The sequence below is a fragment of the Tachypleus tridentatus genome, chromosome 8 (genome assembly GCF_004210375.1).
Source record: "Tachypleus tridentatus isolate NWPU-2018 chromosome 8, ASM421037v1, whole genome shotgun sequence".
NCBI classification, from domain to species: domain Eukaryota; kingdom Metazoa; phylum Arthropoda; class Merostomata; order Xiphosura; family Limulidae; genus Tachypleus; species Tachypleus tridentatus.
The window spans coordinates 59,486,569-59,757,214 of record NC_134832.1 but is presented as its reverse complement, the minus strand read 5'-3'; the positions used below and the strand labels follow the sequence as shown (position 1 = coordinate 59,757,214).

The following is a 270,646-nucleotide window of genomic DNA, read 5'->3' as shown; positions in this document are numbered from 1 at the left end:
AACTCTGTGGTAGATATTTTATGAGGTCTCAAAAGACAATCTATGATAAGGTTTCAGGACACATTACAAATCACAAGGTGGACTAGTAGAGAATGAGCCATAAAAGGGAGTCGAGGGTTCAAAAATACAGAGAGGCCGAGAACCCCTTGCCAACTGATGTATGATACTACAGTTGAGTTGTCAGAATAGATCATCGCCAAACAGCCATGTAGAACTGGAAGAAAACGATCCCAAACCAGATGAACCATTAAGAGCTCCTAAAGATTGGTATGAAAGATCGATTCTTTATAGTTCTATTGATTCAAAATCTTGAAAGAGACTGATTACTTTCAAAAGAAGGAAAAGAGTATGGTCGAAGGAATTTTATTGGGAAAGGGATAGAAGAAGCCAGTCATCCATATAATATTGAAATCTCAGTTTTAAGTTCTGAATTTGTTATATGAAGGCACGTACACCCTTGGGCAAATTAATTGAAACAAATGGTCATTTTACAATATTTTCAGCATGGCGGTCAGTGTAGGCTCGTTGGACCCGCTGATTTTCTTTAATAGCCATTTTGTTACACAGACGGCGTCATTAGCTGTTGTTTTGCAGTACGGTCGATCTATTTTTGGGATATATGACGAAATTTTGAGGAATATTACATCATTCAAAATTGCGTTAGAAGGGCAAGGAGACAAGTCAAAAAACAACTTCTTACCAACTCAATGAAGTAAAAACGATATCAATGGAGTCTGAAATACAAGAACTGGACGCAAAAACAATGGAGAAAGGTGTTATTCAGTGAAGAGAGTCATTTCTTCGTACAGGGTAAAAAAACCATTAAACCATTAAACTGCCTCTTCACATGATTCATGGTAAATGATATGCACTGAGATAAGTATCTTTCACCTTTCTCGCACTGGGTGTACAACTTACGCTTCGAACCAAATATTTCAAACTTGGACTTGTCCATCCATAACACCCTTTTTCAATCAGCAACAATCCGTTTTTTATACTTTTTTAACAAATTTCAGTCTCTCGATAATATTTGGAGATCAAAGTAAATGTTTTTAACTGCTACACAATCTAATATTCCATTCTTGTTGAGTCATCTTGATACTGTCCATCTGGATATTTTTTTGTAATTTGGTACATGGTTGTATATCTTATGCTTCACATCATTGTCAGTCTTGTTTCTGTCCAAAAGGCTGCATAAACAAAGACTTAACACCAGTATTATTAAGTTTAGGTATTCTGCCTCTTCCTTTTCTATTTTCGTGGGTCACGTATTTCTGGGAAGCTTGTCATACATTCTTTATTCAAGTGAATTACTACAGTTGAAAACGATGACTTTGTAGTATTTTTGGTGGCAACTGTATTTGTCGAGAGGCCATTATCGAAATAATCATACTATTAGTTTCCATCCAACAAGGCGCCACACACACACACACAGCTGTCACGTGCTTGCGGAGGGTCTGTGTGTAACTTTTCACCGAAAGAAAACGCTATATGTTTTCCACCTTTAAACATTCAGTTCATAAGAATGCCAATCTAAATGCTGAACACCTACCTGCAAAACAGTTTCGAAAAAACACGGAGCAGTAAAATTCATAGCAAATTTATACAAGGAATATCTCGCATATGTGTCTCCAATTTCGAATTTTAAGTTCGTAAACCAATCGCTGTCCCACCGGAATACTAAAATAGAATATGAGAAAGACAACTAATTGTCAATGTCTCTTGCCTTGGACTACTGTTGTGTGAACAAATAGAAGGACTTAACTAGTATTTTTATAATGCGAAGTGCAACTTTACAAAAATGTGTTGCGATTCGCGAACCATGGATTCTAGGACTCACAGTTACGATCCGCTAATATCAAAGCTATGCTTGACTTATCTAAAAGATAATTTTAAAAACAAAAGACAAAAAGAGAGATTGATAATCACTGAAAATGTCTCTTTTTTTTTTTTTACTCTAAACTATCACGAAACTTACTCTAAACTATTATCCACTAATCTTCAAACTTTTGAGCAAATTAAGCTAATGCATAATGAAAACGTTAACTCGTTGTAACTTTTTTTTCTTTTGTAAGGTACCATGCAATACGAGTTTCATAAGATATGTGGCGCGTGACCATGTATCGTCCTGTACACTATTACTATATAAATAATAACAGGCCGTCTCGTTCACTTTATTTGAAGTAGAACCAGGTACTGCCTGGCATTCCTTGTGCAAGATGTTGGTATATTTATGACTTGGTAACGTGATGTGCAATATATCAGTATGTAACTTGCCACACGAATGTAAATAAGTCGTGTTTGACGTGTAATAATAAAGCACTATTCATGTTCGCAAAAGTTTTGAGCGTTTGTTTATAGCAACATTCTGCTATAAACGATGCTCAATTGTTATAAATGTGTTTTTCTACTTACGTCATATCTAGATTTAATGTTACCATGGTTCAGTAACAACCGATGCCAAACATAGCTTTTAGTTGCTGTGAAGATAAGTGGTCATATATTATCGATTTCTTTGTTCAGTGTGCTTCAATACAAACCTCTAGCAGAAGAAACGAAACGATATTTCATATTATCACATAAAGAAGTTTAATAAAGTGTTTATTTCGACTTACAAACCAACAATTCTCGTCTTCTCTTATTACTTATATACTAAAAATATTGTAATATATTATGCCGAATGATTTGCATACTGCTAAATAATACAGCACTTATTTTTTTTAATTCATATTTCGGTATGATTGGTTAGAAATTATTGTTTTCTATGAAAACGTATTTATATTTATATTTGAAAATCTTTACTCTGTTATGATCTTTTAACATAATAAGATTTTATTCAGTCGTTTGTATTATATATCTAACACTGGTCACCGTTATCTGTTATTCAGTTATCTAATTCACCAAACTGTACTTTTTGAAAAACACAAAAACAGCGGGAAATATAAGTGCGATAAATTACGATTTCTACAATTTCTTACTCTTTTTTCAATTTTGTACAATTATTTAACACTTCCAGTACTTATGCTTTCATAAATAGCTTACTATTATCTTATACGATGGTTAGATTGTAGTTTCTTTGAACAGGCCCGACATGGCCATGCGTGTTAAGGCGTGCGACAAGTAATGCGAGGGTCGCGGGTTCGCATCCCCATCGCGTCAAATATGCTCGCCCTTTCAGCCGTGGGAGCGTTATAATGTGACGGTCAATCCCACTATTCGTTGGTAAAAGAGTAGCCCAAGAGTTGGCGGTGGGTGGTGATGACTAGTTGCCTTCCCTCTAGTCTTACACTGCTAAATTAGGGACGGCTAGCGCAGATAGCCCTCGAGTAGCTTTGTGCAAAATTAAAAAACAAACAAAAACAAACTTTCTTTGAACAATGTTCCAAGTTTCTTTCTAAACTTAGAACTATTTCCTCTGTTGGTCATGCTTGCGCTCAACTGCTGGACTCTTCAATTATCTTGATAATAAGCTATTTCACTCTGATCATCTACTGACTTTGGCTTCCAGTACCACATTTAAGAAAATTAAAATGCACAGAGATCCACGAATGCACAGCCAAATGACTTTACCAACATATTGGAGAAGGATATGAACATTAACACCAATATCATTCTCCGTGGTTTGTGTAAAAATCGTAACGTACCCCGGCATGGCCAGGTGGTTAGGGCGCTCAACTCGTAATCTGAGGGTGGCGGGTTCGAATCCCTTTCACACCAACCATGATCGCATTTTCAGCCGAGACGGTCAATCCCACTATTCGTAGATAAAAGTGTAGCCCAAGAGTTGGTGGTGAGTGGTGATGACTAGCTGCCTTCCCTCTAGCCTTACACTGCTAAATTAGGAACGGCTAGCGCAGATGACCCTCGTGTAGCTTTGCGCGAAAGCCAAATAGACAAACAAACATCGCTGTGGACTTACACATATTGTTTCAGGCTTTTCTCTGATGTAGCTACACTTTCTTGACGTCCTGGCCGCATATTGTAAGAATTTCATCTCCTCTATTTAGTGCCTACAGTTTCTCCTTATAACTAACGTTCACTTTTGCTTTACTGTACACATTGTTAAGTTGATTTAGAAGTGAATTTTAACATTTTACTGGAAACCAACAGTAACTGTAAAGGTGACAAAAATATGTCTTTATATTTTCTGTACCATGTCGGAAGGTCATTTTAATCTTGTGACCTCGCCTATTGTTACAACAAATTTCCAGCCTTATTTCAAATTTGAAACGCAGTTTTGCTTTTCCGACGTTTGATTTGCTCAGAATTTCTCGCAAAGCTACACGATGGCTATTTGCGCTAGCCGTCTCTAATTTAGCAGTGTAAGACTGGAGGTAAGGCAGTTAATCAACATTACCACCCTCCAACTCTCAGGCTACTATTTTTTTTACCAACAAATAATTGGATCGACCATCAAATAACTAACCGGGCGGCTAAAAGGGGTGAACATATTCAATCTTTTTCTCGCAGTTTTACGACTTGTGACTTCTCTGTTGACCTGGGATTTGTATCTCAGAACGACTGGTATAGGTATTAACAGTTTTATTGATAAGCAGAGAACGACGTTTCGTCCTAAAGATGACCTAGGAAGGTCGAAACGTTGATCTCTGCTTATCATTACAAATGTTAATACCCATACCAGCCGTTCTAAGATACATTTTTATTTCAAGTGGGTTTCTCGTCATCAAGAATGACCTGGGATTTGTTTTAGCTACATTGTTTTATGGGTTTTACTCTCAGTGAACTGTACGAGCCTTTCAGTTTTCTTGCTTCAGATGTATTTTGTACGTAGGTTTGATTAGAGTTAATCGTACACTTGAATAATTATTTCGATTTCTGTAGTATTTTACAATTTTTATACATATAATGGTCTATTTTCCCCATAAGGGAACCGTGGAGAGATCACCCGTTTAAACTACTTCCACCATAATGACGTCCAGAAGAGACTCATAGATGTGATTAATTCATCATGCCGTGACGCCAATAAAACGTGAGCATGAGAAGAATTATGCGTTCTACATGCTACAACACAGCATGACACATAAAAGCAAGAACTACGACTTAGTCGCCAAAAGGGAACGGAGGTGCCGTGACACCGTTTCAAACTGGTGTTCATTCAAATCTTATGAAGTTCCTGTGTTTGTATGTTACGTGATCTAGTGTTGAATAATCTACCCTAACGTAGTTCATAAGGATCTGGCCAAGCGTGTTAAGGCGTGCGACTCGTAATCTGAGGGTCGCGGGTTCGCATCCCCGTCGCGCCAAACATGCTCGCCCTCCCAGCCGTGGGGACGTTATAATGTTACGGTCAATCCCACTATTCGTTGGTAAAAATAGTAGCCCAAGAGTTGGCGGTGGGTGGTGATGACTAGCTGCCTTCCCTCCAGTCTTACACTGCTAAATTAGGGACGGCTAGCACAGATAGCCCTCGAGTAGCTTTGTGCGAAATTCAAAAACAAAACAAAACAAACAAACAAGGAACTTTAGGAAATAAAAATATCTGTTCAGTTCCTCTGAACCTGAATCATTTCTATATTCGATAAAGTAACACTTCAACTTGTGTATTTAAGTGAACTTTGATTGCTGAATGTTTCAAAGTTTAAAGTGGGCACTTAATATTTCAGAACGAATATTGGACACAAAACTTTTCAGATCGGACAACGGTACAGTGAACATTGAAATTGACACGTACATTACGCGTAACAAAATAATTGCGTGGGCGAGAAAATAATAAAATAGAACGTAAAGTGATGGTGAAAGACCTGTCAAATTAAAATCACTTCATGGATAAAATACGAAAACAACGTTCCAGACAACAGCGTAAGTCTGTTAAACCGTTGCTTTCCTTAGTTCTTTTGTAGCTTAGGAACTTGTTCACGAGCCTTCGAGCCACGTGTTACTTGTCCTTTCAACTTTACCCTTCTATTAAATAAAAGTGACCTTGATGTTTTCGTGTTTTATCAATAAAATTATTTTAATTTGATAGGGTTTTCGCCATTACTTTATATTCTATGTACATTACCCATTCAACATAAACAATATTGTTAGACCAACAATAATATGATATTTTTTTATTGCTAGGCAGCATTGTATATTGTTGAGCATTTCCAAACAAGGAGCGTGACATAAGGCAGAAACTGGTTATTATATTATAGGACTCTGCCCTACAAACACATATTCCTACAAAAAAAACAACATGAATACACCAACAGGTCATGTTTTTGGTGTTTTTTTTGTTTCTTTTTTTAAATAGTCAGTCGGCAACCAGACACAAGAATATTCTTTGCTAGGCCAAGGTGTTGATAAACGGAATCCACTACTGAAACGCGTTCTGCCAAAGACTTGCACTAAACAGGATAATGTGAGAACTAAGTGACGCTTCAACAGGTGTTCTATGTCAACTATTTTCACTCTTGTCCAATGCAACGGTCTCCCGCTGCTACAGCGGTAAGTCTGTGGATTTACAACGCTAAAATCAGGGGTTCGATTCCTCTCGGTGGACTCAGCAGATAGCGCAATGTGGCTTTGCTATAAAAAAACACACACACTCCAATGCAACATTAGTAATGCTTGTCTCAGTGCAGTGAAAAAAAATGTATTTAGACAAATATGTTTTAAGAAGTGTAAACATGTCTGCTTTTTCAAAAAAAAACAAAACGTTTTTCGCATATTGCTTACAGAAAGTATTTACCATCCTACAGCCTCTTGACAAATTATTGTCGTCTCGTAACTATGATACAATGACAGCTATTTGGTTAATCAACACTGGTTACCTTTAAACAACTACGAGAAGACAGCAACGAAACATGCAATCCCATTCCATACCACGGGAATTTAAAAAATCACGAACTTACGCCATTTTGTTCCGCAACAGCGACTCAAGTTACCAGACAATGTAAAAGATTCTGTGGTGTTGTCTTCTATAGGGCACTTGTGTGATGAGTAGAATGAAGAAATAGCACATAAGCGAATTCTGAATATATTGGATAGCTGCACTGAAGAAATAAGTGAAAGATTTAAGGATAAAAACTGAAAACTTGTCACATTTATTTCCAAATTGTGACCACAAAATGAGGCTTTTCTTGAGACTGTGTGTATTCGAAACCCAGCTGAACTAATTGGATTAGATACAACATTGTCGTTATTTGCAAAGGGGTGTACTGTAGCAAGATACATTTTATCTAGAAAAAAGTCAAATCGGCCATTCTCAAAGGCGTAGGGGATATTTGTACTTTGTTATATCCATTAAGCAGTGAATTTTTTAATGGTTATCTAATCTACGCTATACCATTGATATTCTGTTCCAGCACTACGGTTTGTGAAGCGTAATATTCTACTCTGACACTATTCTTAACACCCTATAGGCCTTTAATGATACACCGTCGCTAAAATAGTCCAGTGCTTCTAGTCTCTTTGCACGACTGCACCAGTTATGTGGACTTTGAAGATGTGGTGTGAACATTTGCAAAAAAAAAAGCTATTAATTAAACTAAGGTTAATGTATTATATTATACATACAAGTACAGATGGTAATTTCTTTCACTATACAGTATCTAGTTTTCTTATTAGGTTTTTAAAGAGATGTTAGAATAATTTTAGAATAACCTTATTTCGTAATTTATTGCCAAGTTTGAGCTGAATTTAACTTTGACAGTAAACTAATTTTAATATTGTTGAGATGCCTTGATGACCTGTTAGAAAACACAAAATCCAGAATTTTTCCTCGGGGGCTTACAGCGTCCTCCTAAACCACGAGCTGGAGGGTCTTCGCTCGCTCGCAATTTTCATAGCTCTTTCTTAAATAACCAAAATGAATGCCCTCCTCTAATATTATACGTCTCCCACTGTGTGTGTTTGACGGGTCTGACAAGAAAACAATAGCGTTAACTTTAATTTGGGTTTTATTTACTCTTGATAGAGAACACTTGCACATCTAGTCGCAGGTGGTATTTTACTTTTTACTTGAATGAGAACACTTGCATATCTGGTCGCAGGTGTATGTATTTTGCTACTTACTTGTTTTTCTTCACGCAAAATTGCAAAATGAGCTCGTTGCGCTCTGTGTACCGCAAATAATCGAATCTATGATTTTAACGAAATGCGGAGAACATATTCTTCATATATAACTGCGCAGTATGTATCTGCTACGAAAATTTTCACAACACTAGCTTATTGAAAATAAGCTTGATATCACTATATTATACCATGACACGATTTTAGTGTGAAATCAAAATTTATTATCAAACTTCGTCAGACAATCAAACTTTAACGTGATATACTAAATTCAAATCGATTGAAAAAAAATCAGTTAATACTAAAGAATAAACAGCCTGTGTCTTTTGCAAAACAACTCTTTTAACATTTGGAATGCGGGTCTAATGAGTAATCTAGAACACTACCACTCACATCTTGGGATTTTCGTGGCCTTTTTCATTGTATTTAGAACCATGTAAATGTTTCAATGATTTCACTTTTAACGCACGCGAAACATCAGTATACCGTGGTTGCGAAGGTCACATACACTTAGCGAGGCCAGTTTTTCGATTTATAAACTTTTACCATGAATGTAACATGGTAAAGGTAGAACTGTTAGATTTTACTGCATGTCATATTCGTTTATTATGAACTACTGTTAACTTATCCTATAGATTGACTTTATTAACGTCAAGACACTTTTAAATGGGCCAGCAGAATCATGTGTATATATTCTGTTGACTTGTTGACCATGAACGCTCTGGTTAGAGGCCCGAAAGCTCGCAAACAAATATCAACTCATCCCTTAAGTAATGTCCAATTTTAGGTTCATTAAAAGAAAAAGTATTTCAAACGCTTTTAATGTTATTTAATCAATAATGTATGCTCTGTTATTAATTTCTTCCTCCCAACGATTCACAAGCTTCTGAATGCCACCTCTATAAAATTCTTGGGGCTTGGAGGAAAAGAAATGTAGAGAGGGTAGTTTTGACATCTTCATGTGTTCGAAGCTCTTTTCCATCAAGATAATTCTGCAAACTTTGGAATATATGATAATCAGATGGAGCAAGGTCTGGAGAATAAGGAGGATATGGAAGTTTTCCCAGTGTAGCTCTTCAATCTTTACAGATGTGATCCTTGCTGTGTGGGGCCGTACATTATCCTGGTGTAACACAAAACCTTTACAATTGATCAAGGCAGACCTCTTTTCTTTTAGTGCAACATTCATACGCTCTAACTGTTGATAACAGAAGTCTGATGTAATCTTTAGATTCAGTGGCAGCAACTCAAAGTGGATCACACCAACAATATCCCACCAAACGCTTAACAAGACTTTCCTAGGGTAGAGGTCCATTTTAGGCTGTGCTTTAGCCAGTTTACCTGCACTAAGCCATTGTCTGCAGCGCTTAACATTTTTATAAAATATCAATTTTTCCTCTCCAGTGACTAACCTGTCCAAAAAAGGCGAGTTATATTCACGAGAGTGTAGAGAAGTGCAAATGTCCACTCTTGATTTAAGGTTGGCTTCTGTCAAATCATGGAGGACCCATTTTCCAAGTTTGACACCTCTCCAAGGTATTACAGATGCGGTGAACTATTGAATGGTTGAATTAAGCTTCTGTGCTAGTTCAACTGTTACAGCACAATATTCATCAAGTGCAGCCAGCAGCAAGTCATCATTAAACTCAACAGGACCACCTGAACGTGGTGCATCACTTAAGCTGTAGTCACCTGACCTGAACTTCTGAAACCACTTTCGATATTTTCTCTCATTGAGAGACTCTGCACCATAAACACCTTGAATGTTTCTTGTAGTTTCTGCTGCACTACTGCCTTTTTTAAACTCATAAAGCATTATATGCCTGATGTGCTCCTCAGACACATCCATCTTCATAAGGGTTTATTTGATTAATGATCTGAAAAAGTGGAGTTGTGTTAGTTTCTTTTATTTGTCTGAACATTTTTATACACGTCCTACAACATATTTTAGTCACTAAAGCCTTCTACAAAGACAGAAATGATAATGCACTTTCTGTATTAAATTTTCGGACATTACTTATGGGGTGACCTGATATATTTAAACGTAAATAAAATTCCGAGTATAATTCTACATCTATGAACGTCGTTGATACAGTTACATCAACTTCATTATTTCAGTATTTCATTCGTGATAACGAGAAACCCACTGCGAGTAGAAATGTATCTCACTTAACTTGAAAATGAACTAAGAAGGTCGAAATGTTGTTTTCAGCTTCATTTCGGTAAACGTTTTAATACCCATACCAGCCGTCCTGAGATACATTTTTAGTATTTCATGTTCTACTGTTCAGTCATTATTATAGTAGAAGTGTTATTCGTAATACTTGAGAAATGTTTAAGAATTTTTCGTTCACCGGCTAATCGCTTTATACACTACAAATGTCCCCGATTGTTTGTTTTGAATTTCGCACAAAGCTACACGAGGGCTATCTTCGCTAGCCATCTTCAGTGTAAGACTGAAGGGAAGGCAGCTAATCACCACCATCCACCGCCAACTTTTTTTTATCAACAAATAGTGGGGATAAATTTAACGTTATAACGCCCCCTCGACTGAAAGGGCGAGCATGTTTTGTATGAGGGAAATTCGAACCCGCCACCCTTAGATTATGAGTCGAGCGCCCTAACCATGTGGCCATGCCGCGTTAAAATGTGCCTGAAATGCTAATAATAAATTTCAACTCCAATGTATAAATACAAACGAACTTGGCAGGGGTTTAGTTAAGAGACAGAGAAGTCTGAAGAATTCTCTCTCCAACAGGGGTGGTCAGGAACGTTGTGGTTCCTCTTCGTCCGTTCTCGTGAAAGATTATTGATCTTTACTTGGGAGTTTGTCTTTATTTTGTTTTAACTTATTTAAGGTGAAGACGTGAGGTGGAGGATATGAAAGTGACGCGTGGAGAGAGACCGGGACGAGGGCGGCATAAGGGAAGTGAGCCAGGCCAGAGCCCGTGGTCAGAATGACCTGACGGCTGGCGATTACTAAACATTTACTTAAGATTGACTTAAACGGCTCCTTTCAAGACTAGGCATGAATATTGCCTTGGCTGGGATCTACAGATCCAATGCCAGAGATTTAGGTGTGGGAGGAAACGAGAGTACCCCAAGAAAACCCACTTTCACGGCCTGGGCGCCGAAAAATCTACCCAGACCGTGCCCGGAAGTAGCTGGGAAGAAAAACATGGCTTTTGAAAGATTTTGGAATAAAATGAAAACTGATGGATTTTAGCAATGTGGCTGGTTGTCTGGTAACCAGGAAAACTGCTAGCTGCGGTCTTGTAGAACAAGTAGGAACTTCAAGTTGAACTTGCCCAGTGGTGAGAGAGAAAAACATGAGCTTGGTGGTGAATCGACTGGTTGTTCTTCTTCAGTGAATTGTTCTTCATCGATCTGGGATGCTTTGTTTCTTCTTGTAATTTTCGTTTGTGTCTTCTAAGTGATTGTGGTCTGGTTCTCTGTTTGTAGTGACGTGTCGATAGTTGTCATGTGAATGGTCTGAGTCTGACTAGTGGTTGTATTCCGTGAACCTGGAACTGAGGTTTGGCAGGAACTATCACTTGTCTTCCTTGGATTGTTAAGTCTTGACGTGTTGTTGACAGTGGGAGGTGTCGTCTGTTAAGTCTTGACGTGTTGTTAACAGTGGGAGTTGTCGTCTGTTAAGTCTTGACGTGTTGTTAACAGTGGGGGTTGTCGTCTGTTAAGTCTTGACGTGTCGTTAACAGTGGGAGTTGTCGTCTTCGGAGATGAGTTGTCTGAATCTATATTCGTGTTCCTGGTTCTGGACTCTATAGTTTTCCTTTGATTGTCTATGTTGTCTGGGCACTTTGTTTGACCTCGAGTTGAAGGGTCGGCGATGCGGGCGTTCGGCTCTAAAGTGAAATATGTGATAGTAACACCCGTCACGTGAAATACAGTCAGCATTGTACTTCGACGTTGTCACTATCTTCATAAAGTACGTAGGTAGACTGGTGTTTCTGGAGAATATTCGATGTACATCATGTAACTTGGCCTGGATTTGAGATTCTATGGCTTGTTTGATTTCTTCTGGTTGTATGGTTGGGTCGACGCCCCTGAGGAATACTGAGAAAAGGCTGACAGGACTTTTGGTTGGGGTACAACTTACTTTAATTTCAGTGTTCCATGGTTGACATAGATAAACTTAATCAGCAGGCGTAGCGGGCTTGATGCGAATTCCGCCCCGGCGAAGGAGTTGGGTCTTGGAAGGTTCGATGGTTGCCCCTGGTTTGGCTTGGGCGATGAACGTGGCGACTTCTAGCGGCGTAAGGTGTGACGGTAGACCGTCGATACCGGCGGTATAACTGGCGTAGTTAATCTTTATGTTCCAAAGTCATTACGTATGAAAGATATCATCTTGGAAATTCTAAATCCCCAACCTAAACCATATTTATGATTCTCCTGTATGAATATTTTGTGTTGGAAAGAGCTGTTAGATACTCTTCCCATACTATCTGTTATCATACCAACTACGAAAACATCAAAAATGTCCAAATGTCAATCTCTGTGTTATTCCACACAACTTTGGAATGATAGGTTTTGTTTCACATACTTTGCTGATTTACATATTCAAAGTTACTTTAATATAATGTATTCAACCAACTGTAGAGGTTGTATAAAACCTTTTTAAATCTGAAGTTCTTTAGAAAACAAATACTAGTTTATATGTGCAGTTAACCTCATTAAATATAAAAACATATTAGAAACTACACAAGTTTTGTGATATGGTGCATATGGAAGAAGTCAAAAACAACAGAATAATTGAGATAAAAAAATTTAACTTTTAAGAAGTGGCTTATTAGCCTTGGACAAATGAAGTATAATTAACACAGAATACTTAAAGTAGCTTTTAAAAAATATACTTTTACTTTTCACTTGTTCCTAATGTAGCTATAACTTACTGAACATAATATGCAAACATGGACTGATAATTACACACTACCTTAATTATTAACTGGTGTAAAAACTTCATGTTCAATTTTAACATGTTAAAAGGATATTTTTATAGATATTTAATGTGACAATTATGGAAACTGACTCTAGCTGTGTGTCAAACACGATCATTTTAATTTGGTGCAAAAAGAAAGACTCTTTAGGGCTATTTTATTTTGTACTTGTAGAAAAAAAAACCTGAGAAAAATAAAATACATTATTACTTTTTTATCAGAACTTTAAATTTTCAGGATATTCAATACAAAAATGTAAAACTTCTTGGGAATATTTACATGAGTATCATGAAGTACATTATTTCATGGAACAAACAACAGTACATTTTATTTGTCTGGGGTACAACTCATCTGCTTGTATTCAACAATACAAAATACAGGGTTATTCAAAGTCACGATCCATATGGTGGTGTGGTAGCATGAAACATTAAAATCTGCCTAATGAGCAAAACACTCTTGGGTTAGCTCTTTAGCTCAGTTTGTAGGGCACTTATCTGGTGTGCAAGAGGTCTCAGTTTTGACTCTGACACACAAACAATAAATAAAACTGAAATTACTCCAGAACATTTGCTGCTCAATGTGGGGCCATTATCTTGATGTCTGATGATGGGACTTACTTGTGAGATAAGAAGAATGTGTTTTCTAAGTTATTTAAGAACAGTTAACTGTTTAGCTGAGTCATTCAGATGGCATATAGGATGTCTTGGGTTCAACTGTAAACTGAGGAAAACAAATTACACTACCCCCCCTCAAAAAAAAAAAAAAATCCAAGATGGCACCATCCTTCAATACCAAAGTAAGGTTTAAGAATGAAGAGAATGTGGTGGTTTAAGTTGTTAAAAAGTCTGAGAGCTTTCAGGTTCAATTCTGTTTGCTGGAAATACATAAAATGGGATTATCACAGAAGTACATGAAAAGTATGTTTGACATGTTGCCCATTGACAGCAAAACTTCGATTTAGTTCTATTCTTTGCAGTAAGTGGGAAACAAAAATAAAAATAAAGTATATATATATACAAATAATGTTACAGCTCACCATTTTCATGCATTCTCACATGGGTGTGACTGACAAATAAGCCTGTGATTCAATAACTTTATCAAAAACAATGTACATGGCTTACATATCAGAATGAACATTTAAGATTTAATTTTCATTGTTATGAACAAAATCCATGAATTTCATCATAGGGTACAGCTAAACGGATGTTATAATTGTAACCAGTAGGTTCATTGTATGATGATAAACAAATAGATGGAACACCCTTTGCTTGTTGATCAGCTGAGAAATCATACACACGGACAGTTCCTCGTTGCCTGGAATGCAGAGGAGACACTACTCAAAATTCAGTACATGTATAGTCATGAAAAATGTTCCACTTTATCTGCCTAACGTTCTTCTTTTGAATACAAACTTTTTACAAGACAATAAAAACAAAATGTTTGAGACTTAAAACAAGACAAGATTGACAAAACACATATATATGAAAACTTTATAACAGCAATATTATGCAGACTAGAATTTATTAAAAAACAAATTCTTTTTAAAGTATTAAAGAACTGATTTTTTTTCTGCTCTGGTGTTTAAATCAACTTCTAACTGAAGTATTTGAAAGCCTAAAAACATCATTGGACAATGTAGGACTATAACAAAAATGGCGGGTTTGGAATTCAGTGCAGTATTGTAGCTAACTCTATCCAGCATGATGGCATTATACATTCATATATAAAACTATCCTAAAATACACACCCTTCAAAACTAAAGTACAATAACAACTCAGTGCATTTTGGTGAATTTACAATTTATTACAAACTGAAAACCACTTTGTTTCGTAGCTGTTTACGATGTCATTATGCAATATGCCAGTAACTGTTGACCTGAAAGGCAGTTTTCGTATGCCAGCTTACTTTGTTGAAAGTCATTTTGCAGTAATATATGCTAGATATAAAAGTATATAATATACACTATTTATTTTACTCTATCTTTTTTAAATAAAGTTACTCTTTATTCCTTTAGGTATTATGTACTGTTTCAAAAAAACTCTAGTTAATTCATGAGACTGTGACCAGGTGAAAACCATGGAACATTCTATAGCTTGAAGTTAAAAATGGAGTTTTGTAAAGTGAATAGGATATACCTAAGTAATCACTTCTATGAAATAAATTAACATGCATGGGCACCAATAAAACTAATCTATTACCTTTACATAGCCTATAAAAGCTTGCAAAAACATTTGATGTATTTACATTATTTAGAGACGTGATTACGAATAGGTAACACTCAAAGTTTAGAAACGAGTGCAGGTTTAGGGCTAGGTAAAGGGCAGGTTTAGGGCTAGGGCTAAGGTTTCATACTTACTTATTAGAGAAATAATGTGAAAAAGAGCAAATTTAATAGATTACGTCATTATTCTTCCTATATGCATTACTACTAAATTAATTCAACAATGTTTAAAAATCTGGTCAGTTTGTGGCACTTTCTTATTAAAATTTTATTTAGAAAATGCATTTGAAAAATGAAAATTGGCAACGTTGTGCCTTCATTCAACTGTCCAGGTCATACTTAACAGTTTCCACGAAGTGCCGATGGTTGTTGTCATCTGATTTTAATCAGGAATTTCATCATCATTACTACTGTTTGAAACTGTGTCTAAAATAATTAGTTCAGATAAAAGAAACTTGAATTTGGAGCTTTGAAAGAATCACAACAAAAAAGGAACTGGATAAGACAACTGATTCTATCTACAATTTTGGTGAAAACTGCAACATTGAAGATGTTACAGATGACAACTGTGAAAACAAAAATGTCACATTTGAAAAACTCAATAATGATTATGTAAGTGTTCCCAATGGTCTTAGAAGATGTGATGACTTTGACACTAGTGTTCCATAATTTCTTCACCAAAAGTGGTTGTTTTTTTTGTGACAAAACTGTTTTGTTTGCCAAGTTACATGACCCTGGCGAGTGGGTTTTGCCATTAAATTTAACTGACCATGTGACCTCTTTGTACTTGTTTAAAGTCTTTATAGATTTTGTTATGATGAGAAACTCACTTGAAGTAAAGCTGTATCTCAGAAAGGCTGATATGAGTATAAAAACTTTTACTGCTAAGGAGAGAACAACGTTTTGACCTTCTTAGATCGAAACACTGTTTTCTGCTTTATTTTGGTAAAAGTGTTAATACCCATACCAGCCAATCCAAGCTACAGCTTTACAGATTTAATACTTTAAATTTCAATATAGTGTGTATGTCTTCACAAACCTTGGCAGTCTATCAGTTAACATTATAAGTCTTTTACACATAAAATGTCATACTTTTTAGCTATATTCTTCCTGCCATGGGTATCAAAACCCTATTTTTATTGTTTTAAGCCCTCTGTGATGGATTTACTATCATATATTTAATACTGATGTTTGTTTAAGTTAAGTACCTATACAGAAATGTACATAACTTACACTGTTAAATCTGTATGGCAAAATTCCCATCTATCCACTAATATAAACAATACAAGGGTGTATGTAAACATTAGTATATCGTCCATATTGTTGAACAAGCTGAAATTATGAGAAACTCTTCTCACACCTGCATATACAGCCAACATGATATACCAAGAGACACTACATATAACTGGTTTGCTCATGTTTGTGTACTATAAACCTTGGATGCTACAACTGTGATTGTTATAACACTTACCAATTGGAAACTTCAGATATTTGACCAGGAATGTTTACAGATTTCATACATTACAAATTATTTAACTTCAGTAGATTAACATTGAATATTAGTACGTTTACAAATGAAGAATAATTTAGAACATAAAAAAATACTGCATGTGATAGCAGAAGCGTTGTGTATGTGAAGGTGAGATAAGCTGTTGTAAATGACAAAAGTCTGAGAACCACTGCACTAAGGGTTCTAAGAAGGCCTGTAAATATATTTTCATATTTTTGACACACTTAACATTAATAATAACAGTATCTCTAAACAGAAGAAAATAAAAATCTTCCAGGAAGAACTGTAAGTATGAGAGTATAGTTAAACCTTACTATTACCATCATGTTTCATATTACTCCTAATATTTTGATCCAAAAGACAGTACCACAGTAACATACCTTCTATGTACCACAAGCTCTCCGTCTTCTGGTTCAGGACATTTTTCATCAGGTATATTTGCTGTCACCAGTGTTGTTTTTTCACATCTTAAGTATTTCACTGGATGTCTATAACAGTAATTAAAAAGGTTTGGTTTTCAGAAACAAATAATATAGAACTTCATCTGAAATGTTCATACAATTAAATGGTAAAGTTAAAATTTAGTAAGGTTACTCTCTTAAAAGAAGTATTGAAAGTTTATTACTAACCCATAATGTTGGATTTGAATAATACTACTGTACGTTTCAGAAATAAGTATCATGTCTTCTTTTACCAGTTATTGTTAAAATTTTTTCTCTCTTTGCTTTAATTGTAAAAACACTTGAATATAATAACAGTAAAGTGTTAGATGTTATGTAGTTATAGGAGTGGAATATTAATGAAATATCCAATATAAATTTCTTATTGAGGACAAATATCCTTAACTGGTCAACATTAATTTCATATTGAAAATAAATAATTTTTCTTGGTTTATTCCCAGTCAGTGTGGGTTTGAACAACAACAAAAAAAAACTTGAAAACTGCACTGCACTGATGGAGTTTTAAATATTATATGGTGAACCAATGGCATGTTATCAAAACAGTTTGAGCACCAATTAATAATACAACTAACTGTTACACACAATTCACTTGTTCCCTATAGGTATTTCAAAGCTGTAGTTATGTACAGATATTTTTAGTGTTCTTTTGGTTAAACATTGTAATGTTGTTATATATATATCTTAGCATTTATATTAACATTAGGTAAGTCTAATGACATTAAATACATTGAAAACAATAAAATCAGAGCTTTTACATTTTCCTACTGAAGTTAATAAAAGTAAACTGTCATACTAGAGAGTAAGGGTTTTTGGTTTTTTTTCTTATAGAAAACCACATCAAGCTAACTGCTGAGCCTACTGAGGGTAATCAAACCCCTGATTTTAGCATTGTAAGTCTGTTGACTTACCGCTGTACTAGCGAGGAAGCAGAGAATAAGGACAATATAGGTTGATAACAACATATGTAATAAAAAAATCCACATTTTTATTTCTGTTGTCAACCAGAACCTGATAAGTGAAGTTTATTTGATATTAGTCACATTCAGTTAATACACTAAAAGACATCTTATTTGGTGTAGTAGCTCACATGTTTAACAGAGTGATTTAAAAAAAAGCATTGAAACACTGTTTACATGAATCATTTTCTCACCTATTTCTCATTTCCCACAACTTAGCTTGTGTACGTAGATCCCACACACACACAAATCCATCTTCTCCTCCGGTAACCAGGCGATGTTCATCCATCTGGATCTGTGAAACACCTCGAGAGTGAGCACTGATGCTGACTTCAGCCCTAAGAGTTCTCATGTCAAACACTCTTGCCCTGTAATGACATAAATACCATACTTGCATATTTCTTTATGTATTATATGTTAAAATTTGAATACTTATTCGTGAAATAATTCTCATTAACCCTTTCTGGAATAAAAGGGTATCACTGACTTGGATGTTTATCCTTATCACATTGGTAATGCTTAATAAATATTCATAGAACTTAAAAGTTGAAAATATATGCTTTTGATTTTTAAATTTTGTTGAGTGTGTGAACCAATACAAAGAAACACCTTTATACCTAAATTAAAAATAATATAATAAATAATAATAATAAAATATATGATATAAAATTATATATTCAAACATCTAACACCACCCTCTACACTCCGACACTCAGTTACGCAACCCCTTTCAAACAGGTGGTCAGCTTCCAGTCAGTTACCTCTTCCTTTCTTTGTGAACCTGATGATGACCGAAGAAGGTCAAAACGTTGTTCGCTCCACTACGTAAAAAATTTTCTGAACCCAAATGAGCCGTTTTACATATATATGGGTGTGGGATTCCTCAAACACTTATATTCATACAGCTTAATTTACTATACCTATCATTTTTAGGTTGTGAAATTTCCAAAATTTTGTTTAGAGAAACTGTTTGGAAGAGGCATTAGAAATTATTTTTTTTGTATTAAAATTTCATTTTTTTATCACTCATCAGACAGTTACATTTTAGTCAGTTTCAACTTGTTTGATATTTCTTAATACATTTCTTTTGGCATTTGTTTCCTGATTGTAGCAGTCACTACTCCTGGTTATACAAAACACAGCAAAAACTGAAAGAAAATTGTTTGATGACCTATTAACCCCACACTTCAAAATGGTGTCAGGCATAATGTCATGCTTTTTTTTTGCTGGTAATATTCTTAGCCAAGATAAATTTATGCCTAATAAATCTGGAAGTTATTTTATTTGCATTTGTTGTTTGATTACATGAATAGTTTACTACCACACACTTACCACACACATTAAACTTAGCTACATTTGCCTCTGTCCTCATATCTTGTCATATAAAAAAAAATTTCTGTAGCTTTCAGGTGTAACTTAACATGAAAACTGCAAGAGCAAAATTAGTCTTAATAAACTATAAACAGTTCAAGTATCATTGCTGTGTTTATAAGTGATTTGAACTTCCCACCATACTCTACTGTTTACCATTGAACAGAAACTCCTGGTAGCCAACATTTTGAGAATCTACAAATGAGTGCTCACATTGCTCTATTTACATTACACTGTTGTTAAGAGTTACTAATACGTTCTAACCAACTATATTTAAATATTGAATATAGCTGTTTTCAATTAATTAGATTAATTAGGAATTATTCACACAACACATGACAAACATAAACCTACACTACACGATGAGTAGAAACATTCTAAAAACAAGTCTATAAATGTACTCTTTTATGTAGATGCATGGAAATAACTGTTGAAAAGTTTCTCATTTTTGTTTGTTAAATATTCTAAAGCAACAATTCTAAAATACTTTGAGCAAAACCAAAAGGTAGAAATAAAATTATAATTATATTTTTTACTTAAATTTTAAAGTTTAATATACCAGTATGTACTTCACACTTGAAAAGTACATACGTAATGATCATAATAGGGTTAGTCAATGTATCTAAGGACGACTGGTACGAGCATTAACAATTTCAGTAATAAAGCAGAGAACAACGTTTTAACCTGAAGATGACCTAAGAAGGTCAAAATGTTGTTCTCTGCTTTATTAGTGAAAGTGTCAATACCCATACCAGCCGTCCTGAGATACATTTTTACTTCAAGTGGGTTTCTCATCATCACAGGGTTAATTAATATACCAACAACATTTAGACACGATAAAATAAGTTTTATATTTAAATCTAGATAGTTTTTTCTTTCATCCTAAATACAAATCTAAAACATTTTAAATTTTGTTTGAAGTTCTGAATAAAAAAGAAAAATACTGTTAACTACTCAAAAAATCCTAATTACTAAATGCTTTATATACATATATTACTCTGAGAGTCCCTATAAGAACACCCTAGTTATTCAGTAACAATTAATAAATTGAACTAGAACAATTAGTTGACTGATACAAGAAAGAACACCATTTCTCTTTACCTTTTGTCCCTACATCCAGAAGCTATCAAATGAACAAGGGTATTGTGCAAGTCAAGACACAAAACAGCACTTGTGTGGCTAGCTAAATTTCCTATCAAGTGGCCACCAGTGAGAGAATATAAAGGAATCTGTGAAGGAAGATAAAATATGTTTATTGCAAAAACAGAAAAAAAAATTAAGACAAGCTGAGATAACTGTTCTTTATCTGGGTTAAGAACTTAAGAAAATGTGGGGGTGGAAGCTATCTTTGTTTCTTTGTTTTTGAAATTCGAGCAAAGCTACATGATGGTTATCTGCACTAGCCTTCCCTAATTTAGCAGTGTAAGAAAAGAGGGAAGGCAGCTAGTCAACACTACTCACTGCCAATTTTTGGGCTACTCTTTTACCAACAAATAGTGTGCTTGACCATCACATTATAACTCCCCCATGACTGAAAGGGTGAGTATGTTTGGTGTGGCGGGGATTCGAACCCTCAACTCTTGGATAATGAGTCAAGTGCCTTAACCACCTGGCTATGTCAGGCCATCTAATAGGACCAACCGTTCATTAATTAAACAAAGCTACACAGTTATTCATTCATAGTATAACATTTTAACCCACAACCCTTGGATTAAGAATGGAGTACCTTAACCACTGGGTCATGCTGGGGACTTTTAAAGGAATGTCATCACCATACAGTATTCCCAGGTGGTCACCCTCCCAAGTACTAACTGGACCTGACGTTGCTTAGAACTGGGTACTTTCAACGTGGTATGAATGATGACAAGAATGCTATGATAAATAACAAAAATTCTAACTTTCACACAATGTATTTATATTATTACAGTATTCATTATTATCTCATCACACGTGTTCTATAAGAGTTAAGAACATGCACTCACTTAACACCTGGAATACATTGTGCAATGGTTAGAGTGACTTCGTATTAAGATATTATTAACCCTTATAAAGCACACCCCCACTCCAATTATCAAAAAATTACACTTTTCAAATTTAGCCTAAATTGAAAGTTTAATTTTTTTTACATATATAATTCAGTTTTGTCTTAAAATATTTACCAGTTAACTTGTTTTAAATGACTAAAAAGAAAGTCTAGCTTGTTTTCATTCCATTTTTTCTGACTCCAACTCATTTCATCACCTTTACCTGAAGGAGAGTGGCAACTGGTGTAATATTGTAAGGCATAAGCAAAGGGGGACCTTGAAGACTTCCATTATGAGCATACCATAACACCAGTTGCAATGATAAACTCTCTAAGCCAACTTTGCTTCAAAAATATTTGGACTGCATTATCCTGAACCCTAAGAAATCATTTAGGCCATAAGTCTTCATCTGCTGACAACAAAACCATTTGTTGGATTACTGCTGATGCTGTGTGCACCTTTAATGAAGGTGCTGCATCCAAAATAAGAGTCTTTCGAGCAATGAAAATGATTGCAGGACCATAAGCAATAAAACACCCAGAGAAAATTTACTTTGAAAGGTTAAAGGACCATGAAGGGCTTTGCTTGAGAAAAGAAAGCAGGGCCAAGGAGGACTTCAAGAAAACTGCTATTAAAGAAGAAGCGGATTTTTATGTTTCAGGGGGATACCAGATGAGAATATTAAGTTAGGATGGCTCTTGGTGCCTACAATAGGATGGAGATATTTTAAAAGTGGTAAATGCATATACATTTACTAAAAGTTTACTGGCTTTTAAAGTACAGAAAAACTTTAGTGATTATATTTTTTCAAAATGTAATTTTCACTTGGGTCACCAATTTATTAGCATGATGACTTGACCACTAAAGCCAACAGGAGTGTGAAATTGAGTGCATTTGTTGATATTACAATCTACCATAGCTTAAACTTTTTAAATTAAAAAATCTTTACCAACTGTTTTGTTACGAGTCTAATTACCCCTGATCAAGGCATTAATTTAAATTAATTACCAATAAATCATCAATGGTGCACAAAATTTGCAAAGTTTATAATTCAAGCTATGAGGATGTTTACAAATAGTATGTTTTATTTCATGTGTTTTTATCATTCCTGTTATAGTGTTAAAACAGTTTATTTTATATATTTATTTATCCCTGCCACATTAATTACACATATGACAAAAAGTGTAATTTTGTTTTGTGATCAACTTGAAGGTTATACAAAGTTTTTAACAGTTTTTCTGCAGCATGTAAATATGTCCAGTTTTAAGAATCAGTGCTACACATTAACACATAGCATTCAAAGTAGCGGGTGCTTTCTGTTACCTGCTTTTAATACCCAGCTTGTAATGTCCTTCCACAGTGTTTCATGTGATAAACTAATTGACAGTCATTGACCACAGGCGTGTCTTTTGGGTCAAAGTTGAAACGTCATGGTTCAGAGTAGTCAGTGGGCATAACTCAAGAATGGCTCTTCATATCAGCCTTATGGTGGCTGATGGAGTAGAAACTTCAGATGAGTTTATGTATTATTGCAATAGCTGTAGACAATTGTTTCACTGCATTCCTACACAGAGAATGTTAGCATTCTCTCTGAAATATGTAAGACTTCTGTGTGTATTCCCCCCATGTTTTATGAATGTTGTGTTATGGGAAATCTAATTAATTATTTTTCTGTAAGGAAATGATGCCATCTGTGAACATAGTTAATGTTAATTTAGGTCAAAGATAACACACGTTCAATAAGAGCAACAATGGAAGGTTGTAAGGGTTGATAACCCCATTAGCATTCCTCTTGCTCCAAACTATTATCCCATAAAGTTTGGTCGAAATTTGCCCAGTGATCTAGGAGTAGTTAGATAACTGACAGACAGACACACAGATGTTTGTGCTTCATGTAATTATTCACCACTAAATGTATGTGGCTTACAAAATCAATTATGTTTAATCAATATTCTGCTAAAATTGATTTACAATTTATAAAAGTTTAGTTTAAAATGTTAACAACTTTATTTGTACCTAAAAAAACCCTTTATTTACATAATCTTCACATTGCTGTTCTACCATATTGTACAACATTTTAATGATCTTTTTAAAGTATCTAAAGAAATATTTTGGCAGTTTTAATCTTCATTATATAAAGTTTTACAGATTTATAAGAAGTATTTGCTTTCCACTTTAAGAGTTGAAAATGCTAATACGTATGTCCTTACAAAGATAATTAATTTTGCTGTATTATACACAAGGATGTAGCATGTATGATTTCAAACAAGTGTTATTATTTAATAACATGAGATTAAAAGACAACAACAGAACTTTGGGTTCATCAAGGCCATCCTATCCACTAAATTAAATACTAAAAAGCCAGCCCTTGTCATTCAAATATTTATCAAGCTTTCCTTTAAACTCCCTTGAATTAACTCCATCTACCATTTCTAAAAGTAACCCATTCCAAAGGCAAACCAACCTCTCAGAAAAATAAACTGTCTTAGCTACCCTGTCAAATTTATATTTGTATCCCCTATCTAACTTTTGTCACCATTAAATATAAAAAATATATTTTAACACTATCAATTCCCTTACACACCTCAATCAGATCCCTTCTAACCATTCTTTTTTTGTTGAAAACCACATTCAGAGGTCTTAACCTATCCTCATATGAAAACCTTTCCATCCTGAGTATCATCCTAGAAGCCCTCCTCTGAACTCTTTCCAGCAATTTAATGCCTTTGTAAGGTAAGAAGCACAAGACTGAACAAATTACTTTAGATGTTGCCTAATTAATGACCTATACAAGCAACTTTTCAGGTCAATTAACAATCACTTTTCATAACATTTAGCAATTGACTGTGATGCCAATCTTTCTGTGCAATTATATTTCTAGAAATAATATATATAGAGGATAGCTGCTACCATCCTTTCTACAGTCTACTGTTCTTGTTGTAGCACATCAAATCAAAACTGTGCTGTTCTTCTATGTACAGAGGTTACATTACATCAAAATGATTTTTAAAACTCACTTCATCTAGTCATGTTCTGTCTGACAACAGTGCATCTTAGCAAATAGCCCTATGGTATACTTTCCATTGCATTGTGAAAGGTTCTGTTGTGAGGCAGTCAGGATCAAAGCAGATCATCCTCCCCTGTTGTTTTCCATAACCTCGTGTAGGAGGATAACAGTTTTCCAGTGTCTGTTTCAGCAATCCAATTATGCAAAAAGCCACAGGTGCTATTAACCAGTGATTTTACCAGCATGTCTTCACATGAAATATTGTTATGTTGCACTATGTTGCCTGGAGCAATGGATGGATTTTTCCACTGACCTTTGTGTTACAGGATACAGAGCTTTGCTTATCACAAATGGTGTGTGACTTACTGCAGTTCTCTGATTCTGGTGCTCAAACTTCATCTTAATTCTTTTGTTTTCCAATATCTTTAAGTACACAGGATATCCCCATCTTGGAAATTGTAAATTCCTGATCTAAACATATATTTAACCTGAGAGCATGAATATCTTGTGCAGGAAAGGATTATTACACACTCTTCCCAAAAGTGATAAATCTTTGTTTGTATTACACTACCTGCAAAATGGTAAACAGTGAAAATGTAGATTTAATACACAGAATTTCACTGAAACTTTATATCAGGTCTGGTTGTCACATCTTTATAATTTGCTCCTTGTTGTGGTATATACTGTGTATGATTCCAGTCAGCATAAGAGAGTCCTGGTATAGGGTCAATGGACTCCTAGTGTGGTTAACATATCATTATGTACTCTTTACTTTCATCTGAAAGCCCTTCTTGATAATCCTACCTTTGGGACAGTTACTGCTGTTCCATATATAATCCAACTTTATTCAGCTTTTAATCATCTACTTGTTGTAATTTGTTGTTTGAGTAGTTTTTCATCAATCAAAAGGTGTTTTGGTTTAAAAAATCTTGAAGAAACTAAAATACAACCATATTTTTTAAGTTGATTTATCCCTCAAAAGTCTAATTTCCTTATTTTACTACTTTTACATTTTTCTATTTACTTATTGTAAAATTCTACCTGAAAGACATTTATGGCTGTTCTATCTGTAATTCCTGCCCCCAAGACTTCACCACAACTGTCCAGACACGTCACAGTTGATCCAATCAGATGGTGAAGAACATATGATATGCCTTCCATTGAACTACATCTGTGTGCTCTGATTACTGTGTCTGTAGCAACAGCAACCCCAACAGCTTCAGGGGTTGAGTGAGATAATAAACTAAGGTGACCAACCTAGAAAAATAAAAATTTCATAATTGTCTTTTAATGATTAAGGGTGAATACATATGATTAAAAATTAAGGTAATAAAATTACTCACCTAGTTAATAAATTATTATCTCTAAAAAAACAACAATAAAATAATGAGAATGAGGGGTATACCCTATCCACAAATAATCTTATTTGCTGTACGTGTTGAAGGAGTGGAAGGATTCAACACATACCGTGAAAAAGACAAGTACTGACAAAACAGCTGGGACAGTACAAGGATAAAACTGTAAATAAAATAAAATGAAATTATCATTCTGTAAGACTTAAAGAAATGAAGCTTTGTGTACAGTAACATAAAAAAAGCCCTGAGAACCAATAATTAGTATGGGTATGATATTTGAGACTTTCAACACTGTGACCACTCAAACCTGAGTTACAAAGAGCTAAGGAGCCAGAAACATGTTCAGCCAATGTCTCAATGGTAGAAACAGAATAAAAAGCATAACCTAGAGGAACTCTCTAAACTGCACGTAATGTCATTAAAAATAACAAGATACACTGTGCCTCAAAACTGATAATGGATTCATCATGTAGAAAACAAAATCTAATAATAAAGATGAAGATGGTTGATGAAGCACATTTGTAACATCATATATAATCTGTTGTCCTTCCATTTATGACTTTACTAAATATATAAATAAATTAGTGGTTGATGATATTATATCATTAGTAAATAAATATCATTGTAGCATTATCTTTAGATTTTACTGGAAATGAAATCAGTGTCTTCCAACACTTTTGAACCTTCTATATATATATACACACACACACACATTACATGGCCAAAAGTATGTGTACACCGCTTCTAATTAGTGGGTTTGGCTATTTCAGCCACACCCATTGTTAACAGGTGCATAAAATCAAGCATACAGCCATATAATTTCCAAAGACAAACATTGGCAGTAGAATGGGTCATGCTGAAGAGCTCAGTGACTTTCAACATGGCACTGTTATCGGATGCCATTTCTTGAACAAGTCAGTTCACCAAATTTCTGCCCTGCTAGAGCTGCTCCAGTCAACTTTAAGTGCTGTTATTGTGAAGTGAAAATGTCTAGGAGCAATAACAGCTCATGCATGAGGCAGTAGGCCACACATACTCACAGAAGGGAACTGCCGAGTACTGAAGCACATATCTTGTAAAAATCACCTGTCCACAGATGCAACACTCACTACTGAAAATTGTTTGTTGGGAGCTTCATGATATGGGTTTCCATGGCTGAGCAACTGCACACAAGCTTCAGATCATCATGTGCAATGTAAAACATTGGCTGGAGTGGTGTAAAGCACACTGCCCCTGGACTCAAGAGCAGTGGAAATGTGTTCTCTGGAGTGATGGATCACGCTTCACTATCTGGCAGTCTGACAAGTGAATCTGTGTTTGGCAGATGTCAGGAGAATGCCACCTGCCTGAATCCATAGTTCCAACTGTAAAGTTTTATGGAGGAGGAATAATGGTCTGGGGCTGTTTCTCATGGTTTGGACTAGACTCTTTACTTCCAGTGAAGGGAAATCTTAATGCTACAGCATACAATGATGTTATAGAGAATTGTGTGCTTCCAACTTTGTGGCAGCAGTTTGGGAAAGGCCCTTTTTTTTGTTTTAGCATTAAAAAGCCCCTGTGCACAAAGTGAGGTCTGTAAAGACATGATTTGCCGAGGTTTGTGTGGAAGTACTTGACTGACCTGCACAGAGCCCTGACCTCAGCCTCATCGAACACCTTTGAGATGACTTGGAATGCTGACTGCATGCCAGGCCTTCTCCTCTGACATCAATACTGGACCTCACTAATGCTCATGTGGCTGTATAGGAGGGTACGTGCGTGTACATACAACTCTTTTGTGTTTTGTCAACCATATAACTTTACTATCTTGCCTTTTAGAATAAGATACTTCAAGTGTCTGGAAATCATTTTTTGATTGCAGACACTAAATATTTGTACTTAATCAACATTATCTCCGTACAAATACTAATCCAAATTAACATTATGTCTGTACAAACACCAAATTGAATAAACATCATTTCTGTACAAATACTAAACTGAATAAACATCATGTCTGTACGTAACAGTGGGTAACTTTCTTCTTAAATACAGAGAAAAGTTAGTTCTTATTACAATATTCCTAAACAAATCAATACTAAACTGTAGGAACCTCACTTCATTGAAGTACATATTAAGGACCTCACTTCACTGAAGTACATATAGTGATACATTCACATTGAAATCCATTTACTTCTTATTTAGTAGAACTTATTTTGAGAGAGTGTGATTCATCTTATCCTCTCAAAGACCATACATCATAAGCTGCTTTGTATTTTAGTGCTATATATATCCTTTCCAGAAATCAAAGATTTACCTTTGTTTCATGTTGGAGAGTTAAAGATCTCTCTTCAAAGCCTGGACTGAAAACTTGTACTCTGCTGGAATTTGAAGCAGCAAAAATACCTCCTGTCTCTAACATTTTCACCACTGTCACAGGAGTTTGTGATGGCACCACTGTCTTGCAAGCAATGTCTGAGACTGGAGTATGAACTAAGCCTGTGTGTCGGCATAATAAAAACATATAACATTAGTTGTTTCATCTCTTTAGTACAGTTGTGCATAACTTCAATTAACAATTCTTATACAAGTAAACTTTGAAAGGAAAAGCTGAAACAGACCAGATTTTGATACTACTCCTCAGAAAAAGACTGGTTCTTGGATGCAAAAAGTTTTAATTCTCCATTCAATGATTAATAATAATACAATATGGCATGACTCATGAACCACAAGTGTGAAAATTACAGTAGCTGAAAACTAATATCTTGGATGGCAGAGTCTAGGTTTTAATCATACCTGGTTTCAGTTTCACTTCTTCCAAAACAAACAAAAAAAAATCATTCGTGATGATGAGAAACCCACTTGAAGTAAAAATGTATCTCAGGAAGGCTGGTATGGGTATTAACACTAATAACAAAGAGAACAACATTTCAACCTGAAGATGAACTAAGAAGGTTGAAACATTGTTCTCTGCTTCATTAGTAAATGTGTTAATACCCATACCAGCTGTCCTGAGATATAGAAATAAAAAAATCAGATGAAAAACTACAATTGTGGGCTATCTTAATAAACAAACAAACAGTACAATTCACCAAGGAGTCTAAAGAGAGTTTGTTTGACCTTTCTTATGATTTTTTGTATTTTATACAATAAAATCAAAAGTTTACTAGTATGTGAAAAGCTGTGAGGATTCATTTCATACTTTTGTTATGAATTATTCATAGGTATGTAAGAAAATAAAGTTTAATTGTTTTTTTTAAATTACATTTTTGTTTTCAGCATATAAAGCTTTATAATCACTGACAAGAGATGCTTGCTGAAAAATTTAAATTCTATGAAAGGGAGTTATTTTTTATAAAGGTGAAGTTTTTCAACAAAATATTCAGTAATAACAAGAATATTACAATCTGAACTCTTTACAAATACAGATTCAAATCCATTTAACACAATCTTTTTTAAGTTTTAGAATAAAGTTAATAATGAGTTATGATGAAACTATTGAAAGACTTGGTACAAAGAACTTTCACATTGACAGTAGTATAATGCATAATTTAAACTTTATATTTTATTATGACATATCTTAAAAAGAATCCTTGAGAATTTTGAATTTTCTCATTTTAACACAAGTATCACTGCAAAATATGATCACACCTTATAATATTTACAATCATGAAGCTGAGTGGTTTCTGAACACAAGAAGACTTAACACCCAAATAAGATTAAAGTAGACTTAAATACACAGTTATTGCTATTATTACTTACAAAGATACACAAATTTTAGTTTAAGCTATTTTATAAGTTGTAGTTTAAAAAATCTTACCTGAGTATTTAACATTAGGAGAATGTATTGAACAGTTAGAAAACCTTACCATGATCAAATCCTGCCACAACAAAGTCTTGGTTAACTGCAACACAAGTAACACTGCCCAAATCTCTAGAATATGAATCAGGATCAGAATCCAATATAGTTTGATAATCATCAATTCCATCTTCTCGCAGTCTCCACAGATTAAGCCTTCCTCCAAAATAGCTGTAGATGCAGTGTCAAATACCCACTTATTAACATGTCACACTTTTTTATTCTCACCAGAAAATAAATATGCTACATCATATGTTCATTAAAATATGAACTCCACAGAAAATTTGTTTATTTCTTCTTAAACCACTGAAACTTTATATCATTATAATTCAGAAGTCCACACAATTCTGCACGAAATGGAATATATCTAACTTTCTATGTCTAAAGAAGTCACAATGAATTATTTGTTTAATTTCAATAATTCTTAACTTATGTGACAAATATATTTTATCTTGTAAGCAGTAGTTATACAGGCACTTCAATAATAGGGTATATATACAACCATCAAATTTTGACCAAACCTTGTTATATTTTAGTGTAAAATATAAACTTACTCTCCCTTACTCTCCTTTTAAACTTCACAAGTTTTTATCTATTACTGTAAATTAGTTTTTAATCACCTAAAATAAATAGGACAGAAAAGAAGACAATCTGTTTACCCTGTAACAATGAAACCTGGACAAGAATAAGCAGAACAAAGAATGCCTGCTCGAGAATCCTCCAACTCGTACAGCCGACCACTTCTGTTCTATGATATAAAAATACACAATGATTACATTTCCTACTTATTTCACGTAACTGGAATATAACTTATTTGTAGCTATTCCAGCTACCCGTTTCTCTTTAAAATTTTCAACATTATAACTTTTCATAGTTTTTACACTTGTACATCTTATCTAGTAACAGTTTCATTGAATTATCTCTATTCCTAGCTCTGCAACTTTTCATGCAATCATTCAGAGTGCTCCACATTTATCACCACTCTCTACTTTCCAGAAATTAGTAAATAGTTTACATACTTTGGTACATTTTCATTCACAAGTCAAACATTTTCATGTATATGATTAAAAGATTAAAAGTTGCAAACCACCTACCTATCATCCTTGTATCATTGTAGTAAATAAATAAGACATGTAATAACATACAAATTGCTATTTTCTAATTGTTTTGTTGTTACTCCAAGTAATACTTGAGGGACAAAGAACACATTAGTATAGCAAAATTAATAATTATTAAATAAAAATATACAAGACTTTACTAGTTGGGAACCTTAGCAAATGTATAACTGATTTCACAATAAAAACAATCCATCTTGGGAATGTATTTAACTTCTTCACAACTTTGCTGTTATGTACTGCTAAGAGTCCTTTATGGAGATAAGATTTATGGATTTTTTTAACCCTTTTTAATTTATCATATAATAACCTAAATCAATTCAGGTATGTAAAAGATATCATGGTATTGTGCCTAATTTATTTATTATTTGATACTATACGGTGGACCAACTGTTTAATAATTATATGTTTATATTTTCATGATGAGGATTTCTTTCTTATTTTATCAAATTTAAATCTAAAATATTATCTCAAAAACTCAATAAACCTTATACATGCATCACCATTAAAAAAGGCCTGACAATATTTTATTTGTCAACTCATGCTGTACTAATGAGCCTTGAATAGGCAATATTGCAGTCCATAACAAAGGGTAAAACCAATCATAGAATACATTAGTCCCTGTATGTCACAGTGGATATTTTCAGTTTTACTCCTGGAATACTGGTGTGAAAAAAAAAAGCCTTCTGGTTTGAACCCAATTGGCAAGATTCATTCTTGGCATACCGTATAGGTAAATGTTGTTGATTTATACATAAAATGATTATTCTACACTATGTATGTGTACAATAGATTACACTGTACATCTGGAGATATGGATGTAATCTGTTGCAGCAGAATTTTAAAATATGCCAATGAAGCATTACAAGTAGTTTTACAATTTCCTTTAGATTTTCTTATCTTCATATTCAGTATAATTTAAAATAGGCAAATCAATTTAAAAAAAAACTTCCAAAATATCTTATACTTGAACATCATGTTAAAACACAAAGTTTTCCAACTTGTCACTATTATCAAAAATATATTTTTCATCACACATTTTCAATTTAATCATGGCATCTTTTACAATAGTTTTTTTTTCACACATAAAGTTTCTATATTATATAGATATAGTAAAGTTTTCATAGTCCTTGAGTTGTACACTAATAACAATTTAGTTTTATTTTATGATAATCTTCACTCCTTGTCAATTTCACACACCTCAAAAATAATGTTTCAAATAAGCATAACTTTCAACCTTCTGTCATTGAATATACATTTAAAGTATGTTTTTCAGATATTTTTTTCCATTATTACAACTGGTTCTTAAAATGTATTTTAAATATACATTCACAATATTTCAGTTTTAATCAAGTTCAAGTTTATTATATTAGGACTAAGATTTCTATTAGTAAAATACACGTACTAATAATCAAAATGCAATAAAAATGATAAAATTGTCCTAAAATGTATGTGGAAGTCATTTGCTTCTTACCTTCCAGTTTTGTCGAAGTGTTTGCTCTCTTACAATGGTATCCCTCAGAAAACCTTTCCAATTCTGTACAGAATGAACTGGAGCTGTAGTTTTATTTCCATATCCAGAATAATGATACAACCTATACCAGAGGAGATCATCTTCAGCAATACTCCGCCAACTCTTGCTGACCTACAAAGAGACAAGAATTACCAGAAAAATAATACAACCTATACCAAAGATCAACTTCAGTAATTCTCAACCAACTTCTCACCAACAAAGAGACAAGACTTATCAGAAAAATAGAACCTACCTGTTTTACAATCAAGTATAGATTATATTAAATTATTATTAAACTGAAAATGGAAATAAAATGCTAACAAAACAGTCAACATTCAAAAGTATATGGGAAAACCATAATACAGAAAATGATAAAAACTACAAGTTACAAGAAAAAACATTAGTGGGAATCCTCAATAGCTACAGAACTTGAAATTCTTTTAGACAGGATGAGAGAAATTAATCTATTTCCTATTTAGTAGCTATATTTTTGTTTGCCAGCACAGATGGAGTAAAGGTACTTGTTTTAGCATGACTTTCATGTACCCTATATGTTTTACTGGTTATTTGATTACTGAATTCCATAGGTATAAGTACACAATGAATCCACAATTATTTCATAAAGAGCTAGGTCACAAAGCTCACCATTTTGTAACAACTACAACAATATTTATGCAAGCCCTTGTTTTAAAGTACCTTCACAGATACACTTCACCGACAGTATGTTAAGTATTTTCAACTGTTGTTCAGACTGTAAAGTTGTCTAAATTTGAGGAACATGACAGCTTACCTGAGCACACGAACATAAATCTTCAATTCCCAAGCACTGGAAAATTTTGATAGCAACTTCCTTCGGTAAGGTAATGTCAAAAAATGGAATATCGTTGATATCATTCTGAAAAATAAAACAAAAATATTATTTATAAATACTAATAAAATGAGTTACAACAGGTTAGTTTTTTATCTTTTCATACAGCACTATATGCACTGTATCTCAAGAACACAGACTTTCATTTGTAAGTGATATTTCAACTTGTCTTTCAAACAGAATATCATGTAAGCTTCCTACAGACACAGTACAATATAATAAAAGTTTAAACTATGTATTTCATTCAACAGCTATGACTTCTAAATGCAAAACTTTTCTATGACTGAGTTTTAAAATCCTTTTGTAATCATTAACCAATTAAAAATATAATAAAAGTTTAAACTACGTATTTCATTCAATAGCTATGACTTCTAAATGCAAAACTTTTCTATGACTGAGTTTTAAAATCAGTTTGTAATCATTAACCAATTAAAAATATAATAAAAGTTTAAACTACGTATTTCATTCAATAGCTATGACTTCTAAATGCAAAACTTTTCTATGACTGAGTTTTAAAATCAGTTTGTAATCATTAACCAATTAAAAAGTTGTGTTTCAGTGAACTGAATTTATGTTTACCTCAATTTTTACATATCTTTGTACACAAACTTTTATTACAGCAGGTTACATACTGAAGATGCAGATTAAAAGCTTTATCAGCTTATTTTATTACATTTTTATTTCACAGTTCTTCCAGTAAAATTAAAAATAATAAACAAAAATAAATCTAATAAAGGCAAAAAAACCAAACAAAAACAACTACTTGAACTCAAATAAAAATAAACAATAACACTTAATAACAACTAGTGGCCTGATGGTCCACTGAGGTTGTCCCATTCACTTCAACTAATTTATCCTTATTAAAAAATATTAAATTTGTATTTTGACTTGCTAACATCTTAAAATATTATTTATCTTTATATTTCCTCTGTTAAAATCAATGACATGCCTTTTCACAGTGCATGTAAATTGTATATAAAAATGATTCTAAATATTTTAATATTTATCATTATAGCTTTAATAATAATGCTTATTTCACTATATTGTAGTGTACTGAGATATCATACTGAGTTATAACAGATATTACAAGTTTACAGTAAATCATAAAACAGAAACTATTTAATGAATTTAACCACTTCTATTAGTTTAAGTTGCCAACAACATGTGATGGTATGCCACACATTCTCAAACAACCAGAAGAACTAACAGACAGTTAAAAGACATTTCCTTCACAATGAGGAAGTTACTTAAAAGCAAGAACTCAACATATAATTTTATTCTAAGGTGGTACATACCAAATCATGAATTAAAACATCAATCAGATGATCCTTCCCGAAACCATCCTTCCTAGCTTTTTTGGGTACATCATATGTTATAACAGGAAGTACAGATCTTTTCTTAACAGTAGACTGATCATAAATAGTTTTGTACCATTTTTCAATACTCTCATAAACATTCTTGTTTATATTATTTTCCTTGGATCGAAATAGCTTGCTGTTGCAGGGAACGTTACCTTCAAGCAGCTGTTCTGTTATATAAAATGCCCAAGGCTTCTTGTTACTAAATTTTTCAATGTAATTGTTATCTAACATAGGTCTTGTTGATAAATTATGTTTCTCAGAATTTTGATTAGAAACTGGATCTTTCATTGTTTTTGAATCAAAACCTAAATTTAAAGCCTGAAATGATGCATCACTGTCACCATCAGACCTGTTTGTACCAGCTTTGCTACCTTCTGTTGCTACAAAAGTGTTTTTGAGTGGATCTAAGTAAATCTCAATGTTTTTTACATCTTTTTCTGGTTCTTTATCATTAACAATGGCACTAGTTGATCCACTGCTTTCACTAATTCTATTGGGATTTGTACATTTTGCAACTGGCTTTAGTTCTTGAAGCCACTGTTTACGAAATTCATTAAGATCACTCATTATGATGCTTGAAAATATGAAAACACTGTTATAGGAAAGTTATGTAACACTTATTAATTTAAGCATTCAAATACTTCACAAATAACAATCCTACTCATGTCAATCTTTACTGAAAAATTACCTGTAATTTTAAGCTTTAATTAATTGCTAAATATAGCTTTGTATTTCAACAGCCACAGTTAAAATCTGACTGATCAAAAGGAAAAAGAAAGTAGGTTGTTTGACTTTGACAAGGTCCAAAGATCAAATGTTTTAAGACCTAAGAACTTTCAATGACATGAAACATTCTGGTAGAAACGTATATTAAAAAGCAAACAAGATGATTATTGTCAATGACGAAATACTTGGAAAAATCCTCCATATTCATTTATACATACACCGACTGCTAAATCTCAACTCGCCCATCGTAAATGAGGCTAAACGTGTTCAGACTGACAACAGGCTATTGAACCTTATTATATTCCATTACTCCGGTTGAATAGATTATTCAAGTTGAGAATTTAGTTCATTTTCGTCTCGTTACCTATAAAATAAGGAATAAGAAAGATAAAACGTGGATAGAGAATATAATTTCATAGCACAACTTGTAAACAAATCATATAGCTATACAGCGCCACCTCGTAGGTAAATAAAAGCACTTCAATAGACCATTAAAAATTAATAAATTATGTTCTTTAGTTAGTGGAATTAGGTACACCCTTGTGCAAGTTAATTGAAACAAGACGGAAAATTACGATTTTTTCAATATTTTTCGTTTTATTTCTGAGAATCCAAAAATTACTCATAAATTAAAACATGATATGATCGCCTTTATTTTTCAGAAGATCATTAATCCGCTTTGACATCGAGTCCACGAGTTGACTGCAATCTTTACTAATTTTTGGATCGCGGTATCACACCTCAATTATGGCCTCAATTAGCTTATCTTTCGTAGTATAGTCTTTTCCCCAAAGTCTTTCTTTACAAATCGCCCAAAGATTTTCAATAGGATTTAAGTCTGGAGAGTTTCCAGCCAGTCGCACCTTTATTCGCGTTGTAGTCATAAAATTCTTCACAAGTTTCGATGTGTGGCACGGAGCCAAATCTTGCTGAAAAATGCCAGATCCATCTGGAAATCTCTTTTTCAATTCTGGAACGACTCTTCTCTGCAAAACTTCGATGTACTGTGGTCCTCGCATCATACCTTCTACGATATGTAAGCCTCCGACGCCATAGTAGCTGAAAAATCTCCAAAAGATCTTCTTCAAGGGATGTTTTACGAACTGATTGATGTGAAATTCTAGTAGTTTCTCACCTGGAGATCTGCGAAAACGCAGACTTTGACCCTGTACGAAGAAATGAGTCTCGTCACTGAATAACACCTTCCCCCATTGTTCTTGCGTCCAGTTCTTGTATTTCAGACCCCACTGATACCGTTTTTTCCTTATTGAGTTGGTAAGAAGTTGTTTTTTGACTGGTCTCCTTGCCCTTCTAACGCAATTTCGAAAGACGTAATATTCCTCAAGATTTCGTTATGTATCCCAAAAATAGATCGACCGTACTGCAAAACACAGCTAATGACATCGTCTGTGTGAAAAAATGACTATTAAAGGAAATAAGCGGGTCCAGCGAGCCTATATCGATCTCCATGCTGAAAATATTGTCAAATGACCATTTGTTTCAATTAATTGGCACAAACTAATAAAGCTATCAAAGATGTACAGAGAGTTTAAAACAAATAAGATTGAAGAAGTAAAGAGAGTATGTAAGTATCTGATGCATTGAAAAGTTTACTTGTGACTGAGATGTACACCCACTGTACGTAAGCTTAATTTTCATGTTCTTGTGCATCATTACATCTATAAATTGGCGACATTTAAACGAATGTACCATTTCACGTGTAGCATCTGGGTAATATAAGTGGACAGGTATTTCTGGGTAATATAATGAACCGGTATTTCAAATTCTTCTGAAAATTCAGCTAAAATCTCTTTTTTTTTTTTCGAATCAGGTTCTGAAACTTTGTTTGGGATTCTGACGTGTAACTCTGAACCTGTTGGATTAATGGGATACTTCCTTCTGACGTGTAACTCTGAACCTGTTGGATTAATGGGATACTTCCTTCTGACGTGTAACTCTGAACCTGTTGGATTAATGGGATACTTCCTTCTGACGTGTAATTCTAAACCTGTTGGATTAATGGGATACTTCCTTCTGACGTGTAACTCTAAACCTGTTGGATTAATGGGATACTTCCTTCTTGCGTGTAACTCTGAACCTGTTGGATTAATGGGATATATCCTTCTGGCGTGTAACTCTAAACCTGTTGGATTAGGTAGATGCCAATATTTGAATAATTCTCAGCTTAAAGGTTACTTAATGCTGTTAAAGCTAGGCCTTTTTACTGAGTGACAAGATAAATGGCCTCGCTCGGGTGATTATTTCAAACTAAGATATGCCTTCCGTCATAGCCTCTTAGTTTCTTAACAGGTCAATTTTATTAAACGGGCTAAACTGTGGAATTTGATTTAATGGCGTCATGGTTAGAGTATTCCACGAATGTCATGCAGTCACAACATAGGTACAACAGTAGCGGTAACAGATGTAAGCCATATAGACTTTCCTATTTCACGTTGAATTGAAATACTTCAACGGTTGCAGTGAGAGATGTGGTTGGTTTCATCTTTCAATTTAGCAATTCATTTTTCAAATGTTCTATTATGCCATTAATGTTATTTTCTGTGATGTCGAGAAAACCCACTTGCAGAGAAAAATATATATGTTAAAACGGCTCGTTTGGGTTGAAAAAATATTTTACGTATAGGAGCGAACAACGAAAAACGTCGAAACGTTGTTCGCTCCTATAAGTAAAATATTTTTTCAACCCAAACGAGCTGTTTTTACTTATATAATGTTATTTTCTGCTTCATTGATTTTTGTAGATATGAATTTTCCTCCCTTCTTCAGCTCTGTTATTGCAGCGTTTCGTTATTTTTAGAACCATTTTGTTATTTGTTTGTAACTAAACAAAAAGCTACACAATGAGCTATCTTTGCTTTGTTTACCACGGGTATCGAGACCCGGATTCTAGTGTTGTAAGTCTGTAGACATTTAGCTGTGTCACTGGGGGGGGAGGCTTTTTGTTGTAATCCATCTGTACACCACCAACAGCTTCACTAATCTTATCTGCGATCACCTTCGTTTTTGTTCTTAAATAGTTTTATTCTTAGTTATGTATGTTTTTTTTAACTCCATCCGTCATTTATTTTTGATCTTATTTTAATTTTCTACAAACGTATTATTGGTCTTCTTTTATTTTTCTGCTTTTTTCCCTCTGTCTTTTTTTAATTTTCTGTGAATCTCATCTTAGTTTTGTCTTAAATTTCTACAAAAGTCTTTTTTATTGGCCCGGCATGGCCGAGCGCGTAAGGCGTGCGACTCGTAATCCGAGGGTCGCGGGTCCGCGCCCGCGTCGCGCTAAACATGCTCGCCCTCCCAGCCGTGGGGTGTATAATGTGACGGTCAATCCCACTATTCGTTGGTAAAGAGTAGCCCAAGAGTTGGCGGTGGGTGGTGATGACTAGCTGCCTTCCCTCTAGTCTTACACTGCTAAATTAGGGACGGCTAGCACAGATAGCCCTCGAGTAGCTTTGTGCGAAATTCCAAAACAAACAAACAAACTTTTTATTATTTTAATTTTTTTCTCTTTCAATTGGATCTTCATTCCGCAGTTACGTCATTTTCAACAGGTTTTTGCTTTCACTTCTTGCTCAGATTACCATCTTGAATTTTAAGGCTTAGCCAAGGATAAAGTTTTCTTTTATTTTCACCCAAATAATTGGATTTCTTACACCAATGCTTAAAAAACAACAACATATGCTATCGCTAGGCTGGTACTTTGGATCATTTGGTTAAAATAATGTCAAGTCCAATCCAACAAAAACCAATTATTTCTTCTGTAGCATCTTTTAAAAATAGTAGTAAACAAGAGTGAGGGAGTTCTCACAGATATTTGACAATTTAAATTTCATTCTAATAAAATAGCTGTTTAACATCCGAGTGATTCTGCTGTGTCATGTGACATTAAATATTTGTTCGTTAAAATAAAAGGGCTTTAAGTGTGAAGTTTTAACATTAACCATACTTCATTTTTACATTGTTCCTCTTTTTTTATTGGTATATTTGCGATTAAGAGAATGTTGTTTTTGAATTTCGCGCAAAGCAACACAAGGACTATATGCACTAGCCGTCCCAAATTTAGCAATGGAAGACTAGAAGGAAAGCACCCACCACCAACTCTTTTACCGACGAATAGTGGGATTAACTAACTGCATTATAACGCCCCCACAGATGAAAGGGCGAGCACGTTTGGTGCGATAAGGGTTCGAACCCGCGACACTCAGCATACAAGTCGAATACCTTAACCCACCGGGCCATGCCAGACAATTAGAAGTAATAAACATATAAGAACTTATCCGCAACACAAGTTTCCCGATTGAGTGCTGCCCTCTATGTGTGAGCTTTTTTTTCTCGTCGATGACTTTAGTAATGGATTTAATATTATTTTAATATCTACTTCAGTTTAATATATATCTAGGTACGAATGCAACTTATCTAATTAAATGTGTATAGCGCAAGTCTCGCCTGTTATCTACATTTGTAGAAGATTCTCGAATGTAAGAATAAACGACAGATGCATTACAAAAACACTAGCATATTGTTGGGTCAACAGAATTTTCGAGAATCTCACTTAATGCGTAAGAAAGGCAGCTATCACAAAACGCGGGAGACAACAGAATATTGTTGGTCATCTACATTCAGTATACTACAAATATCGAAAACTATAATTGTGATAAACGCTTATTAATCGTAAAATTACAGCATTTGACCAGGAACGTTCACAGATTTCGAACATTATAAACCGTATGACTTCAGTGAATTAACTTCAAACGTTAATATTTCTACAAGGACTTTAAATATCTTCGTTGGTAAAAATTCAGCTTTTAAGCGGTATTAGGCCAGCCAAGATAGTTAGCTTAAGCGAAATGTAACAATATTAACTCAAAAATAATTTGTTTGTTGCGGACCTAAACCGTAGATAAGATAATCAGTTCCAGATAGAAGACTCAGTATAGTTTGTGAGCTTGTAAACCTTTTGTATATAAATTATTTTGTAATAACTATTTGCAATAACCGTTATTATAAATTGCATTGTTGTTTGCGTATTAAAATATGTTTGTGTTAAAAAGAAAATTTTGTGGGTTTTTTTTGGCAAATATAATAAATTTGATACGTATTGACATTTAAATAACTTCTAAATTAAAATTGAAATTCCCGGATATTTGAAATCGTAATACGTAACATAATAAATCGAACTCTCGTCCAAGATAAATTATAAAACGTAACAACTTGAAGTTCCCACTTGATATCACGCGCTTTCAAAGGATATTGCTGTATTTGCATGCAGACGAATATGTGACAGTCTTTTACCAATAGGAGTGCGACAATGCCTCCTAGTACAACTGACTATACATCACTTTTTAATTTGGCACTGGTGTGTTAAGACGATTTTCTCTTTTTTTTTTACTTTTGTGAGATTTTCAACATCAATCTCTTGTTGAAGTATCTACCAATTGCTGTGGAAATCATTTTTGTTTTTATTTTTAAATAACTCAGCAGATTTTATGGGTTTCATTTCCCACAAGAGACAGCCAATTCTACGCTGTCTAATGTTGAACATCTGAACATTGTTCACTCTAAGTAGATTACAACAATGGAACTAGGTGCCTCTTTGTCTGTCAGGAGTCGTGACAACTATTTTGTCCAGTTGCATGTGATCTGGACCTTCTTCAAGCCTTTAACACATTTATCTCTTCCTACAATACTTAATTGCCATCTGTGAAAACCTGTTTTTGGTTGGCTCTTTCTATCTCCAAAACTTGCATTTTTTTTTTTTTTAGTTTTGACGTGAATTTAGTTTGACATTCTTCATCCTTCCCTGACTTTTCTTCTCTAGTATGTTACCTTTTATTACTCTCTTCTTGTTTTTATTATTCTTTACTTTACTTTCTTCAGAATACTACGTTTTATTGTCCTCACTCTAATACCCAAGTCCTTGACTCCATGGTAATTTTTATCCCAACTTTACTTTGGTTGCACATACATCTTGGTCTAGAGTCGAGCTGAAGCCCTTTCCTATAACTCCCAAATCTTGGAGTCTCTTCTTTAGGTTTGAAGTTTTAATCCATTGTTCTCTGTTATCCTTTCCCAAGTTCACTTTTCTTGCCTTCACCTTACTATCAATAACCTTTAATATATCTATTCTCCATTGATCTTCATTTGGAAGCAATTTATCACTTCTCTGAGAATTTTTGGCGGACTTTCTTTCCCCTCCTTTCTCCAACTTGGCATATTCTTCTTCCTTGTTCTTGTCCAACTCATTTGGTTACTCTGTTACTAGGATTGCCTTACATGTTCAAATATGTTTATGTAACTCTTATTTCAGTGACCTTCATCTGACTCCTTTCCTCCACCTGTAGATTTTTGGTGGGGTGCCCGATTTTTTGTAGTCATAAGCCAAGACTGCACACCAATATTTTTCTTTGACTACTCGCGTGTCACATTCTTGTCGAGCTCTTTCTCTTCCAGTTGCTGTTTCTCACCTTCGTTCTTTCTCTGTATGTTGGCTTCAACACTGACGGTTTCACTGGTAACAATATTCTAGGTTCAGGAACATTACAGGAATGTTTGTGTCGATTTGTATATCTACGAATTCCCTATGCAGCTGACCATGTTGCAGGGTCTATCAGAATGCTTTACAATTTGTTTTTCATATACTCCTCCCTTACCTCCTGTGTCCATTCCTTTTCTTACTCCAGGGAATCCTGTATCTTGTATTCTCAAGAAAACTGGTATGGCTATTAGAACTTTAATTAAAATAAATGTGAAGATGACCTAAGAAGGTCGAATCGTTGTTCTGCACTTTATTCTAGTTAAAGTTCTAATACCCATACCGGCTTTCTTGAGAATACATTTTTACTTCAAGTGAGTTTTTCGTCATCACGAATCCTGCATATTGCTAGCACTTTTTTGAGGTGGTGTCAGTCTTTTTGAACAAATATGTTATTGGATGAGTTTCTCATCCTTCTCAGGGATTTTATTCTTGTTTGTCTGTTGTTCCCACAAAACTGGGGAATAATGTCCATTTTGGATCATTCAGGTCTCAACCAGTTTCTCGGCTTTCCTCGATTTATAATGGAGAATTCTCTCACCCTACATTTTTTGTTTTTTCTGGAGCTTTGGATGACCAAGGTAGAGGTCTCTGATTTTTATTTTTCATCCCTATTAGTATTCAGATTTTACTTTCAGTTTGTAAACCAGCGTCAAGCTTATCAGTTCTGCATTCATCCTTTTGGTTTGATTGTTTGTTTAGAATTAAGCACAAAGCTACATAGTGGGCTATCTGTGCTCTGCCCACCACGGGTATCGAAACCCGGTTTTTAGTATGTAAGTCCGTATGTATGTGTCACTGGGGGGCTTCATCCTTTTGGCTTGACATTAACACCATATATTTTTGGTTGCATAGTACACCCTTGTGCAAATTAATTGAAACAAGACGGAAAATTACGATTTTTTCAATTTTTTTGCGTATTATTTCTGAGAATCCAAAAATTACTCACAAATTAATACATGATATGACCGCCTTTATTTTTCAGAAGATCATTAATCCGCTTTGGCATCGAGTCCACGAGTTGACTGCAATCTTTACTAATTTTTGGATCGCGGTACCACACCTCAATTATGGCCTCAATTAGCTTATCTTTCGTAGTACAGTCTTTTCCCCGAAGTCTTTCTTTACAAATAGTCCAAAGATTTTCAATAAAATTTAAGTCCGGAGAGTTTCCAGCCAGTCCAGCACCTTTATTCGCGTTGTAGTCATAAAATTCTGTACAAGTTTCGATGCGTGGCACGGAGCTAGATCTTGCTGAAAAATGCCAGATCTAACTGGAAATCTCTTTTTCAATTCTGGAACGACTCTTCTCTGCAGAACTTCGATGTACTGTGATCCTCGCATCATACCTTCTACGATATGTAAGCCTCCGACGCTATAGTAGCTGAAAAAGCCCCAAAAGATCTTCTTCAAGGGATGTTTTGCGAACTGATTGATGTGAGATTCTCAAAGTTTCTCACCTGGAAATCTGCGAACGTGCAGACTTCTTTTACCCTGTACGAAGAAATGAGTCTCGTCACTGAATAACACCTTTCTCCATTGTTTTTGCGTCCAGTTCTTGTATTTCAGACCCCACTGATACCGTTTTTTCTTCATTGAGTTGATAAGAAGTTGATTTTTGACTGGTCTCCTTGCCCTTCTAACGCAATTTCAAATGACGTAATATTCCTCAAAATTTCGTCATATATCCCAAAGATAGATCGACCGTACAGCAAAACACAGCTAATGACGCCGTCTGTGCACAAGGGTGTACGTGCCTTCATATAACAAATTCAGAGCTTAAAACTAAGATTTCAATATTATATGGATGACTGGCTTCTTCTATTTCTTTCCCAATAAAATTCCTTCGACCATCTCTTTTCCTTCTTTTGGAAGTAATTAGTCTACGTCGGCTGGTTAATCTAAAGACGTTTCATCTCATACCCACCAAAAACTAATTCATTTAGATGTGTACTTAATTTTTGGCACGAAAAGGTACAAATGTCCTTGCTTTGTTTATGGGCCATATATAATTTGGTTTTCACAGCTCAACGTCTTCCTTCTCTTCCTCTTAAAAAGTTTCTTTCTCTTTTTGAGATTTGGGTTCTGCTGACATGCACCTTTTACAGTGAGCTCTACATGACTGATAAAGATTTGGGTTCTGCTGACATGCATCTTTTACAGTGAGCTCTACATGACTAATAAAGATTTGGGTTCTGCTGACATGCATCTTTTACAGTGAGCTCTACATGACTAATAAAGATTTGGGTTCTGCTGACATGCATCTTTTACAGTGAGCTCCACATGACTAATAAAGATTTGGGTTCTGCTGACATGCATCTTTTACAGTGAGCTCTACATGACTGATAAAGCCTTTTTTGAATCCCTAGTCTAATCTTGTACATCTTTTTTTCTCTATGATGATTATGCTTCTCGTCTTCTAGCATGTCTGAATCTTCATCTTTTTACAGATGCATCCACGTTGGGCTTGGCTCTTTCAAGATTTTGAATCAATAGAACTATAAAGAATCGATCTTTCATACCAATCTTTAGGAGCTCTTAATGGTTCATCTGGTTTGGGATCGTTTTCTTCCAGTTCTACATGACCGTTTGGCGATGATGTATTCTGACAACTCAACTGTAGTATCATACATCAGTTGGCAAGGGGTTCTCGGCCTCTCTGTATTTTTGAACCCTCGACTTCCCTTTTATGGCTTATTCTCTACTAGTCCACCTTGTGGCTTGTAATGTGTCCTGAAACCTTATCGTAGATTGTCTTTTGAGACCTCATAAAATATCTACCACAGAGTTGTTCATCAATTCTCATGGTTTGACACTCGTTTGAGTGTTCCTCACATTAATACATTTGCCATGTTTGATAATGCCAAGTTCCTGTTATTTTGATATTCATTTCTTCATCCATCAACATTGGTAGTATGTGCATTCAGCGAAGGTTTTTTCCAGTCCCTTTCATTGTACTTACCCCTATTCATATTATCTTTCATTTAGGACACTTCATGTTAAGTTTTTCTGTTAGCCCCTATTGGCCACATAAAGTGTGGTTTCCTATGTGGACCTTTCTTAATTTCTCCTCTTCCGCTTTCAGTCTCTCATTCTTTTCTTCTTCAGCCTTGTAACCTCTTTCTTCCATCCAACCATGTCATCACTCCAGTTCCATGCGTGGGATATGTCTGGTTCGTTGCATGATAGTCACGGCTCTCTTTACGTGTAGCCTTCTTCCTGTCTCAGCAGAAGTGGAATATTTATCACCGTTGGTCTCTGTGGCTATCCTTCTCACTTTCTCGACCTTCCTTTTTGTCCGAGTTCTTCACGTGATGTTTAAACCTGGTCTTGCCTGTTGTCACTATTACTTTCCAGTTTTTCAGTTTACTTTATGTAGTTTCACGGGTTCGAATCCTCGTCGCATCAAACATGCTCGCCCTTTAATCCGTGGGGGCATTATAATGTGACGGTCAATCCCACTATTCGTTGGTTAAAGAGTAGCCCAAGAGTCGGTGGTGGGTGATGATCACTAGCTGCCTTCCCTCTAGTCTTACACTGCTAAATTAGGGACGGCTAGCGCAGATAGCTTTCGAGTAGCTTTGCGCGAAGTACAAAACAAGCAAACAGTTATTAAGTATAATTTCTTACACTTGTCTTCTCTCAAAACAGGTCTTCCAAAATATTTTGCCTTAAGCCTTATATTCCTTAAGTAATTTTTTTTCCACTTCTCGTAACCCCACTATTTCTGCCATTCGAATGTCACAGGCTTTAAAGTGGCAGTACAAGTTGACACGCTTGCTTCTTACGACAAAATGATGTCAACGGATAGTTTCTATTGGTCAAAAAATGTCTTCTTGCTCAAAATGTGTTCGCAATTAAATCATGACAGTTAACTTTTGCCCATGTTTATTAGATTCCGAGTTCTTTTTTATCTTATTTTACGATGCAAGTTCTAAAACGTACTTACATTTGTAACACGTAAGATTGTCAAAGTAACTGTGTAAAACTGTAAACCCTAAAAAATCTAAACGCTTATTTCTGGGAAAGTGCTTTAGCCTAATCACAACCATATCAGTGATGTCAATCTTAATTTATGCAACATGAATTTAAATCTCTTTAACATCGAAACTGTTTTAGCTTCAACATTTGTTGTGAAATTAACTTGAAAATCTCATTTTTAAGTTATCCAAAAATAATTAATGAAACATAACAACTATATCTTATGAGGCTATGCTACTATAATAGTCCAAAATACAAAAGTTCATTTCATTTTTCATCTTCTTAAACATGTGCACGAAATATAATTAAATTACTATCTTCACTGAGAGTACTATGGCTCACCCTGTATGTATTATAAAAGTTTATCTTCCTTTACTGGAGCGTTACGATGGCTAATCTTGTATATGTATCCCAAGTAACTCAAACAAAGAAAATACATATTATCGAAAAATAAATGTTCAAGGGCTTTAATGAAGTTCAGCTGACATCTGATCATGGAGATATAATTTGTATTAAGTCATTTTAGGTATCATATTTTAAAACAGTAATAAAAAATAGTTCATAACTTTAGTACGAGTTTTTTAACACTAATTTGTAAGTAATTTTGTATCTTAACATACGAGTATACCTAGTGTAATCACAACACATTCATTATTTTGTTGTTTTTCTTATAGCAAAACCACACTGGGTTATTTGTTGTGTCCATGGAATCGAATCCCGGATTTTAGCTATCGCCGTCCCTTCGGTGGACTTATCCATTTTAAGTGATTGAGCCTTTTAAAAGTAGACAACGTAGAACATTTGACATCCAATCAAATTTACACAGAAATGTTTATAGTTTCGATAACTGAAGTGGACAAACCAGGGATAGATCAGTGCTTAGTTTTGTTTTATGATGTAGACACTGTTTTCGTGACAAAATATTCACGTAACATTTTACAGTCATTTCAGTGTTGCTTTGTTTCTTAGTTCCTAATAAAACTTATAATCTTTGTTAATTTGGTCAATGATAGCTTAATCAATGTATATTACGTTGTGACAGGATGGGGTGTTTTTTGACAAGTTAGGCCTATTTTGTTACTCATTTTATGGATAAACATATTATACATATAAAATCATTTTATGGAAGCTCGGTCCAGAGAACGAGATGAAACACACTTTGCAAGTTTAGGAACTTAGCAAAACCTTTACAAAAGAAACAAAAAAAGATAGTTCACCTAGATTTAAATAATTAAACAATATTATTTACAACTGAAACTGCACCCCTTGCAACACATCAGCTAGCACCCTGATGGGAAGCAGATAGCATCACGCGGCTTTACTATATTAACACACACATCAGCTAATATTTTACTATACCGAGTTTGGAACTGTTGACCAGAGGGTGAACAATCAGTAAGTAGCGTCAACTGCCTTCCACACTCTTAATTGCATAGTGTGCTTTACTTATTATGATCCTACAGGTGAAAATTTAGTGGTGTATGTCAGCTCGGACCTTGGTCAATGCTTGCATTAGGAAGTAATAGTAGATTAAAAACAAAAGGTTTATTTAGATTTATCTATTTTTACTAAAGTACTACAAATGTATAAATTATTACAGTTTTACCAAGAAACGAACTGTTGTATTTTATTTTACATTTAGTATTATTTCGTTTTGGTAAAGTGCATTTCCTGTTTGAATGAAAAAAATGGAAAATAAAGAATCATATACAACTAGGTGATGTATAGGTAGATATTAAGCGCCCGGCATGGCCAGGTGGGTTAAGGCGCTCGACTGGTAATCTGAGGGTCACGGGTTCGAATCCCCGTCGCACCAAACATGCTTGCCTTTTCAGCCGTGGGAGCATTATAATGTGACGGTCAATCCCACTATACGTTGGTAAAAGAGTAGCCCAAAAGTTGGCGGTGGGTGGTGATGACTAGCTGCTTTCCCTCTAGTCTTACACTGAAAAATTAAAGACGTCTAGCGCAGATAGCCCTCGTGTAGCTTTGCGCGAAATTCCGAAAAACAAAACAAACAGATATAATGTACCGTCAGATCGTAATATCATAATGTAATCAACAGGAAGAAAATTAAGTTGTCCTGATTTAATTATGGTCGATGCCAGCAATGACTATAGACTTTCTTTGGAAGCTAATCGTTGTTTTTAAGGGTAATTATGGAAAAGTGTCCCTGATGCATGGAGATATTACATCCTTCAAATACGTGCTGGCCGATGCTGGTATTCGGAGCCAGCCTGAATATGTTTACCTCCAGGCAGTTCTTCGTACGCTTCTACATAATTACTCATGACGACAACGAATGGTTTCGTTGGATTGGGTTTCGCGCTGTATCAAAAATGTCTTCTCCTTGCCCAACAGTTATCTTTTGCTCATGTTTATTAATTTTGAGTTCTTTTTTATGTTATTTTATGATGCAAGTTAGCATTATGTTCCAAAACGTTCTTACATTTGTAACAGGTAAGATTGTCAAAGTAACTATACAAAAACCCACGATGAGTTAGTTTACTTAAAAATGATAAGGTTCGTTTTTAAATACGTAAACGTAACATTTTGCGTATATTAGGTTGTCCACAAATTAATGTCTTTTTGAACTACGAAGTTTGGAAAAGTATAAACCAGTGTTGTAAAACATGCTTTAATCAAAGTAAGCACCATTTGTTTCAACACACTTTTACTAATGTGTAACGAAGTTGTTTATCCCCCTGCTGTAGAAATCAAAGTTTCTATGGTCAATGAACTTCTTGTAAACTTCTTCTGCAGGTGCCTGGTTTTGAAAGCGTTTATTGTTCCAAAAGTTGTCAAAGTGCTTGAAAAAGTGAAACTCTGTAGGGGTAAGATCTGGGGTAAAAAGATGGATGAGGCAGAACCTTGATTCCTAGTTCGTTCAATATTTGGAGCGTCATCCTTGACAGGTCTCATAACGCCGATTTTATTGACCTTCAGTCAACTCATTCAGAACCCACATATCTAACTTTTTGTCTTTCCAATCGTACTCAGCTGGTTGGCAATGCTTTATTTACTTGTGCTTAACTTTACTGCAGTGCTCACGTACTGTTGTACGAGTGTCTGTCTCAACTGCTTCCCTTAATAGATGGCTTCCGTCCACGACCTTCGTGGTTTTCAAGACTCTCATCTTGATGTTGAAACCTTTGAAACCAACGCTGAACTGTATGTTCGGTAACAGATCTATGGCTGAATGCCTGGCTGATGTTCCGCGTAGTTTTGGTAGATTTTCTTCCAAGTTTGAAGTTGTAGAGGAGAATCAGACGAAAGGCCTTCTTGTCTATGCTGCCTTGGGGGTTGCGAAATTTACTCTGAGTAGAGTTGAAACAGCAGACAATTAAGACACTTTGTAAGCGACAAACGTTGGATTAAACCCAACCAAACAACGATATGTTACTCAATATTCAGCTTCTAAATGTCATCGTGAGAATTCCGACATTTAATTCTGGACAACCTAATATTTAATTGGCCTTTCAAAACAAGTACTGACGTAGTGTACAACGTAACTGTGTTATGTGTTATGCTTTTATATTAAATCAGATGTTATTTGTGGATATTCCTTTGGCGTTAAGCTTGTAAGATATTTTAAGTAAAACCTTTTGATTCATATTTTTGAAGAACTGCTTTATATTAATATATATAAAAGTCAAGTGTCGGTCGAACACTCTCGATTTATCCGAACTTCACGAGTCACATGAATCCAGTTTCACATTTTTACCTATAACACTTCCTCGTTTGCTTGCCATATTTTATTTGAATTTAATCCCTAACGTGGGCGTAAATATCTTTTAAATTTAGGCATTTTTTCTGATATATAAAAGCTTGTCAAGGAGAGAGTTTGCAGGACCATATTAGACATGGCATTATGTGTGTGACACCATATCATCCACATCATTATGACGTCAAGCTAGGTAGGATCTATATAGGAAAGTTGGGAAGGTTCTCGTGATCATAGACATGAAAGTGTATTCACATCTTATCAATACCTGTGGAAAAAAAAGTAAAAACTTTGGAAAATCTGTGGTTGGGAATTATTACAAAAGCCTTTGGCTAAAACAAACTGAAGATACCTCTTGTCTGTAGGAAAAAGATAACTTTTCCTTAGAAGAAGAAAAGTTGTCTTTACAACCTTATGGTTATCGTATGTTTAAATATCTTATCAAAATGCATATTTGCTCAGTTATATTTAGGGGATTCAGACGTAATTTGTAGAATGTCCCGGGAAAGATAGTTTTATATTTATTTTATTTACTTCCTTCGTGTATTGCCATTTCTATACGGCTTTGGCTTCCAGTGAATTTCTGTCATTTTTTATGGGTTTTTACGCTGGAATATAATATACGTATATTAAGTAAAAATAGTTACTCGTTTTTTTAAGAAATCCTGTACAATAGGTCATGATACAGAGAGAACTTCAAACGTTTGTATTTTTTATCAGAAACAATTAAATTTTTAGTATATGATATTTACTAATATATGAATAATATTATATTTTCCTTCAGATTGTTTAAGAAATGAAAGCTACCTATCTCCTGGTTTATATTATGCACGTCATGCAGTAATAAATTCGTGTGGATGTTTTTCTTTATATTTTTTTGTTTTTGTTGTAAGGCATAAAGCTTTCTGCCCACTGCAGGTATCTAAACCCGAATTTTAGCATTATAAGTTCTCAAACTAAGGCATGAATCACTGGGGGGAGGAACTAGCATAAGAACTTGGTACTCTTTATGAAAATAATTTTAATACTTTAATCAGCAACTCACCTAACAACCACGGACTGTATAAAGTCAAAATAGGACGGAATGTATAAGAACTACATTTTGATATTGTATGGCATTTCGTGGGTAGGATGATGACATTTAAAATTTACAGTTTTGAGAAGGGTGAGAAACATTAATATATTCAGTTCATAAAGCCTCGTTTATATCAAAAGTTTGTAACTTATAAGATGAGGATGTGAATTATATTTAATGACATTGTACAACAAAAGAACATCAACAGATCAATTTGAGGAGCTAGACTCATACAGAAAGAGCTCTGGAAGAAGTCGTACCTTAGCCATGATAAGCTTAGTACGGCATCTTGTAACATGTGAGAAACCACCAACATAAATAGCCATGATAAGCTTAGTACGGCATCTTGTAACATGTGAGAAACCACCAACATAAATAGCCATGATAAGCTTAGTACGGCATCTTGTAACATGTGAGAAACCACCAACATAAATAGCCATGATAAGCTTAGTACGGCATCTTGTAACATGTGAGAAACCACCAACATAAATAGCCATGATAAGCTTAGTACGGCATCTTGTAACATGTGAGAAACCACCAACATAAATGTTCACATAGCCAAGGCAGAAACATAAAACATGATCAAAAGGGATATTCGTCTGGATTGTTTATTTATTTGTTTGTTTTTGAATTTCGCGCAAAGCTACACCAGAGCTATCTGCGTTAGCTGTCCCTAATTTAGCAGGGTAAGACTAGAGGGAAGGCAGCTAGTCATCACTACCCACTGCCAACCTTTGGGCTACACTTTTACCAACAAAATGGAATTGGCTGCAACACTATAACGCCTCCACGGCTGAAAGGGCAAACATGTTTGGTGTGACAGGGATTCGAACCTGCGACCTTTAAATTACGAGTCAAGCGCACTAGCCACCTGCTCATGTTGGGCCTATTTGTCTGAAAACCTGACCAACAAAGTATTGGTTCAAAAAGATAAGTGTTCCAATCATAACTTTCGTCAACTATTGCATATATTAATCAACTGAACTATGAAAAGGGTTTTAATGCTATTCCATGAGATAGCTTGTTAAATAATTCACAGGATGCGGAGCCAATTGCTTTCTGTGAGATTAGACTTTTGAAACGGGCGCTGGAAAACCGTTGTTCGCGTACACTAGATGTTTTATGAAAAGCTAGCAGGGAAGAATGATGTGCTTTGGACATAACAATATTACGTTTTAACATAATCTATTTAATCCTCTGTATATGTGTATCCAGCTTCTTCATTGCTCTCAGATACCAATATGCTTGTTTTTGTGTTTTACTGCATTAAAACAGAGACTGACTTTGTACATATATGGGTGATATTACGTTTACACACAAGAACTTTGCACGTTTCTTACTTTTGTCACTAACTGCCATAGACCATATAAAGTGGGTTGTTTGCAGTGCAAACACATATGTAATAACTGAGGGAAAAGTCGAGAAGAGGTTACTCTTTTTTTTTCTTTCAGTTTGATATCGGATCTATGTATCAACTTCCTCTATTCATTACAGGTATCAATTTCGAAAATCTGCAGAAAGGGCTAACACTAATTTTGAGCTGATAGCCTGGAGAGAAGGCAGTTAGACAACAGCACTCATCGCCAACTCTTGCGGTACTCTTGTCTATCTCAATCAAAAGAGAATTTGGCGAATGTTCACTTTAAGATTTTCAATCCATGTACGGACAAATTTTTTTTCATCTACATCAATATCAAGTCAATGTGAGGATGTGTGATATCAGGTTTTTTTTGGGGGGAGGCTATTTTTAGACTATCGACCATATTGGATCATTTGGTCGCTTTGTAATGCTACAAGTCGGTTATTTGAGCTTTAGGCCTATCGACTGCCAGGGTAGGTCATTAAGAGACCGTGACCCTATTGAGACTCATCATCATCACTGATTGGTTGTGCAGCCAGCAGCTCAGAGGGAACAGTGGATTTGACTACCTCCCTTACAGCGAAACCACGACCCTAACGCGCGAAGCCTAAATCCTCGGTTTCAAAGTGGCGAAAAAAACAACAACAGAACTTTAAATCGAGTTTAAAGCATTCATTTCTTTCTAATTTTGAAATTACCCGATTATTAAACGCGTTACTTTTTAACAGGTAGAAAATACTATGTTAAGAACAGAATAATAAATTCTTTTGTTCTTTAGGCATTTATTATGACTGGTGAACAATTGAATTCAATCATGTCAGAGATATACGAAGCAGTAAGCTTCCAAGGAAATATCAACAAATATTAACTTGGTGTTACTTCTGTTTCTATTGCAAAAATAAACAATTTCAGGACCAGTGGTTAAAATATTGAGAAAATAATGACGCATTTAACTCTAAAAGGAATTTTATTCATTAACTCCATTTGAAGAACTCTAGCTACTTTTCGGATATATCTTTAGTGTTAATTTCATTTGTAGTAAACAACATTTACAGAAGAGGTCTCTAAATGAATACCCCCCCCGCTAGTACAGCGGTAAGTGTACGGACTTTCAACGCCAAAATGAGGGGTTCGATTCCTCACGGTGGGCTCAGCAGATAGCTCGATGTGGCTTTGCTATAAGAAAACACACACACACACATCCTAAATCAGTGGTTCCCAACCAGACGTGCTCGCACCCCTTGGGGGTGCAAGATAACATTTGTTTTGGCCACCTTCACCTTTATTCTTAAATAAATAATTACTTAAGAAATGCGAGAACATATTAAAATTGTTTAGGGGTGCAGGGCATAAAAAGGTTGGGAACCACTGTCATAAATTAATACATGCAGAAATGTCCCTAGAGTTAGTACAAGTTCTGTTTGTTTGTTTTTGGATTTCGTACAAAGCTACTCGAGGGCTATCTGTGGTAGCCGTCCCTAATTTAGCAGTGTAAGACTAGACGGAAAGCAGCTAGTCATCACCACCCACCACCAACTCTTGGGCTACTCTTTTACCAACGAATAGTGGGATTGACCGTCACATTATAACGCCCCCACGGCTAAAAGAGCAAACATTTTTGGCGCGACGGGGATACGAACCCGCGACCCTCAGATTACGAGTCGCACGCCTTAACACGCTTGGCCATGTCGTGCCTACAAGTTGTGTGATCGACAATCTATGTCTTGTAAAACTGAAGAGGTAAGAAAAATTGAAAGGTAAAATCATGTTTGTTTGTTTTTAAGAGCAAAGCTTCATACTGTATTCATCACAGTTGTAGAAACCTGATTTTTAGGATTCTGAGCCTTCAGGCTTACCGCTGAGCCAGTGGAGGGCAGAAGAAGTCATAAAAAATATATTATTGATCGGTTATTAAAGAAATCAAAATAAATAAAGCACGTAAAAATAATATAAAAGAGATAAATATTAAAGATACAAGTAAATATTTCATTGAAAATATGATGAAAGAGATAACAGCTGTAATAACGGAAAGCCTACATTTTCTGTTCCTAACATATTGTTCTTATATGTTTGTTTGTGTTTTCTTATAGCAAAGCCACATTGGACTACCTGCTGAGCCCACCGAGGAGAATCGAGCCCCTGATATTAGCACTGTAACTCCGTAGACTTACCTCTGTACTAGCGGAGGGCATATTTTTCTTGTTAAGACTATTTAATATGCAATTAAAATAAACGTTGATAAATTTTACTCGAAAGCCAAGAAATGATAATTAAAATAATGTTATTATTTAAATATTAATAGACTGAGTGTTATGACTGATGAACCTTTGAAGCCTTTACCACGATTAAAAGGTGTAAGGGTTACGGTTTTTTCTTTCTTAAACATATATCAAAGACTTCTAAACACTAGTTTGATTATATTGTAGAGAGCTAACCATATCTTCCACAAGTTTTGAACACATTTAGATTTAGTGAAAAATTGTGTCTGTTCACAGATCATCGTTCTAAGCTACACAAAAGCTATCCATATAATTGTCTCTGAATATCAATTGGTAGACTAGAAGGAAGGTAGCAGATCAAGAACACCCACGTTAATCGTTAAGTTACTTATAATATACCAACAGCTCCAAATCGCTCTTTGCGCGAAATTCAAAACAAATCTACATGAGGGCTACCTGCCCTAAGTTAGCAGTGTAAGATGAGAGGGAAGGCAATTAGTCATCATCACCCACCGCCAATTCTTGGGCTACTCTTACCAACGAATAGTGGGATTGACCGTCACATCATAACGTTCCCACGGCTGAAAGGGGTGACCATTTTTGATGTGACGGGGATTCGAGCCCGCGACCCTCTGATTACGAGTCGAGTGTCTTAACCACCTGGCCATTCTGGGCCTTCCAAAGAGCGAAACGAAGATTCATAGTCCAGGTACATTAACAACTAGGCCACACTTAGGCCATTAGTAATAGAACATTTTAAAACAAAACTGTATGAAATTTTTTTTGTCTTCGGGAATAACGAACTGTCCGTCAAAAATCCTGTTTACGAAGAGATAGATATGGTTTTAATTTCGTGTCTGAGACCAGAAGTCGTAGGGTTTTTTCTGACACAGAAGTATATGCAAATTTTATAAAAGTGGTTTCTCACTTGCTACAGCCTGGTCAGTTTGTCTTCAAGTGCTAATACGTGAAGACGTCCAGCAACTCTTAACAATGTGTACATCATATCGTGTATGAACCAAGCTACTGTGATACCCATTACATTTAAGTCTGCATGTTATCTTGGTGATGATTACTACTGTGCGTTATATAAAAATGAGCGTATTGCCTGTCAAAAATGACGGGGCAAGTACTACCACCTCATAGTATACTGTAACTTCACATTCTGTATTGTAGCTAAGTGAAATACATTTTCCGAAATCAGGCTTGACCAACAAAGAGATAGAGAAGTCTAGTTAACAACCGTTAATTACGTTGTGAGCCAATCAAAAATTAAGATCGTTCATGAAATAACTTCGTAGCACATTCATGGAATAATTAATGGTAAAAAATCAGCCATATTAACAACTTATAATACATAGAAAAGTCTGTACGTTTTGGTGACACCACCTTCAAACAATGGTTTTTGTCATGACGCTTAGCAACAAAAGTATAACATAATATTGTTAGTTTATGTACTGAAAGTATAAAATGAAACGTTTGGAAAACAGAACTGGAGAAAAATTTGTTGATTTCTTAATTTAGTTTCCGTTGATTAAAAGGTTTGTTATTCATTAAAAACGTTGGTGACATAACAGAAAATAGCTTAATTCAGAAACGATTTAAGTTTAAAACTGAATAGACATTTGCACTTTCATGATATGCACTAGATGATCCCACACCACGTTCTTAGGCTTATAATACCAACACTCACTACACTTATAAGGTTTTACAGAACCCCCATCACGAATTCCTTGCATCCCTTCACTAAAATTGCAATGGGCAGACAGTAATAAAACTATTCTAACCGGCATAAATGCATTTTGGCTATTGTGATTACTCCTATTTCGAGAAATCAAGCGTGACGTGACACACACTTCCTTTTATATATAGGTTAGATTTATATTGAACTGATTTGTTACCCAGTAATGACGATTTTCGCGAAATAACTACAATGTTGATAAATTAGCCATCATTTAACGTTACAGCTCTCCTTTTTAGTATTTTATCAGAAAAACCATTTATACAGAATGTACTTCACACTATCACAAGCACTCTGGTGTAGAAAATGTGAAATTAAAAAGCACTACCTATGCATCTTAATTATATTCGAGCCGTATTTATTACTTAATTTTTTGGGTGACAACAAAACAAAAATATTATAGTTCTTATTTTTCTAAAACCGCGCAAAATATTTTTAATTAAAATATCATTCTTTTTTAAATTTAAGTTGAATTTGGTATGTGTTTTTACATCATAAATAATTAGTTGGAGACCGTACCCTTTGGCAGAAGTTATGTAAATTCACGATTAATTAACTATTACCTTAGGACATTAAAAGTTGCTTCCCTTATATGTAATTATAAAAAACCAAAACAAATAAAACACGCCCATAAGATTGAAAAAACAGAAAATGTGAAATCACAAATTTGCCTGTATCTCTCTATGGACTCAATAAATCTCTATATCAAATTTGGTGAAGATCTATCTATACCCAGCGAAGTAGTTACATAGACATACAAAAGATAGTGCTATTATATTTGTATAGATTCATGTAGCAAATAGAAGCATTGTCTTTTTTGGAAACGTCTTGCATTATGAACTTTGGCACTAAACAACTAGAGTCAAAATTTACTGTTACACTTTCGATACGTTCAAGAAATAAGTTTATTTTTTTCAACATTATTAGAAATTGAAAGCAACAAGCAAATGCTGAGAAAGATTTAAGTTAGAAACATTTACAGTTCGTCATTATATTAATTACACACAGTTTGACTGGTGAAACAAGGTTTGAATCCACCTGGTGACCACAGCAAGATGTAATAATATAGTACTGGATATATAATATGAAAAATGTTTTTCAGAAATGTATCATTATCACAGAAAACCGTGAACCTAACAGCAAGAATATTTTAATTGGTCTCCTGAACTATAAGTTTGATTACAAAGAAATTTATATATTTGAGAAAATGAAGTAGCAGGAAAGATTACTTCTAATTACTTGTTCACAAATTTCTGCTTGCAAAATTTATATCAGTAAAACACAGTGTACTTATTTACTTATTAGTAGCTCGGATGGGCTTGCTTTTGTTCACAAAGTAGTTCACTATTTAAAGTTATGGTTGTTACCTTGTGTGTTTTCTTATAGCAAAGTCACATCGGGCTATCTGCTGAGCCCACCCAGGGGAATCGAATCTCTGATTTTAACGTTGCAAATCCGTAGATGACCGCTGTACTAGCGGAGGGCGGTTGTTATCTGTTAGCGCAAATCATCTTCAATGTTTAGCCTGTTTCTAAATTTGGTCTTTGTAGCTGTATGCAGTGAAAATGTTTGCTCACAAAGATATGTTGTTGGAAAACGCATCAAAAATATTCAAAGCTCTGTCCCTTATTTCAGGGTATTCCATGACCATTTGAATTCCAAATTGTGTAATTTCTTCTTGCTGAAATTTTGTTTTTAGGGTGTAATCAGTTGAAATTTCTATAAGCTGTTCTTTCTGTTTCAAAGGCAAACCGTTGGTATTTGCAGAGTTTTGAATCCACAGTAATTTTTCTAAATGAGGAGGGAAGTACTCCCCAGTAGCTGTACACAAATCAAGTATGTGTTGTAAGACTGAAACTTTTGCATCCAGTATAAAAAAACCACTGAGATTTTCGAAGCAATCAAGTTCTTCCATAAGTATACATTCACCCCAAAGTTTTAGCGTTTGTTGAAGTGCTTCCATTTTACTGAGCTTTGAAGTACGTTACCCTGCATTGTAGCATTCATTTCATTTAGACAGGCAAATACGTCCAAAAGGTAGGCCACTTTCTGTATCCAGCATTTGTCCCTTAATTTGTATGCAAGTTCAAAATGGCATTCAGATAAAAAGAAACATATCTCTGCAGTTAGTAAAAGCGAGCAAACACTCTTCCCCGAGAAAGCCATCAGACTTCAGTATGAAGCAACAATTTTTTTGCAAACTTTCCATATCCTCACAGAGTAAACTGAAATCCTCGCATTGAGTGGTACTGATTTTATAAAATCAACTATTTTTATGAAATAACTCAATACCTCTTTTCAGTCTTCTGGCATTTGTTTAATTGTAAGTGCATGACGGTGATGACTCGATGTCTGGGTTTTTCTTTTTTATGCGTGCCACTGTGCCTGAAAATGTTTCAATCATAGCTACAGCCTCATCAGTGCCAATACTTGAGCAAAGCTGCCATTGGATCTCATGTTCTTCAACAAATAAATCAATCAGTTTAAATATTTCTTCGACTGTTGTTTTATTATGCAAAGGTTTGCAAATTAACATGTCTTCTTCAAAACTAGCTTCGTAAATATAGCGAACAACACAAGCAACATCGCATAACCTGCAACATCTGTTGATTCATCCATATGAAGCGAAAAAGTTGGACTCGGTTTAACTCGCCTTGTTAACTCCGTTAAGCAATTTACTGACATACTTGATTCTTCGAGAAACCAAGTTGTCAGAAAGGGGCACAGAGTTAATGCTTTAAAGAAATATCTCATTAATCGTGCACTATACCTAATCTTTTGAGCATGGTTTTATCAAATCTTCTGCAATTGTATTAGCTTCATCTGCTTTTGCACTACGGTAACTAACATGATATGAAGCAATAAGAGCATCTTTGTTGTCCTGATGGACAAACGAAAGAAATGTAGCTTTCCTTGCATTTAATTGCAAACATTTTATTTTAAAATACTCAGAAGTTGGATTTTTTAATTGGGAGTGTATAGTTTCTAGATGCCGTTTTAACTTTGCTGGATGAAACTACTGTTACTCAACACTGTACCACATTCAACACACAACCACATCTTCACTATCCGTCCATGTAAAACTGTATTAAGTAAAACTTTCATCATAATTTTTATTTCTTGTTTTAGTACTTCTTGTGTCATCCTACGTTTAAGTGCTTGTACACGACGATAACGGCGATGAATTCGTATTAGGCCTAGGAAGATTTTTTACTCGTATCATATTTATTACTAATACTTAGCCACTTATCCATTATAAAGGTTGCAACAGTGGCGGCGCCAAGGGGGCTTGAGCCCCCCCAAATGAGCCCAGCTCCCAATATTGTTACCTACATACATTCATAAAATATTGAAAACACAATCGTCGTTGTTGCTTAACAATTAACATCAAAGAGACATAGATCTGTAGAACTCAACGTCTTCATTAAGACGGAAGTATGTGTCATGCGACCCATAGCAACGTACTGAATGCACTGAAACTCATGCGCTGTATTGCCGCTTTCTGTGTAATGCCATTCTATCTTGAGCTTTGACGAAGATTAGAAACCACGTTGATTTCAAGTTACAACAGATCATCAGGGATTTTACTTGATAAACCAAAGGTTTCACAGGTATTTACTCATTTATTTCATTTATCTTTTATTGAAAAGTAAAACATAGCATGTATGTATAGTGTAGTGTATAACTATGAAGCATTTAGCCGGTGTTGTGTCCTCTGTGAGGACATGCTGCTTGTCTGGCTGTGAAAAGAACCCTCCCTGCCATTGTGACAACCCTAAAGCATCTTGTGGAGGGGACAATAGAGCCACTGAATCAAAGAGCCTGTGCATCCTCCTGGATCAGCAGTTCGTAACCAGTCTAGTGGCCACAGAAAAACTACTGCTGATGACAAAACAGCTGTCAGACCACCTCCAGTCACCTGTCCTGCAGCTGGCATTTGCAGAGAACCTAGTACAATCTGTCATCTCTGGTCTCTCAGAAATGAGAACTGAAGCAGCATGGAAAGACTTGGAAGAGTCTGCTGAGGATATATGTAAGAAAGTGGGAATACGCACTGGGACGGTGCGTCAAAGTGGACAGCAATCGGCCCCCAGACACCTAGAAGAATTCATAATCACATCTAGTACTGGCCAAAGATGAATCAACACCAGATGCCAGGAGACACATCTTCTGTGCCATCATAGACAGGATGCTCAACGAGCTGAATAGAAGATTCTCCTCTGATGCCTGCAGTGTTCTGATGGGTGCAACTGCATTGAACCCCAAACACTCCACATTTCTGGACAAGCAAGCATTCTTAGGAATAGCAGCAAACTATGGTGTGGCAGAGAATGACCTCGCAGTGGAGATCCACCAGTTAAACCGGCTAATTGCCAGGAAGAAAGAGAGGGGACAGAAAGTATCCACACCATTGGAGCTTGCAACCATGCTGGAGCCATACAAGGATGCCTTCATGGATTTCCACAAAATTGTATGCATTGCTGTGACCCTGCCTGTCACTTCAACTGCCTGTGAGAGAAGTTTCTCATGTCTGAAGCTTCTCAAGACATACTTACGCAACAGCAGTGGTAACAACCGCCCCAGCAACCTTGCTGTCATATGAGTAAACTCCAAGAGGGCACAACTCGATATTGATACTGTTATAGACGCACTTGCTGCCAATCACCAGAACAGACGCATTGTTTTGAAGTAATATTGACTATAAACACAACATGATGAAAGATAGTTAGCCTGATAGTGACCTTACTTTTCCTCAGAGTGTATTAACTTTACATGGGATAATTCGTTTCTGCTATGTAAACTATGTCTTTATGTTATATTTCTTTTGATTTGTAGCTTTACTCTTAATGGTATATTAAAGGTTCAATCTAAGCTAATCTTGATTTTCTTTATTATTATGTATTACCTTGGGTGGAATTTAGATGTAATAATGAATTATTAATCTCAGAGTACGAGTTTCCAATGAAAACTGCATTGAAAAATAGCACACCTTTCTAAAATGTACCTTGGTATTTAAATTATTATATTTTACCATCTATACTTCATACTGATGGCATTTTGGGAAGCCCCTCCACAGTTTACCTACCCCCCCCCCAACGAAAATATCCTGGCGCCGCCACTGGGTTATCTGCTGAGTTCACCAAAGGGAATTGAGCCTTCAAGGAATCTAACTTAACCTAACAATTACCAATTATAATTGTCATTAATATAATTATTCTTCATATAAATATACTTTGAAATTGAAACAACTGATACTGCATCTAATTGCATTACAATGTTTCAAGTTTGGACAAGTTTCAGCTGTGACGTCGTGTTTCGCTTCTTTCGAGATTGAGCCCGGCATGGCCAAGCGTGTTAAAGCGTGCGACTCGTAATCTGAGAGTCGCGGGTTCGCATCTCCGTCGCGCCAAACATGCTCGCTCTCCCAGCCGTGGGGGCATTATAATGTGACGGTCAATCCCACTATTCGTTTGTTAAAGAGTAGCCCAAGAGTTGGCGGTGGGTGTTGATGACTAGCTGCCTTCTCTCTAGTCTTACACTGCTAAATTAGGGATTGCTAGCACAGATAGCCCTGGAGTAGCTTTGTGCGAAATTCAAAAAACAAACAAACAAACAAACTTTCGAGATTTAGCCGCTAATCTAGAGCTGGCTTTTAAAAAACAGTTGGCACCGTTACCCAGGGTTGACTGATGACGAAAATTGCTAAGCTATCTTGCATCTCCAATGACGCATGCGATCTTCAGATGGTGCCATATTTACTAGCAACCAGTGATGCCACTGTCGAAGTTAATTGAGATTGTATTAACACTTTCACCCCGAGAACTTCCCCTAAGCTAAATAAAATCATCTGGCGTTAGGCAGAATAACGTATCAAAAGGCCCAATACGTGATTAACGTGTTATATTAATGATATGTTTTAGTTTTTACTTTTTTGTACAGCGTATTCCGATTCAATTTTATAGTTTTAGGAAAAAATATTAACATTCTACAATTTCCTCTCAGAGCCCCAGATAACTATGGTGGAGCATAGTTTGTAAAACCATGCTTTAAACAGTCAACATATTTTGTCAGAATTAAAGGGGCAGGGTTAATCTTGTCCTGAATGAACTTTAGTATATGAAATATGTTCTTACTAGGTTGCAATAATCTGTTATGAAACGGACGTCATAAATGTGAAGCATAAAAAATATAAAAGAAATGAGTTTGTTTTTGAATTTCGCACAAAGCTACTCGAGGGCTATGTGCGCTAGCCATCCCTAATTTAGCAATGTAAGACTAGAGGGAAGGCAGCTAGTCATCACCACTTACCGCCAACTCTTGGGCTACTCTTTTACCAACGAATAGTTGGATTGATCGTAACATTATAACGCCCCCACCGCTGAAAGGACGAGCATGTTTGGCGGGACGGGGATGCGAACCCGCGACCCTCACATTACGAGTCGCACGCCTTAACACGCTTGGCCAAACTGGGCCCACACACATTTGGAAAATCTGACTAAGCTTTGGGAAAAACAAAACAACCCATTCAGAACTTTCCGCACCAGACCACTCTTACCTTGCACTTGAACAAAAATATTAAGATAAGTAAGAAACTTCATCAATAGTAAAATTATATATGTTAGTCTGAAATACAAGAATCTTATTTCTTAATTTAGTAGCTGAGTAATCACATTATATAGTCTGTCTGAATTTATTTATGAATATTATGAAACGATCCCCAAATGTTGGATACAGCAAAAAAAACAAAACAAAACGTGTCGTTATTGAACAAAATGGTTTTAATAGTTTTGCTTTAAGAATAATTTTAAATTGAAGTTAATTTTTGCTAAAAAATGAGTGTTTCGTGCAAAAAAAGTTTAGAGACACAAGATACAAACGGTAAACGAACATTTATTATTTCAATTTACAGAGCATGAATATTTCAAAACACAACATTTCTGTACACTTAACGGAAGAGCTGTCAAAAGAAGCCCAACAACAGATAACAATAGAGAAACAATTCTAGAAAGAAAGTTCCATTCGAACGATTTAGTATTTTAAAAACCATTTATCTTAGTCTTAACCCTAAATAACATAATGTAAAATTTTCAAACTATTAAAGAAAAAAAAAATCCAAACTATAGAAGTTTTTTTATAAATAACCAACAAGAAAAAGATCTTTCTTCTTGTTAAGAGTAAATAATAATCAATTACTTAATTTGCATTTGGATAATATGAACAAGTTTAGGTTTGAATTTTGAGAAGAAAACAGTGAGTGAAAAAAAACATTTGGAAAGTTTCAATAACAAAAGTACTTCACAAGTAAATAATACTTCAAAATATATCTACTTCTACGTCTTTAGTATTACTTCTATGTACAAATAATTATTCAACATCAAAACCCATCAACATGTCAAAGAACTGTACACTGATTAAACGTTTGGCACAACAACGAGGTAGAAATAAAATATCCACTTTAAAAAATTACACCTTGGATCAAAAATAAATGATTTTTGGTGAGTTCATTGCTCAGGCTTACAGAGTATATAACACATGTCAAAACTGCACGTGAACAGACATACATTTGACGAAGGAACAACTGATTAGGATTTGATTGTTTTTACTCACACATACCACAAGGATTTACAACTGAATCCCAGGAACTTTACAACTAAATCCCAAAAATGCACAGTGGGACTAACAGAGACAATGAGTTCGCCAGTTAATCTTCTTAAATGATAATATTACATCGGATTGCTCGGCTATATATTCCCCGGGTTAGCATTCAACAAAGAGTATAGTGAATGTTGTAAATCTCTTTGTAAGACTGAAGTTCGCTATCATTTTGGAACGTTGGAGTAAATTCCAGTTATAATACATTTGTCTTAATTGTTTAGCAATGAGTATATAAATACCACTGATATAGAACTGCACCAACTTATAAAAAAAAAAAGATGGAGACGGTTGACAAGACACAAAATATTTTTATTTACAGAATTTGTGAACGTTTCGGAATACATATGCGAGTAATTTTTCTCAGAAACTCAGCCAGTTAAACAATGGCTATCCGGCTCACTTTCTAAAAAAAAATATTCGCAAATTTTTGAAATATAATTTCTAGCCATCTACTACTTTGTACGAGGTCTGTTCAAAAAATACGCGGACTGTTTGAATTGCGCAGCTCCAGTTGGTTCCAAGGGAATCCACTTGGTGTCGCTAGGTTCGCACAGATCAGTTGATTACGACGCCATTTCCCGATTGCAGATATCTTCATTTGTGTATTAGCTACGCGGTTTTAAGTGAAGTGCGATTTTTTCGTTTTGCGGATTTCAGAATGAATGACCTGAAGGAGCAACGACTTGCTGTGAAATTTTGTGTTAAACTTGGAAAATCTGCGACTGAAACTTTTGCTATGCTTAACACGGCTTACGGTGATGTTGTTATAAAGCGTACGGTATGTTTCAAGTGGCATGAACGTTTGTAGGATGGTCGACAGTCCATTGAAGATGATGAGCGTTCTGGACGTCCTTCCACGTCAACTGACGACCCACACGTCGACAAAAGCAACACCCTGGTGCGGGCAAATCGACGTCTGACTGTCAGGGAGCTTGCTGAAAAGTGTGGGATATCAGTTGGATCTTGTTACAAGATTTTGACCGAAAAATTGAAGATGCACCGCGTTGCTGCGAAATTCAGCCCTCAGAACTCGTGAGTTTTTGGCCAAACACTCAATCACTGTTCTTCCCCACCCCCCTACTCACCTGACCTTGCTCATTGCGATTTTTTCTTGTTCCCCAAACTCAAAAGACCCTTGAAAGGAAGAAGATTTGAGACAATTCCCGAGATTAAGGCAAATGCGACGAAGGAGCTGGAGGACATTACAAAAGAAGCGTACCATGACTGTTTCAACAAGTGGAAACACCGTTGGGATAAGTGTGTGCGTTGGGGAGGAGAGAACTTTGAAGGTGTCCCAGACCTGTAACTTCTAAATGAAGTACATTTTGTTTTATGACGTCAGTCCGCGTATTTTTTGAACAGCCCTCGTATATAGTCCTCAAATTTCCTCTCATTATCTGCCTTCCTTGCATTGGCTTTACAACTTAAAAATATCTATGCTTTTTAACAAATCATTCTATTTTCATTCACCTGAGACTAATATATAGACCAAGTTTCCGTATTGAACACTTCTTTCAATATAAAGATAGAATGTCAACACTAATACGTTCATGGCTTGTGTATAAAGCACACCTACATTGGATGTTAGGTCATGAAGATTGGGAAAAAGAACAATAAACGCCACTTAAAACCTAAAGTCTGAGAACATTTAGAAGTATCTAATAGGTTTGGTTTGAATTTCGCGTAAAGCTATTCGAGAGCTACCTGAGCTAGCCGTTTTTAATTTAGCAGTGTAAGACTAAAGAAAAGGCAGCTAGTCATCACCACTCACCGCCAACTCTTGGGCTACTCTTTTTACCAACGAACAGTGTGCTTGACCGTCACATTATAACGCCTCTATGACTGAAAAGGCGAGCATGTTTGGTGTGACGGGGATTCGAACCCGCAATTAGATTACGAATCGAGTGCCTTAACCACCTGGCTGTGCCGGGCCATCTAACAGGACCAACCACTGATTAATGAAACTCAGCTTCACAGCTATTCATTCACATTATAATATTTTATATAACGATTTTACAGAACCTTCTAGAATTCTTGTAAGATTATTCACAGCTCACGATCATCCGACTATTAATAGCTTACAAGCATTCTTAGGCCTTATATTATTATGAACAATTTCTCTTAACAATTAGCATTTTGTAAATAATGTTGATTATTTCATATTCAAATATAACATGAAGTCTCATACAACTTGCAATTAATTAAATGAGTAAAGGAAGTTATTGTGGTATTACTTAATAAATATGTTTATAATACTATTTCTAGATTTCGTTGAAGATGGAATAAGTGTATTCTGAAACGTTGGAAGCTTCTTTATTTTTAAAATGTTTTGTGAACCTCTTATTACACTTTGTTTTCTCTGTCACTTAATTCCTTACACTAACTGATAATCTATAGACTGTAATTCAAGTCTGTATTTATTAAGCCTAATTTTTAGAAATGAAATCTGTTACGAACAAAAACAGTTAAAGTTATGTCATCACAAAATATCGAGTATATTAACATAATTAGCTTAAGTGTTATTAGGATATAAAATAAAAGAAACTTGACGCAATTTATCTGATAATTAAACTTCACGCAATCATAACCTAAATAATTAAACTTCAGTTTTTAGTTGAACGACGTTTTACATAGAGTGTGATATTGGTAGTTGTAACAGAACGAGAAAAAAAAAGTATTTTGGTTTTAGAGAATGTTTTTCGTTACTATACGTGATTAAAATTAGTTTGAACAGTGTTAAAATATTGCGTATGAAGATTTCTGAGCAAGTTCATTTTGTTAAATAGATAATAATAACAATTTGTAGAATCATACGGGGGCTTTTCTCTACATTAAAATGTACTACATTGTTGCCAAGTGAGAGGGCCGAAAACTCGCAAATACAATGATTTTAATATAAACAAAAGTTTGCGTATAATTCGTCATAATAATTTGCATCTACATTTACGAGTCTTAAACAAAGTAACAATAATTATTATTGTCACAATGTCGACAGTTTATTATTGTTTGTTTTCTTAATACAGTTTTACCATAATTTTTTAACCCTACTGGCTTCTTTCTCATTTCGCGAATAAACTTTTAATCATTATTTTTTTAACTGAAGATTTACTTTGGCAACCATTCTTGTAATTTTACATTACCAGTGTATGAAGAACATTATGTGTTGAATATAAGGAAGACGAAAATGTTTTAGTTGGATATACATGACACAATTAGATACGCCATTGATGTGTAAATAAATAAAGTTTAATTGAATGTTGGCAAAAAAAATAGCTACCCATACTTCTATATGTGAATCCAATTTTCAGTTAATTTACTCATTTCTCTTTTTAATTCTCTGATATTATTCCTTGTCTATCTAGTGCGAATTATTTACTATTTGATGTGTGAGTGTGTTTTCTTACAGCAAAACCACATCAGGCTTCTGTTTTATCTCACAAATACTCCCTCAGTAGATTAATTTATTTCCTTATATAATTCTAAAAAAATGTAATATTACTTATGTATGTTTTAATAAAGAAATGTTAATGTATTACTGTCTATCAATGCACGGTTTAACTTGCACAAAATAATACTGTTTCCTTAATTATCTTAGTTGCACAATAAATTACATACCAACAAGAAAAAAAAAACAGCACAATGTTGAGCCATTAAAATCCTGTTCCTAAAAGTTCTACAAACTTCACTAACACAAACGATGTGTAACTGACATACTCATAAATATTTAACAATACTGGCAACTTAACAATGACACCGATATTTTTATGCTTGTATTATGCAGAGAGGTTGACGTATAGAGTGGTGCAACCGAAAAACAAATGGTAACAACAGATTTTACTCGCACCATCTGTGGATATTTCGTGTTTTCAACAAACGAACCAAATGGATTGTGGGATAACATTGTGAAATCTTTATATCTCGTTCTCTGTTTTTATTTTTTCTGCCGACGAATATTTTTTTATTTTTATATTCATTCAGAAACGCAGTATAAGTCAATTTCCTCTTCCATTCTTTTCCCAATACATTAATTTAGCAGTATTAAACGTTTTGTACTGGAAGATTACAAACATATTTCTCACTGATTCAGCTTTCTTCTCTGGGAACTGCTTGTCGTTCCTTCTCTTCTTCTTGCTGTTTCCAATACGTATAATTCGATTGGATATATTCAATCAGTTCGGGAAAATCTCCGAAAGCTTTATTTATAGAAAACAGAGAAATAATATTTATGTTGAAGTCGTCAATTATTGACAACGTGCATTTATAAAATATTTTCAATTCAACATCTCGCAGAACAAGTATCAGTAATTCACACAAGTTTGTTTATGTACAACACTCAACATCTTGAACAATAAATGTAAGTAGCTACAGGAAAATTGTTCATGCCGGTGTTCAAAGAAAGATTATTTATGAAAAAAACCCTACAAAAAACAAACAATGAACGTTGCACACACAAAGTGTTGGTATTTACGATAATTATGTTAATGGACAATACCCACCTCAATACTGATGACTTACTAGCAAAAAGCCGTTCGAAATTTTGAACTGATGGATTAAAGATGAGATGGCTAGTGAAAGAACGAATGCCAGCTCTTTGGCTATTCTCGTCTGGCCGATTAGCGAGATTTCAATGTTAATCTTGCTGCATCCACGGCCCCAAAGAGCAACAAAGCGTAGTGTTTTACGATAACAGAACGCGAACAACTAATCCTCGGGTTCATATTTCGGACACGCTAACCACTAGGCTCAGCCAATCCACCTTTTTTAATGTTAGTATTTCTCAGACCTTATTGCACGTATGCCACGTTTTTGTATCTACATCAGTTCTTCATAAATCCTTAAAGAAAATCTGACGGTACAATTTGTATATATATATCTACTGCTGGCCCAAATCTTAAGGCCATTTAATAGGGAAAATGTGAACACTATGAAATTAGCCTGCATACTAGCTGGTCAAAAGCTTAAGACCATACAAAAAAAAATCCTAAACAGGGTACAAAATGCCGAACAAGAGGTCTCAGTGGTGAGATGCACGGCCATCATTAAGAATAACTGCAAACATTCGCTTTGGCTTGGTCGATATAAGCGTTTGCAGAAGGCTAGCAGGAATGTTATTCCAAGTAGTGAAGATGGCTTTACGAAGATCATGCACTGTTTGAAACTGACGTCCATTTCTACAGACTTTCCTTGCCATCCACCCCAAACCTTTTCAATGGGGTTCAGTTCGGGTGAAAACGCTGGATGGTCCAAACGAATCACGTTATTCGTCATGAAAAAGTCCTTTGTCTTTCGGGCATTGTGGATTGCAGCGTTATCCTGCTGAAAGATCCAGTCATTTCTACACAAGCAAGGGTCTTCAGTCAATAAGGATACTCTCTCTAACATGCCAATGTAGCCAGCTGCTGTTTGACGCCCCTGTATAACCTGAAGCTCCATTGTTCCATGGAAGGAGAAAGAACCCCAGATCATGATGCAAACTCCTTCACTGTGTCGTGTAGAAAATGTCTCCGGTGGGATATCCTTATCGTGCCAGTAACGTTGGAAGCCATTTGGACCATCCAGAATTATATTTTGTTCTCATCAGAGAACAAAAACCTTCTTCCAATTTTCTACGTCCCATGTTTGATGCTTCTCAGCAAAGTTTAACCGAGCTGTTTCGTGGTGTGGAAGGAGGCGTGGCCTTTGAAGACGTTTACGGTTTTTAAAGCCTTTCTCTCATAGATGTCGTCTTATTGTTCTTGAGCTGCATTCTGCGTCCGTAAGGGCCTTAATCTGATTCGACGATCGGCTGGTGTCTTGCCGGCCAACCCTTCGAATCCTCCTGCTCAACGCCGGCGAAATTTTCTTTGGCCGACCACTTGAAATTCTCGTTCCGTATCCCTCAGGGTCTTTTAAGAAATTTGCAATAGCAGTTTTACTACGCCCAATCTCACCAGCGATGGCACGTTGAGAGAGACCTTGCTTTTGTAACTCGACAATTCTGCCACGTTCAAACTCTGTCAACTTTTTAGCCCTTGCCATGTTTTACCACAATGTAACACAGGAGATGTTGACAACGCTAATGCTTGAACACAAATGACTAAATTTCGTTACGTGTTTACCGATTAACGCTTCGTTTCAGTATGGTCTTAAACTTTTGACCAGCTAGTATTTAGGCTAATTTCATAGTGTTCACATTTTCCCTATTAAATGATAAAAAATTTTTCATTTTTATTTTCCCTTTTCCTATTTTCATCTTTCGAAGCTCTACTCAAATAAGTGGTTGAGTCTAACAACGCAAAATGCATATTTTTTTCTTTATGTTCATTGGCCTTAAGATTTTGGCCAGCAGTGTATATATATATATATATATATATAATTATAATAAACAAATAGTTCCGACCTACTTTAATCTAGAAACATTTAATAACACTGCACAACAAAGGTTTTGCTTCTTGAACACTGTTGTGTGTTCCTTATAGATTTTTGGCTGCTGTTCACGAAAATCACACCCAAATTTGTCCATCACGTACTGTTTCATCGAAAACTTGGTTTCACCAGGACATCCCTACAAAGGAAAAACGATATCAGGACAACTGGAATCCATCAAATGCTTGCTGACTACTGTTGGGACGCTGCAACGTGATGCATCGAACATTGAATACAAACGAAAATCAGGAGCAAAACAATTTTAATTATGCTGAACTTGGTAGCGTATCAGACACATAAACGCAATTAAATATGTTATTGCCGGTAAACAGTTAACTGCCTATTTCTCAGAGTTCCTACGTGATGAAGCAAAACCAAAACTATATTTGCGCATACTCACCAGGTACCTGTCACAATCAGTAAAAATTTTTCAAGAAGCAAAACTTTTCAAAAACGTTGTGCAGTGGTATCTTAAAACAAATAGTTATCATGTGATAACTACCACAATATGATATAACTGTAAATTAATTTTAGAAAATTTGAAATCCGTTAATATTCTAGCAACATATTCTCTATTATAAATGTTGCTACTCATTTTCTCACTTTAAATTAACTATTTTAGTGGTAGTTTTGTCAGGAATGGTTTGTGTGTATGAAGCTGTTCGATATATAGTAGGTGATTTGCATTGTTTCTCTGTAAGGATAAAAACAAGTGTTTACCTTTGTCTGTCATATCGTTAGAAAGGCCTTCGTAAGAGATTTAGTTTGGTTTGTTTTGAATTTCGCGCAAAGCTACACAAGGACTATCTGCGTCCATACTTTTGCAGTACAAGACTACAGACAAGGTAGCTAGTCATCACCATCCACAGCCAACTCTTGGTAAAACTCTTTTACTAACGAATAACTGGATTGACCGTCACAGTATAACGCCCCCAAGGCTGAAAGGGCAAGCACGTTTGGTGTGACGGGGATTTAATCCCGAGACCCTCGGATTACGAGTCGAGTGCCTTAACCACCTTGCCATGCACGGCGTGCTTTGTAAGGGGAGTTCATATTGTATATTGACTTTTCTATTCATAACCAATTTACCGTATTTTTTGCCTAGTCAAACTTTTTAATGCAATGAGTACGGTGCACAATGGCACAATGATGTTGTCATCACTTGACGACTGCTTCGAGTTCAACTTCAGTTTTTTAGTTGCAAAGTATTTCACACAACACTTAACCCACATTTAATTGCCTAACAAATTAGTATTACACTACATACAATTTCTTTGGACTTTTCGGCTTATTTAGGTCTAAAATACTCATGCGTAATTCGTTCAAAACCATATGGTTATTATTATGTGCGCATTCAGACGTTTTTGCATGTTCAGCTAAGTTTGCTTTCATTATAACGTTACAATTAGTTTACTTTGCAACAATCCAGCTTTGGTTTATTCCGTAAACACATTTTAGCTATATGATTCTTCGTTTTTTGTCAGATTCTTTGTTTCAAATCGCAAAACCGTGTCATACACTAATCATTCATAACTGTTTCGTATCTTGACCACCACTAGAAATACCATTACTTTATTGTTTATTTAACGTGTAGTTTTATTAAATAGAGCTACGTCTATGTGATTATGTTTGTTTGACCGCATAAACTTATCAACCAAATAATGATTTATCGATTTAACAACAAAGTATGCCACAAATCGTAGCTTAAATGTCGTGCGTGAAAATGTCGTTTTGAATTTCGCGCTAAGCTTCACGAGAGCTATCTTCGCTAGCCGTCCCTAATTTAGCAGTGTAAGACTAGAGGGAAGGCAGCTAGTCATCACCACCCACCGCTAATTCTTGGGTTACTCTTTTACCAACGAAAAGCGGTATCTATCGTAACTTTATAACGCCCCCACGGCTGAAAGAGCGAGCATGTTTGGTGTGACGGGGATTCGATCCCGCGATCCTGGGATTAGAGTCGAGATGTTTGATGCATAATGGATGATCTACGCATTAATGTTTGTATAGTCTATAGTGAGTGATTTACGTATTATGATTTCCATTAGCAAATAAGTTGTTTAAACGTACCTCAAAATATACGAATAGATAAATGTATTGCATGTTATTGATTTTACTAATTATCTCAGAGACTTCTACCAAACAACTTTATATAAAACAAACATACCTGCATTTAGCAGAACTTCTGTATTTTAATAAAATAGATCGTGTAATTTGAATAAACATTTGAAATACACGTTTCTGTAGCTACTAAAACAAAACAAAAACATATTCGTATGATGTTACGAGATAAAGTATAGTTCTTTTGGACATAAGTCTTTCTAGGGCAATGTTAGCAATTGTACATAATGCATAATTGAATATATGTAAAATAAACAAAGTCCCAGGATAAGTAATTATCTAGCTTTATCAGAAAATATATTGCGCATGTCCGGTCGGATGTTTTCTATGTTGTTGATAGAAGTATAAAATTCGTTTTAAATTTAAAGTATTTCAAATAAGAGATTATTAGTGCAATTTCCACAGTTCTGGTAGTATTTTTATTTTATTTTAGTGAACGTCTATATGGAATATCCGCGCTCTGTAAACTATAAGGTTATTCCATAAAGTTAATGCCGACTTACCGGGGGACAATTTCAACTTTTCTTTTTTTTGGAAATATTCTAAATCGATTTTAACAACAAAACCAGGAAGGGCACCTGAAACCGTTTAATACTTCTTAACACATTTGTCGGGTTAAGAAATCTTATAACAGTTTCCCGATCTCATTCGGTGGTTTCAAATGGTAAACAAATATCAGGAGAAATAACCATAAAATTCTGGGGCGGACCCCCGCGGCGGATCTAGTGCAGGTGTCTTATTGTACAGCTTTGCACTAAAACAAGCAACAACAATCTTGTATATACGTGGGGGAAAATATACAAAACAAAACAGTAATAGAGTAACTAACACTGCAAACATTTATGTGAAAAAGAAAGCTTAAGTGAGTAAAACTTAAAAAAATAAAATAATTGCGAAATTCTAACAGTTGTATTTCAAATTAAATACCATTAACTAGAACGTTTATGTATAGACGTCATTTTTAAGTGCATATTATACTACTTCAAGTGAAACCTGCTAAAATATTACACGTAAAAGTATGTTTCTTCTGGATTTTGCGTAAAGCTACACGAAGGCTATCTGCGCTAGCCGTCCTTAATTGAGCAGTGAAAGAGTAGAGGGTAGGCAGCTAGTCATCATCACTCACCGCCAACTCTTGGGCTACTCTTTTACCAACGAATAGTGGGACTGGCCGTAAATTTATAACGCCCCCACGGCTGAAAGGGCGAGCAAATCTGATGTGACGGGGATTCGACCCTCATATTACGAGTCGAGCGCCCGAACCACCTGGCCAATACTGGGCCGTATAAACGTTATCGTTCAAGAAAAAAAAAGTTAAATTGACAGGTTTATGTTCTTACCATCCCAACTTGAAAACATATCATTGATGAAGTACTCAATAAAACCCATCTGAGCCTTTGGAATACTTATTGTTGTTCTGTCAAACGTAGGCATCACAACTGGCAAACCTTTCGCTTTTTCTTCGTCAGTCTGGAAAAAAAAAAAATGTATTCGCATACAGACAGCCATAATATAAATACAAGTCCTTAACTACATGTACTCCAAACAATTAATCAAATACAAATTATTATTAATATTTGATAAATGTTGAAAACTTCCGTCATTAGTTAGTGTTTGGGTCTTCGTCAAAACTATATATAATCAAAGCCATGCTAATGTGGTAAGGCCCATTGATAAGACGTGACACTACTTTGGGCATTTCACTAACTTAGTAACATTAAGCACAATAATAACAAGAAGGAACGTTTTCGTTTCTCGATACCCGCTGCATAACAGACTCTCACTACACAAATCGGGTACTAACATAATGTTAGTGAGTATTTGAACACGACTCATCCTTGTATTAATGGACCTATTTCATTTTTCAAACTTTACGCACACGAAAAGCAACAACAAGGTACAATTGTAATATTTTCTCTAAACAATTATTACATGAAACACAAAATATTAATAGAAGTGTCTTATTTTTATTTTGTATATATTTGAGATTTCTGTTAGAGAAAACATCATAAAAGTACAATAAAGATATCGAAATGTCATCTGAACATCTTACGTAAGTTTCACCGTGTACGTAATGATTTTAACAAAGAGTGGAAAGCTTGTAAATCATTAACTAGTCTCAACTGAATGGAAAATAATCACTATCCTTGAACGACGTCATCTTCACACGAACTAGGCTACAACAACAGTTTCGTAAAATTAAATGAAAATACTTTCGAAAACAAATTTGTTTCTCTTAACACGAAATGTTAGCTTTAAACTGTACAATGTGCTTAAAGATTTGGGATGAGGTAAAAATCGGTCACTTTGTCATTTATTTATGTAAAAAAAATCTGTTTATAAATCATGGAATGCACTGTAAACAATAATATTCATTATTTTTCACTTCTCATTTCTTCATGTGGTGTACAAACTTCGACAACCCAAGTACATTCGAAAGAGGAACTTACTTTTTGAAGAATTGTACATTTGGTTCTGAAGTCTTGTGTAGCAGACTTACGTTATAAGGTATGGTACTCTCAATATAATGTTGTCACGTAGTTGTGAATGGCCATTATTACCTGGCTTTAACAACTAGTAGGACACTACGGTATAGGTTAAGATATAATTTATTTGCCTTACCAGCTAGAAGGTGGTTCTTCACAATAGAATGAAACACATCTTACACACCTCAACAACTAGTAGGAAGGCTCTTTGTTATAGAATGAAACACACCCTAACTAGTAGGAAGGCTCTTCACAATAAGATGGGACATAATTTACCTGTCTGCAGTACTCTTCAGTTATTCTGGTCGCCCACTCAATACACAGTTTCGTAGGTCTGGCGGCATTGGAAATATCTGAACACTTTATTAACATCCTCTTAACCAGCTTAACATTGTCCGGAGAAGACATGGCCAACACCTCTGGACAGCTCTCCAGTTGCTGAAAAAAAACAACTGATTCTTGAGACACACTTAAATGTTTATATATTTTTATTAAGATTACAACTACAGAATGGGCTCTCCATGGTGTGTCTACTTATTACTGCTATTGAAATCTGGTTTGTGGCGTCAAAAGCATTCAAACTTACCGCTTAGATACTGGCGGTGGAAGACAAATAACGAATGAACAGTGCAAAGTAATCATATATATACTAAACCACTTTAGTTGTTTCCTTATGTGGGGAAAAAATATACAAAACCACACACACTGTTTAAATTGTCCATATTTTACAATGTGGAGTATATTTATACATTCTGGTGTTTGACAAGATCCAAGATTGTCACTTTACATCTTAACAAGTGTTATGAAATTTGAACCACGCTATCTGGCGGGTTGTGAGATAGTTTGTGGCTTGATCGGGAACTTGTACCTTACAACTAAGAATGTTTTTATTATTATTTCTTTTTGATATGAGATCACAGAGACGGGAGGAATAGTCTATTACATCTTTACTATTCATACTTAAGTATCATTTGAAGTGAGTGGCCACATTTAATAGTAGATTCTCTTTAAGAAGATTTTGATTTGTAATACGATTTATTGTGATATCTTGACAACAAAACCTAACTGTTTGCATCAGGTACTACTGAACGTATTTTACGTAAGTTTATAAACTAAACATATATACTCTTCAAAACAAGAAACGCAAAAGGAATATTTTTGTTATTTTAAAGAGAAATATATGTAATAACGTTACAAGCTCAGAGTATGTAATGTTACACGTGTTAAGGCACTGATTGTCAGACCAAAATGGCAATAAAAGTTGTGCACTTTGAAAACGGAGGAAAACATCGAATTTTTCGCCAAAACGCATGCGTGTCCAATAAATTTGTTTGAGAGATCTGCATGTTCTGCAAGTGCAAAATCCTAATAATAGTGACGGGTTCTCGGCTTCCATAGCTCAGTGTTAAGCCACTGACACGCAATACAGTTACGCCAAGACTGACTGAAGCACAACGCAACAACGCCATTGGTCGCTTGGAAGCAGGCAAATCTCGATCAGATGTTGCCAGAGCTGTGAATGTCCACCCAAGCACCCTCACAAGGCTATGGAATCGTTACCAACAACATGGATCAACTCGTGACCGTCCACGATCTGGCAGACCTCGTGTCACCACGCCCGCACAAGATCGCAACATCCGGTTACGTCACCTTCGGGATAGGATCACCACTGCGACGTGTACTGCCTCAACCATACCAGGGCTGCGTAGGATTTTCGATCAGACCGTACGCAACCGTCTACGAGATGCAGGAATCCGACCTCGATGTCCAGTCAGAGGCGTCATCCTCACCCAGCAACATCGTCAAGCACGGCTGCAGTGAACTCGGGCACATCGGGTATGGTCTCATCGACGATGGAGACATGTTTGGTTCAGCGATGAATCACGTTTTATGCTTCGTAGGCAGGATGGAAGGACCCGTGTTTACCGTCGCCGAGGTGAACGTTTTGTGGCAAACTGTGTGCAGGATGTTGACAGATTTGGTGGTGGCAGCGTCATGATGTGGGCTGCCATCGCCTACAATGCCAGAACAGACCTTTTGCACATTCGAGGGAATCTTACGGCTCAACAATACGTCGACGAGATTCTTAGGCCCCATGTGCAACCCATCATGGTGAACGTCAACGACGTTTTTCAACATGACAACGCCCGTCCTCACACAGCCCGACTCACCACTGTCTTCTTGAGACACCACAACATCAACGTTCGTCCCTAGCCCTCCAGATCACCAGATTTAAACCCCATCGAACATCTTTGGGACGAGTTGGACCGACGTCTGCGACGGCGACAACCTCAACCGCAGACTCTATCTCAGCTTGCAGCAGCTTTGCAGGCTGAGTGGATAGCCACTCCATAGGATGTGATTCGTCATCTCATCGCTTCCATGGGCAAGAGATGCGAAGCAGTTATTGATGTTCACGGGGGGGCATACTCGTTATTGACGTTGAGTGACGTTAAACTTCACCTAGTGAGCGTGGACTTCTCCTTTGCAGACTTTAGATGTTCAGCAGTGAATATGCAAAGGTTCACACATGTCATACAGAACTACCCGGAATAAACTTGTTAACAATTTGTCTCATATTTTGCCTTTTGCGTTTCTTTTTTTGAAGAGTATATATCAAAATGCTTGTCAGAGTATACACCAGAATATAAACAAATGATTCAATGGAGAAGCCGTTGATACACAAAACAAACTGCACAGTTAAGCATTTAACCTAACACAAAGTTGAAAAAAAAATCACATAAAGTATTGAGTAGTTAATATTAATTAATTACAATTTAAAACCTATTCTGAAAACAAGTGAAGAACTAAGAAAGCATTAATATGGTGACGCGTTAAGGACGCAGGTTCGTAAAGAACGAAGGAAATTCGTCGTCGTTTTGTGAGTCCAGAAGCCCAGAATGAGTTAACAACGATGTTCTCAAAATGAGTTGTTAATGCAACTGTTCAAAGGTTAAACTATGATCTACTATTCAATAAAAATAGACTGTAACCCTCATAAATCGTTAATAACACTTTTGCAGATTCATAAACATCGAATAAAATGGTCGTATGTCTTGAAGAGTTCATAAAATGTGGAACATTGCTCAAAGATTGGCGAAGTCAGGGGTGTGATACAAACGTAAAGGGGAGAGGCTACTATAGGTTGTTGTAATCAAACGAATGACACGTATCGTTCAACATGTCTGTCATGCACGAAGGAGATTCGAACCTGCGACTCTCATATTACTAGTCGAGCGCCCTAACAATCTGGCCATGGTTGTTTAGAATTAAGCACAAAGCTACACAATGGGCTATCTTTCTCTGCCCACCACGGGTATCGAATTCAGTTTTCTAGCGGTGTGAGTCCGAACACATACCGCTGTGCCTCTGTGTGTGGGGGGATTGTTTTTGTGACTGTCACTTTCAAACCTTTATTGGATGGGAATGTTGACTTGAATGTAAAAAATTTCAAGATAATAAACGTAAGGTACACTGAAAACATCAACCAACCAAGATGAAGGACAATACGATGCTTACTGAAGCCAGACATGTGAACTAGTTATTTTAGTAGTCTGGTAAGATGTACTTGTGAAATTAAATCTAATGAGCGAGTACACGCAGAGCTCAACTATGACAACTGTTATTGTAAGAAATCTAGTCAGTGACAAAGAGTAATCCATTTTTTAATATGGTAAGTGCTAAAATAGTGGCAGAAGTATTATCAGTTGTATTAGAATTATCTGGACTGTTGCCTGATAAATTGATATTTGAAATTATGACAAATAATGCCATGTATCACTGTCCCCAATTCTGAACTGCTGATTAGACTGTTTGTTTGTTTTTGAATTTGGTGCAAAGCTACACGAGGGCTATTTGCGCTAGCCGTCCCTAATTTAGCAGTGTAAGACTAGTCATCACCACCTACCGCCAACTCTTGGGCTACCCTTTTACCAACAAATAGTGGGGGTTGACTGTCACTGTATATCGCCCCCACTGCTGAAAGCGCAAGTATGTTTAGTGTGATAGGGATTCGAACTCGTGACACTCAAATTACGAGTCGAGTGCCTTAACCCTCTGGCCATGCCGGGCCTGCTGATTAGAGAGAAGGCAGCCAGTCAGCAGCAACGCTAAGGGATTGAATGTCACTCTTGTAACACGCCTACAATTTAAAGTGGGGGAAACATTCTATGGTATGCTACGGATTCAAAACCTAGCTAATTAACACCAAAATCCAAAGCTCTACCACAAGTTCAACCCGCCCACGCTCAGCATCAAGCAAAAGAAACGTTGTACTATTTAAAGATCTTAAGGTGAGCCAATCACTGGTGCATAATAATGGTGGAAATTTCATTTTTTATGTTTTAATCAACTTTGGTTGTAGCTGTTAAAGCTTATTTTGATAATATATATACACACACAAGGTGAATTACTGGTAATTTTGATCCCAGGTCACAAGATGGATTATAAGATTTGAATAACAACAAACTGTGTGAGTGCTTGACATTACTTTAGAACAGTGGTTCTTCCATAAGTAAAATGTTACAAATTACGGTTATCTTTGACATGATTTCGGTGGTTTGTTTGCTCATTCAAATAAAATATAAGTGTTTCTCTTTAGTTAACGTTACGTCGTATTATGAATTTAAAATATCATTTTGAACAGTTAATAATATTTAGATGTCTGCTACTTCTGAATAACATCGTAACATAGGAACACATAATTACCTTCGTTTTAATGTACGTTATTTACAACGAAAACGAAGGAACATAAATCATTGATAATTCATAACGTCCAGCTCTTCAATTATGGGGGGAAAACAGTGAAATAAAGTCTAGTTTTCATGTTAGCAACTTAGTGATGTCTAGCAATAACGTATCAAGTACAAAGTAGAAAAGTTGACATAAACGTATGTCAACGTATAAACGTTGTATAAAGATATAGAACAGAGAAGCATTGAACTAATTGATCTAGATGACATAAATATACATAACAAGTAAGGAAAACTAAGATGATGACAAAACGGACGTAGTAAGAACTACAAAAAAGTAAAGATATAACATAAACATACATAACAAAATCTACACGAAAACTAACTGAGGATATAACATAAACATACATAACAAAAACCACACGAAAACTGAGGATATAACATAAACATACATAACAAAAACTACTCGAAAACTAACTGAGGATATAACAAACATACATAACAAAATTTACACAAAAATTAACTGAGGATATAACATAAACATACATAACAACAAGTATACATACACGTAACAAGTACTAAAACTAAGAAGATGACAAATAGACATAAAAAAACTGCAAGATAACTCACTGAAGGTTTAAAACATACACGTAACAAGTACTAAAACTAAGAAGATTACAAGCAGACATAAAAACAACTACAAGATTACTCACTGAAGAGATAACACATATACGCAACAAGTACTAAAACTAAGAAGATTACAAGTAGACATAAAAACAACTACAAGATAACTCACTGAAGAGATAATATATATACGCAACAAGTACTAAAACTAAGAGGATTACAAGAAGACATAAAAACAACTACAAGATAACTCACTGAAGAGATAACACATACACGCAACAAGTACAAAATTGAGATGACAATATAAACGTACAAAACAAGAACTGAGGAAATAAAACATTTAAATATAACTCAAAAATTTAAAAGAGGAAAATATATGGATACAAAACCTTAATGTCATTCAGTTTACACAGGGGACAATGACTTTTGGAATACTGACGAACTGTGGGGGAAGTTAAAGCGATGACATGGATAACACACACACACACAGAGTTGAGAAATGAAAAACAAAGAAAAGGTAGAGCAATATGGATAAATGATACCTTGTCATCCATCTCTTCATTGGGGACAACAGTTTTTAGAACATTAACGAACTTTGAAAGGTGTTCGAAGTGTTTGGACATCTCGGTGGCCAGGACCATGTCAATAATGGACTCTCGGACAAACTGGTAAGTATCCTTGTCTAACTTTTGTAGAATATTAACATTTTTGTCCGACAAAGTCAGTCTGAATGCTCGTGCCGCATGATGACTCTCCAAAACAGACCTAATTAAAACATGGGGCGTCCTTTAATTACGTGATGTTCATACGTCACTTTATACTTAAACACGTGTAATAAAACCATCCCTTGTACAAAATTTCAATTAAATCGAGTACATAAAGTAAACTTACAGGTGTAAACGTATATGTGTCCAAGTAACAAAAGTCAATCTGTATTATATTGGTACGTCAAAAGAAATGTTTATTTTGCACTATAAACACGTAGCTAACATTCCGGGTACTATAATTTTATATCTTTTCTTGTTTCAAAACCAAAGGAAAATGCATGCGGAGGTTTGAAAATATAAAATCAAAGGAGTACTGGAAGATATACGGGGGATACAATTGTAAAACTAAACAGAAATGAGATACAGAATAAACAAATATAGACATTACAAGTTAAATATAATACAGACGAAGTAAAAATGTATCACAGAACTGCTGACATGGGTATTAACACTTTTACTGATTATGCAGAGAACAACGTTTCGACATTCATAAGTACATTTTTATTTCAAGTGGGTTTCTCGTCATCAAGATGAAGTAATTAAAAGGACACATAACACTTTATCACCATGCACCTACTCACGTGGAACAACGGTTTGTAGAATACTGACGCACTAATAGAAAAACTGATGTGGTCACGTGGAAAAACACAATAAAACGAGAGACGAAAACTATAAAGATTATGACGAGTCAGTCTTCACGTTAACGTACAAAACACTTGTATACTGGAGGAGTCAGTCTTCACGTTAACGTACAAAACACTTGTATACTGGAGGAGTCAGTCTTCACGTTAACGTACAAAACACTTGTATACCAGAGATTAGTTGTCAGTATTTTATTTAACTCTAGAAGACAAGTACAAACAGTGATCTTAACAGGGTATTACAGTTTTTACAAAGCATGGGATACTTTACAAACAAGCTGACAAAATAGGGTTAATTGGAAACGTATCGAGAAACAAATTCGCTACTAATGATTCTTTCATTTTAATATGTCCAGTCTGAAGTTAGTTAGTGACAGAAGACCAAATTGTGTTCAGTTTTGTAGATAAAGATTAATGATACATTTTCAGTGACTAGATATGTATATACAACACAGTTCAATCGCATGTATATGTATTGACAACTATTAGCTCCTTCGGTAAATCTTATTAAAGTTTTCAATTACAAACAACGACAAGATATTTAACAAGAAAAGTGAGTTAGTTAAATGGTATAAATATTATTAAATACAACTGTTCACTTCTTTCTTTACTCAATGGCTCGATCACGTGAGGTTTCTATTTTTTTCCCCCCTTAGTCCATGTTGTACAAGATTTCAATTCGCACTAAGCTAAAGGAAAATCGGTCAAAGGGACTTTGATCTTATTTGAAAGCATTCACCAAGCCAGAGTGATGTCTGTTTAAAGGAACGGTAGACAAAATATCCACGAACTTACAAGTCATTGTAGAGAATCGCTAACTCGTCTCTAGTGTTACATAAGAAAGCACTGTTCTTTCCAGGATGGTTGACGTCATGAACAACGGCAGCAATCAGGGAAATTACTTCATCTAAAGGATCGAATATCGCCTGGAACACAGTATTTCAAATTAAGCCACGCCCATTGAACTGGTGCTTCTAAATAAAAAATAGCTATTTTAATATGAAAAAAACCAAAAGAATTGCAAAATATAACAAAATAGGTATATACTGTATTTAGGGCTAATGTGAGAATATATCCCCATTCACAGTATTTATTTGCGTTTGTCTTTAGTAAGTTGCCGACTTCGTTGTTGGTATGAACTTAGAGATTTAACTTCAACAAGTTTGTAATTTCATATATTACTCTCCTATTTATAGAAACGAGTCCTAAATCGCCGGACACATACCTTGATTCTTGGCTTCTGCAGAAAATAAGCAGTTGCTTGCATAACATCTGCAGCGTGTGTAGAGTTGTGATATGGGTTATTTAGGTAGTTGGCTTCTATTAGGCTTAACCAGTTCCTTAACGTAACCCCTTCACAGTTTAATACAGAACAGACATCGAAAGCAGAGAAGAGAGCCATTCCTAACCACGACAGTGCTCTGATAAAAACAAAGTTCAATAAACAATTAAAGTGAGAGACCTGAACTACACACAAACACGAGATATATAAAAACAGTAAAACAAAATTAAGTGTAAAAATCACAAGTTACTTTTTAAATTAGTTGATTAGCGGAAATACAATTACATTACGATAGTTTCGAGTTTTCCTTTCGAGCACGAACTCACACAAACAATTCCAAGTCAACAGTCAGAATAGTAAATTACAATAAATAAAAGAAAGTTTAACGGTATAATTTACTTTTCCTATTAAGATCTTGGTAATTCCTTGAAGTTGGAGCAACAGGCAACTATTTGGATTTTGAGTTTCGTCCAGTTCTTGGAGTTTCTTGAGGATTATTAAGAATTATTGACTCAATAGTTGAAAACTCGTTCTTCCTTACCAGTAGGATATAACCGGTCAGGTCTCTTTACAACCGAATGTTGGTTTTCGCGGTAATAAAAAGCAATTACCTTTGATTGTTTGTTTGTTTTGAATTTCGCGCAAAGCTACACGAGGGTTATCTACGCTAGCTGTCCCTAATTTAGCAGTGTAAGACTAGAGGGAAGGCAGCTAGTCATCATCATCCACTGCCAACTCTTGGGCTACTCTTTTACCAACGAATAGTGGGATTGACCGTCACATTATAATGTCCCCACGGCTGATAGGGCGAACATGTTTGGTATGACGGAGATTCAAACCAATCAGCTTTGAAATCTTAAAATTGACCAAAGGAAATTCAATGTGATATATATATAATAATTTTTAAACTGAGGCAAAAATTATTGAACTTACAAATGTATTTATTATTTTTCAAGATGGAAAAAAAACACCAGAAAAAAAATGTAATTTAAATAGTGCTACACTAGAGTAGACAGGCTGTGTTCATGGTAAGCGGGAATTTTAAATTATTTAGATTTGTTTGTTTGTTTAGGATTAAGGACTAAGCTGCACAATGGACTATCTGTGCTCTGCCCACCACGGGTATCGAAACTTGGTTTCTAGCGGTGCTAGTTCGTAGACATACTTCTGTGTCACTGGGGGCAATTTTTTTTTAGAAAGAATATTTTTAAGCTACAGTTTGACATATTTGTCAAAGTACTAAGCAAGAAAAGAAAAACAAAGTCTGCGTATGTTGGAAGATGGCTGTAAGGAAAAGTATTTACTTAAAAGGATGCTCTACGGATGAGACATTTTTGTCACTTTCAAATAAAGAAGAAAGAATCCTCAATAGCAGCGGCACATGGAGTTCCCACTGTGCCACTGGGGGTGGTGGCAGTATTAGTATAAATAAATCTGCGGGACCTTTTTTCTTTGTTTTTTATTAGCTGTATTTTTGTGCACCAGTAGTTCCAATCATGGGGCGCACGTACACCCGATTCAGTTTTATTACTCAATAAGAATTTTATCAATCTACCTTAAAACTGAAATTCCTTTAGGTCGGATTAGAGTAAATTAATCTACGAGACCTTGGGCATGGGTCAAATACATCAATTATAATTGTTATTAAATCCCAGATTGGTGAATAGATGACAGAGCTACGAGATGAAAGTTTGTACTTGAAAAATAAACCCAAAAATACTCAGAGCCGTTCTACGAGCCGCTATGCCGCGGCTGAAAAAGAGAACAATGCATGTGAAGCTTGTAACAAACATGCACTAACATATGCCTCATTATAAATAGCTTTGATCTTTGTACAATCTGAAGAAATGAATATATTAACGGCGTCAATTTTGGACCTTCGAGTTGGATTTAATACACTACAGACGAAGTGAGTGTTATGGTTTATTAAGTGATAGATTGCTTAAGAACGGTTTGATACAATAGTTGATTTGTGGGTTTATTATAGCAAGCCACATCGGGCTATCGGTTGTGTTCAACAAGGGAAATCGAACTCCTAATTTTAGCGTTGTAAATCCGAAGACTTACCGCTTTCCCACTGGAGGACACAATGGTTGGTTGTTTGTAGTTAAGTACAAGGTTACATAATGGGTTACCTCTGTTCTGTCCACCACGAACATCGAAACACGTTGTATATTTTACGTACACTAAATTACACTGCACTACAATTTTTTTGAAACGTTTTGCTTCTTGAAAAGTTTTTGCTGATTGTAACAGGTACCTGGTGGGTATGCACAAATATAGTTTTGGTTTTGCTTCATCACGTAGGAACTCTGAGAAATAGGCAGTTAACTGTTTACCGGAAATAACGTATTTAATTGCGTTTAAGTTTCTGATACGCTACCAAGTTCAGCATAATTAAAATTGTTTTGCTCCTGATTTTCGTTTGTATTCAATGTCTGGTGCATCACGTTGCAGTGTCCAACAGTAGTCAGCAAGCATTGACGGATTCCAGTTGTCCTAATGTCGTTTTTCCTTTGCAGGGATGTCCTGGCAAAACCAAGTTTTCGATGAAACGGTACGTGAGAGGCAAATTTGGGTGTGATTTTCGTGATCAGCAGCCAAAAATCTAAAAGGAACACACAACAGTGTTCAGGAAGCAAAAACTTTGTTGTGCAGTGTAATTGAACGCAACTAATTATCTGGTAAAAATTACTTTTCACATCGAACAACATGGTAAATAAAATTTGTACTTCAGTGATGTTTCAGATACTTAGCTGAGAAGTTGGTTATCTTAAAAAAAATGTACTGATATATATTTATTCATTTATTTAAATGATGGCTCAGCAGTAAGCTTGAGGGCTTAAAAAGGAAGGAATCAGGGTTCAATACCTGCAACGGACACAACGCAGCTAGCCCGTAATGCAGCTGTATGTTTATATACAAACAAACAAAGCGCTGATGTGAAAGGTCGGGACATCGAATTTGTTTGGTTTAGCTTTAATAAAGCACCATACAGTTATTTCTGTCTCTCACATAGCAGGATATTCCTCTGTATGTGTGAAAGGTTGATTTTGATCAGGACATTCTGGAGAGATTTGTTTTGGAATATTTTTGTATGGAACATCCAACATTAAAGGGAGAAACGTTATAGATTTGGTTCAGGTGTCCAACGTATTTTTTAAAAGTTTATACGTTCCTTTTCTGGTTAAAATGCCATTAATTTACATTTTTGTCTTTTTTCTACAACATCACACTTTTCATTAAATAAATTAAATGGACATCCTCTACGTTGTTGTTTTTTAAGTTCTTGTTGTACTCACCCGTCTCTCTTACGGAAGCCTTCGCGAAACAAATGGTTTGGTTTAAATTTTGCGCAAAGCTACTCGCGGGTTCATGTGCTAGCCATCCCTAATTTAGCAGTGTAAGACTAGAGGGAAGGCAGCTAGTCATCATCATCCACTGCCAACTCTTGGGCTACTCTTTTACCAACGAATAGTGGGATTGACCGTCACATTATAATGTCCCCACGGCTGATAGGGCGAACATGTTTGGTGTGATGGCCCTTAGATTACGAGTCGAGTGACTTAAACACCTAGCCATGCCGGGCCGTGAAGCAAATGAACAAATAAAAAAACAACAAAAACAAACAAAGCGTATTGAATGTCGGTGTAATATAATTAACAAAGTATAAGCTACCTAGGTTACTGTGAGTTTTAAACAGCAAGCATGTACTTATAAGTAATTCTTATAAATAAAGAAATCAAGCCTATAATGTAAATAAGTAGCCCACAACATGGCCTGGCATGGCCAGGTGATTAAGGCACTCGACTCGTAATACGAGGCTCGCGGGTTCGCATTTCCATCACACCAAATATGCTCGTCCTTTCAGCCGTAGGGACGTTATAAAGTGATGGTAAAAGAGTAATCCAAGAGTTGGCGGTGGGTGGTGATGACTAGCTGCCTTCCCTCTAGTCTTACACTGCTCAATTAGGGATAGCTAACGCAGATAGCCCTCGTGTAACTTTGCGCGAAATTCAAAACAAACAAATCCCACACCAAAATTATTTTGGTGTTCGAAAATACTTTTTTTTTTTAATTCGAAACGTTTGCTTGCGTACCTTTTATTAGTCATTCTTTCCAGTTCGATTATATCAAAACTCCATTCCATACTGTTTTCCAAAGTACTTCCGATTGAGCTTGAAGCAGTGTCTGAACTGGGAATATTTGTTATAGAAGGTACAACAGAACTTCTTGACACTAAAACAAGTCAAAGAAAGTGAAAAATTACAAGTTTAACTGACTTTTAGCAGTTTTACACCTGTTACTTTCTAGCAGCTAATATTATTACAGTCGGTTTACAACGTCAGAAGTACAAAAGTACATTAATCTTACTAAGTTAACAATGTAATAAGAAAACTCGTTTGCTCTTATAATACCATCAGAAATAAATGTTAATAAATCTTACCCACTTAACTACATTGGATAATTAACTCATGTTCTGGTAAATGAATGGGCTTCAATAAAACTTAGTTGGCACTCAACAAATATATAAAAACGGCAATTTTGAAGGTTTTATGAATTTCGAAAATTAACACCACTAGACAAAGTCCTCAAGTTTAATTTTACATGTTCAAATTACACAATGTAATGAAACAAAAGCGAAATAGGCCCTTTCAAATTCATACAACTATTAATAAAAACACTTTTTGAACACATTTTCAACACAGACTACGAAACTTTTATGTGACCCCTTTAGTCAAGAATATTCTGGAGAAATTTGTTTATTTAACTTAGACGATGCCTGATTGTGAAACATTCACGGGGTCAAGAAATAGTTGAAGTGACTTTCAGGGGTGTTAAAAGTTTTGACACTTTCAATAATGTAGGTTTCAACAATAATTCGTTTTATGCAATTTTCTCTTTTTCTTATATATATATATACAATTTTTGGCCAATTTCAAGTTCTGAGGGGTTTTTAAAATCTCTTCAGTGGATAAATATTAAATTATTTGTTTAAAACTACATTATTTAAAAAGCACCAAACTTTAACATCTATGAAGATCAGTTCAAGTTGAACTGTTTCCTGATGCCGTGTGTCTTCAAGGGTATATCGCAATCAGGCATCATATAAGCTTAGCTCTGTTTAAATAGTTAAACTTGTCAGAAATCACAGGATTATGTTGAACTGAAGAGGGAATACTGAAGTGCTAACACTAGCTTCCAGGCATTATACTCGTATTTTATTCCGAAACGTTTGTTCTTTTAGTTTTCATTAGCTTAGCTAAGATACGCGCTATTCTGTATTTTACACTACTATACAAGTTTTTTTTATAGTAATACTAAATGTAAATTGCGTGAGCGCGTGCGAGGTATAGGTGTTATATATTCACATAATAACAAGTTGATTTAATCTTGCTTGCAAGCATAAATGTAATCGGAATAATAGGTATATCACGTGTACAAAACCCTATTGTAACTATATACTGATTATATTTGAGCAAGCTATGCTGTTCAGGTTTTGAACGATAACTGACTTTATAAGATTTAAATTTCAACGAAATCAAAAATAAAATTATTAATTGTAAATAGCTTTTAGAGTAGATGTTATCTAGTCTTACTATTATTCTTCAGACAACTGTAGCGTTATTTAAGTAAACTAACACAAGCATAAACAATACGAACAAACATTGTATTCTGAAACGTTTTAGCTTACACTAAATTGTTTTCGACCTCTACAAACGTTTCAAGCTCGTCTGAAGGATAATGAAAACATGACACGAGGTTATATTTGAAAAATCTTAAAAAATTACCCTGGCGGTAAAATATCAAACTGTTTGACAGTTCTCATTGATGGTATAATAGAAAGATTACATTACTTTTAATGCAACGACAGGAAGTGTAAGTAATCTTTCACGTTTGTGTAATTCTAACGTTTGACTGACTTACAAATTTTTAAATAATTATTTTAGAACCCCATAAGCTATTTCATTATATACTTCAAAATAGATACTTATAACAGGCCTGTTTTATTATGTTACGGGTGTAAAACTTATTACTGTACGTATTTCTATTAAATAATATAAAAAAAAAATACATACTTCTCTGGTTGACTTCATGAGACAGTCGTCGTTGGCCTGGTTTTTGACCCTGTTGTAACATTCAGCAACAAATATCGCGATTAAAACGTAACTTCATTTAATTACATAAACAATGTTAAACACAATTTTCGTGAATTTACTGGCGGATTAAATCATCCATTTATGTATACTGCATCATGTAAAGCCAAAGAACGAATAATCTGCTTTATTGTCAAATGTTCACATTCCAGACAGTAAAACGTGAAAAGTTAAGATATGTTGCTTCGTTAGACAGCATTCTAAGGCATAGCTAAAGCACCCAGTACTCTATCTCTTCAGGCAAATCAAAATAACACTTAGAATAATTTTAGGGTTGTATAAGCTTTAATTAAGTTTTAGGCGAAACAGCCCTACAGTTCATTGTAACTTGACACTTTGACGATTAACTTATTTTTGATATACGTGTGGAAAGTGAAGTGAATCACGTTAGCAGAACCTTTAGGAGTTCTCGATATGTGGCCATATCAAGAACAAAAAAACATTTGCTGTAGCACCAGATATATGTTCACAATAATTTCAAGAACTCAATACAGAAACTGTAATGGAATAGGAAAAATATATTTGATCATATATTCAATACAGAAGACACTATCTATGGTACTGGTTGGGGAAAACTCACCAGCCAGCGAAAACCCCTTCCTCCCATTAGTCTCTAAGGAGCTCCACAAGATTTAACAACAATGGTTATGGGTCTCTAGGTTATTTTAGTCGTAAAGCTCAATAAGGTGTGGTTGGTTTATTAATTATCATGTTATAAATGTAATCTTAAAGGGTTGTTTGTAATTAAGTATCTGTGCTCTGCCTACCACGGGTATCGAAACCCGGTTTCTAGCGTTAAGTCCACAAATATACTGCTATGCTACTGAAGGGGGGAAGTCTTAAAAAGATAAGGTAACTTTCAACAAACCAAGAAAATTCATAACGTGAACATTGTTCATAACTTCTACTGTTTCATCTCTCATTTTACAAAGACGTGCATGGACGTGTGCAATTCTCGCAATATCTTTGTATGTCATAAAATTTGGTCCACAGACATTCCTTGAACCTTAAGACTATTAATTTGATTTATCAAGAAAGAAAAACAACAACAACCAGTTTGTTTGTTTGTTTATGAATTTCACAAAGCTACACAAGGGCTATCTGCATTGGCCGTCCCTAGTTTAGCAGTGTAAGACTAGAGGGAAGGCAGCTAGTTATCACCGCTAACTCTTGGGCTACTCTTTTACCAACGAATAGTGGGATTGACTGTCGAATTACAACGCCCCCACGGCTGAAAGGACGAGCATGTTTGGTGCAACGGGGATTCGAGCCCGCGAACCTCAGATTACGAGTCGAACGCTTTAACCCACCTGGCCATGCCGGGCCAACAACAACAACCAAATTCAAATCAAGTAAAATAAAACTTACGTAAAAGTCTGTTAATACTTCATTAATTTAAATAAGTAAAGTCGCCAAAACTGCAGCTCAGTTTTAAACGGTTTTTGAATTTCAGTTTTAATTTTATCTTTGCACTTATTCAGTGGTTCAATTTCAAAGGATATATATCCTGTGTTCAAAGTAAGAAATCTAATCTCAAATTGTAAGCTTATCGTTCGCTGTCCTGCTGGGAGAGGTGCGTTAAGCGAGAGAAGTTTAAGAATGTGTTCTACAAATAAACAAGTATTCAGTTGTTTAAACATAAACATTGAAATCATACGCCATGGTGGCCCCGTTTTCGAAGTTGAACACGTTTCATGAACCACAGCAAAAGTTTACACACAGTTAGGGGGAACAAAGAGGGACAAGGAGAGACAAACATGTATTCCCTCCTCCAATATATTTACAATTTTGGATGAGAACCGACGCTTCAACGATAATCCATAAACCACGAGCGGGGCGAAGAAACATTCGAAGATCCCTGAACGCCTTTGGTCATTTTAACCTTCATACATGCACACATACTGAAAGAGTTTAAAGTGCGTGTTTTGGAGAGAGAAAGGGCGAGCATGTTTAGTGCAATGAGGGTTCAAGCCAACGTGATCGGTCGCACCATTCGTTGACCAAAGAGCAGCCCGGGAGTTGTTGATGGGTGGTGACAACTAGCTGGTTTGTTTCTAGTCCTAACACAGCTAAAATTAGAGATGGATAGCACAGACAGCTCTCGTGTAGCTTTGCACGAAATTCAAAACAAACAAGCTGAGTTCTATACATTTCCGTCAGGAGGAAGAGGTTGACGAAACCGGACCTAAAACATCAATACCCAAACACCTACAAGAGAGAGAGAGCCAACACTTCCGCCAATTTGCACAGCTGCCTTATGGCAGGCATTAACTGTAATTCTGAATATTCCATATAAATTTGAAAATTAAAACAGTGATAAAGGGTAAAAACAAAATGATAATTGCTTATGTTATATTACACATTTGCTACTAACTCGTATTTGTTTTTTCAATCACGCACACGATTTGTCTGATTTGCACAACGTATTTAGAAATGATTTATTGGCGTGTGAGAGAAAAGTATCTCTCATCGTTATACTGGACTAACTAATGGATTATGGTATTGAACGAAAGGCCTTTTCGGTTTCTACTTACTTGTAAAAAACAAGAGATAAACCTGAAATACTTTCTTTGGTGTGTTACAAACTAGAATTTAGATTTCGAAATGGAAACACTGAGAGGAATATAAATAAACATACCGACACTTTACGTCATTTTTATTACAACTTTTAGTGGTATCGACATTTATTTACCTTGTAGTTTTTACCTCAAGACGGTTCGTAGCTTTGCTACACGAGGGCTATCTGAGCTTGCCGTCCCTAATTTAGCAGTGTAAGAGTACAGAGAAGGCTGCTAGTTATCATCACCCACCGCCAACTCTTGGGCTATTCTTTTATCAACGAATAGTGAAATTGACCGTCACGTTATAATGTCCCTACGGTTGAAAGGGCGAGCATGTTTGGTGTGACGGGGATTCGAACCTGCGACCCTCAAATTATGAGTCGAGTGCCTTAACCACCTGGCCATGCCAGGCCCAGGTATAGGTATTAGTACTTTAATTATAATAAAGCACAGAACAACGTCTCGACCTTTTTAGGTCATTTTCAGGTTAATCAGCTGTCTTGAGAACACATTTTTACTTCAAGTAGGTTTCTCGTCATCCGACATTTACATTCTTCGTTAAGAAAGAATTATGTCTCTTCTATGAATTCAGATGTATTTACGGTTCAGTGTTTACTTACTAAAGCACTAAGAAGTTTTAATCTCGAAACGAAAAAAACCAAAAAAACCTTGTTCCTTTTCAGTCAAAAAGAGTTGCATAGTTGATTATCTATGTTCTGTCTACCGCAAATATCGAAACCCGAGTTTTCATAAACCCCCGGCATGGCCAAGCGTGTTAAGGCGTGCGACTCGTAATCTGAGGGTCGCGGGTTCGAATCCCCGTCACACCAAACATTCTCGTCCTCTCAGCTGTGGGGACGTTATAATGTGACTGCCAATCCCACTATTTGTTGGTACAAGAGTAGCCCAAGAGTTGGCGGTGGGTGATGACGACTAGCTGCCTTCCCTCTAGTCTTACACTGCTAAATTACGGCTAGTGCAGATAGCCCTCGAGTAGCATTGTGCGAAATTAAAAAAACAACAACAAAAACAACGCTACTTTCACCTCCCAATTCTACGAGTTATTTATATGAAAATACTTCAAAAATTTCAGTTTCCAAGATTTACTAATAATTATAATTTTTTTATTTTGTTATACATAACGTTAATTTTAGCGAAAACTGGTTTTTTTAGAAGCTTACTTAAAAATTGTAACCTTTCAATCCTTTTTGTTGAGTACAAGGCTAGCTTCACAGTGAGTTGTCTGTGATCTGCCCACAATGGGTTTCGAAACTCGAGTTTTTAACGTCGCAACCCTGTATACTTACAACTGAGCCACTAAGTTGAGGGGACATTTCGAAACTTCACTCAATTACTAAATTGTTTGTAGTTAAGCACAAAGCTGTACAATGGGCTATCTATGCTCTGCCCATCAGGGGTATCGAAACACGATTTTTAGTGTTGTACGTTTATTAAATAAAATAGTCTTGATAGTAAATTAGTGACTCCAGAGAAGAACATTTATAAACAAAACATAACAATAACATAAAATAACATGTGAAGTTACGTTTGAAGTGGAAACAAAATTATAACATTTGCAGTAATTTATGTGAAACAATCTAATCGCATCTTGGTAAGTCTGTTCCTTTTACACAATACTTTCAGATGCACAGTGTATCACGAATCGGCCAATAACATCAATCTTCGCTTTCCTTGCTCATTTATAATAATTTTTATAATAATTACTACATTTACAATTCTTGTTTTTGTTGGACGTTTTAAAACATAATTATCACAAAAATATTCTTTCATTAAAACACCACATTCTTACACAATCTTCTGTCTTCCAGGTTTCTTAACTAAACCAGTTGAGCTCATCAAATCACTCGCAGCGAATATATTTTAGAAAGTTTCAAATCTAGGTGACGCTTTTTACAACATTAAACACGGTAGAGATAAGAGTAAACTTAAATAAAACCTCGACAATGCTGGTGTTGCCTTTTACACACATAGAGCTAAGTTGGTGAGCGTCTATAGATACCATGATGCTTTTAAAAATTAATTCGTACTTTAAACTTCTTACCCATTCAAAATTTACCCTCTACCGGGTTAGTACTATATGTGTCGTTTATCTAGAATTTGGTCCTACCTGATTTTCGAGCATCATGAATGTCAGTTTATAACAGTTTCCCAAATGCAGGATTCTATTAAACAAACATCGAAACTCAAAGCTAATCACCAACTAGTGCAGCATTTTGACAGGGATAGAACCCTAAATGTCGATCTCGGCACTGATTTATTCACAATTCAAACACGTTAAATGACTGAGAAAAACATTGCAGAGGATTTTAAGAAAACTATCAGGATAAAAAGGGGCAAGCTGTAGTATCGACCATATGAAGTATGAAAGAAATCATTTATTTACTACAGATCCAATATTTTAAGATGAATTTTAGGTTGACGAAACAGAGAAGTCTAAACATTGGTAAAGTATATAGGGTAGTTAGTATTGCAGGATAGAGGCAACAGAGAAGTCAGTGTGCAACTAGAAAATCTTCGAATAAATAATATATTTTGAAAACATGAAGCAATAAACTGTTTTGGAACATAGCAGTTTGTCTTATGAACTGGGTTTGGCTTCTTTTGAATTTCGCGCAAAGCTACACGAAAGCTACTTGCGCTAGCTGTCCCTAATTTAGCAGTGTAAGATTAGAGGGAGCGCATTTAGTCAACACCACCCACTCTCAACTCTTGGGCTACTCTTTTACCAACAAATAGTGGGATTGGCCGACACATTATAACGCCCCCAAGGCTGAAAGGGCGAGCATGTTTGGTTCGAAGGGGATTCAAACCCGCGATCATCAGATTACGAGTCGAGTGCCTTAATCACCTGGGACATGTCGGGCCACCGTATGAACTGGGAATCCCACGATTTTCACGTTTTGCTCCAAATGGAGTGATTCTCCGAAAAGAGTAGAGAACTATGCCATTCACTAATAATTTTGAAACGTTTGGTATCAATTAATCAATTCAAGTTCTTGGGAATCCATGATTTGGCAACAACATTCCAAACAAATTTTATCATACCAAATACGTAACATGTAAAACCTGTGTTACTGTTCAAAACGTGTAGGATCAGATCGGTTTAGCAACTACATTTTCAAGATTTTTTTAGACCAATCTATATCCTGTAAAACGCCTGTTACGGTGTACCAGATGATAAGAAGCTTGGTTTGAAATGGGTGTTCTATGCAAGTTAATGAAGTAATCAATTTCTTTCATAACGCGATTCCATTGCATTAGGTATCCTTGAAACTTATCTTTATTGTTAATCCGGTTAAAAATACACAAAGAAGCTATCAAATGGTCCGCTCGTTCACCCAATTTAAACCTTTTAAACTGATATCTCTGGGGTTTTCTTGAAAACATAAGTCTACCATAACAAACCAAAACCCTTGAGGAACTGAAACATCGAATTCAAGATGCTATCTCATCCATTCTTACTGGTGTGTTGGAAAATGTTTTCTCAGAATTTCAACGTAGAATTGCATGAATTATAGCGAATGATGTAATATATGTAGAAGTCCATTAATTATTACAATTAAAACTTGCAAGCCTTCTAATTATCCTTGTATTTAATTTTTGTTGTTAAATCAAATAACAATAAAGTTATTCAACTTTATTTTTGGTATATTCACTTTCAGACACCCCGTAGTTTGAGCTATAATCAAGATATTATTAATATATTTAAGTCACGTATAGGAATTTATTTTTGTCACAAAATATACAGTTCGTGATTACGCACATTAATGGTGTTCTTTGTATTTGGTGTTAAAGGTTCTGATGTTCTTTGTATTTGGTGTTAGAGGTTCACAGATGGTAGAACGAAATCAAAATGCAACCAAAGATTTATTTTTTTCGCGCATCTCTCATTTGAAATCCTCAAGAGCCTAACTAAGATGACTGTGGGAAAAATAACAATAAAATGGTGCGATTTTACAAAGGATATTAGATCTAATGAATCAAATATTACATTAGAGCTTCGAAAGATCTACAAGTTTTCTTTCAAAGTAGTTAATGCGATTGCTATAATTTTCAGTGTTGTTTAACACTAACACTGTGATTAGAATTTGCGCAAAGCTATATCTGAAATTGAACTCGTAGATTAAGGCAAGTGGGCTAGCCTTACTATTATTTGGGTTACAATTCTTGTGGGAGTTTCCACCATCGGTTTCATACTTATAGCATACCCACGGTTCCAAAGTGCGAAGTGGGTTTCTGCAGCAACGAAATGCGAATCACGAACCCTTTGATTCACAGTTTGATTCGCTAAACTATCAATCGCGTCCAGCTCATTAACCTAAGAAGTTATGTACGAAAGTACAGACACTGATCCAATACGAGATGACAATTAAATTCACCATTTAGTACTGTACGCACAGACATTGATCCAATAAGAGAAGACAATTAAATTCACCATTCAGTACTGTACGCACAGACATTGATCCAATAAGAGAAGACAATTAAATTTTCCATTCAGTACTGTACGCACAGACATTGATCCAATACGAGATGACAATTAAATTCATCATTCAGTACTGTAAGCAGAGGCATTGATCCAATACGAGATGACAATTAAATTCACCATTTAGTACTGTAAGCACAGACATTGATCCAATACGAGATGACAATTAAATTCACCATTTAGTACTGTAAGCACAGACATTGATCCAATACGAGATGACAATTAAATTCACCATTTAGTACTATAAGCACAGACATTGATCCAATACGAGATGACAATTAAATTCACCATTTAGTACTGTAAGCACAGACATTGATCCAATACGAGATGACAATTAAATTCACCATTTAGTACTGTAAGCACAGACATTGATCCAATACGAGATGACAATTAAATTCACCATTCAGAACTGTAAACACAGACATTGATCCAATACGAGATGACAATTAAATTCACCATTCAGAACTTTTTTTTTATAAAAATTACCTCCCTACCGATGGGTCAACGGTAAGTTTATAGACTAACAAATATAAATTTGGGAATTATCTTCTAGGTTACATTGGACGCAAGTATATCAGTGATTTTTATTTTGCACTTAGGGTCAACAAAAACAAAAAAAAATTAATGAAGACGACAAAATCATCAATAACATGTTACGATATTCGCGAGTTATTTTCCCTAAAAACGCAAATTTGTATTCATCTTACTGAAACCTGTTATTCGAAATAACGCTTTTAAAAAACTACTTAAAGATAGACTGGCTAAATATGTTTCTCTCAGTTATGATCTAATACAGATGGATGTGTAGACACTAGGTTATGCTTGATTTCTAGCAGTAAATCTGAAGACTTATAACGCTAGTACCCGGATTTATGTACCGGTCGTGGGCAAAGCACAGCTAGCCCATTGTCTAGCTTTATGTTCAACTACAAACAAACAAACTGTCCTTTATTATTCTTCGTCATTTCTATTGTTATTGGATCGTACAATGTGAAGTGTACAATGACAGCCAAAGGTCACGTTCACACGGTATCATAAAGTGATTATATACAATAAGTACATGATAATGTCAGCAGAGCTATTAATATACACATACTATGGTCTTACAGACCCTAAATATTGGGTAAGACAAAAATTTCAGTTATGTATTATATATTTTTAAAGTTAATAATGAATATTTTTGTAGTGTGCAATAAAAGTTTTTGTTTATCTGCTCAGTCACTAATGTTACGTTTGAATTAAACTGTACTGCTCCCTTGGGCCTGGTTTCACATTTTTCTGTGGTGCTTGTTCATAACTTACAAACCAGGTGACCCAAGATAACGTTTCAGTAGTTCTTTTAAAACATGACACTCTTATCTACACTTCGTTTGTCTATCATGCATACAGGATATACGAAGAAGTCATATAACTTACCATTGTTACCTCCGTGTGTGGCATCTTAACATGGAACGTGCAGTAAGTAAAAAGAAAGCACAGAGATTATAACGTGTTATACTTTCAAATACAATACACTAATTGACCCTTTATGTTCACTATTCACTAACGTGTATATACCGACAATTATCGATTCTTCAATAAACTAACACGCGTTGCAATGTAACGTTACGTTCTGACCTTTGATGTACGCTCATAAGTGACCTTTTAACAGCTAGCCTTATTTCAACGTATAAATTATGTTCAAAGATAATTGGTTCGACTACGTAAAGCAAAAATCTTACTACAATAAATTTATTCTAAAACATTTAAAGTAATGTTAATTTAAATGTTCCTGTGCGTGCTTTTCATTAAACTGGTTCCTATGACATATAGATTAGATATAGATTTTTTTTTATCTTATTTGTATCACAAATAAGAAAATACTGGAATACCAGACGTTTATTTCCCTTTTCTTTATCAATTACTTCATTTATAGAGGGACTGTGTATGTCTGTAAATATACACAAGGAAAGTACATGTATTTTATTTAGATTATTTATGTTATTTTAAAGCGGTATTAGTATGTATTTTGTTATATATGTGAACGTAACAAAAAGCCATATAACGTATCATTGTTACCTCTGCGTGTGGCGTCTTAATAAAGAAAGTACAATAAACAGAAAGAAAACAGAGATTATAATGTGTTATATTCTTAAATAAACTATTTGACTTTTTATGTTAACTGTAGAATAAATTAATAAAGGAGAGAGTTGTTGTTGTTTATGAATTAAGCACAAAGCTACACAATGGGCTATAGGTGCTCAGCCCACCACGGGTATCGAAACCCGTTTTCAGCGATGTGAGTAAGCAGACATCAATGTGCCACTGTGAAACAAAAGAAGAAAGACAGAAAAAGCACTCTGACAATCCAGTGTTTTCTCACATATATAGTTATTAAAAATACGAACAACTCTTACATAACCTGTTTCAACACATAAATAGATTAAATCTAAAAACTTCTATATTATAAAATACATTATTTCCTTACGTACGCTTACGTTTCACACAGATCTGCTTTGCAAAAAAAAGAAGACATAATTAAATTCGTAAAGTCAGAAAGAAAAATCCCTCATTCTTTTTATTACTGTTTGTTGGATAATTTAATGAAATTGAAAACGTGGCAGCCCAGGGGAAAGCAATACCTGATGCTTCCTCTGTATAAATTGAAAAAAAAATATATATATATATATACATATATATACACATTTTCTCTTACTTCATAACAAGTTCCATATCATGAAAAGCTTTTCACTGCAGTTTCTAACTATACTGTTCTTTTTTTTTTTTTCATGTTAAACTCAAATGAAAGTGATTTTTAGTTTTTGTTGAATTTTACGCAAATTTAGACAACGCTACATACACTAGCCGTCCATAATTTAACAGTAATAGACTAGAGAAAAGGCCAGTTCTTGGGATACTCTTTCATTAAGGAATGTTGGAATTGATTGTGACGTTATAACACCTCCACGACTGAAAGAAAGAACATGTTCGGTGACGAGGATTCGAACGCGAGACCACCAGATTACGAGCCGAGCGTCTGAGACCACCAGATTACGAGCTGAGCGTCTGAGACCAAAAGATTACGAGAGAAGCGTCCTAATCACCAAACTACGCCGATAGTTTTTATAGTAAAATTTTATTTGGCCATGTTATGGAACTTGTTAACGTTTTCTCTGCTTCAGTACAACTTTAACAAATGGGAAGATGTTACGAGTGACAACTGGGTACAGAATCTGTTGCCTGTAAGTACAGAAATGCAGGTAATCAACCATACAAACCATGACGAGGCCACTAATCAAGTCTGATGTCAACTTGTCGTCCGTGGGTCGCCGATGTTGGTTTTGTCCTAACAACTGGGGTGAATAAAGATCAGTGCTTCGCAATATTTCCAAAATTTTGTCTAAATCTTGGGCCACGAAATTAGGGCTATTTTCTTGTGTTGCTATAAGCATGTTGATGACCTAAAAGAAAGAAAAAATAATTCTTACAAATGATGAACTTGCTGTCCATTTGAATACGATTATTTCTTCAATTCGACTTCTGTTGAAACAACAACAACAGCTGTATTGTCATTTAGACATTTTTACAACATGCAAGATAAATATAACAATACCTCCGAACCATTTAGTAAAACCAAACAAATAGGTTTGTTATCTTTTGAAGAGTTATAAACCATTACGTGCTGTACGTGTCCTATCGACGAGCAATTATGTTTTTCACATTATAATAAAGAAACAACATACTGCTCCATAGAATAACTAACCTTTGTTATTGGTGCCTCAATTGTCATTGTATGCAGTCTGGCGAAGGATTGTCTCCGGTGTATTCCAGCTTTGGTAAACAAAAACAAAACATCACGCTCGTATGAAACAACTCTTAATTTGAAACTCCTCTCTCATATTGACAAAGGTTATATATAAGTGTGTGTGTGTGTATATATATGTATGTATTATATGTTACACACACTAAACTATATGCTTATATAATAAAAATTTATATATTTTAAAAACACTTCTAGATTGATGAATTTCAATGATTTATTACGTCAACACGTGGCCTTTACTCCCTTAATTGAGAGGTTTCAAACTCTATCGTTTATTTTTTCTTACACATAAACAAGTATAAAAGTAATTGAATCTCAAATAAATAAAGTGAACAAAGTGCATGTTTGTAGTTTACGTTTCGAGTATTATCATAATAAAATTCGTATGAACGAATCGCCAGGATGATAGCGGTGGGTTTCTCTTACGCAACTGAAGGGTCTACTTCAACGTTTCACGTAAGTACAATAATACTTAATTAAAAAATAAAATTATTCTATACAATAAATCAGGTAGTATCTAAACTGCCACATTATCATCGATTTTGAAGTACAAGTCAAGTAATACTGAGATATAAATATCAATGTACGAACGTTTAACATGATTTTATACAATACTATTACTTCCAAACATATTTTGTGAGGCTTTAAATTCTCTTTATTATATTACATATTTCAATTGAAAATAAACAAATGCAGATATAACTCCTAAACTTTTAAACTTTATATAAATTTCGGAAAATGAAAGAAGTGCACACAAATATGATTTTAATAGACTCATTTAGTCTAAGGTTTCTTACTTTACTACCATGTCTCTATCTGTAGATTATTTAAAATTTAATAATTATAGATTCATAATTTTGTTTTATCAACTGTGGGACACGTCTCAGACAAAACTATTTAAATTAATTCTTGGCACTAAACGAGTAACTTTATCTCAAATTTTATTACTTCATGCAACTAATATGTGTTGCAACTAATCTTTGTACTTCAGATACGTACGAGGGCTGTTCAAAAAATATGCGGACTGACGTCATAAAACAAATTGTACTTTATTTAGAAGTTACAGGCCTGGGACCCTTCAAAGAACTCTCCTCCCCAGTGCACACACTTATCCCAATGGTGTTTCAACTTGTTGAAACAGTCCTGGTACGCTTCTTTTGTAATGTCCTCTAGCTCCTTCATCGCACTTGCCTTAATCTCGGGAATCGTCTCAAATCTTCTTCCTTTCAAGGGTCTTTTGAGTTTGGGGAACAAAAAAATCGCAAGGAGCAAGGTCAGGTGAGTAGGGGGGGGAAGAACAGTGATCGAGTGTTTGGCCAAAAACTCACGAGTTCTGAGGCACAAATTTCGCAGCAACGCGGTGCATCTTCAATTTTTCGGTCAAAATCTCGTAACAAGATCCAACTGATATCCCACACTCTTCAGCAAGCTCCCTGACAGTCAGACGTCGATTTGCCCACATCAGGGTGTTGATTTTGTCGACGTGTGGGTCGTCAGTTGACGTGGAAGGACGTCCAGGACGCTCATCATCTTCAATGGACTGTCGACCATCCTTAAAACGTTCATGCCACTTGAAACATGCCGTACGCTTCATAGCAACATTACCCGTTAGCCGTGTTAAGCGTAGCAAAAGTTTCAGTCGCAGATTTTCCAAGTTTAACACAAAATTTCACAGCAAGTCGTTGCTCCTTCAGGTCATTCATTCTGAAATCCGCCAAACAAAAAAATCGCACTTCACTTAAAACCGCGTAGCTAATACACAAATGAAGATATCTGCAATCGGGAAATGGCGTCGTAATCAGCTGATCTGTGCAAACCTAGCGACACCAAGCGGATTCCCCTGGAACCAACTGGAGTCGCGCAATTCAAACAGTCCGCGTATTTTTTGAACAAACCTCGTATCTGCTGTCTCCAAGAAATGTTCCTTATTACTCTTTGTTCAGAACTTAATGTTAGGATAGTGCCATCTGAGGTGACACTAGTTTAACATATATAATAAAATTTCATGATATATATATATATACACACACACACAAACACTTTGAGATAGCAGGCGAGTAAGTGTCAGATAGTTTTCCAACTTCTTATCTGACCTTAATTTCTACAAGACAAATGGAAAACAGAGTTAAAACTCGTGATAATTTGCGACGTCTCGGTTCTAATGAAACAGGTCAGTTTCTACTAGTGTATAAGTAATTACTGTTAACTGTTATTGTAACACTCATCCCTAGCTTCCATAAGACTAATGAATCGTCCCCGGTTGACACTCATTCCCTTGTTTTAAAGTTCCTAGCAACTCTATCAGACAGTATTTGAAAGTGGTTCTGTATGCATCATAACATATACACTTGGGCAGCAAGTTAATAGTAATTCTATTGACTTTGATCCTGATGTGTGTAATAACGGTGGAAACTGTGAACTGTTTTCTAACATCTACACCTGATTAAAGCGGCAGTCTCTAGAGTGCTGTAAAATTAGTTCCGGCTGCAAACATTAGCTTGACGAAAGTTTATCATCTCCTGTATTAGTCTGTTTTTATAATCAAAATAAGCAACAGTTTTCTGTGGTTTCTGAGACTTTTCCGTCTATTAGTCTGTTTTTATAATCAAAATAAGCAACAGTTTTCTGTGGTTTCTGAGACTTTTCCCGTGATAATTTCCGTAATGTTCGTTTGCAGAAAAATCTAATAAAAACGAAACTCCTCGGCTAACAGTAAATTAATCACATAATGTGGCGATAATCTAATTCATAAATAACTGATAAGTTACTTTATCAGAACATTACCAAAATTATTGTAGAAATTAAAACAACAGAAGTCACATTGCAATTTACCATCGTATCCAAAGTAAAACACACACACATATATGGTTTTATGGGTCTATTTATTTACTCTATGTATCAGGTCTTTGAACCTTCCCTCCACCTCAGAAATGAAAGTAATAGTCTTTCTGTCTCTCTCGGTAAAGTATAAATTATAATGTATATTTAAATAACTATAAGGGCTTTAAACTTAATTATCATACAAGTTTGGCAAAAGATATCCACACAATTGATATCATACTTTTGTGGGTCTATCTGTCGAACGTTTAAAATATTAATAATTAGTGACTCAATTGGTTTTTATTAACTCTTGGTCTTATCTTAGACATTTCAAACTACAGTTCTTCTGTTCTTTTTTGACAACTAACTCTTTACTTTAGTGCCAGCGTATAATTACTTGCGAGAAATGTTATTCAAATACCAACGGTAATTTCACAATGTCATAACATGCAGCACAATGTCAACATTTGCATTAATAGATTTATCACTCCATTCTCACCCACAAACGTAGCATTTCAACGTATGCCTACATTAAGTGCTACATTTTGTAGTCTTTCATCGTAAAGTGGTATGAGGTTTTCCAACTAACGCCACCCAGCGAAATGCATCTGTATATAATAAATATTTCCATAACTAATTATATCTGAAGGTCACAGAGTCATTCCCTATCGTCTGGGCTTGTTAATAGTTGATAATGCTCAAAATTTCAATTCCTAGCTGGCAAAAATGAAGGTTGAATTATTAAATTTGACTTACAAGTGTTACACTGAAATTTTCCTCATCTTGCAACTATACAAATTGTAATGCTACGTTTAGATGGAAACTAAGTCTTCCCTCTGATTTTAAACATAAATAATAATAAAAAAACCTCTTCAGTTAACGGAGTCTTTAAATTAGAAAACAACAAATATTATTTTTTTTCAATTTTGTAGTTTATATATTTATTTTTAAACTTCCCGCACATAGCCTCTTAACAACAACATTAGGCTATACTTTTAGAGCCATTTTATTTGGTTGTTTCAGAATTTTCATGCAAAGGGCTATCTGTGCATAACAGTTCCTAATTTTGAACTAGTCAACACGTTCCACCCACCGCCAGCTTTTGACTAATGAAACGGTGAGAGTTTATTGTCACATTGCTTAGTAGATGGACGACTACAAAATGCAGGGCAAGTTTTCGCGGTGATGGACGTGGTATATCGTGAATCTTTAAATCTTTCACAGTTCGGAAACGGGGGGTGGTACAAGGGGATATTGTCCACTCACTTTTCAAACTGAGTCCCTAACTTTTGATAACCTGAACTCGGGGAAAAGGTTTATTCAAACGATATACAAGTAGAGTTGCGGGAGAGGGTGAATTACGATTGGTTTGTTTTGGGTTTTTGAATTTCGCGCAAAGCTACACAAGGGCTATTTGCTTTAGCCGTCCCTAATTTAGCAGTGTAAGACTAGAGAGAAGGGAGCTAGTAATCACCACCCACCGCTAACTCTTGGGCTACTCTTTTATCAACGAATACTTAGATTGACCGAACATTATAACGCACCCACGGTTGAAAGGGCAAGTATGTTTGGTGTAAGGTAGATTCGAACCCGCGACTCTCAGATTACGAGTCAAGTGCCTTTATTACCTGGCACTTGACTCGTAATTATTATTAGCTATTATTATTAATAGTAATAACGTATTATATATATATATATGCATAAGCATTTACGTAACGAGCGAGATAATTTCAGTACTTTCAATATTTGCCGATTTTATGACAAAGGCACCAGATGAGTACGTTATGTAATGACACAAATAACAATAAAAGTATTTCGTTGAATAAAGTTCAAAAGTTCATGTTTAACACACTGAATAAAAAAACAAACAGTTTTTCCACTGTTTACACACAACTGTGTCAGTTAATACTAAAGACCTTATTAAGCTTATTTGTATGCTACACATAGCACAAGTATAGCAACGTCTACACAGTATTTCTTTAGGCAGCACTTAAATTATTTACTTTAGCCGGAATGCTGTTTCTTCCGATCAGAAGAATCGCTGTCCACAAAATTTTACTATTAGACTAAAGAGTATCTGAAATTACTGAAATGAAAAGTAAATTTTAGTGTAGTATTCTGTGATCCGAGTGGGTAACGAATTCTAAACTTAAAACGTTGTTGAATATTTTCAGTGTGATGTGAACATTGCAGAGTGATAGTGTTTTTGTTTTGTTTTTGAGTTTCGGGCAAACCTACACGAGGGCTATTTACGCCTGCCGTCCCTAATTTTGCAGTGCAAGACTAGAGGGAAGGCAGCTAGTCATCACCATCCACCGCCTACTCTTGGTAAAACTCTTTTACTGACCGTCATATTATAACGCCCCCACGGCTGAAAGGGCGAGCATGTTTGGTGAGATGGAGATTCGAACCCGCGACCCTCAGATTACGAGTCGAGCGCCTTAACCCACCTGGCCATGCCGGGCCCGAGTGACAGTGAAGTACATTCAAACGACTTCCAGTATCATTCTTTTCTTTCACACTCTGTAATAACCGTGAAAATACAATAAGTAAAATATGTTCTTAAGCAGATAATTAACTACTACTTATAAACGTAATTTTCATAAACTCCAATTACTTTCTGTTGTCAAACGTTCGTAGAGTTAGATCAGCTATACTATAAATCACATAAAATCATAGTTATTACTATGCGATAATCAAGAAAAAAACATTATTTAAAGATAGTGTCTGGAGAAGTCGCAAAACGAATGTAGTTAGAAGGCATAAAACACGAACGATAGAACCACGAGACTTGGAAGTGATGACCATAACTACATTGTAATGTTTCTTTTTCTTTAACTAAAGAATTTTATTTTCATAGAAACACGAATAAAAGTATTCCACAAAAGTATTATTGAAATGTAATGAATGAATGAAGTTAAAAATGTTAAATAAATAAATACAAAACGATTATGAAAAATTCTGGTATTCCATACTGGGAATTCAGACTTACATACCTTCACTACACAAAGACCTGACATCATACGAAGGTTTTCTGATGGATTTCTTATTGGTTAGTGTATAGGGGTGGAAGTCTGCAAATGGAACGGAAATGTTACTTAACCTTTCAAACTGTTTTTTTAAAAAAATCCAACCTTTTGGTCTGCCAGTAATTCAGTAGACCAGAAGAAAGGCCTATTTTGTCTAAGAGCTACAGTTTCCTATCCTTGTATACATATATTTGAAAAAGGATTATCATTAAAATCGCGAAACCATTTATATTATAGTAGTGAGGATACACTGGAAAGTTAAGAAAAATTAATTATTATTGTCAGAGAACAGCTTTTAAAAAGAATGCTGCATACGACAACAGGAGTATAAGTATAGATTTTTTTTAGGCTTACTGATTTGTAAGAGAACAAATACAATATTTTAATTCAAGAAGACAGTGTATAATAAACAATTAAATGACTAAACCCTTACAAGTTTACCACAAAAAGCATCAAGTTTTGTAACATGTACTCAGAAATTTTTTATCCAATGCTTCTTGCAAGTGCGAGAAAGTTCATTTTTAAAAATGGCTACCTAATTTTATCATCGATTTCAAGATGTCAACTTCATCAAGAAGTGATTGATAACTCTAAAGAAAACTCAGTTATAGGATTCATCACTCATATGCCCTTGAGTGTAGCCTTGCTAAGTAAACCTAAAACTTAGAATCATAAGACTAAATTAAACAATGTATAAAACAGGAATAAGCTATGAGACAACAATGAAACATCTCACTTGAGGATATAATCTGACGTTTGTAAAAATCAAAGGATGACGTTTATCACCGATGTCTCAGTTCAAAATTTGTTAAGTATGTAAGCAAGGGTGTTGCAGTGTACAGTTTATTTTGATAAAATGGGTGCAGTCTTGGAGTAAAAAGGGATATCTTATACCTGCCCTTTATCAGGCTCAACCGCGTCTCGAAAGAAACTTTCAATCAAGGTTTGAAGTGGATGTTGAAAACGCATGACCGTTTCTTATGACTTAACATTTCGTCTTACTCTCAATACCTATAGCGTTTCTTATCACCTTAACTGTCAAGCAGGGTTCAAAACAGGGGGAAGAGAGGGTTTTGTCTCTTGGGAAAACAAAAAAATAAATTCAGAGCAGCACTTTGAAAACTTTGTTATCCGGCAGTAAAAAATAATCATACGAAACAGACGATTCAGGTTAAGATACTGAGTAAAGCCAATAAAATAACCACAGCTTAAGTTCCTGATAAAAATCAAACAATCAAGTTAACGTATAGCCGTTGGAAATAAAATCCCTGATGAGAAAAATGGTTCGAGCTTTCTTTTTTCCGGTTTGAAAACGTGACGATACCCAGGTTGTCTCTCATGTAAACAAAACGCAAATAAATGTGAGTTTTTCACACGACATCCAAATATTAACTTGATAAGCGAAACATTAAAAACCTTTTGATTCGAAAAGAAGTGTCAGTGAAATTACAGAAGTGTTCATAGCGGCACTTTACTGTCAGTTTGATAGGAAAAATAACACAAGCTTTCTGGCTGACACGAACTATACTGCCAATTCAAACGTTTAAGTAACCAAAACAACATATTCTTTCTGACTGACATAAATGCCTTAGCAACCAAAATAACACAAGGTTTCTGAGAGACGCTTAACTCTCACATCATTGAGCGAAACAAGCGATTGACACTTTTAGCATGATAAACGAAACGTTACTACATTTCTCACTGACAATTAAGCGTCAACATAAAAGTGGCATATCTTTTTTTCTGAGAGAGTTTGATTTGTTTTGAATTTCGCGGAAAGCTGCACGAGGGCTGTCTCCGCTTGTCTTCCCTAATCTAGCACTGTAAGACTAGAGGGAAGGCAGCTAGTCATTACCAACCAACGCTCTCGGGCTACTTTTTTTACCGACGAACAGTGGGACTTACGTAACATTATAACACCCCGATGGCTGAAAGGGCGAGTAAGTTTGGTGTGACGGGGATTTGAACCCGCGACCCTTACATTACTAGTCGAGTGCCTTAACCACTTGGCCATGCCGAACCTTCGAGAGACAGAAAACATGCAAATTGTGGCAATTTTTCAATAATATTTTTCATCAAATAAAATTACGCAAGATTTTTTCTTTACTCTTTTTGTCCTTAGCCTATTGTAATGAAGAAAACCTGTACAAAGAGTAGCGACCGGATATGTCATGTTATCAACCCATTAATGGTCAATGGACCAAAATATCGTACATAAAAAGAAACATTATTTCTGCAAATGGAGTTTACAATGTAAAATATGACGTAGGAGCTTCAGTGTGCTTTCTTTAGCAACCATTACATTTTTTGCTGAATATTTAATTATAAAAACGATGAAATCCTTACGTATGCACTGAAATGGTATTTTTTGTTTCGATATAGAGTTCTATATCATAAGTATATTCAATGTAGATGAACTTACTAACCCGTTTCGTTGTATGCACTGTTCAAAGGATTCAAAACGTGAATACCTTTTTTTTATTTTTTTACAAATAAAATGAGGAGAGTCCAAAGTAACGTTTTAAATACGGATTACTGCGAATAAAACAGTACATTACTTAATGTACATTTGATAGAATTGTGCAAACATCAGGGGTTTCGTGATGCTAATTTACAACTTGAAATCACACGTTCGAGCATTGTGATTTGCATGCAAATCAGAAGTTCTCTCAGAAGAGAATTTTAGGACGCGAATATATTTACCTTTAACCTTTTCTGAATTCAATATATGTACATATAAATAAATCGTTTATTGCTGGATAAATGTAATGACACGTCATGATACATATTGTTCGGATATACAGTAGCGGAAATTATTATGGAAACGCACAGGCGACAAACAATTACACAGGAGCCACGAATGAGCAACTGCCATTAAATGATAATTTTATCATTAATACATTATTAAAGGGAATAAGGTGTACAATACAATAGTATTTTATATGAGTTACCACAAACTTATCAGTATATGATTAAGAAATATTGTCCCATACATTATTTATGACTCTCATGTTTCAGCCATATGGGGACATTTTCTTGTCAGGTGTTGTTACGCTACATTTGCGTGGTTCACTTACTAACTTGATGGCACAACAGGCCTTATTCTTGTTATTGGCATGACAAATAAGAATTTGCCCGTACGTGCCAGTAAACAAGGTGCCATTAATTGTGTGCTGATCTTTAACATCAATGGCTGAGATGCAGTCGAAACTCGAATTTTCCTCCAGTTTATTTCATTGTAGGTGTTGGAAGGTTCACTGCAATACACATTCTGTTCTCTGCCATCAAACTGACGTCACTTGTTGCCAAATACTTTGAATTAATCTGAAGAGAATATTCTCTTATAACGTTACTCATCCTATCACTTGAAATTTGTCCATCTCTCCAAGTTAATGGTTTCAGAGCAGCTTTCCATTCGATAAGGCTATTTCACACTAACGTGCAACTTAATGTTCTGGAGATAACAATCATATCTTACTTGAAGTTAGGTTCTTCGAAAGACCTCTCTACTGAAGTATCATCTATCACGTAAAGAAAAAATAGCACACCCGAGTTTTTTAACGTCACTTTTGAAATGTTTGGATTTTTTTTACCACGACAGTTTCAGTTATCTATAGTTCATGTACATTTTTCTATTTCTAGATGTTGAAACATGAAATTTATCCTCAATCTGTCGAATCAAGTAACTTTCATTTGTCACAGTTCTGATTTCAAGAGCCCAGGAAATAGTATAATTTTGTGTAATTTAACAGGGATGTTGCTGGTGTTTCACAGTGTGATTAGTTGGATGACGACCAATCACAGTGTAAGCTAAACTCATCTTATTCACCATTTTCATAATTATTCATAAAACTGTGTTTCAAAGCAACCTATCAGACGATAAGTCCTACAACAATATCTTCTCACACTAAAAGACACACATACACACAAATCAACTATGATACAAACTGCTATGTAGGAAGGTAAATTGTACATTATTAAAGGAGGCAATACAGTAGTAGGGACTGGTTTAACCTATTTCTGTATGTAAGTTTCACGTATAGAAGAAAGAGAAACACTGAAAGAAGATATGAATACTCAAGCTTACAACGTTATACTTTTAAAAATTTAAAACTACCAATTACCTTACACAGTTATTCGTAAGAAGACAGCAGTTCTTAATGAGGCACAATAAAAACAGAACATTCCAGCCTCCAGAATAGTTAACCACCTATGGGAATGGCATAATAAAACCTAAGGTAACCAGATATAAAATTATGACTAAAAAGTGAATTTTTTGTTCTAGCTTCACAGAAACATATATTACGTATTACAATTTCAAATAGCCTGAAACTGAGTTAAATGATAGTTTAAATTTAGACATTAAATAACTCTCAATGTGTATCCAGTTTATGATAATTGCGAATAAGATTGTTTGTTTGTTTCCAATTTCGCGCAAAGCTACACGAGAGCTATCTGCGATACCCGTCCCTAATTTAACAGTGTAAGACTAGAGGGAAGGCAGCCAGTTATCATCACCCAACACCAACTCTTGGGCTACTCTTTTACCAATGAATAGTGGGATTGACTGTCACATTGTAACGCCCCCACGGCTGAATGGGCGAGCATATTTGGTGTGACGAGGATTCGAACCCGCGACCATCGGATTACGAGTCGAGTACCTTAACCACATGGCCATGCGGAGCCCCCAATAAGATTGATACACACAGTTTCTTTTTTGATACAAATATATTTTACTGCACAAACAATAACACAGTTTACAATAACGGTTATTAGAAATAATGATCTATGTGCAAAAGGTCAACAATATTAAATCTTTTTTTCTTGCCTGGGATTTCCTAGATACCTTTTCGAGGGTTTACGATGAACGACTCAATTTCAAATTGATGTAGGTACAGTTCACTTAACATGGAGTTAGCTAGCTGAGTGTTCTTTGTTTATCACGTGTCGAGTTTTTTGTCACTGAAGTTATACAATGTCTTTGTAAAAATACTAATGCCTTATGTGAGTCCACTGCAGATAAATGATGTTTAAAGTTAGAAATACGTTCCTGATCAAATATCTGAAGTTCCCAGGTAATAAGTGTCAATCACAGTTATAGCTTAAAAAAAACAATAATATATACTGTTTCTTGTCGTGTCGCTTTGGCTACATTTATAGGCGTGAGGAGAGTTTCTAGAAATTTTAACCTGCACAACAATACTGATGATACACTGGTGTAGTTACGTACACACGTATATTGTCGATTTTTACAGTTGAGAATTTTCTATAACTTTAATGAATAAGCGGAAATTTCGTAACACAGATTTAACAATATATATATTATTATGTACATAAATGTATTATGTACATTTCTGAATATAAATTTAACTTTAACAAACATTTATATTAAAATAGATTTACGATAGTAAATGCGTCACAGATACAATACAACACTACCCAATGTCCACTCAAATCAATATGCTATTCCAGTGGACTTTCAGTTACTTGGTTATACTTAAATACTATAAATGCTATCTAACACCCACGTGTTATACACAATAAATAGGTTTGACATGTGATTTCTACCAGGAACAGCATGATGTGACTGATATAAGTTATATCTAGTGTAACTGAAGTGAGATACATTACGATAACAACACAAAACAAGTATATTTTTATTGTAACACTTTTGACAGTTTTGGATTGTTTTTGTTTTCAAGCACAAGGATACATAACATGGTATTTGTCCTCTGCCTATCACGGGGATAGAAATGGGATTTTTAGCGTTGTAAGCCCTCATACATGCCAGTGAGCCGAGATGCTGGGGCAGTTTGTATAAAGCTTTACTAATGTCAATATTATTAAATTTTATTATCAGTTTATAAGATATGTTCAATTAAATATTTCAAAATTAAATAAATTAATTCTCTTTCAGATATTTAAACGGATAAACAAACTGATGAACGTTTATCTTTTGGCAGCCATTTCAATTACACTGGGGAACACTTTTTCAGTAACTTTGAGTTGCATTGGATATTTTAACTGATTCTGAAGGAGTTTTAGGCGCTGATTTCAAATCTGAAATTAGTTTTTCTCTACAAGCTCTAGTTTGTATGCAATTTGAGGTTAATGAAATTGTACAAATGTGAACTTGCGTAAACCATGTATAAGCATTTTCACGTCCATTTTTTGAACAGCCACCTTGATAAGTTCCCTGACAACCTGGGGGCTGTGAGTGACGAACAAGGAGAACGATTCCACCAAGACCTAAAGGTCATGGAAGAACGCTACCAAGGGCGCTGGGACAAAAGTATGATGGCTGATTACTGCTGGAGCATTAAACGAGATTGTCCAGATGAAGTGTACAAACGCAAAAGTTACAAACGCAAATTCCTACCTGAATAAAATACACAAACAAATTGATAAGCTATTCCTATAATTTCGTATAATAACGAAACATTAAAAAATAAATAAAAATGTCAAATTGCATAAAATCTGTAGCTTGCAGACAAAAACCGACTTCAGATTTGAAATCAACACACTCAAATTGACTATGGAAAGGTCTTTTTTTAAATGCAACAAAATGAGTGTTCCCCAGTGTTATTGGTGCTTGAAGTGTGTACCAAACGGAAGTGACGTTTAATGCAGCGCGAAGCAAGGGATACCTTTAATAATCTATCGTGCACACCAGACTGACATGGTAAACAACGCATATGCACGTATTTCATCAACCGTGAAACCAACAACGTAAATGTTGAGAAAGGCACGGGAATGTCTGATAATATTCGTATATTTGTTTGTTTTTTTGTTTGCAGTTGTATTCCAAGGGCCACGCGTTTTCAGTCCACACTGCTTACAAGCACTAACACTAATAATATATCATTCAAATAACCATATTACAAAAAATACATAAATATTTATTTTGATGTCATGCCGTGTACGAAAAAAAACATATCATATGCACAAATAAAAAAATAATACGGCAGTTCTACAAAATTGTAGAGTGATATTTTCTGTAATAATATTACAATACCAGGGTTTGTTAAAGTATTGCTAACTGATAACTCATCCTGTCGGTAAAGATACAAGAACCTAATATTCGTATCATCAAATTATATCTGTCCTGAAGGTGTACATTTTATACACAGTCAAAGATATTGTATTTTAATCAAAGAAGTTACGTAAGAAATCTTATACACTAACGGTTATACTTTGAACAGTCATTAACATTTAAAAACAGTCACACTTCAGACAGCCAAGAACGTTTACAAACAGTCACACTTCAGACAGCCAAGAACGTTTACAAACAGTCACACTTCAGACAGCCAAGAACGTTTACAAACAGTCACAATTCAGACAGCCAAGAACGTTTACAAACAGTCACAATTCAGACAGCCAAGAACGTTTACAAACAGTCACAATTCAGACAGCCAAGAACGTTTACAAACAGTCACACTTCAGACAGCCAAGAACGTTTACAAACAGTCACACTTCAGACAGCCAAGAACGTTTACAAACAGTCACACTTCAGACAGCCAAGAACGTTTACAAACAGTCACACTTCAGACAGCCAAGAACGTTTACAAACAGTCACAATTCAGACAGCCAAGAACGTTTACAAACAGTCACAATTCAGACAGTCAAGAACGTTTACAAACAGTCACAATTCAGACAGTCAAGAACGTTTACGAATAGTCACAGTTTAAACAGTCACGAAGGTTTACAAACAGTCACGAAAATGTACAGCTTAGTTACCAGTCTCAAGATACTACAGAGGATTTATATTTTATTGTGAAACAGTGCAACTCTCTTACAAAAGTTTAATTTCATCTGTTTATTTGTCGGCTGTTAACACACATTTGGTCGTCTGTCCTATTCCCATGGCAGGCATCGAAGCTATGTTTTTAACGTCATAAACCTCCAGAGTTACCGCTGAACCACTGGAGGCTCGAATTTTAATTACTGGTAAGAATGGTAAATCTCCAACGTTATACCAATCATAACCATTAAAATAAAAAATAACGCTGGTACACCTTACTGTCTTTTTCTTATTATTACGAAATTTTTATCAAGTGTTCGGTAAGATTATAAGGATATTTCTTAAGCTCTCGTAAAGACAAACAGATATAACACCAAATACATAACGCATCAGAGAATACATACTAGTATAAACAAACAAATATAACACCAAATACATAACGTATCGAAGAATACATACCCGTATCAGAAATGAAGTTCTTCTCAGAATAGAAAGAGCTAGATCTCGCTTCTCTGATTAAGACCGTGTGTTCTGCAACTCTGTAAATATGTTTTCATCAACTCATATTTGGTGGAGAAATATTATTAGATTTTAATTAAAAATCAGTGAAGTTTAGTTATAACACTACAATATTATGAATACTACTATGAACCTTGATTTCCCGCTCCATCTTTTGAACAGAATTAATTTCATAGGTCCCCATATCAGTTTGATTCGTTGTGGTCACGCCAAATGATACCTTACAATTGTTATTGTTTTGAATTAAGCACAAAGCTACACAATGAGCTATCTGTGCTCTGCCCACCACGGGTATCGAAATCCGGTTTTTATCGTTGTAAGTCCGCAGATATAACGCTGAGCCACTGGGGACGATATCTTACAAGACAGAGGTGCTTCATGAATTTTAACGTTCAGTTAGAAAATGTCAGTGGTTCATTCAAGAAGTTGGAGATTAAAACTCATGTAAAATGGTTTTAAACTTCGTTCGAATATTTAATCTCAAAGAAATCACATCCAGAGATACAGAGCTAAGGATTTCTCTATACACCAGCTACTGACTCACAGATAAAAAGAACAAAGCTCGAACTAAGTGTTGGGAAACGAGAAACGTTCGGTATCTCCGATGACTGAAAGTTCGGCGTATCTAATACAGCATAAAAGTTAAAATAAAAGTTGGAGAGTTTCAACTTTTCAACAATAAAGGTTAACTCGGTATAGATAAACGGGATAAAAGAGAAAAACAACAACAAACGAGCTGAATTATTTTAAGACCTGTTATGTCTCAAGTTTAACGTTTCGTTCATCATTCATGATTAACAGTGGGGATGGAAACGGCTTAGAGAACTTGTAAAATGAATCGCATTAAAAAATAAACTTGTAAATTTATTACCAACCTAACACAGTTTCTGTCACGAGCTTTTACTGAACCTAAAAAGTTATAATCTAGCAAACCATTAAAGTGACATGGTCACTTTAGCGTCGCTGCACTTGTAGCAGTGACATAAAACTTATTTCGATCGGGGAGTCGACTTTCGACGAACATGAAATATTCATATTTCACTTACACATGAAGGGTATTATTATTGGAGAACTGCATGTTTTAGCTGAAAATTCTGACGAACGGAAACGAAGAATTTATAATTGGGATTTCTGTTGTTGTTTTGGTTTCCATGGAATTGTTTCTGCTAGGGGCGCTGTTGTTCCCACTTACTACCCCTATACAGATCTAAGGAAGCATACGCTTCTCCCACGGTTCCTACGTCACTGGTCTACACAAACCTCACACAGTTGTAGGTATCAAGTTTATTGAATTTATTCTTTGATGTAAAAAAACAAAACTGAATACTTCTGGAGTTTTTATGTAAATTACACGCTCTGCTTGGAGATTTTTCATTTTCCCAGACCAATCACCGGGATTAACTAAGTCTCCTGGTGACATAGTTTATATGCACACTTTTTTTTTTTTTAATTCTTTGGATTATCAGAAAAAAACCAATAAAACCTTTACACGTGTTAAGCTTAGAGGAAAAGATAAGGTAATATTAAATGATAAAAATATATTAAAAATCCAGTTTAACCGTGTTTTAATAAACATCTCATCGTAACATCAAAGCTAGCATAGAATCAAACCTTTATCAAACTGTTGTTCTACTTGCGTAGGTGGAAAACTTAACGAACAACAGAGAGAAAAGAAACACAACTAAAAACAAACTACGAAAGAAACTCTCCAGTAAGATTTTAAGACAATGTTTATTACATAATAATAAATACTTCGATTACTTATGGCTAACTACAGAACATAATCTGTCTGGCTGAGAAGCTTCTTAAAGTTATCAATGAAACTGATAAAAACATTAAGTGCATGGCTCACCCGTTACGAACGTCCACTGGGGTCATTCTATTCCACACAGGTACTTGTTGGGCATTCCATCTTTTTCGAAATAGTGAACCTTCCAATTCCTAACAATGGAGCATAAGTTACCTATCTCTGCGTGTCTCTTTTCGGTGAAAACTTTAAAAACTTGTTTATACAATGACGTATGTATAGCTGTATATATTTGTTATACACCTAGTAAGTAAATGATGCGTATTTGTTTTCAAATAACCGATTTTACAGAAATTTAAGGAAAAAAACAACATATTACATTAAAAACAACAAGAACTATAGTTTTAATGTTCTTTTTAAAATATATCACGTGTTTATACGCCGTAAGAAATATATTATTTAAGAAACGGTGAGATTTTGTCTCCAGATAAACTAAACTGTAATAAATAGTACAAAGATAAATGACCTAGTTTCTTTGTTTATTTCGGATACTTGTGCAAAGCTATTCTACGGCAAATTGTACTAGCTATGCCTAATTTTGAGCTCGTAACTCGAAGGTAAGGAAGCTGGCCAACAGCACACACCGCCAATTATTGAACCACTTTAATAGAATATTGAAATTTTTTCGTCACTTTTATAATGTACCCATAAACACCTCTAACATGCGGAAACAACCTCGCGACAACATGTTAGTAACTTGAGGAAACATTTCAACAGATGCTTCTAGAACTTTACTTTTTTCAGGTCTTCAATAATTAACACCCACGAGAACTGAAGAAGTTTCCAATGGAGTTCTACTTCACAGAAGTCAAAACGATCGAAATTCTATACAATGCTTATGTTCTTTAAAACCTCTGAAATTTAAAATTAAAATATTTTCTCATGTAACAGCTTAAAAGGTAGATCTCACGGTGTATTTTCAACCCGATGTCGAGGACCAAAAATTCCAGCCGTAGAATATAAGATTTCCTTTTACAGAAACACAATGTTAATACAACCTGTTAGGTTACGTTGTTTTAAACTTCCGCAATCCCATAACTTAGTTTTGAGGTTTAAAAACAACTTTAAATAAATATATCTTTAAAACTTAACTAGTTAAAATTCCATCACACGGTTCATTTAGACACCTAATAACAATTTATGAGGACTTGGTGTAATAAGGTCGATTACTTTTTGCCACGCAAATAATACACTAGATTTAGCGTGGCATAAACTTAACAAGATAAGGAAAGTTGTACTATTCGATTTTAACTTATTTTACAAGATTAAAGCATCTTGCCAGAGTATTGTGGTGAAGAACGTGTGTCTAAGTTCATTACATTAATTCTTAATCGGATTAATAACAGATGTTTCTAGTTGGCCAAACAAAGATGGAAACTTAATTAAATATTCAACTCTTCAAACTAGTTTCGATCAATAACACGAGCGTGTTGGATCAATGCACTATTGTTTACTAAGAATCTTTGCTTATCAGGATGGAAATACAGCAATGTGGAATGAACACAGTTAAGAATAACGTTTCAAGTACATTCAACGAGAATCCAAAGAACTCAATTCTTGTCATCAGTGAAGTACTTTCCAGGTCTTTTTCTCCACAGGACAGAAATCTCACATCAGGTTACTTTCATCCGTCATCGAAACACAGTCCGTCAAACTTCATCACCCCAACAGTTCACTATCTACAGAATGTGTTCTAAACATTTCGAAAAGCTCTCATTTTCTGCTTCATTTTTTTGTGAAATAATCATTTTCTTCGACAGCTAGATGACAGTTTCATAGTTACACCCAATGTTTGTGTGTATCCATGATGTTCGAAAAGCACTCAAGTTGAAAACAAAAACTGCAAAAACACAAGCATTATAACACAAGCGATTTGAAAAGGTTTACTTTTCTGAATTAGTTTCAAACTCAATAACAAAAGTCCTCTTTTGAAAGCGTTCGGGTTAAAAGGTTTGTCGTTTTATCTTAAAATATTTTCATGTAGTGCAGTTGAAGTTTTAGAATCTTATCCACTGTCACCACTATCACTCCTACTCTCTTTCAGTTGCTATGCTGCTGAAATGTTATATCGACTGATTACTCCAATACTCAATGCAGTGTACGGTTTTTGATAACAACTGTCTTATTAGACTCATATCAACTAACATTCTCTTTGAAAATCAGATAGACTGTTGCTCTACCTGTTTATTTACCCGTAATATATCAACATCTCTCCAATTAAAGGGTTGAAATTATAACCTGACACATCGTATGGTACGTTTGGCTTACTCAAGCAAAGATATAAAGTAATCCACAAATTTCAGTGAACGTGCTTGTTTGTTTGCTCTTAAGCACAAAGCTACAAAATGTGCTATCTGCGTTATTTTAGTGCCACTACACACTAGACTTACTTCTGAGTCACTGGGAGGTTGTGCGTGTATATTCGAGTCGTAATAAATTGGCTAATTGGTGGGGGTGGTGGGTATACAAGTCGTAAGAAAGTGGCTAGTTAGTGTACAATAAATCGGTAGAGGGTTTACATATATATATATATGAATAGAGCATGTATATCTGTTTTGTTTGTTATAAACATAGCGCAAAGCTGCACGAGGGCTATCTGCACTAACCATCCCTAATTCAGCAGTGTAAGTTTAGAGAAAAGGCAGCTAGTCATCATCATCTACCGCCAACTTTTGGGATACTCTTTTACAAACAAAGTGGGATTGACCATCACATTACAACGCCCTCACGGCTAAAAGGGCGAGCACACTTGGTGTGATGGGAATTCGAACTCGTGACCCTTAAGTTGCTAGTCAAACACCTTAATCACCTAGCCATGCTAGGCCATGTATACTTAAGTCATAACACATTGACTAGCAATTTTATTACAACTTATTTTACAATGTTCAATCCAAAGTGTATTTGTGATACTGTGCCTTTAAGATTTATTTCGTCTACTGTTGAAAGGGTTTGAGTATTAGAAAATTAGAGATGCAAATTAAAATAACCTGTTGTTTGTTCAGAAGGAAAGTAATCAAGCAACCCCAAAATTATCAAAATGTCTTTGATAAAAGTTATCGAAATTTATAGAAAACCAAAAGTGGGATTTAGGTAAATTCAGTAATAAAAACTAGTTTCATAACCAACCGACCTTACTCTGATAAGCAAAAAATATTTTGACACCTATTCAAAAAACGATAATGCGTTCTACATTTTGGCAAAGAAAATATACAAACAACACACAAACCAGAACACAGGGCTATACACACACACACACATATTTATGTTTTAATTATTCGTATGGGAGTGAGTTACGTGTTATTTTCGAACATGGTTAAACATGTAACTATATAATATTTAGTAACAAGTGTTGACTGTTTGTGTTTTAGCAAAAACTGTACAATGATATTTTGGCTGCAAGGATCACGAATTATACAAACATTAAGCTTATCGCTAAGCCACAGAGGAGGGGGTTGGTTTGTTTTGAATTTCACGCAAATCTACACGAGGGCTATCTGCGCTAGCCGACCCTAATTTAGCAGTGTAAGACTAGAGGAAAGGCAGCTAGTCATCACCACCCACCGCCAACTCTTGGGCTACTCTTTTACCAACGAATAGTGGGATTGACCGTTACATTATAACGCCCCCACGGTTGATGGATCGAGCATGTTTGTTATGACTGGGAAGGGGGGGGGACAAATGACATAGAAATTCAGGAAGTAGTTTAGGAACTATTAATGTAATATTCTAATACTCGTGAGCGCTTTACTTAAACATGCTATTACTAATTATACATTTAATCTTATCTGTAAGAAAAGTGTATATAAACATGATATACCTTTATAACACCTATATGTATATAACAAGTTTCATGACATAATCACATTCTGTAGATGGAATATCTGTTGTTATGGGTTGATATCTGTTATTAAACGCAAATTTCTCTTGTTTTTTTTTTTTTCAGAAAAAAACATTTTAAACTATAGGGTAAAAGAAATAAGAACAACAACAACAAACGAGAATGGATAACTTACTCGCTTAATGTTACATTCCGAGTTACTTTATCCTCTGACATATTTATTTAAGACACTTCCACCACTGTGACTTACATTTCCTTTCTTTGTGTGCGTGTTCACGTTCTCTATCGTATCTGCTTTAGTAGCATCAAATCTCTGAAGTTGTGAGGCACTCTTACCAATCATCTCATCTGCACTACACCCCAGCAACTGTTCAGATGCTTGATTCATATACTGAGGGGGGGAAAAGTTGTAACACAAAATGAGTAAGACAAATAAGGAGGACATAAAACTATGACATATACAAAAGATGGTTTTTAATATAGACATTCCTTAGACACTTCCTCAGATAGCTTCTCAGCCCTTGACTTCATCTACGTTACGGCTTCTTTGTGGCACGTGCTTATGAAGCTACAACTGCAGGCTGATTACAGTCTCTATCGAAACAATGATAAAACAGATAGGTGTTGAACATTCTGCATTTAAATATGTTTGCAAGGCACTTTTCCCTCAAACCCTTAAAACGAAACGTATGTTTGCAAGGCACTTTTCCCTCAAACCCTTAAAACGAAACGTTATTTCGTATTGTAGCTTTTTCTCGTTAAAGCGGAAACTTTGAGTACCACTCAGTTTGACACTAAATGGTCAAACTCGTTGGAAACTCAAATTTTGACATATGGTTACCTAACTACTGTGAACCAAAATCAATACCATTTCGATATATGCAATTGATACGGTAGAAAAACAATGATGCTTTCTTTAAAAATCTGACCACGAAACAAAGAATGTGATATGCAAACGAAACGCTGCTGTAAGTAAATATTTGTTTGATGGTAATATTTTATTTATATTTCAATAATAATAAATAACACTATTTGATGGGTGTATAGGTTGCCGTGGCTAACAAGCGGAAATTACATCACTAAACCTGGTTATAAAGTGTTGAAAACGTCTCCTTACAACTGTTTAGCCACGAGCTGTATGTACCATTTAAACAATAGAATCTTTATATCTAAGTCATTGTTTACTTTTTATTATTATAATTTTAGGTATTAATTCAGCAACAGTCGAACACTTTAAACCTTGCTGAAAGTTACTCAAATAAATAGGGATTCATTTTATTAGATTTTTATTAACCAGCTGTGCCATTAGAACAGGGCGAATTTCTTTTAGACTTATTTCTATGAAACGTTTGGAAACAATTATGGATAATCGAAATGTCTTTAGAAAGCTTAAAGTAATGCACTAAAACCAATATTGACAGCACTATAAATCCATTACGTCAAAAGTGAAAGCTTTACTTTTTTTTGTTTTTACAGAATCCAAGTCTTTGTAAACCCACAAACCCTTGTACTACTGAAGCAAAACATTTTACAGAATCCAAGTCTTTGTAAACCCACAAACCCTTGTACTACTGAAGCAAAAACATGGATTTGAATTTCAAGTGGTTTCTTTTCTTAAAAAGATAAACTAGAGGTGTTTACAATAATGTTTCACACTGGGTAATCAATCATTCACGCTTTATAAATGTTTTCAACAATATTTCACACTGGGTGATAAATCAATCACGCTTTGGATGTGTTTACAATAATGTTTCGAATTGGATAATAAATAAATCAGTCACGATTTAGGCGTGTTTAGAATAATGTTTCACACTGGATAATAAATCAGTCACGCTTTAGGCGTGTTTACAATAATGTTTCACACTGGATAATAAATCAGTCACGCTTTATGCGTGTTTACAATAATGTTTCACACTGGATAATAAATCAGTCACGCTTTAGGCGTGTTTACAATAATGTTTCACACTGGATAATAAATCAGTCACGCTTAGACGTTTAATTAAAGATGGAGAGGGTTGTGTATTCTGCTTTGAAAACAAAACAGTGTTTTCTTTATGATATATATGTTAAACAAATATAGGATATATATTTTACTGACAAAGTGTACATAATTACTTCATGAACACCAATTGAACGAGCAAACAACAAGTTAAAATCACCATTATCACAGATTTACTCTACCGTCCTTGGTAATTACAGCAGTCATACTGTGTCCAACATTACCGAGGTTGAATAAAACTTTGAAAGTTTCTAACTCCGATTTTAAAGTTCACCATTTCAACAAAATATTCCTAAATCTTCAACATTCATAAAACACTTCGTTAATTGATTCAACAGTTTTATTTACCTGTATTTCCTGGTTCTTTCCGGTTACAACAATAGCATCATGGGAGTTTTCCAGAGCTGTAAAGAGCGACTGCGCAGCTTGGAGTTTCAGGCGGGTCATGATTTCGTTACCCTCAATCAGGATTAATTCATTCAAACACACGACAAGACTACAACTCTCGAGAAACCACTTGTAACAAACAAAAGAAAAACACTGTGAACTGTTTATTGTTACTAAGATTTAGCAAAAGTAACAACCAGTAAATTACTAACCATGCTACACATATTGCTTACTGTTACATAAGGCTTAGCGAAAGTAACAAAAACAGTACAATAATTACTAAACATAATACAAATATTGTTTATTGTTATATAAAGTTTAACAAGGTAACAGTAAAATAATTATTAACTATAGTACACACATTATTTACTGTTACATAACGTTTAATAAAGTAACAGTACAATTAATTACTGATCATAGTACACATACTGTTTACTGTCACATAATGCTTAGTGAAAGTAACAAATAGTACAATAATTACTGATCATATTGTTTGTTTGTTTTTGAATTTCGCGCAAAACTACACGAGGGCTATCTGCGCTAACCGTCCCTAATTTAGTAGTGTAAGACTAGAGAAAAGACAACTAGTCACCGCCACCCACTGCCAACTCTTGGGCTACTCTTTTACCAGCGAATAGTGTGCTTGACCGTCACATTATAACGCTCTCACGGCTGAAATGGTGAGTATGTTTGGTGTGACATGGATTCGAACCCGCGACCCTCGGATTACGAGTCGAATGCCTTAACCACCTGGCCATACCGGGCTTACTGATCATAATACACATACCGTTTACTGTGTAATATGATTTAGTAAAAAAAAGTAATGAATTATGTGTTTCACTTCCAATTAGATAATGTTTACAGACTTATAAGCTGTTACTGCAGCACTAAGACAGATATTTATTGATATTACCATGGTACATTTACACAATAATACCACAATTACTATTAGAACATCATAGGTGCATGTACCTATTATCATGTCACAGGTTTATACACTTTATGTTACAGTTGTATGTATTGTTACTCCTATTTTATGATTATACGCACTGTTACTATCATACTCTAGTTGTAGATAATTGTTACCACCATGTCACAGTTATAAACACAAGTTAAATATTGTTTGATCTTTCGATATTGTTTTCATGGAGCTTTTAAAACTGGGAAGGTGTAATTTTTTAAAAATCTTAATCAAATGCCACATTTTATTTTTACAAGTGTGAAGTTGACAATTTATTTTAGGTGAGGGTTTGAAGCTATCACATGAGTTGCCATCATACCAAATATTAATATTACAGTTTTAAAAGAGTCTGACAAATAACTGAGGCACTGAAAAATAAAAATTACCCTGTTTCGATTGTGCAAATAAGCAAGGCACGTGAGAACCATAGCTAAATAAATTCACAGCGGAATGGTTATATCAGAACAATATTTTGACATTGCTTGGCGTTTTGTAGATTTCGTAATGTCACGAAAAATTATTGCTTTTGGTCAGAGTATGTAACGACGTAAAATATACTCTTCAAAAAAAGAAACGCAAAAGGCAAAATATAAGACAAATTGTTAACAAGTTTATTCCGGGTAGTTCTGTATGACATGTGTGAACCTTTGCATATTCACTGCTGAACATCTAAAGTCTGCAAAGGAGAAGTCCACGGTCACTAGGTGAAGTTTAACGTCACTCAACGTCAATAACGAGTATGTCCCCCGTGAGCATCAATAACTGCTTGGCATCTCCTGCCCATGGAAATGATGAGATGACGAATCACATCCTGTGGAATGGCTGTCCACTCAGCCTGCAAAGCTGCTGCAAGCTGAGATAGAGTCTGCGGTTGAGGTTGTCGTCGTCGCAGACGTCGGTTCAACTCGTCCCAAAGATGTTCGATGGGGTTTAAATCTGGTGATCTGGAGGGCCAGGGAAGAACGTTGATGTTGTGGTGTCTCAAGAAAACAGTGGTGAGTTGGGCTGTGTGAGGACGGGCGTTGTCATGTTGAAAAACGTCGTTGACGTTCACCATGATAGGTTGCACATGGGGCCTAAGAATCTCGTCGACGGTTGCGTACGGTCTGATCGGAAATCCTACGCAGCCCTGGTATGGTTGAGACAGTAGACGTCGCAGTGGTAGTCCTATCCCGAAGGTGACGTAACCGGATGTTGCGATCTTGTGCGGGCGTGGTGACACGAGGTGTGCGAGATCGTGGACGGTCACGAGTTGATCCATGTTGTTGGTGACGATTCCATAGCCTCGTGATGGTGCTTGGGTGGACATTCACAGCTCTGGCAACATCTGATCGAGATTCGCCTGCTTCCAACCGACCAATGGCGTTGTTGCGTTGTGCTTCAGTCAGTCTTGGCGTAACTGTATTGCGTGTCGGTGGCTTAACACTGAACTATGGAAACCGAGAACACTCTTATAGGGATTTTGCACATGTTGCATTTGCAAAACATGCAGATCTCTCAAACAAATTTATTGGACACGAATGCGTGTTGGTGAAAAATCCGATGTTTTCCTCCGTTTTCAAAGTGTACAACTTTTATTGTTATTTTGGTCTGACAATCAGTGCCTTAACACGTGTAACATCACATACTCTGAGCTTGTAACGTTATTACATATATTTCTCTTTAAAATAACAAAAAGATCACTTTTGCGTTTCTTGTTTTGAAGAGTATATTTACACACTCAGCTCAAAAAGATGTGTTCAGGCCATGGTTTCAGAAATTCCAAGACGTAATGGAGTATGGATGAACCTGAGGTACCAGGACTATCCTAAAAGACACCTTAAACAAATTGCATCTCACTCATGGTAAATAAATGTGGCGTTTTGTAACAGATAAGAATCCACTAGTATAATGACGGTGGCAAAGGCTATCCACTAACCCAGGCAACAGTACACAAAGTAAACTAGAATCTTCGTCTGAAAACGAGACTAACAGGGCACGAGCTCACCAAAATAAGGTTCCTAATCACATTTCATTCAAACATCTCGTACAAGAATATACTATATATAGAAGACATACTGGTCAATTTCAATAATATCTGTGTGAGAGTACTATTCAAACAAGCGCTGGGAAGCGATGGATCATGGAAACCATGCAGGGAGAAGTGGTTTTTTTTCGACAAGATCACTTTTTGCAATAGAAACTATGAGGGATATTGTTAAGATGGCCAGTCATCAACATGGCGACTGTAACGAGGTGACGAAAATTAAAAACAATTTTAGTATAACCTACTTAACCCTCTCTATAATATCTGATACGTTCTTATATAACACACGTTTAGGAGCTTAACAAAGATGTATTTAAAAGGGCATGAAACACAATGTTTCTAAGAAATCAAACGAGCATAATTGAACTTTTATCAATACGACTAAAGCTCATTTATAAAATCAACTAATATTTTGTAAACGTTGGCCCGGCATGGCCAAGCGCGTGAGGCGCGCGACTCGTAATCCGAGGGTCGCGGGTTCGCGCCCGCGTCGCGCTAAACATGCTCGCCCTCCCAGCCGTGGGGGCGTTATAATGTGACGATCAATCCCACTTTTCGTTGGTAAAAGAGTAGCCCAAGAGTTGGCGGTGGGTGGTGATGACTAGCTGCCTTCCCTCTAGTCTTACACTGCTAAATTAGGGACGGCTAGCACAGATAGCCCTCGAGTAGCTTTGTGCGAAATTCCAAAAAAACAAAACAAAAACAAGAGTAAACGTTAATGCCCTCAGTAACATTGATTATTAGTTACGTAATATCTACGTAAAGAAACCACTAACACATTAATTAAAAGGACACGAAATTTTGTTTGATTAAACACTTATTAAATTAGTTCTTCATTAAAAATGTTTAGAGAAACTAAGTCACTTGATACAAATTAAATCACTTGAGCCTAGGGATCATAAGTAAATGTCAAGATACATATAAATCAGAAGGTGTCGGGATTATAAATCTTCACAAATTAATTAAACTGAGCGAATATTTAGATTTCCAGTCTTTGGCGAAAAAAGAATGGTTTATGTATAGGAAGTATAGAAACAACTTATTAAGCTTAAAATACAGATAAAAAACAAAGGAAAGAAAATGGAAACTTAAAACGGACGACAGGGAAGGACCGATACTTACAGCGTTGAAAACTGAGTTTTAATGGACACAGTACAGATAGCCCATTTAGCAGCTTTGTACTTAACAAATAAGCAAACAAACTATATGAAGTGAACGAAAATCACTGGAAAAACACACTAACAAACGAAGAGGGTTAATTTTATTCAGTAAAAAAACACGCATAATAAGAATACCTATAACGTGGCCACAGCGATGTTTTATTTGTATGTTTTCCAACAAAGAAAATTTAATCAGTTTTTACACACCAACTTAATGATCAAACCCATTTCATGTTTTGTTAGCCTTCTAGGATATATCTCATCATTAATGTTTGTTTAGAATTCAGCACAAAGTTACACAGTGGGCTATCTGTGCTCTGCCCACCACGAGTATCGAAACCCAAGTTTTAGTGTTGTGAGTCCTCAGATACCGCTGTACCACTGGGGGTCGTCATTAATGATTTTTTACGGGCAAAGATTATTAAGATATAACCTTTTTATGAAGAATACGAAGGAAAAAAATAAGCGTCGTAACAGAGTGCTATGTTTAGGAAAAAAAATACTGTAATTTTATAACACGACTAGGACTAAGGGGGAAAAGAAATACAATAATTTTATAACACGACTAGGACTAAGGATGAAAAGAAATACAGTAATTTTATAACACGACTAGGACCAAGGAGGAAAAGAAATACAATAATTTTATAACACGACTAGGACTAAGGAGGAAAAGAAATACAATAATTTTATAACACGACTAGGACTAAGGATGAAAAGAAATACAGTAATTTTATAACACGACTAGGACCAAGGAGGAAAAGAAATACAATAATTTTATAACACAACTAGGACTAAGGAGGAAAAGAAATACTGTAATTTTATAACACGACTAGGACCAAGGAGGAAAAGAAATACAGTAATTTTATAACACGACTAGGACCAAGGAGGAAAAGAAATACAATAATTTCATAACACAACTAGGACTAAGGAGGAAAAGAAATACTGTAATTTTATAACACGACTAGGACCAAGGAGGAAAAGAAATACAGTAATTTTATAACACGACTAGGACCAAGGAGGAAAAGAAATACAATAATTTCATAACACAACTAGGACTAAGGAGGAAAAGAAATACTGTAATTTTATAACACGACTAGGACAAATGAGGAAAAGAAACACTGTAATTTAATTACCATGGCTGAAAAAAAAAAGAGAAAAATATATCGTAATTTAGTATCATTGCTGAGAATAATGAGGAAAAATATTTTAATTTATTACCATGGCTGAAAGAAATGGAGAAAAGAAATATTGTAACTTATTATCATGGCTGAGGAAAATGGAAAAAAGCAATACTGTAATATTGTCTTTATGGCTGATAAAAAGTACTTTAATTTATTACCATGGCTGAGAAAATAGTAGAAAACTAATGTCGTGGTCTAGTATCACAGCTTGAAAATAATAAAAATAAATAAAAATCAAATGGCACGGCTGAAAACAACAAGAATAAATGTCGTAATATAGTGCCATGACTGACAACAAAGAGGAATGTTGCCATACAGCTGGGATTTGGACCAGCTATTCAACTTTCATGATAATATCTATCTAAAGTTATCTTCAAAAATTATAAAATAATTGTGTAAGGAAGTACGGCATAATTCACTTAACCAACACTGATGATGTAGATACTGCTAACACTGCACAATTTTTTTTGTAAAATTTTGCTTCCTGAAAAGATTTTGCTTATTGTGACAGGTACCTGGTGGGTATGCACAAATATAGTTTTGGTTTTGCTTCATCACGTAAGTTTGTTTTGGAATTTCGCACAAAGCTACACAAGGGCTATCTGTGCTAGCCGTCCCTAATTTAGCAGTGTAAGACTAGAGGGAAGGCAGCTAGTCATCACCACCCACCGCCAACTCTTGGGCTACTCTTTTACCAACGAATAGTGGGATTGACCGTCACATTATATCGCCCCCACGGCTGGGAGGGCGAGCATATTTAGCGCGACGCGGGCGCGAACCCGCGACCCTCGGATTACGAGTCGCACGCCTTACGCGCTTGGCCATGCCAGGCCTTTCATCACGTAAGAACTCTGAGAAATAGACAGTTAACTATTTACCGGCAATAACGTATTTAATTGCGTTTATGTTTCTAATATACTATTAAGTTCAACATAATTAAAAGTGTTTTGCTCCTGATTTTCGTTTGTATTCAATGTCCGGTGCATCACGTTGCAGTGTCCAACAGTAGTCAGCAAGCATTGACAGATTCCAGTTGCCCTGATATCGTTTTTCCGTTGTAACAATGTCCTAGTGAAACTGAAGATTTCGATGAAACTGAACGTGATGGGCAAATTTGGATGCGATTTTCGTGATCAGCAGCCAAAAATAAATAAGGAACACCCAACAGTGTTCAAGAAGCAAAAAACTTGATTTTGCAGTGTGTAGAAATAATCACACTGTGCTAATCATCAGTAACTGTTCAAAGCAAGGTAAGCACACACATCAGAACTAAAAAAATAATTTAAGAAACATTATAGCTGATATGATTTAAATTAGGACCAAACAAAACGGGTGAATAGAAACAAGTTGCAAGACAAAAAAACAGAAATTTATAGTAAGATGCACTGATTTATCAGATAGGTGCCAAAGATATCATCGAAATTTTCGGTCGGAATCCCAATAACACATCACGAGTGTTGGGCATCTTAAGAAATTTGGGTTAGTTCCAAATTCACATTTTAAGCTAGTAATGCAAAATAAGCTTTATAAATTAATAAAAAAAATACTAAACATTGTAAGTAACAAAATCAGTGAAGTTACAGAAACTGCACTGTAAGACTATACAGTAAAGCCAAATAACTTATTAATATTTATGTTAAAATCAAAATACAGCTAAGATTCGTGCATGGCGATGAATAAGCATTTTTCAATATACTTTGGCTACGGCTTGCTTGCATACATGTATATGTTTGAAAACTATAAATGTACTAAAGTGGAGAAACCCTACACATGCCCATCTGTCAGAGTAAAAACACTGAGGCCCGGCATGGTCAAGCGTGTTAAGGCGTGCGACTCGTAATCTGAGGGTCGCGGGTTCGCATCCGAGTCGCGCTAAACATGCTCGCCCTCCCAGCCGTGGGGGCGTTATAATGTTACGGTCAATCCCACTATTTGTTCGTAAAAGAGTAGCCCAAGAGTTGGTGGTGGGTGTTGATGACTAGCTACCTTCCCTCTAGTCTTACACTGCTAAATTAGGGACGGCTAGCACAGATAGCCCTCGAGTTGCCCCCCGCTAGTACAGCAGTAAGTCTACAAATTTACAACGCTAAAATCAGGGGTTTGATCCCCTCGGTGGGCTTTGCTATAAGAAAACACAAAGTTTTCTTTTTTGCATGTGACGTATAATGTTAGCCGTGTATTGCTCAAGTTCCACCTGCTTTCAAAATTTGTAGAAACGTAAGAATCTACAATGTACTATTGTTGAATCAACAATGTACTAGATGTATATGTAATACAAGTGACTGACAGTATTGTTGAATCACCAATGTACTAGGTGTGTATGTAATACAAGTGACTGACAGTGTTGTTGCCAAGTGAGCTGATCAAGAAGTGTTGTTGCCAAGTAAACTGATCAAGAACGTCTTCTAAAAATGTTTATAAACCGACGTGCCAAGAGAAACGAATATTATAATTATTCAGTGTGCTACAGGCCTTGGAAGCTACAACTGTGATTAACGTCTATTAACTGGAAAACTACAGAACTGGACCAGGAACGTTTTTGTATTTCGAACATTACAAACTGTTTAATTTCAGTAGATTACTTCGGACGTTAGAATTTCTACGAGTACAATAAATATCTACTTCGTAAAAAATCGGTGGTGTGAGCCCAAACAAGCTAGCTAGCTAGCTTTAGGGAGATGTGTTAATATTCACTCAGAATTAATTTGCTCGTCGTAGACTTGAATCGTCGATAAAATATTCAGTTCTAGAGCGGATACAAGACTAACTATTGTATGTAAGTTTGTAAAACTGTTGTATATCAATCATTATTTGTAATAACCAATAATATCAATTGCATTGTTATTTTTATGTTGTGTTAACAAAGAAAATTGTGTGTATCTATCTCGTTGGCAAATATAAATTTAACTAACCTCTAAATTAAAATTTCCGATAATTTGAAACAGTAATGCGTAACACGTACGTAACATAATAAATTGAACACTCGTCCGAAATAAAAGCATAATACGTAATGGTTCCTTGTGTACATCGGGGTAAGCCGCCATACCAAAGATTCCCGAGTATTCACATATCGTCATCCCAGAGGGAAATCAAGCAGCTGCACTCTCGTTCTCACATAATTTTGTCCAGGTCTTGTCCACAACCAAAGGACCAGAGATTACTGTCACTTGTATACCGCATCTACAACCGAAATTGTGGAGCGTAGACAATGACATCCGTCTCGAATTCATGACTTATAGCTGTCCCAAGACCAGAAATAGCGAAATGTTGAGGCTATTTGTTCTAAAGTTCTCGCATGAAAAAATAAATAGACTGAAACTTTTCCAATTTTCTATCGGGAAAAGCGTTGTATATAGTTTTGATGTTTGGTTCATATTTTTATTTGTTCTATACGTTCAAGATGTTTTGCAAGTTGCTAATGTTCATAACGAACTATATATTTAACTTTTATTATTTCCAACAAAGTTCATTTGCTCACTGTAATTTATGTGTGTTTTTTGTAAGGTATTGATATTATTTATTTAAAAAACACCAAGGTATTTCATGATTTTTAAGCAATTTTCTTACGTTGATCGTATAGTAATAGACTTTAGTGCCACTAGGTTTTCCTTATGTAAAAGTGTTAGCTATTATTAAGTCACTAAGCTTATTTTATCTGATTTGTAAAGTGTCTCCTGAGTGAGATCACAGAATCTATCTGTTTTTTTCTGTGATTAAAACATTTTTTGTGCTGTAAACAGCAAATTAATTTCCACAAATAAAAAAAAAAAACGATAACTATTCGTTCGATTAATATATATCATATTTTAACATTTGTAAAACAATCATTTAGCATTGGTAAGTTTTAACTTTTACATATCAGTTTTTGTTTGTTTTTTGAATTTCGCGTAAAGCAACTCGAGGGCTATCTGCGCTAGCCGTACCTAATTTAGCAGTGTAAGACTAGAGGGAAGGCATTACCACCCACTGACAACTCTTGGGCTACTCTTTTACCAACAAATATTGGGATTGATTGTAACATTATAACGCCCCCACGGCTGAAAAAGCGAGCATGTTTGGTGCAATCGGGATTCGAACCCGCGACCCTCAGATTACGAGTCGAACGCCTTAACCTACCTGGCCATGCCGGGCCATCCGTCAGTTTTTATTACATTGCTAATATAGAAATGTGATTATAAAAATAGAATACCAAATACAGGAGTGGGTTTCTCTTATAGACCATACTTATCTGGCTATGGTGATAAATTTTTATTTTAAGATACTCTATTACTTAGAAACAATTATCTGCTCATATTTGGTACAGATTATGAACTATAGTTTTATATGTACGACGGTATGTGCTTGAGTACCCATATATACCCTTAACATTTTTACGTTTTTTAATCTTTATTTTATATATGAGACGATGTAAATATAGATTATTGAATCCGTTAGAATGCGTATCCCAATTCTGTATGGGTTCTACCTTCTAGATACCTCTCTTACTAAGGCAAGTTTCATCTTTCCAAAAGTGTAGTTTATACCCTAATGTTATAATTTTTAAAATTTTTTGTGTGATTATTTTTTTGTTTTGACCTTGGATAAATAATTCAAACAAAAAACATCATTTTTACAAATATTAGTAGTTATTTCCGTTAATATTAATTTAATTAAAAAAGAACATTGAAACCACTCACTCTGTCAAATCCCGAATTTAAAATGTTCAAAACGGAAGATTCTTCCTTTTCCGCCATACTGGAACGAAAAAAAATAAGGAAAATATTAGTTTCTGATCGGATCTAAGTTCATAAGTCACTAAAGTCTAGAAATCACATACTTGTTTCTGACCCAATCCAAATTCATAAGCTTGATTTGTTTTGAACTTCGCCCAAAGATAGACTATCTGCGCTAGCCGTTCCTAATTTAGCAGTGTAAGGCTAAAGGGAAGGTAGCTAGCCATCACCATCCACCGCCGACCCTTGGGCTACTCGTTTACCAACGAATAGTGTGATTGATCGTACCTTATAACGCCCCCACGACTGAAAGGGCGAGCATGTTTGGTGTGACGAGCATTACGAGTCGAGTGCCTTAACCATCTTGCCAAATTCATAAGTCACTGAGGTCTACAAGTCACATAACTGACAAATTTAAACACGCGAGGTCTAAAAAATTAAAACCAATAAAACGCGCACAGTAAAATATGAAACGACACCTGGTTTCTGAAAACGTTCGAAAATCTGTGTTGCCTTTATAGTCGCAGAAAGTTGTAGGACACCAGCAAACACAGACTGCAAATAAAACTAAAATCCATAAAACGTTTATAAAAACTAATTATCTGTCTTGGTGATGTCCCAGAACACGTTAGGAATACTTCCGATATATTATCACGATATTAAAGCATTATCTAACGGTTCATATTTGTTTAGCGTTTGTTGACTGTTTATATCCGAATTAAAGTATTTGATAATAAAAACTATATAAACAGAATTATTTACTGAATTCAAGTCAAACACTTCTTGTAAAAAAAAAAAGAAAGAAAAGAAAACGTAACGTACTGCATTATTTCAAAATAAAAATAAAACTTTAAACTCCATAGAGGGAGCTAGAGAGAAAATAAAGCAAAACTTGATATAAATCCTAAATGACAGTTTATAAAGAGCAAATCTTAAAAAAAATAATATCATAATTATTATTGTTATTTGAATCTGAACAAGATTACTGTTGTTGTTTTCTTAATTCTATTAAACAAACCTGCATTATACGCACCTACGTTTCACAACCGCGATGTAGCAGCTGTAATGGTTGTCCTTGGACAAACGAAAAGATCTATAGTAAAGAAACAAAAGATTTACAGCCCATTCAACTGAAGGAATTACTTAATGTAACTAAAAATATCAAGTGTAACATATCCAAGCTGAGTGTGAAAGTATAAAAGTCACTAGGTTGCGCCACTGGCACAGTTTTTTAATGCATAAAACACCCGAAAATATTTCTTAATGTCTCTAAGGCTTTGATGTACACTATATGGCCAAAAGTATGTAGACACTCCTTCTAATTAGGGGGTTTGGCTATTTTTTACCCACACCCATTTCTAACAGGTGCATAAAATCAAGCATACTGCCATGCAATATACATAGACAAACACTGGCAGTAGAATGGGTCGTACTGAAGAACTCATTGACTTTCAGTGTGGCACTGTCATGGGATGACACCTTTTCAACAAGTCAGTTTGTCAAATTTCTGCCCTAGTCAACTCTAAGTGCTGTTATCGTGAAGTGGAAACATCTGGGAGCAACAACAGCTCAACCGCGAAGCAGTAGGACACATAAGCTCACAAAACGGGACCGCCGAATGCTGAAGCGCGTAAAAGTCGTCTGTTCACAGTTGCAACACTCACTACCGAGTTCCAAACTGCCTCTGGAAGCAATGTCAGCACAAGAACTGTTCGTTAGGAGCTTCATGAAATGAGTTTTCTTTAGCTGCTCGGCCAGTGCTTGTTCTCCTGACATCCGCCAAACCCAGATTCGTCCGTCAGACTGCCAGGAGAACGCTACCTGACTCAACGCATAGTGCCAACTGTAATGTTTTGTGGAGGAGGAATAATGGTATGGGGCTGTTTTTCATGGTTGGGCTAGACTCTTTACTTCCAGTGAAGGAAAATCTTAATGTACAACATACAATGACATTCTAGAGAATTGCGTGCTTCCAACCTTGTGACAATAATTTGGGGAAGGCCCTTTTTTGTTTCAGCAATGACAATGCCCCCGTGCACAAAGCGAGGTCCATAAAGACATGGTTTACCGAGGTTGGAGTGGAAGAACTTGACTGGCTTGCGCAAAGCCCTGACCTCAACCCCATGCTCCTGTAGCTGAACAGGAGCGAATCCCCGCAGCCATGTTCCAAAATCTTGTGAAAAGCCTTCCCAGAAGAGTGGAGGCTGTTATAGCAGGAAAGAGGGTACCAACTCCATATTAATGCCCATGGTTTTGGAATGAGATGTTCAATGGGTGTGATGTTTGGCCATGTAGTGTATCTTATTGTAACATAAGAGCATGAGATCAAATTTATGTAACATCGCAGCAAGTTGAAACAGTGTAACAAGTATTGTGCTTGTCGGTTGCACCTGTTAAAACAAACTTGTAAATGGTTACTTTGAACACTTCCAAATTGAAAAAAGCTTCAGTATTAAGTTCTCAAATTAATAATCAACTGTAATAACACGTGCTTATTTTGGATAAATAGTAAAAAGTGTGAAACACGTACGACGTTTCATGAGGTTAACTTGACTTCGTAATCGACAGGGTACTTCCTAAAATCTTTCAGTAATAAACTGTGATTACACTTGTCTGTTTCGCATAAAACGTAGTGAAAACTTATAAACGTGTAAACAGTTTCACGAGGTTGACTCCAACATTATACTCGGGAGAATACTTCCCAACGCAGTGTCACCCTCGCATTTACTGACTCCTTAAAATAAATTTTTATTAAAAATTGTTTAAAAACTTGTGAAGAAAATATCAATTTCGCTATTATTATTTGCGACAATTATTTTAATGTAAAAGGAACAACGGAAACTTCGCTGAGTCAGGGGGCGCAGTTTTTTTAAAGTTTGGAAAACACTGCCCTAATGCTGTTCAACAATCGTGTCTCGTTTTTATTACTAGGATACAAAATATACGTAACACATTTATTGTATTTAAAATTAACTAAAAACTTGTCCACTTTACATTTTAATTTATCACAAATCAGTGTTTATTAAATTTTAATTCATCTAGAACCATCTTTTTTTTTTTTCCAGTGGGGAGTTGTGTTTTACCTTGCTTAGTGTGAGTATAGTGTAAAACAGACATTTTAAACACCTGAAAGTAGATATTTACGTGATAAATATTAACAGGCTTGCGCACGCGTGTTTTTACTTCCAAGCGAATTAATGAAAAATCAATCAGTTTAGTATGTCAACTGGAGTTTATGAGCAGCTTCCTGTAGAAAAAGTTATTTATACAATTCCTGGTGACATACAGGTTAGGTGTAGTTGTGTTTACTTCAGGTAAGCTCTCTTCTATTGCTTGCCTGAGATGTGTTTCTATTCTCTTACCCATACATAAAACATACATCACATATTTATTCACCAAGTTTTGTAGATTACACTGAACCGTTAAAAGACTAAATGATAAATGGAATAATAATCCACACAATGTACATTAGTGAATAAATGCTTTTGTCTTTTCCTTGTGAAAAACATAAATTCATTGTTCAGTAGGACTAAATAGACCAAAACAAAGCTCTATGTATTAAACGGTATAACAAAATATATTATATAAAATAATACTTTATACGATGTTCTAATTTCTTTTTCAAACTTGATCTCACATTACTCAGTTCTCAGGTAATGAAACTGCGGCGAGTTATATTACTTACTGCGTTCATGTTTTACATGTATTTCCAAAGTTTTATTTTGACGCGAGTTTTACAACCATAATCCATCCTTCCTTCAACACAGTTAGTATACATTGGACTTACCAGTAGATCATATATTAACTTTAATCACAATATGGGAATGAGTTAGAATACAGATTGGATCACAATTGTTTGTACGAGAAAAACATTCACATATAATTTTATTTAAATATATATATATATGTTATTTTACAAATTCTGCGGAAGTTAATTAACCGTGATATTTAAATACAAAAATTAAAAAAGTTAATATTAGCATAATGAAGATAATTGTTTAAAACAATAACATTATTGGCGTTTGTGATATCATATAAACTATTATGTATATTTTTGTACAAATAGTATGATTTCATTGTATATTCTAATACTAATTAATTGGACGTATAGTATTAATACATGTATATTTACAACACTATAGTAGTGTATGAATTAGTTTCCATATCAACATTCAGTTTGCTATTTCGCTTTTACAAAGTCCCTCCATCCCAGTGGCATAGCGACACGTCTGCGGATTTACAACACTAGAAACTGAGTTTCGATACCCGTGGTGGGCAGAGCAGAGATAACCCAATTTGTGGCTTTGTGCTTAACTTCAAACAATTAAACTTACTTTTACAAAACAATATCATGTTTATGAACGCAAACATTCGTATAATCTTTCGATTTTGTTTGATTGCTTGTTTGAATTTCGAGCAAAGCTACTCGAGGGCTATCTGTGCTAGCCGTCCCTAATTTAGCAATACAAGACTAGAAGGAAGACAGCTAGTCATCACCACCCACTGCCAACTCTTGGGCTACTCTTTTACCAGCGAATAGTGGGATTAACCGTCACATTATAACGCCCCCACGGCTGAAAGGGAGAGCATGTTTGGCGCGACGGGGATGCGAACCCGCGACCCTCAGATTACGAGTCGCATGCCTTAACACGCTTGGCCACGCCGGGCCATCTTGTGTGACTGAATAGTGGGTTTTGATTATCACTCTCATAGCCATCTTTGTGTCGAAAGTCTTCTTGCAGTGATAAACTTTCGCTATCGTCTGCCTCATTTGCAAATTTGTGAATGTGTTGTTTTATTACCAGGTTAATCAGTAACATACAAATTGTATCGTGTATATGAATGATAGGAAAATTGAAGTTACAACGACAATGGTAAAGAACACCAGTGAAAATGGACAATTAAAAATAGATAAGTTTCTTAATCTTGCGTTAAAAAATTATTGTGTTTACCATGGGTATTGAACCGTAATTTTTAGCATTATGAGCCTTCAAATTTACATGAAGTAAAAGTGTTTTAAATTCGCACTATACTTAAAGGATGCTGTCTGCATACACATAAGATTTCACTATTTGTGATAAACATCCAAAGTGTAAGAAAGAAAAACATTTATACGATTGAGAGTATGGTAAAGACAACCCTAAATAAAACTGGGACAACAACATTTTTTTTTTCTACTGTACCTTCTTGAAACGCAGATGAAACTGATCAGAAAGAGTCGAAGTTTATTGAGCGCAGTCCGTGGGAAATGTTTCAAAAGAACAGTCATTTATGGTAGTTTTAGGACAAAGTATGTATGTTAAACAAAACAGTGGACCTATTTCCTAAGTATAATCTAAACAATGCTACACTTGAACAGGAGGTAACAAATCAAGTTCTTGGGATTTTTAGAGAAAAGCAGAGTAATAAAGAACTAAGCGTGTTAGAAATAAACTGTTATCGCTACCCCTAGTGGTAAACAAACAAACTTTACGTTGTACAAACAATGTTATGGTTAAGTAATAAAAAAAACACAACTGATTAAAGTGGACTTCATACTCTTCAAATCATATTAGAACAGTGTAAAGTACAAACATCTCTACTGCTGAATTTTGGTAAGTAAACCTGTTTAGCTTAGAACGCGTGCCAAAATTTAGTCGTATAAATATTAACAACTTGTAATACTTCACCTTGAACGTCTCATTACTGAAAGCTCGCGTCCGATGAACAAAAGTATACATAGTAAATACGGTGCTCCTTCATACTTTCTAGCTAAACGTTATACATTGTAAAAGGTTAACTTTAAAGCATTCCCAGCATTAAACACCGTCAAACATTAGTCCTAAGTCGCCTTAAAAGTCACACGTTGTAAACCGTTAACCTTAAACCATTCTCAACGCTAAACACTGTAAAATGTCAGAAAAAAGCATTTTCAAAGTTGTACATAGTATAACGTTAAACTTAGATAGACCATTTTCAAAATTAGTCCTAAGCCAAAGTTGAATACAGTAAAACGTTAGTCTTAATAAAAGCCATTCTCAAAGTCAGATGTTGTAAAACTTTAAGCCAAAGACATTCTCAACATTATACACTGGAAAAGTTCAGCCTCAGTCATTCTCAAAGTTAAATGTTGTAAACCTTTAAGCCAAAGACATTCTCAACATTATACACTGGAAAAGTTCAGCCTCAGTCATTCTCAAAGTTAAATGTTGTAAACCTTTAAGCCAAAGACATTCTCAACATTATACACTGGAAAAGTTCAGCCTCAGTCATTCTCAAAGTTAAATGTTGTAAACCTTTAAGCCAAAGACATTCTCAACATTATACACTAGAAAAGTTCAGCCTCAGTCATTCTCAAAGTTAAATGTTGTAAACCTTTAAGCCAAAAATATTCTCAACATTATACACTACAAAAGTTCAGCCTCAGTCATTCTCAAAGTTAAATGTTGTAAACCTTTAAGCCAAAGACATTCTCAAGATTATACAATGGAAAAGTTCAGCCTCAGTGATTCTCAAAGTTAAATGTTGTAAACCTTTAAGCCAAAGACATTCTCAAGATTATACAATGGAAAAGTTCAGCCTCAGTCATTCTCAAAGTTAAATGTTGTAAACCTTTAAGCCAAAGACATTCTCAACATTACACTGGAAAAGTTCAGCCTCAGTCATTCTCAAAGTTAAATGTTGTAAACCTTTAAGCCAAAGACATTCTCAACATTATACAATGGAAAAGTTCAGCCTCAGTCATTCTCAAAGTTAAATGTTGTAAACCTTTAAGCCAAAGACATTCTCAACATTATACAATGGAAAAGTTCAGCCTCAGTCATTCTCAAAGTTAAATCTTGTAAACCTTTAAGCCAAAGACATTCTCAACATTATACACTGGAAAAGTTCAGCCTCAGTCATTCTCAAAGTTAAATGTTGTAAACCTTTAAGCCAAAGACATTCTCAACATTATACACTAGAAAAGTTCAGCCTCAGTCATTCTCAAAGTTAAATGTTGTAAACCTTTAAGCCAAAGACATTCTCAACATTATACACTAGAAAAGTTCAGCCTCAGTCATTCTCAAAGTTAAATGTTGTAAACCTTTAAGCCAAAGACATTCTCAACATTATACACTGGAAAAGTTCAGCCTCAGTTATTCTCAAAGTTAAATGTTGTAAACCTTTAAGCCAAAGACATTCTCAACATTATACAATGGAAAAGTTCAGCCTCAGTCATTCTCAAAGTTAAATGTTGTAAATCTTTAAGCCAAAGACATTCTCAACATTATACACTAGAAAAGTTCAGCCTCAGTCATTCTCAAAGTTAAATGTTGTAAACCTTTAAGCCAAAGACATTCTCAACATTATACACTGGAAAAGTTCAGCCTCAGTCATTCTCAAAGTTAAATGTTGTAAACCTTTAAGCCAAAGACATTCTCAACATTATACACTAGAAAAGTTAAGCCTCAGTCATTCTCAAAGTTAAATGTTGTAAACCTTTAAGCCAAAGACATTCTCAACATTATACACTAGAAAAGTTCAGCCTCAGTCATTCTCAAAGTTAAATGTTGTAAACCTTTAAGCCAAAGACATTCTCAACATTATACACTAGAAAAGTTCAGCCTCAGTCATTCTCAAAGTTAAATGTTGTAAACCTTTAAGCCAAAGACATTCTCAACATTATACACTGGAAAAGTTCAGCCTCAGTCATTCTCAAAGTTAAATGTTGTAAACCTTTAAGCCAAAGACATTCTCAACATTATACAATGGAAAAGTTCAGCCTCAGTCATTCTCAAAGTTAAATGTTGTAAACCTTTAAGCCAAAGACATTCTCAGCATTATACACTAGAAAAGTTCAGCCTCAGTCATTCTCAAAGTTAAATGTTGTAAACCTTTAAGCCAAAGACATTCTCAACATTATACAATGGAAAAGTTCAGCCTCAGTCATTCTCAAAGTTAAATGTTGTAAACCTTTAAGCCAAAGACATTCTCAACATTACACTGGAAAAGTTCAGCCTCAGTCATTCTCAAAGTTAAATGCTGTAAACCTTTAAGCCAAAAACATTCTCAACATTACACTGGAAAAGTTCAGCCTCAGTCATTCTCAAAGTTAAATGTTGTAAACCTTTAAGCCAAAGACATTCTAAACATTATACAATGAAAAAGTTCAGCCTCAGTCATTCTCAAAGTTAAATGTTGTAAACCTTTAAGCCAAAGACATTCTCAACATTATACACTAGAAAAGTTCAGCCTCAGTCATTCTCAAAGTTAAATGTTGTAAACCTTTAAGCCAAAGACATTCTCAACATTACACTGGAAAAGTTCAGCCTCAGTCATTCTCAAAGTTAAATGTTGTAAACCTTTAAGCCAAAGACATTCTCAACGCTGTACACAATAAAGTGTTAGCTTTAAAACATTCTCAATATTGTTCACTTAAAATATAATAATTTATATGATTACTTCAAAAAGTATTTCAGCAAAAGCCTGATAAGCTTTTCTAAACTTACAAGAAATAAATACTTCATTAACAGAATAATTGAAAGCTATGTATTTACGAGTAAAGAAACTTTTATTCGATAAATAGTAGATGTCGTATTTTGATGTTTAAACGAATCGTCTGGTCCCTAAAGGTTTACTTCCTTCCCAGAATTGCCGTCATGTCTCTCAGCACAAACTGAGCCACTAACAACCTGGTTAGAAGAAATAACTAGCAAACGAACCGAATTATTTGAGGCTATCTTTATCATTATCGAGAAACAACAACAAAAAACGTTAATAAAATAAAATTATTTACTTTAAAGGCAAAGAAAAAAACTTTAAAAACTTACTCTGTAAGAAAATAAAAATTTACAAAGTCGTATCGAATTAAATGTTTAGTAACTATTTAGTGAGAGAAAGTTATGAAATAAAATTGTGAATTTTAGTGGTAATTTTGGACACGTATTTTATTCGTATAGGTTAATTAAATATTTTATGTATATTTACAGATGATATAAAAATGTAAGAGAAATATATTCACTCTTTACCTGGCAAGAACAAAGGGGTCGAATCCAGATGAATATCGTGTGTCTACAATAATGACATGGTAATGATTATTACGGACAAGGTCCAGAGCTTGGGTATCGCTGGATGCTACAACACATTCGAATTGAAGTTTTTCTACCGCCCATTTTAAAGATTTAAACTGCGCATCTTCCTTGTCGAAAACTAGCAGCACCTTGGGTAAAGAAGAAACCAAACGAATGAGCCATTTCTTCGTTGTTGCTAAGAAAACAAATATTTTAAAATATTGTTTTACGATTTAAAAAAATAAATATTATTTATTTTGAAGAATATCTTAAAAACACAATTAAACAGTAATTTCCTAGCAAAATGAATATTATATTATGGGTATTCCGAATTAGAGCATTACACTTAAACCGCTAACTATATTTCCACTACAAAAAATACTAGTACCGTGAAATATTAATTCTTAGAAGTGAAACGTTAAGTTTACTTTAGCTTCAATATTAATAACATTACTGCCGAAACTTGAAAACAAATCAACCACGTCTACAATTTTAAAACCTTTAAACTGTTTTAGGATCAATGTATTCCATTACAAGAATTCTCCAACATAACATTATTTTTAATTTCTTATCTGTGTTTCAACGCTCTCCTATACCACATTTCAATTACTTTATAACTGGTTGCTTATCACACATTTCAGTGATTTCAGTCTCCTGCACATTTAAAATTCATTAACTGGCTGTCTCCTGCACATTTAAAATTCATTAACTGGTTGTCTCCTGTACACTTAAAAGTTATTAACTGGCTGTCTCCTGCACATTTAAAATTTATTAACTGGCTGTCTGCTGTACATTTAAATTTATTAACTGGCTGTCTGCTGTACATTTAAATTTATTAACTGGCTGTCTGCTGTACATTTAAATTTATTAACTGGCTGTCTGCTGTACATTTAAATTTATTAACTGGCTGTCTGCTGTACATTTAAAATTTATTAACTGGCTGTCTCCTGTACATTTAAAATTTATTAACTGGCTGTCTCCTGTACATTTAAAATTTATTAACTGGCTGTCTCCTGTACATTTAAAATTTATTAACTGGCTGTCTCCTGTACATTTAAAATTTATTAACTGGCTGTCTCCTGTACATTTAAAATTTATTAACTGGCTGTCTCCTGTATGATTTATTTTTCTGATCAACAGTTCTTATTGTTGTAGCTATTGAAATCGTTTTTTTCAAACCATCCTACCAGGAAACCTGGGTTTCGTTATTTACTTATATTAGGACTAATGTGTTACGAAAACTACGGCAAGAATCATCTCCGCTTTCTTTTTGCTATGTTTTATTGAGCCTGAATATTTAAGTGTTGAAGAAGACCCATCCATCTGGTGCTTCAATCATGCATTAAATTATTCCAAACCCTGATAATTACCAAAGTATTGTATACATTCATAATATGCCTGTAAATAAGTAGTGCATAATGTTAACAGCTTTGTAATACAGGCACATATCGTATCCAGTTTCATCAATACACCGTTGTTTTGTTTTTCGGATCCATCGTGATTCAATGGTACAGAACAGTTTTGTGTTGGCACATAGTTTGTGCTTTTTACTTCCCAGGAATAAAGGACAGTATTGTTACACGGTTTATAAGCCTTTAATCCAAAGGTAAATATATCACATCAATACAAATTAGGAATATTTCTAGTAGAAGCAGGAACTACATGTTCCTGTCTAATGCGAAGAGCATACAATACTCTTATCACTAACCGAACCTCGTCATTGAGCAAACACGGTTTAAGAAAATGTTATTTATAGGCTGAAGGATTTTAAGAAACACAAAAGAGAAAAATACCAAGTTTAGTAATAGGTTTTGTTTAAGTTCAATCAATTTCCTATAATCACGTTTCTTTCTGAAGTCTGCACAATGGTGATTAAAAGTGGTGTTCGGTTCTTAATGTTAAACTCTCAGCAGCGCCCGGCATGGCCAAGCGTGTTAAGGCGTACGACTCGTAATCTGAGGGTCGCGGGTTCGCATTCCCGTCGCGCCAAACATGCTCGCCTTAACAGCTGTGGGGGCGTTATAATGTGACGGTCAATCCCACTATTCGTTTGTAAAAGAGTAGCCCAAGAGTTGGCGGTGAGTGGTGATGACTAGCTGCCTTCCCTCTACTCTTAGGGACGGCTAGCACAAATAGCCCTCGAGTAACTTTGTACGAAAGTCAAAAACAAACAAACAAACTCTTAACAGCGCCACCTGGTAAAACATATTTGTCTCCAAGGAGATCATAAATGAACAGAGTATTATATATTATTTCTTTATTACGTACATGGATACACAATGGGCTATCTATACTAAGCCCACAGGGATAGTATATATAATTTTAGCGTTATAAACTTTCAATCTTCGCGGCCTGCCGTCAGCTAAAAAGGGGAAGGGGTCTGAAAAATCGCATACTAACATAATCAGGTGTTTATTTTCATAGAATAGCGACTTTATAGGTGAAGCAAATAACAAAAGTAGTTTTTACCGTATTTATGAACATTTGTTAGGTGTTTTTACGAAAACTGTGACACCAGCGATAACAATTCACTCGCGTGCAGCTTCATAAAGCACTCACTAGTGAACTACATATATATTATTGGTAAATCACTCATACACTGTTCTAAAATGTTCGACAACAAACCTCCAACTGGCGGTAAATATATCAGCATTATTAAAAATACGGTTCTCATTTTATATTTCACCAGCCATTGTTCTTGACTTGAAAAAGACTTTGAAGTTAATAAAAATAAAGAACAGTTTACGTGTTTAATATAAAATTATTTAGCCAGGGCTTGTTATTATAAGAATCATGACCTAGTGGTTAGCATGTCCAACAATGCTTTTGAAGGTAAGGTTCATGGTTTGCGTCCCGTTGCTGCAAAAACACTCATCGTAATTTATGGACCGCAGTCGCTCTATAAAAATAACAGGCAAGTGTCACTATTCAATTACAGTAGCATAAAAGTTGGCGGTGGGTACTCTTGACTGCACTTCCCTCTTCTCTACTAGTTCAAAACTTGGAACGGTTAGAGCAGGTGACACTTCTATAGTTTCTCGCGCAAATTCCCGCAACAAACAACCAATAAAACGTGTTACATCATTAAATTACAACATTTGCTATGAACTTTGGAGCCAGTGTATGTAAAATTATATTCAACATGTTCATTGCCTACACAATTACCATATGAGGCTCAGCATAACTGTTATAAACTACTAATTATCACAGGCAAAAAAACGCACATACGAGATTCTATACAATTGTTGTAAACTACCGGCAGAGGGCTGTCTGATAAATTAACTTCTTTATATTTTGAAAAATAATAATTTGAAAAGAAATCCAAATGAGAGAAACATTAAAAACAGTAATAAAACGTGTGATAATGATAGTGAAACACTTTTCAAATATTTTGTTAACACTGGGTTTTTAACACCTTTTGTTTTCTCTCTCTCTACTGATTCTAATACAACATCTAAGCTGCCTAGCTGCAGTCTACATATCTACACTAATAGCTACGTTTTTAAAACTCAAATATGGGCAAAATATTACTGCTCTTTCGCTGATAACATGTTGTCCAAAATATAACAGTTACTGCAGAAATGCGAGTTTAAAATATAAGGCTGTTTTTTTTTAAGTTTCAAACATACTTGCCCCCAGTTAGTAACTACAAATTTAAGATTATTTTAAATAGATCTTGACAATCAACGATAAGGCTTCGGATTTACAACGCTAAAATCAGGGATTCGATTCTCCTCGATGGACACAGCAGATAGCCTGATGTGGCTTTGCTATAAGAAAAACACACACAATCAACGATATATTGATTCTGAAGTTGAAGAGGTGTGTTAGTGGTTTGATATTTTAAAAAGTGATATTGAAATTAAAATTTTCTAGCAATCAACAAATGGTTGACCCTAAAGTAAACTAAGCCTAGATTTCTGCACAGCCATTGATAAACATTGATTCTGATACAAACTCCTATGACTCCTGCCGATGTCTCCAGTTATTTGCAGAAAGTTGAAACTTGTGAAATTTAATTACGAGAAAATCTTAAAGTCCTAAACGATAATGTTTATCAATACCTCATTATAATCACAAGAAAATGTTGTAATTTAAATCTACGTCCTCTGCTATTGCCAATACGACGTAAATAAGATCTTTGTGAGTACCATCTGCTAGCACCAAGGAAACTACGTGATTTAAAGCCATGTAATTTTTAGTCTAAACCCATACCATCTGCTAACACCGTGAGCTGACTCCGAGAAGGCCTTATTATCTAAAGCCATGTCCTCTACTAAAACTACGAGCTGACTCCTGTACTATATTTTCATCTAAAGCAATGCTCTCTGCTAATACCATGAGTTGATTCTAAGAAGACCTTGTTATATAAACTCATATCATCTGTTAATGCCATGACCTGATTCCAAAGAGATCTTTTCATCTATATTATTCATATATGATCTATCTATGGTGTATTATTCAGCTTATACATTTAAATATCAGGCAGAATAAGTCAGGAATAGAAAAAATGATTTGAAATTATTATTGAAAGACTTATGTATTGTCTTCATGATTCTTTTATCACCATGTTTATTAGTAAACAATTCCTCCAGTGTGAGGTTTATTTTTAGATGCACGACAAAAACAAAAAAGACGAACGTTGTAATACTGAATTATTTATGTGAATTTTGAAACCGGTAATCTTTGGGAGTTAGAGGAAAATCTCCTTTCTATCTGATGGTTACAACACTCCAAACATGTGGTTAATAGCAAACTTTCCAAACCTAAAATAAAGATTGTAACAGATGTACTTCCCCGAGTTCCCCAAACGCGTTTTGCTTCACGAGTAAATAAATCCACAAACTGCAATATCAAGCGTCCCTCATGTGACGCCAATTTAGTGTCTACTGACCGCCTGACGGCCCTTTTTCGGGGAAATCATTTGCCTCATTGTGTTCTATATATGTGCCAATGGCAATACTCTGGAGAAAGACATAAGTGCAATACTCTGGAGGAAGACATAAGTGCAATACTCTGGAGGAAGACATAAGTGCTAACAGCAGTGAAATAATTACAAAAATTCTTAAAAAAATCATTAGTGAACATGGAGTTATATTTGACACTTCACTTTGGGACTGTGAAATAACATTATGGATCAACAGTATGAAACGTTAAGAGTTCACAGAATGTCTATATTAACTTAATAGCGAATACGTCTGTCCTGGGTGATCAACACGTGTTTATATCGTCACTGGAGCACTTTGATTAGCGTTTGTCTTTCAGTCGATTCAATATTGCTGGTGGTCGAGACAGTTGTCAAATCCATCTTTGAAGTAGATACCAGATCTATTCTATGGGGTTGAAACTAGAAGAAAGTCCTGGCTTGTCCAGTCGCACAACAGTTTCTTGTTTAAGGCAAACAGTAAGAGCACGTGCACGTTATCCTCCATGAACATGGTACGAGGTTCAATAACACAAATGAAAACTGTTACAATGATTTTGTAGAATTTCGTTCCTGTAACTCGCACTCTTCAGATCATCAACTGAGGATCTTCACATCAGTATATTTACAGCAACAGATACTCAACTCCACAATCTGCAAGCCACCTCTACACTTGTCAAATTCATCTACCGGTTTAGTAAACGTAGTGCTACCCGTTGTCTCTCACAGATACTCAACTCCACAATCTGCAAGCCACCTCTACACTTGTCAAATTCATCTACCGGTTTAGTAAACGTAGTACTACCAGTTGTCTTTATTTTGTAATGGTTGTTAGCAAAGATTGTTTTTTCAAAACTCGACGATACAAACATAAATAGTGAAAAGACAAAGAACTTTATGACAGTTTACTCCACTTTAAAAGCAGGGACATTATACAAGAATTGACTAGTTTCTAAAACACTTTTTCATGGATTAATTGGTTATACTTACTATGATTCTATTACTGGTAAGTAGACACCTACGCACAACCAGGAAGCTGACAGAACATCAAACAGCACAATATGAGACAAGAAGATCTGGAATTATAAGCGCTTGACCTTGGAAATTGGAGTTACAATTTTCCACTTTCACCGTGCCTGATGCATAAGGTAAACATTCAGATAGAACACCTTCAGAATTCAGGTAGAGTTACTGACCATAGAGAAGAAAACCAACCAGGAGCTCCCATCGCTACAAGGGTTATTACTGGATCTCTGGATCTTATATCACGGGATAGACTGTTACCTTTATAATGCACCCACAGCTGAAGATAGGAAGAGGGTTCAGCGGTATCACGTCTCAAACCCTGAATCCTCCAATACAAATGTCTGTATTAGTTACGATATAAAGTACAAGAGTGATAAAGAGAAATTACCATTTCTCACATCCGATAAAATCATACAGACAGAGAAAGAGAAAGGATTATTTGTTTTTAAGAAATCACACAGACAGAGAAAGGGAGAGATCGGTGTTTTCTCCATAATAGTACATCAAAAAAAGATGGAAGAGGAGAGAGAGATCAGTGTTAATCACTACAAAAGAAATTCACAGATAAAATAAACTACTTTTTCTGCATGTGAGGTACGACACAGACGTAGGTAGGTAAGGATGCGAGGACACGACAGAGACGTAGGTAGGTAAGGATGTGACGACACGACAGAGACGTAGGTAGGTAAGGAATGATGTTTGTTTTTACATTAGGACGTCACACACAGAGAGAAAGAAATTAAAATCAGCCAGATTCCCGGACACCACAGAGAAACAATTAATTATTCCCACGTAAGAACACTATAGTAAGAGTAAGAGATACCAGCATTGGTAATTATATCATATAGAAAGATAGAGAAATGAATATCACAAAGATTCGAAAAAAAAAGAGAGAAAGAAAAATAGATACATAAAAATATAATTCACTGAGTCATGGCCGACAAGTTAAATTTCTAAGCTAGCAAAACGAGATCAGTTTTCTACAGTTCTTTAAGGTCCATATTACATATTCTCACGATTAGCTTACTTATGACGAGTTAAAAACACGTATTAAGGTTTGTAATTTTCAGAAATGGATACGCGTTTAGCATGAACGGAAGCCTAGACCAGATTAAGATTATATTTATCCTGAGGTAACATTAAACACATACTTAATATAGATACAATAGTTTGTTTGATTTGAAATTCGTGCAAAGCTACATGAGGGCTATCTGTGCTAGCCGTCCCTAATTTAGCAATGTAAGACTAGAGTGAAGGCAGCTAGTCATCACTACCCACCGCCAACTACTAGACTACTCTTTTACCAAAGAAAAGTGGGATTGACCATACATCATATCATCCCTACGGCTGAAGGGACGAACATGTTTGGTGTGACGGGGATACGGAACCGCGTCCCGCAGATTGTGAGTCGAGCACCCCAACCATCTGGCCATGCCAGACACAGAGATAAAAAACTATAGTGTTTAGTGTAAAGGATTTGTTTCAATGCGATCATTATAAACGTGTTATAAACGTAAACACATTGTTAACAATAATAATAATATCGTAAACTTGCTTTTCTACAAGAAATAGGTCACGTGCCACTTAGGTGTAAAACCTATACGTAGGGATGTTCACGAGTCTTGGGGGCACTGCTCAGTTGTCTCAATTCCGATATATCACATAAAAATAACTGCTAGCAGAAAGAAATTCACATTAAAATGACATGTGACATTTATAAGTTATGAATGACATTTCTTTTTAATGTCATTTTACGTTTAAAATATTTGATCTTCTCTTCTGTAACGTGGCAGAGAGGTGGGAACACCGTTATAACAGAAAGTATGTTAATGCGGTTGGTTAAGAAATCTCCTACAGTCAACAAACTCACTTCGTACACCTAAGGAGAGTCAACATAATCATAAATTCGCAGAGAAAGCAAACCAATATTATCACGACACGATGGAGAGTCGATACCATTACGACCCACAGAGAGTCAATTTCATCACAATATCACAGTGAAAAGGCAACGTTATAATGAAATCACAGTTAGAGTCCATCTCATTACAAAACCACTGGAATATTCAAAATCATCACAAAATCCATCAGAGAGCCAAGAAAGAGTCAACAGTTACCATACCACAGAAATAGTTACAATTATCACGACAAACAAGAGAGAGCCACTACATCACGATATCACTGAGAGACTCAATGACATTTTGAGAAAACGGAAAGTCAATATCATTACAAAACAACGGACAGAAGGTCAATATCATTACGACACAATAAAGTCAATATCATTAAGATACAGTAAAGATAGCAAGCCAATGTCATTACGACACAATAAAAATAGCAAGCAATGCCATTACGGCACCATAAATATAGCAAGTCAATATCATTACGGCACCATAAATATAGCAAGTCAATATCATTACGGCACAATGAAGATAGCAAGTCAATATCATTACGGCACAATGAAGATAGCAAGTCAATATCATTACGGCACAATGAAGATAGCAAGTCAATATCATTACGGCACAATGAAGATAGCAAGTCAATATCATTACGGCACAATGAAGATAGCAAGTCAATATCATTACGGCACCATAAATATAGCAAGTCAATATCATTTCGGCACAATGAAGATAGCAAGTCAATATCATTACGGCACAATGAAGATAGCAAGTCAATATCATTACGGCACAATGAAGATAGCAAGTCAATATCATTTCGGCACAATGAAGATAGCAAGTCAATATCATTTCGGCACAATGAAGATAGCAAGTCAATATCATTTCGGCACCATAAATATAGCAAGTCAATATCATTTCGGCACAATGAAGATAGCAAGTCAATATCATTACGGCACAATGAAGATAGCAAGTCAATATCATTACGGCACAATGAAGATAGCAAGTCAATATCATTACGGCACAATGAAGATAGCAAGTCAATATCATTACGGCACAATGAAGATAGCAAGTCAATATCATTACGGCACAATGAAGATAGCAAGTCAATATCATTACGGCACAATGAAGATAGCAAGTCAATATCATTACGGCACAATGAAGATAGCAAGTCAATAATCATTACGGCACAATGAAGATAGCAAGTCAATAATCATTACGGCACAATGAAGATAGCAAGTCAATAATCATTACGGCACAATGAAGATAGCAAGTCAATAATCATTACGGCACAATGAAGATAGCAAGTCAATAATCATTACGGCACAATGAAGATAGCAAGTCAATAATCATTACGGCACAATGAAGATAGCAAGTCAATATCATTACGGCACAATGAAGATAGCAAGTCAATAATCATTACGGCACAATGAAGATAGCAAATCAATAATCATTACGGCACAATGAAGATAGCAAGTCAATAATCATTACGGCACAATAAAGATAGCAAGTCAATGTCATTACGGCACAATAAAGATAGCAAGTCAATAATCATTACGGCACAATAAAGATTGCAAGTCAATAATCATTACGGCACAATAAAGATTGCAAGTCAATAATCATTACGGCACAATAAAGATTGCAAGTCAATAATCATTACGGCACAATAAAGATTGCAAGTCAATAATCATTACGGCACAATAAAGATAGCAAGTCAATAATCATTACGGCACAATAAAGATAGCAAGTCAATAATCATTACGGCACAATAAAGATAGCAAGACAATAATCATTACGGCACAATAAAGATAGCAAGTCAATAATCATTACGGCACAATGAAGATAGCAAGTCAATAATCATTACGGCACAATGAAGATAGCAAGTCAATAATCATTACGGCACAATGAAGATAGCAAGTCAATAATCATTACGGCACAATGAAGATAGCAAGTCAATAATCATTACGGCACAATGAAGATAGCAAGTCAATAATCATTACGGCACAATGAAGATCGCAAGTCAATGTCATCACGGCACAATAAAGATCGCAAGTCAATATCATCACGACACAATAAAGATTGCAAGTCAATGTCATCATGGCACAATAAAGATAGCAAGTCAATATCATCACGACACAATAAAGATAGCAAGTCAATATCATCACGACACAATAAATATAGCAAGTCAATATCATCACGACACAATAAATATAGCAAGTCAATATCATTACGGCACAATGAAGATAGCAAGTCAATATCATTATGGCACAATGAAGATAGCAAGTCAATAATCATTACGGCACAATGAAGATAGCAAGTCAATAATCATTACGGCACAATGAAGATAGCAAGTCAATAATCATTACGGCACAATGAAGATAGCAAGTCAATAATCATTACGGCACAATGAAGATAGCAAGTCAATAATCATTACGGCACAATGAAGATAGCAAGTCAATAATCATTACGGCACAATGAAGATAGCAAGTCAATATCATTACGGCACAATGAAGATAGCAAGTCAATAATCATTACGGCACAATGAAGATAGCAAGTCAATATCATTACGGCACAATGAAGATAGCAAGTCAATATCATTACGGCACAATAAAGATAGCAAGTCAATAATCATTACGGCACAATAAAGATAGCAAGTCAATAATCATTACGGCACAATAAAGATAGCAAGTCAATAATCATTACGGCACAATAAAGATAGCAAGTCAATGTCATTACGGCACAATAAAGATAGCAAGTCAATAATCATTACGGCACAATAAAGATTGCAAGTCAATGTCATTACGGCACAATAAAGATTGCAAGTCAATGTCATTACGGCACAATAAAGATAGCAAGTCAATGTCATTACGGCACAATAAAGATAGCAAGTCAATGTCATTACGGCACAATAAAGATAGCAAGTCAATGTCATTACGGCACAATAAAGATAGCAAGTCAATAATCATTACGGCACAATAAAGATAGCAAGTCAATAATCATTACGGCACAATAAAGATTGCAAGTCAATAATCATTACGGCACAATAAAGATTGCAAGTCAATAATCATTACGGCACAATAAAGATAGCAAGTCAATAATCATTACGGCACAATAAAGATTGCAAGTCAATAATCATTACGGCACAATAAAGATTGCAAGTCAATGTCGTTACGGCACAATAAAGATAGCAAGTCAATGTCATTACGGCACAATAAAGATAGCAAGTCAATAATCATTACGGCACAATAAAGATAGCAAGTCAATAATCATTACGGCACAATAAAGATAGCAAGTCAATAATCATTACGGCACAATAAAGATAGCAAGTCAATAATCATTACGGCACAATAAAGATAGCAAGTCAATAATCATTACGGCACAATAAAGATTGCAAGCCAATGTCATTACGGCACAATAAAGATTGCAAGCCAATGTCATTACGGCACAATAAAGATTGCAAGTCAATGTCATCACGGCACAATAAAGATCGCAAGTCAATATCATCACGACACAATAAAGATAGCAAGTCAATATCATCACGACACAATAAAGATAGCAAGTCAATATCATTACGACCCAATAAAGATAGCAAATCAATATAATTACAATCATAGAACACCAACGAAGTAAGTTGAAATAATGTTTAGGTTTCAACACTTCTTGAAATCGTTCTTCATCAGATATTCTAAATGTCTCGTGGTACGTTCCAAAAGCTAGTGATGATTTACGTACGACATATAGATTGTTTGTTTGGAATTAAACACATAGCTCCACAATGAGCTTTTTTTGTTCTGCCCGCCACGGGTATCGAAACCAGGTTTATAGCGTTTTAAGTCCGCAGACATACGAATGTGTCATTGTGGAGCAACATACAGATAAAAACATGTGTGCAGTTTAATTTGAATAACACTGGGGAACACTTTTTCAGTAACCTTGAGTTGCATTTGATATTTTAACTGATTCTGAAGGAGTTTTAGGCGCTGATTTCAAATCTGAAATTAGTTTTTCTCTACAAGCTCTAGTTTGTATGCAATTTGAGGTTAATGAAATTGTACAAATGTGAACTTGCGTAAACCATGTATAAGCATTTTCACGTCCATATATATATACATATATAGATAGCTTCTAATATTTTGATCATTCTTCTTTTGTTTCAGATCAAACATGGCTTCCAAAAATAGATATCATTGCAGAAACAAGCCTGATGCCTTCTGCTACATATATGGATGCTACACACTCAATCGTCAGAGACGTAACATATCCTCGTTCGTCAAGCGTGCCTACAAGGCATATTTTGAAGTTCATCTTGGTGATCAAGACAAGCAATGGGCTCCTCATGTTGTGTTCCACAATTGTGAGGAAATGCTTCGAGACTGGACCAAAGGAAAACGCAATGGTCTGCCTTTTGGTGTTCCAATGATTTGGCGCGAACCCACCAACCATGTAACTGACTGTTATTTCTGCATGGTAAACACAACGGGTGTTGGGAAGAAAAACCGACATAAGATTACGTATCCGAACATTCCCTCAGCTACTCGGCCTGCTCCGCACTCTGAAGAAGTTCCTGTTCCAGTTTTCAAAGGCTTGCCTTCATTGGACGATAAAGACATTGGACATGATACAAGCGAACAAGACAGTTGTGACAGTGAATTTTCAGAAAAGTGTACACAATGGGAGAACTGTTCTTCAGACACTGAACCTTTCCCCGTCCCCAAGCCTCTTCCCCAGGCTGAACTGAATGATTTAGTGGGGGATTTAGGTCTTTCAAATAAAAATGTCAAATTGCATAAAATCTGTAGCTTGCAGACAAAAACCGACTTCAGATTTGAAATCAACACACTCAAATTGACTATAGAAAGGTCTTTTTTTAAATGCAACAAAATGAGTGTTCCCCAGTGTAATCAATTATTTAGCATGAAATCGGTTACTTATATATAAACGAGAAACTGGACTAACTGATAATTCATATTTATTATCAACAACCCCAGTTCAGAAATAACTCTGAGAATTACAAGTAAAATAGCATCTACAGCTTAATAAGGTTTACTGAGTTACTGAAAAACACATAATAAGCAGATAACAAGCTTATAGGTGGTGCATAGTTTCATATGGCAGGAAACGCGAACAGCTAATCCAAGTACAGTACTACACAGTTGTTCCGTGCCCTGTCTTGAATGAACTTACGGTCTCCGGATATCAAAGAGTAAAGCCAAAACATTGTTTTTACTGCTCCTAACTGAATCGAAGACGACATTAAAAAGAAAAAGTAACTTTCTTATTATTATTATGTTGTTAGTTTTATCTTATAAATACTGAAACAAAACTCGAAGATATATATTAGACGACTTTCCACCAATATGACGTTTTCTTGATATACACATGTATTCCATTTCACACACAAAATTTCTAGTGCTATTATTAATAACTGTTCAGTTTAGTCTGAAGAAATGTTAACAGTGATGTTTCTAGAAGCTGGCACACACTTCTGCTCCTCTGCAGCTAGTTCTGGCAGTTCCAGCTAACGAAAAGAAACGAAAGAAAAAATCAATATACGTAAAGGCAAGAGATGCTTTTGTTGTCACCGTGTAGATAGATCATCATGGGTGGTACGGTGTGCTGAGTAAATGGAAAATCTAAGTCTAAGGATCATCAAAGACGAGAAACTAAATTTGAAAAGGCGTGTCACAGAACTAAGAAGATAAAAGTATTATGAGTTACATTAACTCGCATATTTACGGTAAAAACAAACAAACTTAGTCTTGGATCGAAGAAACCTAAGCTACTATAACAGAAAACTGAGTGATCGGATGTTTGATTTATACGTAATATAACGACTCCCGTTCTTCAGTACCGACAACGAGAGTAAAACAAACGTGATCTGAAAGATCAGTACTAATGACAGAAGTCTGTTTGTGTTCCTTATTCCCTTCGTAAAATCTGATTAATGGTCATCTATGTACGTTTCTAAGTCAACGAATGGTTTTCTGTTACCATAATTATTTGCGTTGTTTGTTTCTCGTTAAGCAAAGTTACACGATAGGCTACCTCAACTATGCCCACCACGAGTTCTGAAATCCGCTTTTTCGTGATGTAAAACCTTCAAACTTATTGCCAGTGAGCCGTTGCAAAGGGAGGGAGGCACAAAACATTGCTCACCACGGGTATCGAAACTAAAGTTCTAGCGTCATGAACCCACTGGCATACCGCTTAGCCAATAAGAAAACAAGGGTGGGCTGCTTACTGTGAGTGCTTGAGAAAGTACATTTACTTGCCAGGCATAAAGAAAAATTCAAGTTAGTTTTATCACGTAAAACAAACAGTAAACTTTTGTCAGTATAAGCGTGCGCGCGCACACACACACAGAGAAGAGAGAGTATATATTTTAATACCTACTGTCTCCTATGGGAAGACAGTAGGTATTAAAAATAAAAATAAGTTTACAAATATCCTTACATAGTCTGATGTTGTTATTTTAATAATTACAACACGAGTCCAAGGGTTCATGGTTTGCGGTCCATTACCGCTAAAACGCGCTCAGCAATTTAGGACAATAGTAGCCCATAAGTTGGCGGTGGGTGTTCTTGATTAGTTGCCTCCACTCAAGTCTATTAGTTAAATAACATTCACCAGTAATTTATTTTCAAAGCAAACCACTTAAATGATGTCAAAGTTCAACCGAGTGAATAATGTAACCGATCTTGGAGTACGAGGGGTTACAAGAAAATGTACCTCCTTCTTATAAACTTATAATGATTTTAATGCGTTATTCGTCAGTTTACCTTCTGTGCATACCATCCTCTATGGCTCAGCTGTAATAATGAGTGCTTATAACGATAACAATTTGGTTTCGATACCCGAATAAAAAATAGAGCTGAGGTAGCTTATCGTGTAGCTCTGTTCTCAACGACAAACAAGTCTTCCTCGGCTTGGTATGCATTTCACGCAAAGTTACATGAGGGCTGTCTGCGCTAGCCGTCTTTAACTTAGCAGTGATAGACTAGTGTAAAAGCAGCCAGTCGATACCAGTAGTAAGATTGGCCGTCATACATTACAACGTCTCCACGACTGAAATGACGGGCTTGTTTATGTAACGGGATTCGTACGTTGGACCTAAAGATTTCGAGTCGAGCGCCCTAGCCACCAGGCCTAGTCAGTCCCTTAGGCTTCTGTGCTATTAATATTTTCCGCCATAAGAGACAAGATTGTATAACAACCTTCGCATGTTAAGATACTGCATACAATATGTTCTTTTTTATCGATAATGAATTAAACATGTAAACATGAAGAACAAAGTTTTAATTACTGGTTAGTTGTTATTCTTCATCGGAAATATAGCAGTGCTCCCTTTAGTTAATGATGTGACGTCAATATGTATTAATGTTACATGTAGATCTGCACTAATTATCATCGTTAAAAAACATTGAAAAAATTGTTCGTTTGAAGCTAAGCACAAAGCTATACAATGGACTATCTGTGCTCTGTCCACCACGAGTATTGAAACCCGTTTTCCAGCGTTGCAAGTCCGCAAACATATCGCTGTGCCACTGGGGAATTTGTAGAAGCAACGTTGCAACCCGAGGGCTGATATCGAAACTAGTTCACATACAACAAAGTTGTATCTGTACTGCGCCACGGGTGAGCTGTTGCAAAATATAAGTTACTAGATGGAGCACCCGGATGTTGGACGGGTGAAATAAAAACTCGTTTGTAACAAAAGATAGGAAATTGTGCTTAATTGTGTCTTAACATAATAAACATTAAAAGTACCATAAAAACATAAAAAGCACCAATATTGAAAAGAAAAACAGTTTTCAATAATTCTATCAATATAATATTGGACGGGGGTCAAACCCCTTTCCTGACCTTCCTCATATCATCCTATCTTACTATGTCAAGTTGGGTGCTGACTGATCAACAAATGTGGAGACATATAAGGAATAGACACATACATATACTAACGTTCATTTATATACAAGATGGGGAAGTCCAACCTCCTCCCCCGTCATGACCTTCCTCAGGTCATCCCACAAACATTGGGTAAAGTTTGGTTCTGGTTGATCATAAAATGTGGAAACTTAAGAAACAGATGCGAACAAACATGTACAAACTTAGCTTTACATATTACAATAAAAGCTTTAATGAAACTTCGCTCTTTCTACGCAACCAGTCCAGCATGGCCAAGTGATTAGGGCGGTCGAGTCAATCTCAGGGTCGCGGGTTTGAATCCCAGTCACACCAAATATGTTGGCCCTTTCATCCGTGGGGCGTTATAATTCACGGTCAGTCTCACTATTTGTCGGTCAAAAAGCAAAAGTTGACGGTAAGTGGTGATGACTAGCTGCATCCCTTCTGGTTTTACACTGCTAAAATTAGGGACGGCTAGCGCAGATAGCTCTCCTGTAGCTTTGTACGAAATTAAAAAAAAGAAACGAATTCTACGTAACCATCATCACTCCTTATCTTTTTTTTTTTTTTAATTGTTTGTTGAATTTCGTACAATATTTCTAATTTTGAAATGACAAACCAAAGGGAAGGCAACTAGTCAATGTCACACACCCTCAAATCTTGTAAGTCCACAGACATACTGCTATGCTACTTGGGGGCTTTGTTAAAGTGACGTTGCAAACCGAGTGTTGATATCGAAAATAAATGACATATTACTAATACTCTAATTGAGTAGTGAGACTTGGCTGTTACTCTTATAACGCACTTACAGATCCAAAGCGCAGAGCGTTATTTTAATGTTTTGGCAGTAGCATGGCACTAATTACTGAAGTTCAGGTCCACAAATCACTCACTGTAACCACTAGGCCACTCTCGGTCTTTATTTTAGTTAATTGTGATTATTATGGTAATGGTTAAGATATTGCATACCATTGTTCCTTATAAAGAAAAAAAAGACAAATGTGGTTAAAACCACATAGTCGACGAAAATAACAAAATTAAATAATAGGTTGAATAACCGCAAAGTTCTTATAATTTTTTTTCATTAAAGATCTGACGAAGATCGCTAGCTCAAAACTTGATTCATCCTTAAATAAAAATATATAAAACTTGGCGGTTGTTCAATCTTATTGAAAAAAAACACAACAACGACTGATATTACGTAACAAAAGCCATAGAGCATCACCAACAGCGAATACAATGGTTTTAAACTTTCATCAGATCACCTTTAAGCTGCTTGTTTGTTTCAAACGTTTCGCGCAAAGCTACGTGTAGGGCTAAACTACACATTGCCTCTGATTGGTAAAGTAGAGAAAAAGTAGTAAGTTACCCTCGACCACAGACAATTACAGACTTACTATTTTCTGAACGACTAGTTGAATTTACCGCCACATTTATAATAGCAACGCAAACCACAAACTCTCGGATTCACAATCAAAGCAAGCTAACCACTCGGCCCGCCAACCTGGTTTCAAGGAATGGCTCCGGGAAAAAGACACATCAGGGGGTAAATTTATTTCCTATAATTATATATTTACTTTCCTTGTTTTTTAATGAGCAAGAGATTGAACTATAAAGCTGTTTTTTGCACTGATTTTTTAACAGAACTTTTGATGAGAACCACGTTATGGGTAGAAGGTAATTCTTAGAAAAATGCAAAATAGATTGAGGTAAAAACTATCATTACATTAAAAAAATCCCAACATTACAAAAAAACTACAACCTTGATCTGACACCAATATGCTGGGCTTTAGGCTTAAACGAACGAGTCAGTTTCGGAGGGAAAATATGTATATGACTGAACGTTGTCAATGCAGTGTTAAAAATTTTACTATTAAAAACACAATGTTTCACAAAAATATCAATTATAAGTTTTATCAGATAAGGCATTACATACAAAACTCACATTAGATACTGCTTTCAAACGTGCACATTAATTTCTCAAAACTTAACTTATCAAATTTTTCTTAATATCATTTCTTTCTGTATTCCTTATATAACGTCAAATGAATACTGAGTCCGTTATCAAAGCCTTGTGATACAAAAACTCCGAAATGTTTGTTAGGGGAAGGGTGTTAAGCATGACAACCAAATGAAGGCAAGGAAGAGTGGCTTATAGCACTTTAGCTGTGCTACGTCACGATCTCGCGCCTCGTGCTTCACTCATGAATGAATGACTCATTTTTTAATTCACTTTTCAGACGCGTGCGATTAAACTTATGCTCTACATCTTAAACTGATCTTGTATATTTTTTTAAATTTCTAAATCAGCTTATATTAGGACATTTTATCTTCGACTTTTTAACTAATATGGCCAGGATGTAAATAATTTACATGGTATTATAACTATATATATATATATATATTCGATGTACACTTTCAAAACGAGGGGAGATATATAACATTTTAATTAAAACATACGCTTAAGTGATGGGGTGGAACATTTGTTCCGTTTATTTGTTTTGTTTTTTTTAATTTCGCGCAAAGCCACACGAGGGCTATCTGCGCTGGCTATCTCTAATTTAGCAGTGTAAGATTTGAGGAAAGACAGCTAGTCGTCACCAACCACTGCCAACTCTTGGGCTACTCTTTTACAAACGAATAGTAGGATTGACCGTCACATTATAACGCCCCACGGTTGAAAGGGCGAACATGTTTGGTGCGAGAGTGATTCGAACCCGCGACCCTCGGATTACGAGTCGAACGCCTTAACACACCTGGCTTTGGCTACCACATCAAAATGCCCTTTAGTAGCTCAGGTTTCAATTGATGTGGTAGGCAAAGCTTTTTGCTCATCAAGAAAAGAAAGAAACATTCAACAGTTAAATAAACAAATATTGAAATACTTTCCTTTATTAGTTTTCTGTTGTTTGCTAAGATTTCATTCCAGTACCTACTGAAAGTCAGTAGTTGTAATAAATACATGTATCTCGTGTGGTACGCTGCAAATTTATTTTCCAGGAAAATTTACAGCATCAGCAAATGTATAAAATCTATTACAGGGTTGTTTCTGATACACATTGCTTACTGAAACTGACAAATGTTTATAACTTACATTAAACATGGCCCGGCATGGCCAAGCGTGTTAAGGCGTTCGAGTCGTAATCCGAGGGTCGCGGGTTCGAATCACTCTCGCACCAAACATGCTCGCCCTTTCAGCCGTGGGGGCGTTATAATGTGACGGTCAATCTCACTATTCGTTGGTAAAAGAGTTGCCCAAGAGTTGGCAGTGGGTGGTGACGACTAGCTGCCTTCCCTCTAGTCTTACGCTGCTAACTTAGGGACGGCTAGCACAGATAGCCCTCTAGTAGCTTTGCGCGAAATTCAAAAACAAAAAAATAAACAAACAAGAAAACTACGTTATAAATTTTTATTCTATTGAGAGAAATATTGAGATCAGTTTACAACACTTGTAACGGCAATCACACTTGACTTTTAAGTTTATCTCCCTTCCAAGGGACGTTAAAATAAAAAATACTTAACGAATGAAGGAGACACAAACATTTTATCTCGTGTTATACCATTAAGGTTTTGTTTTCCAATTAACAAATCTCTACTGAAAATGAAAATATAAGACGATTTTGTTTGTTTTTTTAGGCTTAACAAGTATTTAAAAGTATGAAATGATCAACACATAACACAAGGTAGTAAATATGCTTATGTAACGTTAACACAAGGTAGTAAATATGTTTATGTAACGCTTGCTACCTAAAGTTTTTAATAAACGTTTTCGCAAAATAAATAAAAAAATACCTTATTTAAAGCGATGAATTGTGAATATTGTGTAACAAGAATACTGTAAGGGAAAACATTGTAGTAAACCTTGTACAAATTGTAAAAATCGTAGACGAATACTAAGTTTATATACAATAGCTGCTTTGTGAAAAATTACGGAAATCCGGTTCGCTCCTACAGCCAATGCTTGAAAATAAATAAACAAGGATATTACTAGAAATTTGAGCTACAAAACATTTGGCATTTTATATGTATAAAAAAACCTTTTGAATAAAATAGGATGCTTTACGAGATTTTCTAAGTATAGAATTAATCTTTAATTATAATTTGTGACATTTTTCGGGGTCAAACCTCGCTAACAAATGTCAAACGTGCTATTTTATATTACTTTTTCAAAGGTTCTTCATTTAAAAAAAACAATAAAAAGTTGAACTATACATATTTAAATCAGTTGTTACAGAATTAGATAAATAGCTTGAATCTTTTAAAAACATGTATCAATACAGTAGGTATACCCTTCGCGAATTCCACACAGATACTATTGGAGTGACCAAGTTGTATAGGTGAATTTATCAAATAATTATTTTAACATTCTTGTATCACAGAACCGAATTTTCAAGGCAATCTCTGTAGTTCAATAGGCCTAGCTTGCTTCTGCTTGTAAAAACTTTGAAATTGTTATTGTTAGTTAATTACAACTAAAGTGTTCGGTTGTTTAACATCAGTGGCGCCCACATTTGATAGACTTCTTTAGAGTTACGTTTTTCTTGTTTGAAGCATGATTTAATCAGGAGAAAAATACAGCATTCATTTAAATGCGTCTTCCTGTCTGTGTCTGTAAGATTCACTTCACAATAGCGTGTTTATAGTAGAAAGTATACAACAAAGTTTAAAAGCAACGGAAGAATTAGATTACTAAAACATTTTACTTCTTGTATTAACTTGTGTAAAAACAAACGAAACGAAATCGTACTTCTGAGAAATCAGTTCTCCATCAGTGTTATAATTGTACTTAGGCTTCTCGTTCTAAGTAAAGTCTAGCTGTGGGTCGAAATGTTCCCAAATCAATAAATAGAGCGAAGGATTTGTTGCTGTTTTTGAATTAAGCACAAAGCTACACAATGGGCTATCCGTGCTGTGCCCACCACGGGTATCAAAACCCGGTTTTAGCGGTTTGAGTGGAGCTAAAGAGACTTAATGAATCAGCCCTTCTTACAGTTACAAACTGAGTTACGTAAATGTAACTGTACTAGCTGAACAACAAACAGTTCACAAATATGGAAAAACATGTTAATACGAACGTCCTTATCTGGGCTATAGGTTAGTAAATCAAGTTGCATTGGTGTTGCAATTTAAACTTATGAGGTACTGCTCTGTAATGACACATTCCACTGAAAATTTATAAGGTATGACATAGTTAATGACTAGGGCATTACACTGAGATGGTATATATATATATATATATATATATATATATAGTAAATTGTTACGGAATTACAAAATAAATTAATTACGTATGACACGGTTAACTACTACTACCATATTACACTAAAATTACAAAGATAGGGCAAAACAATTAACCGTATAATTAATTACACAGTGAATTAATAAAGTGTAACATGGGTACTTACTAAGGTTTGAAACTATTAATTAACAATTGTTCAAACTATTAATTAACAATTGTTCAAACTATTATTTCACTTAATTAGACTATTATTTACCAAAGTAAAGTACAATTTATCAATACCGTTATTATTTTATATATAATAAACTACTTCGGTCACACTCTGTAAATTTGTTTCTCAGGTACGTTTGTATGTGTCAGTATTAATATTACAATTATATTTGATGTTATAAGACGGCAAAATTAATTAATTTCATTACTAAAAGTTTGAAAAACTATGGCGAGTATTTTCTTATTTCACACAAACGAATACAAAAGTGTCTAACCTTTATTGTAGGTATAGTAAGGCACATCGGTCCGAACTTCAAGGTGTTACTAGATCTCTGTAATTGAAAAATAAAAACATATCATTCACAAATCACATGATTAATAAAACTACATAAAAATAACCAACACTGTAAACTGGATAAATCATTCACAAATCACATGATTAATAAAACTACATAAAAATAACCAACACTGTAAACTGGATAAATCATTCACAAATCACATGATTAATAAAACTACATGAATACTGGAGGGGCGTTCAGTAGAGCGCATATTTCAGTTTCGCAGTGTTGATAATATTCGGCCCTTAAAAGTAAGAAAATGTGGCCTTATATCTGTCGTTATCACAACACACGAACCATTTTTGTATGGAAAATGATAAATAGTATTCTACACATGTACATCAAATTTCATCAAAATCCAATCATTTTTGACTGAGTTATAGAGCATAAACAGTGTGAAAATCGGTCCCCATGTTCATACGGAGAGATTTTTTGATTTTCGTGACCTTGCTTTGACCTTTACACTCTTAAAAACTAAAGACTTCTAAGCTGGATCATAGTGTAAACTAGCTTTGATTCAAATCCATTTAAACGTTTTCGAGGGATCTTTCTGACAAACACAAATAAACACATAGGGGTTAAAACACAACATCCGCCACCTTCAGTGGTGGCTGTAAAAACAGTGTGCCAATCTCATCACAGTCGATACGATACACATCTAGATGCAAAGGTTTTATCAACAGTTCGTTACAAAGTTTAATAGTATTGTCTGTAACTTATTATTTATACTAATAACATTGTCTTATTTAAATACTTCACACTTTAATGTTTTTTGTTTTTTTAATTATAAGGTTTGATCAACTAAATAGCAGCTGACAGAAGAAATATAATAAAAAAAGTTAATATATGTTTACCTACTTTGTTATTATCAATTTATTATATTACTTTTAATGTAATGTTTTTGATAAATGAAGACAACATGTGGGACTCAATACTCATCTTACTTTATTGCATCATTAATTTTTAGCAAAAAAAAATACTTTATTAGAAATTCCGATTTTTCCTGTATAAAAGACAGTTTTTACTGAACGTTTGCCAAGTTTCGTAAAGACAATAAATCGACACAATACTATTGTTTCACGGCTTCGCGATACGATTGCCACATCTTTAGTAATAACTTACATTGTAAAACAAAGAGGATAAATATAGTTTCGTAAATCATGCGTCATTAACATTAAGAATGGTGAGAAATAACACATAGAAAGTATCCTCAGATAAGGCACTAGACACCGGGATTATTTTACACCACGGGTATAAAGTTGGTAAAGCTAGAAAACAAAGTAAGATGAATAATTATAGACCAATCACATAAGAAATTATTGAAAACTTAGTTTATTTTGTTTTTGAATTTCGCACAAAGCTACTCGAGGACTATCTGTGCTAGCCGTCCCTAATTTAGCAGTGTAAGACTAGAGGGAAGGCAGCTAGTCATCACCACCCACCGCCAACTTTTGGGCTACTCTTTTACCAACGAATAGTGGGATTGACCGTCACATTATAACGCCTTCACGGCTGGGAGGGCGAGCATGTTTGGTGCGACCGAGATTCGAACCCGCGACCCTCAGATTACGAGTCGCACGCCTTCGCACGCTTGGCCATGCCGGGCCCGACTAGAGGGAAGGCAGCTAGTCATCACCACCCACCGCCAACCATTGGGCTACTCTCTTAATAACAAAATAGTAGGATGGACCATCACATCATAACGCCCACACGGCTGAAAGAGCGAGCATGTTTGGTGCGACGGGGATTCGAATCCGCGACCCTCAGATTACGATTCGAGCGCCTTAACCACCTGGCCATGCCTGGCCTGAATCTTACTTAAAGGACGACTTGTAAAATGTCAAAATGTTCTTAAGGTTTTATTTCGTAGAAGTGCGAGTTTAGAAAACACACTTCATTTATTAACAAAGTAAATTATGTTAGTGATAATAACATGGGCTATTTCTTCTTATATGTATCAAAAACTCTTAATGGGATATCACAAAATATTCTACAAAAACCTCTATTGAAGTAGTAAAAAATGTAATTTTCAAATCATTTTAAATCTCCGATTCAAAAATGGTGGTTTATTTTTACTTGTATATGTGACCGCTTATAAAGGACGAATCACTAGACCGTTTGTCACTAAACCTGGCATGTATCCTAACCCCCCCCCCCCACCCGCACTGCTGAGAGTTACATAGGTCGGTATTTGGATCCGGTCACTCTTGTCACCCCCGAGGGTCTTATTCCTTCTTCGTGTGTTGTGTTAGTTTGTGGTATTCTCAAGGCAATCTATTTCTGTTGAAATAGGAGATTGGTCTGCTTTACAACTGGGAGATCGATCAGAAAAACTGAGAAGTTCGTTCGTCTCGTCTTTAAATTTTGCGCAAAAACTGCTGGAGGGCTTTCTGCGTTAGTTCAGTGTGAGACTTATAGAGAAAGTCTTAGACAATTATTCTACAAAAGTACCACAGATGGAAAGGACAACGTTTCAAAAATCATCCTCATTTCTTCTTCGAATACGCAGAAGGATTGAAGTGCACGTGACATGATTGATTGGTGGTTCTCTTACGTGTTTAGTGGAATAAATGACTTGACCAATAGTAAATTACAAACTGCCTATTTCTAAGCCCAGGTCTCTATTAAGCAGTAATTTAATCGTGTTGATGTAGAAATATCTTGATCTTTCTCATTTTCCCGAATTTATCCGAGTTGATATGTTGTGTAACTGTCCATTTATGTCCACTCACCATGGCAGACTCTTGTTTTCTTCAGTCATGTGTTGTCTTTACGTTATTTTATTATTTCCTCAAAATGTACCCCAGTTTCTTCTATATAAGTTTCTTTACAAGAGCACGGTATTTAATAGATGGCGTTTATGGGTTCTTCATCTAGTTTTGGCAATGCTAGATCTGGGAGTCCTATAAGATTTCCAGAACACACCAATGTTGAACTTTTTAAACTACACTTGTCACTTAGGCTTACTATATAAGAGAGATAAGCATCGTTCGTAATGTTTATTCTTGTCTGTTGTACAGGTTTATGTTTTTATGTTCTCCGTGATGTTAGTGATGAAACTATTATGGTTCATGTTCAGTTTAAAATACTGTATGACATGTGTGATCTGTTGGGGTTTCGGTAGCGAGATGAGTTTTAAGCTTTGTTATTGAAACACTTATCATACAGCGATTAACAGAAGATGGGTGGAAAGACTGGAAATATTAGTATCTATCCGTATGCTTCCTCTGTTTATCATTCAGTCTGCTGATGAGAAGAGTATGATGAAACGGCAGGTTGTTGTTCTCTGTTTCCATGGTGAAGAAGGTTCTGCTATCTGAGAAGGCTAGGTAACAAATATGTCGTCAACGTAGTGTTTGAAAGCTTGGTTATGATAGTGTCTCACTTTCTGAGAATGATCCAAAAATGAAATGAACTGCGTTAATAATTCATTACTGAATCAATCATGAACAAACAATATATAATTCTCGTTAATGTTACAATAAGAGATTCAGTAAGTAAGAAAAGTGTAAATAATGTTTTTATAAACAAAGTAAAGAGTAATCTATGAAACACATTAATCACCACAATAATAAGTATAATCCAAAAGTTAATTTTACAAGTATATCAGTGAAACTAATAACCACTAGCGAAATAACCAATACCATAAAAGAACCTAGAAAATATTAAAGTTTAATCGAACAATATCTCTTCAATAATTGTAAAAAAAAACAACAACTGAATCTAATACTGTTCGTTTGCAATACACATCTAACTCAAGTTTTGAAAAATAAATAGTTTCAAATTCTTTGAAAAAGTTAAATTAAAACACGTATTTATAGTGGAGGGATAATGAACAAATTGATAGCTATAGAACAATAACTATATTGAGCATATTCTAAATGCTATTTGAAAAACTAATTGTCTGTATTCTTTTAAGTTTTCTTAATTCGTTTGTCTATAGTTAAGCACAAAGATACACAATGGGCTATCTTTATATTGGCCATCATGAGCATTGAAACCCGGTTTCTAATGTTGCAAGTCCGCAGACATACTGCTGTGCCACTGGAGGGAGATTTTGTTAATAAATTTGATTTACTGTCTGAACATCGGTTGTTTTTATTTTATATGACCAAATCGACACATCAAGCTATTAATATTTTATGTGAAAGTATTATTGATAAAAGTAGAAAAGCGAGTTTGCTGTAGTAGTGTTTTTAAGACTTCACTAAAGCGTTTGATCGTATAAAAGTTGTTTAAAATGAACGCTACAGGATTAGGCGATACAAAATGTACAACTGGTTAGAGACCTATTTAAAGATAGAATCTCAGTAGCTAATAACAATAACAAATGTGCTAACGAATTAGTAAATGTAAAAGGTGTTCCTCAGGGTTCTGTTCTGGACCATTGTCGGTGTTATTATATTTTAACAACATTCCAGATTTATTATATGATAAAAAGTAGGTCTAATTTATAGACGATACTACAATTTAAGCTCTTGCTAAGAATTTACGGTGTTTACTTGAATGGATAATGTGCCATTAGATACATTATTGTCTCAGTGATAGTGAGTTTTTGGTAAATCTTGAAAACAACTACATTTATCCTTTTTACAATAAGAGTACAGATACTTACAATAAAGAAGTAAACATACATATATGTATAGAATATTGCTGGAAATATGTTCATCAATAAAGTTTTGACGTATTAAAATTGACGATAAATTAAATTGGTCTTAGCACATAGTTATTAGAAAAACAATTGCAAGATATATGGTTATAATAAACAAAATGAAAACAACAATTAATAGTACATGTTTCACAAGCTTATAGTGTTTTTTGTATTCACATTTAGCATATACGAAGATTCAGCGGAATAGTATATGAACCTTTTGTTGCTTCTTAAAAAAAAAGATGGCCCGGTCTAGCTAAGTCGTTAGGGCACTGGACTCGCAATCTGAAGATCGCGGGTTTGAATCCCTGTCACGCCAAACATGCTCGCCCTCTCAGTCGTGGGAGTGTTATAATGTGACAGTCAATTGCACTATTCATTGATAAAAGAATGGCTCAAGAGTTGGCAGTGGGTGGTGATGACTAGTTGCTTTCCCGCTATCTTCAGCTGCTATAAATGAATTAATATATCAAGTCTTTAATTTAAAATTATCAAGAAAATCCTTTCTCATGATATAAGTACTGATTTACATTTGTCAATTGTTTTCAAAATCAATAAATCATTGTTCAATAGATTTTGTAGGGGTTAAAATCTGGAATGTAATACCTAATAATATAATAGAAATTAACTTTTTAAAACGTTTTTGCTTCATAAATATCGACTTACGATTTACTTAATGATTCTTATAGTTATTGTTTGTTTGTTTGTTTTTCAATTTCGCACAAAGCTACTCGAGGGCTCTCTCCACTGGCCGTCCCTAATTTTGCAGTGTAAGACTAGAGGAAAGGCAGCTAGTCATCACCACCCACCGTCAACTCTTGGGCTACTCCTTTACCAACGAATAGAGGGATTGAACGTTCCATTATAACGCCCCCACGGCTGGGATGGCGAGCATGTTTGGTGCGACCGGGATTCGAACCCGCGACCCTCGGATTACAAGTCGAACGCCTTAACCCATCTGGCCATGCCGGGCCTCTTACAGTTAATTAAAAGTATTATGTTAGTTAGGAGTATCAAATATATTACGTACTGCAAGTTTTTAAGAATACAATCATATTTCCCTTTTTTTCATAATGAGTAAAACTTTCTGTTTTCTAATTTGTCTCGTCTTTATATACAAGACTGATTGTAGCTACAATTATTACTTATTTACAGCATGTTGTACTATCCAGTATGTGAATAGAATTGAATTGGGTTGTGGTGAATTGCAAACAACAAAATCAAAGTATATTTCTACATCAGCATGATGAGGAAATCGTTTAATGTCGACTCAGGCCTACAGATCAGAATAGTTTGTAGTTACCATAGGTCAAATCGTCACTAGTTTCATCTATCACGTTCCAGAAATCATCAATCAATCACTTCACGTCCACCTCATTACTCATGGATATCGTATAAATTCCTGTAAAAATTGGTGCAAATTGATCTAAAGCAGGAAGTCTTTCGAAACGTTATTCTTTCCATCTGTGATACTTTTGTAGATTAGTTCGCCAAGCCTTTTTCCAAAAGATGCACGTTCAGCTAGGCTCTTGTTGCCCGTTTTACCTTTGTCTTTTCATACAAATATTGTAACTTCCAGATATCATCTACTCGTACAGAGAAGGATATTGCAGTTGATGACCTGTTTTTACACAAAGTTCGAAGTTGCAGCAACATTTCTGCGGGCAGAATAGATAGTATCTTCTGAGGTACAGTAAAAGCACGAAAGAAACAAGAACGAAACAATTACAATGGTTTTTTGATCGCATTTTAAAGTCAAAACTGCACAGAAACAGTCTAAACGAAAATTTCTAAAAATTTCTCTGTTAATGAAAGTATGTAGAAAACACATGCTTCCATATCAAATGCTAATAACTCATGATCCATTAGACTGATTGCCAACAAATCCAGCATGCTTCCTTTTGACTCCATGGAATGATATAAAGTGGTCGGACAGCGGGGCCTGACCTCTCTCTGTTTGGACCAGGGATCCTTACATCTTCTCCACGCGCTGCAGTACATTAAATTTAAAGCACATGTTCAAAAATTAGTTCAATCACAAAGAAAGATTTTGCAATAACACTGAAACACCCGAGAGATAAATTTTGGGTCAATTACTATTTTTATGCAAGTTATTTATATGAAATTAAATTTAACGGGGAAAATAACTAGTTTTACAAATACTTCAGGGTTATTTTATTACGGGAATTCTCACGTTACAAAAAATAAATATGAGTTTAAAGGATACAACTGTTTGTCGAATTTTATGTGAAGCTACTGTTTGTACTAACCGTCCAAAATTATGAGGTGATGAACTCTTGGGCTATTTTAATCGAATAGTGGAATCTAAAACATTGGGTGTTGTTTAATAGAGTTGGGGTCAAAGTGCGGAGAGCACTCGTTTATTTCACGGTAAGGAGACGTAAACAACGAAAATTGAGAACCATAACCGGTACGCTAGCCACAGAAATTTACAAAACATGTTACCAGATATGTATGGAATCATTAAAAAATAAAAGTCAGTATATGAAACAGTGGCTGAAGAATTTGGAAAGTTTGCAAATTCCTAAAGTAACAAAGAAAATATTTAGAAAAAAAGGTATTTCCACCAAGCACCAAACCCTTATACCATTACTTCAAATGAAAGCTGACCGTGAAATCGGCATTTAAGAAATTATAGATGAAATTGATGAGCCTGAAAATGTATTTATAGAAAATAGTTGAATTTACAATAGGTTATGAATGTTTAAAATTAGAATACAGTAAACACTGTTATTATAGTTAACCCACATAACTGAACTTACTTATCATAATGCTTTGTTTTTAACTTTAGTTAACCCACATAACTGAACTTACTTATCATAATGCCTTGTTTTTAACTTTAGTTAACCCACATAACTGAACTTACTTATCATAATGCCTTGTTTTTAACTTTAGTTAACCCACATAGCTGAACTTACTTATCATAATGCTTTGTTTTTAACTTTAGTTAACCCACATAACTGAACTTATCATAATGTTTTGTTTTTAACTTTATATACACACAGTTTAATAAAATGTAAAATGATTTTTAGCGGTAGCTACAGTATTATTAAATGAAGTTGTGTATTAGATTTTCCATCGTTTTACGAATTAATTAACATTCTTTAATTAATTTACGGCATACTTTCAGGATTATTTGTAGCTGTTAGTGAGTGTTATTAGTTATTGTGGACATTCGCGGAAAGTTGTACGAGGGTTATTTGTTCTAGTTGTCCCTAGCGCTGAGCTAGAGGAGAGACAGGCAGCCAATAGCACCTTCCACTTACTCTGGGTTACTATGCTATTACGTTCGAGTAGAATATAACCATCACTCCTATAACGAATTCATGCCACAAAATGTGGACAGCAAGTTTTGTGGAAACAGGACTACACCACAAAACCTGAAATTCATAATCCAGCACAGTAAGTACTAGGTTACGGCTGATCTGTTAGTGAAGAGAGTGTTTTGTTATTAGAAACTAGCTGTCAAATACATTATAAACGAAACCATTTTTGTAATTTTTGACAAGCTTGTTTGTTTGTTTTTTGAATTTCGCACAAAGCTACTCGAGGGCTATCTGCGCTAGCCGTCCCTAATTTAGCAGTGTAAGACTAGAGGGAAGGCAGCTAGTCATCACCACCCACCACCAACTCTTGGGCTACTCTTTTACTAACGAATAGTGGGATTGACCATCACATTATAACGCCCCCACGGCTGAAAGGGCGAGCATGTTTGGCGCGACGGGGATGCGAACCCGCGACCCTCAGATTACGAGTCGCACGCCTTAACTCACTTGGCCATGCCGGGCCCAATTTTTGACAAAAGCTTTAATATATTCAGAAATATCCTAAACCAAAACAAAACTAGGCTGCTTTTGAATAACGACATTTTTCTGGAAAACTGTTGAGCATCATACCCTGAACATTGTGGTTACTTTAAAAAAATAATTCACGTATGCATCAAATGTTGTCATTACACTTGATTTGTGGACCATTAATCAAAAGACCAGAAGAATTTCTAGCAGCGACATAAAAATGTGTAGAATGCATTAGTTGCATTCATGATCATCAAGTTTATACCAGGAAAAACGTTACCTCTTTAGTGCAGCCGTTTAAAGCGAATAGTCAGTGTTGTTACTGACAGCAGCGCCACTACTGTACGTGCAAGTTGAATCAGCGTCCTTGTTTAGCACATACATAACACCTCTTGCCTCAAGTAGATTAAATTATTCCTGGGCAAGGAAAGTAAGTGTTATTGGAGGAAATATATTCAGTGATTGAAAGATGTCAGTCCACAGAACGACTCTTCTAAAAGGTATTTGTCTGAAATTGGATCTGAACCAGTGATAATTCCAAGAAACTGTATCACAAGACGGAACTCAAGCCAAGTTTACCATTGATTGAAAAATACAATCCAGCAAACACAAAGACTGCAGCTTGAATATCAAGGAACCAGTACTAAACATTACTGGTGAGCGAGATGATGAAGCCATTTCAGAAAGGGGCCGCAACTTTCTCATAGGCAAAATTTTCACACCATCCTCATAGTGATTGAAATTCGCAGCATACTCGGGGCAGCTCGAATTGCAGATTTACACACGAGGGGCTGCCATTGGAATAAAATATCAATAAATTTATCGATCCCAATTGACAGATATCGACGTTTCTGCTTCGGAAGTTCTCTCTTCAACAATGATAAAAATACATGATTATAAAATGTTTATTTGCTGCATGTGGTCCTACAAAAGTGGAATTCATGTCCGACCAAGTGCGCACGTCTTTAAGTATCTACCAATTTTTTGAGAATCTGCTTAAGACAATGAGTTGAGAAGAAAGAGCTGGTGGACAGAAAGAAACTGCCTAACTAGATGAATAGCATACATTTCTTCACTTTGTTAGCAAAACTATCACATTTCTTTTTGTGTGTGCTTATAACACCAGAGGGAACTAAAAGATCGCACCCCGAAACAGTGGATCTAGTAACTGACTGAAGAACAAACCCAAATTTCACTAAATGTCCGACAAATCATACTTTTAAACCGAAAGTTCATATTTAGAGTCATAAAACAAAATAATTCCCGTAAAATAACATTTTACTTGGCGTAAAACACACAAATAAAAACAAGGTAGTAAAAGTTAAAAAAACTTTTAAACAGACCACACCGTAGAAAGAATTTATATATTGCAAAAAGTAATTATTTGTAAATTACAAATGCCTGTAATTCCTACGATCCATGAAAGAGTTATCTACATATAGAATAAAAATAGAGCTAGAGTTGTTTAGATAAAAAGGATTAACACTTTTGATATTTAACAGGTTACATTCTACGTACTTAAAAAACAAATAGGTATTTACACATTATCATAACGAACTGATTTTTGGGAGATTTTTATTTTATTTTAAGCAGTCAAAAAAAGAGAGAACTAAACTACAACTTAAGGTAAAGTTTAACAAATTAACATTAATCAAAGTGGACTTTATATTTGAAAATAAATAACAAAAACACCAACGGTGTATAACACTTTAGTACGCTTATCATGGTTAAGGTTTGTTTGCCTTGTGTTTTGTTAAGTACTTAATCGAATGTCACGATTCTCTATTCTTATTTTTACTATTTTTATTTAAATCCTAATACATTTTATTACACGGCGCCGCATAGCCTGGTGGTTAAGGCACTCAACTCGAAATCTGAGGGTCGTGGGTTTGTATCATCTTCACACGAAACATGCTTGCCCTTTTAGCCGTGGGGGCGTTATAATGTAACGTCAATCCCACAATTTGTTGGTAAAAGAGTTGGCGGTGGGTGGTGACGACTAGCTGCCTTCCCTCTAGTCTTACACTGCTAAATTAGGGACGGGTAGTGCAGATAGCTCTTGTGTAGCTTTGCGCGAAATTCGAAACAAACAAACATTACGCGTGCGTGCGTGGGTGTGTAACAGTTAAATCCAGGGGTTGTTCGCCATGGTAGAGTCAGCACGGAGTAAATAGCACATTGTGCAGCTTTGTTTTTTACAATAACCAAACATACAATATCAATATAACGAAAAAAGTGTAGAAAAAACATTTTGTTTGTTGTTAACAAAAAAACTACACAATGAGCTGTCTTTGCTATGCTCACCTCGAGTATCGAAATTCGATGTTTTAAGTTATAAGCCGAAAGACTTACCGCTGAACCACTGGGGGCTTACATAGTTACATTATATCGATAATTTGTTAGATTCATATAAAATGGTTATAAAATACTGAAAAGCAAAAAAATTCTTAAAAGCAGTTTTCATGTTTTATTCCTTTTATTAATAACACATTCTGTTTGTTTGTTTTGGATTTCTCGCAAAGCTACACGAGGGCTAGTCGTCCCTAATTTAGCAGTGTAAGACTAGAGGGGAAAAGAGCTAGTCATCACCACCCACCGCCAATTCTTGGGCTATTCTTTTACCAACGAAAAGTGGGATTTACCGTCACATCATAACACCCTCACGGCTGGAAGGGCGAGCATGTTTGGTGCAATGGGGATTCGAATCAGAGATCCTCAGATTACTAGTCGAACGCCTTAACCACCTAGCCATGCCGGACCAATACATTTTAATTCAAGTTAAAAAATAAAATAATTAAATAGTATGATTGGTTTGCTTTGATTTTTGGAATTTCGCACAAAGCTACTCGAGGGCTATCTGTGCTAGCCGTCCCTAATTTAGCAGTGTAAGACTAGAGGGAGGTAGCTAGTCATCACCACCCACCGCCAACTCTTGGGCTACTCTTTTACCAACGAATAGTGGGATTGACCGTCACATTATAACGCCCCCACGGCTGGGAGGGCGAGCATGTTTGGCGCGACTCGGGCGCGAACCCGCGACCCTCAGATTACGAAGCGCACGCCTTAACGCGCTAGGCCATGCCAGGCCAAATAGTATGACACCGTAAAAGTAAAAAAAATACGCATCTCTAGTTAAAGGTTTTGGTGATTCCAGAGTAACTTTATGGAGTGGCTTTGGGATTGAATAACTTAGTTACCAGAATCAATCCCTATATCGGTGATTCGAAACCCAGTTTTTAAATAACACATTTATAAGCGAATCACGCTTAAGGACATAACATTTCGATAGAAAAATGTAAAATCCTTCAATGGAAAAATCAATAAATATAAATAAGAGCTTTATAGACTTTAGTTTTATGATTACCAGGCAACTTCGGTTTTTCACAAGCACAACAGTGAACTATATCCATGTAACTCATTCTGCTCAGCTTGGGTAATTATAACGAAGATAAATAGCAGTAGCGAATTTTCGAAGAGCACCGACATTAAGGCCCATATATTAAACTGGTTCTAAGATTTATTACTGACAATATACTTTGTGCACCATTTACAACTTATTCAAACGTGACTAGTGAAAATATAACCATTTTGTGGTAGTCTTTCATGTGCATTTCGTTTGTGTACCACACCATTGAATGGATAATACTTCCCAAAGTAATATATCGTTATTATTGATAAATATTACGATAACTCTGAGCAGCCAAACAGTAAGTGGGACTGACATAACTCCATTATATCTCTGTGAGCACAAGGAATTCTATGAAGGGGAGACACTAAAAATCCTCCAACACTGATAAACATTATTGTAAACCTTTGTTCAATACATAGTCCATTTGAAAATAGTGCCAGATAGCGAATAAACTCGAGAAATGAACATATTTTGTTCTAAATAACTGTATATCATCATAAGAGGCCACGTACACAAATGATAATACACCCCAAATCCATAAGGCAGCCTGAATAAGAACTACCGAACGATTTATCACCAAGCTGTGCGCAGATAGTTGTCTATGTTGTATGTAGCCATAGTGTGTAGGAGGGACAAAAAGAGATTCATCATGGCTCCTGAAGGGAAAGTCATTCGTGTAATGTTTCGAAGAGCTGTTTAACTGTGCTTGACTTCCCATTCCAGAGATTACACTTACTCACACAATATTTCTCTTCTTACAAACGTACTAGCCCATATACTCAAGAGGTTCCATAGAAAATGGAATAATAGGTAAAGATGACCAGAACTGGTTTGTATTTTTTGGTTATAAGCGTGCTGGATTTGGGGTAGTTTAATATCTATGCCACTATTTTTTGAAACATTGATTAACTATTCTTAAAAAATAAACTCGCATCGTTGACCATCGTCTCATCTCGTCTGTAGATCACCGTTTCTCAATATATTGATTACTTTCAAAAACAACCTTTCTAATAAGTGGTACAAAAAATAACAACTGTCGTATTGTATGAAATTATGATTAAAAGAAAAATTTACGACAATATGATTGATTATATGGAATTAAGCACAAAGCTACACAATGTCCTATCTGTGCTCTGCCCACCCGGTTTCTAGCTGTCATACATACCGCTGTACCACTGGGAGGTTTACAACATTACATCAAACACACTATGTCTGGTGCATTTGCTGTTGACGAGACCTTTTGCCCAACATCAAGACTCATCATGCAGGGAATAAAAGTGACAGTGTTCAAGACGTTATATACGATATGAAACTGTATAAACAACTTTCGTGGTTTTAAATAAATTAAAAAATTTACACATTAAAATTAGAGTAAGGATTAATAACACATTTCAACAAGTCCGTAATGGACTTATTAAGAGGAATGTGAAATATTGCATTTCCAGTCAAGTGTTATTTTGTGGATAATATAGGGCTTGTAAGAACGTTGTTCTTTCATCAAATAAATCAATTATCCATTAATGCATTGAACACATTGTTACGTGTTCTGTCATTGGTTAGGTTCTTTTGGACAATTCGGTTAAAAAAATGCGATGTACAATTTCACTTGACGATAACGAATTAATTAAGTTATTTAATAATGTTTTATACACAGCTACAGACCAATTCGCTGGCCCGGAATGGCTAGGTGGGTTAAGGCGTTTGACTCGTAATCTGAGGGTCGCGGGTTCGAATCCCCGTCACACCAAATATACTCGCCCTTTCAGCCGTGGGAGCGTTACAATGTGACGGCCAAACCCACTATTCGTTGGTAAAAGAGTAGCCAAAAGAATTGGCGGTGGGTGGTGATGACTAGCTGCCTTCCCGCTAGTCTTACACTGCTAAATTAGGGACGGCTGGCGCAGATAGCCCTCGAGTAGCTTTGCGCGAAATTAAAAAAAAACAAACTAATTCGCTAGTAGGCTTAACGTCACAAAAAAGGTTTCAACAGAAATTCCGAAGCTAACGTACGCCTAATTCAAATATAAAGTTCACGTAGTTTGCATTAAACATTTTTTTTTCAATTACCGAGCGACAACGAGCATACGAACTGAATCATAGATAAAAAAAAAACTCAATAACCGACACTAAAGTTGTTAACACTTTAACTAACTTAATTTATTCAGTATTTTTATATGGTATTATTATTTATACATAATACAAGAAACTTCTAGATTCAACCGAGGCTACAGCTTTCATGAAATTTCTAAATATTCTGTCGTCGTGAAGTAACAAGCTTTCTCTATCAAACAAATCTATAAATTAAAATAATAAGATTTTATTTTACAACACTGCTTTCTTCACAGCTGAAAGGACGATCATGATTAGTGTGACGGAGATTCAAACCCGCGACTCTCAGATTGCGAGTCAAGCTCCCTAACTACTTGGCTATGCCGAGCCTACGTAAAATGAGATGGCTGGCCTCTTGTTCATTATCGCCATATGCTGTTCCGTCAATGAAGCCACTTTCAATAGGTAAGTGATCGAGCAACACAACTAACGGTTCTCTCTTTGGCAGTCTTTTGAAAGTAGGCTCAACAAGAGCCTTAGACTATTCAGCAGGCTAAGTTTCTACTTGAAAGTTATTCTCTGAAGTTGACCCAGATGGCTGCACTCTCGCCAATGTATTTCTAAAGACAATAATCAATGATATTTTTTGGCTTCTATCCACTATTCTTCCGAATTATGTAAATAACATCTATGATTCTTTTTGGTGCTACACAGGATCCTTCCAAACACCTGCTTAACTGTCGAGTTTGACCTCTCTTTTTGGCGGGAATTTATAGCCATACCATCAATGATGTTCCCTTTTTCTTTCTGCACATCTTACGTAAGATTACGTTGAGTGACTATCTTCAAGATGTGAGAACATAAAGTCCAGTGGCAATTTATGTCCTCTTCCAAATAGCGATGTTGGAGTGTTGCCTGTAGCTTCAAGTATTTCTGCTTAATAACGCTCAAGTAACAGTGGATGATTTCCACATGAAGTTGCTAAGTGATATAGCAATATATAATCGTATATCTCCACCATGCTGTGAAAAGATGAAAACTGTTGCCCTGGTCTCTTTGATTGTAAGGATCTCAAACACTTCCATAAACAAAGCTAACAGAAGCTTTGTCCTAAATCTATTGAAAGTTCCATAAGCACCTCAAACTGCGAAACAAATTTATAATCTAGTTTCCTTGCTAGAGTTTCTTTTTACGTGATGGTCAGAAGGATGTGTTGTTCTAAACCACGATGTATTTATTCCAACTGTTAGCCTGTAGCACATGACCAAGCATGTCTCTCAAGTGGTGCTACAACACAATACTGCTGTAGCTGCCTATACTTTCCCTTTTGTGTATCGTTTATCTCATGGAATAGTTCACGCAGTTTACAACAATTATCTACAGGACCCTAGTATCTAATACTAGTCTTCTTAGCACATAGGTGTCCAGCTGTTGGAAGGTTGTAAGGATGACGTAATGTCTCTATGTGTAAAGTTCTGTGAAAGTGACAACTCTGATAGTTATCTCTAACTGCTGGTATCTTTCCATTATGACATAACAAGCCCTCTTGTAGACATAATGAATCCCACTATGCCCAGTACCTCTTTATCTGTATGGAGCAGCTGTTTGCCAAGAGGGATTTTCTCCACTATTATTGATCACTTGATAATTTGTTCCAGTTTGCTTATTCTAGGGCTATCTGTGCTAGCCATCTCTAATTTAGAAGGCAACTAGTCAACATATCCACCACACATTTTCGGGTTATCCTTTTACCAATGAAAAGTGGGAATGGCTGTTACATTATAACCCCCTATGGCTAGAAGGACGAGCATTTTCGATGGCACGATTTGAACATGTGGCCCACAGATTGAGAGTCGGGGGGGGACCCTAACCACTAGAACATGCCAGGCCTAATTAGTTTCGTTTGCCTTAGTGTCTTTCAGTTGAGTGTTGGACCACATTAATTCTTCATCATCACTAGTGTACAGCCTACAGGATAATTATCCTGGTAGGCCTAACTTTACAAGCAAGGTTTTAACAGAAATTCCAAAATTAATATATGCTTAACTCACAAATAAAGCTTAAGTTACTTATAGGAAGTCCTCACTAATCAATCGATAAAGCATGCTGACTAGCTGAATCGTAGACGAATAGGCTAACTAATAATCACTGTTTAATTCAATAGCTGAAAATCAACTGATTAACTCATTAATAACTTACTTCACTCAGTAATTTTTATATTGTTATTTATTTCCATATAGCACAAGAAACTTCTAGATTGTACCAAGGCTTTAATTTTCATGAAATGTCCAGATATTGACTTATGACATCAGAATAACTTATTCCAGCAAAAGACATCTAAAATTGAAATATTGAAAATATAGCTAACAACAATAAGTTATGTTGTTTCTAGACCACGTGGAATTTTCCAGATAAGTTCAAAATTTTCAATTTCTCCGTCTATGTCCAACAATCAAAAATAAAAGGTGGAACTATTTTTTTTAGTCACACGACTATAAAGAGGAAAGTTCTGCGTGTACACTTTTGTAAAGTTTTATTGTCCAAAACTTTAAGCCTGCTTTAGAAGAGCCTTCAAAATGACCTGTTTTTCGCTATTATTTTCCGCTAAGGGAAGCAACTCCAAAGATTAAGCATGTACAATGCAGTGAAGAACGCTGGATTGAACGCTTGCAGCGCGAGCACCTAATAACCATGGCCAACGGATCTTTACTTTATGTTTCACAAATTTTGATACATATCAATCATTGCGCTAGCGGCAAGAAGCATTAAATTCAAGTTACATAAATAAATGTTCGTTATTAAAAGCATGTCCCACTAGTAGTCAGTGAAAAAATGTTTAAAAAATTAAAACAATCCTTCAATTCACCTGATACCCCTCGTTTCTAGTGTTTGTTTGCAGAGGATAGCCCAGAACAAGAATGTCATTTGGTGTCTATGCTGCTCTCATCCTTAAAAGGTAACACCTTTCAAACCTCATATAACCTCTACTTCATAACGTGTGTAATATTAGCAATATCCTGTACTACTTACCAACATGAGCTTGTTTCTTTTTAAAGGTTCAGTTAAACAATACTTGGAACCTTACAAACACAGCAAAATGAAGCTTGTTGGAATAACCACATCTTTTTATTCATATGCTGTAAAAGTGAATTTACCTTCAATATGGTTCCTAGTTCACCTACACATTAGCACTGGATTTCACTGAACAAAATGTGCGTGGTGAATTAAGATTTACAGCACATAAATAAAATGATGTAAGGAGAGTATGCCAAGAGTTAATAAATAAAATGATGTAAGGGGAGTATGCCAAGAGTTAATAAATAAAATGATGTAATGGGAGTATGCCAAGAGTTAATAAATAAAATGATGTAATGGGAGTATGCCAAGAGTTAATAAATAAAATGATGTAATGGGAGTATGCCAAGAGCTAATAAATAAAATGATGTAAGGGGAGTATGCCAAGAGCTAATAAATAAAATGATGTAAAGAGTTAATAAATAAAATGAGTATGCCAAGAGTTAATAAATAAAATGATGTAAGGGGAGTATGCCAAGAGCTAATAAATAAAATGATGTAAGGGGAGTATGCCAAGAGCTCATAAATAAAATGATATAAGGGGAGTATGCCAAGAGTTAATAAATAAAATGATGTAAGGGGAGTATGCCAAGAGTTAATAAATAAAATGATGTAAGGGGAGGGAGTTAATAAATGTATGCCAAGAGTTAATAAATAAAATGATGTAAGGGGAGTATGCCAAGAGTTAATAAATAAAATGATGTAAGGGAAGTATGCCAAGAGTTAATAAATAAAATGATGTAAGGGAAGTATGCCAAGAGTTAATAAATAAAATGATGTAAGGGGAGTATGCCAAGAGTTAATAAATAAAATGATGTAAGGGGAGTATGCCAAGAGTTAATAAATAAAATGATGTAATGGGAGTATGCCAAGTGTTATTTTATTATGTTCATGAGATATCACCTACTGTTTGAGCCAAGGCAGAATTTAGCTTTTTTTTGGTTGTTTTATTTTGCTCAAGTGTTTCTATATATTTTGCCAGTATTTCATTATTACATAATACCTTAAAAGGACTTATAGCATTACATGTATTAAAAATGAAAAATAAAATTCCATAGCACTAAGTGCCGTAACTAATATTTTATACCTGTGACTGACTGAAGTTTTTTTAAAGATAGTAGGGATCAAACTACGGATCCACAAGAAAAGTGACTAAAAGTTTGAAAACGAGAAGTAACTTATAAGAATATATCTCATTATTGCTTTGATCCTCAGAGGACAATTACAAAACAATAGTGAATGTTTACTTAGTCCATTTTGTTACTAATAACGAGTATGGTATAATACAAAGTTTTTCCCTTTTGTTACTTCTGAAATGAAAAGTTGGTCCCCTTGCTACGGAGCATATTTTTGATACCTAGTTGTCACGACTGCCATCCTAAACGACATGGTCTTCGTCTGGATGCCTGAACGTATCTCCTTGACAACGATGAGAAAAAAAAACAACGGAAAAGACATTCTTGATTTAAAACAGCACTCTACCGTGACAGTATGTTCATTACAGACACACCACATGCTGAGCGTCAACATAATACTACCGTAACTAAGGTAAAAAATACAAAGACATAGCAAAGTTGAAAGTACAATGGGCACATAGCAACACAATAATTGTTCGCTGCAGTTACTCACACTTAGATTTTCAACTTTGTATTTTTCCTATTGTAGGGTAAAACATTCAAAGACCAAAGAAATCAAAACGAATGCAACCTTTAAAGTCCTTATAGACTTTAAAAACTAAACTTAAATTATATACCTCGTCTGGAGAATCAAGAAACGAACTTGGGTGTAGTTCTTGCCTAATGGATTACACGTCCTGTTGTTTTTTGGTTTTTTTCATCCAAGCATAGCTAGAATGTTCTTCAATGATTTATTAACCACATTTTAAGATAAATGCACCAGAAAGATTCATTTATCCTAATCTATCATTTTTCGCACCTCTCTCTCACTGATGATTTACTGACACTTTTATTTTTATTACTTGGTTGGTTGTTTTGAAATTTCGCGCAAAGCTACACGAGGGCTATCTGAACTAGCCGTCCCTAATTTAGCAGTGCAAGAGTAGAGGGAAGGCAGCTAGTCATCACCGCCAACTCTTGGGCTATTCTTTTACCAACGAATAGTGGGATTGACCGTTACATATAACGCCCCCACGGCTGACGGCTGAAAGGGCGAGCATGTTTGGTGTGACGGGGATTCGAACTCGCGAACCTCAGATTACGAGTCGAACGCCTTAACCCACCTTGCCATGTCGGGCTTACTTTATTAGTTATAGTTTGTGATCTTTGTTGTTTTATTCTCTTAATATAACTATTTTTGTATAACTATTGGAAATATGCATTCCGGACAATGCCTTTTATTTTGTTAGTCATGAATTCTGCCCGTTTCTTTTTTCTCCTATAAAACACTCTTTCTTTCTTTTCACTGATTATTGCAACTGCATAATTTAAAAAGACTCAGAATGTTGTATTCCAAGTAAGTGTTTTCGAATGGCAATACAGACGGTAGTTTTATTATTAGACCACAAACAACGATCGACTTTGGTTATGTAAAACAAATCCAGTTTACACAACAATCCAAGAAGATATGTAAAACACCAAATAACAACCTATACAAGACTTTGCCCAAAAATACTATTCATATTTTTCAAAATCTCTTTACAGCAACTAAGCTGAGCCTGAGGATTCAGTTTTCGCTGCAGTACAAATTACTGGTGTTTTATCAGTGAAAATGTAATTATTTTTAGGTAATTTTTTTATAATTAAGCGCAAAGCTACACAATGAACTATCTGTACTCTGACCACCACGGGTATCGAAATTCGGTTTCTAGCGAAGCGAGTCTGCAAACATACCACTGCGCCACTGGAAGGCTTTATGTAAATTACTGGAATCAGTTTATGTCAAGCGAACACGTTTTTCGCCACATATTCTCGACATCTGCTATTCCTGTAAATATAAAACACATCTGATGTCTTGTTTCCCAGACGTATTTCATATTTTATCACAAATGCTTCCATTTTTAAATCTATACCTACTAATATTCTGCGCTCTTTATCAGTTTTGTACACCGTCGGTCGTTCGTACAGAATTTAATACTTTTTTCTTATTTGTGTGAAATAAGCTAATTTAATACTCCTAACGGTCAACAATTATTTAATTTTTTTTAACGTATCAGACTGTTTACTTGTCTGTTTCATAAATGACATTTGTTAATTAGGAACCAACAATACTTTTTATTTTATTTAATAAAGACATTCGAGTACGTTTGTAGTAAACTTTTGTAAAGATAAATATACAAGAGTTAGAATTAAACCATATAGTATTACACGTTCTAAACTTGTTCTTTGTTGTTAAGTACAAAGCTACACATAGGACAATCTGTGCTCTACACACCACGGGCATCGAAACCCGGTTGCTAGCAGTAAAAGTCCAAAGACATACTCTATATTTATTTGTAACACCTAAATAAATTGTGTTTTTTTCAAAGTTCTCTCAATGGAACATTTAAATGGTTTAAGAATAACTGAAATATATCCTAGTCAATAATTACACACATTACTTCAGTGAATTATAGCACAAGTGCAATATCATATTTATAGCGAATTTACACGTTAGTAGATTTAATGTAAAAAAAGAAACTGAAACCTCGAAAAGTGACAGTGGTTACATATAGCAGTGGCCAAAAGAAGAAAAAAAGGAACATTTTGAATATTAGAAATTGGTATTAATAGAAATAAATTACTTTGATTGAAAAACTTAGAGTTTGCACTGAGACTTTAATACGATAATGAAGTATGATTGCTATAATTTATTTGAAACTAGATTATTGTAAGCTTATTTAACTCAAGGGGTTTTGCTGCTTTTGATTGGTTCAGAAATGTAGATCTATCTAGTACACAATATATTCAATGGAATAAAAAAAAAACGTCCCTGATTTTCCGTATTTTATCAACTACCTTTAGCGTTTTTTAGTATAATACCTTTTGTTAGGTTTTATAATAACCCGGGATTTAAGAATATATTTCTAATTTTTATAGATTCTTGGTAAAGTTGCGTTTTGCACGTGCACAAAATTCCCGTAACTTTTTGAGTTGCAAAAAACACACCACCAAACCACCCAAGAACAGCGCTCACATAAAACCACCTTTACCATTCATGAATATCTAACTCTACACGTATAATGGGTGGTTATGTCCGTCACGAGAGGATTTGGTTTCAGTCAACCCAAAGAAAGACCTTGAGAAATACATTTACGTTGTTTTTGTTCTACAGCGTAAAACTACAGAGGGCGTTTTTACCTTCTCTACAAAAAATGAAGAAAATATCGAAAGTACCATTTCTACCATACTATATTAACCAAAATGTATTTTCTATTTTCAAATATTACGTTACTGTATGATCAAACTGAGGATTCATATGAACATACTTTTACCAATTGTTATGTTAACATTGTAACAGAATATAATCGAATAAAGGCCTATATCTTCTGATGCTTGTCCTTCGAAAAGAGTAAGCAAGCGTTTAATTTTCCAAGTAAAACACAATAAGTATTAATTCATGGTAAACAACACTAGTGAGTGCGCAAAATAAAGTTTAATCGAATTTTGTAATCTTATAGAAATGATAAAGCAAAACTACTGCTAGAAAATAATACCGTTTACTTCACTAACCACAGGGCTTTACTACGCAAATCACGCTTCCACGATTAATCACACGATCAGAAATTACAACGGTTGGACATTCAACCTATATATACATACGAACATGTTATACAGCTAAGTTCTGATAATACTGTGACATTAAAAATGTTAGAAAGGGGAGTATTAATGTTAAGGTAGTGGACTTCATTGTAAATACCATTAGAGAGACTTTAGCCTTTGGCTTATGTGGATGAGGAACTATTCGAGGGTTTGGTTTGTTATGAATTTCGCGCAAAGCTACACGAGGGCTATCTGCGCTAGCCATCCCTAATTTAGCAGTGTAAGGCTAGAGGAAATGCAGCTAGTCATCACCACCCACTGCCAACTCTCAAGCTACTCTTTTACTAACGAATAGTAAAACTGACAGTCACGTTGTAACGCCCCCAAGGCTGAAAGGGCGAGCATGTTTCGTGTGACAGGGATTCGAACCCGCGACCCTCAGGTTACGAGTGGAGCGTTTTAAACACCTCGCCATGCCGAGCCAACTATTGGAGGGTAGGAAAGCAAAAGGAATAGTAAATTATATGGATTATGAACTCAAGTAGGTGATTCTTTGGCATGGCATGTGGATAGAATAGTCTGTTAGGTAAATAGAAAGTAAAAGTTAGAGAATGCTACCCTTGGGCACAGGTAAAAGACATAACTGATAGAACAAGAGCTAAATGAAGTGGACTGACAATGATGCAGTCTTTGTAGGGGCTAACATACAAGGAAGAATAAGTCAGAGGAGCTGATTAATAAGTAAAAGGTGTTGATAAAATAATTGATGAATAAAACTAAAAGTTAATTGTTTCAGGGTTAGTGCCAAGAATTATTTGTGGCAATGAAGTTTTGAGTAACTCACTATAGCTAAATGCTGGGCTGAAATTAATATGGAAGGATGAGCACGTTAGACTGGTGTGATCAGTTAGGTAGGAAAGGATCTGGCATATTTACAAGAGCTATCAATTCATGTGTTAAAGAAGTTTTAAACTGGGACTAGATAGTGGTAAGGGTAGAGATAAATTAAACGAAATAAAATTGAGCTGTAGAGGAAAGTTTTGTATAGGAAACCAGAATGAAAGTAATTATAAGAATAGGCTTAATTATTACTATTGTACTGCCGGAAATATAAATAAAATGAACGAAAACAAAATTGAGCTGTAGAGGAAAGTTTTGTATAGGAAACCAGTATGAAAGTAATTATAAGAATAGGCTTAATTGTTCCTGTTGTACTGCTAGAAGTATGAGAAATAAAATGAATGACTACAGAGCACTGGTAGGTTTTGTTTTTAAATTTCGCGCAAAGCCACACAAGGGCTATCTGCGCAGGCCGTCCCTAATTTAGCAGTGTAAGACTAGAGGGAAGGCAGCTAGTCATCGCCCACCCACTATCAACTCTTAGGCTACTCTTTTACCAATGAATAGTGGGGTTGACCGTAACATTATAACACCCCCACGGCTGAAAAGGCGAGCATGTTTGGTGTGACGGAGATTCGAACCCGCGACCCTCGGAGCACTGGTAGAAATATAAGATGTTAATATAACGGAAATAATTGAAACCTGGTTAGACATCGATGGCTGACGACAGAAATTTCCTTGAAATACATGATTATAGAATATTTAATAGGGAAAGAGCAACTCTACATGTTAAGTGTGAGTTACATCTTGATAACAGGAAGAAAGGAGACTGAAATCACTTGAGTTTCTCTGAGTGCACATCAAGGAGAAAAGTTCTTATCAGGAATTTGTTACAGACAGCCAGGTGAAACAGATGTAATTAATGAAAAACTTTACAGTAAAATTAAGATTTCAACTGATAATGAAGTCACAATTATGAATGATTTTAATTTCAAACATACTGGTTTGGAAATGCCAGAGTCAAACCGTGAGAGGAAAAGATTTCTGGAAACTGTTCAAGGTAGAGAAATCCACCAACTTGTCAAGGAACCTACTGGAGGAAATAATGCTATTTTATAATTATTTTTAACGTCCAATATACAAATGGTTGAGAGAGTGGAAACTGAAGAATACCTAAGTGATCGTTGCTGTATTAGATTTGATGTTTTGTTGTATCTCTTCAAACTTTGATTTTTGAAATTGAGAATCAGAGTTCCTAATTTCGATATGCAGCAATATCAAATAATTCTGTTGACGAATTTCCAATATTCAAAACAAATTATTTACAGAAAGAAAATGGTAGCTGAAAGTAACAAAACAGACAAAAACCAGGGTGGCTTACAAAGCGTATAAGAAATGGAATTAGAGAAAGCATAAGAATTTTAAATTGGATGGTGTTATAAGGGATTAGGAAAGTTGGTCAAACAAGAAATTAGATCATCCAAAAGGATGTATGGAAAACATCTGGCTGAAAACAAAAATTAACAATAAGGATTTCAAAATGTCATCAGCGGAAACAAAATATTAGTATGTGGATAGAACCCTTAAGAGATGACAAAGGAAGGCTTGTATCTGATGATTATGAAATGACTAAGTTATTAAATTCTGCTTTTTCTTTAGATTTTACTAATAAAGACTTAAGCAGTATTCCTCATCTCAAACAACTGATAAATAAAAGCAAAGTTGAGTAAGACAACAGTATAAATTCTGAGCTTGTTAACATAAAATTGCGAAGTTTAAAGAATAATAAGTCTTCTGGACCAGATAATATTTCCACACAGAGTTTTAAATGAGGTCAAGGATTGGGATATGCGAGTCACTTGCAACAATATTTTGCAAGTTCTTAAATAACACTATGTAACACAAATTTTGTTCCTGCATAGTATGCGTTATTTCTCACTTGCTTATGTTGTAGAAGTACAGAAAATGACTATTATTTCTTTCGAACATTGCTTTTGTGACCAAGATAATGAAATTTAAAAATTAACCTATTTTCTAGGTAAAAACGGGCAAATTTGCACATTTTCATTTACATAAGGTCTGAATAAAACAACATATGAATCAACATTTACATGCATTTATACTAAAGTTATTCAAAAATGTTTAGAAGTGAGTAGTTTTTCGAGATTTGCGACTGTAATGTAAATCACTTTCACGTATCAGTCCCCAAATATAGTTTCCCATCATGTTTTCGTTATACGCTCCCAGGTCACAAAAGCAAAGTTTGAAGATAAAAATAGGTCTTTTCCATTTACTTCAGGCATAAGCAATTGGGAAATAACACTTTCTGTCCAGGAACATGAACATTTTGTTACATAGTGTAATGGACAAGTACCAACAGATTGAAAATTAACTGATATCACTCCTGTCTTTAAAGGAAGTAATGGAAGTTGTCGTAGTAATTATAGGCTTATTAGTCTTACATCAGTTGAGGAAAACGTTTTGGAAAGTCTTACAAAAGATACTTTGCAAAGTTATTTAACAGAGTTTAGAATTTTGTCGGATAGTCAAAATGGTTTCACTAAGGGAAAATCTTCCCTTAAAATATTTGAATATTTTTTAAAAAAGGTTATTGCATTTACAGGTGAAGATTTGATGAATCTGGATTTTAAAAAAGCATTTGATAAATTGTCACATAAAAGGCTTGTAAAGAAACTTCCCTGTAGGTGTGGGAGATATGTTAACTAAACGGAAAGAAAAGTGGCATGACAGAAGAAGGCATAGGGTGGTTATAAATGGAGTTCAGTCAAACTCGGTTAATGTTGCAAGTGGTATACCTAAGGTCTCAATTTAAGACCATTGCTTTTTTTATTTACATTTATGACACAGATGAAGGAATAGTCAATCAATTATTTAAATTTGCTGACTGTATCAAGGTCTTGGGTATTGTTTGCTGTGAAGATAAGTCTGCTGCTTTAGATAATTTAGTGAGTTGAGCAAATAAAATGTCAGATAGGCTTTAGTTATTATAAATGCGAGATACTGCCTGTGGATTATCTTAATTTGAGTTATAATTTGGATGGAAATAACCTTAACAGTACCATAAAAGAAAAGGATCTTGCTGTAATGAATGATTAGTCTCTTAAGTCATCCAAGCAGTGTGTTGTTACTACTAGTGGTAGGGCAAACTGGATTTTAAGTTGTATCTACAGAAAAATTTAGTACAAATCTAAAGAGGTTATACTTTCATTGTATAGATTACACTGCACAACAAAGTTTTTGCTTCTTGAATATTGTTGGGTGTTCCTTTTAGGTTTTGGCTGCTGATCGCGAAAATCACATCCAAATTTGCCCATCACGTACCGTTTCATCGAAATATTCAGTTTTGTCATGTTTTTTCTTATATTTGTGTCAAAAATATTTTCGTTTCTGTAAGAGACCTATGAACAATGTTTTGTGCAGTCTGGGCGTGTCCAGGCATGAAATCAGGCCAGGTTGGAAGCTGTTCTGTGGAAGTATGCAGCCCGGGCATGTCTGGGCAGGCCAGAGCCAGCTTGACACTGTCTCAGCAGGATATAAAAGTGGCTTGCATACACAGATGCTGCTAACTGGATTAATATAGACCTTATAATGTGTACGTATTGTTTCAGAATATAGCATTGCCTCAGTAACACTGTAACAAGTAAGTTAGATGTTATAGACGTTTTACAGGACGATTGCTTGACACTGTCTCAGCAGGATATAAAAGTGGCTTGCATACACAGATGCTGCTAACTGGATTAATATAGACCTTATAATGTGTACGTATTGTTTCAGAATATAGCATTGCCTCAGTAACACTGTAACAAGTAAGTTAGATGTTATAGACGTTTTATAGGACGATTGGTGTCGGTCAATATGTTTCGTCAATGTCGTAACAGCCGCGATTCATTCTGCTATATTTGTGGCGAGTATACGCTTGTTCATCAGAGATCCTCAATGACTGCTCTTGTGAAGAAAGCATATCATCTGTACTTCGGCTGTAAAATTGGTGATCAAAACCAGGAATGGGCACCTCACATTTGTTGTGCGACATGTGCTGTCTGTCTGAGAGCTTGGGTCAGAGGCACTCGAAAGACAATGCCGTTTGCTGTCCCGATGATATGGTGAAAATAGAAAGACCATGTGACGGACTGTTACTTCTGTTTAACTAATGTGTCTGGTTTCTCTGCCAAAATCAAGAAGTCAATTGAATACCCTAATCTGTCTTCAGCAATGAGACCCGTGCCACATGACGACAGTCTTCCAATTCCGAAACCACCAGAGAAATGGACCTTAGACAAACCAGATGAAGAAACTGCAATGCAGGGAACTGGCAGTGACATTGATCCGGATTTTGAACCGTGCTCCTCAGGCGATCCACACCTCATAACAGTCAGAATTAAACGATCTGGTCAGAGATTTAGGCCTGTCAAAAGCCGAATTGCTGGGTTCGAGACTGCAGGAATGGTGTTTGCTGTCACCAGGTACGAAAATTTCGGTTTTTCGAAGCCGCAAAGATGATATATATAACCAAATTATTTGCACAAGTTGACAGTGTGTTGACATCGAAGGACTGTTCTCTGTTTTGGGTTGTGACTATGACCCGCAAGAGTGGCGTCTCTTTATTGATTCATCAATGTTAAGCCTCAAAGCTGTTTTGTTACACAATGACAACGTTCACCTTTCAATACCTGTTAGCTATGCAGCACACATGAAAGAAACCTACGAGAACATGGAAATGTTGCTGAAGCACATCCAGTAGAGCAAGTACAACTGGAATATCTGTGGAGATCTGAAAGTCGTTGCTCTGTTACTGGGACTGCAGCTCGGCTATACAAAGTACTGTTGTTTCATCTGTGAATGGGACAGTCGTGCCAAAGAGTCACATTATTCTAGACAGAGCTGGCCACTCCGTAAAAGGTTAGTTCCAGGACAGAAAAATGTGGCGCATGAATCGCTTGTCGACCCGGCAAAGATTTTTTTACAAAGAAGGCGAAGGTTTTCGTTATTTAAGACAGATGTTCCCAAAAATAACTGAGGCCAAGATCAAAGAGGGCATTTTGTTGGCCCTCATATCAGACATGTTATGTGTGACAAGCGGTTCGAAGATCTGTTAGTTGGGCCGGAAAAGATTGCCTGGAAAGCCTTCAAAGACGTTGTTGACAATTTTCTTTACAATTACAGAGCCCCACATTACATTCAGCTGGTAGACAAACTTCTCAAATCATACAAAACAATGAAGTGCAACATGTCACTCAAGATTCATTTCCTCCACTCACACTTGGACTTCTTCCCCGCAAATCTTGGTGCTGTCAGTGACAAGCACGGTGAAAGGTTTCACAAGAACATTGCTACAATGAAAAAACGATATCAGGACAACTGGAATCCGTCATTGCTTGCCAACAACTGTTGGGACGCTGCAACGTGATCCACCGAACATTGAATACACACGAAAATCAGGAGCAAAACACTTTTAATTATGTTGAATTTAATAGCGTATTGGAAACATAAACGCAATTAAATACGTTTTTGCCGGTAAACAGTTAACTGTCTATTTCTCAGAGTTCTTACGTGATGAAGCAAAACCAAAAGTATGTTTGTACATACCCACCAGGTACCTGTCACAATCAGCAAACACTTTTCAGGAAGCAAAACTTTTCAAAAAAATGTTGTGCAGTGTTATCGGTTAGGCCACATTTGAAGTATTATGTTCCGTCCGTCTTGGACTCCTAACCTTAGGAAATACATTAAATTGTTGAAGAGGGTTCAGAGAAGGGTTACTAAGATAGTACTTGGAATGAAGGGGTTGTCATACGAGGAAATACAAGGATCCTTAAACTTATTTGATTTTATAAAAAAACAAGAGTTAGAAGGAACCTGATTGAAGTGTTTAAGATTGTAAAAAGAATTGATAATGTTGGTGTATCCACATTTTTCCAACTTAAAAAAGCGAAGATTACAGAACTATGAGACACAAATATAGATTTAGATAAGGTAGAAGCCGTCTTCGGCTAAGCAAATTTTATTTTCAAATAGGGTGGTTGGCCTATGGAATGGGTTGCCTTTGGATGATGTGGAGGCCGAAAATTTGAGCGAATTTGAAATAAAGCTTGAAAGTTATCAGATCATACCATAAGTAATGTCCCAAAATTTTGTACAAAAAGTGCATCATCATTTCTGTATTTGTAGAAGGTTTTAATGACTAAAATATGAAGTAGGACGTGTATAAAATGTTCAGACAAATAAAAGAAAGTAACCTAACTCCACTTTTTCAAATCATTAATCAAATAAACCCTTATGAAGATGAATGTGTCTAAGGAGCGTATAAGCATATAATACTTTCTGAGTTTAAAAAAGGCAATAGTGCAGCAGAAACTACAAGATAACATTCAAGGTGTTTATGGTGCGTTGTCTCTCAATGAAAGAAAATGTCGAAGTGAGTTCAGAAGTTCAGATCAGGTATCTACGGCTTAAATGATGCACCACGTTCAGGTCGACCTGTTGAGTTTAATGATGACTTGCTGCTCGTTGCACTTGACGAATATTGTTGAAGAACTACCACAGAAGCTCAATTCAACCCATTTAGCAGTTCACCATCATCTGCAACAGCTTGTAGAGGTGTCAAACTTGGAAAATGGGTCCCCCATGATTTGACAGAAGCCAACCTTAAATCAAGAGTGGACATTTACACTTCTCTACACTCTCGTGAATATAACTCGCCTTTTTTGGACAGGTTAGTCACTATAGATGAAAAATGGATATTTTATAAAAATGTTAAGCGCCGCAGACAATGGTTTAGTGCAGGTAAACCGACTAAAGCACAGCCTAAAATGGACCTCTACCCTAGGAAAGTCTTGTTGAGCGTTTGGTGGGATATTGTTGGTGTGATCCACTTTGAGTTGCTGCCACTGAATCTAAAATCACATCATACTTCTACTGTAAAAGTTAGAACGTTTGAATGTTGCTCTGAAAGAACAGAGGTCTGCTTTAATCAATCTTAAAGGTGTTGTGTTACATCAGGACAATGCATGGCCCTATACATGGCTTGAGTTAAACTGGGAAACACTTCCATATTCTCCTTATTCTCCAGACCTTGCTCCATCTGATTATCATCTATTCCAAAGTTTGAAGAACTATCTTGATGTAAAAGAGCTTGGAACACATGAAGATGTCAAAACTACCCTCTCTACGTTCTTTTCCTCCAAACCTCAATAATTTTATAGAAGTGGCATTCAGAAACTTGCTAATCATTGGTAGGAAGTAATAATTATGGAACATACATTATTGATTAAATAACATTAAAAACATATGAAATCCTTTCTCTATTTCTGAACCTAAAATCGGACATTACTTATGGGATGACGTGATATACGAAGAAGAGCTGGCTTTAATTTTTAATAGTTTTAGTTTGGCTTAGATGATGGAACAGCCGAGATGGACAAACTGATCTCTTGTTGTCCTAAACATTATGGTATGTTTTATGCAATTTTTTTTAGAATACCCACTCGGTTGTTATTTGGAAGTGAATAACAGAGATTAACAATATTGTAACACATCATTGAATTTTAAAATTAAACGTTAAAATGCCATCTAAATGTTTCACTCATATGGAAAGCCAATGAGCAAATGGAATTTGGTAAGTCACAGTAGACAGCTGTTAGGTGACCACAAATATCTAAAAGTATCGTTATTAAAAAGTGAGACTGTTTCAACGCCTATGGTACAGTTGCTTGACTATTACTCACAATACAACCAGATTATATCTATCTCTCGATTCTGTTTCTTCGCAATAACAAAGTTCCTGCTTCCTGACTTGATCTTAAGTCTGCAGTCCCAACCGAACAACTTGCATTGTAAAAACAGGTTTTCATAAAGCCAGCCTGTATGCCAAACGCCAAATGAGGTGCACCCCGTTCACGGCAAAGAATAAAACTTCTTTCCTACAATGGTATCAAAAACAGATTCTATGTACCAACGGTATGTGGAGCATTTTTGTAAAAACTGGCCGAACGTAGCGACCTCTACACCATGCTATTAACACCACATATTAACGAAGTTTATCTTACGACTCTTTAGTAAGGTAATTCACTTAACCCCGACTGCAGCCTAAAGCAAGTTAAATACTGCTCCACACGGTGCTATGCTGGTCAACATAGACGATGAGATTCACTGACCGGATTGTGCTCTCTCCAGCCTATAATCCTATTTAGCGAGTGAGGAATACTCCTGGGAAACGTTTCTCATCCTGGAGAGTTAATCTAAACTGTAGAGATGCCCCTACATTACCCCTATAACGGTTATTTCTGAGGAACACCAAGAGCAATCTCACACTTTTACGAACATTTTAATTTTAAGCATGAAACATTGGTGCCAGGCTATCTTCAATATTTATAGTGATAAACATCACATTGAGGCGAAACGTCGTAAACAGTAAAAAATTAATTATTTCAGTGTGTTGTGCCTTAGGGAATATGGCATATACTAAAATCATGTCTCTATATTCCAGCAGAGATGTAGTTGTCTTGGCTACGCATATAAATATTACACCCCAGGGTAAGAGGCCATTTTATACGTTGTGTAGATATTTTCCACGTTTTTCCAGCAAAATTACGGGTTTTCACAAAAGTTTTGGGATAAATTTGGAGACTTCTCCGACACCAACTACTTTACTTCCGTAGCTATATGAACATGTTTTACTTTACTTCCGCAGCTATATGAACATGTTTTACTTTACTTCCGCAGCTATATGAACATGTTTAGCTACAACAAATTCAGAAATAAACGGGATCAATTCTTTCAGTTGTAGTAAAAATGCACATCTTCACTGTCTCAGAAAAACGAACTCAGTGATCGTCGGAAAAGTCCCAAGATTTGTCCCAAATGCGTTTCCAGTATTGAATTCCTGTATATCATGTGGTCTCCCTTCCCTAGTACAACGCTAAAATTCGGAGTTCAATTTTCCGCGGTGTAAATAGCCCAAAGTGGTTTCGTTCTGAAATAAATAAACAGTAATCAATGGTTTCGCGGACTATATTAACAATTGTAAATTATGTAACTGAAATTGTAGGCCTAAAAATGTCAGTTACATAAACAAACACCCGGATTATAATGAATGAGTTCAAGTCTTTCATCTTCTTTGCTCATTTAAAGGTTGCAGTGTTTTAAATATACTTGTACAGCATCAGATGTCTGATGTGAAAGTGACTGGCATTATTTAACAGCATTGGTTTTTATCTAAATCGTTGATAAAATATTGTAAATCTCTTTCGTACATTGTACAAATCAAGATTGTTTTTTGAATTTCGCGCAAAGCTACTCGTGGGCTATCTGCGCTAGCCGCCCATAATTTAGCAGTGCAAGACCAGAGGGAAAGCAACTAGTCATCACCACCCACCACCAACTCTTGGGCTACTCTTTTACCAACGAATAGTGGGATTGACCGTCACATTATAACGCCCCCACGGCTGAAAGGGCGAGCATATTTGGCGCGACGGGGATGCGAACCCGCGACCCTCAGATTACGAGTCGCACGCCTTAACCCACCTGGCTATGCCGGGCCAATCACGATTTGAATAACGCGAAATCAGCCTGAAACATTAGTAACGTAAGTCACGATGTTCCGATGCCATAGTTCCAGCTCAAGCAGACTTACCCTTCATCCAAGGTCATCAAAATCGGTAACGGTTAAAGACAAAAGGGGTGTTTGGATCGGTGAAGCACATACCTTTGTGGTTTCAAAATACTAAAAAACACACACACACACACAAAAGCATCGGTTTTCGCTATCGTTTAAATGCTGAATTACAATTTCTTAAATTCTTAATGTGGTGGTAAACGTTAACTTGATGTACATTAGAAGATAACATGAAATAAGGTTACTTCCATGTTATGCACTCGAGCGTTTCAAACAACTTTACAAAGAACTTCTGCCTCGTAAGTAAAATGTTCTCCCGTCAGGCACGGAAATCTCGCCTCTCAATTTTTCGACTAAGAAAAAGAAACACGAAAAATGAATCTGTGAGACACCTCGTTAGTCCTGAAGTTCAGAGCCAAAGACGTACTTGAACACTCGTAGATTCCTCAAACCCGGGGGCGTACAGCAAAAGAATTCCAATCAGTTCGTGATAAAATATCAGAATATAAGCATTTTTCCATGGAAAAAGTCAGCATACTGAAGATACTGATAAGCTGGAATAATCACTTCCCGAAGAAATTTCTGTATAAAATGCTCTAAAATAAGATAAATGCGTCATTTTAAATTATTTACATACATACTTCAGTTTGGTTTCAACGATATTGATTTTTGTATTTCTATTTTAATTACGTTCATATGCTCGAGGAATTTCGCACCAGTCGAGGCACAAGTTCGCTCATCTCTCGTGACTTGGAACACTACAAAGTGGAGTATGTGTGCTTTAGTCAACTACGAGTATCCAGTGGTAGGGGCGGATAGTACATACTCTCATTCCTTTACTTATTGAGTATCGTCACAGCACCTTGTCTTTTTCTTACAAAATCAATTAAGCAACTTATTAATTTTCTAAAAATTCTATGAAAATCAGTTACAATCAAACTTCTTATTATCACAATCCTCTGTACTACATACATATACGTGTGACGAGTGTATTTATATCACCTCCCCCTTATATAAACAAGCTTCGTCTATTCCCATCTATTGTGACTCCTTTACCAAAACGAGCTTGGAAAAGAAACTGACACGAAAAAACAAAAATAACAGAAAATCTATGCCTTAAATTTATCGTACATTGTATTAAATATGAATGCCACCTTGTCTATTACAGGTTATTTTATAGATAATATCTATAGTCGTAATAACTTTACTAATAGATATCTCTGAGGCGGGAAGCAGTTGGTAGTAAACTTCAGATTATTTCAATAACAATGGTTGAAAAAAAAAAAAAAAAAATACCACCAACAATAAAGAACAGATGTTTATTTTGTTTAGCAACAATATTTTTGTCAGTTTGCATTATAATTGGTGCCATTTTTACTGGCCCATTGTTATCGTTAGTTGTTCACGACTCACATTTACCAATATATAACTTACTGTGACATATCATTATTTTTCGATAAAAACATTACAAATCTGTTTAAGAAAGACAAACCAAGAAACAACACAATTATAATATGGCACTATACAGGAGGAAAGAAATTATAATTTTGAACAAAATAATCAATAGTTATCATATTAACTAGCCAATTAAAAAAAAAAAAAACGCCATATAATCTTATCATTGTTTAAACTTTTCGCAAAGTGTCAACGGTTTGTTTTCCTGGTTTGCGTGCGCCGCACTGACATACGTGGCAGTTCTGCAAACAACAACCGCCAGGCATGGTCATGTGGTTAGATCGTTCGATTTGTAGTCTGAAAGTCAAGAGTTAGAATCCCCGTTACACCAAACACGCCTGCCCTTTCAGTTCTGTGGGCATTATTATGTGTTGTCAATCCCACTCACTGTTCGTTAGTAAAAGAGTAGCCCATGAGTTGTCGGTGGGTGGCGATGACTAGCTGCCTTCTCTCTACTTATACACTGCTAAATTAGGGACCGCTAGAGCAGATAGCCCTTGCGTAGCTTTGCGCGAAATTCAAAACAGACAAACAACGGACAAAAACTTCGGATGTTCATTGACTGATACATCCACATAGCACACGTTGTAGTTGATAGCAGTCTGGTTACCGCGCAGAATAAAGTGAAATTAATGTCCCCGTGTGTCAAGCTTTAAAAGATTACGGTGGGTGTGTCAGAGGAATGGTATCACATTGGTTGGATAAGTCAACATGGCTCCAGTCAGTTGCAGATTGTATGAGTTACATGCTTTATTTCCTCCACCACTGTCTGATACCTAAAGTTCGCTGGTACCTTTATGTGTGTCACATACCAACAATCACTATTTGGCTTGCATTCATTAAAAAGCATAGGTTGTAAAATAAATCCACCCGATAATCTCGGGAGATAATAAGGAGTGTAGCTTTTAGTAACTAAATTAATTGTTTTTAAAATCATGGAGAAGGCTCTTAAATCAGCCATATTTGGGTAGTTAACGTATCACAAATTTACCTTTTTTATATATGTGTGTGTTTTTCTTTTAGCAAAGCCATATCAGGCTATCTGCTGAGTCCACCGAGAGAGGAATCAAGCCCCTAATTTTAGAGTTGTAAATCCGTAGACTTACCGCTGTACCAGCGGGGACCGTTATATATATATATAGGTAGAATCTCGGTTCTTTTTTTTTTTTTTTTATAAAGTCATCCAAAACTCTTGCATCATATGAATTTACCAGTTTTGAAATGTTCCCCGGTGGTTCAGAGGTACGTTCACGGAATTAGAACGCGAAAACTTGAGGTTCGACGTCGCATGGTGGACACAACACAGAAAACCAAACGTACAGTTTTGCACTAAAACACAATAACAGTTTTGAAATATTTTAATTTTAAACTTAAAACATTAAATTACGTGTTTTATTTCATTAATTGTTTGTTGTAGATTAGTAAAAACATATCACCAAAACAGCGTTGTTTCACTTTTGATTTGTGTAGTGAAGAATATAAGCCACACCTCCTAACAACGTAAGTAACTAGTCTGACTGTTATTGACAGGTCTAAGCACTACAGTAACGGAAATCAGTATTAAATAAGATAACGAATTCCAACACAGTTAAGTGGGATGTAATTAGAGTTCCAATTTACAATGAAGCAACCTGGTGAGATCGAGAGAAGTATTTATTCCAGAGACGTGCTAAAGCCAGAGTGGTTTGAATTAAGACAAATATCCACAGGAAGTCTACCTGTCTATCTATGGCATGGTGCCTAAAACAAAAGAATGAACTTGAAAATCAATCTGAGATCGAAAACAACCTTTATTTTTTGTTCCTATTTGTTGTAAAACAAACAAATACACAAGGGTCGTGAAAAAGAGAGTTTCAAAGTCATGTTTTGTCAGTAGTGCATTTTTACGCCATTTGATTTCAACTCTGAAAAATTAGACGCAATTAAAGATTACAGGCATTGAGAGTAAGTAAAGAGAACCTGATACATTTGAGCCAAGTCTATCAGATCTCTTACATCTGTTGTCTTTTGTAATGTTTGTTCAAAAATATTACTTATCTATAATATGAACACATCTTTTATATTTTACTATATCTTTGTGACCCATCAATTAGCCGTGACCCAGGGTGGAGAGCCACTAGTTTATGCTTACACAAAGGGTGATATATATATATATATATATGTATGTATGTAAAGTTCTCGTATATATGCAATTACTGTATGCCACTATTCTAGCCTCTACCCATCTAATACAATAAGCATCTCTTACTTACACTTTTATTTAATTAATCAATTGGTCAAAGGGTCAGGTGATAATATGCTACTGAACATGCTCTGCACTTTCAGTTGTACAGGGGTTATAATTGTGACAGTCAATTCTGTTCTTCTGTTGCTGTCATGCTTTGTACATGTAAACTTTGTGCTGTCATGCTTTGTACATGTAAACTTAAAGGAAAACAGTGTTGATTTAAAACTAACAGAAAAAACAACCCATAATCAACTGGATCCTTCACCAATGTGTTCATGTTGCGAGCAAACAAATATAGATTCGTGCATTAGCCAACTCCGCAGGGCATATAACAACAGCTGTTTAAACCAAATAAAGCCAAATTAGGTCATGGATGTGGTGGCCTTTTTGTCACTTGGCCCTGATAAACACACGGTTGGAAAACTTTCCTTCTTCAAAGTAAATAAAGTCGACAATCGAAAACGTGCATTAACCAAACAACTTTAGGATTATTTTTAAATTGTACGAATAATTTGACATGTATATCGTTTTACTTTTGTTCAGTACTTTGCCAGCCTGTTCATTTGTATTTGTCTTTAGAAACTAACAGCGCTCTCCTATCCATTAAGGATGAAAGAATTTTCAATATGGGGGAAGGGGGTACAACACCAATGAACATCCTTTGTATTTTTACTGATTTGAGATAAAACCAAAATTGTCGACTTATATCGAGCCAGTAAAATGCTGACGACTAAACCTGACTTTTTAGACTCTACGTGCTGGTTTTAATGTTATAGGTTTTTATCATTTGAATAGTGGCACTTTACCGATTTGCAAAAACGTATGATTGGATGGAGTATTTGTCCTGAGTGCCTCCGCTCCCCACCCTGAAACTCCATTTCTTAAAAGGTTCAATTAATTAAACCGTTCACTTCACCTTTGTGCTAACCATTTAACACCATAAAACCTCTAACCTTTAATCAGTGAAATACGACAGCTGTATTTGTTTATACGCACAATCTTCAGACGAATAGTTAGCGGATTAATATACAACTTTTACAGCAAAAACTGTTATTTATCAACATCTTGTTGGACTCAAGACATAATTCATTGAAATGATCAAGTCTGCAAATGATCACGAAATAAATATTGATCTTCATATCCAGGTTTTAACAATATCTCTGAAAGCTCTCTCCTGTGTAAGGAACCACGGTGAGTATTCAACTGTTTCTAGCTTGGTTTGCTAAAGACTTTTTTTTGTTGGGGACGAAGATAACACTAGATGCTGCATGTGTGTAATTTCTTTGTTAATAAGTAAAACTCATAGCATGAAAAATTATGTTGAGATTCGAAAATCTAATAGTAAAGCTAGAAGTATACACCACATATGTTGTTACATTTTTTTTTATATTATTTATGGATTAATTATTTAACTCAACTTGTAACTTGATAGAGCCCAGATTTTCCCATACTCCTGAAGAAAGACTGAATTCAATTGCACATATCAGGTCAACCCTTAAGTAATGTCCAATTTTAGGTTCAGAAAAAAGAGAAAGGATTTCAAACACTTTTAATATCATTCAATCAATAGTGTATGTTACATTATTGTTAACTACTTCCTGCCAACGATTCACAAGCTTCTGAATGTCACTTCAATAAAATTCTTGGGGTTTGGAGGAAAAGGATGTAGAGAAGGTAGTTTGGACATCTTCATGTATTTCAAGCTCTTTTCCATCAAGATAGTTCTGCAAACTTTGTAATAGATGATAAACAGATCGGGCAAGGTCTGGATAATAAGGAGGATGTGGAAGTTTTCCCAGTCTAGCTCTTCAATCTTTACAGATGTGATCCTTGCTGCATGGGGCCGTACATTATCCTGGTGTAACACAACACCTTTACGATTGATCAAAGCAAGCCTCTTTTCTTTCAGTGCAACATTCAAGCGCTCTAACTGTTGACAATAGAAGTCTAATATAATCGTTACATTGAGTTGCAGTAACTCAAAGTGGATCACACCAACAATATCCAACCAAACGCTCAACAAGAATTTCCTAGACTGGAGGCCCGTGATGGGCTGTGCTTTAGCCAGTTTACCTGCACTAACCTATTGTCTGCGGCGTTTAACATTTTTATAATATATATCCATTTTTCATTCCCAGTGACTAATCTGTCCAAAAAAGGTAAGTTACGTTCACGAGAGTGCAAGGAAGTGTAAATCTCCACTCTTGCTCGAAGGTTGGCTTCTGTCAAATCATGGGGGACCCATTTTCCAAGTTTTGACACCTTTCCAAGCTGTTGCAGATGGCGGTGAACTGTTTAATGGGTTGAATTAAGCTTCTGTGCTAGTTCTTCAACTGTTACAGCACAATATTCATCAAGTGCAGCCAGCAGTAAGTCATCATTAAACTCAACAGGACCACCTGAACGTGGTGAATCACTTAAGCTGTAGTCACCTGATCTGAACTTCTGAAACCACCTTCGACATTTTCTTTCATTGAAAGACTCCGTACCACAAACACCTTGAATGTTTCTTGTAGTTTCTGCTGCACTATTGCCTTTTTTAAACTCATAAAGTATTATATGCCTGATATGCTCCTCAGACACATCCATCGTCATAAGGGTTTATTTGATTAATGATATGAAAAAATGGAGTTGGGTTACTTGCTTTTATTTGTCTGAACATTTTTATACACGTCCTACTACATATTTTAGTCATTAAAGCTTTCTATAAAGACAGAAATGATGATGCACTTTCTGTACTAAATTTTCGGACATTACTTACGGGATGACCTGATATATACCCCCTAGGCCACATGGAGTAAACCTTAACCATGACTGTTAACTGTTATTAAAGGGGTAGCTGAAGAGTCTGTTGTATGGGAGAAATCTCGGGATTTATAAACTTGATCCAACCAGTAAAAGAGGTAGTTATGTCTGGATCTGCTTCAAACAACACTGAAACTTGTAGTACTTCTGTATGTATCGACATAGATACTAGATAACCCTCTAGTCGACAGACAGCATATATAGATTATGTTTTAAACTATCGTGAACTTACTTGGAGTTGTACTCGTATGATCTCGAAAAGAGATAAAGGGTATTTAAATCACAATTGATTATGAATTTTAATTATTAGTTTTATAAGCTGTCACAATAGTAACTAATTTCCACTGAATTTAATTGCTAAGTAACAATAAAGGACTTACGCATAATTTCCCACTTATTTTCTTTTTATGTGCAGATTATTCTAACAAACGACATGTTTTAAATTTACACTGTTTATATATATATATATATATATATTTAATTAAGCCAACTTATATTAAAGTTAAAATTACTATTTACTTTCATTTCTAGGAGTAATCAAACGAATTCCACACGTTAACTTTACCATTTAATCTATCTTCCCTTAGAGATAGCCTCGACCTACGAGAGTTAAGGTCTATTCAGACCTCCAACTTACAGACCAAATTCATTCATTATCATGATTCAAGAGGGTCAGTTTGATTCTTCCATCTATTCCTCCTAGCTATACTGGTATTTTTGTAGCACTGTTAAATTCTGAACATTCAATAAATAACGATGTTGTTCTCATGTAATGTTATGAAACCCATATCAGATGCATTTATCTTAAAATTTTAGCTTTTTCCCTCATGGGCGTCCGTTGAATGTTTTTCCGGGAGTGGGGGAAAAAGTAGTTTCAAACTGTGAATTGAAATAAAAAAAACATTCTATACAAGTGCTAACTGAATAAAGAAGGAATTATATTTCTCATTTTCCAGGGTGGCAAGTGCAACGTCTACCCCCCTCCCACCTGCTGACTCACATTTATACACTTTGCAATTTAGTAAGTTATCAATTTCGCATATCACAAACAGCCCCATATAATTTATCTCTTATTCATTTTGTAATATCTCTAGTATGTAGTTATATAAATACACTGTTTAATACATAACATATATACCACACAAATGATATGTTTAATAAGCCTGGTGGCTGGTTGCTATACTTACACTACATATTTAGTGGAGAAAGGTATTTAGCCTCGTGCTCATCACGTATGATGTAGTGACCAAGGAAAGCAAATAACTTATTTTTACGCAAGTTTATTCGAAAGTAATGAATGATACGTTTAGAAGTCTGCCATAGTGACTGTATATTTGTCTAGTTATGTAAGAAATGTTAGCTTGTTCGTTGGACTAATGTACACTATACACTAGTTGAAGATAGAATTATGTATGTTTTTAAGTTCGGTGTTGATTTGTACTACGTTATTTTATGTCGGGCTGGCATACTCGACTGCCGAGTGTATACACTGCATATTTTTATTAATTGCTGAAACGGCGACCACGTTCGGGAAAGTCTCTCGAATCTGCGACATTCAGATTGCGAATAGATTGCTCCAACCATTATATACTAAATCTACATTTTAATAGGTTTTTATTCATACCTAAATGTGCAAGTGAGTTAATGCACTCATACTAATGTTTGGCGAAAAAGCAAGTTACATAGTAATTAGTGTTATATATGCGAGAGAACGGGCTTTTCGTCTTGTCAACTTGCAGCACAGTCCCCTTGTACTTGATTGGTTTTGGTTTGTTTTGAATTTCGCACAAGGGCTATCTGCGCTAGCCGTCCCTAATTTAGTAGTGTAAAATTAGAGGGAAGGCAACTAGTCATCACTACCCAACGACAACTCTTGGGTTACTCTTTTACCAACGAATAGTGGGATTGACCATCACATTATAGCGCCCTAACGGCTGAAAGGGCAAGCATGTTTAGTGTGACGGGAAATCGAAGCCGCCACCCTCGAATTACGAGTCGAATGCCTAACCACCTGCCCAATAAAGTACAAAATAGATCCCATCGAATAGGGTTTATACAAAACGTTAAATAGATAAAGCAGGGGTTGTTTTTGGTAATACTTGTTGCTAAGGGATTTTTTAAAAATATATATATTTGTATTTATGTTGTAAAACATACAAAAAATTGAAGTTAGCATAAATCTGTTAAATAATTAGAATTAATTAATTTCTAAGTCAATTTATGTTTAGTTCAAACTAAAAACCTATGACTTCCGTATTTTATTTTTTACTGTTTTTAATGAGGAAATTATTCCGAAACTCCTAAATATGTTGTTACTTTTGTGTAGGTCACACCAGATACACATCTAATGATATCAAAAAGGAATCTTTCTCAATGATTCTCTCTGTTGGGTCGGGCGAAGTTAAGAAGAAAACAAGATCCCAATAGACCATTGACGACATTGGTTGATTTCGGTCATTGCTCCTATCATATTATACTACAATTTTTTTTTTTTTTTTCAAATAAACTAAGTTATCTAAAAGTAAAACTTAGTGTCATAGAAATACAAACTGTCATATGCAGATACATAAAAAAACTTTACCTATTTCTTGCCAGTATTCTTCAAGAATTCAAATTATTCGATAACATCAAACAGTATTTACGTGAAAATGGGGTTTACTAAATAATATGGCCAATGTCTATTTAATGAAACATAACTTGAAGAGAGATAGTGTGATTATCAGTTTAACTGATCTTATTGTTTACATGTTACACCTTTCCCGCCACGAGATACCTTTTGCCACGCCTGAAAGAGTATGCAAATATCCAAGCACTTACGAAATTGAATCTACTAAGTACGCCTTGGGTGAGCACGTCGTAATTGTCCGTTCAAATTATAATAACATCTTAACTATGGTCAGTGATGAAAACAGTCTCTGTATAAAATGGCGTTTTTTCCTTTTTTTTAACTGAGTGAGGCCACAATATAATCAAGTAATTACCCACAAACTGAATCCACAACTCAATTCAATGATCACATGTTGTGTTATAAATCTACACAAAGTCATCAAATGGACTGTAAAAGATAAATTTCGAATTGACAAACAGAATGACTAAAAAAAAAAAGGTTCGTTACGAAATCTGGGTAAAACTTAAAGAAGGAAATTAAAATGATTCTTATCGTAAGCAAACTGTAGATAAGAAGGTATTATTTGCCCAGTCTGATTAAGTTTCTCGCTTCCAGATGACCTCTGAAGAGATGTTGCGGCATTTTTCTTCAGGAATAATTTTCACGTATATTAATACCGAGCATTAAACAGAGATTAACAATATTGTAACACATCATTGAATTATAAAATTAAACGTTAAAATGCCATCAAAATGTTTCACTCATATGGAAAGCCAATGAGCAAATGGAATTTGGTAAGTCACAGTAGACAGTTGTTAGGTGACCACAAATATCTAAAAGTATCGTTATTAAAAAGTGAGACTGTTTCAACGCCTATGGTACAGTTGCTTGACTATTACTCACAATATAACCAGATTATATCTATCTCTCGATTCTGTTTCTTCGCAATAACAAAGTTCCTGCTTCCTGACTTGATCTGAAGTCTGCAGTCCCAACCGAACAACTTGCATTGTAAAAACGGTAAGAAACAGGTTTTCATAAAGCCAGCCTGTATGCCAAACGCCAAATGAGGTGCACCCCGTTCACGGCAAATACGAACCATTTTGAATGAAGATTTAGTATCTTTGAAATCATGCGCATGTAATATACTAAAAGCACTACAAGTAGAGAAACGAAAAACATAAAAAATGTGTTAATATTCACGTTTGAAAACTGCCAAAACCCTTGAAGTTACTCAACTTTTTAAACATATTTCTTCATAGCTTTTCTGTGTATATTTTGATTCCTCTGCAGGCAAAATTAAACATAAAATATTTAAAAAGAAGCATCTGTCCAATACCTTGGAGGCAAGGGAAAGAACTAACAACAGGATCCCTGCATCTGTAAAACAGTTGTGTACAGTAATATACACACTAGTGACTCTTTTGTACGTGTGTGTGTGGGTCATTTGTCATTAGTGAAAGAGATTCGTTCAACTGCAACACTGACAAGGTGTTTAGAAAATACCAATTGATCAAGAGAATTTCAAACGCAGTTTTTGCAAAAAAAAAAAAAATCTTTCGTCTAAATTTTAGTTTACACTCTAAAGAATACATTTGCTTTTTGTATTATTAGGATCGTTTTGTAAGTCATATAATAAAACATTACGATATAGTTTAAAAAGATGAACAAATTTTGGAAAATAATTTTTTTTATGTCAACGGCATCACTTAGAAGAAAACTAACAAAAACATTTAGAAAACTATTAGCCAAACAAACCAACATTTAGTATACAACCAAAATGTATAAGAATATTTGGAAAAAGCAATATTTAAAAGCCAAGAAGAAAAGTGACAAAGATAAACATTTGAAATATTAGAGAAAAAACAAAATAAAAAATACCACATTTAGAAGCTTGGAAGAAAACTAGTAGAGAGACTATCGAAAAAAATTAGAAAACAAGAGGAAATCCTCAATTGCTGATGCACTTGAAATTCTCTGTGTGTTCTTTTATAGCAAAGACACATATGCTATATGCTGAGCCCACCGAGGGGAATCGAAATCCTAATTTTAGCGTTGTAAATCCACAGACTTACCGCTGTGCTAGTGGAGGTCTTTGAAATTCTTTTAGACAGGATTAGAGTAAATTAATATACAAGACCTCTTTTTTTTTTTTTCTCTCTTATTTTTATTAGCTATATGTTTGTACGCCAGCAATACAAAACTTGAGGCGCGTGTACACTCGATTCGATTTTATTACTTATTAGGATCTCGTTTAGCCTACTCTCAAATTGATATTATTTTAGGCAGGAATAGATAAATTAATCTTCGCGACCTTGGTCAAATACATCGATCGAAATTGTTTGACATTCTAAGTCGAAAACTGTAATCAGATCTCAAATCGGTCAAGATATGACTGAGTTATGAGTTAAAAGTCTGTGCTTGAAAAACAACTCAGAGTCGTACTAAGAGTCGCTATACTGCGGCTAAAAGTTAGAGAAAATAAACAGTATTTCGGAGAAAACTACAAAAAATATATATTTCAAAGGAAACTACCAAGAAACGCACATTTTGATGAAAAAGGACAAAAACACAGCAGCTAGAGAAAAACTAGGTTAATATTAAAGTTTTGAAATAAACTAGCAAAAAAAAAAAACATTTATAATAAAACTATTTGAAAACAACATATCACAGAACATATCTATACTAGGCTATTAAATGTTTTCACCGAGGGGAATAGAACCCTGGATTTTAGCGTTGCAAGTCCGAAAACTTACTACTGTCCAATTGAGGTCCCATTTAGAAGAAAGCCAATAAAAAAAATATAAAACTGAGAAGCAGTAAAATGCCAATATTTTAAACAAAACTAGCAAAATCTAATATTTATGAGAAAATAGCAAAACCACTAGCATTTAGAAAATAATTAGTAAAAACCAACAGCTGGAAGATAATTTCTATAAAATCGGCGTTTAGAAAAAAATGATAAAAAAAATTCCGAAATTTCTTTATCTCAGACTTCCCAATAAACTGAAATCAATGTAAATCTAACTAAATAACTCTGACTATCACTGATAGCTACTTCCTGCAATCAGACCACCGAACACGTATATACATATCTATGTTCCATATCTTATCGACGTCTCTCCCCGTGTCGAACTTGCCATCAGTATGTTAGCCTTCAATACACAAGCTGTATGCAATATTTACAGAACGAACATGTCGGTACAGAAGTGCACTGTCCAAATAATATTCTTGGTTTACGTATAAGCATTACACGTTGCGCAAATTTGCTTTTGTTTAATCATAAAGTTCTGCAACGAACTATCTGCACTATGTCTAACGTACTGATCGAACTACAAACTGTAACGTCACAAACCTTCAAGGATAACGATGAATCACTGGGAAGCAGTTCAGTAAAAGGGAAGCGCACAAAATGCATCGCATTGTGTTTTTAACAAATATGTTGTATCAGATTTACTATTGTGCATTTTTTTAAATATCTATGTTTGTTTCAGTTTAATATATATATTTAGACATGTATGTAACTTAGGTCGTTTAATGTATATTGCCCAAGTCCCGCCTATTCTCTAAATTTATAGACGATTCTCGAGAGTAAGAGCTAACAATGTATGTTTTACGAAAACACTAGTATATCTTCGAATACTGTTGGACCAACTGAACTTTCTAGAACTTCACATAAAGATTATAAATCGGTGCGTCAAGAAACAGTTTTAAAATACTGTCAGTATATAAACTTCGGAAGCTAAAATTGCGATAAACGCTTTCATTTCAAGCTAATTAAATAATACTTTAGTAATAAAACGTGTTAAAAGCTTATAGATTTCGAACATTACAAACCAAACAACTTCAGAGAATTAACTTCTGACGTTAGCATTTCTACGAGGACATTAGATATTTATCTTCCTTTGTGATATGTAAGCTTGTAAACCGCATTAGGCCAAACAAGAATACAGCTAGCTAGCATTCCCCTCAAGTAAAGTGTATACGAGGTCTGTTCAAAAAATACGCGGACTGACGTCATAAAACAAAATGTACTTTATTTAGAAGTTATAGGTCTGGGACCCCTTCAAAGTACTCTCCTCCCCAACGCACACACTTATCCCAACGGTGTTTCCACTTGTTGAAACAGTCCTGGTGCGCTTCTTTTGTAATGTCCTCTAGCTCCTTCATCGCATTTGCCTTAATCTCGGGAATCGTCTCAAATCTTCTTCCTTTCAAGGGTCTTTTGAGTTTGGGGAACAAGAAAAATCGCAAGGAGCAAGGTCAGGTGAGTAGGGGGGGAAAGAACAGTGATCGAGTGTTTGGCCAAAAACTCACGAGTTCTGAGGCACAAATTTCGCAGCAACGCGGTGCATCTTCAATTTTTCGGTCAAAATTTCGTAACAAGATCCAACTGATATCCCACACTCTTCAGCAAGCTCCCCTGACAGTCAGACGTCGATTTGCCCACATCAGGGTGTTGATTTTGTCGACGTGTGGGTCGTCAGTTGACATGGAAGGACGTCCAGGACGCTCATCATCTTCAATGAACTGTCGACCATCCTTAAAACGTTCATGCCACTTGAAACATGCCGTACGCTTCATAGCAACATCACCGTAATCCGTGTTAAGCATAGCAAAAGTTTCAGTCGCAGATTTTCCAAGTTTAACACAAAATTTCACAGCAAGTCGTTCCTCCTTCAGGTCATTCATTCTGAAATCCGCCAAACGAAAAATCGGACTTCACTTAAAACCGCGTAGCTAATACACAAATAAAGATATCTGCAATCGGGAAATGGCGTCGTAATCAGCTGATCTGTGCGAACCTAGCGACACCAAGCGGATTCCCCTGGAACCAACTGGAGCCGCGCAATTCAAACAGTCCGCGTATTTTTTGAACAGACCTCGTATATGTATCAACATAAAATTAATTCGCTCGTCGAGAACCTAGACCGTCGATAAAATTTTCAGATCCAGACCCGATAAAAGACTAAATATTGTTTGTTTGTAACATTAAATTATATTTGTGTTAAGAAAACTGTGTGTATCAATCTTATTGGCAAATATCAGAAATTTGACACATATCGACATTCAATTAACTTCTGAATTCAAATTTCCGGTTATTTGAAATTGTAATACGTAACGTACGTAACATAATAAATCGAAGAATCGACCAGGATAAGTTATAATATGTAACAATATGAAATAGAACTTACTACATTTAGGCATCTGAAACTCAATTATACGCGTAGAAAAATTCTACTGCATAGATGTCAACTCGGCCCACAAAGATATTATATTTTTGCGCTCTTCAGTGCGAAACGGATTTGATATAGTACATATAATGAACCATAATGTGTTATGGTGAGTAAAATATTTACTTTGCACAACTTGTTTGTACATCTGACAAAAGTGCGTCTGTACGATTATAACTGGCGAACCGCTAGTTCGATTATAACCAAACCTGGCATGTGTCCTTAATGCTCTGTTAAGAGTGCACGAGGGTGGGAGCCATTATTTCACACACCAAGAGTCCCTATGTAAACCCTGTGCGTTGAACAAGTACATTAGCTAATACGTTTTAAATCAATCGGGGGTGAAATAGTCTCGTCAAGAAAAATCTCTAGGTTGTAAAGTTTGTTTGTAAAAACTTTTTTATGCTATTATTAAGTTTGCGAAATGTTTCATTTTCTGTTGGTGACTGGTAACAGTAATTTTTTTAAAAAGTGATTTTACATTAGTTTAGTATGATTCGACTTATACTCAGCTTTTATCTGTCCTGAAAGTGCGCGCGCGCACTGCACTTCAAGCTAATTAATTTATACTTTCGTAATACAAACGTGCGAAAAGTTTATTATTACATTTTAAAAGATATAATGTTAGATCGTAGAATAACATAAGTTGATTTAAGTACGGTAAAGTTTAGTTCTAAATCATCTAAAGCAAAAGACATACAGCTTGCAGCGTTATTCAATCTTTTTATCCAATATAAGCCATACTTAATAAAGAGTTAACTGATACGAGTTTGACCGCGAATATATTGTAAGCCACTGCTAGTATTTTTACATATATAACACTTAACTTCCCCTTCTTCTCTTCAAGTGTATAATACAATCTTGGACACAATTAGTACAAATATGTGTTGTTATCGCGGTTCTATAATTAATACTGAAGAAATTTAGATCATCTAAAAATAAATTTGAAACAATTGTAGTAATAGCCCTGATGGAGCCGCAAGGGCTAAACGTGGACTAAAATAAAAGATTCATTGGCCAGTTTATTTATTTGTAGTTAAGCACAAAGCTGCAGAAAAGGCTATCTGTGCTTGTCCACCACAGGTATCGAAACCCCGATTTCTAGCGTAAAAAAAGTCCGTAGACATGTCGCTGTGCCACTCGGGGGCATATCTTGAGTGTAAATGTCTATCTTGTCTTTCCTTACTTTATTGTCAAATTATATATTTGAAATATGTCATTGTAAACAGTTTATAACAATGTGAGATCTTATTGCACAATAAATTTCACATCTTGTACAATAATCGAAAACTGTAATAAAATTATACGTTACATAAGATTTTCTAAAACGCAAAAAGATAAACAAAATAAAGTAGTTAACATACTTATCTTAACAATTACGAAACAAAACAACAAAACAGTCCAGGTTATTAAACAGGTACATTCCAGTTAATGATATATTTTGTAAAAAGCAAATTTAAAAAATGAGGCTGCCTATGAAAGAATCTTTATTTTAAAAGATTATTTTACCTTCTAATATTTCATCCTCTGTTTCAGAGCTTATATTTACAATATGCTAACCTAACACATGATAAAGAGGGCTTTATCATTCATTACTAGTTCTTCTTCTAAGATTAAAAAAGAAAAAAAATCGTTGGTCGGATGCTCATAACAGCAACTGAAGTGTAAACATGACTGAATGTTGGGTACAAATGAAAGTAATGTATTCTTTTAGCTGCACCAATAAAATTCTGAGACATTTCAATCAATGTGTACTTGAAAAATGATTTAATGATGGTTTCAACGTCTTGATTTAACACATGTCAACAGACTATGCCTTATGTACTTAGTTTCAACGTCTTGTTGATTTAACACATGTCAACAGACTATGCCTCATGTACTTGGTTTCAACGTCTTGATCTAACACATGTCAACAGACTATGCCTTATGTACTTAGTCTGTTGACATGTGTTAGATCAACAAGACGTTGAAACTATGCCTTATGTACTTGGTTTCAATGTCTTGTTGATTTAACACATGTCAACAGACTATGCCTTATGTACTTAGTTTCAACGTCTTGTTGATTTAACACATGTCAATAGACTATACCTTATATACTTGGTTTCAATGTCTTGACTAACAAACGATCAAGGATGATTCTGTTTATTATATTTTTACATTAGTAATGTGCTACAACAAACCGATATGACATGATAAACCATCCTTGCTCTCACACAGAAGATTCTCTCACTCTGCTTATGAATATATGTTTTAACCCTTAAACAACAGGAATGTTGCAGGTAGCAGCTCACCGCAGATGAAAAAAATTGGGAAAAAATTCCTTAAACATAATCTTTAGCATTTTTATTATGAATTTTGAACAAGATATGAAAAAAGAAAAGAAAAACATAATAAAGAATGTCCGGTATGGCCAGGGGAGTAAAGGCGTTCGACTCGCAATCTGAGGGTCGCGGGTTTGAATCTCGGTCACACCAAACATGATCGCCATTTCAACCGTGGGGGCGTTATAATGTGACGGTCAATTCCACTATGCGTTGGTAAAATAGTAGCCCAAGAGATGGCGGTGGGTGGTGATGACAAGCTGCCTTCCCTCTAGTCTTACACTGCTAAATTAGGGACGGCTAACGCAGATAGCCCTCGAGTAGCTTTGCGTGAAATAAAAAAAAAGCATAATAAAGACTTATTTATTACACGTTCAAATGCTTTTATGGTATGAAAATCATGGAAACATTCTCCAATGCACAGTACTACTTCACATTATTTACACCAGGTAGTCACCATCTTTCACTTCTTTTCTTGTATGTCTGATATTTTACCCACTTTTTCTAGCTCCTGAGGATGGAATGCTTTCTGAAAAGTGCTGAGAACATGCTTATTTTCCAACAAGTCTATCAGGAACAGTAAGGACGTTTGTCTTTCCATTGAAGTGCTAAAATATCCTCTTACTTCTGGGTCTCAACATCTCCCTTCTTTAGAGGTGCAAATTTAGGCATGTTCTCCCAATTAGTTCTAACCGTTCCACAAAAACCAGTCTTATTTTGAAAGAGAAAGTTGCATAATTCTAGACTTGTATAATAATTATCAGTATAGAATATATGATTTTTTCCAAGGTAGTCTTATCAATTGCTTGACAACTAATTTTGCAAATACTAATCGTGGATCTTTATGGGAATCTGCAGAACAGATAATCACATCTATTACAATTCCTGGCTCACAATCACATAATACAAAGATGTTTATTTTAAAGGTATGACGCTTTCTTGGAATGTATTGCTTGAAAACAATGTGACCCTTGAAAAGAATAAAAGATTCATCAGTAACTACTTTTTGAAATGGAGGAAAAAGAGTCCTTAGTTTCACCCTTCACCATTGTAAACACTTCTCGAACATTCTATAATTGATCATTTGCATTCCGTTCTTTGCCATTTGTAAAGTGTATTTATCTAAGAATCTCCCTGAATCGATCTCGAGTAATGTATTTTGGAAAAATTGGAGTTCCCATAAAGGGATCATCCTTCCAATAATCAACCATACATTCTTTTTTTACATGTGACATAAGCATCACCAGAGCAAAAAAATAATGTACATTTTCTCAATAGTTGTATCTTCCCATTTCTTATCTGGTGAAGTAAAGAGAATGTTACTTTCATTTTCTTAGGAATTCAAGGATTTACAAACCTCATAACATCTGTTTGTTTCTCTTACAATATGATTCATTACATTCTAATCAAGTATGCCAGTAAAACATTCATATTCTGTAGATTCATCCGTGAGTCTACATTTACCTGCAAGCCCAGCATTTCTACTGTCAAAAGAATGAATAAATCGTGACATCTTACGCATTGGATTCAAATCCACTTATGAATTCTGATTTACTATCTAAATCATGTTAAGAGCTTGAAACAACTTAATTTCATGATGATGAAAACCTGAAAAGTCTTCTTCATTGGAATAATTATCATATGCTAACGCTTCAGTTTCGTCTTTTGATGAAAAACGTGTTCGCTTCATTACCCTGGCTGACGCACCTTTCCTTTTCTGCTCCACGACTTACACTGAGAAAATGACTCGGATGCAACGCTTTGAGTGGGTACGGTCACTTCGGTGCGAGGAGTTTGCCAACTAATGGTTTTAGCCTGTATCATCAAATGATTATGGCTACCGTTTAAGGGTTAAACATGAGATTGTATAACTTACGTAGGACCTTTAAATCGATGTTACTTATTTGAAATTAATTTGTAAGTTTTTTGTCCAATGACATTTATATGGGTGTCACTTTCGTTGTCCAATCAGTAACATGGCAACACATTTTTACAGCAACACGTACGACTCACGTCTATATAGTTATTATCTATATACGACAAGTTGATGTACCTGTCATTTGTCTGGGTTAATCAGCTTTAAAAAAAAATGTGATGTTGGATGCTATTATAAATAACACAAAAATACTAACATTGACACAATTTATTTATAACACATTGTTATAGTATTCATTATTACTGTACCAAATGTTTTGTATACGGTTCATGAACTCAATATGGTATATATAATTTAAAACATTGTGCGATGGTCAAGTGACTTTGTATGAATAGGTAGCGTGAAAAGAAGAGGTTGTAGGGGATGCTCTCTGTTATGTTTTCAACACTCAGTTTCATGTGATGAATTAATTGATAGTCATTGGCCGAAGGGATATTTTACGGGCCTAAGTTAAAACGTCACGGCTCAAAGTGGAAAATGGGTATAATACAAGAAACGACTCTTCACATCAGTCTTATGGTGGCTGTTTGGGTAGAAACGTCAGTCAAGTTTATGTATTATTGCAATAGCGGCAGCCATTTCTTTTTATTGCATTCCTCCATACAGAGCACTAGCGCACTCTCCAAGATATACAAGACGTTTGCGTGTGCTTTCCCCATACTTTGTTTCTGTTATATTATAGAATTTTAATAATTTATGCGTTTGTGTCTGTATATGAGGATGTGGCGTCATCTGTATATGCAGTTAACATTAACTTAAGTCAAAAGATAATAAATGCTCAATAAAAGTAACAATGAATGGAGTGGCGGGGAAATAAATGAACCACTAACAAACCCCCTTTTCCAAACTACCATCCCACAGAGTTTGGTTGAGATTGGCTCAGTGACTTAGGAGTAGTTTGATAACAGACAACCAGAAAGACATACAAACATGGCCAAGGAAGAGCTTTACATATAGACAATACATACACTTGATACATCTATATAATTAATTTCACACACATACAACAGCACACAAACTCCACATATCTATACACTGCATCAATACGTACAACTCCATATATTTATATACTTATTCATATACCACAATACACACCCCACACGTCTTCACACTTCCAGCCTCCAAGTGGCACATCTATGAACCTGTACTGCTAGAAACCAAGTTTCGATACCCGTGGTGGGCACAGTACAGATAGCTCATTGTGTAATTTTGTGTTTGCAACCACAGCAAACCGTATTTCCAATATATACACACTCCACACATTAATACACTTTGTCTGCATACAATAATATTCACTCCAGACACTTTTAAACTTACCATCTTTACACAACAGTACATAAAATCCAGGCACAAAATAATATTAATGTCTGGGTTTGGACATCGAACTAAAATTCAGGAATCAGCAGTTTGCATGAGATCAGAAAGAATTTGACGTTTTAAAGGCGTTATTCAGTCTCAGAGTACAATAAATTAGGTCCATGGCCAATCAGGTTTACCCTGCGTTAAAATTACGGGTAGATTTTATCAAACAGTCTTATCAGACTTAGATCACGTAACAGTCATCGTTCTATTGGTAATAATAAACTCTGTTTAACGAAGTGAAATTTACATATATGTTCGTGTTACATTACACATTTTGTTTGTTAGCGTAAAGCAAAGTCTTCCGAAAGGCAGCGAGTAACGTCCTATATTGCGGACAGTGTGATTAACAAGAAGATGGTATATTTTATTAACTTACGCCGAAAGGGCCCGCTAGAGCGCTGTCGCGAGGATTAGGCGCTGAGAACTAGATATCTTAATCACGCAAAATATGTCGCCCTTAAGTTCTGGTTAATGCGTTTATACGACGTGTTTGAAATGCAATTACGTTTGCGGTAGTAACGTAAGCACGTGTGAGCACCCTTAGCCAGGGCCATATTACAAATCACGAAGATTTAGTAGACGAATAGTGAACGCATTCTTGTAAACTTTCTCAATACTTTTTTTTTTTAATTGGGCCCTAAAATACAGCTTACTGATGCTTAAAATGACGAGAAATGTGACAAGTAAATATTGGAGAATAGAACTAGACTGCCTTCTAACTATTACCTTAGTACCAAAGTTCATTACATGATGGAGAAGAAAGAAAAAAAATCGGCCTTGTCCTCCATTTTGAGGAAAGTTCACAGAACATAATGATTAGATAGAGCACGATTCCTTCCCTCTGAATAGAATGACATTTTCCTTAGCTAGATTGCGTGACAGCTACGTGATAACCCGTACACAGTCATATACATGGAACACAGATTAGTTTTTTTGTGTGCGCGCGTGCGCTGTTAATTCTACGCAGCTATATCAATTTTTTGTTTGCTCTTGTACTACCTGAAGGAAATAATTACCAAAAGATAATTTTACAGTTCAGGATAAATATCCTTAGACTGCTTATTTTTAACGACTTTATGCGACCATTTTAAACTCGTGTGTGAACAGTACTAACGAACTTAAATACAGGCATTTAATAAAACCAACAGTATCGCCAACCCCGCGGTCTATTTATTAAACGCGAGCTTTGAATAACATCTTCGTGGAGTTGCCCCAAAGTTTTTTGGTTTTTAACACGAATAATTCAGAGGGAATCCTCGACAGCCGTGATTGTAATTTGATCTGAAATTGGTCAAGAGTAAAAAATTGTATTTGAAAACAACAACAAACAAACAACTCAAAGCCATTCTGTGAGCAGTTATTCTGCAGCTGAATGTGTCTTAAAACTTACCTTAACCAAGAAGTATCGAGTAAGAAAGACTTTACGTTAGAGTTACCGAGTTATGTAGCTAAATTTATAATAATTCAAAGAGAAACAACAACAAACACACAAGGCTCTACCCAATATAAATCATAAACTTACTTTAATATAGCAAAATCATAGAAGAATAGCGTTACACCAAAGATTAACTTGTATCACTAAATGCATACCAATTCGAAATATGGATTCGAATGTTTCATCCAAAACAAATTTCATTAATACTAACAACACATTTTAAACATAAATATTTACGATATGCAATAATTAGCAACATTAATAGTTTCTTCACAATCTGGTCCTTTTGTTTATATTTGATATAAATCTATTACACACACAGATACAATGATTATTTTATGATAAATGATTGTGATTCATATTTAATTTCATAATCATAAGTACTGATTTTTGACCTTTGAGGATTCATGGTCACATTTATTGATGCTGGCTACAAAGAATTGAAATCAGGTGATAAACTAGTTCAATCGTTTTCACTTGTTTCTTAATCGACATGTCCTGTGTTTTATCAGTAGGCAACTAGCTAGGTCCGTGTGCAGAAGTCGGTATCTGGTGCACATGGCCAATTCTCTTTGTGACGTCAATTAGACACAGGGAATCTATGAGATCATTTATGGTACAGTTACACAGAGGTTAACAATCCTTTAGGTCTTGCTTTCTACAAACCATTCGTGACGACAGTTACTACAAAATATCAACATGTACATAAGGATAAGGAAACATACATATGCCAGGAAAGACTGAATAATCACTATGACATTCAGTGTGGTGACGTCATGGAACAAAATGTATTTCAGGATGAACTACATCGATGAACCAATTGTTAATTCTATCAATAATTCCTTTATTAATAAGCTTAATAGTCTCCAATGATATTTGTTATTGTTGTTACATATTATAATTTATCTCGGATGAGTTTAGAAGATGTATCAGAAAAACTAACGAATACATTAATACAGATGGTATTTACATGTTGGCTCTGAAATCGTCACTACATAAATTGTAAGGATTAATCAGATAAATACAGTGTAAAATATCGCAAAATAATTAACAACTTAACATTAATTTTAATTATGGAAACAATATACTATGCCATGGACTGCAAGCAATAGCATTTCACTGGAGAATACGAGCCACGTTAAACGTATCACATATGGTTTATGTTTCTCTTGAGTTAGATATTACACAATGTAACAAAATGTTTACAGTTTTCTTGTTCCTAGTCAGAAAGTGTTATTTCCCAATTGCTTATGCCTAAAGTAAATGGAAAAGACCTATTTTTCTCTTCAAACATTGCTTTTGTGACCTGGGAACGTATATCGAAAACATGATTGGAGACTATATTCGGGAGCTGATACGTGAAAGTGATTTACATTACGGTCGCAAATCTCGAAAAACTACTCACTTCTAAACATTTTTGTATAACTTTAGTATAAATACATGTAAATCTTGATTCACATGTTGTTTTATTCAGACCTTATGCAAATAAAAATGTGCAAATTTGCCCGTTTCTACACAGAAAATAGGTTAATTTCTAAATTTCATTGTCCACGTCACAAAAATAATGTTCGAAGGAAATAATAGTCATTTTCTGTACTTTTACAACACATGCATTTAAGAAATAACACATACTATTCAGAAACAAAATTTCTGGATATTTGATTTCAATTTAAAGTTAATTGAATGTCAACATGCATCAAGTTTATTATATTTGCCAAAAAGACTGATTCACACAACGTTCTTTTCTTAATTCGGACCGGCCTGACCAGGTGGTTAAGGCACTCGACTCGTTATCCGAGAGTTGCGGATTCGAATCCCAATCATACTAAACTTGCTCCCCCTTTCAACCGTGCAGGCGTTATAATGTGACAGTCAATCCCGCTACTCGTTGGTAAAAGAGCAACCCAAGAGTTGGCGGAGAGTGGTGATGACTAGCTGCCTTCCCTCTAGTCTTACACTGCTAAATTAGGGACGGCTCTAGCGCAAATAGCATTCGATTAGTTTTGCGTCAAATTCAAAAGAAAACAAACTTTCTTAACTCGAATGTATTTTAATATGCAAACAACATTATAATTTATAATAACGGTTATTAGAAATAATTATTTATACAGAAAAATTTGACAAACTCGCAAATAATATTCAGTTTTCTATTTGGTCTCGAACTGAAAATTTTATCGACGGTTCAGGTCCTCGACTTTATGTTGATACACAGATATACTTTACTTGAGGGGAATGCTAGCTAGCTCTATTCTTGTTTGGTCTAACGCGGTTTACAAGCTTACTTATCACAAAGGAAAATAGATATCTAATGTCCTTGTAGAAATACTAAAGTCAGAAGTTAATTCACTGAAGTTGAAGAGTTAGTAACGTTCAAAATCTATAAATTATTCTAATCTAATACCTGTAATTTTCCAATTAATAAGCTTTTATCACATTTATAACTTCAATGACTTAGAGCAGTGTTTCCCAACAAGGGGTGCGAGATAACATTTCAGTTTTTTTGTTTATATTAAGTGTACTGTCCTATATATTCAAAAATAACGTTCGATTTTTTATTTCTTATTTTTCTTATTACAGACGTAGCTTTTTACCTTGTTACGATAAACTATCGTTTCTACCATCACCGGCGCACACAGAAATCTTATTGTACAACTGTAAACAAACAACACACGAAACGTAAACGTGACATAAATACTCGACACAACTAATTAGGTTACGTTCGTAAACGCCGTCTTAAAGTGTATATTATTTATTTATGTTATGTATTCACGTGATCGTGGCTCGAGAAACTTCCAGAAGTATCCAGAATTAATTGATGACGTCATGTGACGTATATTCGAGAAAGTTCTAGAAAGTTTCACAGATTATATAAATCCATACAAAAAAAAACTTCATTATGTCAAAGAAAAGGAAATGGAATGATGGTTATGTGAAGTTTGGTTTCACATACATCGGAAAAACTGAGGATTTGCAAAAACCCCAGTGCATGCTTTGTGATGCTGTCCTTTCAAACGCAAATTTAAAGCCATCTAAGCTACAGGAACACTTCAACAATCGGCATGGTGGAGCAGCTATTACAGGCCATGATGTTGAATCGTTGAAAGGTAGAAGGGCCCTCTTTGATTCTCGAGCAACCCTTCCAAAATTAGGTTTTATATCTGCTGACAAACCACTGATGGCTTCATATCACGTGGCGTATAAAGTAGCCAAATCAAAGAAGCACCATACAATTGCAGAAGAGGTGATAAAATCATGTCCATCAGAAATGGCAACAATTGTTCTGGGAAAAGAAGCCTCAAACAAGCTAAAATTAATGTTGTTATCAAATAATGTTATTCAAAACTGAATTGGTAATTTGAGTTCGGACATTTTGGATCAAGTTATTTCAATATCAGGGCTAGTCCCTTGAAAATCTCTCTCTAATTGGATGAAACAACTGATGTTGCAAATTGCAGTCAACTCATCGCACTAGTGAGGTATGTCCATTATGGTGCCATAATGGAAGATTTCCTGTTCTGTGAAGATCTGAAAACAACCACAAAAGGGAAAGATGTCTTCCAATGTGTGAACGACTTCTTTGCGAAATATGATTTTAATATCCAAATTATTTGTTCTGTGTGTACCGACTGTGCCCCTGCTATGCTAGAAAAAAATCAGGATTTTTTGCACTGATGAAACAAGAGATTCCGCACTTGCAAGGTACTCACTGTTTTCTTCATCGACATGCTTTGGCATCAAAAACACTGCCTCCAAAGTTGAAAAACGTCCTTGACACTCCTGTGAAGACCCATCAACAGGATTAAGGGTCGCGCTCTGACCCATCGCCTCTTCAAGTCGCTTTGTGAAGGGCCTGGCATGGCCAAGCGCGTAAGGCGTGCGACTCGTAATCTGAGGGTCGCGGGTTCGCGCCCGCGTCGCGCTAAACATGCTCGCCCTCCCAGCCGTGGGGGCGTGTAATGTGACGGTCAATCCCACTATTCGTTGGTAAAAGAGTAGCCCAAGAGTTGGCGGTGGGTGGTGATGACTAGCTGCCTTCCCTCTAGTTTTACACTGCTAAATTAGGGACGGCTAGCACAGATAGCCCTCGAGTAGCTTTGTGCGAAATTCCAAAAACAAACAAACAAACGCTTTGTGAAGATGTTAGCAGTGACCATTCAATTTTGCTTTTCCACAAAGAAGTCCGCTGGCTGTCACGTGGGAGAGCTTTAACGCGCTTCTTTAAACTGCGAGAAGAAGTCAAAACTTTTCTGAAGGAACGTGACTATGATCTGCCCGAAGAAATAGAATCACACGAATTCAACCAAATGCTAGCCTATTCGAGTGATATTTTCACTCGTATGAATGAAATGAGTGTATCTCTTCAAAGGAAAAACATAAACATATTGAAATCCTGCGAAAAGTTAAATGCTTTCAAAGAAAAGTTACATCTTTTAAAAGAGGGAATCTTTCAAATTTTCCATCACTCGAAGAAATGATAGGTGAGGATGAGTCCCTAATTCCATGTATGTGTGAAGAAATTGTGGATCGTTTGGAAATACTATCAAAGTCATTTGATGGATATTTTGGAGGAGAACTGGAAACTTTTGAAGAATGGATTATGAATCCATTTTCCTTCAATTTGGATAATATATCGGATGATGAAAAACTGAAAGAAGATCTTATTGAACTGCGCACAAATCGAGTTCTTGAAATGCAGTTTGAAAGCAAAACTTTGGAACAATATTGGTGTTCGGCAATGGACATGTTTCCAAGACTTTGTGAAAAAGCACTAAATGTGCTCATCCCATTCGCGACGACATACTTATGTGAGTTTGGATTAAGTGCCCATTTGTCAATCAAGACAAAATCTAGAAATCGTTTGGGTGCACAGGCAGACTTGCGGATTGCTGTCAGCAACAAAGTGCCACACTTTGAAAAACTCGTAAGAAATAAACAGGAACAAAAGAGGCATTAAATTTAAATTGGTTTATGAACATTTGAACATTTCAAATTCAGAGAAATTTCATTTCATGCTTGGATGAAAATTTATTTTTTATAGGCCATGTAGGGTTTATGCAACTTTTAGTTTGTTGTAATATTTTTTTCCTTTTCCAAATGTTTCGTTTTTGTTTATATATCATTAAAAACTAATTATAAAAAATTGTTTTGGCCACCTTCACCTTTATTCGAGAACATATTACAATTTTTTATGGGTGCAGGGCATAAAAATGGTTGGGAACCACTGACTTAGAGTATACTGACTGCAGTGATCAAACAATAATATTTTACCGTCTCTTGACGCATCTTGCGATAACTAGCTTTTATATTCCTTAGACGAAATAAGTGAACATTCAACAGTATTCCAAGATACGCTAGTATTTACGTAAAACATCTATTGGTGATTCTTACATCATTTTAAAAATTCAGAGAACAGGCAGGACTTGCGCAATACATACGTCACACGCAGTAAACTGAAACAAGGGTAGAAATAAGATAAATACATAATAGTAAAATCGGTTATATTATTATTACAGATTTGTTTTGAAAAATGAAACCGTGGAAAAAAATATTATAATTAAGCTAAATCAAGCAAATCATAATTAACACAAAATCATACAATAGTTGATCACGTGTAATCTAGGATCATGTTTTTGATCCATCCATGGTACAAGTGTGTAAAACAATAAAAAATTACGTATAAAAAGAAAACAGAAAATAAGCATTGCATTGTTAATAGATAACCCTAGTAAGTAAAGCACAGCATATGAAAGTTAATTAACATGCAACCAATTTTAATGGCGTCAACCAAAACTTCAGGATGGTTTATGTGACTTGAATGTAAGATAATATATGTTTAAAATTAAAATAAAATAACATTTAAATGAATTTTCATTAATTTTTCTGTAATCAAACAATTTAATCGAGTGTACGTGTATGTGTTTTCTTATAGCAAAGCCACATTGGGCTATATGCTGAGCCCACCGAGGGAAATCGAACCCCTGATTTTAGCGTTGTAAATCTGTAGACATACCGCTGTACTGGTAGAGAGAAATTTAATCGAACTACCAAAATTTTATCTTAGTCTTTTCAGCAGGACACATACATATAAATCAGATACAGCCATAGCATTTTCGCCCTGTTTTATTAAACGTTATGCCATTTTACCTCATTTTATCTATCGTATAGGAGACAAATTCATGGCATTTTTATCTAGTTTTTAACCTTATAGTATTTACAGGTATGCCACTTTCATCCGTACATACAAAGTTGTCCAAATCATGTTCTCTTAACCTGATTTTGCCTCCGTAACCATGTAATATTTAACTCTACCTTATTCATAAACAGCAGTCAAAATTATTCACTTAAAGCAAACAGATTACGTATTTAGCTTTAGGCGTAATTTTTAAATTTACGAACATTATTTTCTTCTCTTTCAGTGTATTTTCCAACATTCTGAAATCTTGGGCGACAAGAACAAAGTCATAGTCTTGTAAAAATTGACGAAGGATGTCTGACTGATTTCATGTGGTATTTTGCGCATGCTCTTTATCACTTGATCTCAAGCAACGAATTGTAGAGCCGACAGAGTTATTGTTACATGTTGAATATGTCATAGTATAGATGACGTAAGTAAGAGTGATGCGTTGAAACTGTAGGTTAATCTCACTATGCAAAACAGTTTTAATAATTTGTTTCTATTCTATAGCATGTTCCTAGTACATGGTAAAATACAATAAACTAATTCTTTAGTTGTAGTACGTTTAATAAATTAGTAATATACAAAGCGTCTGAATATTTCTTAATAATACTGTCAATCTGGTAAAGAGGAAAGCAAAGTTTTTGAAATTCTTTTTATTCAAATCCAGAGAAGAAAAACTGACTATTTCGTAGTCTCGCTGTATTAAAATATGAATTATTGTTGAACTAAAATGTAAGCAAACAATCGAATTCGTTCTTCAACAATAAATTTAATATAAATATTTAAATACTTTTTATTTTATTTATTTTACACGCACAACGAACAAATCATCCACTTTTCTTCTGTAATTCAATAGTTTAAACTAGTCAAGAAAATTTTCTAACCATCTTTTCCAGTAAATACTAAAATGAGATTCGCTAAACACGGCGTGAAACTCGAGCCCATAGAAGCTCCATCAACTTGTTTATGATGACAATCATGAAGAAAGATTGGATTCTTTAGTAACAAATTCCCATAAGTTAATAAAGACGAGCTTCGTTATACTATTAATAAAGTCTAACATTAATTTACCACTTAACTCAATTACTTCACTTCAAGGTGTGTTTCTATGTAAATACTCGATGTCCAAACCAGCAACGTAGAGAAGTTCATGAAAACTAATGTGGAAACATTTTTGGAAAAACTCTAAAAGTATTTGTTACATAAAGCTAAAAAAATGAAAGTACCTTTACATGATATAACCTGTCTTATTAAAGTACTTTGTTTTGTATACATTAGGTTATATGCACAAAATTCTTCCATAGTTTGAACCAGCTTGTCTAACTGCATATAAATTGTTTTAGCTCTCAATCCTTTTACCATAATTTAAAAAAATCTAAACAAAACAGAAAAATACACTTATAAACGTTTCTATTTCGAAGTTATAGAATCATACTCCGGTTTCTTAAATTTAATATTATCATTCAAAACAGTTAACGTTTCGGAATATACGTATATCGTCTTCAGTGATATATTTTGATCAAGAGAAGAGAAACAAACAACACAAACAGTTATATCACGAAAAGGTTTTTAACGTAAAATTAACAAACATAACATTTACTGAATTATAGTTTCACTTTGATAATTTCCTACAATTAAAATAATACACATTTTAGTACACCAAACCTGTAAGTTAGTTTTTTAGTACACCAAACCTGTAAGTTAGTTTTTTAGTACACCAAACCTGTAAGTTAGTTTTTTAGTACACCAAACCTGTAAGTTAGTTTTTTTCTAAGTTTCAATATAAAATTTCCTACAACTATTTCTGCTCTACATCTGGTTGACAGTATTATTAAGAAATATTTAGAAGTTTGTACATTTGCAAAATATAACTAATATATAACTAATAAAAACGTTTATCATGTAGAGGGAGCACATGCTATAGAATTAAAGAAAAAAAACTGTTTGGAATAATAAATTTTATAACAAGTTCATAATAGAATTATTTTCATTCCGACAGTTCGTTTTAGTAGCTACTTTGAATGTGAAGACATAATACCGAAAATCGCATCGATCTCACATCATCAACAAATTAACACGTTTAAGATGTAACCGCAGTTAAAGTGGGCTTCACAATTAGTTGTTTAATTAAAGATTCAGGGAGCGTGCGCAAAATACCAAATATAATCAAATAGCCATTCTTTGTTATTGTTTACTAGACTTTAATTTTTATTCCAACAGTTCAAAAAAGTATAGCAGCCTGGGAAATGTATAGTTGGAAAATGTTACGAATAATAGAATGCTCATAAAAACAAAATTATGGAGATCACAAAAGAAAAATAACATTTTATAAAATACTTATTGGCGTGTTTCTTAAATAATTTCATATATATATTACAGTCACATTTATCAATTAGTGAAAAATTATGCTTGTGCTTTGATCACACGAAGGTAATACGAACAAAGAATGGCCTGGTAAAAGGAGCGTTCCTATAAAATTGCGTTTATTTGAAGTTCACGCAAAACTACACGAGGGTTATCCGCGCTAGTTGTTCCTAATTTAGTAATGAAAAGTCAACTGTCAGTTTACTCTTTTAATAAACAAATGTGGGATTGACCGTCCCTTTATAACGCTCAAACTCGCGACCCACAGGTAAGCTTCCTTACCACCTGGCTATGACAGATTGGTTACAAAAGTGATGCACTCCCACATAAAAAGCAGTTAGTTCTTACATTTATTTCCTTATAATTGTGGTTTGAGTCTTGCTGATTTATATCAATAACTACAGAGTAGTACAACCTTCTTTTAAATCAAACAAATTAAACTTTATGTATCTATTCTTCTCGGTAACTCTTACTTTGGCAGGTCCTTCGCATAGTTACACGGCAGCCTTGATAAGGATACGAAAACCTTCAGAAGCAGTTCATGAAGTAAAATTCACTTTAAACAATATTTGACGAGTTAAGTAGATACTTAAACTATCAACGAAGTATGTTACGTTTTGCTAATGGGTATTTTCGTCTGAACGTTGTTGTTATTCAAGTAGTTCGATATACACTGCTAGAAATTGAAAAACCTTGTAGTAGTTAATGACAAACTTGTACTTTCAATACTGTTTTGTGGGGTAATTATTGAACATAAAAATCAAAAAATCGCAACTGTTAAATTTTTGAGAACGAGAACAAATATTCACTGCACACACACAAAATCAAAATAAGACATTAACTCTCTTGCGAACCAGCAGCAGACATTTAATAATGGAATGTTTTGGAACACTCGTATTACGTCTCACCCAAGCTATATTAAAAAAGGTAAAAATTTATTAAGATTTCTAAATTTATGGAAGTATCATGGAAAACTAAAAACACAATTATCAAGTCCTCCAGACTTTGTAATTCTCACACACAGTGAAAACATGAACAACTACTTTGTTTAACAATTTCAAAATTATATCATTTTGATCAAGAATAAACATTTAATTAGCGACACTTTCCAAATTTTGTATGATTTTTCAAAAAATAAACCAGTGCATAATAAAAATACCAGATGAAAGGATATAATGACAAAACATGATGGAAAATAAAGCATTTAAGAATAGTAAAATTTAAAAATATCAATGACATAATAACGGTGAAGAATGCAAAAATATTAAGAATTTAATAAAGGTGATGAATGAAAAAATATCAATGATTTAATAACGGTGAAGAATGAAATAATATCGAGATTTTAATAACGATAAAGAATGGAAAAATATGAAGAATTTAATAAATGTGAAGATTGGAAAAATATGAAGAATTTAATAAATGTGAAGATTGGAAAAATATCAAAAATTTAATAAATGTGAAGATTGGAAAAATATCAAAAATTTAATAAATGTGAAGATTAGAAAAATATGAAGAATTTAATAAATGTGAAGATTGGAAAAATATGAAGAATTTAATAAATGTGAAGATTGGAAAAATATCAAAAATTTAATAAATGTGAAGATTGGAAAAATATCAAAAATTTAATAAAAGTCAAGAATGGAAAAATATATTAAGAAACTAATAACGGTGAAGAATGAAACAATCTCGAGATTTTAATAACGAAAAAGAATGGAAAAATATAAAGAATTTAATAACGAAAAAGAATGGAAAAATATCAAGAATTTTATAAAGGTGAAGAAAGGAAAAATATAAAGAATTTTATAAAGGTGAAGAATGGAAAAAATATATTAAAAATTTAATAAAGGTGAAGAATAGAAAAAATATATTAAGAATTTAATAAAAGTGAAGAATGGAAAAATATATCAAGAAATAAATAACGATAAAGAATATAAAATATCAAGAATTTAATACAGGTGAAGAATTGAGAATGGAAAAATATCAAGAATTTAATAACGGTGACGAATGGAAAAATATGAATAATTTAATAACGGTGACGAATGGAAAAATATCAAGAAATTAATAACGGTGACGAATGGAAAAATATCAAGCAATTAATAATGGTGACGAATGGTAAAATATCAAGCAATTAATAACTGTGACGAATGGAAAAATATCAAGAACTTAATAACGGTGACGAATGGTAAAATATCAAGCAATTAATAACTGTGACGAATGGAAAAATATCAAGCAATTAATAATGGTGACGAATGGAAAAATATCAAGAATTTAATACCAATAACAAATGGAAAATATGAATGATTTAATAACGGTGGAGAATGAAAAAATATAAAGAATTTAATAACGGTGAAGAAAGGAAAAATATCAAGAATTTAATAACGGTGAAGAAAGGAAAAATATCAAGAATTTAATATCAATAACAAATAAAAATTATGAATAATTTAATAATGGTGACGAATGGAAAAATATCAAAAATTAAAAAAGGTGAAGAATGAAAAAATAACAAAAATTTTATAAAGGTGAAGAATGAAAAAATATCAAGAATTTAATAACGGTGAAGAATAAAATAATATCAAGATTTTAATAACGGTAAAGAATGGAAAAATATCAAGACTTTAATAACGATAAAGATTGGAAAAATATCAAGACTTTAATAAAGGTGAAGAATGGAAAAATATCAAGAATTTAATAAAGGTGAAGAATTGAGAATGGAAAAATATCAACAATTTAAAAACAATGAAGAATGGAAAAATATCAAGAATTTAATAACGGTGATGAATGGAAAAATATCAAGAATTAATTAATAGTGAAGAATGGAAAAATACCAAGAATTAATTAATAGTGAAGAATGGAAAAATATCAAGAATTAATTAATAGTGAAGAATGGAAAAATATCAAGAATTAAATAACGGTGAAGAATGAAATAATATCAAGATTTTAATAATGTTGAAGAATGCAATAATATCAAGATTTTAATAATGTTGAAGAATGGAAAAATATCAAGAATTTAATAAAGGTGAAGAATGGAAAAATATCAATACTTTAATAATAGTAAAGAACAGAAAAATATCAAGAATTTAATAACGATAAAGAATCGAAAAATATCAAGAATTTAATAAAGGTGAAGAATGGAAAAAATATATCAAGAATTTTATAAAGGTGAAGAATGGAAAAAATATATCAAGAATTTTATAAAGGTGAAGAATCGAAAAAATATATTAAGAATTTAATAATGGTGAAGAATGAAATAACATCAAGATTTTAATAACGGTAAAGAATGGAAAAATAAAGACTTTAATAACGATAAAGATTGGAAAAATATTAAGAATTTAATAAATGTGAAGAATGGAAAAATATCAAAAATTTAATAAAGGAGAAGAATGGAAAAATATCAATGATTTAATAACGGTGAAGAATGGAAAAATACCAAAAATGTAACAACGATGAAGAATGAAAAAATATCAAGAATTTAATAAAGGTGAAGAATGGAAAAAATATCAAGAATTTTATAAAGGTGAAGAATGGAAAAATATCAAGAATTTTATAAAGGTGAAGAATGGAAAACATATTAAGAATTTAATAATGATAAAGAATGGAAAAATATTAAGAATTTAATAATGATAAAGAATGGAAAAATATCAAGAATTTAATACAGGTGAAGAATGGAAAAATATCAAAAATTTAATAAAATTGAAGAATGGAAAAATATAAACAATTTAATAAAAGTGAAGAATGGAAAAATATCAAGAATTTAATAACAATGAAGAATGGAAAAATATCAATACTTTAATAATAGTAAAGAACAGAAAAATATCAAGAATTTAATAACGGTGAAGAATTGAAAAATATCAAGAATTTTATAAAGGTGAAGAATTGAAAAAAATATCAAGAATTTTATAAAGGTGAAGAATGGAAAAATATATTAAGAATTTAATAAAGGTGAAAAATGGAAAAATATATTAAGAATTTAATAAAGGTGAAAATTGGAAAATATATTAAGAAATTAATAATGGTGAAGAAATGAAAAATATCAAGAATTTGATAACAATAAAAAATGGAAAAATATCAAGAATTTAATAATGGTGAAGAATGGAAAAATATCAATACTTTAATAATAGTAAAGAACAGAAAAATATCAAGAATTTAAAGATGTTGAAGAATGGAAAAATATGAATAATTTAATAACAGTGACGAATGGTAAAATATATAAAAATTTAATAATAGTGAAGAATGGAAAAATATCAAGACTTTAATAACAGTAAAGAATGGAAAAATATCAAGAATTTAATAACGATGAAGAATGAAAAATATCAAGAACTTAATAACGATGAAGAATGAAAAATATCAAGAACTTAATAACGATGAAGAATGAAAAATATCAAGAACTTAATAACGATGAAGAATGGAAAAATATCAAGAATTTAATAAAGGTGAAGAATGGAAAAATATCAAGAATTTTATAAAGGTGAAGAATGGAAAAATATATTAAGAATTTAATAAAGGTGAGTGAAGAATGAAAAATATTTTAAGAAATTAATAACGGTTAAGAAATGAAAAATATCAAGAATTTAATAACAAAAAAAATTGAAAAATATCAAGAATTTAATAACAAAAAAAATTGAAAAATATCAAGAATTAAATAACGGTGAAGAATGGAAAAATATCAATACTTTAATAATAGTAAAGAAAAGAAAAATATCAAGAATTTAAAAATGTTGAAGAATGGAAAAGTATGAAGACTTTAATAACAGTGACGAATGTAAAAATATAAAAATTTAATAACGATAAAGAATGGATAAATATCAAGAATTTAATAACGATAAAGAATGGAAAAATATCAAGAATTTTATAAAGGTGAAGAATGGAAAAAATATATCAAGAATTCTATAAAGGTGAAGAATGGAAAAAATATATCAAGAATTCTATAAAGGTGAAAAATGGAAAAAATAGATTACGAATTTAATAATGGTGAAGAATGAAATAATATCAAGATTTTAATAACGATAAAGATTGGAAAAATATTAAGACTTTTATAACGATAAAGATTGGAAAAATATTAAGAATTTAATAAATGTGAAGAATGGAAAAATATCAAAAATTTAATAAAGGAGAAGAATGGAAAAATATTAATGATTTAATAACGGTGAAGAATGGAAAAATATCAAGAATTTAATAAGGGTGAAAAATAGAAAAATATGAAGAATTTTATAAAAGTGAAGAATAGAAAAATATATTAAGAATTTAATAAAGGTGAAGATTGGAAAAATATATTAAGAAATTAATAATGGTGAAGAAATGAAAAATATCAAGAATTTAATAAGGGTGAAGAATAAAAGTGAAGAATAGAAAAATATATTAAGAATTTAATAACGGTGAAGAATGGAAAAAATATCAAGAATTTGAAATGAAAAATCAAGAATTTGATGAAGAATGGAAAAATATCAAGAATTTAATAATGGTGAAGAATGGAAAAATATCAATACTTTAATAATAGTAAAGAACAGAAAAATATGAAAAATATGAAGAATGGAAAAATAATAAAAATTTAATAACGAAAAATATATTAAAATTTAATAATAGTGAAGAATGGAAAAATATCAAGAATTTAATAACGATAAAGAATTGAAAAATATCAAGAATTTAATAAGGATCAAAAGAATGGAATAAAAAAATATCAAGAATTTAATAAAGGTGAAGAATAACGGTAAAGAATGGAAAAATACCAAAAATAACGATGAAGAATGAAAAAATATCAAGAATTTAATAAAGGTGAAGAATGGAAAAAATATATCAAGAATTTAATAACGGTGAAGAATGAAATAATATCAAGATTTTAATAACGTAAAGAATGGAAAAATATCAAGATTTTAATAACGGTAAAGAATGGAAAAATATCAAGACTTTAATAACGATAAAGATTGGAGAAAATATGTAAGAATTTAATGATTTAATAACGGTGAAGAATGGAAAAATACCAAAAATATTGAAAAAAATATCAAGACTTTAATAACGGTGGTGAAAAATATCAAGAATTTTATAAAGGTGAAGAATAGAAAAATATCAAGAAATAAAGGTGAAGAATGGAAAAATATATAAAAATTTAATAAAAAAATGGAAAAATATCAAGAAATTTAATGGTGAAGAAATGAAAAATATCAAGTGAAGAATGGAAAAATATCAAGAATTTAATAATGGTGAAGAATGGAAAAATATCAAACTTTAATAATAGTAAAGAACAGAAAAATATCAAGAATTTAATAACGATGAAGAATGGAAAAATATGAATAATTTAATAACAGTGACGAATGGTAAAATATATTAAAAATTTAATAACGATGAAGAATGGAAAAATATCAAGACTTTAATAACAGTAAAGAATGGAAAAATATCAAGAATTTAATAACGATGAAGAATGGAAAAATATCAAGAATTTAATAACAGTGAAGAATGGAAAAATAATGATTTAATAACGGTGAAGAATAATAAAATTTAAGTGAAGAATGAAAAATATTAAAAAAGCGGTGAAGAATGGAAAAATATCAAGAATTTAATAAAGGTGAAGAATGAAAAAAAATATGAAGAATTTAATAAAGGTGAAGAATTGAAAAATATATTAAGAATTTAATAAATGAAGATTGGAAAAATATATTAAGAAATTAATAATGGTGAAGAAATGAAAAATATCAAGAAATTGATAACAATAAAAAATGGAAAAATATCAAGAATTTAATAATGGTGAAGAATGGAAAAATATCAAGAATTTTATAAAGGTGAAGAATGGAAAAAATATATTACGAATTTAATAATGGTGAAGAATGAAATAATATCAAGATTTTAATAACGATAAAGATTGGAAAAATATTAAGACTTTAATAACGATAAAGATTGGAAAAATATTAAGAATTTAATAAATGTGAAGAATGGAAAAATATCAAAAATTTAATAAAGGAGAAGAATGGAAAAATATTAATGATTTAATAACGGTGAAGAATGGAAAAATATCAAGAATTTTATAAAGATCAAGAATGGAAAAAATATATCAAGAATTCTATAAAGGTGAAGAATGGAAAAAATATATCAAGAATTCTATAAAGGTGAAGAATGGCAAAAATATATTACGAATTTAATAATGGTGAAGAATGAAATAATATCAAGATTTTAATAACGGAAAAATATCAAGAATTTAATAACGATGAAGAATGGAAAAATATCAAGAATTTAATAAAGTGAAGAATGGAAAAATATCAAAAATTTAATAAAGGAGAAGAATGGAAAAATATTAATGATTTAATAACGGTGAAGAATGGAAAAATATTAAGAATTTAATAAAGGTGAAGAATGGAAAAATATATTAAGAATTTAATAATGGTGAAGAAATGAAAAATATCAAGAATTTAATAACGATAAAGAATGGAAAAATATCAAGAATTTAATAAAGGTGAAGAATGGAAAAATATCAAGAATTTAATAAAGGTGAAGAATGGAAAAAATATCAAGAATTTTATAAAGGTGAAGAATGGAAAAATATCAAGAATTTAATAATGGTGAAGAATGGAAAAATATCAAGAATTTAATAAAGGTGAAGAATGGAAAAATATCAAGAATTTTATAAAGGTGAAGAATGGAAAAATATCAAGAATTTAATAAAGGTGAAGAATGGAAAAATATCAAGAATTTAATAACGGTGAAGAATGGAAAAATATCAAGAATTTAATAAAGGTGAAGAATGAAAAAAATATATGAAGAATTTAATAAAGGTGAAGAATAGAAAAATATATTAAGAATTTAATAAAGGTGAAGAATAAAAAAATATATTAAGAATTTAATAAAGGTGAAGAATGGAAAAACATATTAAGAAATAAATAACAGTGAAGAAATTAAAAATATTTTAAGAAATTAATAATGGTTAAGAAATGAAAAATATCAAGAATTTGATAACAATAAAAAATGGAAAAATATCAAGAATTTAATAATGGTGAAGAATGGAAAAATATCAATACTTTAATAATAGTAAAGAACAAAAAATATCAAGAATTTAAAAATGTTGAAGAATGGAAAAATATGAATAATTTAATAACAGTGACGAATGGTAAAATATATCAAAAATTTAATAATAGTGAAGAATGGAAAAATATCAAGACTAATAACAATGAAGAATGAAAAAATATCAAGACTTTAATGACAATGAAGAATGGAAAAATATCAAGAAGTTAATAACGGTGAAGAATAAAAAAAACCAAGAATTTAATAAAGGTGAAGAATGGAAAATACCAAAAATGTAACAACGATGAAGAATGAAAAAATATGAAGAATTTAATAAAGGTGAAGAATGAAAAAATATATTAAGAATTTAATAACGGTGAAGAATGAAAAAATATTAAGAATTTAATAAATGTGAAGAATGGAAAAATATCAATGATTTAATAACGGTGAAGAATGGAAAAATACCAAAAATGTAACAACGATGAAGAATGAAAAAATATCAAGACTTTAATAACAATGGAGAATGGAAAAATATCAAGAATTTAATAACGGTGAAGAATAGAAAAATATCAAAAATTTTATAAAGGTGGAGAATAGAAAAATATCAAGAATTTTATAAAGGTGAAGAATGGAAAAAATATATTAAGAATTTAATAAAGGTGAAAATTGGAAAAATATATTAAGAATTTAATAAAGGTGAAAATTGGAAAAATATATTAAGAAATTAATAATGGTGAAGAAATGAAAAATGTCAAGAATTTGATAACAATAAAAAATGGAAAAATATCAAGAATTTAATAATGGTGAAGAATGGAAAAATATCAATACTTTAATAATAGTAAAGAACAGAAAAATATCAAGAATTTAAAAATGTTGAAGAATAGAAAAATATGAATAATTTAATAACAGTGACGAATGGTAAAATATATAAAAATTTAATAATAGTGAAGAATGGAAAAATATCACGAATTTAATAACGATGAAGAATGGAAAAATATCAAGAATTTTATAAAGGTGAAGAATGGAAAAATATATTAAAAATTTAATAAAGGTGAAAAATAGAAAAAAAATATATTAAGAATTTAATAAAGGTGAAGAATGGAAAAATATATTAAGAAATAAATAACGGTGAAGAAATTAAATATATCAAGAACTTAATAACAGTTAAGAAATGAAAAATATCAAGAATTTAATGACAATGGAGAATGGAAAAATATCAAGAATTTAATAACGGTGAAGAATAAAATAATATCAAGATTTTAATAACGGTGAAGAATGGAAAAATATCTAGATTGTAATAACAATAAAGAATGGAAAAATATCAAGATTTTAATAACGGTGAAGAATGGAAAAATAAGATTTTAATAACGGTGAAGAATGGAAAAATAATATTTTAATAACGGTGAAGAATGGAAAAATATCAAGATTTTAATAACGGTGAAGAATGGAAAAATATGAATAATTTAATAACGGTGAAGAATTGAAAAATATCAAGATTTTAATAATAATGAAGAATGGAAAAATATCAAGAATTTAATAACATTGAAGAATGGAAAAATATCAAGGATTTAATAATAGCAAATGGTAGAAAATATCAAGGATTTAACAATAGTGATGGTTAGAAAAATTCAGAGTTCAAATTTAATGATTATACAGATCGTACAAAAGTGAAATTTGTTTTTCGTCAAAATGACCAAAAATTAATAGTCCTGTAGGGTGAAAAATGTCTTCAAAATTAATCCCCATACAGGCACTATTATTTGGAACATCAGCGCGGTGTGTGTGCTGCAGAACTGTTTCCAAACATTAATTGCATTTCATTATTTTACTTTGTATTTTTATTCCTTATCATGAAACGTTGTAATTTTATAAATACCTGCATCTTACTTTCTACCTTGTTTAATATAAGCCTACTAAATACAGAATATGTATATTCCGAAACGTTTGTTGAAGTATTAAATATCTGTTGCCGTTTCACAGCTGTCAATGTTTTTTCTTTTCTACTGATGTGGTTGTGCTTTTGTTCGTCAATGTGCGTTTGTCTTGAATTTTCGCAAAAGGCTGCACGAGGGCTATCTGTACTAGCCATCCCTAATTTAGCAATGTGAGACTAAAGTGAAGGCAGCTAGTCATCACCACTCAGCACCAATTCTTGGGCTACGTTTTACCAAGTAATAGTGGTATTGACCATCACTTTATAACGCTCCAATAGCTGAAAGGGCGAGCATGTTTGGTTTGACGAGGATTTGAACCCGCGACCCTGAGATTACGAGTCGAGAGCCCCTAACCACCTCGCCATGCTCGTTATTAATTTACGATTCCTTAAAGTGAACCTGTATGGGTTTGAAGAGTGTAAAATTCCAAGTGTTATTTAAAACATAAAATCAAGTTAAAAACAAACAAACAAACAAACTCATCCTTAGTTCCCGCAGTAGCTCAGCAGTAAGACTGAAGGCTTATAATTATAAAAATCGAGGTTCTGTACCTGTTCGGGCACAGTACAGATAGACAATTGTGTAGTTTTACATTTAATCACAAACAAAATAACACAGAAAATAGGACAAACATCGCCATTTACAAAAATATTTGAGTGTTCTTTATACGGAGAAGCACGTTTGTTTGAGCTAACCGTTACTAATTTTAATTTCATTAGAAACCTAAAACAAGACAAAAACATAATTCTTTAAGCAGATAAAGAAAACGCTATAGTCATAATGAACACGACGAATACATCCAAAAAATGAAGAACATCCTACCAGACACGAACAAATTTAAACCAATACACACAAATCCAACAAAGACACACGAAACGCAACCAAACAAAATACTACTAAAAATGAAAACACAATTTCAAAAACACTTTCTTTTTATCTAAGAGAGACCGACTCACGCACACCACAAATATACGGCATCCCCAAACCTCATAAATAAGATTGTCCATTACGACCATTAAAGTCCACATGTGAATCGTTTAATTACAATCTTGATAAATACATAGCATGGACATTCTCCAAATATGTAACATCAGCCAGTTCATTCACTAAAGACTCTTTTAATTTCAAGTCTAATCTAAATCAACTTAATCATAAAGCCATTGGCCAGTTTCAATGTTATATCCCTTTTTACAGATGTCCCAACCGCTGAAGCCTGCAATATAGCCTTAGAACTCTATATCCGAGACCCTAACCCATCTATAGACATTCCCAGCAACAAATTAGCAACCCTCATACAATTCACCATGATGAAGACAAACTTCATGTTCAACAACCACAACTATATACAAACAAATGGCCTAAGCATGGGCAACCCAGTATCACCAGTTCTACCCAATATTTTTATGACACAAGTTGAAACACAAGCAGTTAACACAGCATTACATTCACCACTATACTGGTACAGATATGTAGATGACACGGTTGCGGGATTCAAATCTGCAGAACACATACTTAATTTTTTTCAATCATATTAACTCTATACGTCCCAACATTAACTTCACGTGTGAACAGGAAGAAAGCAATCAAATATCATTTCTTAACCTCAAAATTACAAGAACCGATACACAATTTAAAACAGAAATCCACCGAAAAATCACCCATACTGGACTATACATTCCTTGAGACTCAGCACATGGAACAAAACAAAAACTCAACGTACTGAGAAACCAAATAAACACAACCATAAAACTGTGCTCACCAAATAAAATTAACGAAGAATTAGACAAAATAAAACTACTTCTTCAACATCAATAAGTTTCCTCCACAAACCGTAGAAAACATTATACGCACGCACCTGGACAGAAAGCAAAATCAACTAACAAAAGTAAATATATCCCACAAATTAAAAAATCATGAAACCATATACTGCTGCGTTCCTAATTTTGATCATATAGATAAAAGGCAACTAGTCAGCTTCACCAAACACGCCTACACTTGGGTTACGCTTGTCTGACCTAATACCTGGATTTGACCTTTACTCTTATAACTCATAACTGGACCCAAATGCGGAGCGTGTTTTTGCAGTAAGGGATCACAAATCATGATCCTTTAGGGTTCACAGCCAAACAGCTAACGACGAAGCCACGATTGACCCATTAAGAATCTACCGCCTTACTAATGATAAATCTAAATCTATAAGATATGAAAACTTGAGTCAAAAACATTAAGTTTTCTGCTAAACCGAATGCGGTGATTCTAGGCCACAACTGTAGTTTGTTCCCCACAATAATAAACTACCCAGGACTCCAGAAAATCTTTTATTCAGCGCCGAATTCGTCAGTGCGAAAGAAAACAAACAAACCGAAACCTAAGGAAGGAATATACAATCAACGGGTCTTACCTTCACAGTAAAAACCAGGCTAGACTACCTGTTTTTTTTTATCTTTCTTTCTATATCCTACGTACAGGTAGATAAATAGATGTTTTGTTGTTTTCGTAATCCAGCTCAGCACATGTTCCGAAATGGAACGAAAGGCCTTTTGGTCTGAAATTCTATTCACACACGGGTCTAACTGAAATTAGGTGATGGGTTACGTAAGAAAGTTTTGGACAAAAATCTACTATATAGCGTGATTTTTATTTCGATTTTTAGGCCTATTGGTGAAATAATTAATTCTTTTATTTCTTTCAGAGCACAGATTAAACAACCACTAACTGAAAAATAAAAACAAGAAAACAATGTTTCAATTTCCCTACATTCTACAGGAAAGAAAAACAAACACCGAGTATGATATTGAACTCAGCAATCAAAGGTAGAATAACCAGACGAAATAAATAAAAACGTACTTTCAAATGCACTCGACTGCAACATATGTTCTGTTTGTCTGTTTGATAATCTTGACCAAAATGTTTTCGTTACACTAGCCTTCATAACTAATATGAAGATAAAAGTTCACTGAACTTTGTTCTACCGAGAAGTCTGATAACTGAAAATGTTTGAACAACGTGTGTTATGCTTGAAAATTGAAAGTCGGCTAACTGTGATAAAGGTTGTTAGAATTTTATGTAAAGATACTTTAGTTGTATTTGTGCTGCTGCCTGTAATTTTGAATCGATATACCAGAAGTAAACAGCTAGCTAACAGCATCCTCCGTCGACTGCTTATTTACCAATGAATAGTGGGATTGACCATCACATTATAATACTCCACGGCTGAAAGGACAAAGCGTGTTAGATGGCGGGACTCAACCTCTAGGGGCCTAACAGCCAGGCTAACTGTGAATGAACACATGAAATACGCATACATTTGTGTGCATATATCAGAATTATATTGTTGGATTTAGTGCACGGCTACACTGGAATTATCTCCACTACCAATTCACAATTTGTATGCGTTAGACAAAAGAGAAGACAAGTAGTCAATATCGCCCGCCGCCAGCTCTTGATCTATTTTCGTTAGAATGAACAGTGAAACTTGACTGTAGTTTTTGTAACGGAAAACGAACCATGAAATTTCAGATCCCCAGCCCAGAAAGCTAACCACTTGACCATGCACAACCTAAAGTAAAAATGCACACATATATAGAATGATTTGAGCCAATCTCAACCGAAATTTGTATAAAAACACTATGAACTATGGAGAATGTTCTAAGGGGGTCAAAATTTAACTTAACCCTATTTCTATTTTGTAACGCTACTTGTTTAATAACTCCCAGCCTGTTGAGTCAATCTCAAACATTCTTGGCAGTTTAATGCTTAAGACAATGTTGATCATTCTAAAAACATCCAAGGTCAAAGTATGAAAGATTTTCTCACGGTCAATGAGATGTAGAGTGTCCAATTGTGGGACAACGTAAATAACTGTTTGTTAGTAGATGGAAAACAAACTGAAAACGTTTATGTAGGTGCTTTGTTATAATTTTAAAAAAACCAACAAAAAAAAAACGTTCTAAAGTTATTTATATTCAACTTATTATTTTGAAATATACTATTTAGTTTGAACATTCTCCGTCAGGTGACTGGTATTTCAACTTGTACGTGTGTGTGTGTGTGTATAATATAAAGTTACTCCGTCAGTAACAAACTCGTGACTATTTACAAGGTTTAACCTGATACAAGTTTAGTTCTGCACTGAGAAAATAAGATTCTGATACGTAACTCGAGACAACTGCTGGTGTTCACTTTTAAAAACAGAAAACAAAAAACCCAGCAACAACAAAACAAAGAAGACGGTTGTTGCAATTAATTTAATGAAAACAGATCTTTAGTGATATTGATTAACCATAATATAGTTTCCGATTTCAATCTTATGTACATAAACACGCACTCTGCTTATAGTTAAACTCCATACGTGCTGGGAACTCTTGTTACTATAGCAACCATCACTCTATAGAGTGGAGGACCTTCTGGACTTGATTAAACGAATTGATTGCTGCAACCCAATTAGTTTCAATGTAACATCTCTATTTATTTTCACCCAAAGGATGAGACAGTGATCGAGTTATATTTAAATTTTATTCAACACAAAGTTCTTTTACTAATCGGTTATGTTTAAATCACATTAATTATATATACATAAGCGGAATCGAAGTAGAGCACACACGTTATGAAATATTTATAAACTTTTATGTCTATTAGGATTTTAAAATTTATGAATACGTAATTTGCACCATTATTTGACAAAATGTGTGTGTGTGTGTGTGTGTGTATCCGCTTTATAACGACGAACCGCTGAACCGATTTTCATCAAATCTCTCATGTGTCCTTACGCCATCCCAGGGGAGTGGTATCGGGGGCTGGTATTTGGATCTGATCCCCCTATGTGTTTCTCATACGTTGAACGGGTATGTTAGCTACAATATTATACAATACTGCCATGGTTCTCTGCTTTTGTTCATGATCGTAACTTGTAAACCAAGAAACATTAAGATTAATAGGTAATTTTAAGTTGTTTGTTTCATGCTGCGTATTTCGAGACGTAATATTAAGTATTAAATTCTTAAGACATGCAATAGATCTTAATTCAGGATTGTTCTGCAAAATTTGTATGAACACCGTATATAATACCATAATTTTTATGGTAAGTAATTCGCTGAATGCAAACCATTTTCAGGGAATACGATATAAAAACCTTTATTATATTAAACTGAACCTTTCAGCCACGGCATAGAGGTTGATAGAATGACTGAGTTGTTTTTTTTTTTCAAGTACAAACTTTTAGTTCATAGCTCCAATTCTTGACCGATTTGAGATCCGATTACAGTGTTGAGCTTAGGAGACCAAACTCTTTCCACTGATGTATTTGATCCCGCCCAAAGTTTCATATATTAGTTTATTCTAATCCTCCATAAAAGAACTTCAATCTGAGGGTAGACAGGTAGAGATCCCAAGGAGTAATAAAACCGAATTACCCAAGCTACAAGCTCAGTTTTACTGGGGCACAAAAACCGTTTGCTTGTATTGGAACTTCGCGCAAAGCTACATGAGAACTAGCTGTGCTACACCCTGATTTAGGAGTGTAAGACTAGAGGGAAGGCACCTAGTCATCACCACCCACCGCCAACTCTTGAGATACTCTTACTAACGGATAGTGGGATTAACCGTCACTATATAACGTCCCCACGACTGAAAGGGCGAGCATATTTGGTGTGACGGGGATTCGAACCTGAGATTTTCAGACTATGAGTCCAATGCCTTAATAACCTGACCATGCCGTACCTCGCGCAGAAATGTAGCTAATAAAAGGGAAGGGAAAATTTCATAAGATATAATTAATTGACTCTAATTTTGACTAAAAGAATTTCAAGTGTCACAGCTTTTGAGGATTTCTTTTGGTTACACATGACTCATTAACAGGGTGATCATGAATACTGATGCTTCGAATCAAAATGTGCAGGGGCTCACTGATCATGTTATAACAAATTTCACTAAAATCAACATTTGTATTCTTTTTCCGGGTGAATGAATAAACATTAAACACTAAGGAAAGAAACGGGCGTCAAATAACATGAAGTTAATATTTTAGATTAATTGACAAAATAACAACAACTAGTATTTAAATAGTTACACGAAATAGTAATGTCTATCGATAACAAACACTATTTATAATTCAAGTCTCCAGATACCCACCACATGTATGGTTAAGTTAGTAATGTTAAAGACCTTAAAAATTAACCTCACAAATTCACACTTTAGGTTTACAAGTTTTAAAAGCTTTTAGAATCTTTGTAATACTTCAGTTGGTATTTGCAACAAGAACGGCATCTTGTGTAATATTTCGTTTAAACAATTAGGGCAAAGTTTGTGAATTTAAAACTGCTACCCATGGAGTGTGGCTGTTACCCACCAACACGTGCCACCTACGCGTCTATTCTTAACTGAATAGCTAGATTAAGTGTTACTATCATATCATCCATTCCTCCCATTTCCAACAGTGTGTAACAAGTATAGGGGCTCGAGCCTTGGAGCTCCTGATCTGCAATCCACCTTGTAAAACCCCCTCTGTCGGAAAAGAGATTCAATAGCACGAGTTTAAATTTTTTTTTTTAATAAGCGTTCATGATGCGTCCAGACTTGATTACCAATATAAATAAAAGGTTAAAGATTTCCGAAATGAGTTTACTAAAGGTCAGTTATTTATTTTATGAAGTATGTTTATCTAATCAAAGGCTGTGTATCAAGAAATTGTAAGTTGATTAAGTTTGTACCTGATTATTTGAGTCATACAAAATGTTAATATTTCATTCATAAGGGTTTACTTAAACTTGTAATCACTTTTCCTAACTTTTCATTTCTATTGAGCTTACAAAGTATTTGACACAAAAACCTTGTAAGAAATGATATTTAAAATGAAATAAAGAATTTTTATAAACACCCTAAAATCGAGCCCAAAATTGTACCTTTACAAACGAAGCATTTCTTGCAAGATCCACAAAAACTATATCTTAAGAAGGAATGTTTTATGTTTGATACAATCTAGTGATTCTATCGAGAAAACAGCACACGTTTGGGAAAATATGGTCAAGTTTCTTGGTAAACTTTGATAATGTATTATATTTGGAGGGTAATTGCTATGGATGACGTCAGCGAATAGAGAGAAGAATGTAGGTTTAGCTGGGCACGTGCGCACAGCTGAACATTCACAAACCAAATGTTGACAAAATTTACGATGATCATACAGATGTTGTAACCACACCAGCAGGTGTAGTCTTAGCACTGATCTGAATGATATTGGTAGCTTCGAAAAACACAAACAATATACTTACAAACAATTAAACAGATGTTCTGAATCATTAAAAAAACATAGCTGTAAAAATAAAATAACATTTGGAAGCACTGGGAGACGTTCTCTCTCAACAATTTAAATCACATTTTAAAACGTTTTGTACGTACGTGACTTATATTTAGTTATATTTATAATTAAATGCCCGCTTGCTGTTTTCAAATTAGTTATTATTTATAACTTCATTGACTGTTTTAGCATAACTCAAATATTAGAAAAGTTCTCTTTTGAAGTATCTTATAAAAACAATTTGATATCTAATTAACAATTCTGCAAACGTTGTTGCAAGTGTGTTGTTAATTAAAAACATAGATTTGTCAACTAGAAATCTATTAGTTTACACTCACAGATACACGAATCGGGGGGAATGTCCCCCCAGTTTTGACTAACAAGGCGTCCTTTGAAATGGAGAGCAAAGTCTTAGCTATAATTTCAAGGAAAGATTTGAATTTAATGGAAACGGTTAACATAGCAAATAAATAAGGTACCACAAACAGCTGAGGCTTTCAAATTCGAGTATGTTCTGCAACCTGTGTTTGTGCTAAACGCAAAAAAAAAAAAAACACGAAATAATATTCTCTATTCGTATTTCCACAAGTTCAATTTAATGCCTTATCTTAACTTTGGATACACATCTTGTACTATCCTTGACTACCATATCTTGACTACTATAATAAATATATTAGGAACTTTCAAACCGCAGTAACGAAATGAACAATGTATGCCAGTCCTACGAACGTGAAGGCTTAGGCATATAATGGTCTAGAATTGAGCGGTTATTGTTTGTTATTAAGTACAAAGATACACCACGGGTATCAGGCCCGGTTTCTAGCAGTATAGAACTAAGTTGAAAAATACGTTTAAAATCTAGATGTCGATTAGGACAATAAGGAAGTTATAACAAATTATAACGATATTTTATTCATTCAGTGATGAAGCTATTGTGGTTATGTTAGTGTTTGTTTATTGGCACATATATCTGGCCGGCATTGTAAACACCACCAAGTTATATGTATTTCGTATGGTACTCAAGAATTTATCGAGCTGACACTGACAAGAAAAAGACATTATCGATTGACCTACATTTCCTTTGTACACAGCTCGTATTATAAAATTATACGTCTTACGCTGTACGAGTATACAACAATTATGTATAACAACAACAAAAATGAAATAACAGAATTTGGCAACATTATTTCTTAACAAGCATAACCTAATCACCTAGTGAGGAAATGTCAGACGGATTTTTTTATTCTAGTTTAATATTTCTTTTAGAATTAAAGGTATTAATTACAGAAGTAAAACAAAAAAAGAATTGAAAGCTGGTGATAGGAATGTCCCCCTTTCTCTAAAATAATACTTCAAATGCTTCATGGCACGGTAACACATTCTTCAAAACTATTCAGATCACAAGAGCACTTTAAAATCTAGTTGTTGCCATGTTTACATATTAGATTTTATAGAAATACCGAAACCACTGATACAAGTTTTGTTTTTATATTCTTACATAAAAATCAAATGAAATATAAAGATACGGAATCTGTATTTCCATTAAGAGGAATCGAATCAGGAATTTTAGCGTTTTTAGTCCGTGAACTTACTGCACATTAGAGCGAGGGAGCAACTGGAGTTAAAGGTAAAGATATGGAACTTAGCAGAAGTACAGCTGAATATAATCGATTCACTTAGTTACATTTATTCGCTCGTGAACTCTATAATATGCTGCCACGTTTCTCACTTCGTGGACTGGCTTACTAACGCAAATACGTTAAATTCACTCGTTTTAAAGTCAAGTTCCGAACCTGAAATGTTCCATTTCCAAAACACTCGCAGTTATTAGTAAAACAAAAATATTTCACTCACTCCTTACGTCATGGTATTGACGCCGCCTCCAGAGAATAAATTAAGTTTTGTTTTTTTTGTTTTTTTTACTTTCCTCACATCAAATTCATATAAAACAGGAACGTTTCTATCCCCACCCATCCCCAGTTAGAAGTTCCATTACATATTCCTCCGTGGATTTGATATCATTTCGTGAAAAACAAACGAAACTATAGACAGACCTCATTGTTTGATAACGTTTGATTTTTGAGATGTACAAAAAGAGCGTAAAAAGGAATTATTACGAAAGTTTCATTCAAGCTTTCAGATTTCTAACTGTTCCTAGCAGGTGAAACCTTTCTGCTTGTTAGTTAAAACTATATCACGGTCCACAGTGATCACTTGGCTTACTTGACAGTAGTGCTAATTTTATGGCAGCATAAACAGGGCAAAGACTGTTCTAATAATAGCTTAGCTTAATCATCACTCTGTTCTCGTTGGGCGTTTTTAATATTACGGAAGATATGCCAGAAAAGCTTATCTTTACTTTAAAATAAGTGCATGCTCTTGTCTTAGCCGTGACAAAGTAGTTTAGCTTAATGCGTTTCTATATCATTCAGCATCGGGGGAAAAAAAAATTTGTTTGCTTCGAAATATTCGCGCAAAGTTACACAGCCCTCGGCCGTCCAATATTTTGGACCGAAGAGCACAGGCTGTTATTCTTAATCTCCAAATCTTTGTGTACTCTTATCACACGACTGTTGTAGCACACCCACGGCCCCAAAAGGCTAAGTCCGTTGGATAATCAATCCCTCTTCTATAGTCACAGCACACTAACCTTTGGCCTCGACTGGCCATTGGAAAAGGGAAATGATACCGTAGTGATAGCTGTAACTAACAGATGTCATAACACATACAAAATGAGAGTAGTTACAATAGTGGATGATAGAACAGTACGTCATTAAAACCCTTTCACTGATTGTTTCTACTGATTAGTTCAGCCCCTATAAACGTGTATGATTGGCCTCAAACCCTCGTTTCACTGCAGGTACTCGTCATTTCAGCCATGGGGACATTATAATGTTACGGTAAATCCCACTATTCGTTGGTAAAAGAGTAGCTCAAGAGTTGGCGGTGGGTGGTGGTGACTTGCTATCTCTCCTCTACTCTCACACTGCCAAATTATGGACGGCTAGTTCAGATAGCCCTCGCATAGCTTTTCGCGAAATTCAAAAACAAACAAAGAAGGGAGAGAGGTCCAAGCAAGCCTGACCCTCTTTGGTCTAAACACTTGGGTGGAGTTGACTAACTGCCTTCCTTTTAATCTATCTTGTAAATTAGGAGCGGCTAAAGCAGACAGCCCTCGTATAGCTTTGCACGTAAATCAAAACAAAGAAACAGAGGGTGGACAAGAAAGAGCATCCTCCCTTGAAAATGTTGTTACATTTGTTATAACTTTTTGTTAGATAACAGAAAAACACGTAATGTTTTGTTTGCGAATTTCGCACAAAACTACACGAGGGGCTATCTGTGCTAGCCGTCCCTAATTTAGCAGTCTAAGACTGGAGGGAAGGCAGCTAGCCATCACTACCCACCGCCAAATCTTGGGCTATTCTTTTACTAATGAATAGTGGGATTGACCATAACGTTATAACGCCTCCACGGCTGAAAGGGCGAGCATATTTGGTGTGACTGGGATTCGGACCACGGATTACGAGTTGAGCGCCTTAACCACCTGGCCAAGCCGGACCTGTCGAGTACGTTCTGAAAACATAGTTTTACGCATTTTTCTCTTATCTAGTAAAATATACAACAAATTAAGAACATTTTCAAGGAAGAGGCACTTTTTTGTTATACTAATGTCGAGTTATATTCATTAAAGAATACCTTATATCAACCTTTTCAACATTATGAAGTTTTTTTCACTTGTTGATTCTTATCAATAAATACACATGTTAAATGGACTGGCGTATAATTTAGTTGATAGAGAAATTTAAAATATTTTAGGCTACAAACTACGAAGACAGCAAAAACATCACATTGTAGTAACACTTATAGTAATATTTGGCGTCACTTTTTACAGCCTCTTTTACATTTAATGTAATAGTCTTAAAATAAATCCCTAGATAAGGTGTAACTAACACTCGATAGTGTTCCTGCTATGAAGTTACGGTAGGGTGTAACTAACACTCGAGAGTGTTCCTGCTGTGAAGTTACGGTAGGGTGTAACTAACACTCGAGAGTGTTCCTGCTGTAAAGTTACGGTAGGGTGTAACTAACACTCGAGAGTGTTCCTGCTGTGAAGTTACGGTAGGGTGTAACTAACACTCGAGAGTGTTCCTGCTGTGAAGTTACGGGAACAAAATATTGCTCTTGACACCATGGATTCTTCATTTTACCATTGTGAAACATCTAAGTAAAGCACATCGTATCCTTTAGTTTATACACCAAACTTTTACTAACAATCGACATATATAAACACACAGTTAATATGACGTTTCTCTGAATTTGGGTTTGATGTAATGTCCTCAGCTGAGTTGATGGATCTCTTAGAGACATCACGCCATTTCTCTAATGGACACGACAAAAACAAATCTTAATGTACCGAACGTGTACATACATACGAGTGTAAAAGAATCTAGAAAATTACGATTAGTCAAATGAAACTCCAAAACACGAGACCTGTACAGTCGTTCTTCTGGCAGTGTGTTCAGCTGTTGATATTCTGAGAAAAGAAAACATGTAATCAAGAAATTTGATGATGCATCACGACCCCACCCCGTGCCTCAAGCTTTTTTAAGAAATTTGGGCTGAGCGATTAAGTAAAGAAAAACATTAAATATACGTCACATTGCTTAGTCTCAAATCACTTCAAAATGTCCACTAAAATATAAAGTATATAAACAGAATTTAATTAAGCTTTGAAACACCTGAGCGATTTGACGTGTTAATATACTGGTGTTTTCCTTCACCAGGTCACGTAGCTTTAACCAATGTCAAAACTTCTGTGTAGGCAGTTATTATCACAATGTTTTTCGTTTTGTTTTTTTCAATCCAAGACGCTTTAATCTCGAGTATAATCTATTTCTGCTCGATTAACTTATAGAATTAACACACGAGTATGATTTGAAATATTTGTGACGATACCATAACGTGCTTGTAACGTCTATTTAAACGATAATCAACACAATAAGATTTCAGTAACAAAAATGAAACATTCGTTCACAATCTTTACAGCCGCGGCATAACGGCTGATAGAGTGACCGAGATTTTGTTGTTGTTTTGTTCAAGTACAAATGTTTAACTCATAACTCCGTCATCTCTTGACCGATTTGAGAACTAATCACAGTTTAGGACTCAGCAGTCCAAATCCTTTCGACTGGTACATATTTGACCACGCCCAAAGTATCGTGGATTACTTTAATCTTGCCTAACAGAATTTCAATTTGAGGGTAAGTTGGTAGAGATATCCTGACGACTGAAGTAATAAAATCGAATCGGGTATGCATGCGTCCTCCGTTTGATATTGCTGGAACATAAAAATACAGCTAATAAAAAGAAGAAATAAATACTCATAGATCAATTTACTCTAATCCTGATTAATGGAATTTCAAGTGCCGCGGCTATTGAGGACTTGCTTTTATTTTACCTTTAAAAGAGTCTTTCTCTATATTCTAAATTTTTTTATTTAATTTAAAAATTACCTTAAATGGTTTGCATGTTGTTTAAACCCTGTTAGTTAGTTCGAATTAACACATGAGAATATTTGGAACTCAAGTGGATCCAACCCTTCATTATCTATTTAAATTAGGTTTAAACCATCAGTTAAGCCTAAAACATTTCTGCACGAAAGTACTAGTACAATATCTATTCTAATCTAACTCGTACTATTTCGCATGGGAGCTTCTTTTCAGATTGTACACGATAAAACTAATCTTCTTTAAACCTAATAAAAAAATATCTTGCTTTAGATTCTAATCATCAACTCACCATCTTGATCAAATCGCATCTTCGTTTTTCATACGTATACCAAGTTACTTTAAACGGACAGGGCTGTCGGCTGAGATTAAACGCGTTAACTCAAGTGTAAGCAACATTACTGTTAACGCGAGTAATGAATTGAAGAAACGAATCAATTTGTTGAAAACCAAAAGCGTATCTGCACAAACTTACGTCGAACCGAGAACTTTATGTGAGCGACTAATGCATCCATTTGATATTTGTAATGCCGAAACAACGAATTTTAAGTCCGGCATGGGCAGGTGGTTAAAGCGCTCGACTCGTAATCCGTGGTCCACCAAACATGCTCGCCTTTTCAACCGTGGGGGTGTTATAATGTTACGGTCAATCCCACTTTCGTTGGTAAAAGAGTAACCCAAGAGTTGGCGGTGGGTGGTGATGACGAGCCGCCTTCCCTCTAGTCTTACACTGCTAAATTAGGGACGACTAGCACAGATAGCCCTCATGTAGGTTTGCGCAAAATTAAAAAAAGCAAAATAAAACAAAAACTTCTTAATTACTGCTCTCTGTATTACTCACACGACTTTAATAACTTCTGTCGATACATTTAATAACGTTGGCTTTTACACATTTTCAATTATGAGTTCCTACGCAACCAGAAAAGCGTGTTTTCAATGTATTTCAACTTTTTTCAGTTTTGAACACTTACATAATTTGAACACAATTTTTCCTATGTCAATTTATAAAATATATTTGAATTAAAAAATAGCAAAACAAAGAGGTGTTCAAAACGGATGGGGTCCTAATTTAACGATCTAAACCTTTATTTGTTAAAATTCCGTGCATGTCTTTTGATAACTGACGAACCGCTGGAACGATTGTCATGGAATCTAGTGCCTGCCTTTAGGAACTCTGGGGAATGACATAGATGGGCGTTCGGTTATGATCACCCTAAGAAACGTTAGGGGGTTTATAGGTCTTCCATGTGCGTTAAACGGGTGCGCCAGTTGGTAATATTTAAATACATTAATACTGTTCTTATCGTGAATATTGGAACAGATGGATAACATTGCACATGTTTTCGTTTCAGCTTATACACTTGTTCCTATCAGGTAAATGACGGTATTAAAGTAATATACAACTGTTTAACTATAATATGTTATTACTTTATCGTGAGACCATTACAGGATATTGGCAGAACGCGAGCTGAATACAATAAATTGATTGAACCTATGACGATCATAAAATAACAACATAACAAGCGACGGGTACACGATATTACGTTAACATATGAAGGTTAAAATATACTAAATTAAGGAGAGAGGATTACACAATATTACTGTAAGGTAATACGGGCACTTAATAATAGGTTAACGTACGAAGGTTACAATATACTAAATTAAGGAGGGAGAATTACAAGGTGAGATGGGCACTTAATAATAGGTTAACGTACGAAGGTTACAATATACTAAATTAAGGAAGGAGGATTACAAGGTAAGACGGGCACTTAATAATAGGTTAACGTACGAAGGTTACAATATACTAAATTAAGGAGGGAGAATTACAAGGTGAGACGGGCACTTAATAATAGGTTAACGTACGAAGGTTACAATATACTAAATTAAGGAGGGAGAATTACAAGGTGAGACGGGCACTTAATAATAGGTTAACGTACGAAGGTTACAATATACTAAATTAAGGAGGGAGAATTACAAGGTGAGACGGGCACTTAATAATAGGTTAACGTACGAAGGTTACAATATACTAAATTAAGGAGGAGAATTACAAGGTGAGACGGGCACTTAATAATAGGTTAACGTACGAAGGTTACAATATACTAAATTAAGGAGGAGAATTACAAGGTGAGACGGGCACTTAATAATAGGTTAACGTACGAAGGTTACAATATACTAAATTAAGGAGGAGAATTACAAGGTGAGACGGGCACTTAATAATAGGTTAACGTACGAAGGTTACAATATACTAAATTAAGGAAGGAGGATTACAAGGTGAGACGGGCACTTAATAATAGGTTAACGTACGAAGGTTACAATATACTAAATTAAGGAGGGAGAATTACAAGGTGAGACGGGCACTTAATAATAGGTTAACGTACGAAGGTTACAATATACTAAATTAAGGAAGGAGGATTACAAGGTGAGACGGGCACTTAATAATAGGTTAACGTACGAAGGTTACAATATACTAAATTAAGGAGGGAGAATTACAAGGTGAGACGGGCACTTAATAATAGGTTAACGCACGAAGATTACAATATATTAAATTAAGGAAGGAGGATTACACAATATTAATGTACTACGAGTATTAAACATTAGTGTAACTTTTGGATAATTAGCAAATTCTTAGCGGTACAGAATAGATAAACGTACGTGCATTATAGAATGGTTAGAAAGTTTTAATGTAAAAATAAAAACAGTGGAATGGTTAACAATATCTTAATAAAATACGAGATAGGTACAGTTATACGCGTAATTTGGAATGAATAATATGTGACCTATAATGATTACAAATATTAACTCACATGTAATGGGGCTGTACTAAGTGAAATTTATGGCTATTACAGAACACCAAAGCAGTAACGTTACACTGCAAGTCTCAACTGTTTATGGGTTAGGGGTTGTTACCTAAACTTTACCTATTGTATTTTATAAGTTACTATACACTATTATATGGAACGCTGTTTAACCATTCTTGCTAGAGTCAGTACCATCTATTCGTGTATACGTCATTACTTTAATAGCAAGGTCTACAAATAGAATCCTCGCGTTTAAGAAGAGCTGAAACGTTACTGAAGGCAAAGAAGTATGCCACGCAATTAAGAGGCGTGTAACTTCGTTTTCTAAAGAGACCTTGACATTTATCGCCTCTCAGGGACATGATATTTGAAATTCATGTGCCAAAAGTTTCGTTTCTGACTGAGTGAAAACAGACAACGATTCACTTTCTTCAGCATTTCGATGAGGTTTCTTGAAGATTCCATTCTGACTGAGTGTGTTGACTTATGAAACCTGAGACAAGAGAGCACCTCTCCTGATAAACACCCTCTTTCAGGTACAGAATCGAGGCAAGCCGTGTTTTTATTTTTTACATTATTTATTGTAATAACATTTTAGAATTCCTACCTGTCCCAAGGTGGATAATATTAAACTTTTGTATTCAGGTCTAAAACAGTCACTATTATTGAACATTTTTTTTTTTAAATTTGTGCTTCTTAAGTTTTTCTTTTCACTTCAAAGTCAAATCGGTTATATATTTTTACTGATATATACAGACAGGTGAAACACATCAACAAACCGAAATAAATCACTTCGAGATAACTTATCAAATATTTTTCATTTGAAATCTAAAGAACTGGTTTGGTGTCCATTACCAACTACAAACTATTTTAGAATTGTCTTTATTTGGTAAAATGATTTCTCTTCTTGATAGTGTGTAATGTTTTAATAGAACATTCGGACAAGCTTCCTTTATGTTTAACTTTTCTAGGGAACACTTGAACAAGATTATCTTGTGTTTATGACACTGTTTAACTTTTTTAGAGAAAACATAAACGAAGGTTTCCTTGTGTTTAGAAAAGTTAAAACAGTATTATATGGAACACTTGAACAATATTTCCTTGTGTTTATAATACTGTCTATAAAAACAGATTAGGAAATTAATCCTGAAAACTACAGATTTTGACCATATAAAGTAGGACGCAAAATTAAACATTTTCAATTTCAGAAACGAACCCCCCCAACCCCTTAAAGAAGAGCGGTGGTCGGGTGGTTGTTCACTTTCTGGTTTGTTATCTTAGTAATGGTTTCTTGTCTTCTGTTTGGGATTTTTGGGTAGTTTCAGTAGTCAATGTGTGGTGGTCTGGTAGTTACTCATTTTCTGTTTTGATATCTTAATAATGGTTTCTTGTCTTCTGTTTGGGTTTTTTGGGTAGTTTCAGTAGTCAATGTGTGGTGGTCTGGTAGTTGCTCACTTTCTGTTTTGTTATCTTAGTAATGGTTTCTTGCCTTCTGTTTGGGTTTTTTGGGTAGTTTCAGTAGTCAATGTGTGGTGGTCTGGTAGTTGTTCACTTTCTGGTTCGATATCTTAGTAACAGTTTCTTGTCTTCTGTTTGGGTTTTTTGGGTAGTTTCAGTAGTCAATGTGTGGTGGTCTGGTAGTTGTTCACTTTCTGGTTCGATATCTTAGTAACAGTTTCTTGCCTTGTTTTTGGGTTTATCAGGTAGTTTCAGTAGTCAATGTGTGGTGGTCTGGTAGTTGTTCACTTTCTGGTTTGTTATCTTAGTAATGGTTTCTTGTCTTCTGTTTGGGTTTTTTGGGTAGTTTCAGTAGTCAATGTGTGGTGGTCTGGTAGTTGCTCACTTTCTGGTTTGTTATCTTAGTAATGGTTTCTTGTCTTCTGTTTGGGTTTTTTGGGTAGTTTCAGTAGTCAATGTGTGGTGGTCTGGTAGTTGCTCACTTTCTGTTTTGATATCTTAGTAATGGTTTCTTGTCTTCTGTTTGGGATTTTTGGGTAGTTTCAGTAGTCAATGTGTGGTGGTCTGGTAGTTGTTCACTTTCTGGTTTGTTATCTTAGTAATGGTTTCTTGTCTTCTGTTTGGGTTTTTTGGGTAGTTTCAGTAGTCAATGTGTGGTGGTCTGGTAGTTGCTCACTTTCTGTTTTGTTATCTTAGTAATGGTTTCTTGTCTTCTGTTTGGGTTTTTTGGGTAGTTTCAGTAGTCAATGTGTGGTGGTCTGGTAGTTGCTCACTTTCTGTTTTGATATCTTAGTAATAGTTTCTTGTCTTCTGTTTGGGTTTTTTGGGTAGTTTCAGTAGTCAATGTGTGGTGGTCTGGTAGTTACTCATTTTCTGTTTTGATATCTTAGTAATGGTTTCTTGTCTTTTGTTTGGGTTTTTTGGGTAGTTTCAGTAGTCAATGTGTGGTGGTCTGGTAGTTGCTCACTTTCTGTTTTGATATCTTAGTAATGGTTTCTTGTCTTCTGTTTGGGTTTTTTGGGTAGTTTCAGTAGTCAATGTGTGGTGGTCTGGTAGTTGCTCACTTTCTGTTTTGATATCTTAGTAATGGTTTCTTGTCTTCTGTTTGGGTTTTTTGGGTAGTTTCAGTAGTCAATGTGTGGTGGTCTGGTAGTTGCTCACTTTCTGTTTTGATATCTTAGTAATGGTTTCTTGTCTTCTGTTTGGGTTTTTTGGGTAGTTTCAGTAGTCAATGTGTGGTGGTCTGGTGGTTGCTCATTTTCTGTTTTGATATCTTAGTAATGGTTTCTTGTCTTCTGTTTGGGTTTTTTGGGTAGTTTCAGTAGTCAATGTGTGGTGGTCTGGTAGTTGCTCACTTTCTGTTTTGTTATCTTAGTAATGGTTTCTTGTCTTCTGTTTGGGTTTTTTGGGTAGTTTCAGTAGTCAATGTGTGGTGGTCTGGTAGTTGCTCACTTTCTGTTTTGTTATCTTAGTAATGGTTTCTTGTCTTCTGTTTGGGTTTTGTGGGTAGTTTCAGTAGTCAATGTGTGGTGGTCTGGTAGTTGCTCACTTTCTGGTTTGATGTCTTAGTAATGGTTTCTTGTCTTGTTTTGTATATCGCAAGTAAAGAAACAAATGAAAGTGAGTAACAATCATCTTTTAAAGTAAAAGTCTGTCATTCTTGATTTTATAACGTTAATATTTGCCATATAAGTAGACAGACTATATTAAACAGCTTTACACATACTAAATCACATATTAAATTACTGCGGGTGAACACCGTTTGATAGGAAAAGTTTGACAGTGAATTGAGAAAATCATCTGATTTTCCACCTTGTGCTCTTTTGCTTTTAGTTTCTAGATGTTAATATATTTTCTTACCACTATGAGAACTAACACTAAAATTTTCACTATGACTATATAGGTGTTTTTTTTTTGGGTACATGTCCATACTGTCAGAAAGAACAAATAAATCATGAAGTAAAACACTCCAGAACCGAAAACAAAGATTTCAAAACAAATTACTTTTACAGATTGAGAGCAGAGGCTGGATAACTGAAATAAGATAGAAGTAACAAATTATAATCACACCGAAAACGTTAAAATGTTCATTTCTCTAAACACCTCCACATCACACGCGAGCCCTAAAATATTTTTACAAGGGTACAAAAAATCAGAGTGGATAAAGAAACCTGTACATATTAATATTCCATACCATTCGTATATTAGTATAATTATAATAAAGAAATCTTTACCTATCCATGTTCCATACTATTCCAAAAGTACTCTATTGATAAACAAACCTATCATATTTTATACTGTTTATATAAGTGTGTTGGTAAAAAAACATACATGGTATTACAACATTTTACTGTCAGAAGATAATTATGTTCACAAAACAAACAAAACTTTTACTGGTACGAGCATATATTTTTATGACGTAATTTTTGTGTTCCAGGTTTTTTGACATTATGTTGGTTGATTTTTAAAATATTCCTGAAGTATAATTTCTATACATTTAGAAAGGCTTAAAATAATTAGTTGCTGCAATCCATTATGAGCAGTCACATATCGGCAGTGGAATACAGTAGAACCCCCATACGTACCAATATTCAATACTATTTGTATTTTAGTCTAATGATAAAAAACCACCTAACAATATTCGATACTGTCCTACATTATTGGTTAGTTTTCCAAATGTCAACTAATGTGTAACAGATATTCGCTTTACTCCTGTTGTTCTTATAGTTTTCTGTCTGTTTCGTGTGGTCAGTATTTACTAGAGTTACCCAGAAGAGAAATGTTGTGGAGAAACGAACACTACAGCTATCAACTGCTCAAGTTAGGGTTTTGTTACTACGTTTAGACTAAGTATGTTTCTGTCGTGGAAAGTAGACTTGAAAGAAATAAAAACGAAATTTTACAGTAGAAAAGCAGTTTAATGGAGTTAAAAGACTATCAACGGGTTTTTGTTGCATTTTTTATTTCTGATCACAAACATTAGGTGGATAACTCACGATGATGGGTTTTTGTTGGCAATAATTGCTTGTTTGTTTTGAATTTCGCGCAAAGCTACACGAAGGCTATCTGCGCTAGCCCTTCTTTAATTTAACAGTAAAAGACTAGAGAGAAGACAGCTAGTCTTCACCACCCACCACCAACTCTTGGTCTACTCTTTTACCAACGAATAGTGGGATTGATCACCACATTATTACGCCCCTACGGCTGGAAGGGCGAGCACGTTTGGTGGGACCGGGCTTCAAACTTCCAAGCGCCATGGGCAAGAAACGCACTTATCGATCTACCAAAATCAAGTTCTTAGACATTTTAAACGAAAGTTACATCGAACCAGCCGTAGATTCTTCACAACGGTACATTTGGTTAGAAAAATTCAAAGTGGACCACAACCACCCATTGGAACTGTATATGATTACGAACAAAACAGAAACATCAACAGTCGTAATCTAATGATGTATTATTTATTAACCAATTTATTTTAATAAAACACGAGATAACACCACGAATCGAACTGGAAAAAAATATGATGAGAATTACATATATGTCTTCAAGGAGGAAGAGAAAAGCAATTTCTTGTATCATATATATGAAAGGTTTCCGTTTCGGTTATATTGATGTTGTAACTTTCTGTAGATTTATTTTACAACAGATTCCGTGAAGAAACAACACATACAGAATTCTAAATGTGTACATAATGATGTATTATTAACCAGTGTAGCTATTTTAAACCTGAACGAGTTGGAGTATATTTAAGCATATACGCGGACTTTGCGAACCACCAAACACAAACTTGATATGTAAAGACGGTAGATGAAAGTATATTTCTCAGAAGTAACCAGCTCTCACACTTCAGACTACAAAAACGTAATGGAAACCGACTTTCTTAAGGTATTATTATAAAGTTAAACGATTATGGTACTTTTTGTTCAAGTATAGGCTTCTATGCGCCAGCTTGTCACATCACCAGACACCAGAATACGGATAATTAATAGCTTAAACAGTTAATGGAGGTTTGTGGGCACTCTTTAATCTATTAAAAACTGTGAAGTGTCTTCCGCTAGTTTGTTTTAGTACTCGCAACAATTATTTGATACTCTTACAAACTTTATAGTTGTTCATGTGTTGCATCGCAGTGACCGACGAGGTGAGGGGAGGTTACCAGTAATTTGTCTCAATACTTCCTAAGCGTGTAGTCCGACTTACAAACAGTTTATGGTAGAAAAGTATGAAGTAATCTAAACGTTTTATCTTAATACGAGCTTAATGTCGGATTATTCTGAGAAATGGCACACAGTTTAAAGCATGCATGGCGGGATTTGTTTGAATTGGGCGGGGAAGGGGTGAACTTATTTCTGTGTTAACCGTGACGATTGAAATTAAAACTGAAACAACGAATTTTTATGATATTTATATATAAACCTCTATGCCCATTCGAAAGGTCATGTCGTTATCGCGTAAAATTGGGGGATCGTGCCCCCAGTGCCCATCCAGTTCAAACGCCAATGGTGCAAACATATTTTGAGTTTAGTTAACTTAAGAAAACATTGCACTTTTAAAATAAGTTACATACATAAGTATAAGTTAGTGTTTTTATTATTTAATATAGTATATCTAGAGATTTACAACACAGACCAGTCTTTCGATATTTTTTAATACAACAAATTACAGCATCTCCAACTTGTATTTGAGAGAACTTTACTCAGTATCTAATAATATTACGGGGCTTCTCAAATTTTAACTAATCAGATTAATATTTTCATTTTTGAATAAGAAAACAAAAGCAAAACAAAACAAACAAACGAGCAAAACTTCCGAGACTAAACCGAAACATGTATACACTATACATCGTCGTTACTGATAAAAATATTACGAGGAAAGATATGGGTATTGAATGTGGTTTCTTCGCGAAAAATAATTTATTGTGAATTATATTTAATCTTCCATTAATCACGCGGTAAAGGGAACATATGTAGCCAACTGGGGTCATTAATGACGCCTATGTGGTACTTAAAATACGATGAAGCCCAAACTCTTATAATGTGCTTCTTTCTTGTACAAATCTGTATATACAGGCAAACTACAATTAGAAAAAAGCCTATACTATAGCATACGATATTATAACGTATTAAAGTGGCAGCAAGTTCTTTTCTAGCCATCTGTATAAAATAAAACTTAAAAACTAAAGTGGCAATAGGAAGAGGTAATCAAATATGATTTGAAACAGAGAAATACCAGAGAAGAAGAAATATAGAATTAAAAAAAACATTTTAAAACTGTAAACTAAGAAAGACACATAAAATCCAGGAATTTAAAACCTCAGAAAAGCAAACTGACCTTTACAGAATTATAACCCAAGAGGTCGTGAGAGGTAGATATGACCTCAATCTAAAGCTTTGCAAAAACCTACAAGTATAGAATACTGATGAAGACTGCAACATGAATAGACATACAATTATGGGCGAGGCTAAGAAAAGTGCCATCTATAACTTAATAATTAATTTAAGAACAAAACTGCACGAAGTTATATGACCCCATGTGACTAACTGAGGTTTATAAATCACCTACCGTCAAGTCACGCTCCCTGTATATCCAGTGGGATGTAACGTTTTGGTCATTCTGGACTGTTCCCGACTTGAAACCGGGCGCAGATTGGCGATTATTTCCAGTTGATCCTCCACTGTCCACTACTTCGTCTGAAGACACCATTCTTCGGAAGCGACCTTCAAGCCAGTTCGACTGGCGACTGTTTGTATTTGTGTCATGATGAGAGGAGGATGACCAGTCCGATTCCTGACAGTTTACAGTGCCAGACTGATTTGTACTCGGTGTACAACCCATACTTATCAACAAGAGAAACTTAGTTAGATTTCATTCTTATGTGACACTGTTTACACGTAACACCTACCACAGAGAATGCTCTTAGAAGATACATGGACTGAACAATCTGAACAGTAATAATTAGCTTGACATTATTCATTCGGTATGTCTACTGAAATATAGCCAAAACTTAAATTGTCAATATTTAGATCACATATCCATCAGATTGATATGAAGTTTTAGTCGACTCCAACACATCTTGTTGTAGTGCTTGCTGTCTGAATGGCGCCAATAATCCGTTAATCTGAAAAAATAATAATAATCGGTAAATAAAATAGTGTCCCCTACAGGACATAATGAAGAAATTAAATTATATATGTATATATATTTAGCTTTAGGTTTTTTGTTTTTTTAAATAATATGTAACTTATAATTTAAAGGTTGGTAACTAAAGTCGACTCTTAAGTTAGCATTTAAAACCTTACCAGGACGACTGCAGAACGTAAACCTGTTTATTATTTACTATCAAACTTATTGTATACAATAAAAACTGTTCATTAAAATTCAAATAACGACACGATGGAAAACATAGTATGGGCTAACCTTAACTATTAATATCTCGAGAACAGTACAGGTAAGTTTCGTAGCGGTTTATCAACAATAAACAACACATGTTGAAGAACTTGCATGTTTCCTTAAAAACAACTGAAACGTTTCATCGATATGACGCAATATATAGAACTAGCAGAGTAATCAAACATGAAACTTGTATATTCTAAACAAGAGCTTACCTCCCAACGATGAATGCGGCGTCGAAAACCCCCTTAACACAACTATGCTTAGGCTTACTATCAGGTCCGCTCAGACGAACTGCCTTGCTTTCAGTTGCACCTTCGTGTGCAATCTTTACTTGTGGCTTGTGGCGACACCGCACGGCAATTTTAAAGACGTCGTGCAGCCACCTACACGAAGGTCAATATATATATATATAAGATAGAGGTTCCTATTTACTCGTAATGCACTAATCTGCAAATATATCGATTATGTTTCTGTTTAGATTATGAACAACGTCACCCTTTCACTAAACATTTATCATGATGTGAAACTTCATACAGTAGTTAATTCATTATTTGACCACACTGTAAACTGAACTGATGTACAGTAAATATTACGTATTACGTCAATTAAAAACAAAATCAACATTTAACTGTCAAGATTTACTTTCATGGCGTACCTCAGTGATGGGTTAACTGGCTTTCTCGTTCGTCATTTTTCTAAGCTCAGAATTAGGCGTTTTTCTTTTCTGTACCCTTTCATGAAATACTTCTCTTGCTCAAAAACTCGTAGTTTTTTTCTTATACTCAGATTTTAAGCTGCATATTCTTCATGAACAACTCAGTTGTTTATCACGTTTCACACAAATCTGAAATTGATTATCCTAGTCAGATTTCGAACAAATTATTTTTAGAAATATAAATTATCTTTATTTCTCAAATATATTTTACTAAATACACTACATATGTGTACACCATTTTATCTTTTATATTTATAAGCACATTGTCTTATCTTCTGATAAACACTCATACATTGTGTTTTCTACCTTCTTTTTATGGGTGTGTGTGGGTGAGGTGGGAGCGTAATACCATATACTGAAAATGCAAATAATGACATATACCTGTTTCAGGTATAAAGTTTTTTATTATCCTAATTTCCTAAAATCCCATTACAATTTCATAAAATACAAATAGCTCTATTCTTGTATCCATAATATACTCTTTCCACATTGCTCTGCTATCCTCTTCAGATTGTGAACCCTCATTTCGACATATACGAAGTTCATCTTATTTTTTAGATTAAAGTTTTTTCCTTCTCTTTAATAATCCCCACATTAATACGTATTAAATAAGAACTGCGAACTTTTTCTTCCTCACATTAAAAAAAAACCGTCTTTCGTTATTTAACGTGCTTCTTCCATCTGAGTTGTGACCCCCTCTCCCCAGTGGCACAACGACATGTCTACAGACTTATACCGCTAAAAACTGGATTTTGATAACCGCTGTGAGCATAGCACAGCCAGCGCATTGGGTAGCTTTGTGTGTTAACTACAAACAAACAATATTTGTGAGTTTCAAAACACCAAGATCTAAATCTAACGCTAAATAATAAAAACCTTCTAGTTACAGCTGTGTGGTTTTATTTCCTCTTTACAAACAATGTTCGTTATTCTACTCACAAAATCTCTACTCGTCTTCCTATTGACAGTTCAAAGAACTTTATAGCATTAATTGTTTATCTAGTTTGGCTTATTTGATTTTGACGCAAACATATACAGCGGGCTAACTACGCTGTGTCTACCGCAGGTATCGGATCACGATTTTAACGCTATATGCTTTGCATTTTGAACTTTGCCTCGTCCCAAATATAACGCTGTTTTTCTCTCTCTATGTATAGTTTTCTGTTGAGATTTTTTTTTTTAAACCCATATCACACTCAGCATACGAAAACGAAATGTCCACACGAAACTGGGCTGCTGTAGATACGAAAATTAAAAGCAAAATTGTTGTTGTGCTGAATTAAGCACAAAGCTACACAATGGGCTATGTGTGCTCTGCCCACCACGGGTATCGAAAGCCGGTTTTTAGCGTTGTAAGTCCGCAGACATACAGCTGAGCCACTGGAGGGCAAAAGCAAAATTAATAATGATTATATTAACAAAGCATGTTGCTGTAGCCATCATTAGAATAAATTCTGATGTTAAGCCATATGATAAACCGAAAGAATTTTAGCGTAACATCAACAGTGAAGTAGATGAAAAAAGTGAAAAATTAATACCGAATATATGTACGTGTATTAAAGCAATGGATGACAGTTGAATACCCTAATCCTAACAAGCTCTCATTTGATAACCATGGGACTAATAAGCGGTTAATTGAATGTATTAATTCTGTTGATTAAGAGAGGGAAAAAAATAACATTAATTGAAGTGGTACATTTTTAAAGAGACTAATTAATATGTACGATTTTTGCTGTAACAACAGATAATACACTGACTTGCATAAACAAACAACAGCAAAACAACTGTGGATTATTGGTTTTACTTAAGTACAAAGCTACACAAAGGGCTATCTGTGCTGTGCTCTGCCCACCACGGGTATCAAAACTGAGTTTCAAGCAGTAGAAGTCCACAGACATACCGCGGTGCCACTAGTGAGGAGCAAGAAAAACTGATAATACTGACAAATATAATATGTGCTTCTGTTTAAAAGTTCGATCTGATCACAACGGCAACAAAAATAGGAGCTATTTGTTCAATGATTTGTAAATATTACCACAGTTTACATGATTATCACGGTTGTGATGTGGTTATTTTATTTAAAGAAGCCCTTGTGTTACTTTACACATGAAATTCTTTATTAAGGAAAGGTTTTGGCTTCTGGGAGCTCGAGATAAAGGTATGTGTTAGTGTCAGTCAGCCAAGTTGAGACATGTCCTAACCTGACACGATCACTCATCAGGAGTTCTTTCGTGCAGATGGTTAAACTTGCAATCAATTAAAGGGATTACGTCATGTGAATTAGGGTCGAGCGCGTGGGAGAAACAAAACCTAGCGGTAAAGACAAGAATTTCTAGTTGTTGTTTTGTTCTTAAGCACAAAGCTACACAAAGGGCTATCTGTGCTCTGCTTACCATCATGGGTGTCAAAACCCGGTTTCAAGCGTTGTAAGTCCGCCGTGTCACTGGAGAGGGAAGCGGGGCAGAACTTCTAGCAAGTTTCAGACTGAAAAAAAACAAACTAAAATCTACTTAATTCGTTAGTTTGCTTTCACGGTTAGTCGGAAAAAAACTTGTGAAGGGTCTATTATTTATCCATCGTTTTTATTTGTACATCTGAGTGAGAGATGAAAAATGCCTCCCAGTGGTACAGTGGCATATCTGCGGATTCACAACGTTAGAAACTGGGTTTCGATACCTGTGGTGGGCAGAGTACAAATAACCCATAGTGTAGCTTTGTGCTTACTTTCAAACAAACAACCGAAGAAAAATATCGCAAGATAATTTTGTTGAATCTGCCTGAATTAAAAAACAAACTTCTTAGGCCACGTGACACACCAAACTACGTCTTATTTCATAATTAAAATATTAAACCTAAATTTAGGCACGAAATCAAAGTCTTCTATTCTTTAGATAGCGTATGAATATATAAAATATATTAATGAAAACACTTATTTAATCATATACTTAATAGTTATCGTCTTTAAATGGTTGATTTAGTTAAAGAAGAAATAACCCTAAATTTTTAAAACAAATTTTCATTTGATCAATAAAAAACAAAACAAAGAAAGAGACAACAGATAATATTCTTATAACTCAGACAATCTAAAATCCATTTATAAATTTCTGTAAACAACAGTTTGGCGGTGAGCCGACTTCTAAATCCAAAATGTAAACAATAAAATATTCGTAAGTTTGTGCCTCATATATATGTCCACGAGTGTTATGTAAGATAAAAAACACACACGCCAAAAGTTAAGGTCAATCGCAGTACTAAAGAATGAAACTGGGAGACTTAGCAGCGTTACGTAAAATCGAGCAGACAAAAACAATATCTATATCGTTGAAACCATAAGACACAGATCACACGTACCTTGCTTGAACTTCATTCGCTCTTTAATTCTCTTCAACCTAATCCATCGTAAAACAACAACAACAACGACGACAACAAACGGGTTCGATACATTTCATTCAATCTTTTTATCTCAAGTCAACAGTATAGTGAAACCAAGAAAACGAGGATAAGCCATTCTTAACTTAAAGGAAGTTGTACTTAGCGTACACCATACTTTTACACCCGGGAAATGTTTATTCCCTGAATTTCAACACGTGCAGGATATGACGTCACAGTTCGCTAACCCATCACGACAGCTTTTCTTTTGTCGCTCAGAGAAACAGTTTCTTTGATGGTTTCGTAATGGTTTGTGTGTTTATCTCTCCTTCTCTTTTTGTTTATAATATTCTCTTAAATAATAGTTAATGTGTTGTTACTATAAAATACGATTTCAAAGTTCAGCTGTCTTTCTACGTATAGCGACTTACAAAGTGGAAGAAAGCCAAAGTAATCTTGGGAGATTGTTGAGCTACTCTTATTTCACTGATTTCGTTGTTTTGTACGCTTCAATTCCAAAGTTTATCTATCATTTAAATAAATAAATATACAGTTCAAGGAAATGAATGTAAGACAACATATAAACAATATAAAACGACCAGTTGAAATGGACAATGGACGTATATGTTCAAACAAACATCATATTTAAACAATAACTGTATAAACGAATGTTTTTCTGTTTGTTTTTTTTGGAAAACAAATGACAAATATTTACTGAAGCTTAGGTGTAACGAGCAACATACATTTCATTACACTACCGTACTGGAGAAGTAAGAACATAAACTGTTTTATACTACCGTACTGGAGAAGTAAGAACATAAACTGTTTTATACTACCGTACTGGAGAAGTAAGAACATAAACTGTTTTATACTACCGTACTGGAAAAGTGAGAACATAAACTGTTTTATACTACCGTACTGGAAAAGTGAGAACATAAACTGTTTTATACTACCGTACTGGAGAAGTAAGAACATAAACTGTTTTATACTACCGTACTGGAAAAGTGAGAACATAAACTGTTTTATACTACCGTACTGGAGAAGTAAGAACATAAACTGTTTTATACTACCGTACTGGAAAAGTGAGAACATAAACTGTTTTATACTACCGTACTGGAAAAGTGAGAACATAAACTGTTTTATACTACCGTACTGGAAAAGTGAGAACGTACATTGTTTTATACAGCCGTACTGGAAAAGTGAGAACGTACATTGTTTTATACTACCGTACTGGACAAGTAAAAACAAACAATGGCTCACACCTCCTTACTAGACAAGTAAGAACAAGCAATGGTTTCCATCTCCGTACTGGACAAGTAAGAACAAATAATGGTTTACACTTCCATACGGGATAGATAAGAACAAATAATGGTTTCCATCTCCATACTGGACAAGTAAGAATAAACAATAGTTTTACACCTCTATTCTGGACAAGTAAGAACAAACAATGGTTTACACCTCCGTAATGGATAGATAAGAACAAGCAATGGTTTACATCTCCGTAGTGGACAAGTAAGAACAAACAATGGTTTACACCTCCATAATGGATAGATAAGAACAAGCAATGGTTTACATCTCCGTAGTGGACAAGTAAGAACAAACAATGGTTTACACCTCCATAATGGATAGATAAGAACAAGCAATGGTTTACATCTCCGTACTGGACAAGTAAGAATAAACACTGGTTTCCATCTCCATACTGGACAAGTAAGAATAAACACTGGTTTCCATCTCCATAGTGGACAAGTAAGAATAAACAATAGTTTTACACCTCTATTCTGGACAAGTAAGAACAAACAATGGTTTACACCTCCGTAATGGATAGATAAGAACAAGCAATGGTTTACATCTCCGTAGTGGACAAGTAAGAACAAACAATGGTTTACACCTCCGTAATGGATAGATAAGAACAAGCAATGGTTTACATCTCCGTAGTGGACAAGTAAGAACAAACAATGGTTTACACCTCCGTAATGGATAGATAAGAACAAGCAATGGTTTACATCTCCGTAGTGGACAAGTAAGAACAAACAATGGTTTACACCTCCGTAATGGATAGATAAGAACAAGCAATGGTTTACATCTCCGTAGTGGACAAGTAAGAATAAACAATAGTTTTACACCTCTATTCTGGACAAGTAAGAACAAACAATGGTTTACACCTCCGTAATGGATAGATAAGAACAAGCAATGGTTTACATCTCCGTAGTGGACAAGTAAGAACAAACAATGGTTTACACCTCCGTAATGAATAGATAAGAACAAGCAATGGTTTACATCTCCGTAGTGGACAAGTAAGAACAAACAATGGTTTACACCTCCGTAATGAATAGATAAGAACAAGCAATGGTTTACATCTCCGTAGTGGACAAGTAAGAACAAACAATGGTTTACACCTCCGTACTGGATAGATAAGAACAAACAATGATTTATACCTCCGTACTGGACAAATAAGAACAAACAATGGTTTACACCTCCGTACTCGATAGATAAGAACAAACAATGGTTTACACCTCCATACTCGATAGATAAGAACAAACAATGGTTTACACCTCCGTACTGAAGAGGTACGTGCGTTAATATTTCCAACAAAATGGTACTAAACGGTACTAAATGGTACTAAACGGTGCTGAATGGTACTAAATAGTACTAAACGGTACTAAATCTAAGATTTTTTTTCTTCTCAGAAAATGAGATTGAACAGTTTTTAATGACGACACAAACAACGACTCAAAAATTGCTCGTGCAAAATAAACAACAGTAAATTTGTTTTTTAAGTTGTTCTTAACTCAATACCTGATCCACATGCTAGGTTTAAAACAGAGGGGAATTTCAAAGGTTAAACACAAAGTTCAAGAAAACGTCATTGACTTCAGTTTGAAAGACGTAGAAATAGTTTCAGAGTAAATTAGTCCCGGAAACTCAGCCACGATGATATGATATTAATAAAAGTTACTCAAAAACTTTAATACACGGGACTTTATACAGATATCTCCCCGCGGGATTAAGTGTTTTTAAAATTCTTAAAAATGAAGAAATGCTAACGACACATTTGCAGGCAGATATGAGCAGACGATGAATCTGATATAACATATAAGTAGCAGTTAATTAAGTAGCGGAAGAAGTGGAAGTATTTATCAAATAAAGATTCATCAAATAGCATATTTAATAAATTATTCGTTTTATGAGTTTAATAATAAATTAAATAAAATAGCAAACCATAACAAGGGAAAATACACAATTAGATAAATTAACAGAACTTTTATGTTCTTCACACTTCTAGCTGGTATATAATGAGATTGTTTATTGGATTTGGCGCAAAACTACAGGAGAGCTAACAAGGTTATTTACGCTAGCTGTCCCTAGTTTTGAAGTGATAGTTTAGAGGTAAGGCAGCTATCTTGTTAACAACACCCATCACCAACTTTTACCAGACCGAATAGTGGAATTCTACAGTCACTTTTATAACGCATCTACAGCCCAAAGTGCGAAACGTGACTTTTGTGTTTTGAAGGTAGAGTGGCTTGAACCTTAGAGCCTCAGCTTCATAGTTTGGCAAGCTAAGCGCTCTGCCCAACAAGACTTTATGATACTATAAAATGGTCACATAATCTACACTAATTTCACTTTCTCCTATCTCGCTTTTCATTAAACGTTTATTTGTTTCAAAGTCTTAAAATGAAACCTAAAAAATCATCCTGTTTTTATTTGATTTCCAATTGTTCCACAAACCAGATTATTTCTGCCCGTTCCCCCAACAGAGTGATGAAGTAAGAGACACAGAAATAACTCCGAATGATTTTGAACTCCGTTCTTGTTTTGAAAATGGTATAAAAGTGTTGATTATATATGGAACATCCCTGTTACTTAGAAGGACTTTAAACTTCAGAACAGTATTCGTTACCATATGTGATTAAAAACGGAATGAGGAAAATAGAACTGCTAGAAGCTTACGAGAATTACTACACTGAAATTTTAACAGCTTCCATAGTATATCTGGTGATTTAACATATGTCAGTAAAAGTAATTACTTTGAAAAGTAAGATCTATGTTATCTATTTTGAATACCTCGTATATTTTGAAGTAATAACATACAGCTGTCATGATACTCCAAAACAAACTGCGAACATAACCTGTCTTCAGTCACATAAATTTAACCTAACAAAGATAGATGTTACAATGTACCTTACCATTCTATAAAAGTATATTAAAGCAATTTGTCAGAGAGAGAGAGAGAGAGAGAGAAAAAGAAAGTGCAGAAACAGATTAAAGGTATGCCATTTCTCCACATGTTTTAAGACGCCATTATTTAAGAGTAGATAACGTATTGGCATATGAATATATCAAAGTTTTTCGGGGCAAAATAATAATGATATTGTGAGAAGGTATAAATGTGAAAAGATAATGCTCGGTCATTACGTTTTAACAGCGTACCACGCACGTGGACACGTGGTAAGACAGGAACAGCTTGTTATGAGAACCAATAAACTTTATGAGGCTGCTCCTTGTACAGTCTTTATTTCTTAGAAAGACGTTTCGTAAAGAAAAGTGAATGTTTGTAGTTCTTGCTTACTGTAGGCCCTCCAGTGATACAGTGGTACACTTGCGGACTCACACCGCTAAAAACCAGGTTTCAATACCCGTGGTAAGCAGATCAAAAAACAGCTAAGTTTTGTGCTTAATTCCAAAAAACAAACAAACCTTACTGCAGCGTGTTAGCTACAAGGAAAAAAACGCGGTAGATATTTTATTATTATTATTTAAATACAAAGATATGCAACGCTCCGTCTGTGCTCTGCACGGATATCAAAACCCTATTTTTAGCATTATAAGCCTTCAGATTTATCGCTGAACCACCGTGGACGATTTCGTAAATAAACCTAAAATAAAGAAATTGTAACTCGTCGTTTGAAGCTTTACTGACCACAGGACTCCCCAGAGTGATGATTGACAGGAGACTCAGTAAATATTTTGTTTGTTCATTTTGTCATACAATGGGCAGTTTGTGTTTATTCCACCTCGGGTGTCGAAACCAAATTTTCAGCGAGAGAACACGAAAACATGCCAAAATAGCAACGCTGTATCCTTTTCCAACCACCATATTAAACTACTGTATTTTCTTTGAATAATTACAACGAATGCTTCACGGTTTTAGGTCAAACTTGTTTGATTGTAGAAAGTTGTTTTCAAAGTAGTATTTCCCACCCACCCCGTTCCTTCTTTATTCGGAGATAAGTACATAGCTACACAATGGGTTATCTGTGTTCTGCCAACCACGAGTATCGAAACCAGATTTCTAGCGTTGTAAGTTCGCAAACATACCGCTGTGCCGCTGGGAGGAGATTCCCCTCGTGCTACCGGTCCTTAGATAATCCAAGTTATAAACGCCACCTACTTTTTTAAGATATTGTGTTGTATTGTTGTTTACCTATAACATATTTAAATCGGCAAAATAATTTTCAGGTAAGCGTGTGTTTTTTTTCTTTTGTTCTTTTTCGAAAGAGAAAATTTTTAATTTTTTTTTTAAAACGTACCTATACTTATTTTTCGTAATGTCAAATAATTTTATTTCTTATCCTGAAAAACGTATTAGACGCAAGGGATGTGAGATTATGTGATAAAAATGGTGACTCAATTCGATTCCTTGTTTATTAATGTAACACAGGTGTTACAGAAAACTTGCATCTTAGATCCGTCGTCTAAACTTGGCAACTATTAAATAATCATACAGGCAAGAGTAAAGCTATTTTGAGTTCAACGGGGAGCGTGGCTGTAGTCACCTTTCATGCAATGCAAAAAAAAACAAAAAAAAAACAGCTATAAAAATAGTTTTATAGGGGCCTTCTTAAACTCTGTTGAGATTTGTTTCTCAAGCAAACTCTTCTGAATAAGATTTACGGTACATAAACGAGAAAGTTTTCCTCTATGTATAATGTGTCTAATCTAAGAACGTAACCGGGTTATCCCGAAGGACAGGAGAATCAGCTTCTTTCTTGATAAATAAAAGGAGAGTTTGTTGTTAAAAATAAAACTATATAATGAACTATCTATGTTCTGTCACTGCTGGTATCGAAAGCCAATTTTTAGAGTTATAAGACCCTAGGATCGCGGCCGATCCGCCAGGAGAAATAAATTCAGTAATTTATTAATCAAATTATCAAATTGGTAATAAATAGGGGTCAAAAATATATCGATCCTTATGGGTACTCCTTTCTCCACCCCTTCGGTAGCATCCCTTCTGGGCAAAATACAGATAGCCTATCGAGTAGCTTTGAGGTTATTTACAAAGAAAGAAACCCTCTAGGAACAGAATAATTCTCATCCATGTTTAATTTAATATTTAAAGTTAGCTTCAGCCAAGGAAAGTTGTTTACTATTCTCATTTATAGGTTGTCGATAAAGAACTAATCTTTCTTTGTCTGATGTTTCAACCGTCCCAAGGAGAGTAACGTGACTCCTCAAGCACGAGCCATGTTGACGGTATATCCACAAAAGTGAATCGAAGTGAAGTAATGTTTTAAAACATACCCATAGAAGTAATGTCGTTCTTCTTGTTTTAAAACATGTCTCTAAAAATGGACTAACCTTGTTCTTCCTGTCTTAAAACGTATCCCTGGAAGTAAAGAGATGTCGTGCTTCTTGTTTTAAAACACATCTCTAAAAGTAAAGTAATGTCGTTCTTATCGTCTTAAAACATATTTCTAAAAGTGAAGTAATGTCATTCTTCTTGTTCTAAAACATATCCCTAGAAGTGAGGTAATGTCATTATTCTTGTCTTAAAACACATTTCTAAAAGTAAAGTAATGTCATTTATCTTGTTTTAAAACATATCCCTAGAAGTGAAGTAATTTCGTTCTTCTAGTTTTAAAACATATCCCTAGGAGTGAGGTAATGTCATTCTTCTTGTCTTAAAACATATTTCTAAAAGTTAGTGTATCATTAGTTTATTAACGTTGGTTTGCTGTCTCAAAGGAAATATTACCATAGAACACATGTTTATACACTTATCCTCACACGAGTGATGCCAGATTTGCCTGTCATATTGTGTACTGAATCACATTTTCACACTTTCTTGACTGTATTTTTTCACATGTTTAGACAAGCTGCGAATAATGTTGCTAGTGTTAAGTGAATCACGATCTTCATGGATCAAACACTTGGATATGTTCATTACCTCTAGACCAGTTCTTTAGTTTAAGTTAATTCGTTTTTTGGTAGTTTTGAACACTCGCGCGAAATTATACAAGAGTTATCAGCGCTAGATGTCCATAAGTTTTAAAAGGTTTGTAGCCAACAGCATCATCCGCCAACTCCTGCGTTATTTACTCTAAACGTTAGTGGAACTTGACCTCCATCCTCATAACGCACCAACGACCTCATAGCGAAAAGCGCGATTTTGTGACAATGTCACGTGAACCATAATCTTCAGACACGCGAACCAGCAAGTTAACCATTCGGCCTATAGTTAGAGATATATCTTTTTACATCACTTTATTCAACGTTCTCTTAACATGGAAACAGTGATATTTGGGACATGATTCATTTAATGCACGTGTGAGCTAGAGAACGGTATATCATCTCATTTGAGGGTTGTTTTCAGACCATAGTACTGGTGACGGTTAAAGAGTAATCAGTTAAGTGTGACTTTGTTTAATATCTTGAGAACAGGATTTCAGACATCTGATATAATTGTGTTTGTTTGTTTGTTTTTGAATTTCGCGTATAGCTATACGACGGCTATCTGTTCTAGCCGTCCCTAATTTAGCAGTGTAAGACTAGAGAGAAGGCAGGTAATCATCACCACCCACCGCCAATTCTTAAGCTACTCTTTTACCAACGAATAGTTGGATTGACCATTATATAATAACGCCTCCACGGCTGAAAGATCGAGCATGTTTGATGTGACGGAGATTCGAACACACGTCCTTCTGATTGTGAGTCGAGCGTCCTAACCACCTGGCCATGCAGGGCCACTCTGATATAAGTAACAAATACGTTTGAAATCGTAAAACATTCTATATATAAAATCTGTGGCGTAACAAAATTCATACTGGAATGTCCCCTTCCCTCAACCCAGGCCAGCGGTAAGATTTTCTGTGGCCTTGCTACACAGACTTATATTTCAGTCATGTAAGTGTTAGTGCTTTTTTAGAAGTACAATATATGGAAAACATAATTATTGAATTTACCAAAATTAATAATGATTCATTAGAAATACGAAAATTGAAAGTTTTTGGCCCCTTATGATTTAGGGCCTTGTGCAGTGCCTAGTGCCAGTACTGTTTCGATCTCTTTTTGTTGGTGCCGAATTTTATCTGACGATACAAAGTAATTCACACAGTTACCTTTCGTAAATGCTCAAGTTATTTTCACTGGGCGAGATTTTAATAAAACATAATTCTGTCATTTCTATTAGTTCCCCAAGGAGTTACACTTTAACCGAGATCAACTAGCCTCTTTCCAGATGTCACCCTATAACAATGTACTTCAAAATATTCAGAAAATAGTAAGTTACGTATAAGCTGTCTAACGAATGTAGTATCAAGCCCAATCAGTCAAGTGTGACGTAACACGTAACATTTGTAAGATTATAAAGAGTCAATTATGGAAGACTATTGACTTGTGAATATTAACAACCTCCTGTTAACGGTTGGTCTTTTCGTCCTTTCCACAGAACGTGACTAAGCCATCTTGAAAACTCTGTTTATAATTCCAATA

At 34.8% G+C, this 270,646-nt stretch overlaps 2 protein-coding genes across 8 annotated transcripts; both read right to left on the bottom strand.

The window, feature by feature from the left end:
* Nucleotides 1-13,272: 13,272 nt before the first annotated feature.
* Nucleotides 13,273-35,769, bottom strand: LOC143222459 (F-box/WD repeat-containing protein 8-like). The gene is made up of 11 exons (XM_076449012.1): nt 34,503-35,769; nt 33,130-33,234; nt 32,301-32,471; nt 30,371-30,459; nt 29,722-29,882; nt 28,170-28,351; nt 25,563-25,778; nt 20,592-20,719; nt 18,314-18,487; nt 17,083-17,190; nt 13,273-14,285 (listed from the first exon to the last, which is right to left on the bottom strand). Exons 1-11 carry the CDS (start codon nt 35,133-35,135, stop codon nt 14,129-14,131), a joined length of 2,124 nt encoding a protein of 707 aa, XP_076305127.1. The 5' UTR covers nt 35,136-35,769; the 3' UTR covers nt 13,273-14,128.
* Nucleotides 35,770-62,819: 27,050 nt separating this feature from the next.
* Nucleotides 62,820-262,134, bottom strand: LOC143222458 (high affinity cAMP-specific and IBMX-insensitive 3',5'-cyclic phosphodiesterase 8B-like). 7 transcript variants are annotated; one of them, XM_076449006.1, is made up of 24 exons: nt 261,911-262,134; nt 258,500-258,688; nt 258,057-258,227; nt 257,014-257,569; nt 162,320-162,376; nt 140,810-141,000; nt 132,856-132,915; nt 131,787-131,844; nt 121,744-121,911; nt 119,647-119,787; nt 115,604-115,692; nt 113,692-113,771; nt 105,459-105,536; nt 99,583-99,650; nt 99,098-99,280; nt 97,257-97,280; nt 88,698-88,746; nt 86,718-86,856; nt 82,561-82,756; nt 82,131-82,261; nt 80,470-80,692; nt 74,889-75,050; nt 73,467-73,596; nt 62,820-67,793 (listed from the first exon to the last, which is right to left on the bottom strand). In XM_076449006.1, the coding sequence occupies exons 4-24, from the start codon at nt 257,284-257,286 to the stop codon at nt 67,684-67,686; spliced, it is 2,610 nt and encodes an 869-aa protein (XP_076305121.1). In that variant the 5' UTR covers nt 257,287-257,569; nt 258,057-258,227; nt 258,500-258,688; nt 261,911-262,134; the 3' UTR covers nt 62,820-67,683. The 7 variants fall into 7 exon arrangements, 6 of the variants coding, with proteins under 6 accessions (XP_076305121.1, XP_076305123.1, XP_076305124.1 ...); XM_076449008.1 differs by lacking the exon at nt 97,257-97,280; XM_076449009.1 differs by lacking the exon at nt 105,459-105,536.
* Nucleotides 262,135-270,646: the final 8,512 nt, after the last annotated feature.

What these genes read in the sequence shown, in the direction of transcription:
- LOC143222459 (XM_076449012.1), bottom strand. Translation starts at nt 35,135, where the DNA reads ATGAGTGATCTTAATGAATTTCGTAAACAGTGGCTTCAAGAACTAAAG. An exon ending in ATTTATGTTCGTGTGCTCAG is followed by an intron (nt 32,472 to 33,129) that starts GTAAGCTGTCAT and finishes GTCTCTTTGTAG; the next exon opens with GTCAGCAAGAGTTGGCGGAG. An exon ending in CAGCCATAAATGTCTTTCAG is followed by an intron (nt 20,720 to 25,562) that starts GTAGAATTTTAC and finishes CTTCCTTCACAG; the next exon opens with ATTCCTTTATATTCTCTCAC.
- LOC143222458 (XM_076449006.1), bottom strand. Translation starts at nt 257,286, where the DNA reads ATGGGTTGTACACCGAGTACAAATCAGTCTGGCACTGTAAACTGTCAG. An exon ending in GAAAGAATGACTAATAAAAG is followed by an intron (nt 82,757 to 86,717) that starts GTACGCAAGCAA and finishes TGTTTTTATCAG; the next exon opens with AGCACTGTCGTGGTTAGGAA. An exon ending in GCGATTCTCTACAATGACTT is followed by an intron (nt 80,693 to 82,130) that starts GTAAGTTCGTGG and finishes TGTTTTAATTAG; the next exon opens with GTCTGTTTTGGAGAGTCATC.